The sequence below is a fragment of the Chaetodon trifascialis genome, chromosome 9, assembly GCF_039877785.1.
Source record: "Chaetodon trifascialis isolate fChaTrf1 chromosome 9, fChaTrf1.hap1, whole genome shotgun sequence".
Classification (NCBI taxonomy): domain Eukaryota; kingdom Metazoa; phylum Chordata; class Actinopteri; order Chaetodontiformes; family Chaetodontidae; genus Chaetodon; species Chaetodon trifascialis.
In genome coordinates this window covers 20,804,596-21,023,432 of record NC_092064.1, presented here as the reverse complement: position 1 = coordinate 21,023,432, position 218,837 = coordinate 20,804,596, and the positions used below count along the sequence as shown (strand labels likewise).

At 40.3% G+C, this 218,837-nt stretch overlaps 29 protein-coding genes and 6 pseudogenes across 29 annotated transcripts; 6 read left to right on the top strand and 29 right to left on the bottom strand.

Moving 5' to 3' along the window:
• The first annotated feature begins 288 nt into the window (after positions 1-288).
• Positions 289-4,558, top strand: LOC139336431 (extracellular calcium-sensing receptor-like). Its single transcript, XM_070970548.1, has 7 exons — positions 289-549; positions 652-941; positions 1,266-1,561; positions 2,309-2,514; positions 2,652-2,873; positions 3,176-3,299; positions 3,382-4,558. The coding sequence occupies exons 1-7, from the start codon at positions 289-291 to the stop codon at positions 4,284-4,286; spliced, it is 2,304 nt and encodes a 767-aa protein (XP_070826649.1). The 3' UTR covers positions 4,287-4,558.
• Positions 4,559-5,641: 1,083 nt separating this feature from the next.
• On the top strand, positions 5,642-10,259 carry LOC139335911 (extracellular calcium-sensing receptor-like). Its single transcript, XM_070969695.1, has 8 exons — positions 5,642-5,739; positions 6,141-6,435; positions 6,539-6,828; positions 7,190-7,485; positions 8,072-8,271; positions 8,387-8,608; positions 9,107-9,230; positions 9,346-10,259. Exons 1-8 carry the CDS (start codon positions 5,711-5,713, stop codon positions 10,257-10,259), a joined length of 2,370 nt encoding a protein of 789 aa, XP_070825796.1. The 5' UTR covers positions 5,642-5,710.
• Positions 10,260-12,143: 1,884 nt separating this feature from the next.
• On the top strand, positions 12,144-17,324 carry LOC139335910 (extracellular calcium-sensing receptor-like). The gene is made up of 8 exons (XM_070969694.1): positions 12,144-12,283; positions 12,786-13,080; positions 13,186-13,475; positions 13,720-14,015; positions 14,376-14,584; positions 14,701-14,922; positions 16,208-16,331; positions 16,411-17,324. The coding sequence occupies exons 1-8, from the start codon at positions 12,177-12,179 to the stop codon at positions 17,322-17,324; spliced, it is 2,457 nt and encodes an 818-aa protein (XP_070825795.1). The 5' UTR covers positions 12,144-12,176.
• Positions 17,325-20,101: 2,777 nt separating this feature from the next.
• On the top strand, positions 20,102-24,288 carry LOC139336843 (extracellular calcium-sensing receptor-like). The gene is made up of 12 exons (XM_070971114.1): positions 20,102-20,258; positions 20,451-20,605; positions 20,787-20,939; positions 21,020-21,220; positions 21,518-21,664; positions 21,800-22,033; positions 22,169-22,299; positions 22,414-22,510; positions 22,660-22,783; positions 22,967-23,439; positions 23,603-23,683; positions 23,932-24,288. Exons 1-12 carry the CDS (start codon positions 20,102-20,104, stop codon positions 24,286-24,288), a joined length of 2,310 nt encoding a protein of 769 aa, XP_070827215.1.
• Positions 24,289-30,465: 6,177 nt separating this feature from the next.
• Positions 30,466-34,522, top strand: LOC139336801 (extracellular calcium-sensing receptor-like). Its single transcript, XM_070971041.1, has 12 exons — positions 30,466-30,604; positions 30,764-30,918; positions 31,099-31,251; positions 31,332-31,532; positions 31,804-31,966; positions 32,114-32,319; positions 32,457-32,587; positions 32,702-32,798; positions 32,948-33,071; positions 33,253-33,725; positions 33,861-33,941; positions 34,166-34,522. Exons 1-12 carry the CDS (start codon positions 30,466-30,468, stop codon positions 34,520-34,522), a joined length of 2,280 nt encoding a protein of 759 aa, XP_070827142.1.
• Positions 34,523-36,616: 2,094 nt separating this feature from the next.
• On the bottom strand, positions 36,617-39,472 carry LOC139335909 (extracellular calcium-sensing receptor-like). Its single transcript, XM_070969692.1, has 5 exons — positions 39,221-39,472; positions 38,284-39,108; positions 37,969-38,190; positions 37,725-37,848; positions 36,617-37,530 (listed from the first exon to the last, which is right to left on the bottom strand). The coding sequence occupies exons 1-5, from the start codon at positions 39,470-39,472 to the stop codon at positions 36,617-36,619; spliced, it is 2,337 nt and encodes a 778-aa protein (XP_070825793.1).
• A 1,424-nt stretch (positions 39,473-40,896) lies between these two features.
• Positions 40,897-44,114, bottom strand: LOC139335908 (extracellular calcium-sensing receptor-like). Its single transcript, XM_070969691.1, has 6 exons — positions 44,050-44,114; positions 43,632-43,902; positions 42,682-43,227; positions 42,269-42,499; positions 41,953-42,076; positions 40,897-41,810 (listed from the first exon to the last, which is right to left on the bottom strand). The coding sequence occupies exons 1-6, from the start codon at positions 44,112-44,114 to the stop codon at positions 40,897-40,899; spliced, it is 2,151 nt and encodes a 716-aa protein (XP_070825792.1).
• A 2,150-nt stretch (positions 44,115-46,264) lies between these two features.
• On the bottom strand, positions 46,265-49,334 carry LOC139335907 (extracellular calcium-sensing receptor-like; annotated as a pseudogene).
• A 1,976-nt stretch (positions 49,335-51,310) lies between these two features.
• Positions 51,311-54,428, bottom strand: LOC139335905 (extracellular calcium-sensing receptor-like; annotated as a pseudogene).
• Positions 54,429-55,547: 1,119 nt separating this feature from the next.
• LOC139335904 (extracellular calcium-sensing receptor-like) lies at positions 55,548-58,746 on the bottom strand. The gene is made up of 6 exons (XM_070969690.1): positions 58,682-58,746; positions 58,267-58,537; positions 57,338-58,141; positions 56,925-57,155; positions 56,609-56,732; positions 55,548-56,461 (listed from the first exon to the last, which is right to left on the bottom strand). Exons 1-6 carry the CDS (start codon positions 58,744-58,746, stop codon positions 55,548-55,550), a joined length of 2,409 nt encoding a protein of 802 aa, XP_070825791.1.
• A 1,499-nt stretch (positions 58,747-60,245) lies between these two features.
• Positions 60,246-69,828, bottom strand: LOC139335903 (vomeronasal type-2 receptor 1-like; annotated as a pseudogene).
• A 1,053-nt stretch (positions 69,829-70,881) lies between these two features.
• Positions 70,882-74,700, bottom strand: LOC139335902 (extracellular calcium-sensing receptor-like). The gene is made up of 6 exons (XM_070969689.1): positions 74,645-74,700; positions 73,608-73,878; positions 72,673-73,482; positions 72,260-72,490; positions 71,944-72,067; positions 70,882-71,795 (listed from the first exon to the last, which is right to left on the bottom strand). The coding sequence occupies exons 1-6, from the start codon at positions 74,698-74,700 to the stop codon at positions 70,882-70,884; spliced, it is 2,406 nt and encodes an 801-aa protein (XP_070825790.1).
• A 2,219-nt stretch (positions 74,701-76,919) lies between these two features.
• Positions 76,920-80,119, bottom strand: LOC139335901 (extracellular calcium-sensing receptor-like). Its single transcript, XM_070969688.1, has 6 exons — positions 80,055-80,119; positions 79,824-79,908; positions 78,720-79,508; positions 78,292-78,522; positions 77,976-78,099; positions 76,920-77,833 (listed from the first exon to the last, which is right to left on the bottom strand). The coding sequence occupies exons 1-6, from the start codon at positions 80,117-80,119 to the stop codon at positions 76,920-76,922; spliced, it is 2,208 nt and encodes a 735-aa protein (XP_070825789.1).
• Positions 80,120-81,625: 1,506 nt separating this feature from the next.
• On the bottom strand, positions 81,626-87,378 carry LOC139336670 (extracellular calcium-sensing receptor-like). The gene is made up of 7 exons (XM_070970836.1): positions 87,242-87,378; positions 86,182-86,470; positions 85,990-86,076; positions 85,435-85,626; positions 84,270-84,803; positions 83,979-84,185; positions 81,626-82,516 (listed from the first exon to the last, which is right to left on the bottom strand). The coding sequence occupies exons 1-7, from the start codon at positions 87,376-87,378 to the stop codon at positions 81,626-81,628; spliced, it is 2,337 nt and encodes a 778-aa protein (XP_070826937.1).
• Positions 87,379-88,911: 1,533 nt separating this feature from the next.
• LOC139335900 (extracellular calcium-sensing receptor-like) lies at positions 88,912-93,559 on the top strand. Its single transcript, XM_070969687.1, has 8 exons — positions 88,912-89,135; positions 89,277-89,625; positions 90,098-90,385; positions 90,957-91,508; positions 91,604-91,825; positions 92,341-92,464; positions 92,569-93,041; positions 93,131-93,559. Exons 1-8 carry the CDS (start codon positions 88,912-88,914, stop codon positions 93,557-93,559), a joined length of 2,661 nt encoding a protein of 886 aa, XP_070825788.1.
• A 1,149-nt stretch (positions 93,560-94,708) lies between these two features.
• On the bottom strand, positions 94,709-97,918 carry LOC139335899 (extracellular calcium-sensing receptor-like). The gene is made up of 6 exons (XM_070969686.1): positions 97,830-97,918; positions 97,408-97,693; positions 96,703-97,275; positions 96,235-96,357; positions 95,905-96,028; positions 94,709-95,619 (listed from the first exon to the last, which is right to left on the bottom strand). Exons 1-6 carry the CDS (start codon positions 97,916-97,918, stop codon positions 94,709-94,711), a joined length of 2,106 nt encoding a protein of 701 aa, XP_070825787.1.
• Positions 97,919-103,800: 5,882 nt separating this feature from the next.
• On the bottom strand, positions 103,801-107,226 carry LOC139335898 (extracellular calcium-sensing receptor-like; annotated as a pseudogene).
• A 3,163-nt stretch (positions 107,227-110,389) lies between these two features.
• LOC139336253 (extracellular calcium-sensing receptor) lies at positions 110,390-113,544 on the bottom strand. The gene is made up of 6 exons (XM_070970276.1): positions 113,408-113,544; positions 113,011-113,299; positions 112,005-112,817; positions 111,690-111,917; positions 111,482-111,605; positions 110,390-111,309 (listed from the first exon to the last, which is right to left on the bottom strand). The coding sequence occupies exons 2-6, from the start codon at positions 113,263-113,265 to the stop codon at positions 110,390-110,392; spliced, it is 2,340 nt and encodes a 779-aa protein (XP_070826377.1). The 5' UTR covers positions 113,266-113,299; positions 113,408-113,544.
• Positions 113,545-114,127: 583 nt separating this feature from the next.
• LOC139335897 (extracellular calcium-sensing receptor-like) lies at positions 114,128-117,701 on the bottom strand. Its single transcript, XM_070969684.1, has 6 exons — positions 117,511-117,701; positions 116,992-117,289; positions 116,083-116,877; positions 115,687-115,914; positions 115,377-115,500; positions 114,128-115,041 (listed from the first exon to the last, which is right to left on the bottom strand). The coding sequence occupies exons 1-6, from the start codon at positions 117,597-117,599 to the stop codon at positions 114,128-114,130; spliced, it is 2,448 nt and encodes an 815-aa protein (XP_070825785.1). The 5' UTR covers positions 117,600-117,701.
• Positions 117,702-119,735: 2,034 nt separating this feature from the next.
• Positions 119,736-123,385, bottom strand: LOC139335896 (extracellular calcium-sensing receptor-like). Its single transcript, XM_070969683.1, has 6 exons — positions 123,195-123,385; positions 122,662-122,959; positions 121,713-122,507; positions 121,314-121,541; positions 121,012-121,135; positions 119,736-120,652 (listed from the first exon to the last, which is right to left on the bottom strand). Exons 1-6 carry the CDS (start codon positions 123,224-123,226, stop codon positions 119,736-119,738), a joined length of 2,394 nt encoding a protein of 797 aa, XP_070825784.1. The 5' UTR covers positions 123,227-123,385.
• A 2,871-nt stretch (positions 123,386-126,256) lies between these two features.
• Positions 126,257-129,951, bottom strand: LOC139336083 (extracellular calcium-sensing receptor-like). Its single transcript, XM_070969962.1, has 6 exons — positions 129,761-129,951; positions 129,242-129,539; positions 128,254-129,048; positions 127,855-128,082; positions 127,517-127,640; positions 126,257-127,158 (listed from the first exon to the last, which is right to left on the bottom strand). The coding sequence occupies exons 1-6, from the start codon at positions 129,847-129,849 to the stop codon at positions 126,257-126,259; spliced, it is 2,436 nt and encodes an 811-aa protein (XP_070826063.1). The 5' UTR covers positions 129,850-129,951.
• Positions 129,952-131,306: 1,355 nt separating this feature from the next.
• On the bottom strand, positions 131,307-135,503 carry LOC139335894 (extracellular calcium-sensing receptor-like). The gene is made up of 6 exons (XM_070969682.1): positions 135,310-135,503; positions 134,791-135,088; positions 133,804-134,598; positions 133,408-133,635; positions 133,100-133,223; positions 131,307-132,223 (listed from the first exon to the last, which is right to left on the bottom strand). Exons 1-6 carry the CDS (start codon positions 135,339-135,341, stop codon positions 131,307-131,309), a joined length of 2,394 nt encoding a protein of 797 aa, XP_070825783.1. The 5' UTR covers positions 135,342-135,503.
• Positions 135,504-136,856: 1,353 nt separating this feature from the next.
• On the bottom strand, positions 136,857-140,956 carry LOC139335893 (extracellular calcium-sensing receptor-like). The gene is made up of 6 exons (XM_070969680.1): positions 140,763-140,956; positions 140,244-140,541; positions 139,257-140,051; positions 138,861-139,088; positions 138,553-138,676; positions 136,857-137,773 (listed from the first exon to the last, which is right to left on the bottom strand). Exons 1-6 carry the CDS (start codon positions 140,792-140,794, stop codon positions 136,857-136,859), a joined length of 2,394 nt encoding a protein of 797 aa, XP_070825781.1. The 5' UTR covers positions 140,795-140,956.
• A 1,355-nt stretch (positions 140,957-142,311) lies between these two features.
• LOC139335892 (extracellular calcium-sensing receptor-like) lies at positions 142,312-146,405 on the bottom strand. The gene is made up of 6 exons (XM_070969679.1): positions 146,212-146,405; positions 145,693-145,990; positions 144,706-145,500; positions 144,310-144,537; positions 144,002-144,125; positions 142,312-143,228 (listed from the first exon to the last, which is right to left on the bottom strand). The coding sequence occupies exons 1-6, from the start codon at positions 146,241-146,243 to the stop codon at positions 142,312-142,314; spliced, it is 2,394 nt and encodes a 797-aa protein (XP_070825780.1). The 5' UTR covers positions 146,244-146,405.
• Positions 146,406-147,758: 1,353 nt separating this feature from the next.
• On the bottom strand, positions 147,759-151,852 carry LOC139335891 (extracellular calcium-sensing receptor-like). Its single transcript, XM_070969678.1, has 6 exons — positions 151,659-151,852; positions 151,140-151,437; positions 150,153-150,947; positions 149,757-149,984; positions 149,449-149,572; positions 147,759-148,675 (listed from the first exon to the last, which is right to left on the bottom strand). Exons 1-6 carry the CDS (start codon positions 151,688-151,690, stop codon positions 147,759-147,761), a joined length of 2,394 nt encoding a protein of 797 aa, XP_070825779.1. The 5' UTR covers positions 151,691-151,852.
• A 1,353-nt stretch (positions 151,853-153,205) lies between these two features.
• LOC139335890 (extracellular calcium-sensing receptor-like) lies at positions 153,206-157,308 on the bottom strand. The gene is made up of 6 exons (XM_070969677.1): positions 157,118-157,308; positions 156,599-156,896; positions 155,612-156,406; positions 155,215-155,442; positions 154,907-155,030; positions 153,206-154,122 (listed from the first exon to the last, which is right to left on the bottom strand). The coding sequence occupies exons 1-6, from the start codon at positions 157,204-157,206 to the stop codon at positions 153,206-153,208; spliced, it is 2,451 nt and encodes an 816-aa protein (XP_070825778.1). The 5' UTR covers positions 157,207-157,308.
• Positions 157,309-162,142: 4,834 nt separating this feature from the next.
• LOC139335889 (extracellular calcium-sensing receptor-like) lies at positions 162,143-166,146 on the bottom strand. Its single transcript, XM_070969676.1, has 6 exons — positions 165,956-166,146; positions 165,437-165,734; positions 164,486-165,280; positions 164,119-164,346; positions 163,819-163,942; positions 162,143-163,059 (listed from the first exon to the last, which is right to left on the bottom strand). The coding sequence occupies exons 1-6, from the start codon at positions 165,985-165,987 to the stop codon at positions 162,143-162,145; spliced, it is 2,394 nt and encodes a 797-aa protein (XP_070825777.1). The 5' UTR covers positions 165,988-166,146.
• A 1,915-nt stretch (positions 166,147-168,061) lies between these two features.
• LOC139335888 (extracellular calcium-sensing receptor-like) lies at positions 168,062-172,067 on the bottom strand. The gene is made up of 6 exons (XM_070969675.1): positions 171,889-172,067; positions 171,368-171,665; positions 170,442-171,230; positions 170,040-170,267; positions 169,727-169,850; positions 168,062-168,978 (listed from the first exon to the last, which is right to left on the bottom strand). Exons 1-6 carry the CDS (start codon positions 171,918-171,920, stop codon positions 168,062-168,064), a joined length of 2,388 nt encoding a protein of 795 aa, XP_070825776.1. The 5' UTR covers positions 171,921-172,067.
• A 2,104-nt stretch (positions 172,068-174,171) lies between these two features.
• LOC139335887 (extracellular calcium-sensing receptor-like) lies at positions 174,172-177,848 on the bottom strand (annotated as a pseudogene).
• A 3,742-nt stretch (positions 177,849-181,590) lies between these two features.
• On the bottom strand, positions 181,591-185,313 carry LOC139336248 (extracellular calcium-sensing receptor-like). Its single transcript, XM_070970270.1, has 6 exons — positions 185,123-185,313; positions 184,618-184,915; positions 183,635-184,429; positions 183,262-183,489; positions 182,946-183,069; positions 181,591-182,501 (listed from the first exon to the last, which is right to left on the bottom strand). The coding sequence occupies exons 1-6, from the start codon at positions 185,209-185,211 to the stop codon at positions 181,591-181,593; spliced, it is 2,445 nt and encodes an 814-aa protein (XP_070826371.1). The 5' UTR covers positions 185,212-185,313.
• Positions 185,314-187,043: 1,730 nt separating this feature from the next.
• On the bottom strand, positions 187,044-192,200 carry LOC139336366 (extracellular calcium-sensing receptor-like). Its single transcript, XM_070970460.1, has 6 exons — positions 191,905-192,200; positions 190,942-191,736; positions 190,818-190,835; positions 190,549-190,776; positions 190,240-190,363; positions 187,044-187,945 (listed from the first exon to the last, which is right to left on the bottom strand). Exons 1-6 carry the CDS (start codon positions 192,166-192,168, stop codon positions 187,044-187,046), a joined length of 2,331 nt encoding a protein of 776 aa, XP_070826561.1. The 5' UTR covers positions 192,169-192,200.
• A 4,036-nt stretch (positions 192,201-196,236) lies between these two features.
• LOC139336234 (extracellular calcium-sensing receptor-like) lies at positions 196,237-199,671 on the bottom strand. Its single transcript, XM_070970246.1, has 6 exons — positions 199,481-199,671; positions 198,976-199,273; positions 198,008-198,802; positions 197,637-197,864; positions 197,329-197,452; positions 196,237-197,147 (listed from the first exon to the last, which is right to left on the bottom strand). Exons 1-6 carry the CDS (start codon positions 199,567-199,569, stop codon positions 196,237-196,239), a joined length of 2,445 nt encoding a protein of 814 aa, XP_070826347.1. The 5' UTR covers positions 199,570-199,671.
• Positions 199,672-200,721: 1,050 nt separating this feature from the next.
• LOC139336349 (extracellular calcium-sensing receptor-like) lies at positions 200,722-206,213 on the bottom strand. Its single transcript, XM_070970421.1, has 6 exons — positions 205,923-206,213; positions 204,964-205,758; positions 204,841-204,858; positions 204,572-204,799; positions 204,258-204,381; positions 200,722-201,635 (listed from the first exon to the last, which is right to left on the bottom strand). Exons 1-6 carry the CDS (start codon positions 206,184-206,186, stop codon positions 200,722-200,724), a joined length of 2,343 nt encoding a protein of 780 aa, XP_070826522.1. The 5' UTR covers positions 206,187-206,213.
• A 1,342-nt stretch (positions 206,214-207,555) lies between these two features.
• On the bottom strand, positions 207,556-213,363 carry LOC139335886 (vomeronasal type-2 receptor 1-like). Its single transcript, XM_070969673.1, has 8 exons — positions 213,088-213,363; positions 212,094-212,888; positions 210,860-211,077; positions 210,354-210,651; positions 209,404-210,198; positions 209,008-209,235; positions 208,716-208,839; positions 207,556-208,469 (listed from the first exon to the last, which is right to left on the bottom strand). Exons 1-8 carry the CDS (start codon positions 213,349-213,351, stop codon positions 207,556-207,558), a joined length of 3,636 nt encoding a protein of 1,211 aa, XP_070825774.1. The 5' UTR covers positions 213,352-213,363.
• Positions 213,364-214,882: 1,519 nt separating this feature from the next.
• LOC139336415 (extracellular calcium-sensing receptor-like) lies at positions 214,883-218,048 on the bottom strand (annotated as a pseudogene).
• Between the last annotated feature and the right edge of the window lie 789 nt (positions 218,049-218,837).

Below are 218,837 nucleotides of genomic sequence, written 5' to 3'. Positions count from 1 at the left end.
TTTTATTAACTGCTTAAAAACAAATATTCTTCTGACTATTATTAATCCATGAGTTAACATTCTTGACAATTTTAGACTGTTTTCTAACCCTATGTTTTGAATTTTATCGCGATGGCAATTCTTGATATGGTTAACAGATGCAGGGAGCTTTCAGTTATTTTTTCCATAACTATGAATTGCAGATGGGTATTTTCTGTAAAAACTTTCCTCATGATATGTACATTTAAAGAAGTGACATGAGTGTCTGTGTGCAGCATTGACTCCCGCGAACTGCGCCTTTCCCATGCAATGGTTTTTGCCATTAAGGAGATTAATAACAGTACGGTGCTGCTGCCGGGCATCAAACTTGGTTATCAGATCCACGACTCATGTGCCTCCGTGCCCGTGGCGGTGCATGCAGCATTCCAGCTTTCAAATGGAGTGGACCCAGTGTTTCACGCTGGCAACAAATGCTCACAATCTGGTAAGGTGATGGCTATCATCGGTGAGTCTGGGTCCACACCATCTATTAGTATGTCACGCATCATTGGATCCTTTCAAATTCCTCAAGTAAATATTTTTTTATTTCTGCCAATCTATGTGTTTAAGATAGGCCACTACTGATCTCTTTTTTCCTTTGACTCAGCATTTATATTGCTGTTTTTTCTTTAGGTGAGCCACTTTGCCACTTGTGCATGCCTGTCTGATAAGAAGCAGTATCCGAGTTTCTTCAGAACAATTCCCAGTGACCAGTTCCAGGCTGACGCGCTGGCTAAACTGGTGAAACACTTTGGCTGGACTTGGATAGGTGCCGTTCGGTCTGATTCAGACTACGGCAATAATGGCATGGCATCTTTCTTGGAAGCAGCGCAGAAGGAGGGGATCTGTGTGGAGTACTCTGAATCTTTCTATCGGACCCACCCACATAGCAGGATCCAGAGAGTAGCTGATGTTATCCGCAGGTTTCTACATCACTGATTGTCCTTTTGTCCTTTGTAATGACACTGACCTTAGGTCAGTTCAGTTAAATATAAGATGGAAGATTATTTTATTATCTTAGCAGTAAATTGGAAATGTATCTTTTTAATCATGCTGTTTTCTCCCATATTTGTTACTGATATTGTTAGTCTGTAATGTCTAGTATTGGTCAATGAGATCAATACTGTACATTTAATGGATGAAAAAGTGTATGTCCTGTATTTCTAATGCTAATTTGTGTTAACTATCTGATTTTATAATTTTATCTTTAGACTGGTATAATGTGATGCATTATAATGTCTCTCCAGGTCGACAGCTATGGTTATTGTGGCATTTGCAGCCTCTGGAGACCTGAGGATCCTGCTGGAGGAGCTTTCGCGTGAGCCCTCTCCACCTCGCCAGTGGATTGGCAGTGAGGCTTGGGTAACTGACCCAGACATGCTGAGGTTCAGCTTCTGTGCTGGAGCCATCGGATTTGGCATTCAGCAATCTGTCATCCCAGGTCTGAGAGACTTCTTGCTGGATCTCTCTCCCTCTGAAGTGACTGCCTCTCCAGTGCTGACTGAGTTCTGGGAGGATTCATTCAACTGCAAACTGAAAAAAAGTGAGAAAGTTGATGTGATTTTTAACATAGTTTACATTCAGTTTGGTCCTTGTGACTGTGCTGTTTGGTTGATCGTCTCTCTGATAGGACTTTTCTGGACCAGTTCTACAGCTGCTTTAAGATTTCTTTTACAGGGGAATGTATTGAAATGAGGTGGACATTATAAGGTAATCTAACTTGATGATTTGAAGTTTTGCATGAACTTGGTTGCAGTGATTTCACAAATGCAAATGCTGAATCCTGAACACAAGCACAGACTAAATACAAAACCTAAAAAATAGTATTTACAAGCATGTATTAATAACTAACTCTCCTTTATTGTTTTTAAACACACAGAAATAGGTCAAGTGAGTTAGTGATTCATGGAAAAGTTGTGTACATTTTTTGCCTTTTAAAAATGTGACTAATTGTCTAATGGCTTATTTGTGTTAACCTGTACTGGAATACGTAAAGGCAAAAACTAGACTAGGGAGCAGCAAGAACACCGAGAAACATCTAATGAGCAAAAATCAGGTTTGGAAATAATGGCAGCAAATAGTTTTGATCTCGGCTCTTCAAAACAGTTTTCACCTAGTTGATTTAAATTTCTACGAGTACATGTTTTTAATGGTACATATTTTCAAGATTTTAAGAGGTCATAGTCTTATTTATTTCTTCTTTTTTTGTATATTAATAATAATAAACACACAAAAAAAAATTTCATCATCAAGGCTCGAAAAACCTTCCTCTGTCTCTGTGTGCTTTTAGGTGCAGCCACAGATGAGAGTTTATGTGATGGAAATGAAGACATTCAGACCCTTCAGAGCCCGTACACCGACACATCTCAGCTCCGAATCACTAACATGGTGTACAAGGCTGTTTATGCAATAGCACATGCCATTCATAATGCTGTGTGTCAGGAAACAAATTCTACAACTCAATGTAACAAATTCACCAGGATAGAGTCCAAACAGGTCAGTCGGTGTGAGTAAGTGTCCACTGACAATGCCTCCTTTTCACTATAATGTACCTTTTATGATATGAAATATTCTGTTAATTTTGCATGTTGTCATTTCTTTAAACTCACTCTTATTTGACCTCATCCATACAGGTTCTTGCTCAGCTGAAGAAAGTCAATTTTTCCCAAAATGGTTATGATGTGTCATTCGATGCCAATGGGGATCCTGTGGCCAAATATGAGCTGGTTAACTGGCAAAAAACTGAGAGTGGCAGCATTGAGTTGGTGACAGTAGGGCTCTACGATGCATCACTGCCGGTGGGCCAGGAGTTCCGTATCAACAGGAACCTGACATGGGTAGAGGGTGGCAAAGAAGTAAGGAGCAATCATTTAACATACTAAAATTTCATACTGAGCTATTATAGTAGGATAAAACCAAAAAGCAGGAATTTGTGTTTAAAAAAGTGTGGAAGATAATCACTTACCTTTTTTAACTTGGACTGAAGAAGCCTCATTTTAGCTTCAGTTGAACTTCAAACCTCTGCACCTTTGCCAGTATGAACAAAAAGAATTGTTACAAAGACCAATAATACTTTCAATACACCCAAAATATGAACCTATCCTTGTGTCTTAAGAGGTGAATAACACGCCTGTGTGTGTTTGTATCTGTGTTCCAGGTGCCTGTATCAGTGTGCAGTGACAGCTGTCCTCCAGGAAGTCGTAAAGTGCTGCAGAAAGGAAAACCCATCTGCTGTTATGACTGTATACCATGTCCTGAGGGAGAGATTAGCAATGCTACAGGTATTTTTATTTTTTTTTGTAATTCACATCTCCAGTGTCAAATATGAGTTCTAAAAGCCCTTTTTGTATTCATTTTGCCCAGATTCCCCTGATTGTTTCCCTTGCCCCAAGGGGTTCTGGCCTAATGCAGAGAGGGACACTTGTTTTCCAAAGCCTGTGGAGTTTCTGTCCTTTAACGAGGTCCTAGGAATCATCCTGGCTGCATTCTCCGTTGGTGGTGCCTGTCTCACCATTATAACAGCAGCTGTGTTCTTTCGTCACAGGTCATCCCCGATCGTAAGAGCCAATAACTCAGAGCTGAGCTTCCTGCTGCTCTTCTCCCTGACTCTTTGTTTTTTATGTTCATTAACTTTCATTGGAGCACCCTCTGAGTGGTCCTGCATGCTGCGCCACACAGCGTTTGGGATCACTTTCGTCCTCTGCATCTCTTGTGTTCTAGGAAAAACAATAGTAGTGTTAATGGCCTTCAAAGCTACACTCCCAGGCAGTAATGTCATGAAATGGTTTGGACCTCCACAACAAAGGATGACTGTAGTTTCTTTCACATTTATTCAAGTTTTAATATGTATTATTTGGTTGGTTGTTAGTCCCCCTTTTCCAATGAAAAACCTCACCACATACAAGGAGAGAATCATCCTGGAGTGTGCATTAGGCTCAGCTATTGGTTTCTGGGCTGTGCTTGGGTACATAGGCCTACTGGCTGTCTTTTGTTTTTTGTTAGCTGTCCTCGCCCGGAAACTACCTGATAATTTTAATGAAGCCAAACTTATCACCTTCAGCATGCTGATATTCTGTGCAGTGTGGATCACTTTTATCCCAGCGTATGTCAGCTCTCCCGGGAAATTTACTGTGGCTGTGGAGATATTTGCCATCCTGGCCTCCAGTTTTGGACTAACATTCTGTATATTTGCTCCAAAGTGTTTCATCATATTGTTTCAGCCAGAGAAAAACACCAAGAAACATTTAATGAACAAAAATAAACCCTAAGACATCAAAGGTTTAGAAATGGCTAAGATGACCATACAGCATAGAGTGAATTCTTTTCAGTCAGTCAATTAGTCAGTCAGTCCTCATTGCATTGATTTACTTTTTACGACATATTTTCCAGATTTCAGTGTCATTTTTTTTATGTCATTTTATTGTTATTGTCTTATTTTACAAATTACTTTTCACCATATTGTCAATAAAGTTAAAATCCATGACAAAAATGCATGGTGCTGAGTTTGATCTCAACATTTTGATAAAATCACTGGTATTTGAAAAAAAAAAAAAAATAAAAAAAATAAAAAATCGTATAACTTAAAACCAATTTTAATGGTGAAAATGCATGTGGGATACATAATGAGGGAGCTGAGTTTTGGCAGATTAGTGAGTACAATCAAATTAAAAGATGGTTATATTGCCATAAACATTTTGCAACAGTGTAAGGAAACTCCTGCCCTGCATTATCACCAAAGAATAAGATAATTTGCAAATCTTTTTTGACATAAACTTATTTGAAAACTACACAAAAACAATACCTTTAATGTTTTACCTCATCAACCTCATTGACAGGGGTAACAAAAGACTGGGTGGTTATGCATGAGAGACACAACTCAAACATGAGCCTGCACTGAGCCCATGTAGACAGCTACAGAGACTAAAGTGAGGGCATCTGTTGTGTGAGACCATGAGTCAGTAAACGAGTCTGATAAAGCTTGTCAGCAAAATCCCTGTCAAGTCCAATCATCAGGGAAGCTACCGTTGCCATAAAGACCAGGTTTTGCTGGGCAAAGGTTACCTAATGAGCACAGCAAATATCTATAACAAATTCCTCTGTAAAAGGGAAGTCATATGACAGTTTATCAATATCATAAGCATAGATTTTACTGCACAATATATATTCAATGTATTTAAAATGGCATGGATTAAACAACACAAATATAATAATAATAATTAAAGGCGTGCAAAGCTTTTGTGACTTTTATACGAGTTACAAAAGAAAAAGGGTTTAAGGGTTGTAATTGGACAAGTGTTCCTCAACGACCATGAGATAAAGGCATTCCCTCTCTGATGTGCAGTAAGATGACGTGCAGTAGAGGGAGGGAAGCTTTTGTCTGAAAATCTATATAAACCAGTGAAAACAGACATGCAGTATGCCCACATGCACTTGAGGGATGGAGATATCAACTCTCTTTACTGGCCTGATCTTGACTCTGGGTTTGTGTGAGCTGAACTCATATCAGAAACAAAGGGCTGGGCTTACAGAGGATAGGACTGTTGGTGGGGTCAGTACTGAGGCCTCATCTGTGAAATGTAAGCTCCAGGGTACCACTCGACTTCCTGCATTCTCAATGGATGGTGACTATGTCATTGGGGGTGTTTTCTCCATACACCGATACAAACACATAGTGAAGCATAACTACACCAGCATGCCTGAGCCAATAAGGTGCACAGGGAGGTTAGTATGAGGGAGAAGTGGTGAATAAGAGAGTATTACACTGTGTTGGGGACAGAATTGTTTTCATTCTTATGAAGTACTTACAATACTGTTAGTAAGCTTTTGTGTTGTATTGGAAACTGAAAAAAAAGTGTTTTGTACAATCATCATTTTTTAACTGCTTAAGAACAAAGTGAAGTTATATATTTCTTATACTATTGTTCGGTGCATTCAAGTTCCTGTAAATCTTAGAGTGTTTGAAGTTTTGTGGTTTGGCAATTCTTTGATTTAACAGATGCAGTGAAACTTGCAATTTCATTCTATAACTATGAATTGCAGTTCTTCTTTATTGTATATTTTCTGTTCAAATTGTGATATGTCCTCACATGTAAATTTGAACAGTGATATGTGCCTCTGTGCAGCATAGACCCCCGTGAACTGCGCCTCTCCCATGCAATGGTCTTTGCCATTGAGGAGATTAACAACAGCAAAGAGCTGCTGCCAGGCATTAAGCTTGGTTATCAGATGTATGATTCATGTGCCTCTGTGCCCGTGGCGGTGCATGCGGCATTCCAGCTTTCAAATGGAGTGGACCCGGTGTTTCATACTGGTGAAAACTGCTCACAATCTGGTGTGGTTATGGCAATCATTGGAGAGTCTGGGTCCACGCAATCCATCAGCATGTCACGCATCCTTGGGTCCTTTAATATTCCTCAAGTAAATATTTTTAATTTCTGGCAACGTATGTGTGTAATGTAGGCCACGACTAATCTCTTTTGTCTCTCTGACTCAAGATTTACGCTGCTGTTTTTTTTTTTAGGTGAGCCACTTTGCCACTTGTGCATGTCTGTCTGATAAGAAGCAGTATCCGAGTTTCTTCAGAACAATCCCCAGTGACCAGTTCCAGGCTGACGCGCTGGCCAAGCTGGTGAAACACTTTGGCTGGACTTGGATAGGTGCCATTCGGTCTGACTCAGATTATGGCAATAATGGCATGGCGTCTTTCCTTGAAGCAGCGCAGAAGGAGGGGATCTGTGTGGAGTACTCTGAATCTTTCTATCGGACCCATCCACGTAGCAAGATCCAGAGAGTAGCTGATGTTATCCGCAGGTTTCTACATCATTGATTGTGCTTTTGATCTCTGTGCTGACACTGACCTTCTGCACACAAAACCCCAAAAACTAATGAGTCAAATATGAGATGATGAAGACTGTTTTATTGTCTTAGTGGTGAATTGGAAAAGTATATTTTTAAATCAGGATAATTTCTCTCATATTTGTTACTGACATTGTTAGTCACTAATGTATAATATTTGCCAATTAGAGCAATTCTCATTTAATATACCAAAAATAGTAAGTTAATGTTAATTTGCACCAACTATGTTAATTTGTGTCACTGTCTAATACTCATTTAAAAATTTTATATTTATCTTTAGACTGGTATAAAATAATGCATTATAATGTCTCTCCAGGTCAACAGCTATGGTTATTGTGGCATTTGCAGCCTCTGGAGACCTGAGCATCCTGCTGGAGGAGCTGTCGCTTGAACCCTCTCCACCTCGCCAGTGGATAGGCAGTGAGTCTTGGGTAACCAATCCAGACATGCTGAGGTTCAGTTTCTGTGCTGGAGCCATCGGATTTGGCATTCAGCAATCTGTCATCCCAGGTCTGAGAGACTTCTTGCTGGATCTCTCTCCCTCTGAAGTGACTGCCTCTCCAGTGCTGACTGAGTTCTGGGAGGATTCATTCAACTGCAGGCTGGAAAAAAGTGAGAAAGTTGATCTGATTTTGGGTCCTTGTGTTTTTGATATTTTGTTCAAAAAATCTACATTTGCTTAAACATCAAACCTGTCATGGAGAAGATTTCAAATGAACTTGTCTCACAATACCAACACTGAAGTCCTGAACACAAGCAAACAGCATATACACAAACTCCATGCCACCAAGCTAAATAAATAGTAAAAGTTGTATTTAATAGAGTATCAGTGATGCGAAACTCTAAAATTGGTCAAGCAAGTTAATGATTCATGAAAATGTTCTGGACATTTTTGTCCCCTTAAAAATGTGAGTAATTATTTAATGAGTCTTTTATTTTAACATGTGTTGCAACACAAAGGTAAAGAAAAACAGCGATCAGCACAATCTAAAACAGCAGCTGTTTGATCAAAACACGTCCTCAACACAGTAATATACAATATAATGTAAAACAAACAAGCCTGATGACTGAATTTGAACAACATACATCAGTTTCTGCAAGACATATTTGCTTGGTTAAATAAAGCTACAATAAATAGCACAATAATGTAATGTTGTCAAGGCTAAAGACATCTTCCTCTGTTTCTGTGAGTTTTTAGGTGCAGCCACAGATGCAAGTTTGTGTGATGGAAATGAAGACATACAGACCCTTCAGAGCCCGTACACCGACACATCTCAGCTCCGAATCACTAATATGGTGTACAAGGCTGTTTATGCAATAGCACATGCCATTCATAATGCTGTGTGTCAGGAAACAAATTCTACAACTCAGTGTGACAAATTCAGCAGGTCCAGACAGGTCAATTAAAATGAAAAAGTGAACACCCCATTGCACCTTTTTTATATGCAATATTCATTTGATTTAATGTTTTCCTTTTTCTCTCACACTCTTTTACTTGACCTCATCCTCACAGGTTCTTGCTCAGCTGAAAAAAGTAAATTTTTCCCAGAATGGTTATGATGTGTCATTTGATGCCAACGGGGATCCTGTGGCCAAATATGAGCTGGTTAACTGGCAAAAAACTAAGAGTGGCAGCATTGAGTTGGTGACAGTAGGGCTCTACAATGCATCACTGCCGGTGGGCCAGGAGTTCCGTATCAACAAGAACCTCACCTGGATGGAAGGTGGCAAAGAAGTAAGAAACTCAAAAGCAAAAATTTAACATTTTCTAATTCCAAATTTAATGATTTGAAATGGTGGGATATGTGTTTTGGTCCCTATTCCTCCCATCCACAGTGGCTGTGAAGAGATCCACTGGTAATGCAATTAAAATATCGGGGGTTGTGGAATAAATTCACAGCCCTAATTCCATGCAATAATGGTGCCCAGTCAATGTACTGTAAGTATAGAAGACAACGTCAATTTAGCTTCAGCTGATGGTCAGAAAGCATCTGCAGACAAATTTGTCCCCCCAGCAGGAACATTGAAATGACTTTCAATCAACACATTGCGATAAATAGGAATGATTACATTGACAAACAACACTGTCAGTACACATACTGGCATGTGAGTAGTGATTTACAACAGACTTGAACTGTATGATGTAAATGTATGAATGTGAGCCTATTCGTTCTTCACAAAAGCTGCAGAGCACATATGAATATGTGGGAGTTTGTTTGCATCTGTGTTCCAGGTGCCTGTGTCAGTGTGCAGTGACAGCTGCCCTCCAGGAACTCGTAAAGTGCTGCAGAAAGGAAAACCCATCTGCTGTTATGATTGTGTACCATGTCCTGAGGGAGAGATTAGCAATGCTACAGGTATTTTTTTTATTCATTTACCTTACAAAAAATTGTAAATGACATCTAAAATGTTAAATATATGATGACTAAAGGCCCTTTTAGTTGTTTTGTTTTGTTTTGTTTTGTTTTCCAGATTCCCCTGATTGTTTCCCTTGCCCCAAGGAGTTCTGGCCTAATGCAGAGAAAGACACTTGTTTCCCAAAGCCTGTAGAGTTTCTGTCCTTTGACGAGGTCCTAGGAATCATCCTGGCTGCATTCTCCGTTGGTGGTGCCTGTCTTGCCATTATAACAGCAGCTGTATTCTTTTGTCACAGGTCATCCCCGATTGTAAGAGCCAATAACTCAGAGCTGAGCTTCCTGCTGCTCTTCTCCCTGACTCTTTGTTTTTTATGTTCATTGACTTTCATTGGAGCACCCTCTGAGTGGTCCTGCATGCTGCGCCACACAGCGTTTGGGATCACCTTCGTCCTCTGCATCTCTTGTGTTCTAGGAAAAACAATAGTAGTGTTAATGGCCTTCAAAGCTACACTCCCAGGCAGTAATGTCATGCAATGGTTTGGACCTCCACAACAAAGGATGACTGTAGGTTCTTTCACATTTATTCAAGTTTTAATATGTATTATTTGGTTGTTTGTTAGTCCCCCTTTTCCAATGAAAAACTTAACCACGTACAAGGAAAAAATCATCCTGGAGTGTGCATTAGGCTCAGATATTGGGTTCTGGGCTGTGCTTGGGTACATAGGCCTACTGGCTGTCTTTTGCTTGGTGTTAGCAGCCTTAGCTCGGAAACTCCCTGATAATTTTAATGAAGCCAAGCTTATCACCTTCAGCATGCTGATATTCTGTGCAGTGTGGATCACCTTTATCCCAGCGTATGTCAGTTCTCCTGGGAAATTTACTGTGGCTGTGGAGATATTTGCCATTCTGGCCTCAAGTTTTGGACTAACATTCTGTATATTTGCTCCAAAGTGTTTCATCATATTGTTTCAGCCAGAGAAGAACACCAAGAAACATTTAATGAACAAAAATCAAACAAAAGGCATCTGAGGTTTGGAAAAAGTTAAGATAGCAACATAGATCTTGTGCTGTGCACATTCAAACACTCTTCACCTCATGAGTCAAATATTTATAGATCTTTAATTGAACATTTTGTATGAATTTAGTGTCACCCTTTCCTGTCTTTTTTAACAGTTTATTGTCTAATTTTACAAATTATATCAGAGCATGTTTTATGTAATTCCGGCATTCAAAACAAAAATGCATGGTCCTGAGTTGTTTCCTGACAATTTTTTCAGAAATCAACACACACATTTCAAGTGAGAATGCAATTTATTGCTGAAACATTTAATGAACAAAATTCAAAACTAATAAATAAAAAAAACTAAATCTCGTTGATTCCAATATTTACATTTTCAATTTCTCAGTTCTTTTAATGATTTTTTTTATTTATTTCAGTATAATGTTTGAATGCTCTTTGAACATTTTATTGTTGTTTTTACAAATTTTGTTTGATCATGGTCTTAATAAAGTCAAAATTCATAACAAAAATGCACAGGACTGAGTTGTTTCTTGACAATTCAATGAAATCACTGCCATTTGAATGCATTTTTTGATTTACTAAATAGCTATGGAAGTATTTCTGTGCCATCTGAGTTTGAATATGAATTTCTAAGGTTGAATTTCTTCAGCATCAAAATCAGACTTTGAATTTTAAAAAACCATCAAATTTCTAGCACTGATTTTTTTTTTGCCTCTGAATTTTTTGTTTTTTGTTTGAAATTTATTTTGTTGAAAATTCAGTGTAAAAAAAATTTCAATTTCTACCAAAAAAAATCAGTCTAAAAAAATTCAACATCAAAAAATTCAGTGTAAAAAAAATTCAACGTCAAAAAATTCAGTGTAAAAAGAACCAGACTCAACTCAACAGACTCCCATCACCAGGGAGACCACATTTACCGCTAATAAATAGCCTAGCTCACATACCGTTAGCTAGTTACTAACGCAGCTTTCATGAACGCCACCTCATTAAAAGTTCATTGTAGATATTGTTCAATAAATCCAGTTAATGTGCGTGTCGAGTAATATCTATTACAAAATTTATTTTTAATTTTTAACACAAATGGCAAATAAATAATAATAAAACTGAATTTATTTTTACAAAATAAAATTCAAACAAAAACAATTCAGAGGCAAAAAAAAAAACAGTGCTAGAAATTTGATGGTTTTTAAAATTCGAAGTCTGATTTTGATTCTGAAAAAAATTAAATCTTAGAAATTCATATTCAAACTCAGATGGCACAGAAATACTTCCATAAATAGCATTTCAAATGTTAAGAATTTTGAATGGTTTCAAGTTTGATGCAGAATGAGAGAGGCCACAAAATTAATTTTAAAATTCATTTGTTGGTTGTTGAATCACTTAATGGCTTTGCCCTGTCATATCTGTCTGACATGGTTAAGACATATGTGCCTACTCGGTCGCTTAGGTCCTCTGACTCAAACCTCTTTCCTGTTTCTGAGGCCAGAACAAAAAGGCAGCCTTTGTTAATAATGGGCCTTGAATAACTTCCTTGATGGTTTTAGGGATTATTATTATCATTATTATTATGCAGCTCATAAAGGACAGAAGTTCCTTAAAATCATTGGGTAAGGGCATACTCTTTCTGATGTGCAGTAAGGTGACGTATAATGGAAGGAGGAAAGGTTTTTTTTTTTAAATCTATATAAACCAGAGAAAACCCACATGCAGACACTTGAGGGATGGAGATCTCAACTATCTTTATTGGCCTGATCTTGTCTGTGCGTTCGGGTGAGCTGAACTCACCTGTTGCCTTGAATGGTTCTGGGGATGGGCTGAAGCAAAGGGCTGGGCTTCCAGAAGATGGAACTGGTGCTGGGGTCAGTGGTGAGGCCTCATCTGTGACATGTAAGCTCCAAGGTACCACTCGTCTACCTACATTCTCAATGGATGGTGACTACAACATTGGGGGGGTTTTCTCCATACACAACTACATGAAGACAGTGAAGCACAACTACACCACCATGCCTGAGCCACAAAGATGCAGAGGGAGGTTAGTAAGAGGGAGAACTGGGGGATAAGAGGATGTTAATACTGTGTGGACATAAAAATGTTTTGATTTGTATGACGTGTTGTGATTGTGTTGCAAGAATTTTGTGCAGTGTTGAAAACTGTGCCAAATTGGTATTTGGCCATATAAATTACAGGAATTAAATTCACAAAAATAGTAGAGCTTTTTGAAAAGGAAGTATTTTTTCTATTTCCTAACTTAACTGTGTGTAACACTACTTTTATAAATATTTTACAGGTTTTAAACAAATTAAATCTTAAATGTAAGTGACAAATGTTAATCCATGCATTAAAATCACTGTAAATATTGGACTCCTATCTGATCCTGGTTTGAATTTTGGTCATGTAACTGTAGAATTGTTTCAAAGCCAAAATGCAGCAGTTATTTGCCATAACTGTGAATTGCAAATCTCTGTTATCTGTAAAACTGTGACTTGTCCTCATCATTTGTTAATGTAAACACTGATATGAGTGTCTGTGTGCAGCATTGACTCCCGTGAACTGCGCTTCTCACGCGCAATGATTTTTGCCATTGAGGAGATTAATAACAGCACGGAGCTGCTGCCGGGCATCAAACTTGGTTATCAGATCCATGACTCATGTGCCTCAGTGCCTGTGGTGGCGCATGCAGCATTCCAGCTTTCAAACGGCCTCGACCCTGTGTTTGACACTGGTGATAACTGCTCACAATCTGGTATGGTGATAGCTATCGTTGGTGAGTCTGGGTCCACGCCATCCATCAGCATGTCGCACATCATTGGGCCCTTTAATATTCCTCAAGTAAATATTTTTCATTTCTTGAAAAATATGTGTTATACAGGCCACTACTGATCTCTTTTGTATCTCTGACTCAAGATTTAGACTGCTGTTTTTTTTTTTTTTTAGGTGAGCCACTTTGCCACTTGTGCATGCCTGTCTGATAAGAAGCAGTATCCGAGTTTCTTCAGAACAATCCCCAGTGACCAGTTCCAGGCTGACGCACTGGCTAAACTGGTGAAACACTTTGGCTGGACTTGGATAGGTGCCATCCGGTCCGATACAGACTATGGCAATAATGGCATGGAATCTTTCTTGGAAGCAGCGCAGAAGGAGGGGATCTGTGTGGAGTACTCTGAATCTTTTCATCGAGCCCATCCACGTAGCAAAATCCAGAGAGTAGCTGATGTTATCCGCAGGTTTCTACATCACTGATTGTGCTTTTGACTTCTGTGCTGACACTGACTTTCTGCACACAAAACCCCAAAAACTGTTTTTTTGAGATGAGGATTATTTTATTATCTTAGTTGTGGATTGAAAATGCATCTGCTTTATTTTTTTTTTTTTCTTATATTTGTTACTGACATTGTTATAAAACAAGAGGCTTTTTTTTTTTTTTGTATTTTGATTAGTTTTATATAATGCACTTTTGTGTTTTTCCAGGTCGACAGCTATGGTTGTTGTGGCATTTGTAGCATCTGGAGACATCAAGATCCTGCTGAAGGAGCTGTCACTTGAACCTTCTCCACCTCGCCAGTGGATAGGCAGTGAGTCCTGGGTAACCAATCCAGACATACTGAGGTTCACCTTCTGTGCTGGAGCCATCGGATTTGCCATTCAGCAATCTGTCATTCCAGGTCTGAGAGACTTCTTGCTGGATCTCTCTCCCTCTGAAGTGGCTGCCTCTCCAGTGCTGACTGAGTTCTGGGAGGATTCATTCAACTGCAGACTGGAAAAAAGTGAGAAAGTTGATCTGATTTTTTACATAGTTGATATTCACAGTTCCGTCTTGGTGTTGTTTTGCTGATTGTCCGTCTGAGTGGAGCTTCGTGTGTTAAAAAGTCAGCAGCTGCTTTAAGATTTCTATCAAGAGGGGAATCTAACAGTATTGAACAAAGACATTAAGAAAAGTTGTGTATATTTTTTCATAAATATTTTCATGATTGTGTCTCATCTGATGATTCATTAGTGTTCACATGCATTTGTATATATAAAGCCAGAAAAAAAGGGCCTGACACCAACTGAAAGAGCAGCATTAAAAAATAAAAATCAATGAACAACAATAGTGTGATATCATTGTCTTCTCTGTGTGTTTTTAGGTGAAGCCATGGATGACACACATTTGTGTGATGGAACTGAAGACATTCAGACTCTCCAGAGCCCGTACACCGACACATCTCAGCTCCGAATCACTAACATGGTCTACAAGGCTGTTTATGCAATAGCACATGCCATTCATAATTCAGTGTGCCAAGACACAAATTCTACAACTCAGTGTGACAAATTCACCAGGATCGAGTCCAAACAGGTCAGCGAAAGTCAATAAGTGAACAACCCAATGCTCTTTTTATGATCTGCAATATTCATTTAATTTCATGTTTTCCTTTTTCTCTCTCACTCTTTTACTCGACTTCATCCTCACAGGTTCTTGCTCAGCTGAAGAAAGTCAGTTTTTCTCAAAATGGTTATGATGTGTCATTTGATGCCAACGGGGATCCTGTGGCCAAATACGAACTGGTTAACTGGCAAAAAACTGAAAGTGGCACCATTGAGTTGGTGACAGTAGGGCATTATGATGCATCACTGCCGGTGGGCCAGAAGTTCCGTATCAACAGGAACCTCACCTGGATGGACGGTTACACTGAAGTAAGGAGCATGTAACTTATCTTAATTTCGAATTTAGTGATCTCAAAGAGTACAATATGTCTTTTTGGTTCCTGCTCCCACTGTCAGCAGTGGATGTAAAGAGATCTTTTCCCAATACAATTACAATATAAGAGACGTGGACATGGGCCCCTCATTATAGTTAAAAGTGGAGGTGCAAGATTAGTGATAATGTCAAGAATGTGTGTGTGTGTGTGTGTGTGTGTGTGTGTGTGTGTGTGTGTGTGTGTGTGTGTGTGTGTGTGTGTGTGTGTGTGTGAGACAGAGAGAGAGAGAGAACCCAGTCAATACACTGCAGACACACAGCAGCTGACAGAAAGAGTTCATATTAAGCAGGGAAATATTCACATTTTTGAGTAAATGTTAATGTAAAAAGGGAAGTTAATAAGAACAAGAACAGCAAGAGTTCTGAGCTTAGTTGAGTTTAACCAGGAGTCATTATTAGCGCCATCAAGCACAACATGTTTAATTCGGAAAATAGTTTAAAAACATGCACACAAAGTGCACTTTTTAAAGCATATGACCGTTGCTGATAATTAGCCTGATCAGCCACCATGAGCGATCAATGCACAGTTTATTTAATCAAATCAATAACTAACAGCAGCCAATGTCAGACAACCATATCACACTTTAACAGTTACATAGGGTTTCTGTAGTGGTGACAAAACATATATGAATGCAGTTTGAATTAAACTAAAGTTCCTCCCTCAGCAGTTGGTTAATTACACATTGTTCCTTTGGAACAACAGAAAATTTGTTTTTTGACCACCATACACATTACTGATTACGAAAAGTTTTGTTCTTTTTGGTGATTTCTATTTTTGTATTTATCTTTTTATTTATTGCTCCTTGTGGATCTGACACATATTCAGGGGTGCACATCAATTTTTTACGAGGTGGAGATGGTGTCACTCAACCCATACATGGTGTGGATGATCAACAAATGAGTGGCAACAGATGCAAATTAGCTGCTAGCTAACTCGAGTATACTTGCTTCTAATTGTGTGCTGTCCATGTGAAATATACAATAAAATAAATAGATGAACTGAATTTATGGTAATTAGTAGTTTATTTCTTTTTTAAATTCACATAAAACCGCTATAGCATGCAACACAAATACATGGTCCTGAACCCGGCTATTACACTTACAATAACCAAAAACACTTTCAATACACACATTGGCATGCAAATATTTTTTTGAGGCAGACTTGAAAAAAATGTGAAACTTTCATTTAATCATAAGAGTTTGGCTGTATCTCTGTTCCAGGTGCCTGTGTCAGTGTGCAGTGACAGCTGTCCTCCAGGAACTCGTAAAGTGCTGCAGAAAGGAAAACCCATCTGCTGTTATGATTGTGTACCATGTCCTGAGGGAGAGATTAGCAATTCTACAGGTATTTATTTTTCTTTGAAATGCATATCTACGTCATCAAATATATAAGTGCTGAAATGCTTTTTAATTTTTTTTTCCAGATTCCCCTGATTGTTTCCCTTGCCCCAGGGAGTTCTGGCCTAATGCAGAGAAAGACACTTGTTTCCCAAAGCCTGTGGAGTTTCTGTCCTTTGATGAGGTCCTAGGAATCATCCTGGCTGCATTCTCCGTTGGTGGTGCCTGTCTTGCCATTATAACAGCAGCTGTGTTCTTTCGTCACAGGTCATCCCCGATTGTAAGAGCCAATAACTCAGAGCTGAGCTTCCTGCTGCTCTTCTCCCTGACTCTGTGTTTTTTATGTTCATTAACTTTCATTGGAGCACCCTCTGAGTGGTCCTGCATGCTGCGCCACACAGCGTTTGGGATCACCTTCGTGCTCTGCATCTCTTGTGTTCTAGGAAAAACAATAGTAGTGTTAATGGCCTTCAAAGCTACACTCCCAGGCAGTAATGTCATGAAATGGTTTGGTCCACTACAACAAAGGATGACTGTAGTTTCTTTCACATGTATTCAAGTTTTAATATGTATTATTTGGTTGGTTGTTAGTCCCCCTTTTCCAATGAAAAACCTCACCACATACAAGGAGAGAGTCATCCTGGAGTGTGCATTAGGCTCAGCTATTGGTTTCTGGGCTGTGCTTGGGTACATAGGCCTACTGGCTGTCTTTTGTTTTTTATTAGCTGTCCTCGCTCGGAAACTACCTGATAATTTTAATGAAGCCAAGCTTATCACCTTCAGCATGCTGATATTCTGTGCAGTGTGGATCACCTTTATCCCAGCGTATGTCAGCTCTCCAGGAAAATTTACTGTGGCTGTGGAGATATTTGCCATCCTGGCCTCCAGTTTTGGACTAACATTCTGTATATTTGCTCCAAAGTGTTTCATCATATTGTTTCAGCCAGAGAAGAACACCAAGAAACATGTAATGAACAAAAATCAAACAAAAGGCATCTGAGGTTTGGAAAAAGTTAAGATAGCAACATAGATAGATTCGAACAGTCTTCACCTCATGAGTCACGTATTTACAGATTTTTAATCTAACATTTTGTCTGAATTTAGTGTCACCATTTCCTGTCTTTTTAACAGTTTATTGTCTTATTTTACAAATTATATCAGAGCATGTTTTAAATAATTCCAGCATTAAAAAAAAAAAAGCATGGTCCTGAGTTGTTTCTTGACAATTTTTTCAGAAAACAACACACACATTTCAAGTGAGAATGCAAGTTTATTGCTGAATGACAGAGTTTAATTATAACATATTACATACCAGATGGTTGTATTGCCATATATGTTTCACAACAGCGCTTCCAAATTCCTATCTTTAGAATATCTTGATTTAGAGAAAATTCTGTGTACAGTATGAACGTTGATGAATACTGATTGATGTATTGATGCTCCAGTCTGCTGTGAAACCAGTGTCTGCTCTTCTGTCGCTTATCCTATTATTGAAACATTTAATGGACTTTCAACCCATTCATGCACCAGTTACTGGTAAGATGTTCCAACCTAATTTAGAGAGGAATGACAGTTGGCCACCTTAATGGAAGGTCAGCATATTATGACCTTATGTATGTCAGTAACTTTTTCCAAATTTCCAATTTCCAACCACCAGCACTGAATAAATTCAAGCAGTGTTTCTGTCCAACATATGTCCAACATCATCTGTTATACTGGAGAGATAATGTTCATTACCAAAAAGCAAGAAAGATGCAACAGCAGCATATTTCTGATATGTCATTTTCAGCAATATTTACTCTCACATTTTACCATTCATGTAAATATTTTACAGTGTGCACAACAGTATGGCAGGAGAAATACCTCTAAGAAGGCCAGACAACCTCTACCAGACTGAGCCAGGTCAGACTGGAATGATCGGGCAGCGTGGAGTCAATAATCATCAATCTGAATCAATCAGAATCTGAATCATAAAGATAAGAAAAAATCAGAAAAAATTTGTGTGCTTGCAAAAATGCATGCACAGAAATTGTATCTATATAACTCTTGAAAACACTAATGACATATAAACCACATACTGCTTTGGTGCTTTAGTTTACCTGGAAAGTGTCACTTGGGATTGCTCGAAAGAAGGATGGAAAGCGTTGTCGATCACTCAGGCAGAGACATGTAGCGAAGTAGCTCATCTGTGAGAGATGTGTACATCCAAGGGGTATTCATTTCTTGCGGGTTAGTAGACCCATTTGAGACATTTAGAACAAATAAATATGCAAAATCACCAAAATCAACTCGACAGACAAGTCTTATCCAAAAAAAATTGCTGCTCTTTGTCACTGGCCAGTGACAGTGAAGCATGAAACGCAATTCCAAGTGTGGCACAGTTGCCATAAGGACTGTTTCCCAGAGACACAGTCATTTTAATATGGAGGGCAAATTTCGGGATTGTAGACATTACACTTTGTTTCTTTGAAACAAAATCGCACAGCTGTGAGTCAAACAGACTCATGGTCGTATGTAGATTTTTAACACGCACAGTAGCTTTATTATATGGTGTCCAGTAGATGGTAGCAGTCTACCAAGCCAGGTTCTAATTTCTCTCTAATTTAGGGATAAGTGGCAACCATTTTTTGAAAATAATTTTAACAACAGTAGGATTATTTACACCAATGCAATACCGACACTTACAATTTCCTAATGCTATTTAATTTTTCCTCTTCATGTTATTGTTTCGTTGAAGAGTTAGTATATTTCTGAGTCTTAAAATGCAAAAGTTAAATAAAATGTGAAATTGAATTTGCTTGTTGTTGTTTTTCATCCTGCAGTTTATATTGTCGATGGTAACCTGGACTGTTTCACTTAGCTGTCCTACGTCAAATAGCGCAAAGTGTGCTCACATTGAAAACCAAACATATCAAACCCTACTCATTTATTTCCTTTGTTTGTTCTATGTCTGGGATAAAATTATAGTCATTCTTTATAAAGAACAGGGAGGAGGTATCATGTATGCCACATATTGTTATCTCTCCTGTGCCATTGTTTTTGATTGTGATTGGCTGATGCGGCAATGACTCATGACCTATGAAATAAATCAAGCATCACAGTTTTTATGTAGTCTGCTTCATTACCCTTTCAGAGACTGTGGGAGAACCATCATCTCCAGCACACACACTCGTTATGGGGTCAGCAAGAACACTGCATTCAACCCTGACTTGGGCTTCATCCTGGCTGCTTCTTTGGGTATTATTTAGCCTTCTTTTTCCAGTATTTTCTGATGTTCCAAAATGTACAAAGGAACTTAAAGACCTAAGGTTACAAGATGTGATAAAAGAAGAAAGACGTAAAAGAGAGAGACTGACTGGTTTGGGGACGGAGGGAGTGAGTGGTGTTGCTTCGAGCTTACTGAAGTGTGTGAAACTGCTAGACAGTGAGCCTGTGGCCTTGCAGTCAGGAGGGGATGTGGTGATTGGAGGTCTTTTTCCTCTACATTATGTGGCCCCTAAGCCACAGCACAGCTACCAAAGGAAACCTCAGCTTACACCTTGCAGCGGGTGAGGATACACTGAGTATGTGATATAGTCCCACATTAAAAAAAATCTCTCATTTTCCAAAAAATAAGAGACTAAAATCATTTCCTCTTGCTGTGATTAGATCTTTATGTTGCAAGTACACTGTTATATTGGGTTCTGATACTGTGTTTTCTGTCTCATGATTAATTACATAGACTGTTCACAGCTTTATCCAATTTTCTGCAGGTTTGATCACCGAGCCTTCCGCTGGATGATGACCATGGTGTTTGCAGTGGAGGAAATTAACAGTAATTCAAACCTGTTACCAGGTGTTAAACTAGGATACTGGATCATAGACAGCTGTGACCATGTCCACAACAGCCTGCGTGCTCTTTTCTCTTTGGTCAGTCAGTCCAAAGCTGTGATGAGTGAGGTGAAACAAATGGAAGAAACTGAAAAAAGATCAAATATGCTAAAGAAAAATGGCACAAGAATGGAGATGGTAAAGACGGTAAAAAAAATGAGAAATAAAATGATGCTGACCAGTTTGAATAAGAGAGGCAGTGAGTTTAGTTCAGGGATGTCTCACCGTTTTGAAAATAATGGAAAGTACATAAAAGAAAATATAACAGAGGAGAGAATGGAAATGAGTACACAGTCTGAAACTTTGCCTTCATGTCTGGCTGACTCACCGGTGTCTGCTGTGATCGGTCTTGCATCCTCTTCCCCTACAAGAGCTGTGGCTCACACTCTTGGGCCTCTCCACCTCCCACTGGTAAGAGGCGAATGAATCGGTAGAAATATGTACAAGACTTTTTTTTTTTCATGGACTGTCCATGCTTCCAAAACTGGGGGTTTGTAATAACTCGCACAATAATCATTCAAAATATTTTATGTTTCATGTTTTTCTTCAATCTCATCTCAGTAATGATACAATTAACTTTATGTCCGTGTAGGTGAGTTATTTTGCCACATGTACCTGTCTTACTGACAAGCATATGTACCCTTCATTCTTGCGGACTGTGCCGAGTGATCTCTTTCAAGTTAGAGGTCTTGTTCAGCTGGTCACCTTCTTAGGCTGGTTCTGGGTGGGAACAATAGGGACCACGGTGAGATAAAGACTTTATAGTCAGCCATTAGCCAGTTAACAACACCAACATGATTTTGAAAACCTGTCTCTATATTTCAGGATGACTACAGTCATTATGGCATCCAAGAATTCTCGAATCAGTTCAGACAACGAGGTGGGTGTCTGGCATTTCATCTGACTATCCCCAAATCACCAACAGCAGCTGAGATAGAAGAAATGGCAGACAGGCTGCAGAGTTCAACCTCACAGGTAGTGGTGGTGTTTGCTGCAGAGGGGCAGCTGCTGGATCTGCTCTCAGAGGTCAGCACTCTACATCTCTGTTAATACATCTGATACAGAATACATCTGATGAATACATCTAAGTCATAATATATGAAAGTATGCAGTATTTAAATTAATAATATCAAAATTACGACTACACAAACAATGTTGATGCTCATGATAATCTATGTGCTTTCTTATCATTATTCCATTTGTTTATGCACACCCTTTTTGCAGCTGGCTCAGAGAAATGTGACAGGGATTCAGTGGATAGCGAGTGAATCCTGGGTGGCTGCTCACCTTCTGACCTCACCCACCTTCCACCCTGTCCTAGAGGGCACACTGGGCTTCTCCTTCCCTGGAGTTAGGATCCCTGGCTTGAAAGAGTTCCTGCTGAATATCCGGCCATCTCCTGGACCTGGGATGGAATTTGTAAACATGTTCTGGGAAGAGCTGTTTGGCTGTAGGCTTGAGTTTAAAGGAGTTGGATCCAAAGAAAATGAAGCTGATACCATGAATAACCTTGCAGGTCTGGATCCTTCTGGTTACAAATTAGGCTCTAAAAATAGTTCTGGGTTGCTATTCAGGTCTAATGTACGAAAAGCAAGAACATTCAAGGCGTCAGCTGATGAAAACTATAAAGTTGGTGGTGAAAAGCCTGTTTGCACAGGTTTAGAGGATCTGCGATACTCTGACAGCAGTTACACAGATGTGTCTCAGGTCAGAATATCCTATAACGTTTACAAAGCTGTGTATGCCATCGCCCATGCCCTGCACACTTTACTGAACTGTGATTCTGCAGGACAAAACAAGGGAATGTGTGAGAAACATAAACCATTTACTTCTGGGCAGGTAAGTTATACAAATGCCAATAATTTAATAATTGAAAACTTAGGTTATTTTAGTTTTTCCTTTTTTTTAGTTCTTGCATCATTTTTGTGGCCTATATGTTCTCCTCTCTCTTTGTTTTTTCTCCCTTTCTTATAGTTGCTGCATCATTTAAAGAAAGTGAATTTTACCAACCAGTTTGAAGAGAAGATGTATTTTGACTCCAACGGAGAACCAGTCCCTCTCTATGACATCATTAACTGGCAAAAGGACAGCAAGGGTCAAATTAGGTGGAATATTATGCTTCAAAATACAGCAAAAAAACTGTCAACTGACAAATCACAATTGAAAGCTGTTATTTATGTTTATCGTAGTGGATTACAGGAATTTTATGCTTTGTTTAGATTTGTCAAAGTGGGAAGCTATGATGGTTCGGCTCCCTTGAAACAACAGTTGCAGATGGAGAAGAACACCATTGTATGGACCAAAGGACAGTCACAGGTGGGTGATAAGTCCCCTAAAGTTTCTTCATGAGTTAAAAAAGTTAATGAGAGATGCATGATGTTTTTCCTATGAAAACAATTGTTCCACCAAGGACTTATAGTTGACACCAAATCTTGATGTGTGATTTTACACTTTTGGTTATTCAGGTGCCTGTATCTCAGTGTACTGCTCCATGTCCCCCTGGCAGCAGGCAGGCCAGACGTCCTGGAGAGCCCCACTGCTGCTTTGATTGTTTGCCCTGTGCAGAAGGAGAGATCAGCAACCAGACTGGTGGCCCACTTATGTTTTCTTCATCTATAAATTTTCTAGCTTCTGTAAAAAACAGAAAACCTTTAAAACCACAGAAATCTTGCACAACTGGAGAGCAATTAAAGCATGCTGTGTGGATGCAAACTGTTGTGTAGAGTTTGTGCTTGTTAACACAGGGTGTGTTGACTGTATGTGTCCCCAAAGGTTCCACCGAGTGCACAAAATGTCCTGAGTACCACTGGTCAGACAAAGACAAGGTGAAATGTGTGGCTGGAATTGAAGAATTCCTGTCTTTCTACGACACCATGGGCATCATCTTGGTCACGCTCACACTGCTTGGTGTCGTCCTGACAACCATCATCACTACTGTCTTTCACCGTTTCCGTTACACACCGATTGTCAAGGCCAACAACTCAGAAATAAGTTTCTTGCTTCTCCTGTCACTCAAGCTCTGCTTCTTGTGTTCCTTGGTGTTCATTGGTCAGCCGTCTGTGTGGACATGTCAGGTCCGCCAGGCAGCATTTGGACTCAGCTTTGTCCTCTGTCTGTCCTGCCTCCTCGTGAAGACTATTGTGGTTCTCTTGGCCTTCCGAGCTAACGTACCTGGTTCCAGGGCTCTGAAGCTGTTTGGTCCCTCTCAACAGAGGACTCTGATCCTCTGCACCACAGCTCCTCAGGTGGGAGGACTATTGGACCATCAGTGATATTAACCTCAACGTGTGACTATTTTAACTCAACTTAAATCACGTTTTTTTATTGTTACATGCAGTCATACATGCACTGGACTATTTTTTGTTTGTTGGATTTCAGTTTTTGCCTATCATCATATCTTGTCATCAGGTTTGTCTCTGTACTGGTTGGCTGTTGGGTGCGCCTCCCTTCCCATTCAGGAACCCAAACTACCAAGCCTCAACAGGAAAAGTAAGAACAACAGCATCTCACATTGCCTTTTTTATACTACTCATTAATGAAATGAAAATTAAAGCCCATTTGTCTAGGATGTGAACAGGTGATGTTGACATCCTAGACAAATGGGCTTTAATTTTCATCATTGAGATGAGACAAGAACCAAAAGTATATAAATATACAATCAGCTACTTCACACCCTCATTTCAATTGTACTATATGTATTGAGTGAGCTGTATTCATGTATTTGTGGTCATAATTAGATTGTCATGGAGTGTAAAGAGACATGGCCTCCTGGATTTTATCTGGTCCTGAGCTACATTGGCCTACTGGCCTTCCTCTGCCTCCTCCTGGCATTCCTTGGACGCAAGCTTCCTGATACATTCAATGAGGCGAAGCTCATCACCTTCAGCATGCTGATCTTCTGGGCTGTGTGGATCTCTTTCATTCCAGCTTATGTCAGCTCTCCTGGGAAGTTCACTGTGGCTGTGGAAGTATTTGCTATATTAGCCTCCAGTTTTGGACTGTTACTATGCATTTTTGTTCCAAAATGTTATATCATTTTAATGTGGCCTGAGAGAAACATTAAGAAAGGCATGACTGGAAAATATCTTAGATGAAGCTATGCTGTAGGTGGCCATCTTAAGTGACCATGAAGCACACTTTTTTTTTTTTTCTCATTTTGTAAATATGAAAATGCATTTTCATAGCCAACATTAAAAACGTTTTTGAATGTGAAACAAAATAAAATTCCACATGAAAAATCTTTCCCTGTTTTTATTTTAATTATATGCTTCAGTTCGTTTGCAAATGACTGCATTCTGCTTTTATTTATGTCTTTCAGAGTTCCAGCTTTTTTCAAGTCATAGGTGTATCTAAAGGTGGTGTTAGCAATCAGGAAATTGTTGTATTTCACAATCTTAAGACATTTTTCCAAATACAGTACACACCCTTTTTTCATTGAACAGAAGCTCACACTTAGTCACACACCCTTTGACAAGTATCACAGCTTGTAAAGGCTTTTTGTAGACAGCCAAGAAGATTCAAGAAGATCCAATGTAAGAGCCTCTTGGAAGAGAGGCAAAATGTCTTCCTGAACCTCAAGCAGGTCTTCTGAAGAATCCTCTTGGAATAGAGGTGAAACTGTAGTGTAAATTTTTCTAACAGATATGTGATGATGTCGTGTATTCACTGGAGAAATAGAATATAGTGTTATAATCAATGGTAGCAAATGACTGAAGAAGATAGATTTGTTGAGCCTTATATTATAGTAGCTCTGATGAAGTGTGTTATTGTGATGCACTGCCCTCAGAATGACACCTGGCCACAGCCGATATACTGAGCATAAATCTGTGATACACTGAGACAGAAGGCGGAGTGATCATGGATATGACGGAAGGAGAATGCTCATGGTCTGAGATTTTGAGGACAGTGTTCGTAGCCCGCCCCCCTTCATGGCCTTGCAGGTGTTTGGGCAGCTGCTACTCCTGAGATTTTGAAACCCCCTCTTCGTGGGGTGTGCAGGTGTTCGGGCAGCTGCTACTCTGTGTGACCTAACATAGCCTCACTGTCCTGAAGTAACCTTAAAGTATGTATTCTTTATAATTGTGTGTTTACTATAATCACTGATGGATTGAAAGTTCTCATAATCACTTTATGTGCACTTAATGACCAAAGTATTGTTTTTATGCTTTCTGTTATACACTCTGTGCCTGCAATAAAGTAAACTTTTTACTTTAAGCATAAATCTGTGATACACTGAGACAGAAGGTGGAGTGGTCATGGATATGACGGAAGGAGAATGCTCATGGTCTGAGATTTTGAGGACAGTGTTCGTAGCCCGAGATTTTGAAACCCCCCTTCATGGCCTTGCAGGTGTTTGGGCAGCTGCTACTTCTGAGAGTTTGAAACCCCCCTTCGTGGGGTGTGCAGGTGTTCGGGCAGCTGCTACTCTGTGTGACCTAACATAACCTCGCTGTCCTGAAGTAACCTTAAAGTATGTATTCTTTATAATTGTGTGTTTACTATAATCACTGATGGATTGAAAGTTCTCATAATCACTTTATGTGCACTTAATGACCAAAGTATTGTTTTTATGCTTTCTGTTATACACTCTGTGCCTGCAATAAAGTAAACTTTTTACTTTAAGCATAAATCTGTGATACACTGAGACAGAAGGTGGAGTGATCATGGATATGACGGAAGGAGAATGCTCATGGTCTTAGATTTTGAGGACAGTGTTCGTAGCCCGCCCCCCTTCATGGCCTTGCAGGTGTTTGGGCAGCTGCTACTCCTGAGATTTTGAAACCCCCCTTCGTGGGGTGTGCAGGTGTTCGGGCAGCTGCTACTCTGTGTGACCTAACATAACCTCGCTGTCCTGAAGTAACCTTAAAGTATTTATTCTTTATAATTGTGTGTTTACTATAATCACTGATGGATTGAAAGTTCTCATAGTCACTTTATGTGCACTTAATGACCAAAGTATTGTTTTTATGCTTTCTCTTATACACTCTGTGCCTGCAATAAAGTAAACTTTTTACTTTAAGTATGAAACAAAAACCAAAAGATAATGATGTAATTTGGGAAGAATAGAGAGAAAAATAAATGGACTGCCTCCTTGGGATGCACCTTTGATGTAACAATGCAAATCTGGGAATGATATGGGATTTTAAGGTCAGGGCAGCTGCCCTGAGATGACCTTATGGTGTAAGATGAGAAGCAACTCAAAAAAACAAAAGATGCCCTCAGGGCGTGGTAAACACCAAGCTGAAGTGTATAAAAGACAGGGCACTGACCATTGTAACCCGGAGCTCGTCAGGATTGCAAAGTTTTATTCTTATCGGACTTCAGAGTTTTGTTCTTATCGGACACCTTTTTAGTCTATTTGACACTTTTTCATTTTTATTGGACATCCTCTATTTTTATTCAACACCCTTTATCTTTATAAAGATAACAAATTGTTATCTTCATTGGCTCCCCGAGATAACCGGCCTTCTCAAGGTCGGTATCTCTCCACTCTCCTGGATGTTATGCAGACAAGACGCTCTGGCCCTATCTCCTCCCCCAAACATCCTCTACTCCCGTGAACTTTGTTTCTGGATCAGAACTCTCCGAGGTTGTCTCCATGGCTATGGCTGTGTTTTCATCATCAGTCATCTGACGGAAGAGACAATGGGTTGGGACTGAGCGGAGATGATGTACATGGGCTTACACATACACACACACGAAGACACATATAACACACACATCCCCCTCAAACTCAACGCCTTCGTGGCTCCCTCCCCCCTCTTTTCCTTGGCGCAGTATAGCACGGAGGGTTGCTGCAAGGCGCCATAATGTGGCTGCGTGCATGCCCCCTCTGTGTCTGTGCTACGAACCCCCCCCCCCGAAAACAATTGGACGACTGTTTCTGAGTGTTTTGGGCCTGATTGTGGTTTGTGCATTTGACCTTCACATTCCATGACAAAACATCTTCTAGAAACTCAAGCAAGTCCAGTTGCCTTTAGAAAACAAGTTCCATGACCCAGTAGCTGTGCTGGTCTCTCACCAATCCTGTGTCCTCCGACAGCTCTTGGCACCAAGGCTGTTTGTTTCTTATTTAGAGGGATAAAATCTGTTTTGGATCTCCTATCTAACCCACATACTTGCATCTTCACAACATCTTCTTCTTCCTCAGAGGTGCCCAGAGTCTTACATTTTGTGAGGACTGGACCTTTAGCACGTCTATGGGATTTGGACAGAGTCCCGAATGCACTTCAAAATCCCCTTTTTCAATTGCTTGGGTTTGCTGATTTGAAGTGGTGTTCCCTTAAAACCGCATTCCAGTAAGCCATATCTTTGCAACAGTGACAGTTCAAAGCTCGAAGAACTGTTGATCCACAGCGACTGGTGCAGATTCTGGCCAGAAACATGATCCATGATACTAACTTATGTATTATGACAAAAGGTGTTGATTTGAGCAAACAAAAATATGTAATGGTACAATGCAAAGTTGTTTAACTAACAATTACTTTTTGCTAGCCAAGAGAGATGCAAGGCAGATGTGGCCAACCAGGAAGTTGGAGTTTACAGCCATGTCTAGACTCATGTACTGAGGACTTCAAAGGAATTTAATAAAAGGTATAAAATGTATTTTTGGCCAAATGGAAATTATCACTGGAGTGACAAGTATCATTCAAGCGAACAATTTCCAGTGAGAAACATGTCTAGAGACTATTTTTACAGAGGAGTACCGAGCGTGACTGATAGAGCGCTTCATCACATGGTGCAACAAGAATCATCTGAAGCTCAATATCAGCAAAACCAATGAGCTTGTGGTGGGCAATGGTGCTTTGAAAATGGATGTTCCTGCAATAAATCCACAAATTCCCAAATGTGGATGCTTCACACACTCCTTCAATCTGGTGGCACAGAAAATCTATACAATCACCACAGTTTCAAGGTGGACACCCAAGATTAGTGTCACCAGTTTATCCAAACAGATGTAAAATATGGTCACAATCTCCCTCTCTGGTGGGTTATGGTGGTGAATAATGTCCAAAAAAGTGTTTTTGCAGAACATTATGTCAAAATGAATCTTAATTTTGACCTTTTGGATAAATCTTGTCACTTCATTATTTCATCTTGTGATGCTTTTGTGTAAAAATTTGCTATAAGTGACCTTTAACCACCAACATCCAATCAGTTCATCCTCTATTTAGAAATCTGTGTCAAATTTTGTCCTAGTCAGAGTATGAATTCTTGAGTTATTGCCAAAAATGTGTTTTGTGAGTTTATAGTGAGCTTGACCTTTGACCATCAAAATCTACTCAGTTTATCTTTTAGTCCAAGTGAAGGTTTGTGCCAAATTTGAATGAAATTGGTGGCACGGTGGCATGGTGGCAACACTATCGCCTCACAGCTAGGAGTTTCTGGTTCGATTCCTGCAGTGGGCGCTGGTGGCGTATCCTCCACCATGCCTTCGGTGCCTGCTGCTTGAGGAAAAAAGGGCCTTTCTGTGTGGAGTTTGCATGTTCTTCCCGTGCTGACCTGGGCTATCCTCCTTGAAAAAAACTCGCTAAAAACATGTGAGAATGGTGATGACAAAGGAGCTGGTCCCTGGGCGCCAGTCAGCTGGCAGCCCACCGCTCCTGGTCTGCCGCAGAGGAAGGACTGACCAAGGATAGGTTAAAAGTGGAGAAAGAATTTCACATATGCATGGCGTGTGCATTCCCCCCACCCACCTCCGCATGTTGTGTTAATTGTGACTAATAAAGGATTTCTTTCTTTCTTTCTTTCTTTCTTTCTTTCTTTCTTTCTTTCTTTCTTTCTTTCTTTCTTTCTTTCTTTCTTTCTTTCTAAAATTCCCTCAAAGTGCTCCTGAGATTTCATGTTGATAAGAATGGGACACATGTAAGGATGGGCAACCTGAAAACAAAATGCTTCAGAGAGGCAACTATAGGCTGTCACTGCCACACAGGCATAAGAAAATCTAAATAATGATATCTTAAAAAAAAAAAATTATATATTTACCAAACAGCAATGACATAGCATGATTGCATTTAAATGGACTGAATCTAAATTCTACACTCAAACTGACAGCTGAATTCAAAATAAGATCAACCAATGTTTTCATTATATATTAGATAATATTGCCATTTACCAATTTATACAAGTGATACTCCATCTGTGTCGTACTGAATTATGTTCAACTTTGCATTGCTTTTATGAGCCCTATCATAGTATTTTATATCTCTATAAAACACACATCCTTGTTTCACTGTTTATTCTGATCCCACGTCCAAAGATGAGTTTATATACATAGAACATCATACAACATGACCCACCATCACACAAACTCAGGAGACTGACCAGCTGAAGCAAACTTAAAAATACTAGCACATTATAGACATACATCATGAGTAATATGTAGATGCCATTATTTACTGTACACTAAAGGAAAAATAAGTGATTTTAGCAATGAACCTTGGGTGATGTTTTCATTAAGCATATTTAAATCTTTGGTTAACACCAAAAGCAGTTCTTGATTGTCATTGGTTGAGCCAGCAATGACTCATATGACCTGTGAAATGAAGTAAGCATCACAGTTTTTATATACAGCAGTCTACTTCAGTAGCCTTTCAGAGACTGTGGGAGAACCATCATCTTCAGCACACTCACACACAGTCTTTATGGGGTCTGCAAGAATACTGCATTCAACCCTGATTGGGACTTCAACCTGGCTGCTTCTTTGGGCATTTTTTTGGCTTCTTTTTCCAGTGTTTTCTGATGTTCCAAAATGTGCAAAAGAAAGGAAAGAACTACATTCACGCATAGAAGTGATGAAAGACAAAATTACAACAAAGAGACTGCCTGGTTTGGAGATGGAGGGAGAGAGCAGTGTTGCTGCGAGCTTACCTAAGTGTGTGAAACTGCTTGACAGTGAGCCTGTGGCCTTGCAGTCAGAAGGGGATGTGGTGATTGGAGGTCTTTTTCCTCTACATTATGTGGTCCCTAAGCCACAGCACAGCTACCAAAGGAAACCTCAGTACATGCCTTGCAGCAGGTGAGGATACACTTAGTATTTCATATAATCCCACATTAAAAAAAAAAAGCTTACATTTTCAGAAATAAGATACTAAAATTGCTGTCTCTTGCTGTGATTAGATCTCTATATAACTCATCCTTTTCTTTTTTTAATGGTCTGATTCATAATGTGTTCTGAAACTGTTTTTTTTTTCTCTCAAAATGAATTACATTAACTATTTATAACTTTTGAATTTTTTTTCTGTAGATTTGATCATGTAGCCTTCCGCTGGATGATGACCATGGTGTTTGCAGTGGAGGAAATTAACAGTAATTCAAGCTTGTTACCAGGTGTTAAACTGGGGTACTGGATCATAGACAGCTGTGACCATGTCCACACCAGCCTGCGTGCTCTTTTCTCTTTGCTCAGCCGCTCTAAAGCAGCAATGAGTGGGGTGAAACAAGTGCAAGAAAGATTACATATGATAAAGGACAATGGTACAAGTATAGTAGGTGTAAAGGCAGTAGAAAAAACTGAAATTATTTCAGGAATGTCGCATGTTCTTGAAAATAATGTAAAGTACATAAAAGAAAATGTAACAGAGGAAAGGAAGGAAATGAGTACACAGTCTGAAACTTTGCCTTCATGTCTGGCTGACTCTCCGGTGTCTGCTGTGATCGGTCTTGCATCCTCTTCCCCTACAAGAGCTGTGGCTCACACTCTTGGGCCTCTCCACCTCCCACTGGTAAGAGGCAAATGAAACGGTAGAAATATGTACAAGACTGTTTTTTTCATGGACTGTCCGCGCTTCCAAAACTGGGGTTTCGTAATAACTCACACAATAATCATTCAAAATAATTAATGTTTCATTTTTTTTCTTCACTCTCATCTCAGTAATGATACAATTAAATTTACGTCCCTGTAGGTGAGTTATTTTGCCACATGTACCTGTCTTACTGACAAGCATATGTACCCTTCATTCTTGCGGACTGTGCCGAGTGATCTCTTTCAAGTTAAAGGTCTTGTTCAGCTGGTCACCTTCTTAGGCTGGTTCTGGGTGGGCACAATAGGGACCACGGTGAGATAAAGACTTTGTAGTCAGCCATTAGCCAGTTAACAACACCAACATGATTTTGAAGACCTGTCTCTATATTTCAGGATGACTACAGTCATTATGGCATCCAAGAATTCTCAAATCAGTTCAGACAGCGAGGTGGGTGTCTGGCATTTCATCTGACTATCCCCAAATCACCAACAGCAGCTGAGATAGAAGAAATGGCAGACAGGCTGCAGAGTTCAACCTCACAGGTAGTGGTGGTCTTTGCCTCACAGGTACAGCTACTGGATCTGCTCTCAGAGGTCAGCACTCTACATCTCTGTTAATGTATTTGACAAGTCATAACATATGAGAATATGCAGTATTTAAATTAATAATATCAAAATTAGGACTATACAAACAATGTTGATGCTCATGGTAATCTATGTGCTTTCTTATCATTATTCCATTTGTTTATGCACACTCTTTTTGCAGCTGGCTCAGAGAAATGTGACAGGGATTCAGTGGATAGCAAGTGAAGCCTGGGTGGCTGCTCGCCTTCTGACCTCACCCACCTTCCACCCTGTCCTAGAGGGCACACTGGGCTTCTCCTTCCCTGGAGTTAGGATCCCTGGCTTGAAAGAGTTCCTGCTGAATATCCGGCCATCTCCTGGACCTGGGATGGAATTTGTAAACATGTTCTGGGAAGAGCTGTTTGGCTGTAGGCTTGAGTTTAAAGGAGTTGGATCCAAAGAAAATGAAGCTGATACCATGATTAACTTTGCAGGTCTGGATCCTTCTGGTTACAAATTAGGCTCTAAAAATAGTTCTGGGTTGCTGTTCAGGTCTAATGTACAAAAAGCAAGAACATTCAAGGCGTTAGCTGATGAAAACTGTAAAGTTGGTGGTGAAAAGCCTGTTTGCACAGGTTTAGAGGATCTGCGATACTCTGACAGCAGTTACACAGATGTGTCTCAGGTCAGAATATCCTATAACGTTTACAAAGCTGTGTATGCCATCGCCCATGCCCTGCACACTTTACTGAACTGTGATTCTGCAGGACAAAACAAGGGAATGTGTGAGAAACATAAACCATTTACTTCTGGGCAGGTAAGTTATACAAATGCCAATAATTTAATAATTGAAAACTTAGGTTATTTTAGTTTTTCCTTTTTTTTAGTTCTTGCATCATTTTTGTGGCCTATATGTTCTCCTCTCTCTTTGTTTTTCTCCCTCCTTTATTGTAGTTGCTGCATCATTTAAAGAAAGTGAATTTTACCAACCAGTTTGAGGAGAAGATATATTTTGACTCCAACGGAGAACCAGTCCCTCTCTATGACATCATTAACTGGCAAAAGGACAGCAAGGGTCAAATTAGGTGGAATATTATGCTTCAAAATACAGCAATAAAACTGTCAACTGACAAATCACAATTGAAAGCTGTTATTTATGTTTATCATGGTGGATTGCAGGAATTTTATGCTTTGTTTAGATTTGTCAAAGTGGGAAGCTATGATGGTTCGGCTCCCTTGAAACAACAGTTGCAGATGGAGAAGAACACCATTGTATGGACCAAAGGACAGTCACAGGTGGGTGATAAGTCCCCTAAAGTTTCTTCATGAGTTAAAAAAGTTAATGAGAGATGCATGATGTTTTTCCTATGAAAACAATTGTTCCACCAAGCACTTATAGTTGACACCAAATCTTGATGTGTGATTTTACACTTTTGGTTATTCAGGTGCCTGTATCTCAGTGTACTGCTCCATGTCCCCCTGGCAGCAGGCAGGCCAGACGTCCTGGAGAGCCCCACTGCTGCTTTGATTGTTTGCCCTGTGCAGAAGGAGAGATCAGCAACCAGACTGGTAGCCACACTGTTTTGTTCTTCTATATATTTTCTAGCTTCTGTAAAAAACAGAAAACCTTTAAAACCACAGAAATCTTGCACAACTGGAGAGCAATTAAGGCATGCTGTGTGGATGCAAACTGTTGTGTAGAGTTTGTGCTTGTTAACACAGTGTGTGTTGACTGTATGTGTCCCCAAAGGTTCCACCGAGTGCACAAAATGTCCTGAGTACCACTGGTCAGACAAAGACAAGGTGAAATGTGTGGCTGGGACTGAAGAATTCCTGTCTTTCTACGACACCATGGGCATCATCTTGGTCACACTCACACTTCTTGGTGTCGTCCTGACAACCATCATCACTACTGTCTTTCACCGTTTCCGTTACACACCGATTGTCAAGGCCAACAACTCAGAAATAAGTTTCTTGCTTCTCCTGTCACTCAAGCTCTGCTTCTTGTGTTCCTTGGTGTTCATTGGTCAGCCGTCTGTGTGGACATGTCGGCTCCGCCAAGCAGCATTTGGAATCAGCTTTGTCCTCTGTCTGTCCTGCCTCCTTGTTAAGACTATTGTGGTTCTCTTGGCTTTCCGAGCTAACGTACCTGGTTCCAGGACTCTGAAGCTGTTTGGTCCCTCTCAACAGAGGACTCTGATCCTCTGCACCACAGCTCCTCAGGTGGGAGGACTATTGGACCATCAGTGATATTAACCTCAACTTGGGATCATTTTCACTCAAATCAGGTTTTTTCATTGTTATATATACTCAGACACAGACTTTCATTTATTACCTGTCTTCATTTCTTGTCATCAGGTTGGTCTCTGCACTGGTTGGCTGTTGGGTGCACCTCCCTTCCCATTTAGGAACCCAACCTACCAAGCCTCAACAGGAAAAGTAAGAAAGAAAGCATCTCACCATGTCTTTTTCCATACTAACATTGAGAGTCATCAATGTTAAAGCTGTTCAAATCCTACAGAAACAGGCTTTACTTTTCATTATTGAGATCACACAAGAACCAAATTTCTATAAATCAGCTACTTCACAATGTCATGCCAATTATACATGTACACATATATATATTGACTGATCTGTATTCATGTATTTTTGGACATAAATAGATTGTTGTGGAGTGTAAAGAGACATGGCCTCCTGGATTTTATCTGGTCTTGAGCTACATTGGCCTACTGGCTTTCTTCTGCCTCCTCCTGGCATTCCTTGGACGCAAACTTCCTGATACATTCAATGAGGCGAAGCTCATCACCTTCAGCATGCTGATCTTCTGGGCTGTGTGGATCTCTTTCATTCCAGCTTATGTCAGCTCTCCTGGGAAGTTCACTGTGGCTGTAGAAGTATTTGCTATATTAGCCTCCAGTTTTGGACTGTTATTTTGTATTTTTGTGCCCAAATGTTACATAATCTTTGTGCTTCCGGAGAGAAACATTAAGAAAGGCATGACTGGAAAATATCATCGTTGAACACATTTATGTTGTAGGTGTTCACCTTAAGTGGCAATCAATCAAAACAAACACACATTTTTAATTTGATACAATGAAAATACATTTTTGTTGTTGAAATTAAGAACAAGTTCGAATTTTTTAATGTGAAGCAAAATAAAATCTCACATGAAATATGTTTCCATGTTTAATTTTTCATGAAATCCCTTCAGGGACCGGACTGAAAGTTTGCTTCTTTCATGTGAATTAATATGACTGGAGTGGAGTGACTGGATACTTGTCTCTTTCATTCAACAGTGTCTCAAAAACTCTTGAACTGGAACTTGAACTTTATTTTCTTTATTAGAATTCTTACAATTGAAATAATAAAAAGTATGTGGTATACTTCCTCTTTGCTGTCGAGGATACTGTAGTTGTCAGTATCTGTAGTATTGTCCTCAAGAGGACTTGAGAACCTGAGAAGGAACATTAAGTCTCCCTTTCCTGACCTCATTCAAATTGAAGCTGGAAATTGGTTTAGTTAAAGTGAGGACACAGACAGAATATAGGAAGGGAAACAAGACAGGTAGAGTCATATTGCTAGATGTCTCCAGAAAGAGAGAGAGCAAGGAATTCTGCAAGTTATATGCAGTTCATGTCCTTCTCATTCTTGCATCTTATTAATGACAGGGTGACACTGAATTGGGCATCAGCCGCCTGGCTCGAAAACTAAAGTGGATTGATACTGATTGAATAAAATGATGTAACTAGTTATGGAGGATACCCCAGGTGAACAATTTGTCATAATATCCAGTGAAAATAATTTAATTTAAGTTGCATATTTTGGTATTTCGGTTAATTTCTAACACTGAACTAAATTCCTTGATTTGGCTGTAAATTATCCATTGAATCAATAAATCCTCATTTTAGGAATTTCATTGGCTATGCAATGCATCAATGATCTGCACCATCAGTTGCAACTGGCTGAGAAGAGGGGGTGGTAGTTCTTTTAAAAGTGGATACTTCTTGGCTGTTGCAGGATGTGGACATGGCAATGATTAGAGAGAGGGATCAATTAAAGGCAAAGCATAGGGATGTGCAAAGGTATGATGCCATGTTTGATCTGATGTCCCCCTATTTCTTTAATGTGTGACAGAGCTTTCCCATTTTATTCTGTTTGGTTTGTCACTAGTCCGCAGCCTCCTGTCTTCCGCTTAGTGTATAGCCTCAGGACACTGGACTTAGGGTGAAACCTTCCATGCATTGTAAGGAGCTTCCTTGTCTTGATACCAGTGGCTTCCATTTCTTCCAGTGTCCAGGATATTATACTAGCAGGGTATCTGATTACTGGCAGGGCATAGGTGTTTATTGCCTGGATCTTGTTCTTGCCATTCAGCTGACTCTTCAGGACCTGCCTCACCCACAACCAAATACCCTGAAGGTATTTGGCTGTGGCTGATCTCTGTGTTGCCTCCTTATGATTGCCATTTGCCTGTGGGATCTTTAGGTATCTGTAGCTGTCCTGAACATCATTTTGTTCTCTGTCCTGCTCCATGGTCCCTCAACACCACGCAGGCCTCGTTGAAACGGGCGACGTCCGAGCCAGTATGGCTTCATCTGTTATTGTTGCTCTCATCCGAGGTGTAGGCATGTAAGTGCAAAGGGTCTTGCCTAAGGACCCATCTGGATATGTTGTCCTAAGCGGGATTCAAACCCTGCCCTCCCATGTGGCAGTCAGTAGCCATCCACCACGATATATATATATATATATATATATATATATATATATATATATATATATATATATATATATATATAACACAAACACTATCAAATTCAGACATTTGAGTTTTTATTTTTTTTTACTGTTGAAAATAATAAACAAGGTATGTTAATTAATAATTACCAAGCAATCTTTTCCATCCATGTTTTGCTGCTACAGCACAATACATCTTGTGATTCTCTAAAGTCATATTTAATAGATTATTTATTAATGAAATGTCACACCTGCAGATGCAACTCTGTAGATGAATCATATAAAATGCTACCAAAACTTCCTACACTTGTGTACTACTATTTCTGCTGTACATTGTACAAATGTCAGTAATGGTGGCATCACCTTTTAAGATTAAGGGATCATAAGTTTTTGTTCATAGTTTTCCCCATGACATGTTTCTTGGTATTTGTCTCTGGCTTGATCAATATTATGTAACATTTAGGTGAAAAAATACTAATTAATAAACCAAATGCTGAAGACAAAACTGCAAATATTTCCACAGCTACAGTGAACTTTCCAGGGGAGCTGATGTATGCTGGGATAAAGGTGATCCAGACAGCGCAGAATATCAGCATGCTGAACGTGATGAATTTGGCCTCATTAAAGTTATCAGGTAGCTTTCTTGCTAGAGATGCCAGGACCAAACATACTATTGCGAGGAGCCCTATGTAGCCCAGCACTGCATAGAAAGCAGCCTCAGAGCCTGTGTTACACTCTAAAATGATCTTCTTATTGCTGTATTTGAAAACCATATCTGGGAAAGGTGGGTTTAACTTGAGCCACAACACGCATATCACTATCTGAATCAAAGTACAGAAGCAAACTATGATCCTTTGCTGTGCAGGACCAAACTTTCCTGCAACTTTGTTTCCAGGAACCGTGGCTTTGAAAGCTGTAACAACAACAATAGTTTTTCCCAAGACGCAAGAAATGCAAAGTGCAAAGGTCACACCAAAAGCTGTGTGTCGCAGCATGCACGTCCAGACTGTGGGTCTGCCGATGAACGTGAGAGGACAGAGAAAACACAAAAAAAGAGAAAACAACAGGAAACAGCTCAGCTCAGAGTTGCTGGCCTTTATCACGGGAGTTTCTCTGTGGAGGATAAAGATTGTCATTGTGGCCAGCGTCAGGGAGGCCCCCAGCAGGGATACAACTGTGATAGCTATTCCCATCGGCTCGTGATATGTCAGGAATTCAATTGTTTTAGGAACACACTCATCTCTCCTTTCATTGGACCAGTATTCCTGTGGACAGGGCGTGCAGTCAGCTGCCCCTGTTAAACATAAACAATCAGGTCACGGTCTGGGTCTTGAAGCAAATATTGAATGATATGAATAAAATTCACCAGACTGGACTTGACTGGAGTAACACTTAAAATAATATGTCAAGCATGAAATATATGCAAAGATTAAATAAATGCTATGATATATGAATGTTTGTTTAGTCTGGCATGTGTGCTTCTGATACCTGTTGAGTTGGCTATAGTTCCATCAGCACATGTGATGCAGTCAAAACAGCAGGTGGGTTTTCCCTTTATTTGAGCTTTCCTGGTTCCCACTGGACAAACATTAGTGCACACTGATGTTGGGACCTGAGGGGACAAAAAAAATGTAACAACAGTGCAGCTACATTCAACTGACATTATCTTTAAAAGGGAAACGTGGTTCAAACTCTACAAGTTTATTGCATGAATAAAAGTCTTCATGATTACCATTTTCCCTGTCCTCCACACAATGTCTTCCTCCTGGATGCTGAGCTTATAATCACCATCAGCAGCAGTTGCAAAATGACCAAGTGTGACATGTTGCACTTGCCCATCTATCAACTGCCAGTTAATAACATCATAAGAAGCAGGAGGGTCACCATTGACATCAAAAAAGACATTATCCCCAAACTGATTCCTAAAATTGACCCTTTGTAGATGATCAGTGACCTGAGAAAAGGAACAGGTATTAATAAGATGTTCATTGTTAATTTACAGACCTTCGGACATATTGCAGATCTTACTTGTACTTACTTATCTCACCTGTTTGGGATTAATTTCTGATATATTCAAACATGGCCTTGCTGCTTTTTCTCCAACTGGTTGGCAGAATACCAGCTGATGGAGGGCGTGTGCAATAGCATAAACTGCTTTATACACATTATAGGACACTCTGAGCTGTGTGACATTGAAGAACACGTCCTGGGAATTTATTAATGTCTCATTGCCTTTGCATAGTTCAGTTGTTGCTTCTGTACCAGTGTGGTCCCTGGGTGAAACAGGTCTACAGCCCACCATAATCTCCCAAAAATCCCTCACAAAGGCTGCACTTGGATCAGAATAAGGATTAATACCTTTAAGAAATGGTTTTAGATTTGGAATAGCCATCTTCTGCACCACAAATCCCAGGGCTCCACCAAAAGCTTGGTAGATTTCAGGTGTGGAGGGTTGATTCGCAGTTATCCAGGCCTCACTACCAATCCATTGTATACCTGTAATGTTCTGTCTCACAACCTCTTTCATCAAAGGGTAAAAGTCACCCTCTGGAAGAAAAGCAAGAATGACTTTGACAGTTGACTGCTTGATCATTTCCACAACATCCAGAACTTTATCCATAGTGTACGTACGTAGAATTGTCCCAACAAATGCAATACAAACCCCAAGCTTTCTGACCTCTTCAGTAAAAGCCAGAATCCCATTCCGCCCATAGTCATTGTCTGACTGTATGGCCCCAATCCACTGCCAGCCAAAACGTTTGACCAATGCAGCCAAAGCTTTTGCCTGGAAGTAGTCGCTGGGGATTGTCCGAAAAAATGTAGGATATTTAGCTCTGTCACTCAGGCAGGCACATGTTGAGAAGTAACTTACCTATAAAAAAAGACCAAAATAAATCTGAAAACCAAAACTCAAAACAAGCACCATAAAAGCATCAAATATCACAGAACAATAATGCAATATAACATTTCATTTAATTTCTTACTACTGGCACTTGAAATGGTCCAAGAGTTCCAGCCACAGCTAAAGACTGAGATGATCCTGCCTCTGCTATGACAGCAGACATAGCTGGGGAACAAGAAGAAGTCAATTCTACCTCCTCTGGTCTACTAGCCAGTGTTAGTGCAGCACGTAATGTATTTGTAGGAGATGCACAAGAATTAAGGATCCTATAGCCAAGAGATATGTTTGGCAGTAGAGCAGGATCTTTGTTGATTTCTTCAATTGCAAATATCATCACTTGGGTCCACCGAAAAGCTCGCAGGTCAAATCTAAAAAGGTTCGGTGATTGAAATATGTTGTAAGATTAAAGAGCTGCTGCTGTATATGTACATACAATGGAAGATTTACGAGAGAAGGGAAAGGAAGAGGAAAAGTCACATGTATTACCGTGCACACTTCACTCCGAATGACTCTGTCTTAAAAGTAGAAGTGATACTTATGTCCTTGTTGAAAACTGGAAAAATCCCCCCAATCATTATGTCTCCCTGTTTGAACAAACTTGGCATATTAAATCTACCAAACAGCTCACAGCAAGAAACTATGTTCAGGTAGAGAACAAACAGAGATAACATATTAGCTCTATGCAGCTCATGCATGTTTGCTTGGCATTTTTAAAAGAGATGAGGACACAGCTCTTATACAGTAACAACTGCATCAGATGCAGGTAGATGTGCTCTCTTCATAAAAGACTGATGCATTTCCCCAGGGTGTAGCAAGCTAAGATAGGTGGAGGGTGGGATGGGTTTGGATATGTGCTTCCCTGTTTGAACAAACTGCTGTAAACAGTTTTCAAACCTGAGATTCATTGCACTTTGTCAACGTTTTATCAACTTGTTTTTTCAACTTGTTGATTTGGACGACACCACTGAATAGTTTTGCATGATGCTCCATAACAAAAACACAGCAATGCTCAAGTAGTCACATTATCTTTAAACACTCTCAAAAACGTACACTTGAATTTATTTATCATTTAAATTGTGAACTTATTGCACCCAATGTCATCATGGCACCAGAGGTCACACGAGACCTGCAGCTGTGGCCAAGATGTTTTGGGGGTTTTCTATACATCTGTCCATATGTCCATACATAAGTGCATCCATACGTCCTCTGAAAAGCTGAGTCAGTGTATTTAATACATTCAATCATTCATATTCATCCATCCATCCATTTTCTATGCCGCTTGTCCCTTCCGGGGTTGCGGGGGGGGGCCGGAGCCTATCTCGGCTGTCAACGGGCGAGAGGCGGGGTACACCCTGGACCGGTCGCCAGCCGATCATAGGGCACATACACACACCATTCACACTCACACTCACACCTAGGGGCAATTTAGAGTCACCAATTAACCTAATGAGCATGTTTTTGGTCTGTGGGAGGAAGCCGGAGTGCCCGGAGAGAACCCACGCATGCACAGGAAGAACATGCAAAGTTCACACAGAAAGGCCCGACCCGGGAATCGGACCAGCGACCTTCTTACTGTGAGGCACGCGCACTACCTGCTGTGCCACTGTGCAGCCATTCATATTCATATCAAAACAAATAAAAAGTTATGAATTACAACAATATGGTGTGTTTTCTACTTTGTCTCTCAAACAATGCAATAAAGTGGGTTTACTTGTCACATGAAGGTAATTTGTTTTGGAGAACATTTCTAAATATAGATTAGAGAGCTCTTGGTGGTATTTTCCCCATCAAATGTTTTTTTGAGTTCTGTTCAGGCCTGAATATAATAATATAGCACTTTGGGAAGAAAATGCATACCAGCAAACCAAAACTGGAGGCCAGGATGGCAAATATTTCCACAGCTACAGTGAACTTCCCAGGAGAGCTGACATATGCTGGGATGAATGCAATCCAGACTGCACAGAAGATCAACATGCTAAACGTGATCAGTTTGGCTTCATTAAAGCTGTCTGGCAGCTTTCTGGCAAGAAAAGCAAGTATAAAACACAAGACAGCAAGAAGTCCGATATAACTCAACACAGCCCAGAATCCAACAGCTGAACCCAGGGCACACTCTAAGATGATCTTTTCTTTATAGTACTTCATATTCATCTTTGGGAATGGAGGGCTGATTGTCAGCCAAAGTACACAAATCACAACCTGAATGAGGGTGAAAGTCAGAACACTGAGCCTCTGCTGTGCAGGACCAAACCATTTCATGACATTACTGCCTGGAAGTGTGGCTCTGAAGGCCATTAAAACAACAATAGTTTTCCCAAGAACACAAGAGATACAGAGGACAAAGGTGATCCCAAATGCCATGTGTCGCAGCATGCAGGACCATTCAGAAGGTCGGCCGATGAAGGTCAGAGAACACAGGAAACACAGTTTTAATGAGAAGAGCAGCAGGAAGCTCAGCTCAGAGTTGTTGGCCTTTACAATAGGAGTCTCTTTATGAGTCAAAAAAATGATTGATGTCAGAAGAGATAAAAATACACCAACACAGCCAAATCCTGTTAAAACTGCCCCCATGATCTCTTTGTAGGAAAGATATTCAGAAGGTTTTGGAAGACATTGATCTTTCTTTTCATTTGGCCAAAATTCAGGTGGACAGATCAAACAATCTGGAGAATCTGTAAAAAAAAGTGAAATCAAACAGAAAAACAATCATTACACTTAAATAAAGAAAATAGATTTTTATATAATTTTAGCACTCTTTTTTTATGAATCTTTAGAGTAAACATGAATGAATTCAAATCTGAAATCCTTGCTCACTTGTCTGATTACTTATTGTTCCCTCAGGGCACTCAAAGCAGTCGAAACAGCACACAGGCTTAAACTTGTTCATGGCTTTACGGGTCCCTGGTGGGCATGGTTCTCTGCAGACAGACCTTGGCACCTGATAAACAAACAAATACAGAAAACATCAATAATGCAACAAAATGTTCTCGATGTTATTGATACTGCAAAGTTTAAAATGTGACTATGAAGCAAAGACTGTCATGCATTGCCACACTAATATGTAGGTTGCCCTTATAGTCTCCCCACTCAGAGAACATGGGTTACACATGCAACTTTCCATTCACTTTACCTCATTACTGTTTCCTCCCCAAACTATTTTGATGTTGTCTTCAAGTTTGAATTTTTTCCCATCGGGAAAAGAGGTATCATAGTGACCGATTTTGGCAATCTCTACAGAGCCATCTTCTTTCATCTGCCAGTTAACTAAATCATACTGCGCAACTGAGTCTCCATTTTCATCAAAGAAAACCTTGGCTCCATTCTGTGTTGTAAAGTTTACATATTTAATATGCTCCAACACCTACGGAGAGGCAATCAGCACATTTTAGTATACATTCACCTTGCAAGCAATACAGAAACAAATAAGACATTTGGTATTTTAAATAAATACCTAACATTTTCGTTTATTGCATGATACACAAAGATAGAAACATTAAATACTGCATGAGTATACTATGCCTGAAAAACTGTTCTAGAACTTACTAGCTTTGGGTGAACCTCCTTCTTGTTCACACAGGGCTTTCCCGTGGTTGGATTTGAGCCATTTTTACACTGCAATAGTATGTGTAGGGCATATGCCACTAAGTACACAGCTTTGTATACATTATTCTCTGCCCTGAAGTGTGTCACATCTGTGTAGACACTGGAGACAGTCCTGAGATCCTCTGTGCCCGTGCACATAGTAGAAGTATTTGATGAAGAGAAGCTGCAGTTGAAAAATTTCTCCCAGATACCTTTAATTACAGCACTTTGTGGTTCATCAGAAGGTTTCAAGCTGAGCAAGAATTCACTGAGACCTGGTATGGATGCTTCAGGGAGTGCAAAGCCCATTGCCCCCTGTAAAATGTTTTTTCTCTCAACAGAAGACAAGTCTGCTTGTGTGATCCAAGACTCACTGCCAAGCCACTGCTTTCCAGTTACGTTAAAATTCTCCATTTCTGACAGGAACAATTTGGTGTAAGACAGTGACATAAACAGCAGCACCACCTTTGATGAGGATTTCCTCAGTGTCTCGACAATGGTATCTAACTTGGAGAGAATTTGAGATCTGTCAGAGAGAGGTAATCTGTATTCAACACAAATGCCCTCTTTCTTTGCTTCCTTAATGAATTCAGCTGTACCTGTCTCTGAGTACAGTTCTCGAGAATGAATGATTCCAACCCAGCGCCACTCGAAGAATTTCATGAGCTGCACCAGACCAATGATTTGGAAATGATCACTTGGCACAGTTCTGAAGAACGTGGGGTATAGTCTTTTGTCACCCAAACAAGTACAGGTTGAAAAATGGCTAACCTTCCAAAAAAAAAAAAAGAAGAAAGAAAATAAATTAAATACAATACATAGATATATGCTTAAAAATGGGAATATACATAAATAAATAGGGTAATGAAAACTGGACAATTTGCAGTTCTTTCTGAATAATATCTGCTTACCTGTGGAATGGATAGTGGGCTTAGGATGATGTTTATGGCTTCACTCACTCCAGAGGACGAATGGCCTAAGAGAGCTTGTATCCGGCCACTGCAGCCCCTTGAATTCTCTCCACTTATAGCTTCTATGGCTGCTCGGATCAGATTTTCTCTCCCACAGCCATTAAACAGCCTATAACCCAGACTCACGTTGGGAAGGAGCTTATTTTCTCTGTTGATCTCCTCCACAGTGAAAATCACTGTCCGGGCAAACTTCAATTCCCTGTCGTTCCATCTGCAAACACAGTATTGACACATTACTTCTAAACAAGTTATTTCAGCTGATCATTTTACAAATACATAAACTTGGCAGAAAAAAAAACTTGCTATTTTCCTCAAACATTGCATACATGGTTTATATATCTTAAACACAGTTACTCACTTTTTGCAGTATGTGTATGGAACAGCCTGGTAGTCATTGTCTATCAATATACGTGTACTAGTCATCGAGAAAACCCCTCCTATAATAAGATCACCTTCTTTTGTAAATTCCATGAACCCTGTCTGCCCGATCATTCTGCATGTTGTGTTCTCTGATTTTGTCCTTGCCAGCAGAGTGAATAAGATAATCGTGATCCAACCCATCACGAACCACCCTCCCCTTCACTGAGGCATTTCTGACCTGGGAGCTGACCTTTATAGCTTTTTCTACCATAAGAGAGACACCACCAGCCAATGTGAGCACACTTCCAATTCTCTTTAGATTATTTCATTGTTCACACGTCATTGCACATTTAAGGAACCGATGCAGCTGACTGACATTTTGTCAAAATCAACATTAAGTATTAACAGTATTTTCAGACTTTAAAATATTGAACATGGTGTACTGTATAGTATTTTGGACAGAACACATTTTTAACCATGATATATCCAGTATACTATAATGTTTTTTTAGACTCATTTTAGACCTTTTTTAAGACTCTTGCATCAAATGATGAAATAATTACCAATTACTCATGCATTTTTATATGACTGAATAATGGCCTGGACCATGGAAGGAGCTGGCCTAGCCATCGAGAGAAATTGGACGTCAGTTGAAGTCCAGTATCTTGTTCAAAGACAACATCAACAAGAGGAGCTGGCTGGATGACACACTCTACTTGAGCCACAGCTCTCCCTACACACGATATATACCATACTATATATACGTTTATCAAACTGGTAAAACCTTGCAGTGTGAAACTTAATACAATGGCCTAAGCAACTGTAACCTAAGCAATAGCTTTTTAAAGACTCTACAATATATATACATATATCAAATAGGCAAAACACACATCAGCTGTTATTTTGACTTATGACAAAACAAATATGTACTGCTGATGTCATTGTTGACATGGTGGACTTACTGTTTGGTATGAAAATAGGTTCTGTGTTGTGCTCCATGCCCCTCTCTCCCTCTGCATTAGCACATACTATTTTGTGAACGTCGCAGCCTTTTGGCATGTTTAATCAATAACTGACGAGTCATTATTGGTACCCTTACCAAAAAGAAGTATACTTCAAGTTCATTTTATTAAGTATACTTAAGTAAAGCATGAGTATATTTTTTACAAGTATACTTTATGCAACAAGTATACTAATATCAGTGTACTAGTAGGATACTTCTAAGTGTACTTTTTCAATACTTCTTGGGACTAAATTGGCCCATTTTTAGTTTATAAAAAGTATACTTTAAGTTTAAGATAAGTAAACTTTGAGTATACAATTAGTTTACTTTTAAGTTTTAGTTTGTACTGCAAGAAGAGTACAAGTAAACTTACTGGTATATACAGGAGAGAGGGCAGTTAGATGGGAGCAGCAGCAAAGGAGCTTCAGGTGGGAGCCGAACCTGCGGCCAGAGGACTGGCAGCAGGGGCGGACTGGAACAAAAAATCGGTCCTGGCATTTTGGACCAGACTGGCCCACCGCATTTGACAATGCACACCTTTTCGGTCTTTTCGGTCTCTTGAATGTGTATACCAACTGTGCAACTCTTTAGAACCATGTACCTTAAGCCGTGCAATGAGTTGATGGGAATCATTAAATACTTCCAAAAAGTGTAATTTATTAACTCTACAAAAAAGTATACTCGACCGCTCCATTCCATCACAGTCATGGATCTTTAAACAGAATTCATCCTATTGGGTGTACTCATGTGTTTCAGGGAGGAAGAAAAAAAGAAAGAATAGAGATGAGAAATGATTGATCAGATGTTAACTCTTCCAAGAGTAGTACTCAATAAATTGTGAACTGACCCAATTCCAAAAGGATGAATGTTGGAAGGGTATTCTTGTCTAGTGTGTACATTTCTAAACCCAATGACCTTGAATCAATCCAAAACCTCAGGTTGTCAGAAAGTATTTTCTCAGCAAATTAAGCCTTGAACACTCCAAAGAACATTCACCTGTCAAAGTGATTCTTTCTTCCAAATATACATTGATGTTACATGCTCCTTGTCATTATATTTACGTATTTATTGATACAGTCTGCTACAATGGCAATGCTGCGAATTTAATTGCCTCCAACTATTGCCACTATGCAAATGCATAATAAATTATATCTTGGGAGGACTATTTTTAAAGTTCAACATTGAATGTCAAAAGTTAATTTAAGGAATGTTACTTCTTTTCTTTTCCCATGAGGTGCTGCTTTGTATTTTTTTCTGGCTTCAGTAAAATTATGTAACACTTTGGAGCAAACAGGCAGAACAAAAGGCCAAAGCTGGAAGCTAGAATGGCAAATGACTCCACTGCATCTGCATAATTTCCAGGAGAGCTGACATAAGCAGGGATGAATGCAAGCCATACGGCACAGAAGATCAGCATGCTGAAAGTGATGAACTTGGCCTCGTTGAATTTGCCTGGCAACTTACGGGCCAGAAAAGCCAGAATGAAGGACAGACAGGCCTGTAGACCAATATATCCCAGAACACACCAGAATGCCAGACTAGAGCCCACACTACACTCCAGAATGATCGTTGAGTGTTCATACTGTGTGTTTTGGGATGGAAAAGGTGGGGCATCAATGAGCCAGGCAGCACAGATAACCACCTGAACCAGAGTGTAACTGAAGATGATGAACCTCTGCTGCTTGGGCCCCAGCCATTTCATCATGTTGTCCCCTGGCCTGGCAGCAGTGAAAGCTGCCAGCACAACCAGAGTCTTCCCCAGGATGCAGGAGAAGCAAAGTGAAAATGTGATGCTGAAGGCAGTGTGACGCAACATGCAGGACCAAGATGTTGGCTCTCCAATGAACACCAGTGAACACAAGAAACACAGAGTCAGTGCGAACAGGATGAAGAAGCTGAGTTCAGAGTTATTCATGCGGACGATGGGTGTGTTTCTATGATAGAAAAAGACTGCAAAGACAGCTAGAGTGAGGCAGGCACCCACCACAGAGGTCACTGTCAGGGCTATACCCATGGAATCATAGGCCAAGAACTCCACCTTCTTGGGGAAACAGGCTGTTCTGTCTTTGTTTGACCAGAAGTCCTCAGGACAAACTGTGCACTCTATTGAATCTAAAGGAAGAGGATCAAAGAAGAATAGCTCATTACAAATATTTAGTATACAAATATTACTTCATTTTAACATTATAATTTTAACAGAATATATTCAACAGGAACTATAGTGATTTTTATTTCTTGGTTTTAAGCTCACTTGTCTGATTGCTAATTTTGCCACTGTCACATGGTGCACAGCCAAAGCAGCAAACAGGCTCCCCACGACGGGCAGCCTTCCGGAACCCTGGAGGACAGCTGGCACTGCATACAGACACTGGCACCTGGGGAGCAGATAATGTATTTCAGCTCTGCAGTGAGTGTGCTGAAATTACTCGTCAATTACTTCAATAGTCCAATGCCAACTGTGTAAGTCATTGATGAAGCAAAAACACTCCTGCCTCACTCCGATGTCCTGCCCATATTATCCTGTCCTCCTGGATCACCAGCTCCTCTCCTGCAGGCTTGGTCCCATCAAACAACCCCACGTTGACAAACTCAGTGTTTCCACCTGTGCCTCTTTGCCAGTTGATGATATCATAATATGGTACTGAGTCGCCCTCCATGTCAAAGTTCACCTCCTCTCCAGCAATGTTAAATATCACTTCCTGTAGGTAGTACTGGAGCTTGAAAACCAAAAGATAATATGAAATACTTTTTCAAACAAGACTTCAATGTAATACTGTAACAGTAAGAATAGTAGATTATACCTGCCAGGATTCTATATTGTTGCTTTGAGCACATGAGTTGTTTTGGAAAGGCCCACTGCCTGGCTGACAGAGAAGAAGGTTGTGGAGGGAATGAGCAATGGCGTATACAGCCTTATAGACATTATATGCCACTCTAGGGCTGGATGTGTTCATGTAGGCTGAATGTTGCTCTAAAAGGGACTCCTGCCCTGAGCAGGGAGGCAGCTTGGAGGCAGATGACAGAGAAGGGCTGCAACCATACAGAGCCTCCCACAGCTCCTTAACCAACGGACTACTGGGATACATCTGAGGGTTTACTGTCTGCAGGTAGTCACTGAGCCTGGATATATATCCTCTCCTGATGCCAAACCCTATGGTGCCCCCCAAGTAAGGGTAATACTCACTCCCTGTAAAGACAGATGCTGTGACCCAGGCCTCACTCGCCACCCATTAGATTCCAGTGATGTTCTGTTTCATGTAGTCTCTCAAGAAAGGTGTCATCTCTCCCTCAGCTGAAAATACAATGACCACTTTGGCCAAAGAGTTCCGCATCACCTTTTCAAAGAGGCAGATTATGAAGTTAGTAGTGATTTTCACAAGGACGAGAGAAGGCAAAATTAAAGTAGATTAAAATTTAATTAGCATCAAGTAAAATGGGTACATAATCTGAAAAAGCTGTATTGTTTGTAACCTCACAGAATATCATAAATCCTAATTATAAAGGACTCTCGAATGCTATAAAGATTCAGTGTGTCTTTGCATCTACCTGGATGATCTCCATTGCCCTCTGGCGATTGTAGAGTAGAGGGATAATTTCTTGGTACGCTACACACACTTTGGTACCCTGTAATTCTCTCAGTAAACCTTGCACAGCAAAGCGTCCATATTCACGGTCCCCTCGCACCAGCCCCACCTAGGTCCAGTTGAAGCGTACGAGCAGCTGAGCAATGGCCTTCACCTGTGTTCAACAAAAGAGTGTGTCTTAAAACACACATATTTTGAGGAAAAAAATAATTGAGTTAAAAATATTTAAATTTGCTTTGCTAACTGTACTGTGAAGATGATTTAATTCAGGAGGTACTACGTTTTCACTCAACAACATCAGACAACCCAAAAATATACTACATTTTCAAGGCTTTTTAACTGCTTCATCACTTAAAGGTCATCAAACCCTTTTTCAATCTGAGGCCAAACTGTCACCCGATAGTCATCATTCGGGATTACCCTGAAGAAGGTAGGAAATTCAACACAGTTCAACACAGCCAGAGCAGCCCTCTGGCCCGTCAGTGGATATGCACAAGAATCAAAGATTTTGTATCCAAGGGTGTAATTGATCAAAAGCTCTGTACTCTGGTTTATCTCCTCCACTGCCAGCCTCATAGTCTGAGCCCAGCGGAAAGCCCTGGGATCAAAGCTGTAGCCAAGCAGACAGGAATGCACACACCACACAGACATAGAACACATCATGAATGGAGACAGGGTCTCAGACTCGGGGCTCATTTTAAGCGAGCATGAACTGCATCTTTGCAAGAATCTTGTGGTGATGTAACTAAGTGGTTTCCTATTGCTTTGTCAATATTTGTCTTTGTCTGTACTCTTTTTTGCCCCGAAAATGGTACCAAGATATGTCTTTGGTAAGGCTTTACTTTACAGGTCTGTACTTTATAAGCAATGACCTAATAATTTCAAAAACCTTGTCTTGAAATGCCCTTTCAATTTCAATAAGTTTTTGAGAAAATTAATATTTTGTTCATCTGCTACACTTTCAAGTATTGATTTCAATCAACTGCTTGTGTAACCAATGACTGTTTTCTAAATACTATTTGGAATTCATTTGCAAATTATTGGGGAGTTAAACATCCACAAAATAAAGTATTACCATGTCTTTTTGTGAGATCATTCTTGAACCTAAATCTCTCACTCACTTTACCTCTCATGCTAAATTATCAGTGAAAAAGAGTTAAGAGTTTAAAAACATGTTTGTTGCACCAAATCAGACACCATCATCCACATCTATGAAACTCACCCACTACACTTCACTGGCATTGGTCTGTTGGTGTTGCAAGTTATATGCAGTTCATGTCCTTCTCATTCTTGCATCTTATTAATGACAGGGTGACACCGGATTGGGCATCAGCCGCCTGGCCCGAAAACTAAAGTGAATTGATACTGATTGAATAAAATGATGTAACTGGACAGCGATACTAGAAATAAAAGACATTTTTGTCAATGCCTGTTTACTTGTCAGTTTATTAGGTGCTACTAGTTAAATTAAAGCTAATGCAGTTGAAGACAATCAATTCTCCCCTCATGAGGGTTACAATATTTCGTTTTTGGATGAAACTGGTCAATAGAGGTGTCATTTTGACCTTATATATATATGTAGTTTGTGTTAAGAAAAAGAAGAAGAAGAAGAAGAAGAAGAAGAGTAGAAACATACTTTATTAATCACACACATTACATGCACAAACATGCACATGCCTTGCTTCCTGAAATTATGTCTCTGCTTTTGACCCATCCATCGTCCATCCTTCTTCCGCGACAGACTAGGAGCGGAGGGCTGCCAGCCGACAGCGGCGCCCGGGGACCCAGTTCTTTTTCGTCACCATTGGTCAGGTGGTGATCTTCTTCATGTTTTTAGTGGGGTTTTTTTTAAGGAGGATACCCCAGGTGAAAAAATTGTCATAATACCCAGTGAAAATAATTTAATTTAAGTTGCATATTTTGGTATTTCGGTTAATTTCTAACACTGAACTGAATTCTTTGATTTGGCTGTAAATTATCCACTGAATCAATAAATCCTCATTTTAGGAATTTCATTGGCTGTGCAAAGCACCAATGATCTGCACCATCAGTTGCAACTGGCTGAGAAGAGGGGGTGGTAGGTCTTTTAAAAGTGGATTCTTGTTGACTATTGCAGGATGTGGACATGGCATGATTAGAGAGAGGGATCAATTAAAAGGGAAAGCATAGGGATGTGCAAAGGTATGATGCCATGTTTGATCTGTTTCTTTTATGTGTGACACCCTCCATGCATCGTGTGTATATATATATATATATATATATATATATATATATATATATATATATATATATATATATATATATATTTACACACACACACACACACACACACACACACACACACACACACACATATTAAACACAAACACAAATTCAGACATTTGATTTTTTAATTTTTTTACTGTTGAAAATAATAAACAAGGTATGTTAATTAATAATTACCAAGTAATCTTTTCCATCCATGTTTTGCTGCTACAGCACAATACATCTTGTGATTCTCTAAAGTCATATTTAAGAGATTATTTATTAATGAAATGTCACACCTGCAGATGCAACTCTGTAGATGAATCATATAAAATGCTACCAAAACTTCCTACACTTGTGTACTACTATTTCTGCTGTACATTGTGCGAAAGTCAGTAATGGTGGCATCACCTTTTAAAATTAAGGGATCATAAGTTTTTGTTCATAGTTTTCCCCATGACATGTTTCTTGGTATTTGTCTCTGGCTTGATCAATATTATGTAACATTTAGGTGAAAAAATACTAATTAATAAGCCAAATGCTGAAGACAAAATATTTCCACAGCTACAGTGAACTTTCCAGGGGAGCTGATGTATGCTGGGATAAAGGTGATCCAGACAGCGCAGAATATCAGCATGCTGAACGTGATGAATTTGGCCTCATTAAAGTTATCAGGTAGCTTTCTTGCTAGAAATGCCAGGACCAAACATATTATTGCGAGGAGCCCTATGTAGCCCAGCACTGCATAGAAAGCAGCCTCAGAGCCTGTGTTACACTCTAAAATGATCTTCTTATTGCTGTATTTGAAAACCATATCTGGGAAAGGTGGGTTTAACTTGAGCCACAACACGCATATCACTATCTGAATCAAAGTACAGAAGCAAACTATGATCCTTTGCTGTGCAGGACCAAACTTTCCTGCAACCCTTTTTCCAGGAACTGTGGCTTTAAAAGCTGTAACAACAACAATAGTTTTTCCCAAGACGCAAGAAATGCAAAGTGCAAAGGTCACACCAAAAGCTGTGTGTCGCAGCATGCACGTCCAGACTGTGGGTCTGCCGATGAACGTGAGAGGACAGAGAAAACACAAAAAAAGAGAAAACAACAGGAAACAGCTCAGCTCAGAGTTGCTGGCCTTTATCACGGGAGTTTCTCTGTGGAGGATAAAGATTGTCATTGTGGTCAGCGTCAGGGAGGCCCCCAGCAGGGATACAACTGTGATAGCTATTCCCATCGGCTCGTGATATGTCAGGAATTCAATTGTTTTAGGAACACACTCATCTCTCCTTTCATTGGACCAGTATTCCTGTGGACAGGGCGTGCAGTCAGCTGCCCCTGTTAAACATAAACAATCAGGTCACGGTCTGGGTCTTGAAGCAAATATTGAATGATATGAATAAAATTCACCAGACTGGACTTGACTGGAGTAACACTTAAAATAATATGTCAAGCATGAAATATATGCAAAGATTAAATAAATGCTATGATATGTGAATGTTTGTTTAGTCTGGCATATGTGCTTCTGATACCTGTTGAGTTGGCTATAGTTCCATCAGCACATGTGATGCAGTCAAAACAGCAGGTGGGTTTTCCCTTTATTTGAGCTTTCCTGGTTCCCACTGGACAAACATTAGTGCACACTGATGTTGGGACCTGAGGGGACAAAAAAATGTAACAACAATGCAGCTACATTCAGTTGACATTATGTTTAAAAAGGAAACATGTTTCAAATCTACAAGTTTATTGCATGAAAAAAAGTCTTCATGATTACCATTTTCCCTGTCCTCCACACAATGTCTTCCTCCTGGATGCTGAGCTTATAATCACCATTAGCAGCAGTAGCAAAATGACCAAGTGTGACATGTTGCACTTGCCCATCTATCAACTGCCAGTTAATAACATCATAAGAAGCAGGAGGGTCACCATTGACATCAAAAAAGACATTATCCCCAAACTGATTCCTAAAATTGACCCTTTGTAGATGATCAGTGACCTGAGAAAAGGAACAGGTATTAATAAGATGTTCATTGTTAATTTACAGACCTTCGGACATATTGCAGATCTTACTTGTACTTACTTATCTCACCTGTTTGGGATTAACTTCTGATATATTCAAACATGGTCTTGCTGCTTTTTCTCCAACTGGTTGGCAGAATACCAGCTGATGGAGGGCGTGTGCAATCGCATAAACTGCTTTATACACATTATAGGACACTCTGAGCTGTGTGACATTGAAGAACACGTCCTGGGAATTTATTAATGTCTCATTGCCTTTGCATAGTTCAGTTGTTGCTTCTGTACTAGTGTGGTCCCTGGGTGAAACAGGTCTACAGCCCACCATAATCTCCCAAAAATCCCTCACAAAGGCTGCACTTGGATCAGAATAAGGATTAATACCTTTAAGAAATGGTTTTAGATTTGAAATAGCCATCTTCTGCACCACAAATCCCAGGGCTCCACCAAAAGCTTGGTAGATTTCAGGTGTGGAGGGTTGATTCGCAGTTATCCAGGCCTCACTACCAATCCACTGAATGCCTCTAATGTTCTGTCTCACAACCTCTTTCATCAAAGGGTAAAAGTCACCCTCTGGAACAAAAGCAAGAATGACTTTGACAGTTGACTGCTTGATCATTTCCACAACATCCAGAACTTTATCCATAGTGTACGTACGTAGAATTGTCCCAACAAATGCAATACAAACCCCAAGCTTTCTGACCTCTTCAGTGAAAGCCAGAATCCCATTCCGCCCATAGTCATTGTCTGACTGTATGGCCCCAATCCACTGCCAGCCAAAACGTTTGACCAATGCAGCCAAAGCTTTTGCCTGGAAGTAGTCGCTGGGGATTGTCCGAAAAAATGTTGGATATTTAGCTCTGTCACTCAGGCAGGCACATGTTGAGAAGTAACTTACCTATAAAAAAAGACCAAAATAAATCTGAAAACCAAAACTCAAAACAAGCACCATAAAAGCATCAAATATCACAGAACAATAATGCAATATAACATTTCATTTAATTTCTTACTACTGGCACTTGAAATGGTCCAAGAGTTCCAGCCACAGCTAAAGACTGAGATGATCCTGCCTCTGCTATGACAGCAGACATAGCTGGGGAACAAGAAGAAGTCAATTCTACCTCCTCTGGTCTACTAGCCAGTGTTAGTGCAGCACGTAATGTATTTGTCGGAGAAGAACAAGAGTTAACGATCCTATAGCCAAGAGATATGTTTGGCAGTAGAGCAGGATCTTTGTTGATTTCTTCAATTGCAAATATCATCACTTGGGTCCACCGAAAAGCTCGCAGGTCAAATCTAAAAAGGTTCGGTGATTGAAATATGTTGTAAGATTAAAGAGCTGCTGCTGTATATGTACATACAATGGAAGATTTAAGAGAGAAGGGAAAGGAAGAGGAAAAGTCACATGTATTACCGTGCACACTTCACTCCGAATGACTCTGTCTTAAAAGTAGAAGCCATACTTATGTCCTTGTTGAAAACTGGGAAAATCCCCCCAATCATTATGTCTCCCTGCTTGAACAAACTTGGCATATTAAATCTACCAAACAGCTCACAGCAAGAAACTATGTTCAGGTACAGAACAAACAGAGATAACATAATAGCTCTATGCAGCTCATGCATGTTTGCTTGGCATTTTTAAAAGAGATGAGGACACAGCTCTTATACAGTAACAACTGCATCAGATGCTTGTAAATGTGCTCTCTTCATAAAAGACTGATGTATTTCCCCAGGGCATAGCAATCTAAGATGGGTAGGTGTGGGATGGTTTGGAAATGTGCTTCCCCATTTGAACAAACTGTTTACTGTAAACAGTTTTCAAACCTGAGATTCATTGGACTTTGTCGTTTGTCGTTTTTTTAATGTGTTGATTTGGACGACACCACTGAATAGTTTTGCATGATGCTCCATAACAAAAACACAGCAATGCTCAAATAGTCACATTATCTTTAAATCATCACCACATGAGACCTGCAGCTCTGTCTGTGTGTCACTGTGCTGCTGAAACTACTGCTGAAAAGATTCACCTGATAAAATGATGCATAACGACATTGATAGCTATGATTTGGACTGATAAAAAACATGTGTTTCTGTGTGTATTGGTCTAAGTGATTATCATAAGATATGTTATGTTTTATTTTGCAGACTGGCCAGAATAGAGACCACTGGTAAATCCAGTCATAAGATGAGCCAGTTTTATTGCCTCCAAGACAATGACAGCTGTGGCCAAGAAGTTTTTGGGGATGCCTGTACAGTACATCTGTCCATATGTCCATACATAAGTGCATCCATGCGTCTGCCCCATGCTCGTGAACATCAACCTGGAGTCATGAATAAACTGATTAAATTTTGGTGGTCAAAGGTTTAACCTCAAAAAACATGTCTCTTCTTTCAGGACCAAATAGGATCACCAAATAGCCAACAAGAGTCATAATGCATTTGCAAACTAAATCTTACTATCAAATGATCAATTAACAATGGGACAAAAACTGAGTCAGTATATTTCATTTATTCAACACATCAAAACAAATGAAAGGTCATGAATTACAACAATATGGTGTGTTTTCTACTTTATCTCTCAAACAATGCAATAAAGTGGGTTTACTTGTCACATGAAGGTAATTTGTTTTGGAGAACATTTCTAAATATAGATTAGAGAGTTCTTGGTGGTATTTTCCCCATCAAATGTTTTTTTGAGTTCTGTTCAGGCCTGAATATAATAATATAGCACGTTGGGAAGAAAATGCATACCAGCAAACCAAAACTGGAGGCCAGGATGGCAAATATTTCCACAGCTACAGTGAACTTCCCAGGAGAGCTGACATATGCTGGGATGAATGCAATCCAGACTGCACAGAAGATCAACATGCTAAACGTGATCAGTTTGGCTTCATTAAAGCTGTCTGGCAGCTTTCTGGCAAGAAAAGCAAGTATAAAACACAAGACAGCAAGAAGTCCGATATAACTCAACACAGCCCAGAATCCAACAGCTGAACCCAGGGCACACTCTAAGATGATCTTTTCTTTATAGTACTTCATATTCATCTTTGGGAATGGAGGGCTGATTGTCAGCCAAAGTACACAAATCACAACCTGAATGAGGGTGAAAGTCAGAACACTGAGCCTCTGCTGTGCAGGACCAAACCATTTCATGACATTACTGCCTGGAAGTGTGGCTCTGAAGGCCATTAAAACAACAATAGTTTTCCCAAGAACACAAGAGATACAGAGGACGAAGGTGATCCCAAATGCCGTGTGTCGCAGCATGCAGGACCATTCAGAAGGCCGGCCGATGAAGGTCAGAGAACACAGGAAACACAGTTTTAATGAGAAGAGCAGCAGGAAGCTCAGCTCAGAGTTGTTGGCTTTTACAATGGGAGTCTCTTTATGAGTCAAAAAAATGATTGATGTCAGAAAAGATAGAAATACACCAACACAGCCAAATCCTGTTAAAAGTGCCCCCATGATCTCTTTGTAGGAAAGGTATTCAATCGGTTTTGGAAGACATTGATCTTTCTTTTCATTTGGCCAAAATTCAGGTGGACAGATCAAACAATCTGGAGAATCTGTAAAATAAGTGAAATCAAACCGAAAACACTCATTCCACTTAAAGATTACTTAACTTATATACTTACTTATATAATTTTAGCACTCTTTTTTTATGAATCTTTAGAGTAAACATGAATGAATTCAAATCTGAAATCCTTGCTCACTTGTCTGATTACTTATTGTTCCCTCAGGGCACTCAAAGCAGTCGAAACAGCACACAGGCTTAAACTTATTCATGGCTTTACGGGTCCCTGGTGGGCATGGTTCTCTGCAGACAGACCTTGGCACCTGATAAACAAACAAATACAGAAAACATCAATAATGCAACAAAATGTTCTCTATGTTATTGATACTGCAAAGTTTAAAATGTGACTATGAAGCAAAGACTGTCATGCATTGCCACACTAATATGTAGGGTGCCCTTATAGTCTCCCCACTCAGAGAACATGGGTTACACATGCAACTTTCCATTCACTTTACCTCATTACTGTTTCCTCCCCAAACTATTTTGATGTTGTCTTTAAGTTTGAATTTTTTCCCATCGGGAAAAGAGGTATCATAGTGACCGATTTTGACAATCTCAACAGAGCCATCTTCTTTCATCTGCCAGTTAACTAAATCATACTGCGCAACTGAGTCTCCATTTTCATCAAAGAAAACCTTGGCCCCATTCTGTGTTGTAAAGTTTACATATTTAATATGTTCCAACACCTATGGAGAGGCAATCAGCACATTTTAGTATACATTCACCTTGCAAGCAATACAGAAACAAATAAGACATTTGGTATTTTAAATAAATACCTAAGATTTTCGTTTACTACATGATACACAAAGATAGAAACATTAAATACTGCATGAGTATACTATGCCTGAAAAACTGTTCTAGAACTTACTAGCTTTGGGTGAACCTCCTTCTTGTTCACACAGGGCTTTCCCGTGGTTGGATTTGAGCCATTTTTACACTGCAATAGTATGTGTAGGGCATATGCCACTAAGTACACAGCTTTGTATACATTATTCTCTGCCCTGAAGTGTGTCACATCTGTGTAGACACTGGAGACAGTCCTGAGATCCTCTGTGCCCGTGCACATAGTAGAAGTATTTGATGGAGAGAAGCTGCAGTCGAAAAATTTCTCCCAGATACCTTTAATTACAGCACTTTGTGGTTCATCAGAAGGTTTCAAGCTGAGCAAGAATTCACCGAGACCTGGTATGGATGCTTCAGGGAGCGCAAAGCCCATTGCCCCATGTAAAATGTTTTTTCTCTCAACAGAAGACAAGTCTGCTTGTGTGATCCAAGACTCACTGCCAAGCCACTGCTTTCCAGTTATGTTAAAATTCTCCATTTCTGACAGGAACGATTTGGTGTAAGACAGTGACATAAACAGCAGCACCACCTTTGATGAGGATTTCCTCAGAGTCTCAACGATAGTATTCAACTTGTTTTTAGATGTTTTAGAGTGTGGTAATTTGTATTCAACACAAATGCCCTCTTTCTGTGCTTCCTTAGTGAATTCAGATGTGCCTTTCTCTGAATAAAAGGCTACAGTGTAAATGATCCCAACCCAGCGCCAGTCAAAGTATTTCATGAGCTGCACCAGACCAATGATCTGATAGCGGTCACTTGGCACAGTTCTGAAGAACGTCGGGTATTGTCTTTTGTCACTCAAACAAGCACAGGTTGAAAGATGGCTAACCTTCAAAGAAACAAAACCATGTTGAATGCAATATAATCTTTATGTATGTTTTTGAATAATGGAAATATAAATAAACAAATAGATTCAATTTTGACAATTTGCATTTGATGATCATTTCTGCTTACCTGTGGAATGGATAGTGGGCTTAGGATGATGTTTATGGCTTTACTCACTCCAGAGGATGAATGGCCTAAGAGAGCTTGGATCCGGCCACTGCAGCCCCTTGAATTCTCTCCACTTATAGCTTCTACAGCTGCTCGTATCAGATTTTCGCTCCCACAGCCATTAAACAGCCTATAACCCAGACTCATGTTGGGAAGGAGCTTATTTTCTCTGTTGATCTCCTCCACAGTAAAAATCACTGTCCGGGCAAACTTCAATTCCCTGTCGTTCCATCTGCAAAAAACAGTATTGACACATTACTTCTAAGCAAGTTATTTCAGCTGATCATTTTACAAATACATAAACTTGGCAGAAAAAAATGCTGGTTTCCTCAAACATTGCATACATGGTTTATATATCTTAAACACAGTTACTTACTTTTTGCAGTATGTGTATGGAACAGCCTGGTAATCATTGTCTATCAATGTACGTGTACTAGTCATCGAGAAAACCCCTCCTATAATAAGATCACCTTCTTTTGTAAATTCCATGAACCCTGTCTGCCCGATCATTCTGCATGTTGTGTTCTCTGATTTTGTCCTTGCCAGCAGAGTGAATAAGATAATCGTGATCCAACCCATCACGAACCACCCTCCCCTTCACTGAGGCATTTCTGACCTGGGAGCTGACCTTTATAGCTTTTTCTACCATAAGAGAGACACCACCAGCCAATGTGAGCGCACTCTCAATTCTCTTTAGATTATTTCATTGTTCACACGTCATTGCACGTTTAAGGAACCGATGCAGCTGACTGACATTTTGTCAAAATCAACATTAAGTATTAACAGTATTTTCAGACTTTAAAATATTAAACATGATGTACTGTATAGTATTTTGTGCAGAACACATTTTTGACCATCATATAACCAGTATGTTATGATGGGTTTTTTTTAGACTTATTTTAGACATTATTTAAGACTCTGGCATCAAATGATCAAATAATTACCACTCACTCATGCATTATTATATGACTGAATAATGGACTGGACCATGGAAGGAGCTGGCCTAGCCATCGAGAGAAATTGGACATCAGTTGAAGTCCAGTATCTTGTTCAAAGACAACATCGACAAGAGGAGCTGGCTGGATGACACACTCTACTTGAGCTCTCCCCATATACTTCACTAAAATATGACCTAATCAAACTGGTAAAACCTTGCTTAATACAATGGCCTAAGCAATTGTAACCTAAGCAATAGCTTTTTAAAGACTCTTAATATATATTCATATATCAAATGAGGCAAAACACACATCAGCTGTTATTTCAACTTCTGACAAAACAAATATGTACTGCTGATGTCATTGTTGACATGGTGGACTTCTTAATGTTTGGCATGAAAATAGGCTCTGTGTTGTGCTCCATGCTCCTTTCTCCCTCTGCATTTCACCCCATATCATGATCTTAAAGCCTTATTTATTGTTTTATGTATTTATTGCAATCTGTAATAACGTAAAATCACCACATATATTTATCTTTAGTTCCCTCAGGACAAGAGCCTGACCATATAACAAAACATTAGCACATGCTATTTTGTGAACGTCACAGCCTTTTGGCATGTTTAATCAATAACTGAGTAGTCATTATAGGTATTCTTGTCTAGTGTGTACATTTCTAAACCCAGTGACCTTGAATCAATCCAAAACCTCAGGTTGTCAGAATGTATTTTCTCACCAAATTAAGCCTTGAACACTCCAAAGAACATTCACCTGTCAAAGTGATTATTTCTTCTAAATATACATTGAAGTTTCTTCCAAATATACATTGACGTTACGTGCTCCTCCTCATTATATTTATGTATTTATTTATACAGTCTGCTACAATGGCAATGCTGCGATTTTAACTGCCTCCACCTATCGGTGCTATGCAAATACATAATAAATCATATCATAGGAAGACTATTTTTAAAGTTGAACATTGAATGTCAAAAGTAAATTTATGGTATGTTACTTCTTTTCTTTTCCCATGAGGTGCTGCTTTGTATTTTTTTCTGGTTTCAGTAAAATTATGTAACACTTTGGAGCAAACAGGCAGAACAAAAGGCCAAAGTTGGAAGCTAGAATGGCAAATGACTCCACTGCATCTGCGTAATTTCCAGGAGAGCTGACATAAGCAGGGATGAATGCAAGCCATACGGCACAGAAGATCAGCATGCTGAAAGTGATGAACTTGGCTTCGTTGAAGTTTCCTGGCAACTTACGGGCCAGAAAAGCCAGAACAAAGCACAGACAGGCCTGTAGACCAATATATCCCAGAACACACCAGAATGCCAGACTAGAGCCCACACTACACTCCAGAATGATCTTTGAGCGTTCATACTGTGTGTTTTGGGATGGAAAAGGTGGGGCATCAATGAGCCAGGCAGCACAGATAACCACCTGAACCAAAGTGCAACTGAAGATGATGAACCTCTGCTGCTTGGGCCCCAGCCATTTCATCATGTTGTCCCCTGGCCTGGCGGCAGAGAAAGCTGCCAACACAACCAGAGTCTTCCCCAGGATACAAGACAGACACAATGAAAATGTGATGCTGAAAGCAGTGTGACGCAACATGCAGGACCAAGATGTTGGCTCTCCAATGAACACCAATGAACACAGGAAACACAGAGTCAGTGCGAACAGGATGAAGAAGCTGAGTTCAGAGTTATTCATGCGGACGATGGGTGTGTTTCTATGATAGAAAAAGACTGCAAAGACAGCTAGAGTGAGGCAGGCACCCACCACAGAGGTCACTGTCAGGGCTATACCCAAGGAATCATAGGCCAAGAACTCCACCTTCTTGGGGATACAGGCTGTTCTGTCTTTGTTTGACCAGAAGTCCTCAGGACAAAATGTGCACTCTATTGAATCTAAAGGAAGAGGATCAAAGAAGAGTAGCTCATTACAAATATTTAGTATTCAAATATAACTTAATTTTAACATCATCATTTTAACAGAATATATTCGACGGGAACTCTTGTTATTTTTATTTCTTGGTTTTAAGCTCACTTGTCTGATTGCTAATTTTGCCACTGTTACATGGTGCACAGTCAAAGCAGCAAACAGGCTCCCCACGACGGGCAGCCTTCCGGGACCCTGGAAGACAGCTGGCACTGCATACAGACACTGGCACCTGGGGAGCAGATAATGTATTTCAGCTCTGCAGTGAGTGTGCTGAAATTACTTGTCAATAACTTGATTAGTCCAATGAAAAAGATTCTTGTGATTATTGCTGATTTGTTTGTCTAGTTATTAAGCAAATTATTGAACAGCTCCTCGAATGTGAGGACAAGCTGCTTTTCTGACACATTCTCACTCCCAACTCATCACATATGTTCACTTTTTACGGAGCTAGGTATGCTTTTTGGATTATAGCCTCAGCTGTCAAATCAGCAATAATAAATATATAATGTTAATGTTATAGATAATAATAAATGTGGTTAATATTGTGAAACCAAAACTACTTGGTAAAGTTTCAGAAAAGATCATGGTTGGGCTTAAAATGGCTTAAAAAATGTTTCCTGCATAACTGACGTATATACATTAGGTTACATACATTAATTCACTTACAAAAGAATCAATCTTCACTTTTGATTTCACATGGGATACGAACCCCGTTCTCTTGGGTGAAAGTCCTATGCCTCAGCCATCCACCACCCTAACAGCTAGACTTTTCTTGTTCTGTATAGTTTTTCATTTGATGCATTAGGAGTGAGAACCAGCTGTCTTTACAAGTCAGACAACCCTGCATGTTGAAAAATGACATTAAAGGGGTCACCAGTGCCTTAAAACATGACGCCACTATTTGTTGAACATTGCAAGCAATTGGCAGCCATCACTTAAGAATATTTTACTGACTAAACAATACACAAATTGTCAAGCATTTTCTTCTTCATCATCATGATGTAAATAATCAATGGTTTGCACTTTAGATTTTTTTTCTAAATGATTAGGTGGAGAAGCTTTGCTGTAATTTGCACAATAAGAACTGTGTTGCTGTACATGAAATTGTTCAGTATTCATGAATCTGAATATAAAATGGAAGCAGCTGACCGGTAATTATTTCAAGAAGTTGAGTTTCAGGATGTAATTCAAAGAATTAATTCCTTTGTGCCTTTTTATGTTTGTGTTTCAAATGCTTTCATTTTCATGCATCTCTTGACTCTCTGAATGATTTTACTGAATGATTGCAAACAAACTCAGATCCAGTTTATTCTGCCCACCTGACTTACCTCCACCTCAACCTACAGAACTTCAACAGTTGGCATCTGATGAAGGTAAAAACACAGTGTGAGCAGCTTGCCTCACTCCGATGTCCTGCCCAGATTATCCTGTCCTCCTGGATCACCAGCTCCTCTCCTGCAGGCTTGGTCCCATCAAACAACCCCACGTTGACAAACTCAGTGTTTCCACCTGTGCCTCTTTGCCAGTTGATGATATCATAATATGGTACTGAGTCGCCCTTCATGTCAAAGTTCACCTCCTCTCCAGCAATGTTAAATATCACTTCCTGTAGGTAGTACTGGAGCTTGAAAACCAAAAGATAATATGAAATACTTTTTCAAACAAAATTTTCAATGTAATACTGTAACAGTAAGAATAGTAGATTATACCTGCCAGGGTTCTATATTGTTGCTTTGAGCACATGAGTTGTTTTGGAAAGGCCCACTGCCTGGCTGACAGAGAAGAAGGTTGTGGAGGGAATGAGCAATGGGGTATACAGCCTTATAGACATTATATGCCACTCTAGGGCTGGATGTGTTCACCACTTTGGCCAAAGAGTTCCGCATCACCTTTTCAAAGAGGCAAATTATGAAGTTAGTGGTGATTTTCACAAGGACGAGAGAAAGCAATAATAAAGTAGATTAAAATTTAATTAGCATCAAGTAAAATGGGTACATAATCTGAAAAAGCTGTATTGTTTGTATCCTCACAGAATATCATAAATCCTAATTATAAAGGACTCTCGAATGCTATAAAGATTCAGTGTGTCTTTGCATCTACCTGGATGATCTCCATTGCCCTCTGGCGATTGTAGAGTAGAGGGATAATTTCTTGGTACGCTACACACACTTTGGTACCCTGTAATTCTCTCAGTAAACCTTGCACAGCAAAGCGTCCATATTCACGGTCCCCTCGCACCAGCCCCACCCAGGTCCAGTTGAAGCGTACCAGCAGCTGAGCAATGGCCTTCACCTGTGTTCAACAAAAGAGTGTGTCTTAAAACACACATATTTTGAGGAAAAAAATAATTGAGTTAAAAATATTTAAATTTGCTTTGCTAACTGTACTGTGAAGATGATTTAATTCAGGAGGTACTACGTTTTCACTCAACAACATCAGACAACCCAAAAATATACTACATTTTCAAAAAGACTTTTTAACTGCTTCATCACTTAAAGGTTATCAAACCCTTTTTCAATCTGAGGCCAAACTGTCACCCGATAGTCATCATTCGGGATTACCCTGAAGAAGGTAGGAAATTTTCTTCTGTCAGAGAGACATGCACATGAAGAAAAGTAGCTGATCTGTGTAAAGAAGTACAGAGTACACGATAGCGTTGCAAAACTGATTACAGGTACAAGCACAATGTAGGTTTATCAGTTTATCATTAACTTTTTCAGCATAAACACAGTTTAAAGTCTTCAAAAATGTAATCTTCGAGTTGATACCGTAGATTTTGCCTCCTTTGTCTTAAAATTAATGATCAGCTACTTGGTTTTGTTGGCATTAAGTGGTAGGTAGTTGTCTGTGCATCACCCTGCAAGATTGCTGATTCCCTTGCGATGTGAAGTCTCATTATTTTTTGGAAATCTGGACAAATTTGACAACCGAGTTCTCTGTCTATCGAGGACTGCAGTTGGGTACAGTTGTGTACATATGATGTTGACTGTATAAATTGAGAAATAAAACTAAAATCTTAAAAACACATAATAGAGGAATACGTTAATGCTTTTTTGTGGGAATGACTAAGGCAAGGAGTCATGATTACCATTGGTATTCTGAACGGCTGCAGGATTGTTGACAACACAAGAGACAGAGCAGAACCAGATTCCCCAATCACAGCAAGGAGCGGAGAGCCACTGCTGCACATCAGAGAGTCGTCCTCGCTCAGTCCGTTCAACACAGCCAGAGCAGCCCTCTGGCCCGTCAGTGGATATGCACAAGAATCAAAGATTTTGTATCCAAGGGTGTAATTGATCAAAAGCTCTGTACTCTGGTTTATCTCCTCCACTGCCAGCCTCATAGTCTGAGCCCAGCGGAAAGCCCTGGGATCAAAGCTGTAGCCAAGCAGACAGGAATGCACACACCACACAGACATAGAACACATCATGAATGGAGACAGGGTCTCAGACTCGGGGCTCATTTTAAGCGAGCATGAACTGCATCTTTGCAAGAATCTTGTGGTGATGTAACTAAGTGGTTTCCTATTGCTTTGTCAATATTTGTCTTTGTCTGTACTCTTTTTTGCCCCGAAAATGGTACCAAGATATGTCTTTGGTAAGGCTTTACTTTACAGGTCTGTACTTTATAAGCAATGACCTAATAATTTCAAAAACCTTGTCTTGAAATGCCCTTTCAATTTCAATAAGTTTTTGAGAAAATTAATATTTTGTTCATCTGCTACACTTTCAAGTATTGATTTCAATCAACTGCTTGTGTAACCAATGACTGTTTTCTAAATACTATTTGGAATTCATTTGCAAATTATTGGGGAGTTAAACATCCACAAAATAAAGTATTACCATGTCTTTTTGTGAGATCATTCTTGAACCTAAATCTCTCACTCACTTTACCTCTCATGCTAAATTATCAATGAAAAAGAGTTAAGAGTTTAAAAACATGTTTGTTGCACCAAATCAGACACCATCATCCACATCTATGAAACTCACCCACTACACTTCACTGGCATTGGTCTGTTGGTGTTGCAAGTTATATGCAGTTCATGTCCTTCTCATTCTTGCATCTTATTAATGACAGGGTGACACCGGATTGGGCATCAGCCGCCTGGCCCGAAAACTAAAGTGAATTGATACTGATTGAATAAAATGATGTAACTGGACAGTGATACTAGAAATAAAAGACATTTTTGTCAATGCCTGTTTACTTGTCAGTTTATTAGGTGCTACTAGTTAAATTAAAGCTAATGCAGTTGAAGACAATCAATTCTCCCTTCATGAGGGTTACAATATTTCGTTTTTGGATGAAACTGGTCAATAGAGGTGTCATTTTGACCTTATATATATATGTAGTTTGTGTTAAGAAAAAGAAGAAGAAGAAGAAGAAGAAGAAGAAGAAGAAGAAGAGTAGAAACATACTTTATTAATCACACACATTACATGCACAAACATGCACATGCCTTGCTTCCTGAAATTATGTCTCTGCTTTTGACCCATCCATCGTCCGTCCTTCTTCCGCGACAGACTAGGAGCGGAGGGCTGCCAGCCGACAGCGGCGCCCGGGGACCCAGTTCTTTTTCGTCACCATTGGTCAGGTGGTGATCTTCTTCATGTTTTTAGTGGGGTTTTTTTTAAGGAGGATACCCCAGGTGAAAAAATTGTCATAATACCCAGTGAAAATAATTTAATTTAAGTTGCATATTTTGGTATTTCGGTTAATTTCTAACACTGAACTGAATTCTTTGATTTGGCTGTAAATTATCCACTGAATCAATAAATCCTCATTTTAGGAATTTCATTGGCTGTGCAAAGCACCAATGATCTGCACCATCAGTTGCAACTGGCTGAGAAGAGGGGGTGGTAGGTCTTTTAAAAGTGGATTCTTGTTGACTATTGCAGGATGTGGACATGGCATGATTAGAGAGAGGGATCAATTAAAAGGGAAAGCATAGGGATGTGCAAAGGTATGATGCCATGTTTGATCTGTTTCTTTTATGTGTGACACCCTCCATGCATCGTGTGTATATATATATATATATATATATATATATATATATATATATATATATATATATATATATATATATATATATATATATATATATATTTACACACACACACACACACACACACACACACACACACACACACACATATTAAACACAAACACAAATTCAGACATTTGATTTTTTAATTTTTTTACTGTTGAAAATAATGAACAAGGTATGTTAATTAATAATTACCAAGTAATCTTTTCCATCCATGTTTTGCTGCTACAGCACAATACATCTTGTGATTCTCTAAAGTCATATTTAAGAGATTATTTATTAATGAAATGTCACACCTGCAGATGCAATCATATAAAATGCTACCAAAACTTCCTACACTTGTGTACTACTATTTCTGCTGTACATTGTGCGAAAGTCAGTAATGGTGGCATCACCTTTTAAAATTAAGGGATCATAAGTTTTTGTTCATAGTTTTCCCCATGACATGTTTCTTGGTATTTGTCTCTGGCTTGATCAATATTATGTAACATTTAGGTGAAAAAATACTAATTAATAAGCCAAATGCTGAAGACAAAATTGCAAATATTTCCACAGCTACAGTGAACTTTCCAGGGGAGCTGATGTATGCTGGGATAAAGGTGATCCAGACAGCGCAGAATATCAGCATGCTGAACGTGATGAATTTGGCCTCATTAAAGTTATCAGGTAGCTTTCTTGCTAGAAATGCCAGGACCAAACATATTATTGCGAGGAGCCCTATGTAGCCCAGCACTGCATAGAAAGCAGCCTCAGAGCCTGTGTTACACTCTAAAATGATCTTCTTATTGCTGTGTTTGAAAACCATATCTGGGAAAGGTGGGTTTAACTTGAGCCACAACACGCATATCACTATCTGAATCAAAGTACAGAAGCAAACTATGATCCTTTGCTGTGCAGGACCAAACTTTCCTGCAACCCTTTTTCCAGGAACTGTGGCTTTGAAAGCTGTAACAACAACAATAGTTTTTCCCAAGACACAGGAAATGCAAAGTGCAAAGGTCACACCAAAAGCTGTGTGTCGCAGCATGCACGTCCAGACTGTGGGTCTGCCGATGAACGTGAGAGGACAGAGAAAACACAAAAAAAGAGAAAACAACAGGAAACAGCTCAGCTCAGAGTTGCTGGCCTTTATCACGGGAGTTTCTCTGTGGAGGATAAAGATTGTCATTGTGGTCAGCGTCAGGGAGGCCCCCAGCAGGGATACAACTGTGATAGCTATTCCCATCGGCTCGTGATATGTCAGGAATTCAATTGTTTTAGGAACACACTCATCTCTCCTTTCATTGGACCAGTATTCCTGTGGACAGGGCGTGCAGTCAGCTGCCCCTGTTAAACATAAACAATCAGGTCACGGTCTGGGTCTTGAAGCAAATATTGAATGATATGAATAAAATTCACCAGACTGGACTTGACTGGAGTAACACTTAAAATAATATGTCAAGCATGAAATATATGCAAAGATTAAATAAATGCTATGATATGTGAATGTTTGTTTAGTCTGGCATATATGCTTCTGATACCTGTTGAGTTGGCTATAGTTCCATCAGCACATGTGATGCAGTCAAAACAGCAGGTGGGTTTTCCCTTTATTTGAGCTTTCCTGGTTCCCACTGGACAAACATTAGTGCACACTGATGTTGGGACCTGAGGGGACAAAAAAATGTAACAACAATGCAGCTACATTCAGTTGACATTATGTTTAAAAAGGAAACATGTTTCAAATCTACAAGTTTATTGCATGAAAAAAAGTCTTCATGATTACCATTTTCCCTGTCCTCCACACAATGTCTTCCTCCTGGATGCTGAGCTTATAATCACCATTAGCAGCAGTAGCAAAATGACCAAGTGTGACATGTTGCACTTGCCCATCTATCAACTGCCAGTTAATAACATCATAAGAAGCAGGAGGGTCACCATTGACATCAAAAAAGACATTATCCCCAAACTGATTCCTAAAATTGACCCTTTGTAGATGATCAGTGACCTGAGAAAAGGAACAGGTATTAATAAGACGTTCATTGTTTATTTACAGACCTTCGGACATATTGCAGATCTTACTTGTACTTACTTATCTCACCTGTTTGGGATTAATTTCTGATATATTCAAACATGGTCTTGCTGCTTTTTCTCCAACTGGTTGGCAGAATACCAGCTGATGGAGGGCGTGTGCAATCGCATAAACTGCTTTATACACATTATAGGACACTCTGAGCTGTGTGACATTGAAGAACACGTCCTGGGAATTTATTAATGTCTCATTGCCTTTGCATAGTTCAGTTGTTGCTTCTGTACCAGTGTGGTCCCTGGGTGAAACAGGTCTACAGCCCACCATAATCTCCCAAAAATCCCTCACAAAGGCTGCACTTGGATCAGAATAAGGATTAATACCTTTAAGAAATGGTTTTAGATTTGGAATAGCCATCTTCTGCACCACAAATCCCAGGGCTCCACCAAAAGCTTGGTAGATTTCAGGTGTGGAGGGTTGATTCGCAGTTATCCAGGCCTCACTACCAATCCACTGAATGCCTGTAATGTTCTGTCTCACAACCTCTTTCATCAAAGGGTAAAAGTCACCCTCTGGAACAAAAGCAAGAATGACTTTGACAGTTGACTGCTTGATCATTTCCACAACATCCAGAACTTTATCCATAGTGTACGTACGTAGAATTGTCCCAACAAATGCAATACAAACCCCAAGCTTTCTGACCTCTTCAGTGAAAGCCAGAATCCCATTCCGCCCATAGTCATTGTCTGACTGTATGGCCCCAATCCACTGCCAGCCAAAACGTTTGACCAATGCAGCCAAAGCTTTTGCCTGGAAGTAGTCGCTGGGGATTGTCCGAAAAAATGTTGGATATTTAGCTCTGTCACTCAGGCAGGCACATGTTGAGAAGTAACTTACCTATAAAAAAAGACCAAAATAAATCTGAAAACCAAAACTCAAAACAAGCACCATAAAAGCATCAAATATCACAGAACAATAATGCAATATAACATTTCATTTAATTTCTTACTACTGGCACTTGAAATGGTCCAAGAGTTCCAGCCACAGCTAAAGACTGAGATGATCCTGCCTCTGCTATGACAGCAGACATAGCTGGGGAACAAGAAGAAGTCAATTCTACCTCCTCTGGTCTACTAGCCAGTGTTAGTGCAGCACGTAATGTATTTGTCGGAGAAGAACAAGAGTTAACGATCCTATAGCCAAGAGATATGTTTGGCAGTAGAGCAGGATCTTTGTTGATTTCTTCAATTGCAAATATCATCACTTGGGTCCACCGAAAAGCTCGCAGGTCAAATCTAAAAAGGTTCGGTGATTGAAATATGTTGTAAGATTAAAGAGCTGCTGCTGTATATGTACATACAATGGAAGATTTAAGAGAGAAGGGAAAGGAAGAGGAAAAGTCACATGTATTACCGTGCACACTTCACTCCGAATGACTCTGTCTTAAAAGTAGAAGCCATACTTATGTCCTTGTTGAAAACTGGGAAAATCCCCCCAATCATTATGTCTCCCTGCTTGAACAAACTTGGCATATTAAATCTACCAAACAGCTCACAGCAAGAAACTATGTTCAGGTACAGAACAAACAGAGATAACATAATAGCTCTATGCAGCTCATGCATGTTTGCTTGGCATTTTTAAAAGAGATGAGGACACAGCTCTTATACAGTAACAACTGCATCAGATGCTTGTAAATGTGCTCTCTTCATAAAAGACTGATGTATTTCCCCAGGGCATAGCAATCTAAGATGGGTAGGTGTGGGATGGTTTGGAAATGTGCTTCCCCATTTGAACAAACTGTTTACTGTAAACAGTTTTCAAACCTGAGATTCATTGGACTTTGTCGTTTGTCGTTTTTTTAATGTGTTGATTTGGACGACACCACTGAATAGTTTTGCATGATGCTCCATAACAAAAACACAGCAATGCTCAAATAGTCACATTATCTTTAAATCATCACCACATGAGACCTGCAGCTCTGTCTGTGTGTCACTGTGCTGCTGAAACTACTGCTGAAAAGATTCACCTGATAAAATGATGCATAACGACATTGATAGCTATGATTTGGACTGATAAAAAACATGTGTTTCTGTGTGTATTGGTCTAAGTGATTATCATAAGATATGTTATGTTTTATTTTGCAGACTGGCCAGAATAGAGACCACTGGTAAATCCAGTCATAAGATGAGCCAGTTTTATTGCCTCCAAGACAATGACAGCTGTGGCCAAGAAGTTTTTGGGGATGCCTGTACAGTACATCTGTCCATATGTCCATACATAAGTGCATCCATGCGTCTGCCCCATGCTCGTGAACATCAACCTGGAGTCATGAATAAACTGATTAAATTTTGGTGGTCAAAGGTTTAACCTCAAAAAACATGTCTCTTCTTTCAGGACCAAATAGGATCACCAAATAGCCAACAAGAGTCATAATGCATTTGCAAACTAAATCTTACTATCAAATGATCAATTAACAATGGGACAAAAACTGAGTCAGTATATTTCATTTATTCAACACATCAAAACAAATAAAAGGTCATGAATTACAACAATATGGTGTGTTTTCTACTTTGTCTCTCAAACAATGCAATAAAGTGGGTTTACTTGTCACATGAAGGTAATTTGTTTTGGAGAACATTTCTAAATATAGATTAGAGAGTTCTTGGTGGTATTTTCCCCATCAGATGTTTTTTTGAGTTCTGTTCAGGCCTGAATATAATAATATAGCACTTTGGGAAGAAAATGCATACCAGCAAACCAAAACTGGAGGCCAGGATGGCAAATATTTCCACAGCTACAGTGAACTTCCCAGGAGAGCTGACATATGCTGGGATGAATGCAATCCAGACTGCACAGAAGATCAACATGCTAAACGTGATCAGTTTGGCTTCATTAAAGCTGTCTGGCAGCTTTCTGGCAAGAAAAGCAAGTATAAAACACAAGACAGCAAGAAGTCCGATATAACTCAACACAGCCCAGAATCCAACAGCTGAACCCAGGGCACACTCTAAGATGATCTTTTCTTTATAGTACTTCATATTCATCTTTGGGAATGGAGGGCTGATTGTCAGCCAAAGTACACAAATCACAACCTGAATGAGGGTGAAAGTCAGAACACTGAGCCTCTGCTGTGCAGGACCAAACCATTTCATGACATTACTGCCTGGAAGTGTGGCTCTGAAGGCCATTAAAACAACAATAGTTTTCCCAAGAACACAAGAGATACAGAGGACAAAGGTGATCCCAAATGCCATGTGTCGCAGCATGCAGGACCATTCAGAAGGCCGGCCGATGAAGGTCAGAGAACACAGGAAACACAGTTTTAATGAGAAGAGCAGCAGGAAGCTCAGCTCAGAGTTGTTGGCTTTTACAATGGGAGTCTCTTTATGAGACAAAAAAATGATTGATGTCAGAAAAGATAGAAATACACCAACACAGCCAAATCCTGTTAAAAGTGCCCCCATGATCTCTTTGTAGGAAAGGTCTTCAATCGGTTTTGGAAGACATTGATCTTTCTTTTCATTTGGCCAAAATTCAGGTGGACAGATCAAACAATCTGGAGAATCTGTAAAATAAGTGAAATCAAACCGAAAACACTCATTCCACTTAAAGATTACTTAACTTATATACTTACTTATATAATTTTAGCACTCTTTTTTTAATGATCCTTTAGAATAAACATAAATGAATTCAAATCTGAAATCCTTGCTCACTTGTCTGATTACTTATTGTTCCCTCAGGGCACTCAAAGCAGTCGAAACAGCACACAGGCTTAAACTTGTTCATGGCTTTACGGGTCCCTGGTGGGCACGGTTCTCTGCAGACAGACCTTGGCACCTGATAAACAAACAAATACAGAAAACATCAATAATGCAACAAAATGTTCTCTATGTTATTGATACTGCAAAGTTTAAAATGTGACTATGAAGCAAAGACTGTCATGCATTGCCACACTAATATGTAGGGTGCCCTTATAGTCTCTCCACTCAGAGAACATGGGTTACACATGCAACTTTCCATTCACTTTACCTCATTACTGTTTCCTCCCCAAACTATTTTGATGTTGTCTTCAAGTTTGAATTTTTTCCCATCGGGAAAAGAGGTATCATAGTGACCGATTTTGACAATCTCTACAGAGCCATCTTCTTTCATCTGCCAGTTAACTAAATCATACTGCGCAACTGAGTCTCCATTTTCATCAAAGAAAACCTTGGCTCCATTCTGTGTTGTAAAGTTTACATATTTAATATGCTCCAACACCTACGGAGAGGCAATCAGCACATTTTAGTATACATTCACCTTGCAAGCAATACAGAAACAAATAAGACATTTGGTATTTTAAATAAATACCTTAGATTTTCGTTTATTGCATGATACACAAAGATAGAAACATTAAATACTGCATGAGTATACTATGCCTGAAAAACTGTACTAGAACTTACTAGCTTTGGGTGAACCTCCTTCTTGTTCACACAGGGCTTTCCCGTGGTTGGATTTGAGCCATTTTTACACTGCAATAGTATGTGGAGGGCATATGCCACTAAGTACACAGCTTTGTATACATTATTCTCTGCCCTGAAGTGTGTCACATCTGTGTAGACACTGGAGACAGTCCTGAGATCCTCTGTGCCCGTGCACATAGTAGAAGTATTTGATGAAGAGAAGCTGCAGTCGAAAAATTTCTCCCAGATACCTTTAATTACAGCACTTTGTGGTTCATCAGAAGGTTTCAAGCTGAGCAAGAATTCACCGAGACCTGGTATGGATGCTTCAGGGAGTGCAAAGCCCATTGCCCCCTGTAAAACGTTTTTTCTCTCAACAGAAGACAAGTCTGCTTGTGTGATCCAAGACTCACTGCCAAGCCACTGCTTTCCAGTTATGTTAAAATTCTCCATTTCTGACAGGAACGATTTGGTGCAAGAAAATGACATAAACAGCAGCACCACCTTTGATGAAGATTCCCTCAGTGTTTCGACAATAGTATCTAACTTGGAGAGAATTTGAGATGACTCAGAGAAAGGTAATCTGTATTCAACACAAATGCCCTCTTTCTTTGCTTCCTTAATGAATTCAGCTGTACCTGTCTCTGAGTACAGTCCTTCAGAATGAATGATCCCAACCCAGCGCCAGTCAAAGAATTTCATGAGCTGCACCAGACCAATGATTTGGAACTGATCACTTGGCACAGTTCTGAAGAATGAGGGGTATAGTCTTTTGTCACTCAAACAAGCACAGGTTGAAAAATGGCTGACCTTCAAAGAAAGATAAATCCTAAATACAATACATAGATATATCTTTAAAAATAGAAATATACATAAATAAATAGGGCAATGAAAACTGGACAATTTGCAGTTCTTTCTAAATCATTTCTGCTTACCTGTGGAATGGATAGTGGACTTAGTATGATGTTTATGTCTTTACTCACTCCAGAGGATGAATGGCCTAAGAGAGCTTGTATCCGGCCACTGCAACCCTTTGAATCTTCTCCACTTATAGCTTCTATGGCTGCTCGTATGATGTTTTCATTCCCACAGCCGCTGAACAGCCTATAACCCAGACTCACATTGGGAAGGAGCTTTGTATCTCTGTTGATCTCCTCCACAGTAAAAATCACTGTCCGGGCAAACTTCAATTCCCTGTCGTTCCATCTGCAAACACAGTATTGACACATTACTTCTAAGCAAGTTATTTCAGCTGATCATTTTGCAACACATCGGACTGGCAAATAAAATGTGCTATTTCCCCCACAATTGCATAAATGTTTTATTATATTTAAAGCACACTTACATTTTGCAGTATGAATATGGAAGTGCCTCATAGCCATTATCTATCAATGTGTGTCCACGGCTTATTGTAAAAACTCCTCCAATCATAAGATCACCTTCTTTTGAAAATTCCATGAACCCTGTTTGCCCGATTATTTTGCATTTTTGGTTCTCTGTCTTTGTCCTCGCCAGTAGAGTGAATAAGATGGCAGTGATCCAACCCATCATGAGCCACCCTCCCCTTCACTGAAACAATTCTGACCTGGGGTGGGACCTTTATAGCTTTTTCTACCATGAGACATCACCCCAGCACCAAGGATTATTTATTTTTTCATAGCAAACTGCAGGTCTAAGAAACTGATCCTGGTGATTTGTTTCTTGATGACAAGGCTTGATTTACCTTTTCTCTGAGAATCAAATCTTGATTTCTGCACAAATTTTTGAACATGATACATTAGACACTACATTTCTTTAGCTGAATTCTATTGAGTTTTCAGTCTGCAATGGAAGATGTTGGTGGAGTTTCTCTTATCCTCATGTCAATGGGAATCTCTTTCTACCATTGTGGAGCAGGGGTCATAAACGGTCATGATTTTTTTTTAACTGTTACTGGGACCCCTCAGAGGGGGGGAGTAGCAAGCCAACTGACAGTAGCAGAGCATAGTGGATAGGCATGCTGTGGATTGCCTGAGCTATCCGCAGCATGGTAGGTAAGTACCAGTATCTTGAAACTGATTGAGGAGCCACTGGCCACTAGTGCAGGGTGCAAAAGAGTTGTGCAATGTTTGGGAACTTGGGTAGGTTGAAAACCAGCTGGGTTGCTGCATTCTGAATGAGCTGCAGAGTGAAATGACAAGAGCCTGGAACAGAAACTGCACTACCTCCTGGTTGAAGAACGAATGTGTCCTCCTGATGTTGCGGAGAACTAATCTGCAGAGATGTTGCAGCAATGCTGGCAGCGAACCACAGTGGTAACGGAGAGGTTATAGACACAAGATTTGTTCCTGGAATGAAAGAGCAGTTCGGTCTTGTCAAGGTTGAGCTTCAGGTGGTGTGCAGACTTCCACTGAGAGAAGTCAGCCAGACACCTAGAGATTCAAGCATCCACCTGGGTTTCAGACTGGGGAAAAAGACAGAATGCATCGCTATGGTAGGAAAAGCCATGTCAATGAGCCCAGTGACCTGTTGCAAAGAGCAAAGAGGAGGGGGGTCGGCTGGGCCTGCCAAGAGGTAAATTTGCAACGTGAGGGACCTGATTAGTGAAGCTACAGGGTTAAGACAAAAAATTTCTCCAAGTTACCCAGTAGGAGTGGTTTTTTGAGCTAGGTTGTGAATAGGGAGAGTGCAGAACCTGAGACTCCCAGTTCTTGGAGGGTGGACAAGGGGGTCCAATGGTTCACTGTGTCAAACGCTACTAAAAGATCCATCAGTATGACAATAGAAAAGCCATTGAATGCTGTAGCTTCAGTTCCTCTGTGATGGCAAGGAGGGCAGTCTCAGCAGAATGATCTGCCTTGAATTGAGACTGATATGGATCAAGAAGGTTGTTCTGGTGGATATGTGCAGAAAATTGAGTGAAGACAGTATGCTCAAGTGTTTCAGAAGGAACATGAAGAACAGGGACAGATCTTTAATCATTTACATCAGGAGGGCTGAGTTGGTCTATTTTTAGAACACAGACTCAGACTGTGTAATACACAAACAAGCACAAAAAAAGAAAAAAAAAAAACAACAATCCAGAATGCGATCATATGCAAATGACCCAAGTTTACTGTCAATGGTTCTTCACAGTGTACACTGAAGTTGCTTGGCTTTGTTTTTCACTCTGCATCGCTGTCACCTCTTCCTTCCACAGCTATGCAGATGACATTTAACTAATTCTGTTTTTCTCTGATCTGAAATCAAGATGGAATCATTAATGGCTAAGTGTGTGGCTGATGTCTCTCAGTGGTTGTGTGCACACCACCTGTGGCTCAACATCAGCAAGACTGTGCTGCTCTTCCCTCAAAGGAGTTCAGCAGTTGTACTTGTACGATTTTTGCAGTTTTCCTGTTGTAGCCACATGGCTGAATATATTTATTTTAATTCACATTGAATAAAAGCATCAGCTAAATAGATGTTAATTAATGTAACAGTTTGCGATGAAAAGCTGACACTTTGATTCAGTCAGTCCCACCTGCAATGATAGGGGAGTTGTGTGCAATTGAATACAGTGTGATGCATTTTGTCCAAGGCCATCACCCAGTTGGTGTGCCTAATGATTGAACCCATTATGCTTCCAATCAGTGTGGGAGAGTGCAAAGGATACAAAGGGATACTTCTGTACCTTGAGCCAGAGTACATTATGCCATTGAGCACTCTTGTGACTAAACATATGGAAAAACACTGAAGAAAAGAAGGATGAGCTAAAAGTCAAGCCAGCTCTCACCACCGACTGCTGGACAGCTCACACAGACGAAGGTAACATCACAGTTACCTCTTAATTCATCAATGTTGATTGGGAGCTGGGTTTACATGTTCTGGGAATTACGCATTTTTACTGGTAAAATCTGCTGAAGTCCAACATATTTAAGTCTTCTCAGTCACAGTGTCCAGTGAAAATAATTCCTCCTGAAAAATTGTAAGTTGAAACATTTTGGTTGCATGTCATGAATAAATCTTATCCAGAAACAAACTTTGTGTCCAATATGAATATAATGCAGTGAGAAACTAAACCTAATTATGAAATGATCAAATAACAATGGGACAAAAACTCAGTACAAAAAGTCAGTATATTTCATTTATTCAACACATCAAAACAAATGAAAGGTCATGAATTACAACAATATGGTGTGTTTTCTACTTTATCTCTCAAACAATGCAATAAAGTGGGTTTACTTGTCACATGAAGGTAATTTGTTTTGGAGAACATTTCTAAATATAGATTAGAGAGTTCTTGGTGGTATTTTCCCCATCAGATGTTTTTTTGAGTTCTGTTCAGGCCTGAATATAATAATATAGCACTTTGGGAAGAAAATGCATACCAGCAAACCAAAACTGGAGGCCAGGATGGCAAATATTTCCACAGCTACAGTGAACTTCCCAGGAGAGCTGACATATGCTGGGATGAATGCAATCCAGACTGCACAGAAGATCAACATGCTAAACGTGATCAGTTTGGCTTCATTAAAGCTGTCTGGCAGCTTTCTGGCAAGAAAAGCAAGTATAAAACACAAGACAGCAAGAAGTCCGATATAACTCAACACAGCCCAGAATCCAACAGCTGAACCCAGGGCACACTCTAAGATGATCTTTTCTTTATAGTACTTCATATTCATCTTTGGGAATGGAGGGCTGATTGTCAGCCAAAGTACACAAATCACAACCTGAATGAGGGTGAAAGTCAGAACACTGAGCCTCTGCTGTGCAGGACCAAACCATTTCATGACATTACTGCCTGGAAGTGTGGCTCTGAAGGCCATTAAAACAACAATAGTTTTCCCAAGAACACAAGAGATACAGAGGACAAAGGTGATCCCAAATGCCGTGTGTCGCAGCATGCAGGACCATTCAGAAGGTCGGCCGATGAAGGTCAGAGAACACAGGAAACACAGTTTTAATGAGAAGAGCAGCAGGAAGCTCAGCTCAGAGTTGTTGGCCTTTACAATGGGAGTCTCTTTATGAGTCAAAAAAATGATTGATGTCAGAAGAGATAAAAATACGCCAATACAGCCAAATCCTGTTAAAACTGCCCCCATGATCTCTTTGTAGGAAAGATATTCAGAAGGTTTTGGAAGACACTGATCTTTCTTTTCATTTGGCCAAAATTCAGGTGGACAAATCAAACAATCTGGAGAATCTGTAAAAAAAAGTGAAATCAAACAGAAAAACAATCATCACACTTAAATAAAGAAAATAGATTTTTATATAATTTTAGCACTCTTTTTTTATGAATCTTCAGAATAAACATGAATGAATTCAAATCTGAAATCCTTGCTCACTTGTCTGATTACTTATTGTTCCCTCAGGGCACTCAAAGCAGTCGAAACAGCACACAGGCTTAAACTTGTTCATGGCTTTACGGGTCCCTGGTGGGCATGGTTCTCTGCAGACAGACCTTGGCACCTGATAAACAAACAAATACAGAAAACATCAATAATGCAACAAAATGTTGTTTATGTTATTGATACTGCAAAGTTTAAAATGTGACTATGAAGCAAAGACTGTCATGCATTGCCACACTAATATGTAGGGTGCCCTTATAGTCTCCCCACTCAGAGAACATGGGTTACACATGCAACTTTCCATTCACTTTACCTCATTACTGTTTCCTCCCCAAACTATTTTGATGTTGTCTTTAAGTTTGAATTTTTTCCCATCGGGAAAAGAGGTATCATAGTGACCGATTTTGACAATCTCAACAGAGCCATCTTCTTTCATCTGCCAGTTAACTAAATCATACTGCGCAACTGAGTCTCCATTTTCATCAAAGAAAACCTTGGCTCCATTCTGTGTTGTAAAGTTTACATATTTAATATGCTCCAACACCTACGGAGAGGCAATCAGCACATTTTAGTATACATTCACCTTGCAAGCAATACAGAAACAAATAAGACATTTGGTATTTTAAATAAATACCTAACATTTTCATTTTTTGCATGATACACAAAGATAGAAACATTAAATACTGCATGAGTATACTATGTCTGAAAAACTGTACTAGAACTTACTAGCTTTGGGTGAACCTCCTTCTTGTTCACACAGGGCTTTCCCGTGGTTGGATTTGAGCCATTTTTACACTGCAATAGTATGTGGAGGGCATATGCCACTAAGTACACAGCTTTGTATACATTATTCTCTGCCCTGAAGTGTGTCACATCTGTGTAGTCACTGGAGACAGTCCTGAGATCCTCTGTGCCCGTGCACATAGTAGAAGTATTTGATGGAGAGAAGCTGCAGTCGAAAAATTTCTCCCAGATACCTTTAATTACAGCACTTTGTGGTTCATCAGAAGGTTTCAAGCTGAGCAAGAATTCACCGAGACCTGGTATGGATGCTTCAGGGAGCGCAAAGCCCATTGCCCCCTGTAAAATGTTTTTTCTCTCAACAGAAGACAAGTCTGCTTGTGTGATCCAAGACTCACTGCCAAGCCACTGCTTTCCAGTTATGTTAAAATTCTCCATTTCTGACAGGAACGATTTGGTGTAAGACAAGGACATAAACAGCAGCACCACCTTTGATGAGGATTTCCTCAGAGTCTCAACAATAGTATTCAACTTGTTTTTAGATGTTTTAGAGTGTGGTAATTTGTATTCAACACAAATGCCCTCTTTTTGTGCTTCCTTAGTGAATTCAGATGTGCCTTTCTCTGAATACAAGGCTACAGTGTAAATGATCCCAACCCAGCGCCAGTCAAAGTATTTCATGAGCTGCACCAGACCAATGATCTGATAGCGGTCACTTGGTACAGTTCTGAAGAACGTCGGGTATTGTCTTTTGTCACTCAAACAAGCACAGGTTGAAAGATGGCTCACCTTCAAAGAAACAAAAGCATGTTGAATGCAATATAATCTTTATGTATGTTTTTGAATAATGGAAATATAAATAAACAAATAGATAGATTCAATTTTGACAATTTGCAGTTGATGATCATTTCTGCTTACCTGTGGAATGGATAGTGGGCTTAGGATGATGTTTATGTCTTCACTCACTCCAGAGGATGAATGGCCTAAGAGAGCTTGTATCCGGCCACTGCAGCCCCTTGAATTCTCTCCACTTATAGCTTCTACAGCTGCTCGTATCAGATTTTCGCTCCCACAGCCATTAAACAGCCTATAACCCAGACTCACATTGGGAAGGAGCTTGTTATCTCTGTTGATCTCCTCCACAGTAAAAATCACTGTCCGGGCAAACTTCAATTCCCTGTCGTTCCATCTGCAAACACAGTATTGACACATTACTTCTAAACAAGTTATTTCAGCTGATCATTTTACAAATACATAAACTTGGCAGAAAAAAAACTTGCTATTTTCCTCAAACATTGCATACATGGTTTATATATTTGAAACACAGTTACTTACTTTTTGCAGTATGTGTATGGAACAGCCTGGTAGTCATTGTCTATCAATGTACGTGTACTAGTCATCGAGAAAACCCCTCCTATAATAAGATCACCTTCTTTTGTAAATTCCATGAACCCTGTCTGCCCGATCATTCTGCATGTTGTGTTCTCTGATTTTGTCCTTGCCAGCAGAGTGAATAAGATAATCGTGATCCAACCCATCACGAACCACCCTCCCCTTCACTGAGGCATTTCTGACCTGGGAGCTGACCTTTATAGCTTTTTCTACCATAAGAGAGACACCACCAGCCAATGTGAGCACACTTCCAATTCTCTATAGATCATTTCATTTTTCATACGTCACTGCACATTTAAGGAACCGATGCAGCTGACTGACATTTTGTCAAAATCAACATTAAGTATTAACAGTATTTTCAGACTTTAAAATATTAAACATGATGTACTGTATAGTATTTTGTGCAGAACACATTTTTGACCATCATATAACCAGTATGTTATGATGGGGTTTTTTTAGACTTATTTTAGACATTATTTAAGACTCTGGCATCAAATGATCAAATAATTACCACTCACTCATGCATTATTATATGACTGAATAATGGACTGGACCATGGAAGGAGCTGGCCTAGCCATCGAGAGAAATTGGACATCAGTTGAAGTCCAGTATCTTGTTCAAAGACAACATCGACAAGAGGAACTGGCTGGATGACACACTCTACTTGAGCTCTCCCTATATACTTCACTAAAATATGACTTAATCAAACAGGTAAAACCTTGCAGTGTGAAACTTACTGTAATACAATGGCCTAAGCAATTGTAACCTAAGCAATAGCTTTTTAAAGACTCTTAATATATATTCATATATCAAATGAGGCAAAACACACATCAGCTGTTATTTCAACTTCTGACAAAACAAATATGTACTGCTGATGTCATTATTGACATGGTGGACTTCTTAATGTTTGGCATGAAAATAGGCTCTGTGTTGTGCTCCATGCTCCTTTCTCCCTCTGCATTTCACCCCATATCATGATCTTATTTATTGTTTTATGTATTTATTGCAATCTGTAATAACGTAAAATCACCACATATATTTATCTTTAGTTCCCTCAGGACAAGAGCCTGACCATATAACAAAACATTAGCACATGCTATTTTGTGAACGTCACAGCCTTTTGGCATGTTTAATCAATAACTGAGTAGTCATTATAGGTATTCTTGTCTAGTGTGTACATTTCTAAACCCAATGACCTTGAATCAATCCAAAACCTCAGGTTGTCAGAAAGTATTTTCTCACCAAATTAAGCCTTGAACACTCCAAAGAACATTCACCTGTCAAAGTGATTATTTCTTCCAAATATACATTGAAGTTTCTTCCAAATATACATTGACGTTACGTGCTCCTCCTCATTATATCTATGTATTTATTTATACAGTCTGCTACAATGGCAATGCTGCGATTTTAATTGCCTCCACCCATCGGTGCTATGCAAATACATAATAAATCATATCTTGGGAAGACTATTTTTAAAGTTGAACATTGAATGTCAAAAGTAAATTTATGGTATGTTACTTCTTTTCTTTTCCCATGAGGTGCTGCTTTGTATTTTTTTCTGGTTTCAGTAAAATTATGTAACACTTTGGAGCAAACAGGCAGAACAAAAGACCAAAGCTGGAAGCCAGAATGGCAAATGACTCCACTGCATCTGCATAATTTCCAGGAGAGCTGACATAAGCAGGGATGAATGCTAGCCATACGGCACAGAAGATCAGCATGCTGAAAGTGATGAACTTGGCCTCGTTGAAGTTTCCTGGCAACTTACGGGCCAGAAAAGCCAGAACAAAGCACAGACAGGCCTGTAGACCAATATATCCCAGAACACACCAGAATGCCAGACTAGAGCCCACACTACACTCCAGAATGATCTTTGAGCGTTCATACTGTGTGTTTTGGGATGGAAAAGGTGGGGCATCAATGAGCCAGGCAGCACAGATAACCACCTGAACCAGAGTGCAACTGAAGATGATGAACCTCTGCTGCTTGGGCCCCAGCCATCTCATCATGTTGTCCCCTGGCCTGGCGGCAGTGAAAGCTGCCAACACAACCAGAGTCTTCCCCAGGATACAAGACAGACACAATGAAAATGTGATGCTGAAGGCAGTGTGACGCAACATGCAGGACCAAGATGTTGGCTCTCCAATGAACACCAGTGAACACAGGAAACACAGACTCAGTGCGAACAGGATGAAGAAGCTGAGTTCAGAGTTATTCATGCGGATGATGGGTGTGTTTCTATGATAGAAAAAGACTGCAAAGACAGTTAGAGTGAGGCAGGCACCCACCACAGAGGTCACTGTCAGGGCTATACCCAAGGAATCATAGGCCAAGAACTCCACCTTCTTGGGGATACAGGCTGTTCTGTCTTTGTTTGACCAGAAGTCCTCAGGACAAAATGTGCACTCTATTGAATCTAAAGGAAGAGGATCAAAGAAGAGTAGCTCATTACAAATATTTAGTATTCAAATATTACTTCATTTTAACATCATCATTTTAACAGAATATATTCGACGGGAACTATTGTTATTTTTATTTCTTGGTTTTAAGCTCACTTGTCTGATTGCTAATTTTGCCACTGTCACATGGTGCACAGTCAAAGCAGCAAACAGGCTCCCCACGACGGGCAGCCTTCCGGGACCCTGGAAGACAGCTGGCACTGCATACAGACACTGGCACCTGGGGAGCAGATAATGTATTTCAGCTCTGCAGTGAGTGTGCTGAAATTACTTGTCAATAACTTGATTAGTCCAATGAAAAAGATTCTTGTGATTATTGCTGATTTGTTTGTCTAGTTATTAAGCAAATTATTGAACAGCTCCTCAAATGTGAGGACAAGCTGCTTTTCTGACACATTCTCACTCCCAACTCATCACATATGTTCACTTTTTATGGAGCTAGGTATGCTTTTTGGATTATAGCCTCAGCTGTCAAATCAGCAATAATAAATATATAATGTTAATGTTATAGATAATAATAAATGTGGTTAATATTGTGAAACCAAAACTACTTGGTAAAGTTTCAGAAAAGATCATGGTTGGGCTTACAATGGCTTAAAAAATGTTTCCTGCATAACTGACGTATATACATTAGGTTACATACATTAATTCACTTACAAAAGAATCAATCTTCACTTTTGATTTCACATGGGATACGAACCCTGTTCTCTTGGGTGAAAGTCCTATGCCTCAGCCATCCACCACCCTAACAGATAGACTTTTCTTGTTCTGTATAGTTTTTCATTTGATGCATTAGGAGTGAGAACCAGCTGTCTTTACAAGTCAGACAACCCTGCATGTTGAAAAATGACATTAAAGGGGTCACCAGTGCCTTAAAACATGACGCCACTATTTGTTGAACATTGCAAGCAATTGGCAGCCATCACTTAAGAATATTTTACTGACTAAACAATACACAAATTGTCAAGCATTTTCTTCTTCATCATCATGATGTAAATAATCAATGGTTTGCACTTTAGATTTTTTTTCTAAATGATTAGGTGGAGAAGCTTTGCTGTAATTTGCACAATAAGAACTGTGTTGCTGTACATGAAATTGTTCAGTATTCATGAATCTGAATATAAAATGGAAGCAGCTGATCGGTAATTATTTCAAGAAGTTGAGTTTCAGGATGTAATTCAAAGAATTAATTCCTTTGTGCCTTTTTATGTTTGTGTTTCAAATGCTTTCATTTTCATGCATCTCTTGACTCTCTGAATGATTTTACTGAATGATTGCAAACAAACTCAGATCCAGTTTATTCTGCCCACCTGACTTACCTCCACCTCAACCTACAGAACTTCAACAGTTGGCATCTGATGAAGGTAAAAACACAGTGTGAGCAGCTTGCCTCACTCCGATGTCCTGCCCATATTATCCTGTCCTCCTGGATCACCAGCTCCTCTCCTGCAGGCTTGGTCCCATCAAACAACCCCACGTTGACAAACTCAGTGTTTCCACCTGTGCCTCTCTGCCAGTTGATGATATCATAATATGGTACTGAGTCGCCCTTCATGTCAAAGTTCACTTCCTCTCCAGCAATGTTAAATATCACTTCCTGTAGGTAGTACTGGAGCTTGAAAACCAAAATATAATATGAAATACTTTTTCAAACAAGACTTCAATGTAATACTGTAACAGTAAGAATAGTAGATTATACCTGCCAGGGTTCTATATTGTTGCTTTGAGCACATGAGTTGTTTTGGAAAGGCCCACTGCCTGGCTGACAGAGAAGAAGGTTGTGGAGGGAATGAGCAATGGCGTATACAGCCTTATAGACATTATATGCCACTCTAGGGCTTGATGTGTTCATGTAGGCTGAATGTTGCTCTAAAAGGGACTCCTGCCCTGAGCAGGGAGGCAGCTTGGAGGCAGATGACAGAGAAGGGCTGCAACCATACAGAGCCTCCCACAGCTCCTTAACCAATGGACTACTGGGATACATCTGAGGGTTTACTGTCTGCAGGTAGTCACTGAGCCTGGATATATATCCTCTCCTGATGCCAAACCCTATGGTGCCCCCCAAGTAAGGGTAATACTCGCTCCCTGTAAAGACAGATGCTGTGACCCAGGCCTCACTCGCCACCCATTGGATTCCAGTGATGTTCTGCATCATGTAGTCTCTCAAGAAAGGTGTCATCTCTCCCTCAGCTGAAAATACAACGACCACTTTGGCCAAAGAGTTCCGCATCACCTTTTCAGAGAGGCAGATTATGAAGTTAGTCGGGATTTTCACAAGGAAAAGAGAAGGCAATAAGAAAGCAGGTTAAAATTAAGTGACATTGAGCTTACTTGAAGAACAGTATGTAGTATATATCACGCAAGTGCACGGCTATTAGAAAACAGGGTAAATGAAAAGTAACACTTGCACACTTACTCCATATCACAGAGGTTTAATAATAATAATAAAAAAAATAAAATAAAATAAATAAATTGTCATTGTTAAATTTCTGTGGCATGGATTAAGTGGTTTTTTTTTGTTTTGTTTTGTTTTGTTCTGTTTTTTTTTTTTTTCACTCAGCAGAATTTAGGTGTGCATAACATTTCTAAATCTGGTGACATCTAGTGGTATTGTCAAAAATAAAAGACACTGTGGCAGACAGCAGTGCAAGCAAACACGCCTCCCGTAGACCCAGCCTGAGGACCCTGAGATAAGAGGGCTGAACGCAACAAAGACTACAACAGTTTTCATTAAGATTGTCTAATTGTTATGAAAAAATAACATAAAGCTTCTCTTTCTTCAGCACCTACTCTGAAAGGGTCTTCAAGTGACATAAAAACCCTTTAATGCTACAAAACATAATGCAGTGTGTCTTTGCATCTACCTGGATAATCTCCATTGCCCTCTGGTGATTGTAGAGTAGAGGGATCATTTCTTGGTACGCTACACACACTTTGGTACCCTGTAATTCTCTCAGTAAACCTTGCACAGCAAAACGTCCATATTCATGGTCTCCTCGCACCAGCCCCACCCAGGTCCAGCTGAAGCGTACCAGCAGCTGAGCAATGGCCTTCACCTGTGTTCAACAGAAGAGTGCCAACTCACTTGGCCTGATAACACAGACATTTCAAAGAAAATGAAAAATTATGAGCATCATTTAAATATTATGTGTTTATGAATTCTCTGTTCTTCATTTTGCATAGAACTGCAAGGTAATACGAAGAGGTACCATATATCATTGCTATTTAGTGAGAAGATTGTGAATCTAAAAGTACTGACAATTATCTGCTTTATTGGTTGAGAAAGTTTTACAATCTAGTCCTTAAAACTTTTTTCACTGTTTTTCACTGGATAACACTAGACAGTACAAAAATATCTACCATTTTCAAGATATCTTTCTACTGTTACAGCACTGATAGGTTTGAGGCCAAACTTTCACCTGATAGTCATCATTCGGGATTACCCTGAAGAAGGTAGGGTATTTTCTTCTGTCAGAGAGACATGCACATGATGAAAAATAACTGATCTGTGTGGAGAAGGAAAAAGAGAGTAAAGTGGGCCACAGTTAACCAGATTATTGGGTAACATGTTAATGTTTTTGCAAATTACAGATGAATAAAGTTTTTAGCACCATCGGGATTCTGAACGGCTGCAGGATTCTGGACACCACGATAGACTGAGCAGAACCAGATTCCCCAATCACAGCAAGGAGCGGAGAGGCACTTCTGCATGTGACAGCATCATCCTCACTCTGCCCATTCAACACAGACAGAGCAGCCCTCTGGCCAGTCAGTGGATATGCACATGAATCAAAGATTTTGTATCCAAGGGTGTAATTGGACAAAAGCTCTGTACTCTGGTTTATCTCCTCCACTGCCAGCCTCATAGTCTGAGCCCAGCGGAAAGCCCTGGGATCAAAGCTGTAGCCAAGCAGACACGAATGCACACATGCCCACAACACGAACGGAGAAAAGGTCAAATTAAAGCTACACATTATGTTATGGTTTGGAGTATAAGTTGCATCTTTGCATCTGTATTGTAATGAAGTAACCGAGCGGTCTCTTTTTGTTTTGTCCGTATTTTCTTTTTCTGTTTTTCTGTTTTCCTTTTTTTCCCTTTTTTTGAAAAGTTAAAGGAATATCTTTTTGGTAAAGCTTAATTTTACATGTCTGTAATTCACAAATTTCCTATTAATTTCCAAGATGTTATCTTGAAAGAGCCATGTACTTTGGGGCTAAATTTAGGAAAAATATATGCATAGTTAAACTTGTATTCTTCCAAATACTAATTCTAATCCGTTGCTTGTGTAACATGCTGTAGAGCATGAAACTCCCTTGAAATTATTAGGAAATCACACACCTATAAAATAAAGCATTACCGTGTCTTTTTGTAAGGCTCTGGAACTTTCTTGACCCAAAATCAGGCTAAATTAACATTGTATTTCAAAATGTATTGCATATACTTTAGACATAATATGTTTAAAGTATATTTAAACATATACTTTAAATATACTTTAATTTAAAGTATATTTAAATTATACTTAATAATATAATAAAATAATAATATGCTGCAATGGATTATGCAGCATATTATGCTGCATAATCCATTTATTAGAAGAGAAGTTTCACAGCATTTGTTGCCAATTGATTGGACTTGGACAAAAATTTTCAGTCCACATGCATTATACTCACCCATTACACTTCACTGGCGTTGGTCTGTAGGTGCAGTTGAGGTCTGGCATCTCCTGGTTATAGTGAAGGGGAAAGATCCCCCCAATAACATAGTCACCCTTGACCACAAAGCCTGGCTGAAAGCTGTTTTGAAGCATGCACACTCTGGCGACAGATGGGGGTGGAGAGACGAAGCTGGAAATTGGGTTTGTTAAGTTGAGGACACAGACAGAATAAAGGAAGAAAAATATAACAGGGAGAGTCATATTGTTGGAGAGCTCCAAAAAGAGAGCGAGAGCAAGGAATTAGGCAAACTATATACAGTATGTGACTCTCTCATTCTTGCATCTTATTAGTGACAGAGTGACACTTGATTGGATCAGCAGTGCTTCCTTATTTATTAAAGTGGGTTTGTGATTGAATGAAATGATGTCACAGGGCACTGATACCAGGTATAGAATGTCCCATGACAAAACAACAGTCTAATGCAATAAATCCTACCTTCATGAGGATTATAATGTTCTGGATGACACTTTTAGACAGGTGCTGATTCAACTTTATGGTCTTTTTGGAGCCTGTAGTTCGTGACACTGTTAAATGTGTTGTGTTGTACAGATGTTTTAAATAATATCCCATATGTCTGGCAGAGGAATTATGCTTCTGTGTTAATCAATATAGCTGTCGAGGCAGGCTTTTCGCAAAATAGACCACATCTCAGTTCTGCTTCTGTAGGCAGACACTCACACAGACCACAGCTCTGGTCTGAATAATCAGACTCTGTCCAATGCTACTGCTGTAGCACTACAGAGTGATATGTGTTCCAGAACAACACAAATGTGATGTTTATTGGCTACATCTGCAAATACAACAATGGCAATGTACCAAGGATTACTATATGGACATTCCCAAATCAGAACCCCTCAGTCAGTATGTGTCAATCCTAAAGCATGGACTGTCACTTACAGCTTGGTACAGTAAATCTTCCTTGAATACAGTTAATCCATGTGATTGGATCCTGAACTTCTTAAAGAGCAGACCCCCACCACCATATGCTCCACCCTGACTCTCATCACTGGAGCCCCTCAGGACTGCGTGCTCAGCCCTCTCTTGTAGATTCCACTGCATGACCACCCACAGCTCCAACACCATCATCATGTTTGCAGCTGACACAGCCTAACATCTTGGTGCCAGGACAGCAGCCTCCATCTCAAAGACAGCAAAACATGATTTTGATGACATGACCATGATTTTGGATGATAGTAACAGGGAGACAGACATGCCCCCAACTTCATCAATGGAACTACAGTGAAAGGAGTCAGCAGCTATTAATATAATTTGAATTCAAACTGATTAAACAAATTGAATAAAGAACAAATACAATAAATCATATGTCAGTTATCAAGAATGTGATTTTCAATATCGGAGGAACTGATTGTGAATATGCTTTTTTTTTTTTTTTTTTCATTTCGGATAATGTACATTCACACTACCCCAGGATCCCAAGGTACTACCTTTGATGATGTCACAGCTATTGTATCTGGGCGGCCCAATTGCTAACAATTGTATATAAATCAGTTGTGTCCTGAAATATGATAATTCTTTGTATGTGACCGGAGAGTGAAGCTACTATTATATTCAGCCATTAAAATCTATCTCTAACATTACTGAGAGCAGGAGTATCAGGGTCAGGCATGGCAATATTGACTGCAAAGCTTTTTATGTTTCTTTCTCTCATTGGGAGCAAAACTGGTTTAACTACTGCTCTGGATAACTGTGTTTTCTTTGGGGAAGAGGAGAAAAACAGTATGTATGAAGATGGAGATGTAGTTATAGGGGGCTTATTCCCTCTACACTACAGCCCTGCATCTTCTCTTCCAACATTCAAAACAAAACCAACACCTAATATGTATAAATAGTAAGTAAATATTTGATTGTATTTGATACTAGTTGGCTTGTGTAACACACATTAGAAACATTTTATTGGATTTGTGTCTAGGATACTTTAATATTGGTGTGTTTTTGTGTTGTGTGATGAACTGCTTTCACTTCTGCACAGTTTCAGTGCTCGTGCCTTGCGTTGGATGCAAACCATGACTTTTGCAATCAACGAGATCAACCAGCGTAGTGACCTCCTGCCACAGCTCAAGCTGGGTTTCCACATTCGTGACAGTTGTGATGACATACATGTGTCTCTGGGTGCATGTTTGCTGCTGGTGAATGGCCAGCCAGAGAGAGGTCCCGCAGTCAACATCGTCAAAAAAAGCAAAGGTCCACAAAGTAACCCTGGTTCTAATTTAGGTTGTGCTGCTGTACAAAGGACAGTGTCCCCAGTAATCATAGGAGATGCTGCCTCTGGGGTGTCCATGGCTTTGCTACGAAGCCTGGGTTCTTTCCATATCCCCCTGGTGAGACTGGCTGATGGTCTGTGCACTTTTGTTATGATAATGTTGATAATATATGTGTTTTTGCTTATTTAAACAGTCGTGAATTATTTTTTTATACTAATGAAATGTCAAACTATTGCCACTTTTTTCCCTGTGAAAAGAAATTGAATTGTACCATATCAGGTTTGTGTTTAAAATGGTTAATCTAGCATATCAAGTAGGATAGAGAGACACTTACAGTAATCCAGCACTATGTTTAAAAATTCAAAATCAAAACATCAAGGACACGTTTTTCACTTGACAGAGATTAAGTTACTATGGACTTTCAGTTTTTCAATGTTTTGTTCGTAATTGTCGTGGAAGTGGAAGGAAAGGAGTGATCTGCATAAATGAATACTTGGAAAGATGGTGGTATTTTTTCATGAAATTTGATGCTTGTCAGCAGCCTTTTCAAAGTGTACAGAAGGTTAATTATTGTTTGCTACAATACCAGGTGAGCTATTTTGCATCCTGCAGTTGTCTGAGCAATCAAAGGGAGTTCCCCGCATTCATGCGCACCATGCCGAGTGATGCCTTCCAGGTCAGAGCCCTGGTCCGACTGGTTAACTATTTTGGCTGGACCTGGGTGGGAGTCATTGGAGTGGAATCAGATTACGCTCACTTTGCCATCCAGCTCTTCCTGCAGGAGTCAGTGCAGTATGGTGTGTGTGCTGCCTACACTCACTTCTACCCTGTAGCCCTGAGTCAGCAGGCTCTAGATGAGCTTCTGGATGTTATCCAGGTACCTATGGGTCTATAGCATTTTTTCATACATACAGGTAGTCGACAAAATAAGATGAATACTATAGTAAACTTTTCTTTATACTGTATAGTCAAGGGGATATGGCACAGTTGGGGCAACAATTAAACCTAGCCTTCTTCAACCACAAAAACCATGCTAATGTCATGTCTTTCTGTACATTTTTATTAACCTTCCAATAACCACACTTCAGTTAAATAGGTCATTAGTGTTTTTCATAAGTATCAGACATAGACACAGACAAGAATTAGACATATGACTCAAATTTCTTGATATTGACGGCAGTAACCCTGAAAATCATTAACTAACTGATTGAAGTACTGAGTATTGATTGAATGTTCGTGCAGTAGCAAAAAGGATGCAAATACTTGAGACCAAAAAAGTTTTAGTAACTTAAAATGAATTGTTGTCTCAGGAACACTGTCCTTTGCTGCCTTGGCTTTGATTGAGGGTCAGTTGCAATGTTATTGAATTAGAATAAAATAATGTTTTTAAGTGTTTTACAGTTTACATTGCATTAAATAATAATGATATCAACATTTTTACTGTTCAGATGGCGTCCTCAAAGGTCATCATTAATTTCTCTGGTGAGTCAGAGATGCAGGGCATTCTGAGAGAGGCCCAACATCGGAATATAACTGGTCTGCAGTGGATCGCTAGCGAGGCTTGGACCACCGCCAATTCACTCTGGGAAAAGTTTGGAGATCTCCTCACCGGAACACTGGGATTTGCCATCCAGAGAGCTGATGTGATTCCAGGGCTGAAACAACACCTCACTAGTCTCAGACCATCCTATATTCATCAGTCAGCTTTCTTGGCAGAATTTTGGGAAGAAATGTTTAACTGTCGACTTAATGGGTCACTGAACAGCCACTCTCATGGAGTCGACAACTATTTCGACAGATTGCCATGCAAAGGGACAGAGGATTTAAGTGATGTTTACTCCCCTTATTCTGATGTGACACAGCTAAGAGTGTCCTACAATGTCTATAAGGCTGTGTATCTGGTGGCCTATGCCTTGCACGATATGAGTAACTGCATAGTCGGACAGGGCCCTTTCCTTAATGGCACCTGTGCAGACCCAAAGAATTTTAAACGTTGGCAGGTGAGACTAAATATTATTTTAAGGCAAAACAGTGAGAAAGAAGTCAAGTTCACTGTGGTTTGTGTTTAGTTAAGTTGTTTTCCTCCCTCCCTCAGCTAATCCACTACATGAGGCAAGCTAATTTTTCTGTATTGGAGGAGAAAGTCAACTTTGATCAAAATGGTGACCCCATTGCTTATTATGATCTCTTGAACTGGCAAAGGAGGCCTGATGGCTCACTACATTTGGTGAAAGTAGGTTTCTATGATGCCTCCTTACCTACTGGACGCAGCCTGGTCATAAATGACTCAGGGATTCAATGGCCTGTTGGAAAGCAGGTGTGTTCACTGCAAACAGGTTTGAGACCATGTTCGCCTCTTCGACTGTTTTATGTACTGTTGATCAACACATCAGCTAATTTGTTCTTCGTATTATACAATATGATTATTTTTTAATAAAGAAGAATAAACTGTCACCTTCAAATATAATCTCCTCACACCGACATCAATTGCATATGAATGTTGCAAACAAAGAGCCCAATTAACCCAATTAAAAGGTAGGCGCATCAGTTGTGTTTAAAAAAATTCACTCTGTGTAATAGTAATTACATGATTCTTACACAATTACCTCCTAATTCTGTTAATTACTTAGCACTAATTGGCAGTTCAAAGAATTGTACTCATTCTGAGTTGTAACACAGCATTTATACTTTACACTGAATTTGGTTTGCATACTTTGGAATTTCAGCCTGAAATAGAGTTGTTAGACACCAGTATTGCACAACAAAGCAGAGATGCTGGTGAATATTGGTTTAAATCAATGTCTTTCTGAGTGGCTGAATTTTGCCTCTCAGGCTTCCCGGTCTGTATGCAGCGACAATTGTCCTCCAGGTTCCCGAATCGCTCGGAGAAAGGGGGAACCCATCTGCTGTTTTGACTGTGTCCCCTGTGCTGAGGGAGAAGTTAGCAATAAAACTGGTGTGTACCTTTTACCTCCCGTGTTACCCAAATATAAACTGACCTATGTAAATCAAAATCTGGCTTCTCCAAGCTAAAATGTTCTCTTCTTTCTCCACTGTCAGATTCTTTAGAGTGCTCACGCTGTTCAGAGGACACATGGCCTAATAAAGCCAGAAATCTCTGCATCCCAAAGACTATTGAGTTCCTGTCTTACCAGGAGTTAATGGGTATTGTGCTTTGTGTTGTATCTGTCCTTGGAGCTTGTATTTCCCTCTCTATCTTCACCATATTCTTGGCATACAGAGACACACCACTTGTTCGGGCCAACAACATGGAACTGAGCTTCCTTCTCTTGGTGTTTCTTGCTGTCTGTTGCCTTGTTGGCCTGTTGTTCATTGGTGAGCCTTCAGACTGGCTTTGCCGTATCAGGTATCCTGCATTTGGGATCAGTTTCGCCCTCTGCATTTCATGCCTCCTGGCAAAGACAGTGGTGGTCCTAATGGCCTTTAGGTCCACACTACCAGGAAGTATTGGCATGAAGTGGTTTGGACCCAACCAGCAGAGAGCCAGTGTGCTCATCAGTACAGCTGTGCAGGTAAGAACCACTTTCTATAAGTTGACTTGATAAATATTTTTCCAACTGTGTCAATTAAAAATGAACATCCTGTTTTACCCTCTGCTCAGGTAATAATCTGTTTAATATGGCTGCTCACCAGTCCACCTCATGCCAACAACAACACAGATTACCACAGTGCTACGATCGTCATTGAATGTGTTACTGGTTCGGAGATCGGATTCTGGTGTGTTCTTGGATACATTGGCATCCTGGCCTGCATGTGCTTCCTAATGGCTTTTTTAGCTCGGAAACTGCCGGATAATTTTAATGAGGCGAAGTTCATCACCTTCAGCATGCTGATATTCTTTGCAGTGTGGATTACTTTTATCCCGGTTTATGTGAGCACAGTTGGGAAATACACAGTGGCTGTCCATATTTTTGCTATTTTAGCATCATCTTTAGGTCTCCTTTTCTGCATTTTTGCTCCGAAGTGCTATATTATAATCCTGAAACCTGAAAAAAACAACAAGAAAAACATGATGCAAAGAGGAAAATGATGGCACATTACATGTGATAAAGAATTTTCATGTATAAAAAAGACATTTTCTAGAAATACGCACTGGGGTGGTTTGCCGTCAAATATGAAGTGGTTTGGATGACAGTCAGCACTTCCAAATCTGAGGCTATGGTCCTGTGCCTCAAAATGAGGCACAATGAATTGCTCCTCTGGATTGCGATACGTGGCAGAAGATGGATGGATGGATGGATGGATGGATGGATGAATGAAGATGAATTTGATGTTTTCTTGAAATTTCTAATGCCTATAACGTTGTCTTCCACAGGAAATCTTTTATATACAGCAGAACCCATCTTCCCATGATTAAAAGTTTTAAGTATATCAATAACAATAAACAATGAAATAATAAACATTTTGAGACAGTGAAAGAGTTTTGTATCTTTTTATTTTGACTGATTATTGTGATTTACATCTCCAAGTGTGTGGACAATTTGATAATACAGAAGAGTTTTTGTGAAAATATTAAGGATGATGACAAAAAAGTAAAAAAAAATAAAAAATAAAAAAATAAGTGAATAGAGTGATGGGTGTTATTTTGGTGAAAAATGTTTAAATATGAAAGTCAACTTTTAAATTGAATACAAGACACCAACATTATTAGAGCAAGCCAATTCATTTTTTTATTTATTTTTTTTAAACCAACAAATCTATTCTATACAAAATAATGGTGTTTTTGTTCTATGGAATAGTACTAAATGGTGAATTATAAATTATTTGTATCTGCATTAGATGTATAGCTTATTTAATTTCTATTCATTGAAGGCTACTGTAAGCAATCCATATTCTTAGCACACACAAGCAATTCTTTAAACAGCCTAATTAACAGGTACAGCTAAGATTTTCACAGCAATTACATGCACACAATACATTTTAATTGTTAGGAAATAATAAGTGAGGCATGATGTTTAATAAATTTTAAGAAGTAATTTCCATTAATGTTTTTCTCCTACAATACACTACATCTTTAACATTAGAAATCATTGTAGTCATTAAATATGAGATTTGCAGAAGCAAACTCTGTATTACTGTATCTGAATTAAATAAAATGCAACAAAATCTTGCCATACTCTAGTATATCTGAAGTACATTATATGAAAGTTAAAAGTAACAGTAGCATCATATTTTAAAATTAAGAAGTCACATTTAAATTAAAAATTTTTCCTATGACATGTTTCTTGGTATTCGTCTCTGGCTTGATCAATATTATGTAACATTTAGGTGAAAAAATACTAATTAATAAGCCAAATGCTGAAGACAAAATTGCAAATATTTCCACAGCTACAGTGAACTTTCCAGGGGAGCTGATGTATGCTGGGATAAAGGTGATCCAGACAGCGCAGAATATCAGCATGCTGAACGTGATGAATTTGGCCTCATTAAAGTTATCAGGCAGCTTTCTTGCTAGAAATGCCAGGACCAAACATATTATTGCAAGGAGCCCTATGTAGCCCAGCACTGCATAGAAAGCAGCCTCAGAGCCTGTGTTACACTCTAAAATGATCTTATTGCTGTATTTGAAAACCATATCTGGGAAAGGTGGGTTTAACTTGAGCCACAACACGCATATCACTATCTGAATGAAAGTACAGAAGCAAACTATGATCCTTTGCTGTGCAGGACCAATCTTTCCTGCAACTTTGTTTCCAGGGACCGTGGCTTTGAAAGCTGTAACAACAACAATAGTTTTTCCCAAGACGCAAGAAATGCAAAATGCAAAGGTCACACCAAAACATGTGTGTCGCAGCATGCACGTCCAGACTGTGGGTCTGCCAATGAACGTGAGAGGACAGAGAAAACACAAAAAAAGAGAAAACAACAGGAAACAGCTCAGCTCAGAGTTGCTGGCCTTTATCACGGGAGTTTCTCTGTGGAGGATAAAGATTGTCATTGTGGTCAGCGTCAGGGAGGCCCCCAGCAGGGATACAACTGTGATAGCTATTCCCATCGGCTCGTGATATGTCAGGAATTCAATTGTTTTAGGAACACACTCATCTCTCCTTTCATTGGACCAGTATTCCAGTGGACAGGGTGTGCAGTCGGCTGCCCCTGTAAAACATGACATCAGGTCAGTGTCTGTAAATATTTATTAAACTATAGAAATAAAATGGACTGGACTGGGCATTTTTTAGAAAATGAAAGGATACTTTAGGAGAAAATGAAATTTAATGAAATTAAAAGCAAGAAAACTGGGGAGTAATACTGACAATAATATTTCAAACGTGAAATATATGCAAAGACTAAGAACATGATTTTGTTATTATTATCATATTACTATGATATTGATATGTGAATGTTTGTTTAGTCTGGCATATGTGCTTCTGATACCTGTTGAGTTGGCTATAGTTCCATCAGCACATGTGATACAGTCAAAACAGCAGGTGGGTTTTCCCTTTATTTGAGCTTTCCTGGTTCCCACTGGACAAACATTAGTGCACACTGATGTCGGAAACTGACAAAAGAAACAGTCCAGCTACATTCAGTTGACGTTATGTTTAAAAAGGAAACATGGTTCAAACTCTACAAGTTTATTGCATGAAAAACAGTCTTCATGATTACCGTTTTCCCTGTCCTCCACACAATTTCTTCCTCCTGGATGCTGAGCTTATAATCACCATTAGCAGCAGTAGCAAAATGACCAAGTGTGACATGTTGCACTTGCCCATCTATCAACTGCCAGTTAATAACATCATAAGAAGCAGGAGGGTCACCATTGACATCAAAAAAGACATTATCCCCAAACTGATTCCTAAAATTGACCCTTTGTAGATGATCAGTGACCTGAGAAAGGGAACAGGTATTAGTAAGATGTTCATTGTTTATTTACAGACCTTTGGACATATTGCAGATCTTACTTGTACCTTCTTGTCTCACCTGTTTGGGATTCATTTCTGATATATTCAAACATGGCCTTGCTGTTTTTTCTCCAACTGGTTGGCAGAATACCAGCTGATGGAGGGCGTGTGCAATCGCATAAACTGCTTTATACACATTATAGGACACTCTGAGCTGTGTGACATTGAAGAACACGTCCTGGGAATTTATTAATGTCTCATTGCCTTTGCATAGTTCAGTTGTTGCCTCTGTACCGGTGTGTTCCCCGGGTGAAACAGGTCTACAGCCCACCATAATCTCCCAAAAATCCCTCACAAAGGCTGCACTTGGATCAGAATAAGGATTAATACCTTTAAGAAATGGTTTTAGATTTGAAATAGCCATCTTCTGCACCACAAATCCCAGGGCTCCACCAAAAGCTTGGTAGATTTCAGGTGTGGAGGGTCGAGCTGCTGTGATCCAGGCCTCACTGGCAATCCACTGAATGCCTGTAATGTTCTGTCTCACAACCTCTTTCATCAAAGGGTAAAAGTCACCCTCTGGAACAAAAGCAAGAATGACTTTGACAGTTGACTGCTTGATCATTTCCACAACATCCAGAACTTTATCCATAGTGTACGTACGTAGAATTGTCCCGACAAATGCAATACAAACCCCAAGCTTTCTGACCTCTTCAGTGAAAGCCAGGATCCCATTCCGCCCATAGTCATTGTCTGACTGTATGGCCCCAATCCACTGCCAGCCAAAACGTTTGACCAATGCAGCCAAAGCTTTTGCCTGGAAGTAGTCGCTGGGGATTGTCCGAAAAAATGTAGGATATTTAGCTCTGTCACTCAGGCAGGCACATGTTGAGAAGTAACTTACCTATGAAAAGAAATCAAAAGAAAGAGAAGAAGAAAAGAAAGAAAATACACAAAAAGCCTCAAAACGAGCACCAAAAAAACACTGAATATCACAGAAGAGTAATGTAATAAAAGATCTCATTTAATCTCTTACTATTGGCACTTGAAATGGTCCAAGAGTTCCAGCCACAGCTAAAGACTGAGATGATCCTGACTCTGCTATGACAGCAGACATAGCTGGGGAACAAGAAGAAGTCAATTCTATCTCCTCTGGTCTACTAGCCAGTGTTAGTGCAGCACGTAATGTATTTGTAGGAGATGCACAAGAATTAAGGATCCTATAGCCAAGAGATATGTTTGGCAGTAGAGCAGGATCTTTGTTGATTTCTTCAATTGCAAATATCATCATTTGGGTCCACCGAAAAGCTCGCAGGTCAAATCTAAAAAGGTTTGGTGATTGAAATATGTTGTAAGATTAAAGAGCTGCTGGTATATATGTACATGCAATAAAAGTTTGAAATGGGAGTTGAGGAGCATTTATGAAGTAAAAGAAAAGTCAGATGTATTGAAACTTACCCTGCACACTTCACTCCGGGTGGCTCACTCTCAAACGTAAAAGTGGTAGTTATCTCTTTGTTCAAAACTGGGAAAATCCCCCCGATCATTATGTCTCCCTGCTTAAACAAACTTGGCATGTCAAACCTACCAAATCGCTCACATCCAGAAACAGTGTTCAGGAAGAAAACAAATAGAGGTAAGATCATAGTGTTCTGTAGCTTGTGCATGTTTGCCAGGCATTTTTTTAAAAGAGATGAGGACACAGCTCTTATAGCTACTCCATCAGATGCAGGTTGATGTGCTCTCTTTATAAAAGCTTGATTCATTTCCCTCAGGGCCTGGCAATTTTAGATGGGTAAGATTACTACAACAGGGAACAGTGGTCACTACATTCAGGATAAACATTATGTAAATCTCACACACACACACACACACACACACACACACACACACACACACACACCCCATTGCCAGCAATCTATTGGTCACAGTAATTTTTTAAAGAGTGAAATGTGCATTGATCTTCATGATAAATAAAATAAGTAGCTTCATAGAGATTTACATTTTTGGAAGCTATTAAAGTAATGCAGCACAGAGAAAGCTTTGTGAAGTATTTGTGAAGCAGTATTTTCATGTCGAAAAAGAGTCGGTTTGGTTTTCACTTTGGTGGGGACTTACCTGATTGTCAATATACACAGTTATTTATGTGTCTTTAAATAAATATTTTAATGTCATTAATATTATCCAAAACTCAGACAAAGATATTTCAATTCACATGAAACAGATTCACAATAAATGAATCACAAATTAAAGTTCTCCTGCTCTCACGCACATCTTGTCATATCTGTCACTTGCTACGTCATCATTGCATCTGCTAATTGCTAAATTGTCACTGTATTTTTCTAACTGCTCCATCGTCATTGCATTTTGGTAACTGCTCATTGTAATTGCATCTGTGAATTGCTACATCATCGTTCTACTCTGCAAACTGCTGCAGCATATCATTGCCTTTGGCAAGTGCTGTCATGGTCTTTGTGACCCATGCGCCACTCAGGGTCTATCGTGACAACAATTCATTCATTTAACTTCAGTGTATTTAAAGTCACATACAATGCATGAAATTAATGTAAATTTTAGGAATGGTTTCACTTAAGCATGTTCTTGAAAGTTAAATACATAATCTTGTATTCAGCCACAAGCTTACTGTAAAGTTTCTTATTATTATCTAATAATAAGACATGAATATAAACGAACACATGAGACATTTTCATAAATAAAACAACAAAACTTTAATATAGAAGTCTGTACAATTGTTCTTTGTCCTCAGAAATTGTGTAGAATGGTAGAAGAGTTTATAAAAATGTAAGCACAGAGGGTTATTCATTAAGCTGTGATGACTTCAACTACCTTGGAACAGGTAAGAGCACCATCACCTCAGCTGATGAGGATGTAAAAGGGACTGGTAAGCTTAATTTGTGAATTTGAATTTTTTTGAACATGCAACTTTTTGATAAAGATTACTCGAATTAATATTATATGCAAGCTAAAATGCCTGTCAAATAAACTATGTTTGTAATAATAGTTACAGAATGGCACATTATTATTATTATTATTATTATTATTATTATTATTATCATTATTATTATCATTATTATTATATTAGCCTGTTGATCTTAATAACCAGTACATACTTTGTTGGTCCCCTTGAATTCTGTAGACAGGTTATCAGTTGCACTTTCAAGACGACACTCAAAAAATCAAATTTAGTCAGGATTGATTGTAGCAAACTGGGAAGTGTGACAAGCATACAGTACAAGGCAGCCAGTAGCTCAATCTGCTCTAACACAGCCCAGGATCTTAGTGTGGATCCCACACAATCATCAGGTATTTCATCAAACCAGTGTTTTACATTCTTATTTGGAAAAGGAGGCCTGGAAATCAACCAGATACACAAAACTGTAACAGACAGAGCCCTAAACTGCTGCTGTGTGGTACAAAACAATTTCATGATGATATGAGTAGCCCTGCAGACAATTAACACATGTACAGTTGTCCCCAGAGCACAAGAGAGGCAGATGACAAAAGAGATCCCAACAGCTATCCAGGACCACTCAGAGCTCTGATGGGTGGTCACTGATGGTGAAAAATGGTGCCATGTCATGGTAAAAAGCATCACCATTGTGGAGTTACTGCCAGGAGCAGGACTGACTCTGTGTGGTGATATTTTCACTGTTTTCATATAGATTCCCAGCAGCAACACAGCTGCCAGAGAAAACCCTGCAACCCATCTGCTGGTGTCTGTAGGCCCCACATCTTCCAGCCTGCCTGTGTAAGCAGCAAATTTGATGCCATTACAGAAAAACATTTAAGAATGAATGACTTGTTGAATGATTGTTCTTTGTTTAAAATTTTACCTGCTTGTGTTAGAAATGCCTCTTTTGGACAGTGTGGTGCATCAAACTTTGATGGCATCTGTTGACAAGATATGAATATTAGTTATTTCAGACACACAAATTCATGCAAATACAGTATGGCAGTATGTGGCATATTGTGAGATGATATTAATTTGTCAACCATCAGTCTTTTTTTATATCATTTGCACTGTGGCAACTGCCTCATGGTCATATTGGATTTACATAATATTTGTAACAATGCACAGAAATCCACAGAATTAGCTAAAAATAAATAAATAAATGTTATTGTATTGAAGGTTTCTCAGAAAATGTATTATATTACAATATATATCAATATCATAATATAAAATTATATGATACATACAGTGATGAAGATTTTTCCTATACTGCCCACACTTATCTTTAACCCTCAAAATATTGTATTTTTTATGCAAATCATGCATAAATATATACACACAAGGTTTTTTCAGATCGCTTGACATTTGTCCTCACAGTATCCATCTCTGACAGTAAAGTGTGAAATGTGTTACCTGCTTAATTACAACTAAAAAACAGCTGGCATGATTGAAATACTTCTGCTTTTACTGTATTATGTTTGTTTTTGTTTCAATTCTTTCAGCAGGGATGAGCACTAATGATACAGTAAAACAAGCTATTCTTGAGGGATTGAGGCAGAATTAAGGCACCGCATAGAAATACTGTAGTTGTACAGCAAACCTGCACATCGCAGGTCCTGACACTTTTTTGATTCTGCGAAGGGCATCATGCTCACTTGAATGAAGATAAGGAATTCTGGCAATGCAGATCCAAGTTCTCTGTAGCCGTGCAGGAGTTTGACCTCAAGGTTGCATGCTATACAGATGCAAATACAATCCATTGTTTTCCAGTTGTCCACTATAACAAGCGTAATGATGTAGGAGCAATGACACACAGATCTCACAAGAACAGATGACGGGCTGATACTTCTGTAATTTATGCGTGTGCTGTGATTATTAGTCTTTATCTGTATGAAGGAAAATTACAAACATATAAGATCATAATGCATTTCATAATGAATTAACATTTTCCAAACAAGAATGGCAATAATTGTTGAGTGCATTGTTCTGAATTCAGATTTGAATATGATGATTCTTTTTAACATAACACTCTGGTGCTCACCGCTATAGTAAGTAGAAGACAGTTGGTCTTAGACAAGAAATAAAGCAACAACTGAAATTGACACTCCTCTTCATTCACAGCCTCCTTCACTCTTTGCAAAAGGGTCACACAGCCATTAAAGAACATGCAGTTTAAGGTGACACCAGCAAAAAGTGTCCAGTCTTTTTTGACCCTGTCCTGTGTGAAAATCAACTCCAAGGCAACACTCATTTCAGGAGATCTAAACAGGTGAGAAAAACAAAAGTTACAAACATCAGTTCATGATCACATTATGTAGCAAATTATCACATATTCATTGTTATACATCACTGTTATACATTGCATTAGTTACCCAACTGCTCACCCTTGTAGTGACACACAAACTAAACTGGCATTCAAAAAGCAAAGTAATGCTAAATGTTGTAAAATACTGGGGAACATCTTCAAATCTAACAGTGCAACATGAGAACCATAATAACCCAGCTGTGAGACTGTTATATTGCATATGATTAAAGTAAACTGACTCGTAAAAGCTCCTCTAGAGATTGTCTAATTGTCTTTTGGGTTCTCTCAATGTGGTACTTAAGCCCCCATAATTCAGGTTGATTTCCTGCTGAGTAAATAATTAAATTACAAGCTAATTGCTGATGAATCTGTGGGAAACCACACCGGGGTATCCATGTCCTTGACCAAAAAAAAAAAAAAAAAAACAAGTTAATGAGCAAAATACAAATGAGGGAAATGAAGAAAATGAAGAGAAAACATTGCATACATGCAACATTAATTTGCCAAGAATTTACTCACCTCTCACATGTCAGTGTCATTTTTGTTTGGTCATGAATCACAGCCTTTTTATATGATGCATTTGAGCTGAAGCCCTTTGTCTCTTCATTATGCACACTCTGACTGAGCTCAGTACACTGGTCCAGTCTGAGCCATGTGCCAGATGACACCATCCAAGTGAACAGTGTTAAGAAGAAAAATGTGACTGTTGTCATCTCAGAGCCTCGCCTTTGGCACAGTCAGGATTCTTGAAAGGACGTGTTTTATAGTTCCCTATCTGCTACTCAGGTGTAGGAGGCAACTTGGTGGGCCATCCTCAGAGCTACATGCAAATATTTTTTTTTTTTTTTGTGTAAGACCTGAAGGATGTCAGGCATGAAGAATAACCCTGACAGGAATACACATGGGCCCTGATTCCTTATAACAATCAATCTTATAGGTCCAGAGTGTTTACTAATGCTGAATTGGCTAAAGCTTTTAGGTTTTTACAACTGATTCTGAAAAACTGAACTAAATTGTGAATGCATTATATGATCGTTAATAATTTTAATTTAAAAATAAATTTAAATTAAATCATGTGTTTAACTGTTGCAAGCCATGTCATACATTAACCAAGCATATATGTCAAAAGCATATATGTATTGGGTATCTATTTACACGGACTACATGAGTAAAAACTGCTAATTGAAGAACAACTACATCATGTAATGCTTGTTACACGTTCTGTCCACACCCTGCAGTATAGCCCTCCACAATAAACTACAGGCCTTTTTCATGTATAACATCATGGCGCATCACAGTAGTAAAAGCACAGGTGTAAAAAATGAAAAAAATATTCATTAATGTCATTAGTTACACCTGTGGTTTACCTACTATTTCAAGTCAAAATGTTTATTTATTATATCATTGTAGGTAATTTTTAAGTTCCAAATATACAATACACAGATACGCATGGGGTTCTTTTTACGTTGCACTTGGTGTCTGCATAGGTAGACATGTTCACCACACGCACTGGAGCCATATGGTCCATGCAGAAATTCCCGGATCCTTAAGAACAGAAAAAGATGACAAAATTGACATCATGTCGACCTGATGCTTGTCATGAATCATGCCTGAATTGTTTGTTTGTTTGTTTGTTTTCAGATTTTTGGCTAAAAAAATTCTAAATTGACCCTAACCTTGAAGAAAGGAGAAAGTTTCTAAAAAGTCCAATAGCCTGCACCTTTCTCCAACAAACTTTCTTGACTAAGAAGGATGACAGCAGAAATGAGGAAAAAGGAGTGATTGAAAGCAAATTCATTTTTTTTATTCATTTGTAATATTATTCTTTAAGTTGACCTAATTTGATGAAGATAGACGCTGTTTTGGACTTCTTATAATAACATACATGTAATAACATACCTACTGTTCATGAAAATGAATATGTGTTGGTGAGTGAGGATACTCATAATAATAATAAAGCAATGCAAAATCAATTACTGATTTGTGATTAATCATTACATAGAATATTATGTACAACAACTTTTGAAAATTAGGAACTAGTAGTTCCTCTCTGTAATGGAAAATAACAACATTTTATTAAGTTAGTCATGACAGTGAGTAATAAATCAACAATAAAATATAAGAAAGAGGAAATGAATCGCAGCAATGTAAAATTAACAATGAATGTCATGCATGTCTTTTGTTTTTCCCATTATGTGCTTTTTGGTATTTTGTTCTGGCCTCAATAAAATAATATAACATTTGGGGATAAAGATGGAGAAAAGAAGTCCGTAACTGGAGGCAAGAATGGCAAATATCTCCACAGCCACTGTGAATTTCCCAGGAGAGCTGACATACGCTGGGATAAAGGTGATCCAGACCGCACAGAATATCAGCATGCTGAAGGTGATACATTTTGCCTCATTAAAATTATCAGGTAGTTTTCGAGCCAAAAAAGCAAGTACAAAACAGAGGACAGCAAGGAGTCCTATGTAACCTAATACAGCCCAGAACCCCACAGGTGAGCCCAGAGCACATTCAAGAATAATCTTCTCCTGATAGTGGTTCATATTTTTGTGTGGAAAAGGAGGGCTGATGGTCAGCCAAAGTATGCAGATTACAACCTGTACGAGAGTGAAACCCAGAACACTGAGTCTCTGCTGTGCAGGCCCAAACCATTTCATCACATTACTACCTGGAAGTGTGGCCCTGAAGGCCATTAACACCACTATTGTTTTCCCCAGAACACAAGAGATGCAGAGGACAAAGGTGATGCCGAACGCTGTGTGTCGCAGCATGCAGGACCACTCAGAGGGCTGGCCGATGAAGGTCAGAGAACACAGGAAACACAGAGTCAAGGAGAAGAGCAGCAGGAAGCTCAGCTCAGAGTTGTTGGCCCTGATGATAGCAGTTTCCCGGAAGTGAAGGAACACCAATGCTATCATCGTTGTCAAAGTCATCCCCATCAAACAAAAGAATGTTAAAATTATCCCCATTATCTCTGTATAAGACAGAAACTCAATTTCCTTCAAAATGCATGTGTCTCCTCTGGTATTCGGCCAAGAATGAATGGGACATTTGAGGCACACCAAAGAGTCTGTTTTTGAAAGAAACAAAAACATTGATTAGGTCTGATGCTAATCAGGGAGAGGAAAAACACATTCCAGATACAGAGTGAAATTTCTGTTTTTCTTACTCAAACCTGTAATGTTGCTGATTTCTCCTTCCCCACACGGTATACAGTCGTAACAGCAAACAGGTTTTCTTTTCTGCAGCACTTTGTGTTTTCCTGGGGGGCAGCTCTCACTACACACTGACACAGGCACCTGGTGCATGTACATATTTGTGGAGGAGTCTTCTTTATTGGTGTTCACATTACATTTAAACATCATTCAGAAAAATTACATGAAGCTATAATCCAGCACTTGATTTTTAAGTGTTATGCAAAATGACATTGTGACTGACAAACCAAATATGTGAGAACAAAGCAATATGTACCTCATTACTTCCTCCTCCCCACACTATCTTCATGCCATTCATTATAAATTGACGCTCACGGGGCAAAGTGGCATCAAAAACACCAACTGTGGCAACATGCATGGTCTCTGAGGTTACGTGTTGTAAATTAATAAGTTCATATCTTGCAGGTGAATCTCCATTCTGATCAAAAGTCACTCTTTCCCCCTGACTTGTTGTGAAGTTGATATTCTGTAAATAATGTAACACCTGTGGAGAAGAGAAGGGACTTAAATACCACAAGCTCTTTTTCTTTGTGTAATTTCAAATTACATCTGAGTTTTATGGGATATTAACAAATCAGTTATTTCAAACCAATAACCTCTTTGTTTTCTTCCTCACCTGCCAGGGTTGAATGTGTTCAGTATCAGCACAGCTCCCATTGTAGAAAGGGCCTTCCCCCTCTTCACATGTGGCCAGGTTGTGGAGAGCATGAGCCACTGCGTAAACTGACTTGTATACATTATTAGTGAATCTCAGCTCAGACACATCAGTGAACTGTGATTCAACATTCTGAAAGCTCTCAGAGCCGCTGCATGGCTTTCTTTGTGTGTTTGCAGTTTCATTCAGAGCACAGTCAAACATGTTTTCCCAGAAATCTCTGACAAACTGACTGTCAGGAAACTGTGAGGGATGGAGACGTCTCAGGTGTTCCTCCAATCCTGGGATCTTAGCTCGGCTAACAACAAAGCCCAGGGAGCCCACCAGGATGCTGTGTCCCTCACTGCCAGTCAGAGAGTGATCTGTGATCCAGGCGTCACTGCCAACCAGCTGCAGCCCTGTGATGTTCTGCTTGTACAACTCAGTTGCCAGCACATCAACTTCTCTGTGGGACATGAAGGCCACAAGGACTTTAGAGGTAGAGTACTTCACAGTTTGAACTACTTTTGTCAACTCATGAGGAGGACCTGTTTGCTCAAATGCCTGGTAATACTCTATGCACACCCCCTCTTCTTGTGCAGCTTGTATAAATGTGGCAATCCCATTGATACCGTAGTCATTTTTGTTACTTATTGCCCCCACCCAGGTCCAGCCAAAGTGCTTGACCAGCTTTGCCAGGCCTCTGCTCTGGTGGAGGTCACTGGGAATAGTTCGAAAGAAGGATGGAAACTCTTCTCTGTTACTGAGACATGCACAGGTTGCAAAGTGGCTGAGCTGTACAAAGGGAATTTAGAAAAACAGAAATTTGTTCACTACACGTTAATCATCTGGAAAGATTTTATAAAGTACAAAATAAGAAAATGATTCATGATTAGTAGTTAAGTTAGTTAAGAGACTCTTTGAAATCCAGAATTAGACATATCCATGATCGCCATGATTCAAATGACAGTGATTTACAGTACTTTTATGTGACCACTTTCATAATTATTTATGCACATAGCAGATAAAAGTCAATTATTTACCACTGGTATCTGGAACCTTCCTATAATCCGAGCAAATCCCATTGTGGGTGCAGAGCCAGAGTGGCCTAGTACAGCCTGTGCAGTGTCAGCCTTGGTACAGTTCCTCTCATCTATGATCTCCCTCCGTCCATTGGCTAAATCTATAGCAGACTTCATAATGTTTGTCATTCCACAGGAATTGTATATCTTGTAGCCCAGCGTGTGGTTGGGAAGAATAGCAGGATTTTGATTTATTTCCTCAATTGCAAAGATCATGGTCTGGGCAAATTTGAATTCTCTTACATTGATCCTGGAAGAAGAAGAAAAAGACATTTTCTAAAATAATTTGATTAGGAAAAACAAAAAAAAAAAACACACAAAATGAGAAATCCAAAACACATACTTACTTCAGGCATGTTGGAGGATCAGGTAAGGTTTGAAAGGAGGGCACGCTGCCTCTGTATCCAGTGCGAAAAGTAAAAATACCGCCTAAGATGAAGCCTCCTGCACTGGTCAGCTCAGGTGGTTGTGCCCTCCCCTGCAGCCAGCACACAAGCATCCCCCTCTTGATCAGAAGAAACAGAAAAAACAGCTTGAACAGTGGCATGGCTTCACTCTGCAGGCTGGCCTCTTTAACTCTGCCTCACCTGGCACTCTTTATACCCTGCTCACCTTTTCAACCTGGTTCACGTCCATGCCCATGTCCATGGACCTGCTGCTTTAGGGTGTAAAGTAAATGATGCAGATGTCCCCAGGGAAAGAGAGAAAAGTATGCAATAGGCACAATCACAAGATGTTTCTCAATTGTCTTATTTGTTTATTAGTGTGTTGAAATCTGATGCAGATCAGCTTCTGTTGGTTTCTTCAGATCTCAGCACAGTTTTTCAGTGAATCTCAGCCATATGGTGCTGCGACCATGACGACATTAACTTCATGGACCAGCAGAAGTCAAACAATTAACAAATGTGTTGGTGCTGTAAAACTTTGTCATAAAAATATGTCATGCACACTCAGGATAATCTCTCTGACTGGTCGAGTGTGTCCTGTTAATTAAAAGAGGTGACACTTATCTGAATTATTGTTACAATAAGCCCAGTATTTAACTCCAGTTAACTCCAACAGTGTTAGTGTCAGTCAATTTCCCTGCTGACAAACCTGCATTTTGATGCCAACACAGATCCAGATGCGGATTAAAACACTGTTTCCCTCATTTTCGAATATAAAAATTAGGAATTTAGTAGAATGTGGATCCTACGGTACGGAGTCCCTAAAGTGTCACAAAGAAAAAAAAACTATATCGTGAGCACAAGATACTAAATCGAGTGCACGAGATACTAAAATGTGCCCTCGAGATACAGTTATTTCCCACGCCTTGACTTGTCCGTGCATACGGCTCTCCGTAGTGACCACTCAGATGTTCACAGACACACACGCGATACAATGGAGAGAAGAACTCAGCTAATTAACTTTTCATTTTCACCTCACAATGTCGTATAATGACATTCTTGTTGCCAGTCTGTTTAAATGAATGAGTAAATTAAATCGTTTTAGTATCTCGTGCGCCTGATTTAGTATCTCATGCGCACGATATAGTTTTTTTTTTCTTCTTCTTCTTCGTGGCACTTTAGGGGCTCCGTAGATTTGCTTTTGTCAGTCAACTTGTACACAAAAAATAAAATCTATAACCATGAAATGACATTTAACATGCTGTAGAGTACTTGTCAGGTTTCACTGATTGTCTCAAGTGATTTTGCTATCGGATACAGATGAAAACAGCATTTCAATGGCTGAATGTTCCTTCCTGGTGGCATGCAGGCCTGGCATACTGTGCCTGCACAATCAAAATACAAAGACCCTTATGGACAGCAGGTGGATGACAAATAATAAGGGGCACTGGACGGGAGATTTAGGCCCTTCATGGTCTCCCAGGGCTCTCTAACTAAAGAGTAACTAATCCAAAACATAATCAGTCTCTACGTGTAATTCTATTGTATTGGTCTAACTAAAACATTTAGTTTAGATTGCTGGTAATCCCAACAGTGGCATGGCACAACAAAGATGATGTCATAGCTGAAGACAAAAAATAATGAGGAAGGAAGAGACAGCGAGATCAAAACAAACCCTTAATTAAAAAAATTACATTTACATGTTGTGACAAAGGCATTCATTAAGATAGACCCTTGGAGCAATATGCCACCTGTTGTTCTTGTTGTGTAGAAGGATGAAGCAGTGTTTAATCTCTTGAGTCTCCCTGCTGCAGCTTTCCCACTAGAGTCAAGCCACTGGGTAATGAAGGCAAGCTCACAACAGATGGGGACTTATTTATCTTCCCATGTTTTTCTTCTATGTTGTTTTTGTGTATGCACATGTGTAACCTTTATTTCTGTTGAATTGCATCATTGTATATTTGAGCTTTGAGGATCAGAGCAAGTCAGGTCAGAGGAAATATATATTTTTAATACATATCAGGGGAATTCTGGGGTTATGTTGCAGACCTCATACTTTATTGAACCTTATTAGAATCATACTTCAGTAGCGTTGTCATAAAGTTACAGCTTAACCTTTAATATTTGGTCTAAGCATTGGTTCAAGACAACGTTAATGAAGCTGAGGCTAAGATGACAAAAAAAATGGCCACCATTCTATATCAGCAAGGCTTATTTTAGAGGTCCTGCATGAAAGCTCTGGACAAATATGAGTGCTAGACAAAAGCAAAATATTAGGATGAAAATCCCTTGTTGTGTTGTTATTTCTCCACTGCAGCTGAGCACCAAAACATTACCTCAAACTGCCCAAGTTTCAAGTGCTTGAAACAAAGACAGTGAATCTATCCAGCATTCACATCTTCTACAGCGCATTCTCACTATGACCCAGTATGGACAGGAGGAATGATTACAGGGATTAATATTTCTTTTGATTTAGAAAAAAAACATGAAACTATCCTTTAATCTAGTTCCATCTAATTACAAAAGGGAAAAAATAAAGAGGAATACTTTAAATTATAGTCGATATACCTTTCAACTGTAAGCTTTATTAGTGAGGCTTGCATATACTCTACTTAAATTGTAATGAAGATTAAGTGGTTAGCATGCAGCCCATATATCCAGTGTTTAAGGCCTTTACATACATACATACAAGTCAATAACATTTGTCAAAAAGTGCTAGACATTAACAAATTCATATAACCTCTCAAATATTATCTCATATATTATTACATCTCTCTCTCATATATTATTACATATCTCATATTATTCAGACCATAGTTCACTAGTTACACTAGTAAGTTATTTAATTGGATACCCAAAATTACATTGCAAACAAGCTGTAATCATTCAACCAAGGGCATAAATTTGGTGAACTTGTTGTATCTCTCTATATTCTCTATACTATCAGTGGTTGTAATGCAACAGTCAATAAAACGGTTTAAGTTTAGTTTAAAGGCCCTTGGAATAACAAAATATCTTTGTGACTCAGTCAGCTCTGTGAACAGAATTGCAGACTTCTTTCAGTTTCAGTATACCTTGATAATTTGGTGCAGCTATGACTAAATATAGTGCTGCAGTTGTTGCCTGCAGTTTACCATACATACAGTTTCTGACACAATGACAAATAAGGGAAGAATGTGAAAAATATCCCGCCCCTTATGAAATAAGCCTCCAACCTTGGAAAATGCACTCTGATTTTTCACTTTTTTAGTTGTGTTTCTGATTAAATGTGTAAATAACAAGACACAACAGACTTGAATATATTTAAAGATTTATTCCCTGAAACAAATTGAGATGCATTAAGAAACACTATGTCCACATTGAATTTTGGTTTAAAAAAAAAAAAAAGCAAAATACATTACAAGTGATTTGATCACTGACTAATGACGTATATCATTATTAGATGTCTTTCCCATTATGTGCTTCTTAGTGTTCTGCTCTGGCCGAAACAAAATTATATAACATTTCGGTAGGAAAATGCAGAGAAGTAGCCCATAACTGGAGGCCAGAATAGCAAATATCTCCACAGCTACAGTGAACTTCCCAGGAGAGCTGACATACGCTGGGATAAATGTGATCCATACTGCGCAGAATATCAGCATGCTGAAGGTGATGAATTTGGCTTCATTGAAATTGTCAGGCAGTTTCCGAGCCAGAAAAGCAAGAATAAAACACAGCATGGCCAGAAGTCCTATGTACCCAAGTACAGCCCAAAAGCCTACAGCTGAGCCCAGAGCACACTCTAAGATGATTTTGTCCTTATAGTACAACAAATTCTTGGAAGGAAAAGGAGGGCTGATTGTTAGCCAAAGAACGCAAGTTAAAACCTGTACGAGAGTGAAACCCAGAACACTGAGTTTCTGCTGAGCAGGCCCAAACCACTTCATCACATTACTACCTGGAAGTGTGGCCCTGAAGGCCATTAACACCACTATTGTTTTTCCCAGAACACAAGAGATGCAGAGGACAAAGGTGATGCCGAACGCTGTGTGTCGCAGCATGCAGGACCACTCAGAGGGCTGGCCGATGAAGGTCAGAGAACACAGGAAACACAGAGTCAAGGAGAAGAGCAGCAGGAAGCTCAGCTCAGAGTTATTGGCTCGAACCAATGGGGTTTCTCTGTGGCAGTAGAAGACTAGTGTTGTGATCATAGTTAGAAAAACTCCCAGCAGAGAAAATAAGACTAACAATGTTCCCAGGATTTCATCATATGCCAAGAATTCTATTGGTTTGCGGATGCAGGCATCTCTCTGCTCATTGGACCAGTAGAGTGGCGGGCATTTCATACAGTGTATTGAATCTGCAAAATAAATAAAATTAATGTGCAATTAAATCAATGTTTTGTTTTCAGAAGTCAACACTCATAAAATTGTATTTCTGGTTTTCTGTTTTATTTACATCATGTCAATATATGTCATAGACATTATTGCTTTTCAAACAGCAAATGAAATACTGCTCCATCGTTTATTTACCTGTTAAATTACTGATCTCGCCTACTGGACAGGGTATGCAATCATAACAGCAGACTGGCTTTCCTTTTTGGAGCACCTTACGAGTTCCTGGGAGACAGCTGTCACTGCACACCGACACAGGCACCTCCTTCACACATAAGCATAATTCATAAGCACAGTTTTTATGCAATTCACTAAATCTGAGGACAAACCTCACTCTCTACTTTACCTCTGTCAGGCCATTTCCCCAGACAACTTGGATGTTATTCATAATAAATTGATGACTCTCTGGAAGAGAGGCATCATAAATGCCAACTGTTGCTCCTTCCATGGTTCCTTTGTTTGTCATTTGCAAATTAACCAGTTCATATCTTGCTGGTGAGTCTCCATTGCTATCAAAATAGACTCGTTCACCTTCCTCAGTGGTAAAATTCACCGTTTTGAGATAGTGCAAGACCTAGTAAAGAAATTCCAAGGATTAAATTACATTAAATGACAGTGATTTGTGCTGTTATCACTGACATACACTTAATTGGCTCCTCACCTGCCATGGTTGAATGTATTTGGTATCAGCACAGCTGCCATTGGAAAAGAGCCCCTTACCCTCCTCACATTTAATCAGGTTGTCAAGAGCATGAGCCACTGCGTAAACTGACTTGTATACATTATTAGTGAATCTCAGCTCAGACACATCAGTGAACTGTGATTCAACAGTCTGAAGGCTCTCAGAGCCGCTGCATGGCTTTCTTTGTGTGTTTTCAGCTTCATTCAGACGACAGTCAAACATGTCTTCCCAGAAATCTCTGACAAACTGACTGTCAGGGAACTGTGAGGGGTGGAGCTGTCTCAGGTGCTCCTCCAGCCCTGGGATTTTAGCTTTGCTGACAGTGAAGCCGAGTGAGCCCACCAGGATGCTGTGTCCCTCACTATCAGTCAGGGAGTGATCTGTGATCCAGGCATCACTGCCAACCAGCTGCAGCCCTGTGATGTTCTGTTTATACAACTGTTTTGCCAACAACTTAATTTCTCTGTGAGACATAAAGGCCATAATCACTTTGGCAGTTGCATGCTTAATGATCTCAATTATTCTCTCCAGACGATCAGGTGGATCTGATGATGAAAATGCTTCAGAATACTCAATGCACACTCCATATTCTTGTGCTGCCTGGATAAATGCAGCTATGCCATTGAGGCCATATTCATTATGCACAGCTATTGCCCCAATCCATGTCCAACCAAAGTGCTTGACCAGCTTTGCCAGTGCTCTGCTCTGGTAGTAGTCACTGGGAATAGTTCTGAAAAAAGTGGGATACTCTTTCCTGTTGCTCAGACAGGCACAGGTGGCAAAATGGCTGATCTGCAGTGAATGATACAAACATGTTAAAGGCAATGAAAGAGCTAATATTTAACATTCTTGCATGATAACTGTTAGATTTAGTCTTCAGTTACAATTTCGCAGAACAATGTAATAAACTGTCGATATTTCCAACAACACACTGAGCACAATGTTACATAAGACTAACTTCAATTACTTTTCTTTTTTGACTTACCACAGGTATCTGAAACCTTCCAACAACTGGTGCAAATGCAATAGTTGGTCTTGATCCTGAATGTCCCAAGATAGCTTGCACTGTCTCAGTTTTAGTGCAGTTGTCGTCAGTGGCTTCTGCCTCTATTCCGCTCATCAGTGACAATGCAGCTCTCAATATGTCCATAGTTCCACAGTTATCATAGATCTTATAGCCAAGTTTAACATTTGGGAGCATATCAGGATCTTTGTTGATCTCATTTATAGCAAATATCATTGCCTGAGCAAATTTGAATTCTCTAAAATTGAAGCTGGGTGATGAACGATAGGATGAAAGAATAACTCTTTATATTTCTGTTTCAAATATGGTACAAAATAAACATAAAACATTTAAAATATATTGACCTAATAATACATACTTCTTGCATTTTCGTACTTCTGGAATTGTCTGAAATGTGTTAATTACATAATCCTGCCCTGTGCGAAATGAAAAGATGCCTCCAATAACAAGGTCGCCATCTTTGGCCAGTTCAGCTGGTTGTCCTGAGCCTTGTAGTCGGCACACTGAGATTCCCTTCCCGATGAGCAGAACCAAGAGGAGCAGTGTCAACAGTGACATCGCTCTGCTCTGCTCTTCATGCTGGGCAAAGCAGCTCTACCTCTCATTGCAGGGCTTTATACACATTCAACAACATGGGGGAAGTTGTCATGGTTGAACTCAAGCCTCAGGAGACCAGAGGAAACTAAACAAGTCAGGCCACAGATGTTTTTTTTTTTTTCTGTTTTTTTGTTTTTTGTTTTTGAAACTGTATTATTTGATTTGATTACAGTTTCATGAACTGTATTAATGGTTTTGAATCAGAGAGGAAATAGGTATTAGGCTTACACATTTATTGCAGATAGATAGATAGATAGATAGATAGATAGATAGATAGATAGATAGATAGATAGATAGATAGATAGATAGATAGATAGATAGATAGATAGATATGTACACACAGTCATTTCAATACACTATATCTTCTTGGATGAAATGATATGCAGTCGAAAAAATGTACTTCTTTAAAAATGTCTAATTGATTTATCTTTTTAATAAACTATTATAAAAAAAAAAAGCTACAAAAACATATTATTCTACATCAGAATGAATTTTGGTGCCCCTTCCCCATCATATTCTTCTTTGTATTCTTCTCTGGTTTCAGTAAGATAATATAACATTTTGGAATAAAAATACAAATCAGTAGTCCAAAACTTGAAGCCAGAATAGCAAATATCTCCACAGCAACACTGAATTTCCCAGGAGAGCTGACATACGCTGGGATAAAAGTGATCCATACTGCGCAGAATATCAGCATGCTGAAGGTGATGAATTTGGCTTCATTGAAATTGTCAGGCAGTTTCCGAGCCAGAAAGGCAAGAAAAAAACATAACATGGCCAGAAGTCCTATGTACCCAAGTACAGCCCAGAAGCCTACAGCTGAGCCCAGAGCACACTCTAAGATGATTTTATCCTTGAATTCCTCAAAATTCTTAAATGGAAAAGGAGGAGAGATTGTTAACCAGAGGATACATATGACAACTTGTATAAGAGTGAAACCCAGAACACTGAGTTTCTGCTGAGCAGGCCCAAACCATTTCATCACATTACTACCTGGAAGTGTGGCCCTGAAGGCCATTAACACCACGATTGTTTTCCCCAGAACACAAGAGATGCAGAGGACGAAGGTGATGCCGAACGCTGTGTGTCGCAGCATGCAGGACCACTCAGAGGGCCGGCCGATGAAGGTCAGAGAACACAGGAAACACAGAGTCAAGGAGAAGAGCAGCAGGAAGCTCAGCTCAGAGTTGTTGGCCCTGACAATAGGAGTCTGCCTGTATCTGAAGAAAATGAACGCCACAACAGCAGTCAGGCATGTTCCAAGTAGGGAGGCTGCAGTGAGCAGAGCTCCCATAATCTCTTCATATGATAGAAACTCGGCCTCCTTCTTTACACAAGCATCTCTTCTCTCATTTGACCAGAACTCAGAGTCACATCTCACACATGTGATGGAATCTGAAAAAAATATTAGACTTGTCACAACATTTGTCTTGTTTTGTGTCTCTGTTGCATCTTCTCCATGCCTGCAAGACAGACACTACATGATTATCAGATTATGTGTAACCTAATAAACATGAGATAGGATATAAAGAGGTGTTATTTAATATTTCTAGTTTCTTTCTAGTTTCGAGATCAGTAGATCTTTGATTTGCTTAAAAGATGGCATGATGACTGTATAATTCATACCTTTAAAATCAGAATGCAAAAATATCCTCTCTTAACAGCGGCATGTGTATATGACAATTTTTAGATTTGTGTTTTGTTTTGTCTTGCATTTAATATTACTCCACCTGTAATGTTGCTTATTTCTCCCTCTGCACATTTTAAACAGTCATAGCAGCAGACAGGCTTTCCTTTCTGCAGAACCTGGCGAGTTCCTGGTGGACATTTCTCACTGCAAACTGACAAAGGCACCTGCATAAACAAAGGCATGATGAGAAAAATGTGCAACCATTGACTTTTACAGTTTTGTCTCTGCAACCATCTATTAGAAATGATGCATCAACACAACAAATCAGAGCACAGCAGCTAATAACTTTAACAAGTATAACTATTCAAATTGATTTTCGAAAAAATGACAGTGATCACATGGCAGCTGACCTGTTTTGAGTTCTGTGCCCAAATTAAAGTCTTGTTTTGTAGATTCAGCTGTTTGTCTGCAGGTAAAGATGCATCATGAAGACCAACTGGGACAAAGTCCACAATGCCATTTTCTGTCGGCTGCCAGTTTATAATTTCATACTTTGCTGCTGGGTCTCCATTCTCATTAAAGTAAACCTCATCTCCTTCCTTTGTTTTGAACCGAATCTTTCTTATGTGCTGTAAAATCTAAGAAGATATGCAGCAATTGAGATCATTATTTGACAAACATTTTGTGGCCGTATTGCCTCAACAGCATGGTAGATGGAGGGCAACTATTTATTTTTTAAAATTGAAACCATTTTCTTTGTTTATTTGACTAAAAATGATTGCTCAGGTTTTTGGTCCTCAACTCACCATAAATGAATCCAGCTGCACCTTGTTGTTACATGTTTTATTACAGCTGAGAATACTGTGAAGTGCGTGGGCCACAGCATACACTCCTTTGTAGACGTTGTTAAAGATAGGCATGAGTGACATATCAGTGAAGCTGTTTTGTACTCCAGTCAGATCTTCATGTCCAGTACATTCACTCTGATTTACTGCTGTTGACTTTGACTGCTTAAACTTACAGTTAAATAATTTCTCCCAAAACTCTGTAAACCATTTGTTACTAGATGAATTGAGCGGCTTCACATCCAACATGAACTCTCTCATGCCACTGACGTGTGCTTTGGGGATGGACAGGCCGATGGCACCATCCAGAATATGATGCCTGTCATTGGCTGCAGTATGGGAATCAAAGATCCAGCCTTCACTGCCTACCCACTGGTACCCAGTCAAGTTGTGGTGAGACAATGCATGTATCAGCACATCCATATCCATGTGGGAGAGGAAAGCAACAATCACCTTGGAAGTGGAATCTTTGATAATGTCAATGATCTTTCTTATTTTGTCTGGTGGATCTGTTCGAAAGAAAGACACAGAGTACTCCAGACAGATGCCCAGCTGCTGGGCAGTTTCTGTAAATGTGGCCATACCATTATTGCCGTAATCATCATTTGTTCTTATAGCTCCAACCCAAGTCCACCCAAAGTGTTTGACCAACTGGGCCAGAGCTCTGCTCTGGTAGTAGTCACTGGGTATTGTTCTGAGGAAGGATGGGTACTTGGTTTTATCACTGAGACAAGCACAAGTAGCAAAGTGGCTGATCTGGAAGAAAAATGACAAAGTGAAATGACTTCCTGAGGTAAAGGCAAGGAAAATAATTACAGACTAATAGTACGTTTTCACACATTTTAATTCATTATTACCAATCTTACCTACCAGTGGGATATGAAAGGGTCCGATGACAGTAGCTATAGCCATGCAAGGAGACGAAGAGGTCTCTCCCATGATGGCCTGCACTTGGGCAGGTCTGGCACATGGTGCCTCGTAGGGTGAAGATATAACTTCATTACCATTAGCCAAAGCCAGTGCAACCCTCACTCCTCTGGAAATGGACCCACAGGCATCATAGATCTTGTAACCCAGAGAGATGCCAGGCAGTAGGTCTGTGCTGTTGTTAATCTCCTCTATAGCAAAGAGCATAGCCTGGGCAAACTGGAACCCTCTGAAATTCAAACTTGATGTGGACAGACACAAATAGATGAAATTGCAACCAATTTGTCCTTAAATGAGAAACAATAACATAGTAAATGAAACCATTTGGTGGTATTAATAGAAACAACAACAATATTTTTTCTTATTTTAATATTTAGTTTGATTACCTTTCTTATCTCTTTTTTGTCTATACTCACTTCCTCTTACACAATTATTTATATAGATTTCCAGCATATACTTTACCTCGTACATTGCAGTGGCAACGGTTTGTGCAAGTAGGTGTCCTGTCTGTCTTTCCACCTGCTGTGGAAAGAGAAGATTCCCCCCAGCATAATGTCCCCATCCTTAGATAGCTGGGGGCTCTCATGATCCCCTCTCCGCCTGCACACCAGTTCCTCAGCCTGAGAGACACACACCACCAACAACAGCTGTAAGAGTGCCCAACCCTGCTCTGGCCACCTCTGTGTGGACGTCATACTGTCGAATTGAGCTAAACCACTGGGTGGCATCACATGTACTTTAATATAAATGAAAGCTGGCACTGGCATTTATACATTTTGCAGCACCATAAAACATAATAACAGAACAGTGAAGTTGAATCTCCATGGGCCTGCAGGTGGGCAAGAAGAGGGAAGTACACAAACAGGGAAAAGAGTTTTGAGCCTTGGTCTATTTTTTAAATCTTAACTCCAAAACTGGGACACTAATGCATGTTCACAGTGTACCTTCATGCAAGTGTACATGTATGTGTTTATACCCACACCATAGGCATTTTCATCAGGATGGGGGACAATTATTTGCACGCTTAGATTAGATTAGATTTAGATTTATTTGTCCTTCCGCAAGGAAAATTGTTTCCACCTTCTCCTACAGTCCACAAATACATAAAACTGGACAGAATACATCAAACTTGACAACTATATACATGAATCCCACACCATACACCCACGACCAGCACATTCTCAAACTTGACATGTCACATTCACAAACTCAGGCACAATTGCATTTCAGTCTGGATGTTCAATTCTGTTCTGTTATGGCAAAGGGGACAAAACTCCAACTGAACTTCACTTTCTTCCATGCCAGCAACCTGTAACTGTGACCAGATGGGAGGAGTACAAAGTGTGGGATGAAAGGGTGACTGAGGTCAAGTGCTAAGGTGTGTGTTGTGTCTGCAGTGTCTGTGCTGTTTAAGTCTGGGAAGTTCAGTGTTGGGAGGCCAATGATCTTGGCGGCCTTGTGTGTGATTCGTGTTCTTGGAGTGGGTTGATGACATATTAAAGAGACAGGGAGCAATAGAGGGTAGAAAATGGCTTGAACTATGCTTTTGAAGCATAGCAGCAAAGTGACAGCAGATGGTGGGGGCAACGAAAAGAGCTTTGAGTTTGCGGATGACAGAGTCTTTGTCGATAGCGTTTATGGATGTCAATGGTGTGTTGTTCAAAGCTCAGTTTATTATCTTGGGTGATACCGAGATATTTGTGGTACTCCACCATTTCAACAACTTCACCACTGATGCTGATGGGGATGTTGGTGGGGTTGGAGGCTGACCTGTGTGCAGGAGTTCCTTTGTTTTGGAGACGCTCAAGTACAAGTATTTCTGTGCACCACTGTGTGAGATGGGAGAGGGACTCATTGTGGCTGGTACCCGAGTTGTTATCGTTGAGTAATCTAATTACTGCTGTGTTGTCCGAGTATTTGAGGTATGTGATGATGGGAGAGGGGCTGACACTGTCATTGGTATAGAGGGTAAACAGGAAGGGGCACAGGACATAAGCTTGTGGGGCTCCAGTATTGGTGATGAAGGATGAGGATGTTGTGCTGCCTACTTTCATGAATTGTGGTCTGTCACTGAGGAAGCTGTGTACTTAGTGGATGAGAAGTGGTGGGACATTCAGGTGATGGTGTTTCCTGATCGTCTGGTGGAAGAATCTGGCAAAGTTACCAGGCGGTTCGGGATGTTGTCGGAGGTAGTGGAGGAGACATCCCCAGTCCCCCCTTTGGCCTTGTAGGTGAACTGGTTTGGGTCCAAGCATGGTTTGACTGTTGGAAGGAAATGTTGAGAACTAGCTTCTCCAGACATTTCATGATGATTGAGGTGAGTGCAACTGGGTGGCAGTGGTTTGGTTCTGAAGGGCAGGGTATCTTGGGTACTGGTATGACAGTGGATGTTTTCCACAGGTTGGACACTGAGGCAGTCCTGTAGGAATCCCAGAAGAGAGAGTGCACGATGGAAGAGAGCTCCATCCCACACTCCTTCAGCACCCGTGTGTAGATACCATCAGGGATGGTCATCGAAGGACCAGAAATAATGATATCAAATTTGTTTTCATTTAGCTGGAGAAAATTATTTCATGTCCAGCATTTTATTGATAACAGACAAAAAAATAACTGACTTCTTTCACTGTCTTTGTTTTTTGTTTTTTTTTAACATCAAATCCTCACCAGATGTGGGGAGACTCCTATTGTCAGTCAAAATGATTTTGGTGTCCCTTCCCCATCATATTCTTCTTTGTATTCTTCTCTGGTTTCAGTAAGATAATATAACATTTTGGAATAAAAATACAAATCAGTAGTCCAAAACTTGAAGCCAGAATAGCAAATATCTCCACAGCAACACTGAATTTCCCAGGAGAGCTGACATACGCTGGGATAAAAGTGATCCATACTGCACAGAATATCAGCATGCTGAAGGTGATGAATTTGGCTTCATTGAAATTGTCAGGCAGTTTCCGAGCCAGAAAGGCAAGAAAAAAACATAACATGGCCAAAAGTCCTATGTACCCAAGTACAGCCCAAAAGCCAACAGCTGAGCCCAGAGCACACTCTAAGATGATTTTGTCATTAAACGTCTTGAAATTCTTAAATGGAAAAGGGGGAGAAATCATTAACCAGAGGATACATATGACAACTTGTACAAGAGTGAAACCCAGAACACTGAGTTTCTGCTGAGCAGGCCCAAACCATTTCATCACATTACTACCTGGAAGTGTGGCCCTGAAGGCCATTAACACCACTATTGTTTTTCCCAGAACACAAGAGATGCAGAGGACAAAGGTGATGCCGAACGCTGTGTGTCGCAGCATGCAGGACCACTCAGAGGGCTGGCCGATGAAGGTCAGAGAGCACAAGAAACACAGAGTCAAGGAGAAGAGCAGCAGGAAGCTCAGCTCAGAGTTGTTGGCCCTGACAATAGGAGTCTGCCTGTATCTGAAGAAAATGAACGCCACAACAGCAGTCAGACATGTTCCAAGTAGGGAGGCTGCAGTGAGCAGAGCTCCCATGACCTCTTCATATGATAGAAACTCGGCCTCCTTCTTTACACAGGCATCTCTTCTCTCATTTGACCAGAACTCAGGGTCACAACTCACACATGTGATGGAATCTGAAAAATAATATTGAAACAGGAGTTAGTCTTGCTCGCTACACTGACCATGTTTTGTCTTGTTGCCATTGAGGTTCTGATATCACTGATAAATAATTGACAATGAACGTTTTAACTTCAATATACAGGACAGTGTAAAGGGGTATTATTGATTCATTTTGGTTCAATGTGCTTATTTCTTAAAAACTAAACATGTATTTTGTACTCAAAATTATCATGTTGTTGTGTTTATAAATTATCAAGCATGGTTTCTTTCACTCTCAATGCATTTATTGCAGTTTCATAGAGACAAATAAACCTCAGTGGATATGACAAAAAAGATGCATATTCAGGCGTTATTGCATTCAATATGACTACACCTGAAATGTTGCTTATTTCTCCTTCTGCACATCTTAAACAGTCATAGCAGCAGATAGGCTTTCCTTTCTGCAGAACCTTGCGAGTTCCTGGTGGACATTTCTCACTGCAAACTGACAAAGGCACCTGAATAAACAAGACAAAAATGAAACAACAAATATGTTTTTGCATTTATCTATGATTCATTTTGATGCATTGAAGCCAAACATTATGATACAGGAGCAGTAACGTATAACTTTCATGGTCACTTTCATAATCTGAAATGACTTTCATTTACAGTTACAATAATCACATGGTAACTGACCTGTTTTGAGTTCTGTGTCCAAATTATAGACTTTTTTTGCACTTTCAGCTGGTTGTCTGCAGGTAGAGATGCATCATAAAGACCAACTGGGACAAAATCCACAATACCATTATCTGTTGGCTGCCAGTTTATAATTTCATACTTTGCTGGTGGGTCTCCATTCTCATTAAAGTAAACCTCATCTCCTTCCTTTGTTTTGAACCGAATCCTTCTCATGTGCTGTAAAATCTAAAAAGATATGCAACAATATAGAGCATTATTTGCCAAACATTTTGCGGCTCTGTTGTCTCAACAAACATGATAGAGTGCAGCAATTTATTTTTCAAAATTGAAACCATTTTCTGTGTTTATGTTACTTAATGTAAAAACCATCGGTTAAGTCTTTGGTGTTCAACTCACCGTAAATGGATCTAGCTGCACCTTGTTGTTACATGTTTTATTACAGCCAAAAATATTATGAAGTGCGTGGGCCACAGCATACACTCCTTTATAGACGTTGTAAAAAAGAGGCATGAGTGACATATCAGTGAAGCTGTTTTGTACTCCAGTCAGATCTTCATGTCCAGTACATTCACTCTGATTCACTGCTGATGACTCTGACTGCTTGAACTTACAGTTAAATAATGTCTCCCAAAACTCTGTAAACCATTTGTTACTAGATGAATTGAGCGGCTTCACATCCAACATGAACTCTCTCATGCCACTGACGTGTGCTTTGGGGATGGACAGGCCGATGGCACCATCCAGAATATGATGCCTGTCATTGGCTGCAGTAGAGGAATCAAAGATCCAGCCCTCAGTGCCTACCCACTGATACCCAGTCAAATTATGGCGAGACAACGCATGTATTATCAAATACAATTCTGGGGGTGAGAGGAAAGTGACGATCACCTTGGAAGTGGAAGCCTTGATAATGTCAATGATCTTTTGTATTTTGTCTGGTGGATCTGTTCTAAAGACAGACACAGAGTACTCCAGACAGATGTCCAGCTGCTGGGTGGTTTCTGTAAATGTGGCCATGCCATTATTGCCGTAATCATTATTTGTTCTAATGGCTCCAACCCAAGTCCACCCAAAGTGTTTGACCAACTGGGCCAGAGCTCTGCTCTGGTAGTAGTCACTGGGTATTGTTCTGAGGAAGGATGGGTACTTGGTTTTATCACTGAGACAAGCACAAGTAGCAAGGTGGCTGATCTAGAAGAAATAAGAAATTATATCCTAAGATAAAAATGTACAACCCACTACAATTATTTCAAAACCTCTTTGCAGTGACTAGTGACAAAGTGGGAGAATTACAAAATGATAGTAATATTTTTAAATTGATTACATTTCTACCAATCTTACCCACCAGTGGGATATGAAAGGGTCCAATGACAGCAGATATAGCCATGCAAGGAGACGAAGTGGTCCCTCCCATGATGGCCTGCACATGGGCAGGTCTGGCACATGGTGCCTTGGTGCGTGCAAATACCAGTTCATTACCATTAGCCAAAGTCAATGCGACTGTCAAACCTCTGGCAATGAAGACACAGGAATCATAGATCTTATAGCCCAGAGAGATGCCAGGCAGTAGGTCTGTGCTGTTATTAATCTCCTCAATGGCAAAGAGCATAGCCTGAGCATACTGGATCCCCCTGAAATTAATACTTGATGCAGGCAGATACAAACAGATGAAATTGCAACCACTTTGTCCTTAAAATAGAAACAAGAAAGTAAATGAAACCATTTGATGGTATTTATACACACAACAAGAACTATTTCTTATTTTATTCTTCAATTCGATCATCTTTTTTGTACCTACATTGGAGGAGTAGACACTTCCTTTTAGATATTTGCAGTATACATATATATATGTAAAAAAAAAATAATGTTATCATTTACCTGGTGCACTGCAGTGGCAGTGGTTTGTGCATGTAGGTATCCTGTCTGTGCTCCCACTTGCTGTGGGAAGAGAAGATTCCCCCCAATAAAATGTCCCCATCTTTAGATAGCTGGGCACTCTCAGGATGACCTCTCCGCCTGCACACCAGCTCTTCAGCCTGACAGAAAAACACCACCAACAACAGCTGCAAGAGTGCCCAACCCTTCTCTGGCCACCTCTCTGTGGACGTCATACTGTCTAAGAGAGCTAAACCACTGGGTGGCATCACACCTTACCATACCTTAATGTAAATCAAAACCTTGCACTGGTATTTATACATTATGGAGCATCATTTTCATACTTAAACGATGTTAACTTATCTCAAACCACATGATAGAGGGGAGGTGCCAAAACAGAAAAAGAGTTTCAGGCCTTACCCTTTTTCAGAGATCTTAATCTGAATTGTATATTCACTCGTGCTGTACGACGGGGGGGTGAAACAAGCTGTAATCTCAACAATTTCACTTTAATAACATTGATATGGTTATTAGCAATAAGCAATTACATGTGTTAGCTTATTTACACATCAGTCAGTAGATTTTGTGTCCATCTGAAGAATATTCACTCTTGATTTAGTTCTATTGGTCTGAATTCTTCAGGTGTGAAAAGCTCTACTATGTTCACCAGCTAGTTGCTTACTTTGTCTGATATTGGGTGATTGGCAGTTAGCATACAGTGGGTTTTTAGACTTGGTGATTTGAGTACAGCCTTTTACGGCTGGTAAGAGTGAAAACATATCAAAACAGTAAAATTTCGGGACTTGAAAATGAAGTAACAGAGACAGGCTGGGTTGGTGAAAGATCGAATGAAATAAAAACCCCAACTCCAAAAAAGTTAGGGCACTGTGTGAAACATAGTTAAAACAGAGTTAAATAACATGCTAAACTGCTTTGGTATCTACTCAGTTGAAAACATTGCATGCAAAATATATGAATTCTTTTGGGAGAAGTTGGGAAAGGGGCAGCAAAGTACTGGGAAAGCTGTGGAATGCTCCAAAAGCACATGTTTGGATCATTCCACAGATTAACAGGTTCATTGGTTACATTTGATAATATCACAATTAGGTATGAAAAAGGCATCCTCAAAAGGCTCAGTTGTTCACAAGCAAGGATGGAGTGAGGCTCACCACATTGTGAACACATTCTTGTAGAAAAGATATTACTGCATGGCTTGGGAACAATTTGGAAAACTGTTAATTTGCAAGTTGTTATGTTTTTATTTATGTTTTCCACAGCATTCCACATTTTTTGGAATCAGTGTTGTATTGTGGTGGTTTGGAAAACTCTAGGGTTTTCTTGTGTACTGTGGAGAGGATTGAGGCTTTGTTTCCTGTGTTTGCTTTTTTGGCAGGGGCTGGATGTGGTTCACCAGGTGGGTGGGAGCTGGCTCCAATACAGCTGGGACTCATCGCAATCAAGCACAGCATAAAGACGCTGGACTGCAGAGGACTCTGTACCAGATTGTTTCTGCTGCTTAAGACCAAACCATGGATGTCATGCAGCGTTTTCTCGGGCAAGTACTTTCCAATGGAAGGAGTAAGCCTACTAGAAAAAACAAACTTTCTCTTTGGCAGGCAAAGTTTCCCTTCCCCATGAGTGGAACTGAGAGGAGTAGCCTGTCTATTTATGGCAACAAGACAGACACAACATGATTACCAGATAATAAATGGGTAACATTACAGCACTTTTCAAAACAAAGGTGATGTGCTTTACATGGTAGAACTAGGATCAAAACATATCAGGACAATGTCAAATATTCATTCATTCATTCAACCTTTATTTTAACTCGGAAAATACATTGAGGTAGAGACCTCATTTACAATGTAGCCGAGTAAAACAATAAAAACAAAAGCACTTAGACATGGAAAAAGCCAATGACATAAAACTTACATAAAAATGAGTAAGAGGAAGAGCAATAAAAGCCATAGAAGAAGGACCCATTTAAAATAAATAAGATAAACAAAAGCAACAATGATGAGTAAAAACAGTAAAAATGCAAACCATTAATCAAGTAAAACAGGAGCACCTAGAAGCATAGCATGAAACGATTAAGGATTTAAATTGCCCTATGGATAAAAATGAGGAAAGCTTTAAATGGCTCTGCATCTTGTTCCATGTTGCAGGTGCGCAATAGGAAAAACTGGATTTTCCAAGATCAGTAAAAACAGCTGGCACCTGCAGCATGATCCAATCACTGGACCGAGTATGATAAGAACCCACATTAAAAGAGAGCATAGAACTAATGTAAGAAGGTAAAAGACCCATAAGAGCTTTATAAATAAATAAAACCCGGTGTCTTTCCCGTCTTACACTGAGAGAGGGCCACCCAACCTTAGTATACAGGTCACAGTGATGAGTGTCATAAGTATCTCCAGTGATGAATCTCAAGGCTGAGTGATAAACAGAGTCCAAGGGCTTCAGAGTGGCAGCAGAGGCATGCATGTATAAAATATCACCATAATCTAAAACCGATAAAAAAGTTGCCTCAACAAGCATCTTTCTACAATGCAGTGGAAAGGAGGGTCTGTTTCTATAAAAGAAAGCAATTTTGATTCTCAACAAAGACACAAGCTTGGAAACATGACACTTAAAGGTTAACTTTTCATCAATCCAAATACCAAGGTACTTATACTCTGTCACCCTTTCAATATTTGCACCATTCCTGGTAGAGATGATGAAGCTGTCAGGAGTTATGTTTTGTGATCTGGAGAACAACATAAATTTTGTTTTGTCTGCATCGTTTGCAGTACAGTACAACATGGTGTCATCTGCATATAAATGAATATATAATCTGGCAATGGTGACATTTATACACAGGACGCCAGGATGTTGTTGGAAAACAGGGATGGCCTTTGAAGGGCCAAAAATAATGATTTCAAATTTGTTTTCATTTAGCTGGAGAAAGTTTTGGGATGTCCAGCACTTTATTCATGACAGACAAGAAAATAACTGACTTCTTTAATTGTTTTTTACAGCAAATCCTCACCAGATGCAGGGAAACTCCTATTGTTAATCAAAAGATTTTAGTGCCCCTTCCCCATCATATTCTTCTTTGTATTCTTCTCTGGTTTCAGTAAGATGATATAACATTTTGGAATAAAAATACAGATCAGTAGTCCAAAACTTGAAGCCAGAATAGCAAATATCTCCACAGCAACACTGAATTTCCCTGGAGAGCTGACATACGCTGGGATAAAAGTGATCCATACTGCGCAGAATATCAGCATGCTGAAGGTGATGAATTTGGCTTCATTGAAATTATCAGGCAGTTTCCGAGCCAGAAAGGCCAGAAAAAAACATAACATGGCCAGAAGTCCTATGTACCCAAGTACAGCCCAGAAGCCTACAGCTGAGCCCAGAGCGCACTCTAAGATGATTTTGTCATTAAACATCTTAAAATTCTTAAATGGAAAAGGGGGAGAAATCATTAACCAGAGGATACATATGACAACTTGTATAAGAGTGAAACCCAGAACACTGAGTTTCTGCTGAGCAGGCCCAAACCATTTCATCACATTACTACCTGGAAGTGTGGCTCTGAAGGCCATTAACACCACTATTGTTTTCCCCAGAACACACGAGATGCAGAGGACAAAGGTGATGCCGAACGCTGCGTGTCGCAGCATGCAGGACCACTCCGAGGGCCGGCCGATGAAGGTCAGAGAGCACAGGAAACACAGAGTCAAGGAGAAGAGCAGCAGGAAGCTCAGCTCAGAGTTGTTGGCCCTGACAATAGGAGTCTGCCTGTATCTGAAGAAAATGAACGCCACAACAGCAGTCAGACATGTTCCAAGTAGAGAGGCAGCAGTGAGCAGAGCTCCCATAATTTCTTCATATGATAAAAACTCTGCCTCCTTTTTTACACAAGCATCTCTTCTCTCATTTGACCAGAACTCAGGGTCACAACTCACACATGTGATGGAATCTGAAAAAATATTATAGCAGATGTTAGACTTGTTCACAACATTTGTCTTGTTTTGTGTCCATGTTGCATCTTCTCCAGGCCTCTACAAGATTATGAGATAATAAATGGGTAACCTCATGATGTGTTATCTTGAATGATTTGGGTCTTATACACATGAAATGAGATGTCATTATTTCTACTTTCTTTCTAGTTTCGAGATCAATAGATTTTTGAGTTGCTTAAAAGATGGCATGATGACTGTATAAGTCATACCTTTAAAATCAGAATGCAAAAATATGATATTCCTTCACAGTGGCATGTGTACATGACAACTATTAGATTTGTGTTTTGTTTTGTCTTGCATTTAATATTACTCCACCTGTAATGTTGCTTATTTCTCCCTCTGCACATTTTAAACAGTCATAGCAGCAGATAGGCTTTCCTTTCTGCAGACCCTTACGAGTTCCTGGTGGACATTTCTCACTGCAAACTGACAAAGGCACCTGCATAAACAAAGGCATGATGAGAAAAATGTATAACCATTGATTTTTACAGTTTTGTCTCAGCAACCATCTATTAAAAAATAATAATAAATTAAAAAGAAAGAATACATTTTGACACAACAAAAGCAATCAGAAGACAACAGCTAATACCTTTCACAAGTATATCTATTCAAATTGATTTTTAAAAAATGACAGTGATCACATGGCAGTTTACCTGTTGTGAGTTCTGAGCCCAGATTATAGACCTTTGTTGCACATTCAGCTGTTTGTCTGCAGGTAAAGATGCATCATACAGACCAACTGGGACAAAGTCCACAATGCCTCTTTCTGTCGGCTGCCAGTTTATAATTTCATACTTTGCTGCTGGGTCTCCATTCTCATTAAAGTAAACCTCATCTCCTTCCTTCGTTTTGAACCGAATCTTTCTTATGTGCTGTAAAATCTAAAAAGATATGTATCAATGTAGATGATTATTTGCAAACATTTTGTGGCTCTATTGTCTCAACAACATGATAGACAGAGGGCAACAATTTATTTTTCAAAATTGAAACCATTTTGTGTTTTTGTCACTTAATGTAAAAACCATCGGTAAAATCTTTGGTGTTCAACTCACCGTAAATGGATCTAGCTGCATCTTGTTGTTGCATGTTTTACTACAGCCAAGAATACTGTGAAGTGCGTGGGCCACAGCATACACTCCTTTATAGACGTTGTAAAAAAGAGGCATGAGTGACATATCAGTGAAGCTGTTTTGCACTCCAGTCAGATCTTCATGTCCAGTACATTCACTCTGATTCACTGCTGGTGACTTTGACCGATTGAACTTACATCTAAATAATGTCTCCCAAAACTTTGTGAACATCTTATTACTTGATATATTGAGCGGCTTCACATCCAACATGAACTCTCTCATGCCACTGACATGTGCTTTGGGGATAGACAGACCGATGGCACCATCCAGGATGTGATGCCTATCAATGACTGCAGGCTGGGAATCAGAGATCCAGCCTTCACTGCCTACCCACTGGTACCCAGTCAAGTTGTGGTGAGACAACGCATGTATCAGTACATCCATATCCATGGGGGAGAGGAAAGCAACAATCACATTGGAAGTGGAAGCTTTGATAATGTCAATGATCTTTCTTATTTTGTCTGGTGGATCTGTTCGAAAGAAAGATACAGAATACTCCAGACAGATACCCAGCTGCTGGGCAGTTTCAGTAAATGTGGCCATGCCATTATTGCCGTAATCATCATTTGATCTGATAGCTCCAACCCAAGTCCACCCAAGGTGCTTGACCAACTGGGCCAGAGCTCTGCTCTGGTAGTAGTCACTGGGTATTGTTCTGAGGAAGGATGGATACTTGGTTTTATCACTGAGACAAGCACAAGTAGCAAAGTGGCTGATCTAGAAGAAAATTGAAAGGAAACAAAGAAATGACTTTCTGAGGTAAAGATGTAAAATATATAAATAAAATGAATATACATTTACACAGAGCATTACAATTATTTTGACCCTTTTTTCGATGACCAGCTGAAATAATTACACACTAATAACATGTTTTCACACATTTTAATTCATTATTACTAATCTTACAAACCAGTGGGATATGAAAGGGTCCAATGACAGTAGATATAGCCATGCAAGGAGACGAAGAGGTCACTCCTATGATGGCCTGCACTTGGGCAGGTCTGGCACATGGTGCCTCGTAGGGTGAAGATACAACTTTGTTACCATTAGCCAAAGCCAGTGCCACTCTCACTCCTCTGGAAATGGAGCCACAGGCATCATAGATCTTGTAACCCAGAGAGATGCCAGGCAATAGGTCTGTGCTGTTGTTAATCTCCTCTATAGCAAAGAGCATAGCCTGGGCAAACTGGAACCCTCGGAAATTCAAACTTGATGTGGACAGACACAAACAGATGAAATTGCAACCAATTTGTCCTTAAATTAGAAACAGTAACATAGTAAATGAAACCATTTGGTGGTATTAATAGAAACAACAACAATATTTTTTCTTATTTTAATATTTAGTTTGATTACCTTTCCTATCTCCATTGTATCAATACTTACTTCCTCTTACACAATTATTTATATAGATTTCCAGCATATACTTTACCTCGTACATTGCAGTGGCAGCGGTTTGTGCATGTAGGTGTCCTGTCTGTCTTTCCACCTGCTGTGGAAAAAGAAGATTCCCCCCAGCATAATGTCCCCATCCTTAGATAGCTGGGGGCTCTCATGATCCCCTCTCCGCCTGCACACCAGTTCCTCAGCCTGAGAGACACACACCACCAACAACAGCTGTAAGAGTGCCCAACCCTGCTCTGGCCACCTCTGTGTGGACGTCATACTGTCTAATTGAGCTAAATCACTGGGTGGCATCACATGTACTTTAATATAAATGAAAGCTGGCACTGGCATTTATACACTTTGCAGCACCATGAAACATAATAATAGAACAGTGATGTTGAATCTCCATGGGCCTGCAGGTGGCCAAGAGGAGGGAAGTGCACAAACAGGAAAAAGAGTTTTGAGTCTTGGTCTATTCTTTATATCTTAACTCCCAAACTGGAACATTAATGCATGTTCACAGTGTACCTTCATGCAAGTGTACATGTATGTGTGTATACACACACCATAGGCATTTTCACCAGGATGGGGGACAGTTATTTGCACGCTTAGATTAGATTAGATTTAGATTTATTTGTCCTTCTGTGAGGAAAATTGTTTCCACCTTCTCCTACAGTACACAAATACATAAAACTGGACAGAATACATCAAACTTGACAACTATATATAAAAATCCCACACCATACACCCATGACCAGCACATTCTCAAACTTGACATGTCAGAGACACACAAGTTCAGGCACAACTGCATTTCAGTCTGGATGTTCAATTCTGTTCTGTTATGGCAAAGGGGACAAAACTCCAACTGAACTTCACTTTCTTTCATGCCAGCAACCTGTAACTGTGACCAGATGGGAGGAGTACAAAGTGTGGGCTGAGAGGGTGACTGAGGTCAAGTGCTAAGGTGTGTGTTGTGTCTGCAGTGGCTGTGCTGTTTAAGTCTGGGAGGTTCAGCATTGGGAGTGGGTTGACAGCATATTAAAGAGACGGGGAGCAATAGAGGGTAGAAAATGGCTTGAACTATGCTTTTGAAGCATAGCAGCAAAGTAACGGCAGATGGTGGGGGGAAAGGAAAAGAGCTTTGAGTTTGCGGCTGACAGAGTCTTTGTTGATAGCGTTTATGGATGTCAATGGTGTGTTGTTCAAAGCTCAGTTTATTATCTTGGCTGCCAGTGTACATCCTCCACAGTGAAGGGAACAGGGTGTGTTGACTCAGGGATGGGGAGGGTCTCCAGTTACGCCTTACATTCCTCTGAGCAGTACATGATGTCAAACAGAGTGTAAAAAGTGTTCAGGCTTTCAGCAGAACGTTAGTCGTGCACACTGACGAGCGCACCTTTCAACAACATGGATGTCATGCAGCATTTTCTTTGACAAGTACTTTCCAATGGAAGGACCAAAAATAATGATTTCAACTTTGTTTACGGCACTTTATTTGTGACAGACAAGAAAATAACTGACTTCTTTCATTGTTTGTTTGTTTTGTTTTTTTTTACATCAAATCCTTAACAGATATGGAGAGACTCCTGTTGTCAGTCAAAATTATTTTGGTGCCCCTTCCCCATCATATTCTTCTTTGTATTCTTCTCTGGTTTCAGTAAGATAATATAACATTTTGGTATAAAAATACAAATCAGTAGTCCAAAACTTGAAGCCAGAATAGCAAATATCTCCACAGCAACACTGAATTTCCCAGGAGAGCTGACATACGCTGGGATAAAAGTGATCCATACTGCACAGAATATCAGCATGCTGAAGGTGATGAATTTGGCTTCATTGAAATTGTCAGGCAGTTTCCGAGCCAGAAAGGCCAGAAAAAAACATAACATGGCCAGAAGTCCTATGTACCCAAGTACAGCCCAGAAGCCTACAGCTGAGCCCAGAGCACACTCTAAGATGATTTTGTCATTAAACATCTTGAAATTCTTAAATGGAAAAGGGGGAGAAATCATTAACCAGAGGATACATATGACAACTTGTACAAGAGTGAAACCCAGAACACTGAGTTTCTGCTGAGCAGGCCCAAACCATTTCATCATATTACTACCTGGAAGTGTGGCCCTGAAGGCCATTAACACCACTATTGTTTTTCCCAGAACACAAGAGATGCAGAGGACAAAGGTGATGCCGAACGCTGCGTGTCGCAGCATGCAGGACCACTCAGAGGGCTGGCCGATGAAGGTCAGAGAACACAGGAAACACAGAGTCAAGGAGAAGAGCAGCAGGAAGCTCAGCTCAGAGTTGTTGGCCCTGACAATAGGAGTCTGCCTGTATCTGAAGAAAATGAATGCCACAACAGCAGTCAGACATGTTCCAAGTAGGGAGGCTGCAGTGAGCAGAGCTCCCATGACCTCTTCATATGATAGAAACTCTGCCTCCTTTTTTACACAGGCGTCTCTTCTCTCATTAGACCAGAACTCAGGGTCACATCTCACACATGTGATGGAATCTGAAAAATAATATTGAAGCAGGTTTAATTCTTGTTCACTACACTGACCATGTTTTGTCTTGTTGCCTTTGAAGTTTTGATAATACTAATATATAATTTACAATATTATTCAATGATTTTTATTACATTTATTTTATTTCAATGAAACTACATGCTATCATCGTGAATGATAAGAACGTTTGAACTAAAATATAAAGGACAGTGTAAAGAGGTATTATAGATTAATTTTAGTTCATTGTTCTTATTTCTTGAAAATTATGCATTGTGTATTTGGCAATATCATGCTGTTGTGTACATAAATGATCAAACATGCTTTCACCAGTCTAAATACATTTACTGCAGTTTCAGAGACAGATCAACCTCAGTGGATAAGACCAAAAGTAAATGCATATTCAGGCACCATTTGAAGGCAGTGGGACAATTAATTTTTATAGGTCTTTTTCTAATTTGAGTGGTAAATAATATATGACTATTACTATTACTATTATTATTACCACTACTAAATATACTACTAATATTATTGTTACAATATCAATTTAGGAAAATACGTATTGCATTTATACTCAACTTTATCATGAAAACTGTCTGACCTAAGCACTCACAGTAGTTGTACCAAAAAATACTGCCGACAATGCATGCCACAATACCTCCCTTCATACATTTTTGGTCTTGGTCTGTACCAGCTCTATATGGAAAGTGTCCTGAGACAACTTCTGTTGTGATTTGGCGCTATACAAATAAAATTGAATTGAATTGAATTGAATTTTTAGTGCGTAAGATTGATTTTTTATTTGCTGAAAAGACTTTCTCAAAATTGACATGCAAACATGGAAATATTTATAGTTTTGTTTTGTCTTCCATCAAATATGACCACACCTGTAATGTTGCTTATTTCTCCCTCTGCACATCTTAAACAGTCATAGCAGCAGACAGGCTTTCCTTTCTGCAGACCCTGGCGAGTTCCTGGTGGACATTTCTCACTGCAAACTGACAAAGGCACCTGCATGAACAAAGGCATGATGAGAAAAATGTGCAACCATTGACTTTCACAGTATTGTCTCGGCACCATCTATTTTAAATTTTGACACAACACAAGCAATCAGAAGACAACAGCTAATAACTTTCACAAGTATAACTATTCAAATTGATTTCCAAAAAATGACAGTGATCACATGGCAGTTTACCTGCTGTGAGTTCTGAGCCCAGATTATAGACCTTTTTTGCACATTCAGCTGTTTGTCTGCAGGTAAAGATGCATCATAAAGACCAACTGGGACAAAGTCCACAATGCCATTTTCTGTCAGCTGCCAGTTTATAATTTCATACTTTGCTGGTGGGTCTCCATTCTCATTAAAGTAAACCTCATCTCCTTCCTTTGTTTTGAACCGAATCTTTCTTATGTGCTGTAAAATCTAAAAAGATATGTAACAATGTAGATGATTATTTGACAAATATTTTGTGGCCCTATTGTCTAAACAGGATGACAGACAGAGTGCAGCAATTTATTTTTCAAAATTGAAACCATTTTCTGTCTTTATGTGACTTAATGAAAAACCATAAGACTCTACTGGTGAACTCACAGTAAATGAATCCAGCTGCACCTGATCGTGACATGTTTCATTACAGCCGAGAATACTATGAAGTGCGTTGGCCACAGCATACACTCCTTTGTAGACATTGTAAAAGATTGGCATGAGTGACATATCAGTGTAGCTGTTTTGTACTCCAGTCAGATCTTCATGTCCAGTACATTCACTCTGATTCATTGCTGCTGACTCTGACTGCTTGAACTTACAGTTAAATAATTTCTCCCAAAACTTTGTGAAAATCTCATCACTCGATGAATTGAGTGACTTTACATCCAACATGAACTCTCTCATGCCACTGACATGTGCTTTGGGGATGGACAGGCCTATGGCACCATCCAGAATATGATGTCTATCCATGGCTGCAGCATGGGAATCAGAGATCCAGGCCTCAGTGCCTACCCACTGGTACCCAGTCACATCGTGGTGGAATAGTTCCTGTATTATCACTTCCAACTCCGTGGGGGAAAGGAAAGTAACAATCACCTTGGAAGTGGAAGCTTTGATAATGTCAATGATCTTTCTTATTTTGTCTGGTGGATCTGTTCTAAAGAAAGATACAGAGTACTCCAGACAGATGCCCAGCTGCTGGGCGGTTTCTGTAAATGTGGCCATGCCATTATTGCCGTAATCAGCATTTGCTCTAATTGCCCCAACCCAAGTCCACCCAAGGTGCTTGACCAACTGGGCCAGAGCTCTGCTCTGGTAGTAGTCACTGGGTATTGTTCTGAGGAAGGATGGGTGCTTGGTTTTATCACTGAGACAAGCACAAGTAGCAGAGTGGCTGATCTAGAAGAAAATTGAAAGAAAAAAAGAAATTACTTTCTGAGCTAAAGATGTAAAATATATAAATAAAATGAATATACATTTACACAGAGCATTACAATTATTTTGACCCTTTTTTCAATGACCAGCTGGAATAATTACACACTAATAACATGTTTTCACACATTTAAATTCATTATTACCAATCTTACAAACCAGTGGGATATGAAAGGGTCCGATGACAGTAGATACAGCCATGCAAGGCGACGAAGAGGTCACTCCCATGATGGCCTGCACTTGGGCAGGTCTGGCACATGGTGCCTCGTAGGGTGAAGATACAACTTCGTTACCATTAGCCAAAGCCAGTGCAACCCTCACTCCTCTGGAAATGGAGCCACAGGCATCATAGATCTTGTAACCCAGAGAGATGCCAGGCAATAGGTCTGTGCTGTTGTTAATCTCCTCTATAGCAAAGAGCATAGCCTGGGCATACTGGAACCCTCTGAAATTCAAACTTGATGTGGACAGACACAAATAGATGAAATTGCAACCAATTTGTCCTTAAATGAGAAACAATAACATAGTAAATGAAACCATTTGGTGGTATTAATAGAAACAACAACAATATTTTTTCTTATTTTAATATTTAGTTTGATTACCTTTCCTATCTCCATTGTATCAATACTTACTTCCTCTTACACAATTATTTATATAGATTTCCAGCATATACTTTACCTCGTACATTGCAGTGGCAGCGGTTTGTGCATGTAGGTGTCCTGTCTGTCTTTCCACCTGCTGTGGAAAAAGAAGATTCCCCCCAGTATAATGTCCCCATCCTTAGATAGCTGGGGGCTCTCATGATCCCCTCTCCGCCTGCACACCAGTTCCTCAGCCTGAGAGACACACACCACCAACAACAGCAGCTGTAAGAGTGCCCAACCCTGCTCTGGCCACCTCTGTGTGGACGTCATACTGTCTCAATGAGCTAAACCACTGGGTGGCATCACATGTACTTTAATATAAATGAAAGCTGGCACTGGCATTTATACATTTTGCAGCACCATGAAACATAATAATAGAACAGTGATGTTGAATCTCCATGGGCCTGCAGGTGGCCAAGAGGAGGGAAGTGCACAAACAGGAAAAAGAGTTTTGAGTCTTGGTCTATTCTTTATATCTTAACTCCCAAACTGGAACATTAATGCATGTTCACAGTGTACCTTCATGCAAGTGTACATGCATGAGTTTATACACACACCATAGGCATTTTCATCAGGATGGGGGACAGTTATTTGCACGCTTAGATTAGATTAGATTTAGATTTATTTGTCCTTCTGTGAGGAAAATTGTTTCCACCTTCTCCTACAGTCCACAAATACATAAAACCCGACAGAATACATCAAACTTGACAACTATATACATGAATCCCACACCATCCACCCACGACCAGCACATTCTCAAACTTGACATGCCACATTCACAAACTCAGGCACAACTGCATTTCAGTCTGGATGTTCAATTCTGTTCTGTTATGGCAAAGGGGACAAAACTCCAACTGAACTTCACTTTCTTTCATGCCAGCAACCTGTAACTGTGACCAGATGGGAGGAGGACAAAGTGTGGGATGAGAGGGTGACTGAGGTCAAGTGCTAAGGTGTGTGTTGTGTCTGCAGTGGCTGTGCTGTTTAAGTCTGGGAGGTTCAGCATTGGGAGTGGGTTGACAGCATATTAAAGAGACGGGGAGCAATAGAGGGTAGAAAATGGCTTGAACTATGCTTTTGAAGCATAGCAGCAAAGTAACGGCAGATGGTGGGGGGAAAGGAAAAGAGCTTTGAGTTTGCGGCTGACAGAGTCTTTGTTGATAGCGTTTATGGATGTCAATGGTGTGTTGTTCAAAGCTCAGTTTATTATCTTGGCTGCCAGTGTACATCCTCCACAGTGAAGGGAACAGGGTGTGTTGACTCAGGGATGGGGAGGGTCTCCAGTTACGCCTTACATTCCTCTGAGCAGTACATGATGTCAAACAGAGTGTAAAAAGTGTTCAGGCTTTCAGCAGAACGTTAGTCGTGCACACTGACGAGCGCACCTTTCAACAACATGGATGTCATGCAGCATTTTCTTTGACAAGTACTTTCCAATGGAAGGACCAAAAATAATGATTTCAACTTTGTTTACGGCACTTTATTTGTGACAGACAAGAAAATAACTGACTTCTTTCATTGTTTGTTTGTTTTGTTTTTTTTTACATCAAATCCTTAACAGATATGGAGAGACTCCTGTTGTCAGTCAAAATTATTTTGGTGCCCCTTCCCCATCATATTCTTCTTTGTATTCTTCTCTGGTTTCAGTAAGATAATATAACATTTTGGTATAAAAATACAAATCAGTAGTCCAAAACTTGAAGCCAGAATAGCAAATATCTCCACAGCAACACTGAATTTCCCAGGAGAGCTGACATACGCTGGGATAAAAGTGATCCATACTGCGCAGAATATCAGCATGCTGAAGGTGATGAATTTGGCTTCATTGAAATTGTCAGGCAGTTTCCGAGCCAGAAAGGCCAGAAAAAAACATAACATGGCCAGAAGTCCTATGTACCCAAGTACAGCCCAGAAGCCTACAGCTGAGCCCAGAGCACACTCTAAGATGATTTTGTCATTAAACATCTTGAAATTCTTAAATGGAAAAGGGGGAGAAATCATTAACCAGAGGATACATATGACAACTTGTACAAGAGTGAAACCCAGAACACTGAGTTTCTGCTGAGCAGGCCCAAACCATTTCATCATATTACTACCTGGAAGTGTGGCCCTGAAGGCCATTAACACCACTATTGTTTTTCCCAGAACACAAGAGATGCAGAGGACAAAGGTGATGCCGAACGCTGCGTGTCGCAGCATGCAGGACCACTCAGAGGGCCGGCCGATGAAGGTCAGAGAACACAGGAAACACAGAGTCAAGGAGAAGAGCAGCAGGAAGCTCAGCTCAGAGTTGTTGGCCCTGACAATAGGAGTCTGCCTGTATCTGAAGAAAATGAATGCCACAACAGCAGTCAGACATGTTCCAAGTAGGGAGGCTGCAGTGAGCAGAGCTCCCATGACCTCTTCATATGATAGAAACTCTGCCTCCTTTTTTACACAGGCGTCTCTTCTCTCATTAGACCAGAACTCAGGGTCACATCTCACACATGTGATGGAATCTGAAAAATAATATTGAAGCAGGTTTAATTCTTGTTCACTACACTGACCATGTTTTGTCTTGTTGCCTTTGAAGTTTTGATAATACTAATATATAATTTACAATATTATTCAATGATTTTTATTACATTTATTTTATTTCAATGAAACTACATGCTATCATCGTGAATGATAAGAACGTTTGAACTAAAATATAAAGGACAGTGTAAAGAGGTATTATAGATTAATTTTAGTTCATTGTTCTTATTTCTTGAAAATTATGCATTGTGTATTTGGCAATATCATGCTGTTGTGTACATAAATGATCAAACATGCTTTCACCAGTCTAAATACATTTACTGCAGTTTCAGAGACAGATCAACCTCAGTGGATAAGACCAAAAGTAAATGCATATTCAGGCACCATTTGAAGGCAGTGGGACAATTAATTTTTATAGGTCTTTTTCTAATTTGAGTGGTAAATAATATATGACTATTACTATTACTATTACTATTATTATTACCACTACTAAATATACTACTAATATTATTGTTACAATATCAATTTAGGAAAATACGTATTGCATTTATACTCAACTTTATCATGAAAACTGTCTGACCTAAGCACTCACAGTAGTTGTACCAAAAAATACTGCCAACAATGCATGCCACAATACCTCCCTTCATACATTTTTAGTGCGTAAGATTGATTTTTTATTTGCTGAAAAGACTTTCTCAAAATTGACATGCAAACATGGAAATATTTATAGTTTTGTTTTGTCTTCCATCAAATATGACCACACCTGTAATGTTGCTTATTTCTCCCTCTGCACATCTTAAACAGTCATAGCAGCAGACAGGCTTTCCTTTCTGCAGACCCTGGCGAGTTCCTGGTGGACATTTCTCACTGCAAACTGACAAAGGCACCTGCATGAACAAAGGCATGATGAGAAAAATGTGCAACCATTGACTTTCACAGTATTGTCTCGGCACCATCTATTTTAAATTTTGACACAACACAAGCAATCAGAAGACAACAGCTAATAACTTTCACAAGTATAGCTATTCAAATTGATTTCCAAAAAATGACAGTGATCACATGGCAGTTTACCTGCTGTGAGTTCTGAGCCCAGATTATAGACCTTTTTTGCACATTCAGCTGTTTGTCTGCAGGTAAAGATGCATCATAAAGACCAACTGGGACAAAGTCCACAATGCCATTTTCTGTCAGCTGCCAGTTTATAATTTCATACTTTGCTGCTGGGTCTCCATTCTCATTAAAGTAAACCTCATCTCCTTCCTTTGTTTTGAACCGAATCTTTCTTATGTGCTGTAAAATCTAAAAAGATATGTATCAATGTAGATGATTATTTGACAAATATTTTGTGGCCCTATTGTCTAAACAGGATGACAGACAGAGTGCAGCAATTTATTTTTCAAAATTGAAACCATTTTCTGTCTTTATGTGACTTAATGAAAAACCATAAGACTCTACTGGTGAACTCACAGTAAATGAATCCAGCTGCACCTGATCGTGACATGTTTCATTACAGCCGAGAATACTATGAAGTGCGTTGGCCACAGCATACACTCCTTTGTAGACATTGTAAAAGATTGGCATGAGTGACATATCAGTGTAGCTGTTTTGTACTCCAGTCAGATCTTCATGTCCAGTACATTCACTCTGATTCATTGCTGCTGACTCTGACTGCTTGAACTTACAGTTAAATAATTTCTCCCAAAACTTTGTGAAAATCTCATCACTCGATGAATTGAGTGACTTTACATCCAACATGAACTCTCTCATGCCACTGACATGTGCTTTGGGGATGGACAGACCGATGGCACCATCCAGAATATGATGTCTATCCATGGCTGCAGCATGGGAATCAGAGATCCAGGCCTCAGTGCCTACCCACTGGTACCCAGTAACGTCGTGGTGGAATAGTTCCTGTATTATCACTTCCAACTCCGTGGGGGAAAGGAAAGTAACAATCACCTTGGAAGTGGAAGCTTTGATAATGTCAATGATCTTTCTTATTTTGTCTGGTGGATCTGTTCTAAAGAAAGATACAGAGTACTCCAGACAGATGCCCAGCTGCTGGGCGGTTTCTGTAAATGTGGCCATGCCATTATTGCCGTAATCAGCATTTGCTCTAATTGCCCCAACCCAAGTCCACCCAAGGTGCTTGACCAACTGGGCCAGAGCTCTGCTCTGGTAGTAGTCACTGGGTATTGTTCTGAGGAAGGATGGGTGCTTGGTTTTATCACTGAGACAAGCACAAGTAGCAGAGTGGCTGATCTAGAAGAAAATTGAAAGAAAAAAAGAAATTACTTTCTGAGCTAAAGATGTAAAATATATAAATAAAATGAATATACATTTACACAGAGCATTACAATTATTTTGACCCTTTTTTCAATGACCAGCTGGAATAATTACACACTAATAACATGTTTTCACACATTTAAATTCATTATTACCAATCTTACAAACCAGTGGGATATGAAAGGGTCCGATGACAGTAGATACAGCCATGCAAGGCGACGAAGAGGTCACTCCCATGATGGCCTGCACTTGGGCAGGTCTGGCACATGGTGCCTCGTAGGGTGAAGATACAACTTCGTTACCATTAGCCAAAGCCAGTGCAACCCTCACTCCTCTGGAAATGGAGCCACAGGCATCATAGATCTTGTAACCCAGAGAGATGCCAGGCAATAGGTCTGTGCTGTTGTTAATCTCCTCTATAGCAAAGAGCATAGCCTGGGCATACTGGAACCCTCTGAAATTCAAACTTGATGTGGACAGACACAAATAGATGAAATTGCAACCAATTTGTCCTTAAATGAGAAACAATAACATAGTAAATGAAACCATTTGGTGGTATTAATAGAAACAACAACAATATTTTTTCTTATTTTAATATTTAGTTTGATTACCTTTCCTATCTCTATTGTATCTATATTCACTTCCTCTTACACAATTATTTATATAGATTTCCAGCATATACTTTACCTCGTACATTGCAGTGGCAGCGGTTTGTGCATGTAGGTGTCCTGTCTGTCTTTCCACCTGCTGTGGAAAAAGAAGATTCCCCCCAGTATAATGTCCCCATCCTTAGATAGCTGGGGGCTCTCATGATCCCCTCTCCGCCTGCACACCAGTTCCTCAGCCTGAGAGACACACACCACCAACAACAGCAGCTGTAAGAGTGCCCAACCCTGCTCTGGCCACCTCTGTGTGGACGTCATACTGTCTCAATGAGCTAAACCACTGGGTGGCATCACATGTACTTTAATATAAATGAAAGCTGGCACTGGCATTTATACATTTTGCAGCACCATGAAACATAATAATAGAACAGTGATGTTGAATCTCCATGGGCCTGCAGGTGGCCAAGAGGAGGGAAGTGCACAAACAGGAAAAAGAGTTTTGAGTCTTGGTCTATTCTTTATATCTTAACTCCCAAACTGGAACATTAATGCATGTTCACAGTGTACCTTCATGCAAGTGTACATGTATGAGTTTATACACACACCATAGGCATTTTCATCAGGATGGGGGACAGTTATTTGCACGCTTAGATTAGATTAGATTTTGATTTATTTGTCCTTCTGTGAGGAAAATTGTTTCCACCTTCTCCTACAGTACACAAATACATAAAACTGGACAGAATACATCAAACTTGACAACTATATATAAAAATCCCACACCATACACCCATGACCAGCACATTCTCAAACTTGACATGTCAGAGACACACAAGTTCAGGCACAACTGCATTTCAGTCTGGATGTTCAATTCTGTTCTGTTATGGCAAAGGGGACAAAACTCCAACTGAACTTCACTTTCTTTCATGCCAGCAACCTGTAACTGTGACCAGATGGGAGGAGTACAAAGTGTGGGCTGAGAGGGTGACTGAGGTCAAGTGCTAAGGTGTGTGTTGTGTCTGCAGTGGCTGTGCTGTTTAAGTCTGGGAGGTTCAGCATTGGGAGTGGGTTGACAGCATATTAAAGAGACGGGGAGCAATAGAGGGTAGAAAATGGCTTGAACTATGCTTTTGAAGCATAGCAGCAAAGTAACGGCAGATGGTGGGGGGAAAGGAAAAGAGCTTTGAGTTTGCGGCTGACAGAGTCTTTGTTGATAGCGTTTATGGATGTCAATGGTGTGTTGTTCAAAGCTCAGTTTATTATCTTGGCTGCCAGTGTACATCCTCCACAGTGAAGGGAACAGGGTGTGTTGACTCAGGGATGGGGAGGGTCTCCAGTTACGCCTTACATTCCTCTGAGCAGTACATGATGTCAAACAGAGTGTAAAAAGTGTTCAGGCTTTCAGCAGAACGTTAGTCGTGCACACTGACGAGCGCACCTTTCAACAACATGGATGTCATGCAGCATTTTCTTTGACAAGTACTTTCCAATGGAAGGACCAAAAATAATGATTTCAACTTTGTTTACGGCACTTTATTTGTGACAGACAAGAAAATAACTGACTTCTTTCATTGTTTGTTTGTTTTGTTTTTTTTTACATCAAATCCTTAACAGATATGGAGAGACTCCTGTTGTCAGTCAAAATTATTTTGGTGCCCCTTCCCCATCATATTCTTCTTTGTATTCTTCTCTGGTTTCAGTAAGATAATATAACATTTTGGTATAAAAATACAAATCAGTAGTCCAAAACTTGAAGCCAGAATAGCAAATATCTCCACAGCAACACTGAATTTCCCAGGAGAGCTGACATACGCTGGGATAAAAGTGATCCATACTGCACAGAATATCAGCATGCTGAAGGTGATGAATTTGGCTTCATTGAAATTGTCAGGCAGTTTCCGAGCCAGAAAGGCCAGAAAAAAACATAACATGGCCAGAAGTCCTATGTACCCAAGTACAGCCCAGAAGCCTACAGCTGAGCCCAGAGCACACTCTAAGATGATTTTGTCATTAAACATCTTGAAATTCTTAAATGGAAAAGGGGGAGAAATCATTAACCAGAGGATACATATGACAACTTGTACAAGAGTGAAACCCAGAACACTGAGTTTCTGCTGAGCAGGCCCAAACCATTTCATCATATTACTACCTGGAAGTGTGGCCCTGAAGGCCATTAACACCACTATTGTTTTTCCCAGAACACAAGAGATGCAGAGGACAAAGGTGATGCCGAACGCTGCGTGTCGCAGCATGCAGGACCACTCAGAGGGCTGGCCGATGAAGGTCAGAGAACACAGGAAACACAGAGTCAAGGAGAAGAGCAGCAGGAAGCTCAGCTCAGAGTTGTTGGCCCTGACAATAGGAGTCTGCCTGTATCTGAAGAAAATGAATGCCACAACAGCAGTCAGACATGTTCCAAGTAGGGAGGCTGCAGTGAGCAGAGCTCCCATGACCTCTTCATATGATAGAAACTCTGCCTCCTTTTTTACACAGGCGTCTCTTCTCTCATTAGACCAGAACTCAGGGTCACATCTCACACATGTGATGGAATCTGAAAAATAATATTGAAGCAGGTTTAATTCTTGTTCACTACACTGACCATGTTTTGTCTTGTTGCCTTTGAAGTTTTGATAATACTAATATATAATTTACAATATTATTCAATGATTTTTATTACATTTATTTTATTTCAATGAAACTACATGCTATCATCGTGAATGATAAGAACGTTTGAACTAAAATATAAAGGACAGTGTAAAGAGGTATTATAGATTAATTTTAGTTCATTGTTCTTATTTCTTGAAAATTATGCATTGTGTATTTGGCAATATCATGCTGTTGTGTACATAAATGATCAAACATGCTTTCACCAGTCTAAATACATTTACTGCAGTTTCAGAGACAGATCAACCTCAGTGGATAAGACCAAAAGTAAATGCATATTCAGGCACCATTTGAAGGCAGTGGGACAATTAATTTTTATAGGTCTTTTTCTAATTTGAGTGGTAAATAATATATGACTATTACTATTACTATTATTATTACCACTACTAAATATACTACTAATATTATTGTTACAATATCAATTTAGGAAAATACGTATTGCATTTATACTCAACTTTATCATGAAAACTGTCTGACCTAAGCACTCACAGTAGTTGTACCAAAAAATACTGCCGACAATGCATGCCACAATACCTCCCTTCATACATTTTTAGTGCGTAAGATTGATTTTTTATTTGCTGAAAAGACTTTCTCAAAATTGACATGCAAACATGGAAATATTTATAGTTTTGTTTTGTCTTCCATCAAATATGACCACACCTGTAATGTTGCTTATTTCTCCCTCTGCACATCTTAAACAGTCATAGCAGCAGACAGGCTTTCCTTTCTGCAGACCCTGGCGAGTTCCTGGTGGACATTTCTCACTGCAAACTGACAAAGGCACCTGCATGAACAAAGGCATGATGAGAAAAATGTGCAACCATTGACTTTCACAGTATTGTCTCGGCACCATCTATTTTAAATTTTGACACAACACAAGCAATCAGAAGACAACAGCTAATAACTTTCACAAGTATAACTATTCAAATTGATTTCCAAAAAATGACAGTGATCACATGGCAGTTTACCTGCTGTGAGTTCTGAGCCCAGATTATAGACCTTTTTTGCACATTCAGCTGTTTGTCTGCAGGTAAAGATGCATCATAAAGACCAACTGGGACAAAGTCCACAATGCCATTTTCTGTCAGCTGCCAGTTTATAATTTCATACTTTGCTGGTGGGTCTCCATTCTCATTAAAGTAAACCTCATCTCCTTCCTTTGTTTTGAACCGAATCTTTCTTATGTGCTGTAAAATCTAAAAAGATATGTAACAATGTAGATGATTATTTGACAAATATTTTGTGGCCCTATTGTCTAAACAGGATGACAGACAGAGTGCAGCAATTTATTTTTCAAAATTGAAACCATTTTCTGTCTTTATGTGACTTAATGAAAAACCATAAGACTCTACTGGTGAACTCACAGTAAATGAATCCAGCTGCACCTGATCGTGACATGTTTCATTACAGCCGAGAATACTATGAAGTGCGTTGGCCACAGCATACACTCCTTTGTAGACATTGTAAAAGATTGGCATGAGTGACATATCAGTGTAGCTGTTTTGTACTCCAGTCAGATCTTCATGTCCAGTACATTCACTCTGATTCATTGCTGCTGACTCTGACTGCTTGAACTTACAGTTAAATAATTTCTCCCAAAACTTTGTGAAAATCTCATCACTCGATGAATTGAGTGACTTTACATCCAACATGAACTCTCTCATGCCACTGACATGTGCTTTGGGGATGGACAGACCGATGGCACCATCCAGAATATGATGTCTATCCATGGCTGCAGCATGGGAATCAGAGATCCAGGCCTCAGTGCCTACCCACTGGTACCCAGTAACGTCGTGGTGGAATAGTTCCTGTATTATCACTTCCAACTCCGTGGGGGAAAGGAAAGTAACAATCACCTTGGAAGTGGAAGCTTTGATAATGTCAATGATCTTTCTTATTTTGTCTGGTGGATCTGTTCTAAAGAAAGATACAGAGTACTCCAGACAGATGCCCAGCTGCTGGGCGGTTTCTGTAAATGTGGCCATGCCATTATTGCCGTAATCAGCATTTGCTCTAATTGCCCCAACCCAAGTCCACCCAAGGTGCTTGACCAACTGGGCCAGAGCTCTGCTCTGGTAGTAGTCACTGGGTATTGTTCTGAGGAAGGATGGGTGCTTGGTTTTATCACTGAGACAAGCACAAGTAGCAGAGTGGCTGATCTAGAAGAAAATTGAAAGAAAAAAAGAAATTACTTTCTGAGCTAAAGATGTAAAATATATAAATAAAATGAATATACATTTACACAGAGCATTACAATTATTTTGACCCTTTTTTCAATGACCAGCTGGAATAATTACACACTAATAACATGTTTTCACACATTTAAATTCATTATTACCAATCTTACAAACCAGTGGGATATGAAAGGGTCCGATGACAGTAGATACAGCCATGCAAGGCGACGAAGAGGTCACTCCCATGATGGCCTGCACTTGGGCAGGTCTGGCACATGGTGCCTCGTAGGGTGAAGATACAACTTCGTTACCATTAGCCAAAGCCAGTGCAACCCTCACTCCTCTGGAAATGGAGCCACAGGCATCATAGATCTTGTAACCCAGAGAGATGCCAGGCAATAGGTCTGTGCTGTTGTTAATCTCCTCTATAGCAAAGAGCATAGCCTGGGCATACTGGAACCCTCTGAAATTCAAACTTGATGTGGACAGACACAAATAGATGAAATTGCAACCAATTTGTCCTTAAATGAGAAACAATAACATAGTAAATGAAACCATTTGGTGGTATTAATAGAAACAACAACAATATTTTTTCTTATTTTAATATTTAGTTTGATTACCTTTCCTATCTCCATTGTATCAATACTTACTTCCTCTTACACAATTATTTATATAGATTTCCAGCATATACTTTACCTCGTACATTGCAGTGGCAGCGGTTTGTGCATGTAGGTGTCCTGTCTGTCTTTCCACCTGCTGTGGAAAAAGAAGATTCCCCCCAGTATAATGTCCCCATCCTTAGATAGCTGGGGGCTCTCATGATCCCCTCTCCGCCTGCACACCAGTTCCTCAGCCTGAGAGACACACACCACCAACAACAGCAGCTGTAAGAGTGCCCAACCCTGCTCTGGCCACCTCTGTGTGGACGTCATACTGTCTCAATGAGCTAAACCACTGGGTGGCATCACATGTACTTTAATATAAATGAAAGCTGGCACTGGCATTTATACATTTTGCAGCACCATGAAACATAATAATAGAACAGTGATGTTGAATCTCCATGGGCCTGCAGGTGGCCAAGAGGAGGGAAGTGCACAAACAGGAAAAAGAGTTTTGAGTCTTGGTCTATTCTTTATATCTTAACTCCCAAACTGGAACATTAATGCATGTTCACAGTGTACCTTCATGCAAGTGTACATGTATGAGTTTATACACACACCATAGGCATTTTCACCAGGATGGGGGACAGTTATTTGCACGCTTAGATTAGATTAGATTTAGATTTATTTGTCCTTCTGTGAGGAAAATTGTTTCCACCTTCTCCTACAGTCCACAAATACATAAAACCCAACAGAATACATCAAACTTGACAACTATATATAAAAATCCCACACCATACACCCACGACCAGCACATTCTCAAACTTGACATGCCACATTCACAAACTCAGGCACAACTGCATTTCAGTCTGGATGTTCAATTCTGTTCTGTTATGGCAAAGGGGACAAAACTCCAACTGAACTTCACTTTCTTTCATGCCAGCAACCTGTAACTGTGACCAGATGGGAGGAGTACAAAGTGTGGGCTGAGAGGGTGACTGAGGTCAAGTGCTAAGGTGTGTGTTGTGTCTGCAGTGGCTGTGCTGTTTAAGTCTGGGAGGTTCAGCATTGGGAGTGGGTTGACAGCATATTAAAGAGACGGGGAGCAATAGAGGGTAGAAAATGGCTTGAACTATGCTTTTGAAGCATAGCAGCAAAGTAACGGCAGATGGTGGGGGGAAAGGAAAAGAGCTTTGAGTTTGCGGCTGACAGAGTCTTTGTTGATAGCGTTTATGGATGTCAATGGTGTGTTGTTCAAAGCTCAGTTTATTATCTTGGCTGCCAGTGTACATCCTCCACAGTGAAGGGAACAGGGTGTGTTGACTCAGGGATGGGGAGGGTCTCCAGTTACGCCTTACATTCCTCTGAGCAGTACATGATGTCAAACAGAGTGTAAAAAGTGTTCAGGCTTTCAGCAGAACGTTAGTCGTGCACACTGACGAGCGCACCTTTCAACAACATGGATGTCATGCAGCATTTTCTTTGACAAGTACTTTCCAATGGAAGGACCAAAAATAATGATTTCAACTTTGTTTACGGCACTTTATTTGTGACAGACAAGAAAATAACTGACTTCTTTCATTGTTTGTTTGTTTTGTTTTTTTTTACATCAAATCCTTAACAGATATGGAGAGACTCCTGTTGTCAGTCAAAATTATTTTGGTGCCCCTTCCCCATCATATTCTTCTTTGTATTCTTCTCTGGTTTCAGTAAGATAATATAACATTTTGGTATAAAAATACAAATCAGTAGTCCAAAACTTGAAGCCAGAATAGCAAATATCTCCACAGCAACACTGAATTTCCCAGGAGAGCTGACATACGCTGGGATAAAAGTGATCCATACTGCACAGAATATCAGCATGCTGAAGGTGATGAATTTGGCTTCATTGAAATTGTCAGGCAGTTTCCGAGCCAGAAAGGCCAGAAAAAAACATAACATGGCCAGAAGTCCTATGTACCCAAGTACAGCCCAGAAGCCTACAGCTGAGCCCAGAGCACACTCTAAGATGATTTTGTCATTAAACATCTTGAAATTCTTAAATGGAAAAGGGGGAGAAATCATTAACCAGAGGATACATATGACAACTTGTACAAGAGTGAAACCCAGAACACTGAGTTTCTGCTGAGCAGGCCCAAACCATTTCATCATATTACTACCTGGAAGTGTGGCCCTGAAGGCCATTAACACCACTATTGTTTTTCCCAGAACACAAGAGATGCAGAGGACAAAGGTGATGCCGAACGCTGCGTGTCGCAGCATGCAGGACCACTCAGAGGGCTGGCCGATGAAGGTCAGAGAACACAGGAAACACAGAGTCAAGGAGAAGAGCAGCAGGAAGCTCAGCTCAGAGTTGTTGGCCCTGACAATAGGAGTCTGCCTGTATCTGAAGAAAATGAATGCCACAACAGCAGTCAGACATGTTCCAAGTAGGGAGGCTGCAGTGAGCAGAGCTCCCATGACCTCTTCATATGATAGAAACTCTGCCTCCTTTTTTACACAGGCGTCTCTTCTCTCATTAGACCAGAACTCAGGGTCACATCTCACACATGTGATGGAATCTGAAAAATAATATTGAAGCAGGTTTAATTCTTGTTCACTACACTGACCATGTTTTGTCTTGTTGCCTTTGAAGTTTTGATAATACTAATATATAATTTACAATATTATTCAATGATTTTTATTACATTTATTTTATTTCAATGAAACTACATGCTATCATCGTGAATGATAAGAACGTTTGAACTAAAATATAAAGGACAGTGTAAAGAGGTATTATAGATTAATTTTAGTTCATTGTTCTTATTTCTTGAAAATTATGCATTGTGTATTTGGCAATATCATGCTGTTGTGTACATAAATGATCAAACATGCTTTCACCAGTCTAAATACATTTACTGCAGTTTCAGAGACAGATCAACCTCAGTGGATAAGACCAAAAGTAAATGCATATTCAGGCACCATTTGAAGGCAGTGGGACAATTAATTTTTATAGGTCTTTTTCTAATTTGAGTGGTAAATAATATATGACTATTACTATTACTATTATTATTACCACTACTAAATATACTACTAATATTATTGTTACAATATCAATTTAGGAAAATACGTATTGCATTTATACTCAACTTTATCATGAAAACTGTCTGACCTAAGCACTCACAGTAGTTGTACCAAAAAATACTGCCGACAATGCATGCCACAATACCTCCCTTCATACATTTTTAGTGCGTAAGATTGATTTTTTATTTGCTGAAAAGACTTTCTCAAAATTGACATGCAAACATGGAAATATTTATAGTTTTGTTTTGTCTTCCATCAAATATGACCACACCTGTAATGTTGCTTATTTCTCCCTCTGCACATCTTAAACAGTCATAGCAGCAGACAGGCTTTCCTTTCTGCAGACCCTGGCGAGTTCCTGGTGGACATTTCTCACTGCAAACTGACAAAGGCACCTGCATGAACAAAGGCATGATGAGAAAAATGTGCAACCATTGACTTTCACAGTATTGTCTCGGCACCATCTATTTTAAATTTTGACACAACACAAGCAATCAGAAGACAACAGCTAATAACTTTCACAAGTATAACTATTCAAATTGATTTCCAAAAAATGACAGTGATCACATGGCAGTTTACCTGCTGTGAGTTCTGAGCCCAGATTATAGACCTTTTTTGCACATTCAGCTGTTTGTCTGCAGGTAAAGATGCATCATAAAGACCAACTGGGACAAAGTCCACAATGCCATTTTCTGTCAGCTGCCAGTTTATAATTTCATACTTTGCTGGTGGGTCTCCATTCTCATTAAAGTAAACCTCATCTCCTTCCTTTGTTTTGAACCGAATCTTTCTTATGTGCTGTAAAATCTAAAAAGATATGTAACAATGTAGATGATTATTTGACAAATATTTTGTGGCCCTATTGTCTAAACAGGATGACAGACAGAGTGCAGCAATTTATTTTTCAAAATTGAAACCATTTTCTGTCTTTATGTGACTTAATGAAAAACCATAAGACTCTACTGGTGAACTCACAGTAAATGAATCCAGCTGCACCTGATCGTGACATGTTTCATTACAGCCGAGAATACTATGAAGTGCGTTGGCCACAGCATACACTCCTTTGTAGACATTGTAAAAGATTGGCATGAGTGACATATCAGTGTAGCTGTTTTGTACTCCAGTCAGATCTTCATGTCCAGTACATTCACTCTGATTCATTGCTGCTGACTCTGACTGCTTGAACTTACAGTTAAATAATTTCTCCCAAAACTTTGTGAAAATCTCATCACTCGATGAATTGAGTGACTTTACATCCAACATGAACTCTCTCATGCCACTGACATGTGCTTTGGGGATGGACAGACCGATGGCACCATCCAGAATATGATGTCTATCCATGGCTGCAGCATGGGAATCAGAGATCCAGGCCTCAGTGCCTACCCACTGGTACCCAGTAACGTCGTGGTGGAATAGTTCCTGTATTATCACTTCCAACTCCGTGGGGGAAAGGAAAGTAACAATCACCTTGGAAGTGGAAGCTTTGATAATGTCAATGATCTTTCTTATTTTGTCTGGTGGATCTGTTCTAAAGAAAGATACAGAGTACTCCAGACAGATGCCCAGCTGCTGGGCGGTTTCTGTAAATGTGGCCATGCCATTATTGCCGTAATCAGCATTTGCTCTAATTGCCCCAACCCAAGTCCACCCAAGGTGCTTGACCAACTGGGCCAGAGCTCTGCTCTGGTAGTAGTCACTGGGTATTGTTCTGAGGAAGGATGGGTGCTTGGTTTTATCACTGAGACAAGCACAAGTAGCAGAGTGGCTGATCTAGAAGAAAATTGAAAGAAAAAAAGAAATTACTTTCTGAGCTAAAGATGTAAAATATATAAATAAAATGAATATACATTTACACAGAGCATTACAATTATTTTGACCCTTTTTTCAATGACCAGCTGGAATAATTACACACTAATAACATGTTTTCACACATTTAAATTCATTATTACCAATCTTACAAACCAGTGGGATATGAAAGGGTCCGATGACAGTAGATACAGCCATGCAAGGCGACGAAGAGGTCACTCCCATGATGGCCTGCACTTGGGCAGGTCTGGCACATGGTGCCTCGTAGGGTGAAGATACAACTTCGTTACCATTAGCCAAAGCCAGTGCAACCCTCACTCCTCTGGAAATGGAGCCACAGGCATCATAGATCTTGTAACCCAGAGAGATGCCAGGCAATAGGTCTGTGCTGTTGTTAATCTCCTCTATAGCAAAGAGCATAGCCTGGGCATACTGGAACCCTCTGAAATTCAAACTTGATGTGGACAGACACAAATAGATGAAATTGCAACCAATTTGTCCTTAAATGAGAAACAATAACATAGTAAATGAAACCATTTGGTGGTATTAATAGAAACAACAACAATATTTTTTCTTATTTTAATATTTAGTTTGATTACCTTTCCTATCTCCATTGTATCAATACTTACTTCCTCTTACACAATTATTTATATAGATTTCCAGCATATACTTTACCTCGTACATTGCAGTGGCAGCGGTTTGTGCATGTAGGTGTCCTGTCTGTCTTTCCACCTGCTGTGGAAAAAGAAGATTCCCCCCAGTATAATGTCCCCATCCTTAGATAGCTGGGGGCTCTCATGATCCCCTCTCCGCCTGCACACCAGTTCCTCAGCCTGAGAGACACACACCACCAACAACAGCAGCTGTAAGAGTGCCCAACCCTGCTCTGGCCACCTCTGTGTGGACGTCATACTGTCTCAATGAGCTAAACCACTGGGTGGCATCACATGTACTTTAATATAAATGAAAGCTGGCACTGGCATTTATACATTTTGCAGCACCATGAAACATAATAATAGAACAGTGATGTTGAATCTCCATGGGCCTGCAGGTGGCCAAGAGGAGGGAAGTGCACAAACAGGAAAAAGAGTTTTGAGTCTTGGTCTATTCTTTATATCTTAACTCCCAAACTGGAACATTAATGCATGTTCACAGTGTACCTTCATGCAAGTGTACATGTATGAGTTTATACACACACCATAGGCATTTTCACCAGGATGGGGGACAGTTATTTGCACGCTTAGATTAGATTAGATTTAGATTTATTTGTCCTTCTGTGAGGAAAATTGTTTCCACCTTCTCCTACAGTCCACAAATACATAAAACCCAACAGAATACATCAAACTTGACAACTATATATAAAAATCCCACACCATACACCCACGACCAGCACATTCTCAAACTTGACATGCCACATTCACAAACTCAGGCACAACTGCATTTCAGTCTGGATGTTCAATTCTGTTCTGTTATGGCAAAGGGGACAAAACTCCAACTGAACTTCACTTTCTTTCATGCCAGCAACCTGTAACTGTGACCAGATGGGAGGAGTACAAAGTGTGGGCTGAGAGGGTGACTGAGGTCAAGTGCTAAGGTGTGTGTTGTGTCTGCAGTGGCTGTGCTGTTTAAGTCTGGGAGGTTCAGCATTGGGAGTGGGTTGACAGCATATTAAAGAGACGGGGAGCAATAGAGGGTAGAAAATGGCTTGAACTATGCTTTTGAAGCATAGCAGCAAAGTAACGGCAGATGGTGGGGGGAAAGGAAAAGAGCTTTGAGTTTGCGGCTGACAGAGTCTTTGTTGATAGCGTTTATGGATGTCAATGGTGTGTTGTTCAAAGCTCAGTTTATTATCTTGGCTGCCAGTGTACATCCTCCACAGTGAAGGGAACAGGGTGTGTTGACTCAGGGATGGGGAGGGTCTCCAGTTACGCCTTACATTCCTCTGAGCAGTACATGATGTCAAACAGAGTGTAAAAAGTGTTCAGGCTTTCAGCAGAACGTTAGTCGTGCACACTGACGAGCGCACCTTTCAACAACATGGATGTCATGCAGCATTTTCTTTGACAAGTACTTTCCAATGGAAGGACCAAAAATAATGATTTCAACTTTGTTTACGGCACTTTATTTGTGACAGACAAGAAAATAACTGACTTCTTTCATTGTTTGTTTGTTTTGTTTTTTTTTACATCAAATCCTTAACAGATATGGAGAGACTCCTGTTGTCAGTCAAAATTATTTTGGTGCCCCTTCCCCATCATATTCTTCTTTGTATTCTTCTCTGGTTTCAGTAAGATAATATAACATTTTGGTATAAAAATACAAATCAGTAGTCCAAAACTTGAAGCCAGAATAGCAAATATCTCCACAGCAACACTGAATTTCCCAGGAGAGCTGACATACGCTGGGATAAAAGTGATCCATACTGCACAGAATATCAGCATGCTGAAGGTGATGAATTTGGCTTCATTGAAATTGTCAGGCAGTTTCCGAGCCAGAAAGGCCAGAAAAAAACATAACATGGCCAGAAGTCCTATGTACCCAAGTACAGCCCAGAAGCCTACAGCTGAGCCCAGAGCACACTCTAAGATGATTTTGTCGTTAAATGTCTTAAAATTCTTAAATGGAAAAGGAGGAGAGATCGTTAACCAGAGGATACATATGACAACTTGTACAAGAGTGAAACCCAGAACACTGAGTCTCTGCTGAGCAGGCCCAAACCATTTCATCACATTACTGCCTGGAAGTGTGGCCCTGAAGGCCATTAACACCACTATTGTTTTCCCCAGAACACAAGAGATGCAGAGGACGAAGGTGATGCCGAACGCTGTGTGTCGCAGCATGCAGGACCACTCAGAGGGCCGGCCGATGAAGGTCAGAGAACACAGGAAACACAGAGTCAAGGAGAAGAGCAGCAGGAAGCTCAGCTCAGAGTTGTTGGCCCTGACAATAGGAGTCTGCCTGTATCTGAAGAAAATGAATGCCACAACAGCAGTCATGCATGTTCCAAGTAGGGAGGCTGCAGTGAGCAGAGCTCCCATGACCTCTTCATATGATAAAAACTCTGCCTCCTTTTTTACACAGGCGTCTCTTCTCTCATTTGACCAGAACTCAGGGTCACATCTCACACATGTGATGGAATCTGAAAAATAATATTGAAGCAGGTTTAATTCTTGTTCACTACACTGACCATGTTTTGTCTTGTTGCCTTTGAAGTTCTGATAATACTAATATATAATTGACAGTATTATTCAATGATTATTATTTCATTTATTTTATTTCAATGAAACTACATGCTATCATCGTGAATGATAGGAACGTTTGAACTAAAATATAAAGGACAGAGTAAAGCGGTATTATTGATTCATTTTGGTTCATTGTTCTTATGTCTTGAAAACTATGCATTGTGTATTTGGCAATATCATGCTGTTGTGTACATAAATTATCAAAAATGCTTTCACCAGTCTAAATACATTTACTGCAGATTCAGAGACAGATCAACCTCAGTGGATAAGACCAAAAGTACATGCATATTCAGGCACCATTTGAAGGCAGTGGGACAACAAATTTTTATAGGTCTTTTTCTAATTTGAGTGGTAAAATTTATACTACTATTACTATTATTATTACTATTATTACTACTATTACCACTACTAAATATACTACTAATACTATTGTTACAATATCAATTTAGGAAAATACGTATTGCATTTATACTCAACTTTATCATGAAAACTGTCTGACCTAAGCACTCACAGTAGTTGTACCAAAAAATACTGCCGACAATGCATGCCACAATACCTCCCTTCATATATTTTTAGTGCATAAGATTGATTTTGATTTGCTGCAAAGACTTTCTTAAAGTTGACATGCAAACATGGAAATATTTATAGTTTTGTTTTGTCTTCCATCAAATATGACCACACCTGTAATGTTGCTTATTTCTCCCTCTGCACATCTTAAACAGTCATAGCAGCAGACAGGCTTTCCTTTCTGCAGACCCTGGCGAGTTCCTGGTGGACATTTTTCACTGCAAACTGACAAAGGCACCTGCATGAACAAAGGCATGATGAGAAAAATGTGCAACCATTGACTTTCACAGTATTGTCTCGGCACCATCTATTTTAAATTTTGACACAACACAAGCAATCAGAAGACAACAGCTAATAACTTTCACAAGTATAACTATTCAAATTGATTTCTAAAAAATGACAGTGATCACATGGCAGTTTACCTGCTGTGAGTTCTGAGCCCAGATTATAGACCTTTTTTGCACATTCAGCTGTTTGTCTGCAGGTAAAGATGCATCATAAAGACCAACTGGGACAAAGTCCACAATGCCATTTTCTGTCGGCTGCCAGTTTATAATTTCATACTTTGCTGCTGGGTCTCCATTCTCATTAAAGTAAACCTCATCTCCTTCCTTTGTTTTGAACCGAATCTTTCTTATGTGCTGTAAAATCTAAAAAAGATATGTATCAATGTAGATGATTATTTGCCAAACATTTTGTGGCTCTATTGTTTCAACAGCATGACAGACAGAGTGCAACAATATATTTTTCAAAATTGAAACCATTTTCTGTCTTTATGTGACTTAATGAAAAACCATAAGACTCTACTGGTGAACTCACAGTAAATGAATCCAGCTGCACCTGATCGTGACATGTTTCATTACAGCCGAGAATACTATGAAGTGCGTGGGCCACAGCATACACTCCTTTGTAGACATTGTAAAAGATTGGCATGAGTGACATATCAGTGTAGCTGTTTTGTACTCCAGTCAGATCTTCATGTCCAGTACATTCACTCTGATTTACTGCTGCTGACTTCGAACGGTTGAACTTACATCTAAATAATGTCTCCCAAAACTTTGTGAACATCTCATTACTTGATGTATTGAGCGGCTTCACATCCAACATGAACTCTCTCATGCCACTGACATGTGCTTTGAGGATAGACAGACCTATGGCACCATCCAGGAGGTGATGCCTATCCATGGCTGCAGTATGGGAATCAGAGATCCAGCCTTCACTGCCTACCCACTGGTACCCAGTCAAGTTGTGGTGAGACAACGCATGTATCAGCACATCCATATCCATCTGGGAGAGGAAAGCAACAATCACATTGGAAGTGGAAGCTTTGATAATGTCAATGATCTTTCTTATTTTGTCTGGTGGATCTGTTCTAAAGACAGACACAGAGTACTCCAGACAGATGCCCAGCTGCTGGGCGGTTTCTGTAAATGTGGCCATGCCATTATTGCCGTAATCATCATTTGATCTGATGGCTCCAACCCAAGTCCACCCAAAGTGTTTGACCAACTGGGCCAGAGCTCTGCTCTGGTAGTAGTCACTGGGTATTGTTCTGAGGAAGGATGGGTACTTGGTTTTATCACTGAGACAAGCACAAGTAGCAAAGTGGCTGATCTAGAAGAAAATTGAAAGGAAAAAAGAAATGACTTTCTGAGGTAAAGATGTAAAATATATAAATAAAATGAATATACATTTACGCAGAGCATTACAATTATTTTGACCCTTTTTTCGATGACCAGCTGGAATAATTACACACTAATAACATGTTTTCACACATTTAAATTCATTATTACCAATCTTACAAACCAGTGGGATATGAAAGGGTCCGATGACAGTAGATATAGTCATGCAAGGAGACGATGAGGTCACTCCTATGATGGCCTGCACTTGGGCAGGTCTGGCACATGGTGCCTTGTATGGTGAAGATACAACTTCGTTACCATTAGCCAAAGCCAGTGCAACCCTCACTCCTCTGGAAATGGAGCCACAGGCATCATAGATCTTGTAACCCAGAGAGATGCCAGGCAGTAGGTCTGTGCTGTTGTTAATCTCCTCTATAGCAAAGAGCATAGCCTGGGCATACTGGAACCCTCTGAAATTCAAACTTGATGTGGACAGACACAAACAGATGAAATTGCAACCAATTTGTCCTTAAATGAGAAACAATAACATAGTAAATGAGACCATTTGGTGGTATTAATAGAAACAACAACAATATTTTTTCTTATTTTAATATTTAGTTTGATTACCTTTCCTATCTCTATTGTATCTATATTCACTTCCTCTTACACAATTATTTATATAGATTTCCAGCATATGCTTTACCTCATACATTGCAGTGGCAGCGGTTTGTGCAAGTAGGTGTCCTGTCTGTCTTTCCACCTGCTGTGGAAAAAGAAGATTCCCCCCAGCATAATGTCCCCATCCTTAGATAGCTGGGGGCTCTCATGATCCCCTCTCCGCCTGCACACCAGTTCCTCAGCCTGAGAGACACACACCACTAACAACAGCTGTAAGAGTGCCCAACCCTGCTCTGGCCACCTCTGTGTGGACGTCATACTGTCTAATTGAGCTAAACCACTGGGTGGCATCACATGTACTTTAATGTAAATGAAAGCTGGCACTTGCATTTATACATTTTGTAGCATCATAAAACATAATAACAGAACAGTGATGTTGAATCTCCATGGGCCTGCATGTGGCCAAGAGGGGGGAAGTGCACAAACAGGAAAAAGAGTTTTGAGTCTTGGTCTATTCTTTATATCTTAACCCCCATACTGGGACACTAATGCATGTTCACAGTGTACCTTCATGCAAGTGTACATGTATGTGTGTATACACACACCATAGGCATTTTCATCAGGATGGGGGACAGTTATTTGCACGCTTCTATAAGATTAGATTTAGATTTATTTGTCCTTCTGCAAGGAAAATTGTTTCCACCTTCTCCTACAGTACACAAATACATAAAACTGGACAGAATACATCAAACTTGACAACTATATACATGAACCCACACCATACACCCACGACCAGCACATTCTCAAACTTGACATGTCACATTCACAAACTCAGGCACAACTGCATTTCAGTCTGGATGTTCAATTCTGTTCTGTTATGGCAAAGGGGACAAAACTCCAACTGAACTTCACTTTCTTTCATGCCAGCAACCTGTAACTGCGACCCGATGGGAGGAGTACAAAGTGTGGGATGAGAGGGTGACTGAGGTCAAGTGCTAAGGTGTGTGTTGTGTCTGCAGTGACTTCGCTGTTTAAGTCTGGGAGCATTGGGAGTGGGTTGACAGCATATTAAAGAGACGGGGAGCAAGAGAGGGTAGAAAATGGCTTGAACTATGGGGATGAAAAGGTGACTGAGGTCAAGTGCTATAGTGTGTGCTGTGTCTGCAGTGTCTGTGCTGTTTAGGTCTGGGAGGTTCAGTGTTGGGAGGCCAATGATCTTGGCAGCCTTGTGTGTAATGCGTATGCGACTGAGCATGCAGTCTGTTGCAGTCACTCCTGTTTCTTTTCTTCATTTTACAAATTCTTTTGCTCTATTCTTTATTATTAATACCTGCAATTTCATGACTGTTATTTTGAAGCTGTGCCCTCTACAAACATGTTGACCGAGAGAGTTCGGGTTTGTTTTCTCACTTCGGAATTGCTACTCTCATTGGGACACAGCAACGATGTGCAGCGCATTGTTTACTCCAGAGATCAGCTGATCGCGCTGAGTCTGGCCGGCTTGTCAGCCAGAACATCAGAGATCCCCACTGAAATCTGTAGGGAAACATACAGAGGATGCCGGGGAGGACAGAAACAGCGGAGGAAAAGAGCTGGGTCGAGACAACAGAGGCTTATTGAGAAGAGGAGATATAAGCCGTGTCTCCCCTCTCTCATCATAGGCAATGTGAGGTCACTGGCAAATAAGGTGGATGAGCTAACAGCACTCACCAGGAGTCAGAGGGAGTACCGGGAGTGCAGTCTGATTTGTTATACTGTGACATGGTTGCATCAGGACAACGTCTCAATCAGTGGCTTTCAGACTGTTCGGGCCGAACGGAATTGCACCAAGAGCAGTAAGCGTAAAGGAGGGGGGCTCGCCGTTCTAGTCAACAACTGATGGTGTAATCCTGATCACATTACCATCAAGGAATGTATCTGTTGCCCGGACACTGAACTGTTGGCTGTTGGGCTCAGGCCATATTATTTGCCCAGGGAGTTTTCACATACCATTATCGTTGCTGTTTACATTCCCCCCTCTACCAACCGGACGTCATCATGTGACGTCATTCACTCCGCCATGGCCCATCTGCAAACTCAACACCCGAGTGCATTCATCGCTATCTCAGGTGACTTCACCATGGCAACAACACTGCCCAATTTCACTCAGTATGTGAGCTGTCCTACAAGAGAGGAGAGAACCCTGGACTTGCTGTATGCTAACGCCAAGGAGGCATACAGCTGCTCCCCCCTCCCCCCTCTGGGCAGGTCAGACCACAACCTTGTGCATCTCACTCCCTGTTATGTGCCTCTGGTGAAGAGTCAGCCTACGACCACATGGACAGTTCTGAGATGGTCAGAGGAGACATATGAGACACTGCAGGGCTGTTTGAGGTGACAGACTGGCAGGCACTCTGTGAGCCGCATGGGGAGGACATTGATGGGCTCACAGAGTGCATCACGGACTATATCACATTCTGTGTGGACTCCACTGTCCCAGCCAGGACTGTCCATTGTTATCCAAATAACAAGCCATGGGTGACAAAGGACATCAAAGTCATCCTCAATGAGAAGAAGGGGGCTTTCAGAGCTGGTAACGGGGAGGAGATGAGAACAATACAAAGGGAACTGAAGGTGAAAATCAAGGAGGCTAAGGAGAAATACAGTAGGAAGCTGGAGTTGAAACTCCAGCAGAACAACTTGAGAGAGGTCTGGAGTGGTATGAGGACCATCACTGGCTTCAGAATGACCAACAGCAGAGGAGTTGAAGCCAGCGTTGACAGGGCCAATGAACTGAATCTGTTTTTTAATAGATTTGACACTTCAGACCTGGCTCATCCCCCCTCTGACTCCTCTGCTGTCTGTCCAGGATGACCACCATCAACCACTCCCCACTCCCCCGCTCCTTCTCCTCCTCCTTCTTGCACCCCCCCATCCTCCTGTGTGAGCCCTCTTCACACCTCCTCAGACTGCCAGACTGGCTTTACTCCCCAACCTGAGGACTACACCCCTCCCCCACTTGTCACCTCCACAGTGTGCTTCACTGCTGACCAGGTGAAGAGTCAGCTGATGAGACTCTACTCAAACAAGGCTCCAGGCCCTGATGGTGTCAGCCCCAGGGTGCTCAAAGCCTGTGCCCCCCAGCTGTGTGGAGTTCTTCACCATGTCTTCAACATGAGCCTAAGTCTCCAGAGGGTCTCCATGCTGTGGAAGACGTCATGCCTCGTTCCTGTGCCAAAGACATCATGGCCCAGGGCCTCAAAGGACTACAGACCTGTGGCACTGGCCTCCCACATTATGAAGACCCTGGAGAGACTCGTCCTGGAGCAGCTCTGGCCCATGGTCAAGCCACTCTTGGACCCCCTTCAGTTCGCCTATCAGCCCCAACTTGGACTTGAGGACGCCATCATCTGCTGCTCAACCGTGTCTACATGTGTGGACATTGTGGAGGGTTACAAGTACCTGGGGGTATATATTGACAATAAACTGGACTGGGCAAAGAACACTGACGCTCTTGACAGGAAGGGCCAGAGTCCTTTCTATTTTCTGAGGCGACTGAGGTCCTTCAACATCTGCCGGACTATACTCAGGATTTTCTATGAGTCTGTGGTGGCTAGTGCTATTCTCTACGCTGTTGCATAGAGAAAAAGCTGATCTGCAAGGCCAGTGACGTTGTGGGGATGGAGTGTGAATCTGACGGTGGTGTCAGAGAGGAGGATGCTGACTAAGCTACGGACTATCTTGGACAACGTCTCACACCCACTTCATGATGAAGTGATGATTTTGCACATCCTTCTGTATATATATATATATATATATATATATATATATTTTTTTTTTTTTTTCTCTTTTCTGTCTTTTATAATTTCATTCTAATTCTATTCTTGAAAGGAGCACCTGCAACAAAAACAATTTCCCCTTGGGGATCAATAAAGGAATTCTGATTTTGATTCTGATAATTTGTGTAAGTCTGTTCTTGGAGTGGGTTGACAGCATATTAAAGAGACGGGGAGCAATAGAGGATAGAAAATGAAAATGAATGAACTATGCTTTTGAAGCATAGCAACAAAGTAACAGTAGATGGTGGGGTAAACGAAAAGAGCTTTGAATTTGTGGATGACAGAGTCTTTGTTGGTAGCATTTATGGATGTTAATGGTGTGTTGTTCAATGCTCAGTTTATTATCTTGGGTGATGCCAAGATATTTGTGGCACTCCACCATTTCAACAATGTCACCACTGATGCTGATGGGGATGTTGGTGGGGTTGGAGGCTGACCTGTGTGCAGGAGTTCCTTTGTTTTGGAGACACTCAAGTACAAGTGATTGTTGGTGCACCACTGTGTGAGATGGGAGAGGGACTCATGGTAGCTTGTACCCGAGTTGTTATTGTAGAGTCGTCCAATTACTGAGGTGTTGTCCGAGTATTTGAGGTATGTGATGATGGGACAGGGGCTGACACAGTCATTGGTGTGGATGAGGACATTGTGCTGCCTACTTTCATGGATTGTGGTCTGTCACTGAGGATGCTGTGTACCCAGTGGATGAGAAGTGGTGGGACATTCAGGTGATGGAGTTTCCTGATCGTCTGATGGAAGAATCTGGCAAAGTTAACAGGTGGTTCGGGGTGGAGGAGACATCCCCAGTCCCCCTTTTGGCCTTGTAGGTGAACTGGTTTGGGTCCAAGCATGGTTTGACTGTCAGATGGATGATGTTGAGAACTAGCTTCTCCAGGCATTTCACAATTTTTGAGATGAGTGCAACCGGGCGGCAGTGGTTTGGTTCTGAGGGTGGGGTTTCTTGGGTACTGGTTTGATAGTGGATGTTTTCCACAGGTTGGGCGCTGAGGCAGTCCTGTAGGACTCCCAGAAGAGGGAGTGCATGATGGGAGAGAGCTCCATGCCACACTCCGTCAGCACCCGTGCCAAGATACCATCCGGCCCTGGAGTCTTGCCCGGTTGCAGCTGCTCAGCTTGTGTTCTTCTAAAACAGGGATGGCCTTTCAAGGACCAAAAATAATGATTTCAACTTTGTTTCCAGCACTTTATTTATAACAGACAAAAAATTATTTACTTCTTTGATTTTTTTTTTCTTTTAAAGCGAATCCTCAACAAATACAGGCAGACTCCTATTGTCAGTCAAAATGATTTTGGTGTCCCTTCCCCATCATATTCTTCTTTGTGTTCTTCTCTGGTTTCAGTAAGATAATATAACATTTTGGAATAAAAATACAAATCAGTAGTCCAAAACTTGAAGCCAGAATAGCAAATATCTCCACAGCAACACTGAATTTCCCAGGAGAGCTGACATACGCTGGGATAAAAGTGATCCATACTGCACAGAATATCAGCATGCTGAAGGTGATGAATTTGGCTTCATTGAAATTATCAGGCAGTTTCCGAGCCAGAAAGGCAAGAAAAAAACATAACATGGCCAGAAGTCCTATGTACCCAAGTACAGCCCAGAAGCCTACAGCTGAGCCCAGAGCACACTCTAAGATGATTTTGTCATTAAATGTCTTAAAATTCTTAAATGGAAAAGGAGGTGAAATTGTTAACCAGAGGATACATATGACAACTTGTATAAGAGTGAAACCCAGAACACTGAGTCGCTGCTGAGCAGGCCCAAACCATTTCATCACATTACTACCTGGAAGTGTGGCCCTGAAGGCCATTAACACCACTATTGTTTTTCCCAGAACACAAGCGATGCAGAGGACAAAGGTGATGCCGAACGCTGCGTGTCGCAGCATGCAGGACCACTCAGAGGGCCGGCCGATGAAGGTCAGAGAACACAGGAAACACAGAGTCAAGGAGAAGAGCAGCAGGAAGCTCAGCTCGGAGTTGTTGGCCCTGACAATAGGAGTCTGCCTGTATCTGAAGAAAATGAACGCTACAACAGCAGTCAGACACGTTCCAAGTAGGGAGGCTGCAGTGAGCAGAGCTCCCATGACCTCTTCATATGATAGAAACTCGGCCTCCTTCTTTACACAGGCGTCTCTTCTCTCATTTGACCAGAACTCAGGGTCACATCTTACACATGTGATGGAATCTGAAAAATAATATTGAAACAGGTGTTAGACTTGTTTGCTACGGTGACCATGTTTTGTCTTGTTGCCTTTGAAGTTCTGATAATACTGGCATATAATTGACAATATTATTCAATGATTTTTATTACATTTATTTTATTTCAATGAAACTACAAGTTATCATCATAAATGATAAGAATGTTTGAACTAAAACATAAAGGACAGTGTAAAGAGTTGTTGTTGATCAATTTTGGTTCAATGTTCTTATTTCTTAAAAACTATGCATTATGTACTTAACAGTATCATACTGTTGTGTATGTAAATTATCAAACATGCTTTCATCAGTCTAAATGCATTTACTGCAGTTTCAGAGAGACAGATTAACCTCAGTGGATAAGACCAAAAGTAAATGCATATTCAGGCACCATTTGAAGGCAGTGGGGCAATTAATTTTTATAGGTCTTTTTCTAATTTGAGTGTGGTAAAAAAAAACAATAGTTTTTTAATACTATTGTTAGAATATCAATTTCGGAAAATGGTAATTGCATTTATACTCAACTTTATCATGAAAACTGTCTGACCTAAGCACTCACAGTAGTTGTACCAAAAACTACTGCAGACAATGCATGCCACAATACCTCCCTTCATACATTTTTAGTGCATAAGATTGATTTTTGATTTGCTGCAAAGACTTTCTTAAAATTGACATGCAAACATGGAAATATATAGTTTTGGGTTTTTGGGTAAAGTTTTGTTTTGTCTTCCATCAAATATGACCACACCTGTGATGTTGCTTATTTCTCCCTCTGCACATCTTAAACAGTCATAGCAGCAGACAGGCTTTCCTTTCTGCAGAACCTTGTGAGTTCCTGGTGGACATTTTTCACTGCAAACTGACAAAGGCACCTGCATGAACAAAACCAAAAATGAAACAACAATGTTTTTGCAATCATCTATAATTCATTTTGACGCAGTGAAGCCAAACATTATGATACAGAAGCAGTAACTAATAACTTTCATGGTCACTTTCACAACCTAAAAAGACTTTCATTAAGAATTACAATAATCACATGGTAACTGACCTGTTTTGAGTTCTGTGTCCAAATTATAGACTTTTTTTGCACATTCAGCTGTTTGTCTGCAGGTAAAGATGCATCATAAAGACCAACTGGGACAAAGTCCACAGTACCATTATCTGTTGGCTGCCAGTTTATAATTTCATACTTTGCTGGTGGGTCTCCATTCTCATTAAAGTAAACCTCATCTCCTTCCTTTGTTTTGAACCGAATCTTTCTTATGTGCTGTAAAATCTAAGAAGATATGCAACAATGTAGATCATTATTTGACAAATATTGATAGAAAGAGTGCAGTAATTTATTTTTAAAAACATTCTGTGTCTATGTTACTTAATGTAACAACCATCGGTTAAGTCTTTGGTGTTCAACTCACCGTAAATGGATCTAGCTGCACCTTGTTGTTACATGTTTTATTACAGCCAAGAATACTATGAAGTGCGTGGGCCACAGCATACACTCCTTTATAGACATTGTAAAAAAGAGGCATGAGTGACATATCAGTGAAGCTGTTTTGTACTCCAGTCAGATCTTCATGTCCAGTACATTCACTCTGATTTACAGCTGCTGACTCTGACTGCTTGAACTTACAGTTAAATAATTTCTCCCAAAGCTCTGTAAACAATTCATTACTAGATGAATTGAGCGACTTCACATCCAATATGAACTCCCTCATGCCTCTAACATGTGCTTTGGGGATGGACAGGCCGATGGCACCATCCAGAATATGATGCCTGTCATTGGCTGCAGTTTGGGAATCAAAGATCCAGGCCTCAGTGCCTACCCACTGGTACCCAGTCAAGTTATGGTGAGACAACGCATGTATTATCAAATACAAGTCGGTGGGTGAGAGAAAAGTGATGATCACCTTGGAAGTGGAAGCTTTGATAATGTCAACAATCTTTTGTATTTTGTCTGGTGGATCTGTTCTAAAGAAAGACACAGAGTACTCCAGACAGATGCCCATCTGCTGGGTGGTTTCTGTAAATGTGGCCATGCCATTATTGCCGTAATCATCATTTGTTCTAATGGCTCCAACCCAAGACCACCCAAAGTGTTTGACCAACTGGGCCAGAGCTCTGCTCTGGTAGTAGTCACTGGGTATTGTTCTGAGGAAGGATGGGTACTTGGTTTTATCACTGAGACAAGCACAAGTAGCAAGGTGGCTGATCTAGAAGAAATAAGAAATTATATCCTGAGATTAAAATGTACAGCCCAATACAATTATTTCAAAGCTTCTTTGCTGTAACAAAGTGGACGAATTACGGAAATAATATAATCATATTTTTTTTAACAAATTAATTACATTTTTACCAATCTTACCCACCAGTGGGATATGAAAGGGTCCAATGACAGCAGATATAGCCATGCAAGGAGAGGAAGAGGTCCCTCCCATGATGGCCTGCACTTGGGCAGGTCTGGCACATGGTGCCTTGGTGGGTGCAAATACCAGTTCATTACCATTAGCCAAGGCCAGTGCGACTGTCAAACCTCTGGCAATGAAGACACAGGAATCATAGATCTTATAGCCCAGAGAGATGCCAGGCAGTAGGTCTGTGCTGTTATTAATCTCTTCAATGGCAAAGAGCATAGCCTGAGCATACCGAGTCCCCCTGAAATTAATACTTGATGCAGGCAGATACAAACAGATGAAATTGCAATCACTTTGTCCTTCAAATAGAAACAATAACAAAATCAATGAAACCATTTGATGGTATTTACACAAACAACAAAACTATTTCTTATTTTAATCCTTAGTTTTATCACCTTTTTTGCACCTACTTTGGAACTGTAGACACTTCCTTTTAGATATTTGCAACCAAAAAAAAAAAGTGTTATCATTTACCTGGTGCATTTCAGTGGCAGTGGTTTGTGCATGTAGGTATCCAGTCTGTGCTCCCACTTGCTGTGTAAAGAGAAGATTCCCCCCACTAAAATGTCCCCACCCTGCGATAGCTGGGCATTCTCAGGATCCCCTCTCCGCCTACACACCAGCTCTTCAGCCTGACAGAAAAACACCACCAAAAACAGCTGCAAGAGTGCCCAACCCTTCTCTGGCCACCTCTCTGTGGACGTCATACTGTCTAAGAGAGCTAAACCACTGGGTGGCATCACACATACCTTAATGTAAATCAAAACCTTGCACTGGTATTTAAACATTTTGGAGCACCATAAAATGAATAATTAAACAATGGTAATTTATCTCAAATGAGGTGTGATGACAGAGGGGAGGTGCCCAAACAGAAAAAGGTTTAGGGTCTGACCCTTTTTCAGAGATCTTAACTGTATATTCAGTGTAGCTGTACAAAAAGTAATTGAATTCCTGAATACAAATTGAAGACTGCAACACAATGCTGTATAATGTAAAGCTGAGAAAATTATATGTATTTGGCTCACTGCAAAGTCCACAGCTGTTCAGTATTGTTTAAAGTGGATTAATTGATGGTTTTTTGTTTGTTTTACTGTTTTGTATTTTGAGCCACTTTACACATCAGTCAGACACGAAACATATGAACAAATTTGGAGTAGGTTTTGTGTCCATCTGAAGAATATTCACTCTTCATTTAGTTCTATTGGTCCGAATTGTCCAGGTGTGAAAAGCTCTACTATGTTCACCAGTTACTTTGTCTGACATTGGATTATTGGCAGTTAGCATACAGTGGGTTTTTAGATTTGGTGTTTTAAGTACAGCCTTTTACGGCTAAGAGTGAAAACATATCAAAACAGTAAATTTTCGGGACTTAACACCAAAATGAAGTAACAGAGACAGACTGGGTTGGTCAAAGATAGAATGAAATAAAAGCCCCAATTCCAAAAAAGTTAGGGCACTGTGTGAAACATAGTTAAAACAGAGTTCAATAACATGCTAAACTGCTTTGATATCTACTCAACTGAAAACATTGCATGCAAAATATATGAACTCTTTTTCGACAAGTTGGGAAAGGGGCAACAAAAGACTGGAAAAGCCGTGGAATGCTCCAAAACACCTGTTTGGATCATTCCACAGGTTCAGTTGTTGCAGGTGATAATATCACAATTGGGTATGAAAAAGCATCCTCAAAAGGCTCAGTTGTTCACAAGCAATGATGGAGTGAGGTTCAAAACTTTGTGAACACATTCGTAGAAAAGATATTACTACATGGCTTGGGAACGCTGGAAAACTGTTAATTTGCAAAGGGTTATGTTTTTATTTATGTTTTCCACAGCATCTCAAATTTTTGGAATCAGGGTTGGATTGTAGTGGTTGTACAGGGTTGTACTGTGGAGAGGTGTGAGGCTTTGTTTCCTGTGTTTGCTTTTTTGGCAGAGGCTGGATGTGGTTCACCAGGTGGGTGGGAGCTGGCTCCAATACAGCTGCGACTCATCGCAATCAAGCACAGCATAAAGACGGTTGACTGCAGAGGACTCTGTGCCAGATTGTTTCTGCTGCTTAAGACCAAACCATGGATGTCATGCAGCGTTTTCTCTGGCAAGTACTTTCCAATGGAAGGAGTAAAGCTACTAGAAAAGATAGATTTTCTCGTTGGCAGGCAAAGTTTCCCTTTCCCATTAGTGGAACCAAGAGGAGTGGCCTGTCTATTTATGGCAACAAGACAGACACAACACGATTACCAGATAATAAATGGGAAACATTTTATGGATGCAGCACTTTTCAAAACAAAGGTGATGTGCTTTACATGGTAGAACTAGGATCAAAACATATCAGGACTATGTCAAATATAATCTGGCAATGGTGACATTTATACACAGGACGCCAAGATGTCTTTGGAAAACAGGGATGGCCTTTGAAGGACCAAAAAAATAATGATTTTAAATTTGTTTTCATTTAGCTGGAGAAAGTTATGGGATGTCCAGCACTTTATTCATAACAGACAAGAAAATAACTGACTTCATTCATTGTTTTGGTTTTTTTTAAAGCAAATCCTCACCAGATTCAGGGAAACTCCTATTGTCAGTCAAAATGATTTTGGTGCCCCTTCCCCATCATATTCTTTTTTGTATTCTTCTCTGGTTTCAGTAAGATAATATAACATTTTGGAGCAAAAACACAGATCAGTAGTCCAAAACTTGAAGCCAGAATAGCAAATATCTCCACAGCAACACTGAACTTCCCAGGAGAGCTGACATACGCTGGGATAAAAGTGATCCATACTGCGCAGAATATCAGCATGCTGAAGGTGATGAATTTGGCTTCATTGAAATTGTCAGGCAGTTTCCGAGCCAGAAAGGCAAGAAAAAAACATAACATGGCCAGAAGTCCTATGTACCCAAGTACAGCCCAAAAGCCTACAGCTGAGCCCAGAGCACACTCTAAGATGATTTTGTCATTAAACGTCTTAAAATTCTTAAATGGAAAAGGGGGAGAAATTGTTAACCAGAGGATACATATGACAACTTGTATAAGAGTGAAACCCAGAACACTGAGTCTCTGCTGAGCAGGCCCAAACCACTTCATCACATTACTGCCTGGAAGTGTGGCCCTGAAGGCCATTAACACCACTATTGTTTTCCCCAGAACACAAGAGATGCAGAGGACAAAGGTGATGCCGAACGCTGCGTGTCGCAGCATGCAGGACCACTCAGAGGGCCGGCCGATGAAGGTCAGAGAACACAGGAAACACAGAGTCAAGGAGAAGAGCAGCAGGAAGCTCAGCTCAGAGTTGTTGGCCCTGACAATAGGAGTCTGCCTGTATCTGAAGAAAATGAATGCCACAACAGCAGTCAGGCATGTTCCAGTTACGGAGGCTGCAGTGAGCAGAGCTCCCATGACCTCTTCATATGATAGAAACTCGGCCTCCTTCTTTACACAAGCATCTCTTCTCTCATTTGACCAGAACTCGGGGTTGCATCTGACACAGAGGATAGAATCTAAAAAATAATATTGAAGCAAGTGTTACACTTATTCAGTGCATTTGTCTTGTTTTGTGTCTATGTTGCATCTTTTCCATGCTTGAAAGACAGACAAGACATGATAACTAGAAGTGTTTTGCGTGTTTGAACTAGGATTACAACATTTCAAGACTGTCCCAAGATTTCTACCGGGTGCTTATCCATGACATTACGTATGTGCTCCGTATTTGCTCCATCTCCAGTACCCACTGGTCACATTTCAGCAGCAGAGCGTTTTGCACTCTTGCTGTGATGGTGTTTATTTGGTCATTTTCCCCTGACCTTTGTGCTACTACCGTGGACTGTTTGCTTCGTAGTTAAATGGTTTCTTCTTTTTGTCTCTTAAAATTGCATTTATTGTTGATCTGCACAGGGTGTTTTATTTTGAAAATTTACCAGATTTTCTACACCGTTACTTTGTCTAACTTCATGTCTGGTTCAATTGACGTGTCGACTGTCAAAAATAGACTTGGTACATATACTCTGCAAAGCAGCGCATAAATACGCTTCTGGGACACTCACTTGATATGTATTTTCAAGGCTGTGCTTGAATTTATGTGGCTAATGTCAGACATATGTACAAGATTTTGTTTGGGGTATTTCATGATTTTTCTTTTTTCTTCTTAATGATACTGGTTTTTGGTTTGCTTACAATACTTTCTCAAAATTTACATGCAAACATGGAAACGTTTTCTTTTGTTTTGTCTTGCATCAAATGTTACTATACCTGTAATGTTGCTTATTTCTCCCTCCGCACATCTTAAACAGTCATAGCAGCAAACAGGCTTTCCTTTTTGCAGAACCTTGCGAGTTCCTGGTGGACAGTTCTCACTGCAAACTGACAAAGGCACCTGAATGAACACAACAAAAATGAAGAAATGTGTGGGCATTTACTTTGACAAGATACTGGCTTTGCAGGAATTTATTTTTAGTCTGATGCCTCAAAACCAAACATCATGAGACAGAAAAATGACCAATAATGGGCACAAGTAACAATCCAAACACTTTCATTAAAAATTACAAAGATCATAGTAGCTGACCTGTTGTGAATTCTGTGCCCAAATTAAGGTCTTGTTTTGCAGATTCAGCTGTTTGTCTGCAGATAAAGATGTATCATAAAGACCAACTGGGACAAAGTCCACAATACCATTTTCTGTTGACTGCCAGTTTATAATTTCATACTTTGCTGGTGGGTCTCCATTCTCATTAAAGTAAACCTCATCTCCTTCCTTTGTTTTGAACTGAATCTTTCTTATGTGCTGTAAAATCTAAGAAGATATGCAACAATATGCATCATTATTTGACAAACATTTTGTGGCTCTATTGTCTCAACAGCATGATATATAGAGTGCAACAATTTATATTTTAGAATTTAAAGCATTTTCTTTGTTTCTGTGACTTAATTTAAAAATTTTGGGTTTAATTTTTGGTGTTCAACTCACCATAAATGAATTAAGCTGCACCTTGTTGTTACATGTTGTATTACAGCCGAGAATACGATGAAGTGCGTGGGCCACAGCATACACCCCTTTGTAGACATTGTAAAAGATTGGCATGAGTGACATATCAGTGAAGCTGTTTTGTACTCCAGTCAGATCTTCATGTCCAGTACATTCACTCTGATTCATTGCTGCTGACTTCGACCGGTTGAACTTACATCTAAATAATTTCTCCCAAAACTTTGTGAAAATCTCATCACTCGATGAATTGAGCGCCCTCACATCCAACATGAACTCTCTCATGCCACTGACATGTGCTTTGGGGATGGACAGGCCTATGGCACCATCCAGAATATGATGCCTGTCATTGGCTGCAGTTTGGAAATCAAAGATCCAGGCCTCAGTGCCTACCCACTGGTACCCAGTCAAGTTGTGGAGCTCATGTATTATCAAATACAAGTCTGTGGGGGAGAGGAAAGTGACGATCACCTTGGAAGTGGAAGCCTTAATAATGTCAACAATCTTTCGTATTTTGTCGGGTGGATCTGTTCTAAAGACAGACACAGAGTACTCCAGACAGATGCCCAGCTGCTGGGCGGTTTCTGCAAATGTGGCCATGCCATTATTGCCATAATCATCATTTGTTCTTATAGCTCCAACCCAAGTCCACCCAAAGTGTTTGACCAACTGGGCCAGAGCTCTGCTTTGGTAGTAGTCACTGGGTATTGTTCTGAGGAAGGATGGGTACTTGGTTTTATCACTGAGACAAGCACAAGTAGCAAGGTGGCTGATCTGGGGGGGAAAAAAAAAAAAAAAAAAAAAAAAGTTACTTGCTGTAACAAAGTAGATGAATTACAGAATAATATCATCATGTTTTGTTTTGTTTTGTTTTGTTTTTTAAATGAATTTAATTTTTCCCATTCACCCACCAGTGGGATATGAAAGGGTCCAATGACAGTAGATATAGCCATGCAAGGAGAGGAAAAAGTCCCTCCCATAATGGCCTGCACTTGGGCAGGTCTGGCACATGATGCCTTGGTGGGTGCAAATACCAGTTCATTACCATTAGCCAAGGCCAGTGCAACTGTCAAACCTCTGGCAATGAAGACACAGGCATCATAGATCTTATAGCCCAGAGAGATGCCAGGCAGTAGGTCTGTGCTGTTATTAATCTCCTCAATGGCAAAGAGCATAGCCTGAGCATACTGGATCCCCCTGAAATTCAAACTTGAGGCGAACACACACAAACAGATGAAATTGCAACTGCTTTGTCCTTCAAATAGAAACAATAAGAGCATCAGTGAAACCATTTGATGGTATTTATACACACAAGGAACATTTCTTATTTTCATCCTGTGTTTGATCACCTTTTTTTGTACCTACTTGGGAGCTGTAGACACTTCCTTTTAGATATTTGCAATCTTAAAAGAAAAAAAAAGTTATAATTTACCTGATGCACTGCAGTGGCAGTGGTTTGTGCATGTAGGTATCCTGTCTGTGTTTCCACTTGTTGTGGAAAGAGAAAATTCCCCCCAATAAAATGTCCCCATCCTTAGATAGTTGGGCACTCTCAGGATCCCCTCTCCGTCTGCATACCAGCTCTTCAGCCTGACAGAAAGACACCACCAACAGCAGCTGTAAGAGTGCCCAGCCCTTCCCTGGCCACCTCTGTGTGGACGTCATAATGTCTAAGAGAGCGAAACCACTGGGTGGCATCACACACGTACCTTAATGTAAATCAAAACCTTACACTGGTATTTATACATTTTGGAGCGCCATAAAATGAATAATTAAACAATGGTAATTTATCTCAAACCAGGTGTGTTGATAGAGTGGACGTGCCCAAACAGAAAAAGAGTTTTGGGTCTAACCCTTTTTCAGAGATCTTAACTGTATATTCAGTGCTGCTGTCAAAAAAAGTATCCCTTTTTGAATTGATATTTTAAGATGTTGCTAAATTTGCAACTGAATTTAATTGAACACAATTCAAATACTGTAAAATAATGTTGTGTGGCTGTAAAGGTGACAAAATCATATTTATAAGGCTCACTGTAACGCCCACAACAGTTGTTGTTGTTGTTGTTGTTGTTGTTGTTGTTGTTGTTGTTGTTGTTGTTGTTGTTAAAAATGGATCAACTGTTGGCTAACTTTGTCTGACATTGGACACCAATCTGATGATTGGCAGGTAGTATACAGTGGATTGTTAAACTTGGTGTTTTGAGTACATTCCTTAAAGCTGGCTATAGTGAAAGTGTATCAAAACAGTCAAGTTTTGAGACATAACACCCAACGGAGCAACAGAGACAGGCTGGGTTGGTGAAAGATAGAATGAAATAATCAACCCAATTCCAAAAAAGTTGGGTCACTGTGTGAAACATAGTTAAAACAGAATTCAATAACTGCTTTGATATGTACTCAACTGAATACAGTGCCCAGAGAATATACTGACTGTTTTATGTCATCAGATTCATTGATTCTCATAAATATATACTGGGACAGGAGCAACAGAAGTGGAAAAGTGCTGGAATGCTCCAAAAACACCTGTTTGGAACATTCCACAGATAAACAGGTTCATTGGTAACAGGTGAGAGAACCACGATTGGGTATGAAAGAGGCATCCTGGAAAGGCTCAGTCGTTCACAAGCAACGATGGAACGAGGTACACCACGCTGTTAAACACATTATTGAATCAAGGATATTACTACATGGCTTGGGAACACTTTCTAAGATTGTTAGTTTGCCAAGGGTTCTGTTTTTATATTTGTTTTCCACAGCATCCCTTTTTGGAAACAGGGTTCTATATTTTTATGCTAATGTCTCAAATATAGTTCACAGTGTATATAAGCCATGCAAACTGTATAGGCCTAACAGTACGTGTTTATTCCATTTCTTTACTTCTTGAATTGTCTGAACTGTCTTAACTAAATAATCCTCCCCCTTGTAAAATGAAAGAAAAAATGCCTACAATAACAAGGTGGTCATCTTGGGACAGTTCAGCTGGTTGGATGATGACCAAGAAGAGCAGCCGCAACAACTGCATGGCTCTGCTCTGCTGTTCAGGCAACAAATCAGCTCTACAGCTCATAGCAGGGCTTCAATGTCCAATGGGATCATTGTCATTGTTGAGCTCAAGCCTCAGGAAATAAGAAGAAACTGAACAAACTGGAAAAAAGAAAAAACAATGAATGTTGTGTGTGCATACCTTTTACTGTAATTAAGTGCAAATGAATGCATGAATGCAATAGTTTTTAAACAGAATAGGAACCCAAACCACATTTCCAGGCAATGTAAGGGCTGTTTGACCAAGGAGGAGCATGATGGAGTGCAGCATCAGATGACCTGGCCTCCACAATCACCCAACCGAAACCAAATGAGATGGCTTGGGATGCGCTAGACTGCTGAGTAAAGGAAAAGAAGCCAACAAACCTGACATCAATGCAAAAGTTGGCTACTTTGAAGAATCCAAAGTATGAAAAATATTTTGCTTGGTTGACATTTTCTTGAGGGTGTGGCAATTTGTTTGTTGGTTACTGTATATTGGTTGACTGATTGAATATTTTGTTGTCTTCAATGCTGTCATCTCAATATGCTGTGTCACAGATGAAATGATATACAATGGAAAACAGTACAGGAGAACAGTACAAGTCTTAATTGAAATGAAAGCACATATCTACTGAATAGTCATTTTGTGTCTAAATTATGAGGGTATTAGAAAGTTCTTGCAAACATATTTTTAGTTTTCCGAATGATTTTGGTGCCCCTTCCCCATCATATTCTTCTTTGTATTCTTCTCTGGTTTCAGTATGATAATATAACATTTTGGCATGAAAATACAGATCAGTAGTCCAAAACTCGAAGCCAGAATAGCAAATATCTCCACAGCAACACTGAATTTCCCAGGAGAGCTGACATACGCTGGGATAAAAGTGATCCATACTGCACAGAATATCAGCATGCTGAAGGTGATGAATTTGGCTTCATTGAAATTGTCAGGCAGTTTCCGAGCCAGAAAGGCAAGAAAAAAACATAACTTGGCCAGGAGTCCTATGTACCCAAGTACAGCCCAAAAGCCTACAGCTGAGCCCAGAGCACACTCTAAGATGATTTTGTCGTTAAATGTCTTAAAATTCTTAAATGGAAAAGGAGGAGAGATCATTAACCAGAGGATACATATGACAACTTGTATAAGAGTGAAACCCAGAACACTGAGTCGCTGCTGAGCAGGCCCAAACCATTTCATCACATTACTACCTGGAAGTGTGGCCCTGAAGGCCATTAACACCACTATTGTTTTCCCCAGAACACACGAGATGCAGAGGACGAAGGTGATGCCGAACGCTGTGTGTCGCAGCATGCAGGACCACTCAGAGGGCCGGCTGATGAAGGTCAGAGAACACAGGAAACACAGAGTCAAGGAGAAGAGCAGCAGGAAGCTCAGCTCAGAGTTGTTGGCCCTGACAATAGGAGTCTGCCGGTATCTGAAGAAAATGAACGCCACAACAGCAGTCATGCATGTTCCAAGTAGGGAGGCTGCAGTGAGCAGAGCTCCCATAATCTCTTCATATGATAGAAACTCTGCCTCCTTCTTTACGCAGGCATCTCTTCTCTCATTTGACCAGAACTCAGGGTCACATCTCACACATGTGATGGAATCTGAAAAATCACATTGAAGCAGGTGTTAAACTTCCTCAGTACATTTTAAACAGATAACAGATAGGATTATAAGTAGATAATAACCTTGTTCACTGTATTTTCAGAAAGCTTCCATCTGGCTTCACTCCATCAGCACCAGGGCCACACACACCTGAACATTTTTTTTTTTTCCCAAAAGCTATCCTCAACAACCTATGCAAACTCCCTCCCTCATCCTCCAACTGGCCACCATGCATCACACACACACTCACACATTTGTGACAGCTCAATCCCCTAATATGGACCATTTAATATATGCAACAATTGCGAGCTCTGTGCAAAAAGGTCAAATATAGGATAATGCAGCATACATGTATTTTCTGTGTTATCCCTCGCTTACATACATCAAATCATTTAGGTGCTGTAATGTAGCAAATTTTATTATTATCTCTACCCCCGTCCCATGTTATTGAAATGAAGATGACAAATCTGCCATGAACATGACAGCTTTTACACTTTTTTTTTTCATCTTGCATTTGATATTACTACACCTGTGATGTTGCTTATTTCTCCCTCTGCACATCTTAAACAGTCATAGCAGCAGACAGGCTTTCCTTTCTGCAGAACCTTGCGAGTTCCTGATGGACATTTCTCATTGCAAACTGAAAAAGGCACCTGCAAGAACAGAATGACTATCAGAGATGGGAAGGAGTTGCAAGTGTCTCGGATTAACTCTGATGCATCGAAACTAAACATTATGGTTCCACAGCAAAAATAACTCACAGCTTATATAATTATTACAATTCTACTATTCTTCCATGAACAATTATAGAGATCACATGGTAACTGACCTGTTGTGAGTTCTGTGCCCAAAGTAAAGTCTTGTTCTGCACATTCAGCCTTTTGTCTGCAGGTAGAGATGCATCATAAAGACCAACTGGGACAAAGTCGACAATGCCATTTCCTGTTGGCTGCCAGTTTATAATTTCATACTTTGCTGGTGGGTCTCCTTTCTCATTGAAGTAAACCTCATCTCCTTCCTTTGTTTTGAACCGAATATTTTTTATGTACTGTAAAATCTAGTAAAATATGCAAAAAGACAACAACAATTTAGATTCTTTTTTAACATGACTTTATATAGAAACCAAGACTGCGGTGTTCAACTCACCGTAAATGCCTCTAGCTGCACCTTGTTGTTACATGTGTTATTACAGCCAAGAATACTATGAAGTGCGTGGGCCACAGCATACACTCCTTTATAGACATTGTAAAAAAGAGGCATGAGTGACATATCAGTGAAGCTGTTTTGTACTCCAGTCAGATCTTCATGTCCAGTACATTCACTCTGATTTACTGCTGCTGACTCTGACTGCTTGAACTTGCAGCTAAATAATTTCTCCCAAAACTCTGTAAAAATTTCATTATTCGATGAATTGAGTGTCTTCAAATCCAACATGAACTCTCTCATGCCACTGACATGTGCTCTGGGGATGGACAGGCCGATGGCACCATCCAGAATATGATGTCTATCCATGGCTGCAGTATGGGAATCAGAGATCCAGGCCTCAGTGCCTACCCACTGGTACCCAGTCAAGTTGTGTAGAGACAAGCCCTGTATTATCACATACAACTCAGTTGTGGAGAGGAAAGTGACAATCACTTTGGAAGTGGAAGCCTTGATAATGTCAACAATCTTTCGCATTTTGTCTGGTGGATCTGCTCTAAAGACAGACACAGAGTACTCCAGACAGATGCCCAGCTGCTGAGCGGTTTCTGTAAATGTGGCCATGCCATTATTGCCGTAATCATCATTTGTTCTTATAGCTCCAACCCAAGTCCACCCAAAGTGCTTGACCAACTGGGCCAGAGCTCTGCTCTGGTAGTAGTCACTGGGTATTGTTCTGAGGAAGGATGGGTACTTGGTTTTATCACTGAGACAAGCACAAGTAGCAAAGTGGCTGATCTAGAAGAAAAATGAAATGACTTCTTGAGGTCAAAATAGAAAATACGTAACATTTACACAGAGCATTACAATTGTTTTTGACCCTTTTTCGATGACCAGCTGAAATAATTACACACTAATAATATATCACACATTTAAATTCATTTTTACTATAGCCATGGAAGGAGAGGAAGACCTCTCTCCCATAATTGCTTGCACCTGGGCAGGTCTGGCACATGGTGCCTCAGAGTCTGAAGATACGACTTCATTACCATTAGCCAAAGCCAGTGCCACCTTCACTCCTCTGGAAATGGACCCACAGACATCATAGATCTTGTAACCCAGAGAGATGCCAGGCAGTAGGTCTGTGCTGTTATTGATCTCCTCAATGGCAAAAAGCATAGCCTGGGCAAACTGGAACTCTCTGAAATTCAAACTTGATGTGGACATTTATGAATATTTCAAATTACAAAACAAATTCCTTCAAAGAGATGCAATAGCACAATAAAAATGATTGTATTAATACACACAACAATGAATATTTCTCATGTTTTCTTTTATGTTCAATGTGATAACCATTTTCGCACCACTTTTGTGTAAATGCTCACTTTGTCTAAGATATCTTAAATCTAAAAATATTTCGACAGTGTAACCTACCGGATGCACTGCAGTGGCAGCGGTTTGTCCGTGTATGTGTCCCGTCTGTCTTTCCAGCTGCTGTGGAAGTTGAAAACTCCCCCCAACATAATATCCCCATCCTTAGATAGCTGGGGGCTCTCAGGATCCCCTCGTCGCCTGCACACCAGCTCCTCAGACTGAGAAAAGGATGCAACCAACAACAGCTGTAAGAGTGCCCAGCCCTTCTCTGGCCACCTCTGTGTGGACGTCATAACATCTGAGAGAGCGAAACCACTGGGTGGCATCACATGTACCTCAATGTAAATCAGAGGCTTGCACTGATATTTATACATTTTGGAGCAGTGATTTTTATATATATATATATATATATATATATCTGTGGACTTACACAGTGGGGTCAGATGAAGGAGGTGCCTAAACAGTAACATAACTTTAGGCTTTAGTAATATCTTAATTTTTTTTATGTTGTCAGCTCAGAATATTCATCTGGACTGTGACAGTGGTTTCTCAGGTCTGTGTTTATCAGAGAGGGTTGGTGTGTGTGAGCCAACATAATGTAGAAGCTTGTGGAGCTCACTGAGATTCTCTGAAAGATCATCTGCTGCATTCAAATATAATTTGTATGGTTTTAGATAAATTATATTATATATGATGAATGAGTGACAGAAATTTTTTTTTTTTTTTATGTTGAAGAGTTAATGATTTCCTGATACACTGAATCATTCACTAGCAGTGATACATTCTGAAATGATTAGGTTTCTTATGTGTAGTGACAGCATTTTGTAAAGAGTGCACATCTCATGTTATGGGTTCATTTTATTTTGAACTGTTCAAAAATTGTAAAAGGAAAGTACAAAACATAAGACAGCAAGGAGTTCTGGGAATCCCCACACACCCCAGAACCCCGCAGGTGATCCAAGGGCACGCTCAAGGATTATCTTCTCTTTGTTTCATATTTTTGATGGAAAGGAGGGTTAGTGGTCAGCCAAAGTATGCAAATTACAACCTGTATGAGGGTGAAGGCCAAAACATTCAGTCTCTGATGGACACAGGTGTTGCCGAATGCTGTGTGTCAAAGCATGAAGGACCACTTAGAGGGCCGGCCGATGAAGGTCAGAGATCACAGGAAGCACAGGGCTCTATTTTCGTCGGCACCGCTGGCAGGGCGCAGGGTGCGCACCCGCACAGTGGTATTTTCGCGCAGCGCAGGCGGGCGCGCAGCACACTTGGTATTTTGCTAAACCATGCACAGAGGTACGCCAGGATGGGCGTTGCGCTGCAGTGGGGGGAGGTGTCGGCATAATCAACCGGCGGAGTTGGATTGCGGTCCACGCCGGCGGTGTAAAAGTGCGCTGAAAGCTCGCCACCCCAGACCTGGTCAACTCTGTGCGCCAGCAAGTGGATTTTCGTAGACCGGCGGAGTCGTGCGCCCACATCACCAACACCTCACAGGCAGGTTTCCACAGTGTCTGGCATTTCACTGCGATCAATAATTAGCAACAGCCACGATTCAATGCAACTATCTGAGTCAGCACATGCAGTCACACCTAAATTTATATATTTTGATCCGTATCTCATCTGACCACATCGCAAGCGCGTTCGGCACGCGTAATGGTCACTCAACCTTACGGAATGCACACAGGTGAAACAGGGATGTCTGGTGATCTGTGACTCAAATTGCCTGGTGACAAACGTGTATGCTACTTTCCCCGAGTCGGCACATGACTCATTCATCCTGGCAAATTCTAGCATCCCTGCAGTCTTTCAGGGGGACACCCCTCTGCATGGGTGGCTGGTAGGTGATAACGGCTATCCACTGAAAATGTGGTTGATGATGCCACATATCACACCTTCAACAAGACGGCAGTGTGGTTTTAACGGTGTTTTCAGCAGTGCTCGGTCAGTCATTGAACGTACATTTGGGGTTCTCAAAATGGATGATGTCTAGATGTCTGGACCGGACAGGTGGTTCATTAACATACAGCCCTCAGAGTGTCGGTGCATTCTTCGTGGCATGTTGCATTTTACACAACATGGCTGTACGACATGGATGCGACTATGAACTCACAGAGGACACATTAAGGGACTTAAGATGGAGAGAGGTCAAACTGCATGTGCCCTGTCAATTGGAAGGGCAGCAGAGCGCACAGGAGAAGAGGGAGTGCCTCACCGCCCAGCTTTGTCATTAAGTGAATATTTGAGGTTACATCAGTTCAAAAAAACATCTGACAATCAATAACTTTCCACACTAAACAGATCGACAGTATTGAAATAAAGTTCACGAGGCCGTAGATACGGCCACTGCGACCCTGGATCTCCCAGACCGGAACGTCAGTCTCCTCCATGGAGAAGTTTGGGCGTCTGACACTTTTCTGCGCGGGCTCAGTCATCCTCGAAACTTGCCATGCACCTCGCCAGCGGCGTTTTTAAAGGTGAGGCGAGGAGCTGGTGTGATTGGTGAAGATTTGACTCGGCTGTGTCAAACACACTCCACGTCGTTTCCCCTCCCTCCTTCCGAATTGCGCCGTTGGGTGGGACTGAGATGAGAAGGGGGAGTAGTTGCGGCGGCAATGCAGTGCACTAAGATACCAAAGTCTGCGCCACCATGCCCCATCGGCGAAGCTAACCTGACTTTGCGCCGCGCCTCCGCCGCACTGGCGGCGTAATTGAAAATAGAGCCCACAGAGTCAAGGAGAAGAGCAGCAGGAAGCTCAGCTCAAAGTTGTTGGCCCTGACAATAAGAGTCTGCCACTACTCAGCACATATGAGACCTCCTTCAAGACCGTGAAAAAGCTGTTCCATGTGATGTGTCCATCTGCTGAAGCTGGCTAAGACAGTGCTAACAATGAGTCAACCTGATATCAATGGAACAGTTGGCTTGGTTTACACTTTATTGTTTAGCACATAAAAATCACATTATTGGTTTTTAAATGTCTTAATGGTCTTGGGCCATCTTATTTATCTGACCTGCTTTTGTCATATCAGCCCTCACGGACCCCGAGGTCCTCTGGTACTGGCCTTTTAACCATTCCACGAATTAAGACAAAAACCCACAGTGAGGCTGCATTCAGCCATTACGGCCTTTATCGGTGGAACAGCCTGCCAGAGAGCCTCAGGGCCGCAGAGACCGTTGATATTTTTAAGACATACCTTTTCAGTCTGGCATTTAATTGATTTTATTTGTTCATTTATCTATTCATTTGTTTTTAATTGATTTCCATCTATTTAATTCACTTATTATAAGTCTTTGCGCATTTTATGTCTTTGAATGATCTCACTGTTAGACTGCACTTTATTCTCTGAGTAGCTCCAATGTCTCCTCATGGGGGCCCTCCACACCATGGCGGTGCTCCCTATGTCTGCAGACAGTGGTGCCTCTTGGTGTGGATGGTCCCTTTATGTGATTTTCCTCACCAGGATCCTCAGTACCAAGCCATGTCAAAAACCAAGTGTGTGTGTGTGTGTGTGTGTGTGTGTGTGTGTGTGTGTGTGTGTGTGTGTGTGTGTGTGTGTGTGTGTGTGTGTGTGAGTGGATGTGTGGGTCTCTGTCAGTGGGTGCCAATTTTATGTATGAAAAGTGCTATATAAATGAAGTTGATTTGATTTGACATAATTCCATTTCTGTTGGTCCATAATTTGGTGTCCTCAGTTTTGATCGATAAAGCATAAAGTAATATAAATTAAGAAAAACACATTTAATGAGAGGGTGTGCCAGATTGTTTGACGGCTACTGTATATTGGTTGATATGATTGAATGTCTCATTGTATTAAATGTTGTCATCACAATATTCTGTCACAGATGAAATGATATACAATGGAAAACAGTACAGGAGAACAATACAAGTCTTAACTGAAATTAAAGCACATACCTACTACATGGTCGTTTTCTCAAATTATTGTGTATAAATTATGAAGGTGCAAACATATTATTTTTAGTTTTCATGATTTTGACCGTCCTTTCCCCATCATATTCTTCTTTGTATTCTTCTCTGGTTTTAGTAAGATAATATAACATTTTGGAATAAAAACACAGATCAGTAGTCCAAAACTCGAAGCCAGAATAGCAAATATCTCCACAGCAACACTGAACTTCCCAGGAGAGCTGACATACGCTGGGATAAAAGTGATCCATACTGCACAGAATATCAGCATGCTGAAGGTGATGAATTTGGCTTCATTGAAATTGTCAGGCAGTTTCCGAGCCAGAAAAGCAAGAAAAAAACATAACTTGGCCAGAAGTCCTATGTACCCAAGTACAGCCCAAAAGCCTACAGCTGAGCCCAGAGCACACTCTAAGATGATTTTGTCGTTAAATGTCTTAAAATTCTTAAATGGAAAAGGAGGAGAGATCGTTAACCAGAGGATACATATGACAACTTGTATAAGAGTGAAACCCAGAACACTGAGTCGCTGCTGAGCAGGCCCAAACCATTTCATCACATTACTACCTGGAAGTGTGGCCCTGAAGGCCATTAACACCACTATTGTTTTCCCCAGAACACACGAGATGCAGAGGACGAAGGTGATGCCGAACGCTGTGTGTCGCAGCATGCAGGACCACTCAGAGGGCCGGCCGATGAAGGTCAGAGAACACAGGAAACACAGAGTCAAGGAGAAGAGCAGCAGGAAGCTCAGCTCAGAGTTGTTGGCCCTGACAATAGGAGTCTGCCGGTATCTGAAGAAAATGAACGCCACAAGAGCAGTCATGCAGGTTCCTGTTAGAGAGGCTGCAGTGAGCAGAGCTCCCATAATCTCTTCATATGATAGAAACTCAGCCTCCTTCTTTACACAGGCGTCTTTTCTCTCGTTTGACCAGAACTCAGGGTCACAACTCACACATGTGATGGAATCTGAAAAATAAGATGAAAGCATGTGTTGAACTTACTCAGTACATTTTTCTTGTTTTTTATCTATGTTGCATCTTTTCTATGCCTACAAGACAGAATTACATGATTAACTACTACATGAGTAAATTCACACAAATTAATGAATATAAAAATAAGATTGAATAAAATACCCCATTACAAAAACAAACAACAATAATTAAAGCTGAACGCAGAGATAAGTTCAATGGAAGAGTTCATGTCCCGCCCTGTGGCCACTATTTTGCACTAGAGAACATCCACTAATTATACACTATGTTCCAGTACATCAAGTGTTTACCACACCAAATTTCATGTAAAGTGAATATAGATCATCACAGAACAGAAACGTTGCCCCCATGTGGTCTTAGCCCTCTCCAATGCAATCACTGGTCCATCTTTTTCTTTTTCTTGCATCAAATATGACTACACCTGTGATGTTGCTTATTTCTCCCTCTGCACATCTTAAACAGTCATAGCAGCAGACAGGCTTTCCTTTCTGCAGAACCTTGCGAGTTCCTGGTGGACATTTCTCACTGCAAACTGACAAAGGCACCTGAATAAACACAACAAATGTGAAGAAAATGTGCTTTGACAGGGTTCTGGCTTTACAAGCATTTATTATCAATGTTGATGACTATAAACCAATAATTACAGTATGATGCAGTCAGAGTAACTAATAACAGATACAATGACAACAATATAAACAGACTTTCATCAACAATTACACTGATCACATGCAGCTTACCTGTTGTGAGTTCTGAGCCCAGATTATAATCTTGTTTTTCACATTCAGCTGTTTGTCTGCAGGTAAAGATGCATCATAAAGACCAACTGGGACAAAGTCCACAATACCATTTTCTGTCGGCTGCCAGTTTATAATTTCATACTTTGCTGCTGGGTCTCCATTCTCATTAAAATACACCTCATCTCCTTCCTTTGTTTTGAACCGAATGTTTTTTATGCGCTGTAAAATCTAAAAAAAAAAAAATGCAGCAATGTAGATCATTGTTTGACAAACATTTTGTGGCTCTATTGTCTCAACAGCATGACAAGCAGAGTGCAGCAATTAACTGACTGAACGTAAAAACTATTGCTCAGGATTTTGGTGTTCAACTCACCGTAAATGAATTAAGCTGCACCTTGTTGTTGCATGTTTTATTACAGCTGAGTACACTATGAAGTGCATGGGCCACAGCATACACTCCTTTATAAACATTATAAAAGATCGGCATGAGTGACATATCAGTGAAGCTGTTTTGTACTCCAGTCAGATCTTCATGTCCAGTACATTCACTCTGATTTACTGCTGGTGACTTTGACTGTTTAAACTTACAGTTGAATAATGTCTCCCAAAACTCTGTAAACAATTTGTTCCTCGATGAATTGAGGGGCTTCAAATCCAACATGAACTCTCTCATGCCACTGACATGTGCTTTGGGGATGGACAGGCCTATGGCACCATCCAGAATATGATGTCTATCATTGACTGCAGTTTGGGAATCAAAGATCCAGGCCTCAGTGCCTACCCACTGATAACCAGTCAGATTGTGGTGAAACAGTTCCTGCATTATCACATACAACTCTGTGGGAGAGAGGAAGGTGACAATCACCTTGGAAGTGGAAGCTTTGATAATGTCAATGATCTTTTGCATTTTGTCTGGTGGATCTGTTCGAAAGAAAGATACAGAGTACTCCAGACAGATGCCCAGCTGCTGGGCAGTTTCTGTAAATGTGGCCATGCCATTATTGCCATAATCATCATTTGTTCTTATAGCTCCAACCCAAGTCCACCCAAAGTGTTTGACCAACTGGGCCAGAGCTCTGCTCTGGTAGTAGTCACTGGGTATTGTTCTGAGGAAGGATGGATACTTGGTTTTATCACTGAGACAAGCACAAGTAGCAAAGTGGCTGATCTAGAAATAAGAGCAAAAAAAAAAAGAAATTATATCCTAAGATAAAGATGTAAAATATCCAACGTCTACATCACATTACACTCTATTACATTTCTATTGAAGTCCCTTTTCAAATGACCAGCTGGAAGACTTACACACTAACAATAGGTTTTCACACATTAAAATTCATTTTTACCAATCTTACCCACCAGTGGGATATGAAAGGGTCCAATGACAGTTGCTATAGCCATGCAAGGAGAGGAGAAGGTCTCTCCCATGATGGCCTGTACTGGGGCAGGTCTGGTACATGCTGTCCCAGAGAGAGCAGATACCAGTTCATTACCAGTAGCCAAGGCCAGTGCCACCCTCACTCCTCTGGAAATGGAGGCACAGGCATCATAGATCTTATAGCCCAGAGAGATGCCAGGCAGTAGGTCTGTGCTGTTATTAATCTCCTCTATGGCAAAAAGCATAACCTGAGCATACTGGAACCCCCTGAAATTCAAACTTCATGCAGACAATTATACAAAGTTGAATTGCAAGCAATTAGTCCTTGAAGTACATAAATGGAACAGTACTTAAAAGCATTTGAAGGTATTAATAAACATAATAATTCATATTTCTTGTTGTAATACTCAGGGTGATAACCATTTTTGTATCTGTACTCAATTTGTCTTAATATTTGTGCTAAATTGATTTGCTTGTATAATTTACCTGGTGCACTGCAGTGGCAGTGGTTTGTGCATGTAGGTATCCTGTCTGTCTTTCCACAGTAGGTTGAAAGAGAAGATTCCCCCCAGCATGATGTCCCCATTGTTCGATAGCTGGGGGCTCTCATGATCCCCTCTCCGCCTGCACACCAGCTCTTCAGCCTGTGAGAAAAACACCACCAACAACAGCTGTAAGAGTGCCCAACCCTGTTCTGGCCACCTCTGTGTGGACGTCATAACGTCTGAAAGAGGTAAACCAGGAGGTGGCAAACAGAGCTAATTTATCTCTGTCAACAAACCAGGTGTGTTGATAGGAGGGAGGTGCCCGACAGAAAAAGAGTTTTGGGTCCAAGCCTGGCCATCATACTGCAAAATAAATCTATTTTCACAGTTTCAAACTGCATACAACTATGGAAAATGTTATGCAGTATTTTGTACATACTGTATGTACTCCATACTGCATACTATGTTTGTCAGTAATATGGAGTAGGCAATTCTGTATAGGTCCACAGTCAAATTCTGTACATTACAGTGGATGCCATCATTTGCAGACGTCTCAGTGATGTATATGTACTAACTGGGTATACATTATCAAAGATGAATATTCATTTTGTGTTGCACAAAATGTTTCTCTTTTGGCTTTTGCATCTGTCTCAGCCTGTGCTTTGAAGCTCGTTCACTTTCCACAATGGAGGTTGAGTTATGTCAGCTTATACAAACTGAATAACACACACATCCAATTCGATATCAGTTTCTTTGATGTATCTCAAGTATGAAAGTTTACAGAATACTCATGCTTTCCTTTCACTTGTATACTTGGTCTCTCAACCAAGTCCATGGAAACTGATAGTCTGCCTTCAATGCCCATTTTGGCTGGGCATCAATTGATGCAAAATACTACATTAATATCAGACCACAGACCCTCCATCTGAGTTGATTTTGTTGTTAGACATCATTTAGTCCATCTAAATGTCATTATATTTTAGCAATATCTGGTTGTACATACAGTCAGGTAAAAGTCATTTGTAGTTTGTAGTTTCAGTCTTGGGGTTAAGGCAAAGATTAGACGAATCAACAACTTTTTTATGTTTCAGTTTTGCTTATCCAGTAAGTGACGAGAAGGCCCAATGTGAGCCAAAAAAACGTGCATGAGACACACAACACTGTGAGATGCAGGACATGAGGAAACATCCCCAAAATACCAGGTCTCTAAGGAGTCCCTGTTCAGTGGCTAGTTGCCAACTTTGTCTGTTTAGTGGTTAGTGCCAGGCAGACAGAGTTGGTCGTTACATTTGTTTTGCTGAATACTACAGTGGCCTTGAGAGCTTAAATAGTGTTGATATTGTACATACTGTTTTGATTGTTTTATAGAATACTTTGCAGATGTTTTTGTCAATTTTCTTTTTCTTTTTTATGCATCTTGACTTGCAGTACATGCTTTCATCTTTGTTTATATTTTTTATGTTATATTTCTTGTTGTGTACCAATATACCAAGGCATGTGAAAACCTACTTCACAATCAACATGATTCTGACATTCTTGTGTCCATATGTGTCTTGTGAATTTCTTCAATTGCCACATCAGTCATTGAAGATGACTGCTTCTTTAATGCCTGCATCAAAAGACTTTAGCAGTTCAGTACATATTTAGCTTTAACAAGGTCAGTCAGTGGTGGTAGCCTAAAATACTTTAAGACAAAGACATGTTTTCAAATGGAAAATGTGGATTATATTTGGGAGGCAATGTCATGAACAGTTTTACATGTTGTGAAATCAGTGACAAACCACAATATACAATGGAAAAACACTGCAGTAAAATAGTACTGCTCTTCATTGAAATAAAGAAGTCAACAAATTCTTATCTAAAAGCTATGGTTGAACTTGGATGCCTATGCCACCGTATTATATTGAGTTTTTAGAATGATTTTAGTGCCCCTTTCCCATCATATTCTTCTTTGTATTCTTCTCTGGTTTCAGTAAGATAATATAACATTTTGGAATAAAAATACAAATCAGTAGTCCAAAACTTGAAGCCAGAATAGCAAATATCTCCACAGCAACACTGAACTTCCCAGGAGAGCTGACATACGCTGGGATAAAAGTGATCCATACTGCACAGAATATCAGCATGCTGAAGGTGATGAATTTGGCTTCATTGAAATTGTCAGGCAGTTTCCGACCCAGAAAGGCAAGAAAAAAACATAACATGGCCAGAAGTCCTATGTACCCAAGTACAGCCCAAAAGCCTACAGCTGAGCCCAGAGCACACTCTAAGATGATTTTGTCATTAAATGTCTTAAAATTCTTAAATGGAAAAGGAGGTGAAATCATTAACCAGAGGATACATATGACAACTTGTACAAGAGTGAAACCCAGAACACTGAGTTTCTGCTGAGCAGGCCCAAACCATTTCATCACATTACTGCCTGGAAGTGTGGCCCTGAAGGCCATTAACACCACTATTGTTTTCCCCAGAACACACGAGATGCAGAGGACAAAGGTGATGCCGAACGCTGTATGTCGCAGCATGCAGGACCACTCAGAGGGCCGGCCGATGAAGGTCAGAGAACACAGGAAACACAGAGTCAAGGAGAAGAGCAGCAGGAAGCTCAGCTCAGAGTTGTTGGCCCTGACAATAGGAGTCTGCCTGTATCTGAAGAAAATGCACGCCACAACAACACTCAGGCATGTTCCTGTTAGAGAAGCTGCAGTGAGCAGAACTCCCATAATCTCTTCATATGATAGAAAAACTGCCTCCTTCTTTACACAGGCGTCTCCTCTCTCATTTGACCAGAACTCAGGGTGGCATCGGACACATGTGATAGAATCTGAAAAATATTAAAGCAGGTGTTAAACTTGTTCAGTACATTTGTCTCATTTCCTGTCCATGTTAGAGCTTTCCTATAACCATAAGAAGAATTATTCATTTGCAATCTTTTGTTTTATTTATTAATAACTAAGTCTCTGTATATTGTATCCTGAAAGGAATCATTCTGTTGTATTTTTCAAATTTCTATTTTCCATGCTGCAGCAAAACTATAACATACATTCTCTGTCATATCAATCCACTCTTTTACATATTCCATGTGTACGGGGGAACTCTTTAAGACCCATGTGAGGTGACGGTGCAGCCCACAATCAAGACTGACCTAAGGAAAACATGAAAAGGCTCTTTGAGAATGTGTAACCATGTAGCCCACATGGGCCAGTCTACCAATGAATCACGCTTAGCTGAGTTCCCAAATGCTGGAGACAGCAGGTCCCTCCAATTGGAGGGAGATCCCAGGGGGTTTCATGGCGTTCGTCCATGAGAGATGGAATTTGCCTAAAACCATGGCATGTGTGGCCAAAGAGGAGCCACCAAAATCGTTTCATCCCATCACCTGAAGAGTGAAAGGAGGGATGGCATAAAGCAGATCCCTAGGCCGCAGGTGTGCCCAAGTATCCCACCCCAGAAGCAAATTGTGGTTTCTCAGGGAGAAGAGTCAACAATATGTCAATTGCCAAGTGGACAGGTCGACTTCTTTACACCTCTACCAGGGGAGGATGGAGTCTCCACACCCCTCTTGAATTGATATCCACTGCCATGTTCGATGGCCCCAGCCCATGTATAGCTTGAGAGAGCACTCCTGACACTGACTGATTTCCTCCATCAACAACCACTACCTTGGTGTGGTGGGACCCTTCTTGACAAAGGTTCTTTTGGACAAATCCCTTGTACAGGAGGGCAAGGAGGACTACTTATACTAAGACCATCATTAAGCCCGTGAGGTGAAGGCAGAGCCCCCCTTTGATCCAAGATTGTAGATGGAAATGGCAGGCCTCAAACAACAGCTGCCTCTTGGGAGTCAGGACAATGGTGTCCCTCCTGGAATCCAAGACTTTGCACAGAAATGTTGCTTTCCACTGGAAAGGCTGGAGCTTGTTGTTTTTGTTGTTCAGATGCAGGCTCAGCTTACAAATGCGCTCCAAGAGCTGAGCCACATGACAGTGGCATTACTACAACCAGCCAATCTGTAATTGAGAACCCTGAGTCCTTGCAATCTTACACAACACTTCTGGACCCTTTACAGTTCACCCACAGAGCCAACCGTTCTGTGGATGATGCTGTTAACCTCAGTCTTCAATACATACTTCAGCAACTGGACACACCCAGCGCCTCTGTCACAACTCTGTTTCTGAAAATTTGCACCCTGTTCTACACAGTCCCCTCGTCCTCCATCATTGTGTGGTACTCCACATCCTCTGCCCATACCAGACTTAGACTGGAACATTTCATGCAAAAAGCCAGATGTCTCACAGTACAGGAACAACTGCCCACCAGTGTACGACATGATGGCACAGCGAGACAGCAGGCTAGTAGGATAGTGGGAGACCAATCACACCTGGTTCACTGCCCGTCCAGAAAGCTTCCATGTGGCCGCAAATTCAAGCCCATCAGCACCAGGAAAACCAGACACCTGAATATTTTTTCTATAAATCCATCACTCTCCCCAACAACCCATCCTATCCCTCTCCTGCATCCTCCAGCTGGCCACCATACATCCAAGCCAATGCCCCCCACCACCACAAACAGACCTTCCCACACACACACACACACACACACACACACACACACACACACACACACACACACAGGCAGGCAGGCAGGCATGCACTGTTTGTGACAGTACAGCGCACTACTAAGGAACATTTAATATATGCAATAAGTGCCAGGACTGTGCAATGTACAGTATGCAAATATAGGATAGTGCAACATACATGTATTTAATGTATTATTCCTAACTTACATACAATTTCTAAATCATTTAGGAGGTGTAATGTAGCATATTTTATTATTCTGTACTGATACAATTATTGTTCCTTTAACTTTTATCTTGATCTTTTAATATCTAAGATTGTTCACTTGTTCACTGCGCTGTATCACCAGGTCAAATTCCTGTAGACATTGTACATTTGGCAAATAAAGCAATTCTGATGTCATGATATTAATTTCTGGGTTGGTTCAGAATCATTATACCTGCAGGAACTCCCCCATATTTTTGACATAAAGTTTATGAATCCACAATGACCATGACAACTTTAATACTTTTGTTTGTTTTGTCAGTAAATATTACTACACCTGTGATGTTGCTTATTTCTCCTTCTGCACATCTGAAACAGTCATAGCAGCAGACAGGCTTTCCTTTCTGCAGAACCTTGTGCGTTCCTGGTGGACATTTCTCACTGCAAACTGACAAAGGCACCTGCATGAAAAAAAAAAAAAAAAAAACAACTGTGAGAAATGGGAAGGACTTGTCGTTGCAAGCATCTCGAATTCTCATACATTGAAGCTAAACATTAAGGTTCCAAAATAAGAATAGTAACTAATATGTTTATTACAAATCCAATATTCTCCATCAACAAGTACAATAATCATATGACAGCTTACCTGTTGTGAGTTCTGTGCCCAAATTAGAGATTTATTTTGCAGATTCAACTGTTTGTCTGCAGGTAAAGATGCATCATAAAGACCAACTGGAACAAAGTCCACAATATCATTTTTTGTTGGCTGCCAGTTTATAATTTCATACTTTGCTGGTGGGTCTCCATTCTCATTAAAGTAAACCTCATCTCCTTCCTTTGTTTTGAACCGAATCTTTCTTATGTGCTGTAAAATCTAAGAAGATATGCATCAGTGTAGATCATTATTTGACAAACATTTTGTGGCCGTATTGTCTCAACAGCATGACAGACAGAATACAACTATTAATTAATTTAAACCATTGTCTTTGTTAACATGACTTCATATATATAAAAAAAGAATCCTTGGTCTTCAACTCACCATAAATGAATCTAGCTGCACCTTGTTGTTGCATGTTTTATTACAGCTGAGAATACTATGAAGTGCGTGGGCCACAGCATACACCCCTTTATAGATATTGTTAAAGATTGGCATGAGTGACATATCAGTGAAGCTGTTTTGTACTCCAGTCAGATCTTCATGTCCAGTACATTTACTCTGATTTACTGCTGCTGACTCTGACTGCTTGAACTTGCAGCAAAATAATTTCTCCCAAAACTCTGTAAAAATTTCAGTACTCGATGAATTGAGCGGCTTCACATCCAACATGAACTCTCTCATGCCTCTGACATGTGCTCTAGGGATGGACAGACCGATGGCACCGTCCAGAATATGATGCCTATCCATGGCTGCAGTATGGGAATCAGAGATCCAGGCCTCAGTGCCTACCCACTGGTACCCAGTCAAGTTGTGGAGAGACAAGTCCTGTATTATCACATACAACTCAATTGGGGAGAGGAAAGTGACGATCACCTTGGAAGTGGAGGCTTTGATAATGTCAACGATCTTTTGCATTTTGTCTGGTGGATCTGCTCTGAAGACAGACACAGAGTACTCCAGACAGATGCCTAGCTGCTGAGCGGTTTCTATAAATGTGGCCATACCATTATTGCCATAATCATCATTTGTTCTTATAGCTCCAACCCAAGTCCACCCAAAGTGTTTGACCAACTGGGCCAGAGCTCTGCTCTGGTAGTAGTCACTGGGTATTGTTCTGAGGAAGGATGGGTGCTTGGTTTTATCACTGAGACAAGCACAAGTAGCAAAGTGGCTGATCTAGAAGAAAAATGAAAAAAATAATAAAATAAAATAAAATGATTTCCTGAGGTAATGATGTAAAATACATAACATTTACACAGAACATTACAATTGTTTTGACCCTTTTTTCGATGACCACTAATATGTTCTCACACATTTAAATTCATTTTTACTAATCTTACCCACCAGTGGGATATGAAAGGGTCCAATGACAGTAGCTATAGCCATGGAAGGAGAGGAAGAGGTCTCTCCCATAATTGCTTGCACCTGGGCAGGTCTGGCACATGGTGCCTCAGAGTCTGAAGATACAACTTCGTTACCATTAGCCAAAGCCAGTGCCACCCTCACTCCTCTGGAAATGGACCCACAGACATCATAGATCTTGTAACCCAGAGAGATGCCAGGCAGTAGGTCTGTGCTGTTATTGATCTCCTCAATGGCAAAAAGCATAGCCTGGGCAAACTGGAACCCTCTGAAATTCAAACTTGATGTGGACATTTATGAATATTTCAAATTACAAAACAATATTTTCCTTCAAAGAGATGCAATAGCACAATAAAAATGATTGTATTAATACACACAACAATGAATATTTCTCATGTTTTCTTTTATGTTCAATGTGATAACCATTTTCGCACCACTTTTGTGTAAATGCTCACTTTGTCTAAGATATCTTAAATCTAAAAATATTTCGACAGTGTAACCTACTGGATGCACTGCAGTGGCAGCGGTTTGTCCATGTAGGTGTCCCGTCTGTCTTTCCAGCTGCTGTGGAAATTGAAAACTCCCCCCAATATAATATCCCCATCCTTAGATAGCTGGGGGCTCTCAGGATCCCCTCGTCGCCTGCACACCAGCTCCTCAGACTGAGAAAAGGATGCAAGCAACAACAGCTGTAAGAGTGCCCAGCCCTTCTCTGGCCACCTCTGTGTGGACGTCATAACGTCTAAGAGAGTGAAACCACTGGGTGGCATCACATGTACCTCAATGTAAATCAGAAGCTTGCACTGATATTTATACATTTTGGAGCAGTGATTTATATATATATATATATATATATATATATATATATATATGTGTGTGTGTGTGTGTGTGTGTGTGTGTGTGTGTGTGTGTGTGTGTGTGTGTGTGTGGACTTACACAGTGGGGAGAGAGGAAGGAGGCACCTAAACAGTAACATCATTTTGGTCTTTAGTAATATCTTAATTTTTTATGTTGTCAGCTCAGAATATTCAGCTGGACTGTGAAAGAGGTTTCTCAGGTCTGTATTCATCAGACATGGCTGTAAGTTATTGAAAGCTGCACTAAAACATTGATACATTCTGAAATTATTAGGTTTCTTATGTGTCGTGGTAGCATTTTGTAAAGAGTGCACATTTCATGTTATAGGTTCATTTTATTTTAAACTGTTCAAAAGTTGGAAAGGAAAGAACGAAACATAGGACAGCAAGGAGTCCTATGTATCCTAACACAGCCCAGAACCCCATCGGTGATCCAAGGGCACGCTCAAGGATTATCTTATCTTTGTTTCATATTTTTGATGGAAAGGAGGGTTAGTGGTCAGCCAAAGTATGCAAATTACAACCTGTATGAGGGTGAAGGCCAAAACATTCAGTCTCTGATGGACACAGGTGTTGCCGAATGCTGTGTGTCAAAGCATGAAGGACCACTTAGAGGGCCGGCCGATGAAGGTCAGAGATCACAGGAAGCACAGGGCTCTATTTTCGTCGGCACCGCTGGCAGGGCGCAGGGTGCGCACCCGCACAGTGGTATTTTCGCGCAGCGCAGGTGGGCGCGCAGCACACTTGGTATTTTGCTAAACCATGCACAGAGGTACGCCAGGATGGGCGTTGCGCTGCAGTGGGGGGAGGTGTCGGCATAATCAACCGGCGGAGTTGGATTGCGGTCCACGCCGGCGGTGTAAAAGTGCGCTGAAAGCTCGCCACCCCAGACCTGGTCAACTCTGTGCGCCAGCAAGTGGATTTTCGTAGACCGGCGGAGTCGTGCGCCCACATCACCAACACCTCACAGGCAGGTTTCCACAGTGTCTGGCATTTCACTGCGATCAATAATTAGCAACAGCCACGATTCAATGCAACTATCTGAGTCAGCACATGCAGTCACACCTAAATTTATATATTTTGATCCGTATCTCATCTGACCACATCGCAAGCGCGTTCGGCACGCGTAATGGTCACTCAACCTTACGGAATGCACACAGGTGAAACAGGGATGTCTGGTGATCTGTGACTCAAATTGCCTGGTGACAAACGTGTATGCTACTTTCCCCAAGTCGGCACATGACTCATTCATCCTGGCAAATTCTAGCATCCCTGCAGTCTTTCAGGGGGACACCCCTCTGCATGGGTGGCTGGTAGGTGATAACGGCTATCCACTGAAAATGTGGTTGATGATGCCACATATCACACCTTCAACAAGACGGCAGTGTGGTTTTAACAGTGTTTTCAGCAGTGCTCGGTCAGTCATTGAACGTACATTTGGGGTTCTCAAAATGCGTTTTAGATGTCTGGACCGGACAGGTGGTTCATTAACATGCAGCCCTCAGAGTGTCGGTGCATTCTTCGTGGCATGTTGCATTTTACACAACATGGCTGTACGACATGGATGCGACTATGAACTCACAGAGGACACATTAAGGGACTTAAGATGGAGAGAGGTCAAACTGCATGTGCCCTGTCAATTGGAAGGGCAGCAGAGCGCACAGGAGAAGAGGGAGTGCCTCACCGCCCAGCTTTGTCATTAAGTGAGTATTTGAGGTTACATCAGTTCAAAAAAACATCTGACAATCAATAACTTTCCACACTAAACAGATCGACAGTATTGAAATAAAGTTCCCGAGGCCGTAGATACGGCCACTGCGACCCTGGATCTCCCAGACCGGAACGTCAGTCTCCTCCTGGGAGAACTTTGGGCATCTGACACTTTTCTGCACGGGCTCAGTCATCCTCGAAACTTGCCATGCACCTCGCCAGCGGCGTTTTTAAAGGTGAGGCGAGGAGCTGGTGTGATTGGTGAAGATTTGACTCGGCTGTGTCAAACACACTCCACGTCGTTTCCCCTCCCTCCTTCCGAATTGCGCCGTTGGGTGGGACTGAGATGAGAAGGGGGAGTAGTTGCGGCGGCAATGCAGTGCACTAAGATACCAAAGTCTGCGCCACCATGCCCCATCGGCGAAGCTAACCTGACTTTGCGCCGCGCCTCCGCCGCACTGGCGGCGTAATCGAAAATAGAGCCCACAGAGTCAAGGAGAAGAGCAGAAGGAAGCTCAGCTCAAAGTTGTTGGCCCTGACAATAAGAGTCTGCCACTACTCAGCACATATGAGACCTCCTTCAAGACCGTGAAAAAGCTGTTCCATGTGATGTGTCCATCTGCTGAAGCTGGCTAAGACAGTGCCAACAATGAGTCAACCTGATATCAATGGAACAGTTGGCTTGGTTTACACTTTATTGTTTAGCACATAAAAATCACATTATTGGTTTTTAAATGTCTTAATGGTCTTGGGCCATCTTATTTATCTGACCTGCTTTTGTCATATCAGCCCTCACGGACCCCGAGGTCCTCTGGTACTGGCCTTTTAACCATTCCACGAATTAAGACAAAAACCCACAGTGAGGCTGCATTCGGCCATTACGGCCTTTATCGGTGGAACAGCCTGCCAGAGAGCCTCAGGGCCGCAGAGACCGGTGATATTTTTAAGACATACCTTTTCAGTCTGGCATTTAATTGATTTTATTTGTTCATTTATCTATTCATTTGTTTTTAATTGATTTCCATCTATTTAATTCACTTATTATAAGTCTTTGCGCATTTTATGTCTTTGAATGATCTCACTGTTAGACTGCACTTTATTCTCTGAGTAGCTCCAATGTCTCCTCATGGGGGCCCTCCACACCATGGCGGTGCTCCCTATGTCTGCAGACAGTGGTGCCTCTTGGTGTGGATGGTCCCTTTATGTGATTTTCCTCACCAGGATCCTCAGTACCAAGCCATGTCAAAAACCAAGTGTGTGTGTGTGTGTGTGTGTGTGTGTGTGTGTGTGTGTGTGTGTGTGTGTGTGTGTGTGTGTGTGTGTGTGTGTGTGTGTGAGTGGATGTGTGGGTCTCTGTCAGTGGGTGCCAATTTTATGTATGAAAAGTGCTATATAAATGAAGTTGATTTGATTTGACATAATTCCATTTCTGTTGGTCCATAATTTGGTGTCCTCAGTTTTGATCGATAAAGCATAAAGTAATATAAATTAAGAAAAACACATTTAATGAGAGGGTGTGCCAGATTGTTTGACGGCTACTGTATATTGGTTGATATGATTGAATGTCTCATTGTATTAAATGTTGTCATCACAATATTCTGTCACAGATGAAATGATATACAATGGAAAACAGTACAGGAGAACAATACAAGTCTTAACTGAAATTAAAGCACATACCTACTACATGGTCGTTTTCTCAAATTATTGTGTATAAATTATGAAGGTGCAAACATATTATTTTTAGTTTTCATGATTTTGGCCGTCCTTTCCCCATTATATTCTTCTTTGTATTCTTCTCTGGTTTCAGTAAGATAATATAACATTTTGGAATAAAAACACAGATCAGTAGTCCAAAACTCGAAGCCAGAATAGCAAATATCTCCACAGCAACACTGAACTTCCCAGGAGAGCTGACATACGCTGGGATAAAAGTGATCCATACTGCGCAGAATATCAGCATGCTGAAGGTGATGAATTTGGCTTCATTGAAATTGTCAGGCAGTTTCCGAGCCAGAAAGGCCAGAAAAAAACATAACATGGCCAGAAGTCCTATGTACCCAAGTACAGCCCAAAAGCCAACAGCTGAGCCCAGAGCACACTCTAAGATGATTTTGTCGTTAAATGTCTTAAAATTCTTAAATGGAAAAGGAGGAGAGATCGTTAACCAGAGGATACATATGACAACTTGTACAAGAGTGAAACCCAGAACACTGAGTCTCTGCTGAGCAGGCCCAAACCATTTCATCACATTACTGCCTGGAAGTGTGGCCCTGAAGGCCATTAACACCACTATTGTTTTCCCCAGAACACACGAGATGCAGAGGACGAAGGTGATGCCGAACGCTGTGTGTCGCAGCATGCAGGACCACTCAGAGGGCCGGCCGATGAAGGTCAGAGAACACAGGAAACACAGAGTCAAGGAGAAGAGCAGCAGGAAGCTCAGCTCAGAGTTGTTGGCCCTGACAATAGGAGTCTGCCTGTATCTGAAGAAAATGAACGCCACAACAGCAGTCAGACATGTTCCAAGTAGAGAGGCAGCAGTGAGCAGAGCTCCCATGACCTCTTCATATGATAGAAACTCGGCCTCCTTCTTTACACAGGCGTCTCTTCTCTCATTTGACCAGAATTCAGGGTCACAACTCACACATGTGATGGAATCTGAAAAATAGTTGAAGCAGGTGTTAAGCTTACTATTACTTACTTATTATATTTTAAATAGATAACTGATAGGATGGTATCGCACCGCCTCCCCTATGTTTTTGAAATAAAAATTACAAATCTCCTATGAACATGACAGCTTTTAAACTTTTGTTTTGTCTTGTATTAAATATGACTACACCTGTAATGTTGCTTATTTCTCCCTCTGCACATCTTAAACAGTCATAGCAGCAGACAGGCTTTCCTTTCTGCAGAACCTTGCGAGTTCCTGGTGGACATTTCTCACTGCAAACTGACAAAGGCACCTACATAAACACAACAAATATGAAGAAAATGTGCTTTGACAGGGTTCTGGCGTTGCATGCATTTATCAATGTTGATGACTATAAACCAATAATTATGATGCAGTCAGAGCAACTAATAACAGATACAATGACAACAATATAAGCAGACTTTCATCAACAATTACACTGATCACATGCAGCTTACCTGTTGTGAGTTCTGAGCCCAGATTATAGTCTTGTTTTGCAGATTCAGCTGTTTGTCTGCAGGTAAAGATGCATCATAAAGACCAACTGGGACAAAGTCCACAATATCATTTTCTGTCGGCTGCCAGTTTATAATTTCATACTTTGCTGCTGGGTCTCCATTCTCATTAAAATACACCTCATCTCCTTCCTTTGTTTTGAACTGAATCTTTTTTATGTGCTCTAAAATCTAAAAAAAAATATGCAGCAATGTAGATGATTATTTGACAAACATTTTGTGGCTCTATTGTCTCAACAGCATGACAGACAGAGTGCAGCATTTAACTGACTTAACATAAAAACTATTGCTCAGGTTTTTGGTGTTCAACTCACCGTAAATGAATCTAGCTGCACCTTGATGTTACATGTTTTATTACAGCTGAGAATACTATGAAGTGCATGGGCCACAGCATACACTCCTTTATAAACATTATAAAAGATCGGCATGAGTGACATATCAGTGAAGCTGTTTTGTACTCCAGTCAGATCTTCGTGTCCAGTACATTCACTCTGATTTACTGCTGCTGACTCTGACTGCTTGAACTTACAGTTGAATAATGTCTCCCAAAACTCTGTAAACAATTTGTTCTTTGATGAATTGAGGGGCTTCACATCCAACATGAACTCTCTCATGCCACTGACATGTGCTTTGGGGATGGACAGACCTATGGCACCATCCAGAATGTGATGCCTATCACTGGCTGCAGTTTGGGAATCAAAGATCCAGGCCTCAGTGCCTACCCACTGGTACCCAGTCAAGTTGTGGTGAAACATTTCCTGTATTATTACATACAACTCTGTGGGGGAGAGGAAGGTGACAATCACCTTGGAAGTGGAAGCCTTGATAATGTCAATGATCTTTTGCATTTTGTCTGGTGGATCAGTTCTAAAGACAGATACAGAATACTCCAGACAGATGCCCAGCTGCTGGGCAGTTTCTGTAAATATGGCCATGCCATTATTGCCGTAATCATCATTTGCTCTAATCGCTCCAACCCAAGTCCACCCAAAGTGTTTGACCAACTGGGCCAGAGCTCTGCTCTGGTAGTAGTCACTGGGTATTGTTCTGAGGAAGGATGGGTACTTGGTTTTATCACTGAGACAAGCACAAGTAGCAAAGTGGCTGATCTGGAAGAGAGAAATGATATCCCAAGATAAAAATGTAAAATATCCAACATCTACACCACATTACACTCTATTACATTTCTTTTGAAGCCCCCTTTCAAATGACCAGCTGGAAGACTTACACACTAACAATAGGTTTTCACACATTAAAATTCATTTTTACCAATCTTACCCACCAGTGGGATATGAAAGGGTCCAATGACAGTTGCTATAGCCATGCAAGGAGAGGAGAAGGTCTCTCCCATGATGGCCTGTACTTGGGCAGGTCTGGCACACAGTGCCCCAGAGAGAGCAGAAGTCACTTCATTACCATTAGCTAATGCCAGTGCCACCCTCACTCCTCTGGAAATGGAGGCACAGGCATCATAGATCTTATAGCCCAGAGAGATGCCAGGCAGTAGGTCTGTGCTGTTATTAATCTCCTCTATGGCAAAAAGCATAGCCTGAGCATACTGGAACCCCCTGAAATTCAAACTTCATGCAGACAATTATACAAAGTTGAATTGCAAACAATTAGTCCTTGAAGTACATAAATAGAACAGTACTTAAAAGCGTTTGAGGGTATTAATACACACAGTAATTCATATTTCTTGTTGTAATACTCAGGGTGATAACCATTTTTGTATCTGTACTCAATTTGTCTTAATATTTGTGCTAAATTGATTTGCTTGTATAATTTACCTGGTGCACTGCAGTGGCAATGGTTTGTCCATGTAGGTGTCCTGTCTGTCTTTCCACCTGCTGTGGAAAGAGAAGATTCCCCCCAGCATAATGTCCCCATGCTTTGACAGTTGGGGGCTCTCAGGATCCCCTCTCCGCCTGCACACCAGCTCTTCAGCCTGTGAGAAAAACACCACCAACAACAGCTGTAGGAGTGCCCAACCCTGTTCTGGCCACCTCTGTGTGGACGTCATAACGTCTAAGAGAGGTAAACCAGGAGGTGGCAGACAGAGCTAATTTATCTCTGTCAACAAACCAGGTGTGTTGATAGGAGGGAGGTGCCCAACAGAAAAAGAGTTAGGGGTCCAAGCCTGGCCATCATACTGCAAAATAAATCGATTTACCAGTTGTAAATTGAAACTATGAAAATAGTGTGCAGTATGTTGTGCATACTGTATGTACAATATACTGCATACTGTGTCAAAAATGTAGTAGGCAGTTCTGTATATATCCACAGTCAAAGTCTATACATCACAGTTGATGCCATCATTTGCAGTGTATCGGTGTTGTATATGTACTAAGTGGGTATACGTTATCAGAGAGGAACATTAATTTTGTTTTGTCCAAAAGGTTTCTTTTTTGGCTTTTGTATCTGTCTCAGCCTGTGCTTTGAAGCACATTCCATGAGAGCTCAATACTCAACACAACCTATTTGCATGTTTTCAACTTGAGAAAACATGCAAATAGATAAAACACAGTATGACAACACTTTAACCTTTATGACAGTACATATACATAGTTTTATAAAAAATGCCGTGATGTGAGAAAATGCATTATTTTGCACATTCTTGTACAAAATTGTACAGCTCTTTTACATTTGTACATTCTGTATTGATTGTTTTTTATATTATTTTTGCATGTGCCATTATCAGTTTTCTTTTTTCTATTTATGCATCTTGACTATCTGAAATGCTTTAATTTTACACACATGTTCAACAACATGGGGGGAATTGTCATGATTTAACTCGAGACCAGAGGAAACCAAACAAGTTAAGACAAAGACATATTTTCAAATTGAAAATGTAGATTATATTCATTGCTCCCAATGTCATAACCAGTTTCACATTTTATGTAATCAGTGAGGAACCATGATATACAACGGAAAAAACACTAGAGTAGAACAGTGCTGCAGAGAAGTATACAAGTCAACAAATGAAAAAAATTGAACTAGAATGCTTATGCCACCGTATTATATTGAGTTTTCAGAATGATTTTGGTGGTCCTTTACCCATCATATTCTTCTTTGTATTCTTCTCTGGTTTCAGTAAGATAATATAACATTTTGGAATAAAAATACAGATCAGTAGTCCAAAACTTGAAGCCAGAATAGCAAATACCTCCACAGCAACACTGAATTTCCCAGGAGAGCTGACATACGCTGGGATAAAAGTGATCCATACTGCACAGAATATCAGCATGCTGAAGGTGATGAATTTGGCTTCATTGAAATTGTCAGGCAGTTTCCGAGCCAGAAAGGCAAGACTAAAACATAGCATGGCCAGAAGTCCTATGTACCCAAGTACAGCCCAAAAGCCTACAGCTGAGCCCAGAGCACACTCTAAGATGATTTTATCCTTGAATTCCTTAAAATTCTTAAATGGAAAAGGGGGAGAAATCATTAACCAGAGGATACATATGACAACTTGTACAAGAGTGAAACCCAGAACACTGAGTTTCTGCTGAGCAGGCCCAAACCACTTCATCACATTACTACCTGGAAGTGTGGCCCTGAAGGCCATTAACACCACTATTGTTTTCCCCAGAACACACGAGATGCAGAGGACAAAGGTGATGCCGAACGCTGTGTGTCGCAGCATGCAAGACCACTCAGAGGGCCGGCCGATGAAGGTCAGAGAGCACAGGAAACACAGAGTCAAGGAGAAGAGCAGCAGGAAGCTCAGCTCAGAGTTGTTGGCCCTGACAATAGGAGTCTGCCTGTTTCTGAAGAAAATGAACGCCACAACAGCACTCAGGCATGTTCCAAGTAGAGAGGCTGCAGTGAGCAGAGCTCCCATAATCTCTTCATATGATAGAAAAACTGCCTCCTTCTTTACACAGGCATCTCTTCTCTCATTTGACCAGAACTCAGGGTGGCATCGGACACATGTGATAGAATCTGAAAAATATTAAAGCAGGTGTTAAACTTGTTCAGTACATTTGTCTAATTTCCTGTCCATGTTAGAGCTTTCCTATAACCATAAGAAGAATTATTCATTTGCAATCTTTTGTTTTATTCATTAATAAATAAGCCTCTATATATTGTATCCTGAAAGGAATCATTCTGTTGTATTTTTTTCAAATTTCTATTTTCCATGCTGCAGCAAAACTATAACATACATTCTCTGTCGTATCAATCCACTCTTTTACATATTCCATGTGTACGGGGGAACTCTTTAAGACCCATGTGAGGTGACGATGCAGCCCACCATCAAGACTGACCCAAGGAAAACATGAAAAGGCTCCTTGAGACTCAAAGGCTGAACCTGTGAAAGGAACCGCCACTCAAGTCAGCCAGCAAGTCAGTAAATGGACTAAGGGAGACAACAAAATGGTGGAGAATGTGTAACCATGTAGCCTACATGGGCCAGTCTACCAATGAATCACACTTAACTGAGTTCCCAAATGCTGGAGACAGCAGGTCCCTCCAATTGGAGGGAGATCCCAGGGGGTTTCATGGCGTTCGTCCATGAGAGATGGAATTTGCCTAAAACCATGGCATGTGTGGCCAAAGAGGAGCTACCAAAATCGTTTCATCCCATCACCTGAAGAGTGAAAGGAGGGATGGCATAAAGCAGATCCCTAGGCCGCAGGTGTGCCCAAGTATCCCACCCCAGAAGCAAATTGTGGTTTCTCAGGGAGAAGAGTCAACAATATTTCAATTGCCAAGTGGACAGGTCGACTTCTTTACACCTCTACCAGGGGAGGACGGAGTCTCCACACCCCTCTTGAATTGATATCCACTGCCATGTTCGATGGCCCCAGCCCATGTATAGCTTGAGAGAGCACTCCTGACACTGACTGATTTCCTCCATCAACTCTGTGAATCTTCTACATAACCCCTACCTTGGTGTGGTGGGACCCTTCTTGACAAAGTACCTTTTAGACAAATCCCATGTACAGGAGGGCAAGGAGGACTACTTATACCATGACAATCATTAAGCCCATGAGGTGAAGGCAGAGCCCCCCTTTGACCCAAGATTGCAGTTGGAAATGGCAGGCCTCAAACAACAGCTGCCTCTTGCGAGTCAGGACAATGGTGTCCCTCCTGGAATCCAAGACTTTGCCCAGAAAATGTTGCTTTCCACTGGAAAGGCTGGAGCTTGCTGTTTTTGTTGTTCAGATGCAGACTCAGCTTACAAATGCGCTCCAAGAGCTGAGCCACATGACAGTGGCATTTCTACAACCAGCCAATCTGTAACTGAGAACCCTGAGTCCTTGCAATCTTACACAACACTTCTGGACCCTTTACAGTTCACCCACAGAGCCAACCATTCTGTGGATGATGCTGTTAACCTAAATCTTCAATACATACTTCAGCAACTGGACACACCCAGCGCCTCTGTCACAACTCTGTTTCTGGACTTCAGTTCAGCCTTAAATATTGCCCTCTACATGCCAAACTGCTACAGCCCCATCTGCAAGTGGATTACAGACTTCCTAACCAACAAGAAGCAGCAGATGCTCACCAGCTCTCACAACAAATATCAGAGCTCCTCAAACTTGTGTCCTTTCCCTGTGTCTGTTCACTCTGTACATCAGTGTCTGTACCTCTTGCCACCCTTTCATCAAGCTGGATTGCTAATGGCACCATGGTCCAAGGCCTCATCAAGGACAATGATGAGTTGGCCTGCGGGAACATTGTGCCACAGTTGGCAGCTTGCTGAAGAGATAATAACCTGGAACTTAATGTCAGGAAAGCAGTGTAGATAGTCATTGACTTCTGGAAAAACCCACCTTCACATCCCCCACTACTTATCAACAACAGAGCTGCAAAGATAGTGGAGTTAGTTATGTTTCTGAGTACCACAATCACTAGTGACCTGAACTGCAAGCTCACCAAATGATGTTACTCCTCAGACTGCTCCTCTTCTCGAAAATTTGCACCCTGTTCTACACAGCCATCATTGAAAATGTCCCCTCGTCCTCCATCACTGTGTGATTAATTTTTTGGTTGGTTAAGAATCATTATACCTGCAGGAACTGTTATGGTCTGGTGGTCGTCGAGGAAAAAACTAAGGTGTGAACCCAAAAGTGCAGACTGACAAAAGAAATTGAGCAAAAACAGTCCCAGGTGCTTTATTAACAAAAGACAGTAATCCAAAATCCACCAAATAACCAAAAACCAAAAGCAAATACTAGAAAAACCACAAAATAATAACTAACGGGGAAAACAAGATTCAACCAGGAATACTTATTTTAGAAACCAGTAGACAGGAAAACCATACGACAGGAATGATCCCACACAGACAAAAGAAACACACAGGCTTAAATAGAGGGGTAACTAAACAGACACAGGTGGATGCAATCACAAATGACAGAGGGAAATATACAGGAAGTAAAGAAAACTATGACACACAAGGGAAGTCTACCAAAATAAAACAGGATGCAGGATACCAAAGTAAAACAGGATCCTAACAGGAATTCCCCCATATATTTGACATAAAGTTTATGAATCTGCAATGACCATGACAACTTTAATACCTTTTTTTGTTTGTTTTTTCAGTAAATATTACTACACCTGTGATGTTGCTTATTTCTCCCTCTGCACATCTGAAACAGTCATAGCAGCAGACAGGCTTTCCTTTCTGCAGAACCTTGCGCGTTCCTGGTGGACATTTCTCATTGCAAACTGACAAAGGCACCTGCATGAAAAAAAAAAAAAAAAAAAAAAACTGTGAGAAATGGGAAGGACTTGTCGTTGCAAGCATCTCGAATTAATTCTCATACATTGAAGCTAAACATTAAGGTTCCAAAATAAGAATAGTAACTAATATGTTTATTACAAATCCAATATTCTCCATCAGCAAGTACAATAATCATATGACAGCTTACCTGTTGTGAGTTCTGTGCCCAAATTAGAGATTTATTTTGCAGTTTCAGCTGTTTGTCTGCAGGTAAAGATGCATCATAAAGACCAACTGGAACAAAGTCCACAATATCATTTTCTGTCGGCTGCCAGTTTATAATTTCATACTTTGCCGGTGGGTCTCCATTCTCATTAAAGTAAACCTCATCTCCTTCCTTTGTTTGGAACCAAATCTTTCTTATGTGCTGTAAAATCTAGGAAGATATGCATCAGTGTAGATCATTATTTGTCAAACATTTTGTGGCCGTATTGTCTCAACAGCATGGTAGACAGAATACAACTATTAATTAATTTAAACCATTGTCTTTGTTAACATGACTTCATATAAAAAAAAAAGAATCCTTGGTCTTCAACTCACCATAAATGAATCTAGATGCACCTCGTTGTTACATGTTTTATTACAGCCAAGAATACTATGAAGTGCGTGGGCCACAGCATACACTCCTTTGTAGACATTGTAAAAGATAGGCATGAGTGACATATCAGTGAAACTGTTTTGTACTCCAGTCAGATCTTCATGTCCAGTACATTCACTCTGATTCACTGCTGGTGACTCTGACTGCTGAAACTTACAGTTAAATAATGTCTCCCAAAATTCTGTAAACAATTCATTACTTGATGCTTTAAGCGGCTTCACATCCAACATGAACTCCCTCATGCCTCTGACATGTGCTTTGGGGATAGACAGGCCGATTGCACCATCCAGAATATGATGTCTATCCATAGCTGCAGTTTGGGAATCAAAGATCCAGGCCTCAGTGCCTACCCACTGGTACCCAGTCAAGTTGTGGAGAGACAGCTCATGTATTAGTATATCTATATCCATGTGGGAGAGGAAAGTGACTATTACATTGGAAGTGGAAGCTTTGATAATGTCAATGATCTTTCGTATTTTGTCTGGCGGATCTGTTCTAAAGAAAGATACAGAGTACTCCAGACAGATGCCCAGCTGCTGGGCGGTTTCTGTAAATGTGGCCATGCCATTATTGCCATAATCATCATTTGTTCTTATAGCTCCAACCCAAGTCCACCCAAAGTGTTTGACCAACTGGGCCAGAGCTCTGCTCTGGTAGTAGTCACTGGGTATTGTTCTGAGGAAGGATGGATACTTGGTTTTATCACTGAGACAAGCACAAGTAGCAAAGTGGCTGATCTAGAAGGAAAATGAAAGATGAAAAAAAAAAAAAAAAAGATAAGGAAATACAGTGCATTACAACTCTTTTAAAACCTCAATTTTCTATGACCAACTGCAAAAATAGCAAAATAGTGTTTTTTGTTTCCAAGAAATATTGTTTCATGTGTACCAATCTTACCCACCAGTGGGATATGAAAGGGTCCAATGACAGTTGCTATAGCCATGCAAGGAGAGGAAGAGGTCTCTCCCATAATGGCCTGTACTTGAGCAGGTCTGGCACATTGTGCCTCGGAGTGTGTAGATAAAACTTCATTACCATTAGCCAAAGCCAGTGCCACCCTCACTCCTCTGGAAATGGACCCACAGACATCATAGATCTTGTAACCCAGAGAGATACCAGGCAGTAGGTCTGTGCTGTTATTGATCTCTTCAATGGCAAAAAGCATTGCCTGAGCATACTGGATCCCCCTGAAATTGAAACTTGGTGGGGAAATTTATGAATATTTCAAATTACAAAATAAAAAAAGTGCTGGAAAGGGACACAATGAAATGAAATGCACAGTAAATGAAAGCATTTCATAGTATTAATACACACAATAACAAATAAGTATCTGTATTTTTGCACCCTGTTATGTCTGTACTCACTTATATTTTTAATATTTTAAATCTAAATGTATTTCTCATGCTATGACCTACCTGGTGCATTGCAGTGGCAGCGGTTTGTCCATGTAGGTGTCCTGTCTGTCTTTCCAGCTGCTGTGGAAAGAGAACCCCCCCCCCCAACATAATATCCCCATCCTTAGAAAGCTGGGGGCTCTCAGGATCCCCTCTCTGCCTGCACACCAGCTCCCCAGACTGAGAAAAAGATGCCACCAACAACAGCTGTAAGAGTGCCCAACCCTTCTCTGGCCACCTCTGTGTGGACGTCATACTGTCTAAGAGAGCGAAACCGTTGTGTGGCATCACACGTACCTCAGTGTAAATCAGAAGCTTGCACTGAAATTTATACATTTTGGAGCAGTGATTTTTTTTAATATCTGTGGACTTACACAGTGGGGAGAGAGGAAGGAGATGCCTAATCAGTACCATAACTTTGGGCTTTAGTAATATCTTAATTTTTTATGTTGTCAGCTCAGAATATTCAGTTGGACTGTGAAAGAGGTCTCTCAGGTCTGTGTTTATCAGACAGGGTTGTAAGATACCGAAAGCTGCACTAAAACTCACGAAAATCTATTTTTTGCCATGTTATTGGCTGTTTCGGGTGCTCATAAGTAAGGAGGAACAGTTAAACCAATATGAAGACGTGTAATAAATTGAGCAAACAAAAAGACTGGTGTGCATGAGCCAACAAAATGTAGAAACTTGTGGAGCTCACTGAGATTCTCTGAAAGATCATCTGTTGCATTCAAATATAATTTGTATGGTTTTATGTTAAAGAGTTAATGATTTCCTAATACACTGAATCATTCACTAACACTGATACATTCTGAAATGATTAGGTTTCTTATGTGTAGTGGCAGCATTTTGTAAAGAGTGCACATTTCATGTTATGGGTTCATTTTATTTTGAACTTTTCAAAAATTGAAAAGGAAAGTACAAAACATAAGACAGCAAGGAGTTCTGGGAATCCCCACACACCCCAGAGCCCCGCAGGTGATCCAAGGGCACGCTCAAGGATTATCTTCTCTTTGTTTCATATTTTTGATGCAAAGGAGGGTTGGTGGTCAGCCTAAAGTTTGCATCTTGCAACCTGTATGAGGGTGAAGGCCAAAACACGGTACTAGAAAGTTCTTGCAAACATATTATTTTTAGTTTTCAGAATGATTTTGGTTCCCCCTTCCCCATCATATTCTTCTTTGTATTCTTCTCTGGTTTCAGTATGATAATATAACATTTTGGAATAAAAATACAGATCAGTAGTCCAAAACTCGAAGCCAGAATAGCAAATATCTCCACAGCAACACTGAATTTCCCAGGAGAGCTGACATACGCTGGGATAAAAGTGATCCATACTGCACAGAATATCAGCATGCTGAAGGTGATGAATTTGGCTTCATTGAAATTGTCAGGCAGTTTCCGAGCCAGAAAGGCAAGAAAAAAACATAACATGGCCAAAAGTCCAATGTACCCAAGTACAGCCCAAAAGCCAACAGCTGAGCCCAGAGCACACTCTAAGATGATTTTATCCTTGAATTCCTTAAAATTCTTAAATGGAAAAGGGGGAGAAATTGTTAACCAGAGGATACATATGACAACTTGTATAAGAGTGAAACCCAGAACACTGAGTTTCTGCTGAGCAGGCCCAAACCATTTCATCACATTACTACCTGGAAGTGTGGCCCTGAAGGCCATTAACACCACTATTGTTTTCCCCAGAACACACGAGATGCAGAGGACGAAGGTGATGCCGAACGCTGTGTGTCGCAGCATGCAGGACCACTCAGAGGGCCGGCCGATGAAGGTCAGAGAACACAGGAAACACAGAGTCAAGGAGAAGAGCAACAGGAAGCTCAGCTCAGAGTTGTTGGCCCTGACAATAGGAGTCTGCCTGTATCTGAAGAAAATGAACGCCACAACAGCAGTCATGCATGTTCCAAGTAGGGAGGCTGCAGTGAGCAGAGCTCCCATAATCTCTTCATATGATAGAAACTCTGCCTCCTTCTTGACACAGGCATCTCTTCTCTCATTTGACCAGAACTCAAGGTCACATCTCACACATGTGATGGAATCTGAAAATTCATATTAAAGCAGGTGTTAAACTTCCTCAGTACATTAGACTTGATTTGTGTCTTTGTTGGATCTTTTCTATGATACATAATTACCAGATAAACAATGGATAACCTTACAAACAATGCATACCGAATTCCCTCCCTTCTTAGCTCATGTTAGACTTATGCTTCAGAGTTTATTAAGATTCATTCTTTAATGTATTGCTTTTTTGGTGTTGTTTTGACTTTCATAAAATGTAACTAAACCTGAAATGTTACTTATTTCTCCCTCTGCACATCGTAAACAGTCATAGCAGCAGACAGGTTTTCCTCTCTGGAGAACCTTTCGAGTTCCTGGGGGACATTTCTCACTGCAAACTGACAAAGGCACCTACAAAACAAACAATGACAAAAACAAGGTGTTTTCCTTGTCAGCATCTGTTATTAATGTGGATGCAACAAAACAAAATTACCCAGTGACAATAACTACTAACTTACATCATTTCATCCATCAAAATAGACTTTCATCAACAATTAAAGAGATCACATGGTAACTGACCTGTTGTGAGTTCTGTGCCCAAATCAAAGACTTGTTTTGCACATTCAGCTGTTTGTCTGCAGGTAAAGATGCATCATAAAGACCAACTGGGACAAAGTCCACAGTACCATTTTCTGTTGGCTGCCAGTTTATAATTTCATACTTTGCTGCTGGGTCTCCATTCTCATTAAAGTAAACTTTATCTCCTTCCTTTGTTTTGAACCGAATCTTTCTTATGTGCTGTAAAATCTAAGAAGATATGCAGCAATTGAGATCATTATTTGACAAACATTTTGTGGCCGTATTGCCTCAACAGCATGGTAGATGGAGGGCAACTATTTATTTTTCAAAATTTAAACCATTTTCTTTGTTTATTTGACTAAAAATGATTGCTCAGGTTTTTGGTCCTCAACTCACCATAAATGAATCCAGCTGCACCTCGTTGTTACATGTTTTATTACAGCTGAGAATACTGTGAAGTGCGTGGGCCACAGCATACACTCCTTTGTAGACGTTGTTAAAGATAGGCATGAGTGACATATCAGTGAAACTGTTTTGTACTCCAGTCAGATCTTCATGTCCAGTACATTCACTCTGATTTACTGCTGTTGACTTTGACTGCTTAAACTTACAGTTAAATAATTTCTCCCAAAACTCTGTGAACAATTTGTTCCACGAAGAATTGAGTGGCTTCACATCCAACATGAACTCTCTCATGCCACTGACATGTGCTTTGGGGATGAACAAGCCTATGGCACCATCCAGAATATGATGCCTATCCATGGCTGCAGTATGGGAATCAAAGATCCAGCTCTCACTGCCTACCCACTGGTACCCAGTCAAGTTGTGTTGAGACAACGCATGTATCAGCACATCCATATCCATATGAGAGAGGAAAGCAACAATCACCTTGGAAGTGGAAGCTTTGATAATGTCAATGATCTTTCTTATTTTGTCTGATGGATCTGTTCTAAAGAAAGACACAGAGTACTCCAGACAGATGCCCAGCTGCTGGGCCGTTTCTGTAAATGTGGCCATGCCATTATTGCCGTAATCATCATTTGTTCGAATTGCTCCAACCCAAGTCCACCCAAAGTGCTTGACCAACTGGGCCAGAGCTCTGCTCTGGTAGTAGTCACTGGGTATTGTTCTGAGGAAGGATGGGTACTTGGTTTTATCACTCAGACAAGCACAAGTAGCAAAGTGGCTGATCTGGAAGAAAAAAGAAAAAAAAGATAAAGATAAGGAAGTACAGTGCATTACAACTCTTTTAAAACCTTAATTTCCTATGTCCAACTGTAAAAATGACAAAATAATGTCTTTTGTTTCCAAAAAAATATTGTTTCATGTGTACCAATCTTACCCACCAGTGGGATATGAAAGGGTCCAATGACAGTTGCTATAGCCATGCAAGGAGAGGAAGAGGTCTCTCCCATAATTGCTTGCACTTGGGCAGGTCTGGCACATGGTGCCTCAGAGTGTGAAGATACAACTTCATTACCATTAGCCAAAGCCAGTGCCACCCTCACTCCTCTGGAAATGGACCCACAGACATCATAGATCTTGTAACCCAGAGAGATGCCAGGCAGTAGGTCTGTGCTGTTATTAATCTCCTCTATGGCAAACAGCATAGCCTGGGCAAACTGGAACTCTCTGAAATTCAAACTTGATGCAGACAGTTATAAATAGTTGGAATGCAAACAATTTGTCTTTGAAGTAGAAAAAAAGCAAATGAAAGCATTTGATGGTATCAATACACATAACAAGGGAAATGTTTTATACTCCCCTTCATTACCTTTTTTCACCTCTTTTTATCTGTCCTTACTTCCTCTTAGATATTTTAAATGTAGATAGATTTCTCGAGTATATTTACCTGGTGCATTGCAGTTGCAATGGTTTGTGTATGTAGGTGTCTGATCTCTCTTTCCAGCTGCTGTGTAAAGAAAAGATTCCCCCCAAAATAATGTCCCCATCCTTAGATAGCTGGGGGAGCTCAGGATCCCCTCTGCGCCTGCACACCAGTTCCTCAGCCTGAGAGAAAGATGCCACCAACAAGAGTTGTAAGAGTGCCCAACCTTGTTCTGGCCACCTCTGTGTACACGTCATACTGTCTAAGAGAGCTAAACCACTGGGTGGCATAGTATGTACCCTAATGTAAATCAAAAGCTTGAACTGGTATTTATACACTTTGGAGCATTACAGAAAATAGAAACAGAACAGTGATACATTGTCAAGGTAAAAGGTGGAGCGAGAGGAGGGACGTGCCCAGACAGAGAAAGAAGTTTGGACCTTTATTATATTTTAAATGTATTAATGGTATGTTCTATCAGACAGGCATATTCAATCCGGCTGTAAAAGAGATTTCAATCTTCTACATCACTGTTTATTAATATTTATGATTGCTGAACTGGAAAAACAACAACAACAACAAAAAAAAAAAAAACTGGTGCCTGCAATAGGAGCTTGGATCAAATGTATAGCACAGTGTATGTCAATGCAAAGAATAATATATATTTTAAAAAATGAACTGGGTGTGTATGATGGAATTTGGAAACTATTCAGTAACTTTATAAAAAAGGAAGATATAGCAGAGCTTGTACAGTTGGAAAATACGGGTTAATTTTGTTATTATTTTTTGTTATTATCTGTATTTATTCTTATGTATATCTTTCTATGTTTATTTTATTTTGCTAAGGTACCATCAATTTGTATTTTGTGTCAACATTGTAATATAATTTTTTAAAATAAATTCTGAGCTATAAATATAAGAGAGAGAACAAGCGTGTATGTGTTGGGGTTGGGGTGGTGTAACGTAACATTACAGTGTCATTTATTGGATAGCTGCTCGCCTTTGTACCTAAACTGCACTGTAATGAGTATTTCTCTTTTTTATTTATGATTGCAATTTAAACATGAAAAATATTGCAGGATGTAGCATTTCCCATCCCCCATCATGAAGCACTTCAAGTCGTTCATCATCTTTACTATATAATATATAATACTTATGTGCTGTAAAATCTAGGAAGATATGTAGAAAGACTTCAACAAAACATATTCTTTTTTAACATGACTTAATACAACAACCAAGTCTTTGGTGTTCAACTCACCAGAAATGGATCTAGCTGCACCTCGTTGTTACATGTTTTGCCACAACCGAGAATACTATGAAGTGCGTGGGCCACAGCATACACTCCTTTGTAGACGTTGTTAAAGATAGGCATGAGTGACATATCAGTGAAGCTGTTTTGTACTCCAGTCAGATCTTCATGTCCAGTACATTCACTCTGATTCACTGCTGATGACTCTGACTGCTTGAACTTGCAGCAAAATAATTTCTCCCAAAATTCTGTAAAAATTTCATTACTCGATGAATTGAGCAGCTTCACATCCAACATGAACTCTCTCATGCCACTGACATGTGCTCTGGGGATGGACAGACCGATGGCACCATCCAGAATATGATGTCTATCCATGGCTGCAGTATGGGAATCAGAGATCCAGGCCTCAGTGCCTACCCACTGGTACCCAGTCAAGTTGTGAAGAGACAAGTCGTTCAGTATCACATACAACTCAGTTGCAGAGAGGAAGGTGACGATCACCTTAGAAGTGGAAGCTTTGATAATGTCAATGATCTTTCTTATTTTGTCTGATGGATCTGTTCTAAAGACAGACACAGAGTACTCCAGACAGATGCCCAGCTGCTGGGCGGTTTCTGTAAATGTGGCCATGCCATTATTGCCATAATCATCATTTGATCTGATGGCTCCAACCCAAGTCCACCCAAAGTGTTTGACCAACTGGGCCAGAGCTCTGCTCTGGTAGTAGTCACTGGATATTGTTCTGAGGAAGGATGGGTACTTGGTTTTATCACTGAGACAAGCACAAGTAGCAAAGTGGCTGATCTAGAAGAAAAATGAAAAAATAAAATAAATAAATAAAGAATGAAATGACATCCTGAGGTAAAGATGTAACATGTATTACATTTATACAGAGCATTACAATTGTTTTGACCCTTCTTTCTATGACCAGCTTAAATACTGTAATTACACACTAATAATATGTTATCACACATTTAAATTCATTTTTACCAATCTTACCCACCAGTGGGATATGAAAGGGTCCAATGACAGTAGCTATAGCCATGCAAGGAGAGGAAGAGGTCTCTCCCATAATTGCTTGCACCTGGGCAGGTCTGGCACATGGTGCCTCAGAGTGTGATGATACAACTTTGTTACCGTTAACCAATGCCAGTGCCACCTTCACTCCTCTGGAAATGGACCCACAGACATCATAGATCTTGTAACCCAGAGAGATGCCAGGCAGTAGGTCTGTGCTGTTATTGATCTCCTCAGTGGCAAACAGCATAGCCTGGGCAAACTGGAACCCTCTGAAATTCAAACTTGATGCAGACAGTTGTGAATATTTCAAATGACTAAATTCTGTATTTTAAATCTAATAATATATTTCCGCAGTGTAACCTACTGGATGCATTGCAGTGGCAGCGGTTTGTCCATGTAGGTGTCCCGTCTGTCTTTGAAGCTGCTGTGGAAATTGAAAATTCCCCCCAACAAAATATCCCCATCCTTAGATAGCTGGGGGCTCTCAGGATCCCCTCGTCGCCTGCACACCACCTCTGTGTGGACTTCTAAGAAAGCGAAACCACTGGGTGGCATCACATGTACCTCAATGTAAATCAGAAGCTTGCACTGCTATTTATACATTTTGGAGCAGTGATTTTTTTTATATCTGTGGACTTACACAGTGGGGAGAGAGGAAGGAGCCGTCGAAACATCATTTTGGGCATTAGTAATATCTTAATTTTTTATGTTGTCAGCTCAGAATATTCAGCTGGACTGTGAAAGAGGTTTCTCAGGTCTGTATTCATCAGACATGGCTGTAAGTTATTGAAAGCTGCACTAAACCCCCCCAAAATTTATTTTTTACCATAGTATTGCTGTTTTGAGTGCTCATAAGTAAGGAGGAACAGTTAAACCAATGTGAAGACATGTGTAATGAATTGAGCAAACAAAAAGACTGGTGTGCATGAGCCAACAAAATGTAGAAACTTGTGAAGCTCACTGAGATTCTCTGAAAGATCATTTGTTGCATTCAAATATCATTTGTATGGTTTTAGATAATTGGTATTATATGTTATGATGAATGAGTGACAGAAGAATAGTTTATGATTTCCAGATACACTGAATCATTCACGTCCACTGATACATTCTGAAATGATTAAGTGTAAATGTAATGGGGGGGGGGGGGGCTGTTGCAGAGCAGGTAATGTGCGTTCATCACAGCAAGAAGGTCGCCGGTTCGATCCCCGGGTCGGGCAGGGCCTCCCCGTGCGAAGCCTGCATGTTCCTCCCATGCATGCATGGGTTCTCTCCGGGTACCCCGGCCTCCTCCCACAGACCAAAAACATGATCGTTAGGTTAATTGGTGACTCTAAATTGTCCTTAGGTATGAATGTGAGCGTGAAAGGGATAGTCGGTATAGAAAATGGATGGATGGATGTGTAGTGTGCAACAATTTATTTTTTCAATTGTTATAGTTTACTGATGTGTGTGTGTATGTATGATTTTGTACTTTAATGTGAAACCACTGTGATATATATAAACATACACACAAAAAGAGTGCACATTTCAGATAATGAATTCATTTTATTTTATATTGTTCAAAAATTTAACATGGGGGTTCACTGTTGACCTTGGGAACAGGCATACAGTGACATAATTAAGTAGAAAAAATATTTTATTCTGCTGTTACAGTGTGATCTGAAAATGCGTATTTCTTCAGAAATGACTAGATTTAAAGTTGGTCTACCAATGAATAAACTAATTACAGAGAGAAATAAAGGATAAAATAAATCTACTGCTCTGATTTAACAAATAACTCAAAGGGCTCTTGCCGTCACTTTACCCATCAAATGTTTTTTTGTATTGTTCTCAGGCTTCAATAAAATTATGTAACACTTAGGCAAAAAAATACAAAACAGCAGTCCATAACTCGATGCCAAAATGGCAAATATCTCCACAGCAACTGTGAATTTCCCAGGAGAGCTGGCATAAGCTGGAATAAAGGTGAGCCAGACGGCACAGAATATCAGCATGCTGAAGGTGATAAATTTAGCTTCATTGAAATTATCAGGCAGCTTTCGAGCGAGAAAGGCAAGTACAAAACAGAGGACAGCTAAGAGGCCTATGTATCCCAACACAGCCCAGAACCCCACAGGTGACCCAAGGGCACACTCAAGGATTATCCTCTCTTTGTAGAGTTTCAGATTTTTAAAGGGAAAGGGGGGGTTGATGGTCAGCCAAAGAATGCAAATTACAACCTGTATGAGAGTGAAAGCCAGAACACTGAGTCTCTGCTGAGCAGGCCCAAACCATTTCATCACATTACTACCTGGAAGTGTGGCCCTGAAGGCCATTAAGACCACTATTGTTTTCCCCAGAACACAAGAGATGCAGAGGACGAAGGTGATGCCGAATGCTGTGTGTCGCAGCATGCAGGACCACTCAGAGGGCCGGCCGATGAAGGTCAGAGAACACAGGAAACACAGAGTCAAGGAGAAGAGCAGCAGGAAGCTCAGCTCAGAGTTGTTGGCCCTGACAATAGGAGTCTGCCTGAAGTGAAAAAATATCAGGGCTATAGTCATGGCCAGGCAGGCACCAAAGACAGAAAAGGTGACCAGCAGTATACCCATCAATTCCCTGAAGGTGAGGAACTCAATCGCTTTCAAGTCACAGTTATTCCTCTCTTTGTTTGACTTGTACTCAGGTGGGCATTTGTCACATTTCACTGCATCTGAAAGCATAGATATGTTTAGGCTGTACAGCACACACATCTTCAGATAGACCAGCAATGTGCTGACAGTGATTTTGCCCAACAGAAACATGATCAGCGCTAAAGTAAAGGCTAAGAATCCTGCTGTCTCACTTGTACTGTTGCTGAACTCCCCATCAGCACAGGTGATGCAATCAAAGCAGCAGATAGGCTTGCCCTTCACAAAAGCCCGGCGGGTCCCCGGCAAACAGCTCTCACTGCAAACGGACCTTGGCACCTGCAGTGACAGTATTAAAAAAAAACATTCATAACAAATTCTCAAGTCATAATCATGTTCGTATGGTAATGAACTCAGCAATTTCTTGATTACTTTTGGAAATATTTACTCAAGAATCAAGAGCGTCTAAGATGTCAGATTTTAAAAAAAGCTTTCTCCATTTTCTTACCTCTTTATTCTCGCCTGCCCAAACGGCTCTCACACCTTCTTTCATCTCAAACTGCTGACCCTCAGGCCTGGAGGCATCATAGTAACCAATGGTCTCAAAGAGTATGTAACCTGTTTCATCCATCTGCCAGTTGACCAGTGCATAACGAGCCACAGGGTCACCCAGCTCATCAAAGAACACATTTTCACCAATCTTGGTGGTGAAATTGACCTCTGTTAGGTAATGCAGCACCTGCAAGGAAACACTGATGTTGTTATTAAACTACATAATCATTAACATGCAGTATTCTTAATTTTAGCACAGCATTTTATTTTTATGTTTACCTGCCATGGTTGTATATTTTCCCTATCAGCACAAGTGCTGTTCTCAAAAGGTCCCTGTCCATCTTTGCAATTAAAAAGCATGTGCAATGCATGAGCGATGGCGTATGTGGCCTTGTAAACATTATTCAACAGACTGGCATCTGAAACATCTGTGAAGCGTGTGTTTGTGTCCCTCAGAGACTCCTTCCCAGTGCAGACTGCGACTGAACCCTGAGCTTGAGTCTCTGTTTGGGGAGTCAGGGTGCAGGTGAACACCATCTCCCACAGCTCCACCAGCCCCTCGTCTCCTGGTTTGGTGGAGGGCCTGCTGTTTGCCAGGAACTCCTCAAGTCCAGGAATGTGAGCATTTAGTGCTGCAAAGCCCACTGCCCCCTGGACCACAGCATAGTTTACTCGAGAGGCAATATAGCGATATGTGATCCAGCCTTCACTGCCCACCCACTGCAGGCCCGTCACATTCTGAGCATGAAGCTCCTTAATAAGTATGTCAAGGTCTGTGCCATCAGCAAATGCCACTATTACCTTCGAGGTGGATTTCTTTATAATGTCCACCACCTCTAAGAACCACTTTCGGGGATCGGTTCTGTAAATAGCCACTGAGTACTCAACACACACACCTTCCCTTTCTGCTGCTTCCAGGAAAGTTGCCATTCCACCATTCCCATAGTCACTATTAGTTCTGATAGCTCCTACCCATGTCCAGCCAAAGTGTTTCACAAGCTTTGCTAGGGCTTGGCTTTGGTAAATGTCGCTCGGTATGGTTCTGAAGAAAGAGGGATAGTCTCTTCTGTTGCTAAGACATGCACAAGTGGCTGAATGACTAATCTGAAACATAAGTAAAACAGAGAAATAATGCATTTTCAGATGTCTTCAATACCTATTATGAATCACACTTCTCATTCAACAACATAAATATACTTGACATTTGATGTGTGCAGAGACCATGCACGCCCCCCAGCACTCACCACAGGTATATGGAAGGGTCCCATGGTGCGTGCAATACCTATTGTAGAGGTGGATGTGGTTTCCCCTATGACTGCATGCACATTGGAGAGTTTGTTACAGCTGTCTTCTCCGCTCTCATACCTATTCATCAGGTTTAGTGATGCCCTGATGGACAGAGGGATACTGGGACAGGAGTCAAAGATCCTGTAACCCAGTGTCACTCCAGGCAGCAGCTCTGAGCTGTTGTTGATCTCCTGAATGGCAAACATCATAGTGTACGCATACTGAAGCTCTCCTGGGTCCAGTCTGTAGAAAGCAAAGGGACCAAATTGTGCAATTTGTGAAAAGTGAAAAATGTGGATATATAAGGATTTCCACTTAAAACATGAAAAATAAAAAAGACATATTGTCACTGTAATAACATGTACAATTTCATTTTTTCTTTCCTCTCTTACCCTTCACACTGGATTGTTCCTGGGTTGACCTGGAGAGCTGGATCAACAGTGACTGGATTCTGATGGAAGGAGAAAATGCCTCCAATATTGATGTCTCCCTCCTTAGAAAACTGAGACTGTTCTTTTGTCCCATATGTTTGACACATGGGCTTCCCTCCTCTGATTGCCAGAAGGCAAAGAAGTAGAACATCTACTATAAACAGCATGGTTGTTCACCTCAACATTTATGAGATAAAAGCTCAACTCTGAGCATTTTATAGGGTTTTCTTTTAACTATCACAAAGCCGTAGGGGCTTGGGTGCACCATATGTGACTACTGTATTTCTCTCCACCAATTACAGTTATTGTGGTGTGACTGACAGATGGATGGGCCTATTAGAGGACCTACTACATTTGTATGTCATCCTTGTTTTTAGCATAACTAATTCTAGCATTGAGCATGTCTTTGGTGATGTCTGAGCTATTGTGTATTGTTGTGTTATATTTGAGAAAAATCTTTATCTTGATTTCAACTGAAATGAGAAAGAAAATTAACATTGTGCACACTGGGCAAATGTGTGAGGGACAGAATTTTGTCTTCAAAATAGTCAAAAGTCCTCTATTGCTCCAAAGCAGCTAAAAACTAAAGTTATTACATTCTTGAAGGAGCTGAACTTAAATTTTCCAGGAAATAATTCTGTGGAAAATCCAAGATTACATTATATCTCAAACAGAGAGATAATGTGTTTTTCCTTTTCAAATGTACTGTGCTTTATAAATCTAACGCAATATTTTCTTTTATTATTATTATTTACTGTTTAAGGCATTTTAAAAAAATACGTAACGAAAAATCTTGAAATTGAAAATTCAATTAAGAATTCTGTTTCAGGGATGCCGATGCTCTGAAGTTGTTT

Bases quoted from the DNA above. Each gene is read 5' to 3' on its own strand.
- LOC139336431 (XM_070970548.1), top strand. From the start codon at position 289: ATGGTTTTTGCCATTAAGGAGATTAATAACAGTACGGTGCTGCTGCCG. The intron at 2,874-3,175 runs GTAAGGAGCAAT...TCTGTGTTCCAG, and splicing joins GGGTAGAGGGTGGCAAAGAA to GTGCCTGTATCAGTGTGCAG. The intron at 3,300-3,381 runs GTATTTTTATTT...CATTTTGCCCAG, and splicing joins AGAGATTAGCAATGCTACAG to ATTCCCCTGATTGTTTCCCT.
- LOC139335911 (XM_070969695.1), top strand. From the start codon at position 5,711: ATGCCTGAGCCAATAAGGTGCACAGGGAG. The intron at 5,740-6,140 runs GTTAGTATGAGG...GCCTCTGTGCAG, and splicing joins CCAATAAGGTGCACAGGGAG to CATAGACCCCCGTGAACTGC. The intron at 9,231-9,345 runs GTATTTTTTTTA...TTTGTTTTCCAG, and splicing joins AGAGATTAGCAATGCTACAG to ATTCCCCTGATTGTTTCCCT.
- LOC139335910 (XM_070969694.1), top strand. From the start codon at position 12,177: ATGGATGGTGACTACAACATTGGGGGGGTTTTCTCCATACACAACTAC. The intron at 12,284-12,785 runs GTTAGTAAGAGG...GTCTGTGTGCAG, and splicing joins CCACAAAGATGCAGAGGGAG to CATTGACTCCCGTGAACTGC. The intron at 13,476-13,719 runs GTTTCTACATCA...GTGTTTTTCCAG, and splicing joins GTAGCTGATGTTATCCGCAG to GTCGACAGCTATGGTTGTTG.
- LOC139336843 (XM_070971114.1), top strand. From the start codon at position 20,102: ATGATGACCATGGTGTTTGCAGTGGAGGAAATTAACAGTAATTCAAAC. The intron at 22,300-22,413 runs GTGGAATATTAT...TGCTTTGTTTAG, and splicing joins GACAGCAAGGGTCAAATTAG to ATTTGTCAAAGTGGGAAGCT. The intron at 23,440-23,602 runs GTGGGAGGACTA...TCTTGTCATCAG, and splicing joins TCTGCACCACAGCTCCTCAG to GTTTGTCTCTGTACTGGTTG.
- LOC139336801 (XM_070971041.1), top strand. From the start codon at position 30,466: ATGATGACCATGGTGTTTGCAGTGGAGGAAATTAACAGTAATTCAAGC. The intron at 30,919-31,098 runs GTAAGAGGCAAA...ACGTCCCTGTAG, and splicing joins GGCCTCTCCACCTCCCACTG to GTGAGTTATTTTGCCACATG. The intron at 31,967-32,113 runs ATGAAGCTGATA...ACTGTAAAGTTG, and splicing joins AGGAGTTGGATCCAAAGAAA to GTGGTGAAAAGCCTGTTTGC.
- LOC139335909 (XM_070969692.1), bottom strand. From the start codon at position 39,472: ATGATATTTGCAATTGAAGAAATCAACAAAGATCCTGCTCTACTGCCA. The intron at 38,191-38,283 runs GTGAGATAAGTA...TCCTTTTCTCAG, and splicing joins CAGAAATTAATCCCAAACAG to GTCACTGATCATCTACAAAG. The intron at 37,531-37,724 runs GTATCAGAAGCA...TATGTTTAACAG, and splicing joins AACTATAGCCAACTCAACAG to GGGCAGCTGACTGCACGCCC.
- LOC139335908 (XM_070969691.1), bottom strand. From the start codon at position 44,114: ATGACTAGTACACGTATATTGATAGACAATGACTACCAGGCTGTTCCA. The intron at 43,228-43,631 runs GTAAGCAGATAT...ATTCTCTCCAAG, and splicing joins GCCCACTATCCATTCCACAG to TTAGATACCATTGTCGAGAC. The intron at 42,500-42,681 runs GTAAGTTCTAGA...GCCTCTCCGTAG, and splicing joins AGGAGGTTCACCCAAAGCTA to GTGTTGGAGCATATTAAATA.
- LOC139335904 (XM_070969690.1), bottom strand. From the start codon at position 58,746: ATGACTAGTACACGTACATTGATAGACAATGATTACCAGGCTGTTCCA. The intron at 58,538-58,681 runs GTAAGTAACTGT...TGTTTTTTGCAG, and splicing joins CCATACACATACTGCAAAAA to ATGGAACGACAGGGAATTGA. The intron at 57,156-57,337 runs GTAAGTTCTAGA...GCCTCTCCATAG, and splicing joins AGGAGGTTCACCCAAAGCTA to GTGTTGGAACATATTAAATA.
- LOC139335902 (XM_070969689.1), bottom strand. From the start codon at position 74,700: ATGCTGCGGATAGCTCAGGCAATCCACAGCATGCCTATCCACTATGCT. The intron at 73,879-74,644 runs GTCAGTTGGCTT...CTGTGTTTGCAG, and splicing joins ATCCACTATGCTCTGCTACT to ATGGAACGACAGGGAATTGA. The intron at 72,068-72,259 runs GTAAAGTGAATG...TTTGTTTATCAG, and splicing joins GGGGAGGAAACAGTAATGAG to GTGCCAAGGTCTGTCTGCAG.
- LOC139335901 (XM_070969688.1), bottom strand. From the start codon at position 80,119: ATGACTAGTACACGTACATTGATAGACAATGACTACCAGGCTGTTCCA. The intron at 79,909-80,054 runs GTAAGTAACTGT...CTGTGTTTGCAG, and splicing joins CCATACACATACTGCAAAAA to ATGGAACGACAGGGAATTGA. The intron at 78,523-78,719 runs GTTCACCCAAAG...GCCTCTCCGTAG, and splicing joins CCTGTGTGAACAAGAAGGAG to GTGTTGGAGCATATTAAATA.
- LOC139336670 (XM_070970836.1), bottom strand. From the start codon at position 87,378: ATGCTTCAAAACAGCTTTCAGCCAGGCTTTGTGGTCAAGGGTGACTAT. The intron at 86,471-87,241 runs GTGAGTATAATG...GCTTGGCTACAG, and splicing joins ACGCCAGTGAAGTGTAATGG to CTTTGATCCCAGGGCTTTCC. The intron at 82,517-83,978 runs GCAGGACATCGG...GATTCAATAGAG, and splicing joins AGGAGGACAGGATAATATGG to TGCACATTTTGTCCTGAGGA.
- LOC139335900 (XM_070969687.1), top strand. From the start codon at position 88,912: ATGGCAATATTGACTGCAAAGCTTTTTATGTTTCTTTCTCTCATTGGG. The intron at 90,386-90,956 runs GTACCTATGGGT...TTTACTGTTCAG, and splicing joins AGCTTCTGGATGTTATCCAG to ATGGCGTCCTCAAAGGTCAT. The intron at 91,826-92,340 runs GTGTGTTCACTG...TTTGCCTCTCAG, and splicing joins AATGGCCTGTTGGAAAGCAG to GCTTCCCGGTCTGTATGCAG.
- LOC139335899 (XM_070969686.1), bottom strand. From the start codon at position 97,918: ATGATCGGGGGGATTTTCCCAGTTTTGAACAAAGAGATAACTACCACT. The intron at 97,694-97,829 runs GTAAGTTTCAAT...AAACCTTTTTAG, and splicing joins CCCGGAGTGAAGTGTGCAGG to ATTTGACCTGCGAGCTTTTC. The intron at 97,276-97,407 runs GTAAGAGATTAA...TTCTTTTCATAG, and splicing joins GACCATTTCAAGTGCCAATA to GTAAGTTACTTCTCAACATG.
- LOC139336253 (XM_070970276.1), bottom strand. From the start codon at position 113,265: ATGATATTTGCTATAAATGAGATCAACAAAGATCCTGATATGCTCCCA. The intron at 111,918-112,004 runs GTGAGGAGCCAA...TTTCTTTACTAG, and splicing joins AATACATTCAACCATGGCAG to GTCTTGCACTATCTCAAAAC. The intron at 111,310-111,481 runs GTAAATAAACGA...TTTATTTTGCAG, and splicing joins CGAGATCAGTAATTTAACAG to ATTCAATACACTGTATGAAA.
- LOC139335897 (XM_070969684.1), bottom strand. From the start codon at position 117,599: ATGCTGGGGGGAATCTTCTCTTTCCACAGCAGGTGGAAAGACAGACAG. The intron at 117,290-117,510 runs GTAAAGTATATG...GTCCACATCAAG, and splicing joins TTGCCACTGCAATGTACGAG to TTTGAATTTCAGAGGGTTCC. The intron at 115,042-115,376 runs GTGGAGTAATAT...TATTTTTTTCAG, and splicing joins AGAAATAAGCAACATTACAG to ATTCCATCACATGTGTGAGA.
- LOC139335896 (XM_070969683.1), bottom strand. From the start codon at position 123,226: ATGCACAAACCACTGCCACTGCAGTGCACCAG. The intron at 122,960-123,194 runs GTAAATGATAAC...GCCTGCATCAAG, and splicing joins CTGCCACTGCAGTGCACCAG to TATTAATTTCAGGGGGATCC. The intron at 121,542-121,712 runs GTGAGTTGAACA...ATATCTTTTTAG, and splicing joins TGCAGCTAGATCCATTTACG to ATTTTACAGCACATGAGAAG.
- LOC139336083 (XM_070969962.1), bottom strand. From the start codon at position 129,849: ATGCTGGGGGGAATCTTCTTTTTCCACAGCAGGTGGAAAGACAGACAG. The intron at 128,083-128,253 runs GTGAGTTGAACA...ATATCTTTTTAG, and splicing joins TGCAGCTAGATCCATTTACG to ATTTTACAGCACATAAGAAA. The intron at 127,159-127,516 runs GTGGAGTAATAT...ATATTTTTTCAG, and splicing joins AGAAATAAGCAACATTACAG to ATTCCATCACATGTGTGAGT.
- LOC139335894 (XM_070969682.1), bottom strand. From the start codon at position 135,341: ATGCACAAACCGCTGCCACTGCAATGTACGAG. The intron at 135,089-135,309 runs GTAAAGTATATG...GTCCACATCAAG, and splicing joins CTGCCACTGCAATGTACGAG to TTTGAATTTCAGAGGGTTCC. The intron at 132,224-133,099 runs GTGTGGTCATAT...ATTATTTTTCAG, and splicing joins AGAAATAAGCAACATTACAG to ATTCCATCACATGTGTGAGA.
- LOC139335893 (XM_070969680.1), bottom strand. From the start codon at position 140,794: ATGCACAAACCGCTGCCACTGCAATGTACGAG. The intron at 139,089-139,256 runs GTGAGTTCACCA...ATATCTTTTTAG, and splicing joins TGCAGCTGGATTCATTTACT to ATTTTACAGCACATAAGAAA. The intron at 137,774-138,552 runs GTGTGGTCATAT...ATTATTTTTCAG, and splicing joins AGAAATAAGCAACATTACAG to ATTCCATCACATGTGTGAGA.
- LOC139335892 (XM_070969679.1), bottom strand. From the start codon at position 146,243: ATGCACAAACCGCTGCCACTGCAATGTACGAG. The intron at 145,991-146,211 runs GTAAAGTATATG...GTCCACATCAAG, and splicing joins CTGCCACTGCAATGTACGAG to TTTGAATTTCAGAGGGTTCC. The intron at 143,229-144,001 runs GTGTGGTCATAT...ATTATTTTTCAG, and splicing joins AGAAATAAGCAACATTACAG to ATTCCATCACATGTGTGAGA.
- LOC139335891 (XM_070969678.1), bottom strand. From the start codon at position 151,690: ATGCACAAACCGCTGCCACTGCAATGTACGAG. The intron at 150,948-151,139 runs GTTTGTAAGATT...ATTTTCTTCTAG, and splicing joins GACCCTTTCATATCCCACTG to ATCAGCCACTCTGCTACTTG. The intron at 149,985-150,152 runs GTGAGTTCACCA...ATATCTTTTTAG, and splicing joins TGCAGCTGGATTCATTTACT to ATTTTACAGCACATAAGAAA.
- LOC139335890 (XM_070969677.1), bottom strand. From the start codon at position 157,206: ATGCTGGGGGGAATCTTCTTTTTCCACAGCAGGTGGAAAGACAGACAG. The intron at 155,443-155,611 runs GTGAGTTCACCA...TATCTTTTTTAG, and splicing joins TGCAGCTGGATTCATTTACT to ATTTTACAGCACATAAGAAA. The intron at 154,123-154,906 runs GTGTGGTCATAT...ATTATTTTTCAG, and splicing joins AGAAATAAGCAACATTACAG to ATTCCATCACATGTGTGAGA.
- LOC139335889 (XM_070969676.1), bottom strand. From the start codon at position 165,987: ATGCACAAACCACTGCCACTGAAATGCACCAG. The intron at 165,281-165,436 runs GTGGGTAAGATT...TATTTCTTCTAG, and splicing joins GACCCTTTCATATCCCACTG to ATCAGCCACCTTGCTACTTG. The intron at 164,347-164,485 runs GTGAGTTGAACA...ATATCTTCTTAG, and splicing joins TGCAGCTAGATCCATTTACG to ATTTTACAGCACATAAGAAA.
- LOC139335888 (XM_070969675.1), bottom strand. From the start codon at position 171,920: ATGCACAAACCACTGCCACTGCAGTGCATCAG. The intron at 170,268-170,441 runs GTGAGTTGAACA...ATATCTTCTTAG, and splicing joins TGCAGCTTAATTCATTTATG to ATTTTACAGCACATAAGAAA. The intron at 169,851-170,039 runs GTCAGCTACTAT...GTGTTCATTCAG, and splicing joins GGGCACAGAATTCACAACAG to GTGCCTTTGTCAGTTTGCAG.
- LOC139336248 (XM_070970270.1), bottom strand. From the start codon at position 185,211: ATGCTGGGGGGAATCTTCTCTTTCAACCTACTGTGGAAAGACAGACAG. The intron at 184,916-185,122 runs GTAAATTATACA...GTCTGCATGAAG, and splicing joins CTGCCACTGCAGTGCACCAG to TTTGAATTTCAGGGGGTTCC. The intron at 182,502-182,945 runs GTGTAGTCATAT...CTTATTTTTCAG, and splicing joins AGAAATAAGCAACATCACAG to ATTCCATCACATGTGTGAGT.
- LOC139336366 (XM_070970460.1), bottom strand. From the start codon at position 192,168: ATGCTTTTTGCCATTGAGGAGATCAATAACAGCACAGACCTACTGCCT. The intron at 191,737-191,904 runs GTGGGTAAGATT...TTTTTCTTCTAG, and splicing joins GACCCTTTCATATCCCACTG to ATCAGCCACTTTGCTACTTG. The intron at 190,364-190,548 runs GTAAGCTGTCAT...TTTTTCATGCAG, and splicing joins GGGCACAGAACTCACAACAG to GTGCCTTTGTCAGTTTGCAG.
- LOC139336234 (XM_070970246.1), bottom strand. From the start codon at position 199,569: ATGCTGGGGGGAATCTTCTCTTTCCACAGCAGGTGGAAAGACAGACAG. The intron at 197,453-197,636 runs GTAAGCTGCATG...GTGTTTATGTAG, and splicing joins GGGCTCAGAACTCACAACAG to GTGCCTTTGTCAGTTTGCAG. The intron at 197,148-197,328 runs GTGTAGTCATAT...ACTATTTTTCAG, and splicing joins AGAAATAAGCAACATTACAG to ATTCCATCACATGTGTGAGT.
- LOC139336349 (XM_070970421.1), bottom strand. From the start codon at position 206,186: ATGCTTTTTGCCATTGAAGAGATCAATAACAGCACAGACCTACTGCCT. The intron at 205,759-205,922 runs GTGGGTAAGATT...TTTTCCTTCTAG, and splicing joins GACCCTTTCATATCCCACTG to ATCAGCCACTTTGCTACTTG. The intron at 204,382-204,571 runs GTAAGCTGTCAT...TTTTTCATGCAG, and splicing joins GGGCACAGAACTCACAACAG to GTGCCTTTGTCAGTTTGCAA.
- LOC139335886 (XM_070969673.1), bottom strand. From the start codon at position 213,351: ATGCTGTTTGCCACTGAGGAGATCAATAACAGCACAGACCTACTGCCT. The intron at 212,889-213,087 runs GTGGGTAAGATT...TTTTTCTTCTAG, and splicing joins GACCCTTTCATATCCCACTG to ATCAGCCACTTTGCTACTTG. The intron at 209,236-209,403 runs GTGAGTTGAGGA...ATATCTTCTTAG, and splicing joins TGCAGCTGGATTCATTTATG to ATTTTACAGCACATAAGAAA.